Here is a 254,829-nt window from a genome sequence, read left to right as displayed (position 1 = left end):
AGAAAATAAAGTACAGACACCACCAGCTAAATCTGTCAAGGGAGAACAGGGATTTCTCTCTTCGAGCTTGTCGTTTTAAAAAATTGTTTACAGTGTTCATTGAGTACACACTGATCCACTGGAATTAGTGGTCTTCTCACTTTTATTTGCTTATATATCAAAGACACACACACTTCATGCAGTATTTTATATTTTTCCATGTAGAGATGGTCTCCTAACCAGGACTCCCAATCTAAGCAGCCTCTAACTTTACAAGGGGTGGGGAGGTCATTTCAAATTGGAATCCAAATTTAGTAGCCTGCACCTATGTCTTTAATAGGCTGACCCAAACTTTCCTCGACTTTAGCGGGGCCTGTATCTGAACTTTGGTGTCAAATGTTCATCAGTGCTCCGTTATCAGCACAATCGTTCACTGCAGATTATAGATGAGATCTAATAGATTAGATTAGATTAGATATCTGGCAGCGGTTGTGCTGACACCTGTATTTATCAAGCTAATCAGGATTGTTTCATATATACTCTGTCCTCCTCCTCCATCTATTTGTTTTATCCATCTGCTTTTATTTCATCATGCTTTTCAATTGGGACAGGGTGTGTACATCATAGCACCACAGGGTCCTGATCCCTAATCAGGTCCTCTAGGTGCTACTGTAATAGAGGTAATAAGAAATAACTTTTGAGAGCTATAAATAGGGACATTTAGGAATGGGGAGGAAAAAGACACACCTTCCAACTCCACTGAAGTACAGAGGCTAGCTGGCCTTTTTTGGAAGGAAAATATGTGCAGAATGGAAAATATTTTCCTAAAAATAAGGATGGCTGGACCCTCTTAAATAGGGAGAGTGCACTACTCCCATGCCTTGTTTTACCTTTTAGACAAGAAGAGAACCTATTCTGATAGTTAAAACACAACCTGGGATTCGGGAATTCTGGTTTCTACTCCCTACTCTGCCACTGACTCGTTGCTTGGCCTTGGCCAAGTCACTTAACCTTATCTGTAAAATGGAGGTAACACTTCCCAGAGTAAGGTAAAGTTTAACTTTTTAATGTCAGGAAAGTGCTTGGAAAGTTTAGATGAAAAGCACTAGAGAAATGCAGCATATTAATATTGACCTTAAGTGTCAAATGCAGACCTAGTATGAATGGGAACAACTCCACTGAAGTTAGTGGGACAAGTTCACTCACTGCATTCAATATAATTACACTTCGTTATGCCAGTGGTGAATTTAGCCCCAAGTGGCTGCACCTGCTTACACCAGGATTGGGCATGGCCCTATGTATTTTGGTCCTGAGACATAGCTGAGGTGGCCTTTGACAGGTTTGGAGATTTGGTTCAGATAAGCACCCAGACATATGGATGCTTATCCTAGTCCCTTCTGCTAAACTGGGTGTAAATGTCAACAGACAATGGCAATATGAGCAGTAGTTGCCCCTGATTAAGTATGTACCGTGCTAATCAGGTTCCTTGGGAGGGAGGAAGAGATCAGATACACAGTACATGCTGCTTTTTCTGCTTATCTTTTCCTGGTGCATAATTTTTATTTCTGTTTGGAGCAACTGGGGCCCAGTTGTTTTGGAAGCTACAGAATTAAAATATTGGTTGTGGTTTTGAAATGGGTCAAAGTCAGAACCTTGTTCTCAAATCCTCATATTTGGTGGATCAGGTAAAATAAGACCCACAGCTGAGCAAGCCCAAGTTTTGATTCTACGAAATCCAAACCATCCCGTTTTCCATATTAATGTATTCAAGATTCTTTTATTTGTCTCTGCCTCCTTTTAGCATAAAATGAGGATCTCACTGGATGATCTCAGAGACATTTTCTCAATGCAGTTCACTAGACACCCCCTGAGTTTCCTGACTTTCATTCTAGGACATCAGAACCTATTGACACACTGCTTCTTCCACATATATTCTTAAGGAGTCCACAGGATACACTACAATTAACTTAGGCTTGTATAAAGACTGAAAGTGGAAGGGTCATTACACAAAGTAAAACTATTCACCCCCGCCCACTGTTCCTCAGATGTTTTTGTCAACTGATGGAAATGGCCCACCTTGATTTTCACGACAAAATGTTCCCCCCCCACCCCCCCACTCTCCTGCTGGTAATAGCTCACCTTACCTGATCACTTTCATTACAGTAAGAAGAAAAGGAGTCCTTGTGGCACCTTACAGACTAACCAATTTATTTGAGCATGAGCATCCGATGAAGTGAGCTGTAGTTATTGGTTAGTCTCTAAGGTGCCACAAGTACTCCTTTTCTTTTTGCGAATACAGACTAACACGGCTGTTACTCTGAAATCTTTCATTACAGTGTATATGGTAACACCCATTGTTTCATGTTCTCTGTGTATATAAATCTCCCCACTGTATTTTCCACTGAATGCATCCGATGAAGTGAGCTGTAGCTCACGAAAGCTTATGCTCAAATAAATTGGTTAGTCTCTAAGGTGCCACCAGTCCTCCTTTTCTTTTTGCGGATACAGACTAACACGGCTGCTACTCTAAAACGTGATCTATTTAGGATCATGCTGTCGGACTGTAAGTTCCTTGGAGCAGAGTCCATTGTTTTGTACAGTACCCAGCATGCTGCTGGTTTATAACAAATAGTATTAATAATTTAGAAATGATACTTGAGAAGAGAGAGGGTAACAGACTCAGTAAAAAGTGCAAATACGTGGAACTGTCCTACTTTGACTGTAAACACAATCTTCAAGGAAGGAAGCATACTGAAGGCCCACAGTCTGGTGCTTTATTCCTTCAGCAATGCTGCCACCTAGGGACAAAGGTTTATTTCTGCAGCTGTTTATATTGGTGACCTTCTCTGACCAATATAGCAGGCCTTGATCCTGCAAAGACATATGTGTGTGCATTGTTAGTTCATAGAATATATGTCTGTGATTGATTTTACATACCATGAGTTAGTCTCATTGACATTGACAGAAATAACTCCTTTTAAAAAATGCTTAATTTTTTAAAAATAGCCTAGGGGAGCTAATAAAGACTGATGAATGTCGGAAGTCTGAAATACCTGAGTCTTGAGAGCTTTAAGTTAATGTTTATGGACATGAAATGTTTTTAATAAAAAGTATTCATATTTATTTCATAACAGTGTGATTGTTCCTTATAGGGAGTTTTCTAGTGTTGAGTCTTCCAAAAGAAGAGGTGGAAGCACCATTGCTTCAGAAGAGATTATAAAGCCAAAGTGATCATCTCGTCTGATCTCCTGTGTAATACATCCCATTGGACTTCCCTGAATTAATTCCTGTTTGAATTACAGCAGATTCTTTAGCCATATAAATAAAAAGAAAACAAGGAAAGAAGAAGTGGGACCACTAAACACTGAAGATGGGGTGGAGATTAAAGATAATCTAGGCCCAACACCTACTAGAATACTATGCCTAAATTTTTAATGAGGGTAATGAGGATTTTAAGAATAGTGGCAGGGTGGACAATGAAAATTGGGATATGGAAGTAGAAATGACCACATCCGAAGTGGAAGTCAGACTCAAACAGCATAATGGGACCAAATCTGGAGCCTGGATAATTTCCATCCAAGAATATTAAAGAAACTGGTAAATCCACTAGCAAGGATTTTTAATGAATCTGTAAACTCAGGGGTCGTACCCTATGACTGGAGAATTGCTAATATAGTACCCATTTTTAAGAAAGGAAAGAAAAAAGTGATCCAGGAAACTATAGGCCCATTAGTTTGACCTCAATTCTATGGAAGGTTATGGAACAAATTTTGAAAGAAAAAGAGAAAGTAGTCAAGGCCATAGAGGTAAATGGTAATTGGGATAAAATACAACATTGTGTTAGAAAAGGTAGGTCATGCCACACCAGCCTAATCTCTTTGAGAAGATAACTGGGTTTTTTTAGATAAATGAAATGCAGTAGACCTAATCTACGTGGATTTCAGTATGGTATTGGGTACAGTCCCACATGGGAAATTATTAGTTAAATTGGAGAAGATGGGGATTAATCTGAAAATTGAAAGGTGGATAAGGAATTGTTTAAGGGGGAGATTACAACGGGTCACACTGAAAGGTGAACTGTCAGGCTGGAGGGAGGTTACTAATGGAGTTCCTCAGGGACTGGTCCTGGGACCAATCTTATTTAACATTTTCATTATTGACCTTGGCACAAAAAGTGGGAGTGTGCAGATAAAATTTGCAGATGACACAAAGTTGGGAGGTATTCACAATACAAAGAAGGATCAGAATAGCATACAAGAAGAGCTGAATGACCTTGAAAACTGGAGTTATAGAAATGGGATGAAATTTAATAGTGAAAAATTACAAGGTCATGAATTTAGGGACTAACAGCAAGAATTTTTGCTATAACCTGGGGACTTATCAGTTAGAAGCAACAGAGAAGGAGAAAGACCTGGGTGTATTGGTTGATCACAGGATGACTATTAGCTGCCAATGTGATGCAACCATGAAAAAAGGCTAATGCAATCCTAGGATGCATCAGGAGCGATATTTCCAAGAGATGGGGAAGGGTCATTACCATGATACAAGACACTGGTGAGACCTCATCTGGAATGCTGTGTGCAGTTCTGGTTTCCCATGTTTAAGAAAGATGAATCCAAACAGGAATTGGTGCAGAGAAGGGCTGCTAGGATGATCTGAGGAATGGAAAACCTACCTTACAAGAGGAGACTCAAGGAGCTTGGCTTGTTTAGCCTAACAGAATGAAGGCTGAGGGAGCTCTGATTGTTTTCTGTAAATATGTCAGCAAGGGAGAGGAGTTATTTAAGTTAAACATCATTGTTGGCACAAGAATATATAGATATAAACTGTCCATCAACATGTTTAGGCTTGAATTAGACAAAGGTTTCTAACCATCAGAGGAGTTTCGAGACTGATCTTGATACATTTATGGAGAGGACGGTATGATGAGATTGCCTACAATGGGATGTGGCCCATCTGAGAACACTAGTAGCAAATATTCCCAATGGCAGGAGATAAGACAAATGGGGAGGGCTCTGAGTTACTGCATTGAATTCTTTCCAAGGTGTCTGGTTTGTGAAACTTGCCCATGTGCTCAGGGTCTAACTGATCACCTTATCTGGGATCAGGAAAGAATTCTCCCCCAGGTCAGATTTGCAGAGACTCTGCTTTTTTCCCCCCTTCCTCTGCAGCATGGAGCATGGGTCACTTGCTAGTTTAAATTAGAGTAAATGATGGATTCTCTGTAACTTGAAGTATTTAAATCATGATTTGAAGATTTCAGGAACTCATCTAGAGGTTATGGGTCTATTACAGGAATGGGTGGGTGAGGTTCTGTGGCCTGCAAAGTGCAGGACACCAGACTAGATGATCATGATGGTCCCTTCTGGCCTTAAAATCTATGAGATCTTTTGGAAAAAATATCCAATTTGATGTAAAAATTTCCAGTGGTGGAGAATCTACCACAACTCCTGGTGAGCTGTTCCAATGGTTAATTACCCTCCTTGTTTGCACCTTATTTCCAGTCAAATTTGCTTAATTTCAACTTTCAGCCATTGTATCTTGCTATAGCTTTGTCTGCTAGATTGAAGATCCCACTATTATCAAGTTTTTGTTCTTCATATAGGTATTTATAGACTGTCACCCCTCAACCGTCTCCTTGTTAAGCTAAACAGATAGACTCAAGGAGCTCTTGAAGGCATCCCTTGGAACCTTTAAAACTAGACTGGACAAAAGACTACTAGTATTTATTATGTGCTGAGTGGCACCAGTCTGCCAGAGTCTGTACAAAATATAGAAGAAATGGGTCCTGCCCCAAGGGTCTCACTGTGACAGATTTGGAAATTTCCTACAATATCTTTAGGAGACCTTATTGAATTAAGTTTAAATACCTTTGGGATCCATAGTAATAAATTAATGGTTTATGTATTATTGTGGGCTGGGATTGTATGTAACCTCTTGAGGTGGGAGATATGACAGATGTGAGAGCCTGAGGGTTCAAAGGATTATGCTGAACAGTGTGCCAGACAAGAGTGTACTCTTTGAACAAAACATGGTCAGTGTTTTTCCTAGAGAATATCTAGGGGGAAGTAAATGCAAATTCCCCACTTCTATTTATCCAAAAACTTTTGAAGTTATGTCCTGAGGAGGGGGCCATTGTCTGCTGATCACCTGTTACATGAGGCCAAAATCAAAGGCCCAGTCTGTGTAAAGGAAAGACTTAGCTATTCATGGTGGCTCTGGTTCTAAATATGAGACAGTAATGAGCTTGAAGGACTGATCACCTATCAGAGCCCAAGGTTAGAGCTGGGGTGACCCTGGTAAGTTTTTTAGCATACACATAGATTCTTGTATTCATTTTATAGTTTTTCTCTGTAATGCTTTCACCTTAAGAATAAATATGCTTGCTTATAAAGAGTTGTTTGTGGTAACTTGTGACGGTTGGCAATTATAGCTGTTCATAACCTTTTGAAAGAAAGCAAAGCATAGATGTTTGTTTGTTTAGGCAGTCTGGCTTGCTGGGGATATCACACTGTAGGCAGGGAACTGTGCAGCCTGAAAAAACTGTGGTCAGGAGTGAGAGAGATGTGGGGCTCAGCCCAAGAGAGATGACTACTAAGGACCCGGGAGCCTAGATTAGGTGTCTTCAAGGGACCATAGAGGGGGAATACAGCTGCAATTGTCCTGAATTGTGATGCTCACAGTCTAGAAAACACTATCTGGCAGAGACCGATCCCACCATTGCCTAGGGTGGAGAGTTGGGGGTGCCTCTCTCAACTCAAATGTCTCTTTTGCTATGATCTCTTTCCAAGAATTATATAGGGTTTGAAGAGAGACTGCAGATGTAATACCATGCTGTGGGATCCCATTTATTTTCTACCAGTAACTTTCCTGTCAGATTCTTTCACTTTCCAGTGCTTCAGTAAATGTACTCTTCAGTAAAAAATGCAAGAGCTCGGAGTGTATCTTTTGCAAACATATGTGAGGAGAGGATTATCCTCTTCCAATCCGAAAAGACACAATGAACATAAGGGTACGCCTTGAAAACTTAAGCCCATACTAATATCACAGAAGCAGACAATGCATATGGGCTAAATTGACCAGGGACTTAATGAGGTTTGAAAATTTCCACTTGTTTCACAAGGACAGTATGTCAGCATATCCACAAAATGTGTTATTGTAACGCTGACAGACTCTAGTTGTCAGTGGGCAGGATTGAACCTGGCGCCTCTGGAGCTTAGTGCATGAGCCTCTACTGCATGAGCTAAAAGCCAAGTGCCTGTTAGCTAAGGCTGGAGAGCAGACTCATTTTATATCTCTCTCTAAGGGGTCTTGGTGCCACTAGATGGGACAGAACACCACACCCAGGAGGTGTGTGAGTTACATTATATGACTATATATTTAACAGTGGACCATACGGTCTATTTGAATGAGACTAACTTTATTTTCAGTTATCCAAAGAACTCATTCCCAGATCTATGTATAAAACTCATATATGCTCAAGTCTTTCAATTAGCGAATAGCGTAAACAACTTCCATTTGCAGTCAGAGATGGGACACCAGAATTGGGATCTTAATTTTACAGCATTTACCCATAAAAAATCTAATCCTTCCAAGCCTATATATAATGGACCAGCCCCAAACCCTAGCTCCACTCTCAGACTGATCTCCTGATTCCCTTTCCTGTGCCTTACCCACAAGACTAGCTTTCCCATTTTAAAGAAAAGGGACATACAGGAGGGAATACAAATATAGTATTGTATATTGCGTACAAACTGTATCCTAAAATATTTTAATAGCAGAGAGAGAGAGAGAAACCTAAAGGTATATATTCAAATGAAATTTAAAATCTCACAAAGTCAGTGCAATGGAGAGATACAGGAAAACAGAAATTGCACTGAGGAAGACTCTTGCGCCATCAGTAGCAATATTTGTGAAGTGACAGAGGGGAGGCCCCCATTAGGTGAACACTGTGAAAGGAGTAGAAAGAGAAAAAATTTCATCCTAGCCCAGTTCTGCTCTTGGACAATTGTGCACAAAGGCCATGGAACTCATTTGGATTTGTTTTTGTCCACGGACAATATTTAACCCGTAAGATGCCTTCAGTCTTTGAAAATCAAAGTTCCTTTTCCATAACACAGAAACAGTAATGTTGCCTGAAGGGCATGGTTTTTCTTTAATATCTTTCACGGAGGATTAGTGCTGGCATATGCGATGAGTTTGTACTATCTGTGTTATGTCCTTTTACATTGTTGCATAATTGCACAGACACATTTCTTTAACAGTCTCAGGTGCATTATACTGTTCACTCCATGATGATTTAGTGTATTAGAAAGCTGTAATTTATGGGCAGAGCCTGTCATATACTGAATACATGTGTGATTCGGACTAGGCTAGCTATGAGTCATATCTCCAAGATCCACTCCAGAGTTTTCCCCCATCATTAACTTTAACTGTTATGTCTTAATTAGAAGATCTTTGTTAAATATCATTATGCAAATATTACATTTTAACAGACAAATAAAGCTAAATGGCTAAAATTTAAACAAGCATAGAAAGAGAAGAAAGTGAGGAAAACATTACACTCTCCTTTCTTTCTTTCTTTCTTTCTTTCTTTCTTTCTTTCTTTCTTTCTTTCTTTCTTTCTTTCTTTCTTTCTTTCTTTCTTTCTTTCTTGTGAAAGATCCTGATTTGAGATCCTTTGGAGAACAAGGTCCTTCCTTAATCCAGGATGCAGCACTTCTGAGAGCTTTCTCACACCATCCTTTCAATAGATTTCAACCTTACTCTTGAGAATCCAATTCCAGTTGGTGGAACCATTAGCTCAGTTTTCATTGCCAATTATGATGGTGGTCCTTGGGTTGTAGATACTTGTTCCACAGGAACTGGACAATGACAAACAAATTGTGTTATATATGGTACTGTGAAAAGCCATCAGATAGGAACCAAGTCAGCACTAACAACCTGATCTCAATTCAAATCGACAGATGAAAGGTTCTGCAGTCTGTTACTGCTCTCCATAGCCAACCTGTCAGTACAGGGTTATAAGTGCCCTTAACTGCTTTTAATGACCTGAATATTAATAGCACTACTGGGAGCTGACTAACCTAGTGAGGAGGGCTTTAAACTAGGTTGACCGGGGGAAGGAGACCAAAGTGGGGAAGTGGGATACCGGGAGGAAGCACAAGCAGAGCGTGAGAGGGGAGGGCTCCTGCCTCATACTTAGAAAGAGGGATAATCAGCGAGTTATCTCAAGTGCCTATACACGAATGCAAGAAGCCTGGGAAACAAGCAGGGAGAACTGGAAGTCCTGGCACAGTCAAGGAATTAGGATGTGATTGGAATAACAGAGACTTGGTGGGATAACTCACATGACTGGATTACTGTCATGGATGGATATAAACTGTTCAGGAAGGACAGGCAGGGCAGAAAAGGTGGGGGAGTTGCATTGTATGTAAGAGAGCAGTATGACTGCTCAGAGCTCCGGTATGAAACTGCAGAAAAACCTGAGAGTCTCTGGATTAAGTTTAGAAGCCTGACCAACAAGGGTGATGTCGTGGTGGGAGTCTGCTATAAACCAGCAGACCAGGGGGATGAGGCGGACGAGGCTTGCTTCCAGCAACTAACGGAAGTTACTAGATTGCAGGCCCTGGTTCTCATGGGAGACTTGAATCACCCCGATATCTGCTGGGAGAGCAATACAGCGGTGCACAGACAATCCAGGAAGATTTTGGAAAGTGTAGGGGACAATTTCCTGGTGCAAGTGCTGGAGGAACCAACTAGGGGCAGAGCTCTTCTTGACCTGCTGCTCACAAACCGGGAAGAATTAGTAGGGGAAGCAAAAGTGGATGGGAACCTGGGAGGCAGTGACCATGAGATGGTCGAGTTCAGGATCCTGACACAAGGAAGAAAGGAGAGCAGCAGAATATGGACCCTGGACTTCAGAAAAGCAGACTTTGACTCCCTCAGGGAACTGATGGGCAGGATCCCTTGGGAGAATAACATGAGGGGGAAAGGAGTCCAGGAGAGCTGGCTGTATTTTAAAGAATCCCTATTGAGGTTACAGGGACAAACCATCCTGATGTGTAGAAAGAATAGTAAATATGGCAGGCAACCAGCTTCGCTTAACAGTGCAATTCTTGCTGATCTTAAACAAAAAAAAAGAAGCTTAAAAGAAGTGGAAGACTGGACAAATGACCAGGGAAGAGTATAAAAATATTGCTCAGGCATGCAGGAGTGAAATCAGGAAAGCCAGATCACACCTGGAGTTGCAGCTAGCAAGAGATGTTAAAAGTAATTAGAAGAAGGGTTTCTTCAGGTATGTTAGCAACAAGAAGAAAGTCAAGGAAAGTGTGGGCCCCTTACTGAATGAGGGAGGCAACCTCGTGACAGAGGATGTGGAAAAAGCTAACGTACTCAATGCTTTTTTTGCCTCTGTCTTCATGAACAAGGTCAGCTCCCAGACTACTGAACTGGGCAGCACAGCATGGGGAGGAGGTGACCAGCCCTCTGTGGAGACAGAAGTGGTTCGGGACTATTTAGAAAAGCTGGACGAGCACAAGTCCATGGGGCCAGATGTGCTGCATCCGAGAGTACTAAAGGAGTTGGCGGATGTGATTGAAGAGCCATTGGCCATTATCTTTGAAAACTCATGGAGATCGGGGGAGGTCCCAGAAGATTGGAAAAAGGCTAATGTAGTGCCCATCTTTAAAAAAGGAAAGAAGGAGGATCTAGGGAACTACAGGGCAGTCAGCCTCACCTCAGTCCCTGGAAAAATCATGGAACAGGTCCTCAAGGAATCAATTCTGAAGCACTTAGAGGAGAGGAAAGTGATCAGGAACAGTCAGCATGGATTCAGCAAGGGCAAGTCATGCCTGACTAATCTAATTGCCTTCTATGAAGAGATGACTGGCTCTGTGCATGAGGGGAAAGCGGTGGACATATTATTTCTTGACTTTAGCCAAGCTTTTGTCACGGTTTCCCACAGTATTCTTGCCAGCAAGTTAAAGAAGTATGGGCTGGATAAATGGACTATAAGGTGGATAGAAAGATGGCTAGATTGTCCGGCTCAACGGGTGGTGATCAATGGCTCCATGTCTAGTTGGCAGCCAGTATGAAGAGGAGTGCCCCAAGGGTCAGTCCTGGGCCCGGTTTTGTTCAATATCTTCATTAATGATCTGGAGGATGGCATGGATTGCACCCTCATCAAGTTTGCAGATAACACTAAACTGGGAGGAGAAGTAGATATGCTGGAGGGTAGGGATAGGATACAGAGGGACCTCGACAAATTAGAGGATTGGGCTAAAAGAAATCTGTTGAGGTTCAACAAGGACAAGTGCAGAGTCCTGCACTTAGGACAGAAGATTCCCATGCACTGCTACAGACTAGGGACCAAATGGCTAGGGAGCAGTTCTGCAGAAAAGGACCTAGGGGTTACAGTGGACGAGAAGCTGGATATGAGTCAACAGTGTGCCCTTGTTGCCAAGAAGGCCAATGGCATTTTGGGATGTATAAGTAGGGGCATTGCCAGCAGATCGAGGGATGTGATTGTTCCCCTCTATTCGACATTGGTGAGGCCTCATCTGGGGTACTGTGTCCAGTTTTGGGCTCCACACTACAAGAAGGATGTGAAAAAATTGGAAAGCGTTCAGCGGAGGGCAACAAAAATGATTAGGGGATTGGAACACATGACTTCTGAGGAGAGGCTGAGGGAACTGGGATTGTTTAGTCTACGGAAGCGAAGAATGAGGGGGGATTTGATAGCTGCTTTCAACTACCTGAAAGGGGATTTCAAAGAGGATGGATCTAGACTGTTCTCAGTGGTAGCAGATGACAGAACGAGGAGTAATGGTCTGAAGTTGCAGTGGGGGAGGTTTAGGTTGGATATTAGAAAAACTTTTTCACTAGGAGGGTGGTGAAGCACTGGAATGCGTTACCTAGGGAGGTGATGGAATCTCCTTCCTTTGAAGTTTTTAAGGTCAGGCTTGACAAAGCCCTGGCTGGGATGATTTAGTTGTGGATTGGTCCTGCTTTGAGCAGGGGGTTGGACTAGATGACCTCCTGAGGTCCCTTCCAACCCTGATAGTCTATGATTCTATGAGCAGGGGAGAGTGTTTCCCCCTAAATAGAGAATCTGACTGGAAAGCAAGTAGTTATTCAGGTCGACTGCACAATAGAGTTCAAAGTGCACTGCCGCAGGATGCTTAACAATTGAAGGAGCTCCTGCTTCTTAGAAGAGCTTTTATCTTGATCAAATTGTCACAACATTTTAAGTGAAATTAAAATAATATTGAAAAAAGTTATTCTTCCCTCAGCTATCACAGTGATCTGAATGTTGATTCTCCCCACCCCTCCTTTTGCTAAGTCCAGCAATGAAATGATGTATAGCTAACCGTGCCACTAACTGGTTACAAACTCTGCTAAAAGTTGTAGTGTACACAGTGCCTAGCTAATACTAATCAAACTAGAATGCTCTTTGTTTGGGAATAAAGCTGTTGATCTAGGGCTTCTAATATAGTAAAATTAGCCTTCTGAAAAGTTTTGTTAAGACTTTATTTTGTCTTGATTTTCAAGTGCCCTTCAGCTTCTACAGCCTAAACCAAGTTGTGAAGCCAGATCTGCAGAGATAACACTGAACATGTCATTATTTAGGAATTTACATCTTCAAAGAACAGCACAATATGTAACTAATTAACCTAAGATGAAAAGCTAGGGCACTGACCCATTCTGCTCCTGATCTCCAAGCCGCACAGTTACAGTCCTATTATCAGACAACTTGGCCAGTTATCAGAAGCACTGAGCTTAGCTCGAAATGCACAAGTAAAATATCTTCCAGTAAATATGGTAAAATATGCACAAGAGGAATTCATGCTCATCACACCCTTCCTGAACAAATCTTGGTGCTGTGATCCTGTTAGCTTTGCATAGTAGGTAGCATCCAGCTAGGTTATTACATGCATGAGAAATCTCCAAGGTTCTCTGTGTGCTGCAGGAAGAGGGGTTGATGATTTGGTTGGTGGTGCTCACACAGCAAAGGAAGTGGGAGACCTCTAGATAGAAAACTGAGAGGGTTATAATACCCTTGTCTCCCCACTTCATAGAATCATAGAATCATAGAATATCAGGGTTGGAAGGGACCCCAGAAGGTCATCTAGTCCAACCCCCTGCTCGAAGCAGGACCAATTCCCAGTTAAATCATCCCAGCCAGGGCTTTGTCAAGCCTGACCTTAAAAACCTCTAAGGAAGGAGGTTCTACCACCTCCCTAGGTAACGCATTCCAGTGTTTCACCACCCTCTTAGTGAAAAAGTTTTTCCTAATATCCAATCTAAACCTCCCCCATTGCAACTTGAGACCATTACTCCTCGTTCTGTCATCTGCTACCATTGAGAACAGTCTAGAGCCATCCTCTTTGGAACCCCCTTTCAGGTAGTTGAAAGCAGCTATCAAATCCCCCCTCATTCTTCTCTTCTGCAGACTAAACAATCCCAGCTCCCTCAGCCTCTCCTCATAAGTCATGTGCTCTAGACCCCTAATCATTTTTGTTGCCCTTCGCTGGACTCTCTCCAATTTATCCACATCCTTCTTGTAGTGTGGGGCCCAAAACTGGACACAGTACTCCAGATGAGGCCTCACCAGTGTCGAATAGAGGGGAACGATCACGTCCCTCGATCTGCTCGCTATGCCCCTACTTATACATCCCAAAATGCCATTGGCCTTCTTGGCAACAAGGGCACACTGTTGACTCATATCCAGCTTCTCGTCCACTGTCACCCCTAGGTCCTTTTCCGCACAACTGCTGCCTAGCCATTCGGTCCCTAGTCTGTAGCGGTGCATTGGATTCTTCCATCCTAAGTGCAGGACCCTGCACTTTTCCTTATTGAACCTCATCAGATTTCTTTTGGCCCAATCCTCCAATTTGTCTAGGTCCTTCTGTATCCTATCCCTCCCCTCCAGCGTATCTACCACTCCTCCCAGTTTAGTATCATCTGCAAATTTGCTGAGAGTGCAATCCACACCATCCTCCAGATCATTTATGAAGATATTGAACAAAACCGGCCCCAGGACCGACCCCTATGCTGTGATCCCTATTTTTCATCGTTTGCTGAATACATTCTTAGACAGTGACATTGATCTGATGACACATACTGCTGTGTATGCAGTACATATGAGATCTCTCATACGTGGCCCATCACTAAACTGAGAACTGCAGAGATCTTGTAATGTACAGCTATGGCCCTAACAGCATCTGTCAGGGTTCCCTCCCCGCTCTGAACTCTAGGGTACAGATGTGGGGACCCGCATGAAAGACCCTCTAAGCTTATTTCTACCAGCTTAGGGTAAAACTTCCCCAAGGCACAAACTTTTTGCCCTTGGAGGGTACGCTGCCACCACCAAGTGATTTAACAAAGAATCAGGGAAAGGACCTGTCAAGGTTCCTTCCCCACTCTGAACTCTAGGGTACAGATGTGGGGACCTGTATGAAAGATCCCCTAAGCTTATTCTTACCAGCTTAGGTTAAAAACTTCCTCAAGGTACAAATTTTGCCTTGTCCTTGAACCCTATGCTGCCACCACCAAGCGTGTTAAACAAAGAACAGGGAAAGAGCCCACTTGGAGACGTCTTCCCCACAAAATATCCCCCCAAGCACTACACCCCCTTTCCTGGGGAAGGCTTGATAAAAATCCTCACCAATTTGCATCGGTGAACACAGACCCAAGCCTTTGGATCTTAAGAACAATGAAAAATCAATCAGGATCTTAAAGGAAGACTTTTAATTAAAGAAAAAGTAAAAGAATCACCTCTGTAAAAATCAGGATGGTAAATACCTTACAGGGTAATCAGATTCAAAACATAGAGAATCCCTCTAGGCAAAACCTTAAGTTACAAAAAGACACAAAAACAGGAATATACATTCCATTCAACAGAACCTATTTTACCAGCCATTAAACAAAAGAAATCTAACGCATTTTTAGGTAGATTACTTACTAACTTTTTATAGGAGTTCTGAGCTGCATTCCTGATCTGTTCCCGGCAAAAGCATCACACAGACAGACAGACTCTTTGTCCTCCCCCCTCCCCAGCTTTGAAAGTATCTTGTCTCCTCATTGGTCATTTTGGTCAGGTGCCAGCGAGGTTATCTTAGCTTCTTAACCCTTTACAGGTGAAAGGGTTTTGCCTCTGGCCAGGAGGGATTTTATAGCACTGTGGACAGAAAGGTGGTTACCCTTCCCTTTATATTTATGACAGGATCACTTTCCTATTCCCCCAAAATATCCCCCAAGCCCTTACACCCCCTTTCCTGGGGAGGCTTGAGAATAATATCTTAACCAATTGGTTACAAAGTGATCACAGAGCCAAACCCCTGGGTCTTAGGACCATAGAGAAATCAGTCAGGCTCTTAAAAGAAACAGAACTTTATTAGAAAGAAAAACGGTAAAAGAAGCACCTCTGTGAAATTAGAATGGAAGATAATCTCACATGCAGTTAGATTCAAAACATAGAGAATCCTGCTAGGCAAAACCTTAAATTACAAAAAGACACAAAAACAGGGATACACATTCCCTCCAGCACAGTGAATTTCACAAGCCAAAAACAAAAGAAAATCTAATGCATTTTCTAGCTAGATTACTTTCTAACTCTATAGGAGTTGGATTACTTGCTTTCTTGATCTGTCCCCGGCAGAGGCATCACACAGACACACAAAGCCTCCCCCCCTCCCCAGATTTGAAAGTATCTTGTCCCCTTATTGGTTATTTTGGTCATGTGTCTGCCAGGTTACTTGAGCTTCTTAACCCTTTACAGGTAAGAGGATTTTATAGTACTGTATCAGAGCTTCTTAACCCCTTTCCTTTATATTTATGACAGCATCCCAATGCAAGAGGGAAAGGGGCTTACTGGTATCTGGTAGTGAATTTAATAGAATCATAGAATATCAGGGTTGGAAGGGACCTCATGACGTCATCTAGTCCAATCCCCTACTCAAAGCAGGACCAATCCCCAACTAAATCATCCCAGATGGACTGACTAGTTGAGTGTATCTCAACACACTAATCTCATAACCTGTATCTAAAAGGTGTCCTGTAAGATATAAATAGAAAGCTAATAACATACTGATCATTAATATTACTGCGTAGGGTATGTTTGGAGGACAAATTCAAAATTACAAATCTGTTGGAAATTATGTATGTTGTGTATCTGTCAGGCAGGGCTGAAGTTACCCCACCGCAGGAATGTGGTTCTTCTACTTTGAAGGTTTTTACAAGACACATTAAGAAACAGGGGGTATGCAATTTAGATAAAAGCTAAATAGAACCATCAAGCCAACAAGGGGAAGAGATAACCACTCAGCATCATGGCAGAGGGAGGAGATTGCAGGAAACATATCAGTTTGCATTTGAGCAAACACCAGCAGGGGAAGAAACCAGCATGGTACTGCCTTCCCCAGCAGACTCCATGTCTCCTTCCTCACAGCTTGTATAAACTTTAATTTGGGGGGTAATCTGCAGAATCCATTTCAGAGATTCACTGGACTATTAAAGGAGGAGGGGGGCAAAGAACCTCAAGTGATTTTTTACCTAAGAAGACAAAAGAATGGAGTACTTCGGACATTGTGGGAGATCCAGATCAGAGGGGTGGGCAGACATCTTGCGGAAAGGTATATTTGTAAGGAAACTACCTTGAACAAAGGCTGTAGATTGTTGTGTTAATTATTAGCCATTAGAAAGCATTTTTCACTTTTATTTGCTTTTAACTGTTTCTACTTCTACCCTTTATGCTTGAACTCATTTAAAATCGTATCTCATTTTCTTTAAAAACTTGCTTTATTTTTAATCGGAACCAACCCAGTGCTGTATTTGAACTGAAGTTATAGCTAACTGTAGTAGGAAGAGAGCCTGAGACACAAGCCCTTTTATTAGAGGCCTGGTACAAGGCCTGAGGCCTGGGTTTAAGTAGCTGTCAAAACTGTGCTGATATAAAGCAAAATCAAGCTGTGAGCTAGAGCCAGGCCCTGCTCACAGAATCTGCAAGATCAGAGCTGATATTGCAAAAACACACATTCCTAAGAGGTGCAAGGCACAGAGTACTTATGCAAACACATTCCAGAAGGGTGGTATCAGAACACTTTGATACCAACACATTCCCTAAAGATCACATGCTTAGGGAACATGCTGGGTGATAACCGGCTATGTCAGAGGGTGTCAACTAACTACATCAGAACAGCAGTACATAACTTGTTTGTATTGATGTATAAAATGGAGCCTCAAAGGGAGTGTCTCTGTCTAGTCTAGGGACGAATGGAAAGTCCCGCCGTTCACTGAGCTGGTTCATTGCTATGGGCATACATGTATAGTGGTCCAGTAGAGTCTGCGGGATACTAGTACCATGCTTCATCGACAATAAACCTGGCTGGGTGCCTTCATACCTTAACGAATCTTGTGGTCATTGGGTGGTTCGCTCAAGGTCTGCTGTGCCAGCTGTCTGCGCAGAGCTGGGACAGTACATAGGAAGAACACACACACACACAGAGCCAATATCTGACCACATACAGTTCTCGTGATAAGCTGAACAGTTTGTCTCTTTAGAGGAGCAAACAAACCTCATTAGTCCCTGAGCAGTTCAGGAAAGAGCTGGACATTGCAGAGCACATGGTTTTGGGAAAATCTGGGAGTTGATGGGGGTGCTGGGGTCATCTTGCTAAGTGTATCGAAGGCTAGTGTGTACCAGAGCATGGCTGCTGGACTCAGAGTTGCTGGTTCAGAGTAGATTATCACACACACACACTCAGTGCCTATCTGTGTCCAGGCTGTAAGCCACAGCAGAAGAGCTTTTAAGGCATTCAGGGTTATAGGGCAAGTGGTGACACAGCCTGTCATAGATCTAGATTGCACCCCAGAATATGACAATGGTAATTTCTTGGAAATTAAAAACATCATGGGAATCCCTCATTCCCCTTACAAAAAGATTGTTAACCAATAAGAAGGGGATGTGATCACCAACCCTTTTGAAGAATGGGCATTTTAAAGTCTTTGCCTTTAAATACTGCTTTTCTGTACCATTTGCAGGGAAACTAGACAGCTGTCTTTGGGGCAGATCTAGGGAACCAGCCACTGCTGTACAACAAAGTAGAAAGGCAGTTTAAGTTGTAAGAGGTAAACCAAACCCGATCTTCTTTTTCAACAAGATGAAATACCAAAATAATGGTCTTTTTCCACAGGAGAGAGAATTTTTCTACATTGCTGTATTGTCAATCTAATACTCTCCTTTCATAATCTAGTACTTCCCAAAGGTTCCTGTTGAAATTCTCAATCTCAACCTCCATCAAAGGAAAATCCATCTCTCACACCCATCACCCAGCTTTATAACTGCACTAATTACACCCTTTGGGAACTATCATACCAACTCTGTTCCCAGGATTATTCAATCTTTTATCGAACTGAAACTTCTGGAGAATAACTTCACCCAGGAACTAATTTCCTTGAAACCTTCAACCTACAATCTTAGCTGGAAGGAAGAAGCTTGGTATAAAAAGATCTATGGAACAAGCTGCTAAGATGCCAGGAACAAGCATTTATGGCTGATCACCACAAACAACTATCCCAAGAAGGGACTGCATAATGGGAATCAATAGTCATGAGTGCCAGTTTATTCATAAAGAAAGTCAACATCCAGATCTGCAATCTGACCTTGGACAAGACACTCAACTTTGCATTTGTCACCAAGACCTACTCAGATTATGATGTGTAAGTAGGAAACCAAAATCTTTGGTCAAATATGAAAAATACACATGAGAACAATGGGCTAGATTGGGACATGGCGTATATACCTATAAAAGCAAGGAAAAGATGAAAACTTCCCTTACACCTGTATGCCAGCTCCCTGGACTTTGTGTCCAGTGTGAATAAGAACATGGGCTGGGTGCCTGATTACTCCCCTGCCAAGGAGCAGGTGGGAAGTATGCCAAGCACTGGTTTGCTACCACCTTCTTGCTGGCCAGCACAACTGATTGGATGTGGATGGGTTGTATAATTTGCTGTTGTATAAGTAAGCAACAAGTTACTACCCCTGCAGAGCAAGAGGGAAGCTGGAAAGCAATTGTAATTCAGAGGTATGTTTGTGTCACAATTTTTACATATATTTTGGTCACTAGAGGAGAAGCCAAGTAGCCCCAAGGCTGGGAGGATCACAGTCACCACTCCCAGGAGGAAACATAGCGTAGTGTTGGTTGGTGACTCTCTTCTCAGGGGGATAGAGGCACCCATCTGTCACCCTGACATGGCATCCCAGGAAGTATGCTGCCTGCCAGGGGCCTGAATCCAAGATGTTACAGAGGGATTTTCAAGGATTGTCTGGGCCTCTGACTACTACCCCATGGTACTTGTCCATATGGGCACTAACGATACTGTGAGGTATGACCCTGAGCAGATCAGAAGTGACTGCAAGGCTCTGCAAGTAAGGGTGAAGGAGTTGGGAGCACAGTTGGTGTTCTCTTTGATCTTTCCAGTCAAGGATAGGGGCCCAGGCAGAGACAGATGCATCCTGGAGAAGAAACCTGGCAGCAGATGGTGTTGCCAGGAATGCTCCGGTTTTCTTGACTACAGGATGCTGTTCTGGGAAGGACTGCTAAACAGAGATGGGGTGTACCTATCAAGGAAGGTGAAGAGTATATTTAGATACAGACTAGCTAACCTAGTGAGCAGGGCTTTAAACTAGATTCAGTGAGGTCAGGTGACAAAATCCCACAGGTAAGTCCAAAACATGGAGACTTGGAAGAAGGGTTGGAATCTGTGGGGAGCAGGGATTGTTATAGCAGGCAGGGATAAGGGAGAGACAAGAGAGAACATAGGGCAGAAATCAAATCAGTATCTTAGATGTCTGTATACTAATGTGAAAAGTACGGGGAATAAGCAAAAGGAGCTTTGAATTCTTGTTAAAAAACACAACTTTGACATAGCTGGCATCCCAGTTTTTGTGGGCTAATACACATGACTGGAATATTGGTATAGAAGGGTACAACTTGCTCAGGAAGGACAGGCAGGGAAAATAGGGAGGTGGTGTTGCTTTATATATTAAAAATGTATACACTTGGACCGAGGTTAAGATGGAAACAGGAGTGCCCATCTATAAAAAGGGAAATAAGGGCAACCCAGGGAATTACAGACCAATCAACTTAACTTCACGACCCAGAAAAATAATGGAGCAAATAATTAAGCAATCAATTTGAAAACACCTAGAAGATAATAAGGGGTAAGTAACAGTCAGCATGGACTTGTCAAAAACAAATCATGTCAAACCACCTAATAGCTTTCTTTGATAGGGTAACAAGCTTTCTGGCTAGGGGGAAGTGGTAGATGTGGTATATCTTGACTTTAGTAAGGCTTTTGATACTGTCTCGCATGACCTTCTCATAAACAAACTACGGAAATACAGCCTAAATCAGTGATGGGCAACCTGCGACCCGCAGGCCGCATGCGGCCCGTCAGGGTAATCCGCTGGCAGGCCAAGAGACAGTGTTTACATTGACCGTCTGCAGGCACAGCCGCCCACAGCTCCTAGTGGCCACGATTCACTGTTCCCGGCCAATGGGAGCTGTGGGAAGCGGCGTGAGCTTCCCATGTAAACACTGTCTCGTGGCCTGCCAGCAGATTACCCTGACGGGCCACCACTGGCCAAGATGGAGCTACTATAAGTGGGCACATAACTGGTTGGAAAACCATCCCCAGAGTGCAGTTCACAATCAAACTGGAAGGGCATATTGAGTGGGGTCCTGCAGGGATCAGTTCTGGATCCGTTTCTGTTCAATATCTTCATTGGTGATTTAGATAATGACATAGAGAGTACACTTATAAAGTTTGCAGACAATTCCAAGCTGGGGGTGAGGAGGAGGGGTTTGCAAGTGCTTTAGGGGATAGGATTAAAATTCAAAATGATCTGGACAAACTGGAGAAATGGTCTGAAGAAAATAGGGTGAAATTCAGCAAGCACAAATGCAAAGTACTCCGCTTAGGAAGGAACAATCAGTTGTGCACATACAAAATGGGAAATGACTGCCTAGGAAGGAGTACTGCAGAAAGGGATCTGGGGGTCAGAGTAGATCACAAGCTAAATATGAGTCAACAGTGTAACACTGTTGCCAAAAAAGCAAACATAATTCTGGGATGTTGTGACGTTATACTATTAAAATATACCATGTAGATCATTGTTGCTACCACTGTTATATAATTGCAACTTGTACAAAGTAAGGTGCCAATTGAAAAATTATGGTTTGCTGAATATGATTATCATATTTGTATACATGTATCATTTTGTATCTGAAGTTATTAATATTGACTACGTACCTGTATTTCAAATGTGTTTGCTCCAGAGGTAACACCCACAAGGTAGTTTGAATCCAGTCTAGCCAACACACTGTGAATGGACTATTCAAATTGATGGCCCATCAATGAACACAATGAGCCATGGAAGAAGCTTATCCCAACCTGATAGACTTTCCTGTGGACGTTCCAGCCAGAATATGGGTAATGGCCCTTGCTATGACTCATCGAAGCGTGCAAGGGCATGTGATCAGCTCATGCAACACTGGACTCCATGTTGTGCCTGTACTTTTCCACTGACTGTACTGAGAGCAGACCCACCTTATGGCAGAAAGAATAAATGGCCCTGGAAACATCTCCATATTGCATCTAGCCCAGTATCCTGCCTTCCGACAGTGGCCAATGCCAAGTGCTCCAGGGGGAATGAATAGAACACGTAATCATCAAGTGATCCATTCCCTGTCGCCCATTCCCAGCTTCTGGGAAACAAGAGGCTAGGGACACCATCCCTGTCCATCTTAGCTATAGCCATTGACGGACCTATCCTCCATTAATTTATCTAGTTCTTTTTTGAACCCTGTTATAGTCTTGACCTTCACAACATCCTCTGACAAGGAGTTCCAAAGGTTGACTTTGCGTTGTGTGAAAAAATACTTCCTTTTATTAGTTTTAAACCTGCTGCCTATTCATTTCATTTGGTGACCCCTAGTTTTGTGTTATGAGAAGGAGTAAATAACACTTCCTTATTTACTTTCTCCACACCAGTCATGATTTTATACACCTCTATCATATTGCCCCTTAGTTGTCTCTTTTCCAAACTGAAAACTTCCAGTCTTATTAATGTCTTCTCATATGGAAACTGTTCCATACACCTAATCATTTTTGTTGCCCTTTTCTGAACCTTTTCCAATTCTTTTTTTGAGATGGGGCAACCACATCTGCATGCAGTATTCAAGATGTGGGCATACCAGGGATTTATATAGAGGCAATATGATATTTTGTGTCTTATTATCTATCCCTTTCTTAATGATTCCCAGCATTCTGTTAGCTTTTTTCACTGTTGCTGCACATTGAGTGGATGTTTTCAGAGAACTATCCACAATGACTCCAAGATCTCTTTCTTGAGTGGTAACAGCTAATTTAGACCCCATCATTTTATATGTATAGTTAGGATTATGTTTCCCAATGTGCATTACTTTGCACTTATCAACATTGAATATCATCTGCCATTTTGTTGCCCGGTCACCCAGTTTTGAGAGATCCTTTCGTAACTCTTCACAGTCTGCCTGGGACTTAATTATCTTGAGTAATTTTGTATCGACTGCAGATTTTGCCACCTTTTTCCAAATCATTTATGAATATGTTGAATAGGACTGGGCCCAGTACAGACCTCTGGGGGACACCACTATTTACCTCTCTCCCTTCTGAGGAACAGAAGAACCCTTTGGTTGATTACATTGGTTTTAAATAACCACTCATCATTAAGTCTAGTGTCTGGGTGTTGAAACAAGGGCTGGGATACCTAAGGAGGCTGCATTTCTGCTTTCTTATTAGCCAGTGTGGTGAGACAGTTTACTTTTGTTGGCCAGGTAGCCAGACCCCGCAGTGTGGGGCTGGACCCTGCACCCTTCTGTGTGGAGTTTAGCAGCCAGGACCCAGACCTTGCCGCACGGGGCCAGGCAGCCGGACCCGGACTCCGAGTCTCCCTGCGCAGGGCCAAACAGCAGGGCCAGGCAGCCTAAAACCTGCTGCAGCATCTCCACAAACCCCTATTTCCCAGTGCCCCCCACCCCATCACTGCCCAGAGCTTTCCCCCCTCCCCACAAACCTGCCCAGAGACCCACTCTCCCACACCCTGCCCCCTGCAGCACTCACCAGCCCCCCGCTAGTAGGAGCGCTCCAGCAGGCTGCCAGATGCTGTCTCCCCCTCAGCCAGCCCCACCCTCTTTCAGATCACAGCGGCAAATTTTGAATTTTTAGAAAATTTAATGCCTTAATACTTTGTACCTACTATTGTACCTTTCATCCACGGTTTTCAAAACCCTTTTAAGAAGTGGGTCACGATTTGCAAATGGAGAAAGAGCACAGAGATTACACCCCAGACTTTCAAACATCTAGGTACAGACATGTGTACACTTTTCCACATTCCTGACTGATGTATGTGTCAAGCTAAATGGGGATTTTGCATATAGATATGGTAAGTATATGCAAGGGTATAAGCTCATACCAGCTGACTTGGGCTCACAGAGCTTATGCTAAGGGGCTGTTTAATTGCAGCATAGATGTTCAGGCTGGGGCTGGAGCCTGGGCTCCAGGACCCTGTGAAGTGGGAGGGTCCCAGAGCTTGGGCTGTAGCCTGAGCCTGAAAGTCTATGCTACAATTAAACAGCACCTTACCCCCCACCCCACAAGCCTGAGTCCACTATCAGAGGCCAGCTGTGGGTTTTTAATTGCAGTGAAGACATACCATAAGTGTAAATCTCTGATTTGTGTGTGAGCACTGAATGTTTTGCAAAATATGAATGTTATTTATTTACCAAAAATTACACAGCAAGTGATTGGCAAAGTTAGGAAGAGAACCCATAGCTTCCTGGGATTTTGGCTAAGATCAAAGGAAGGACCAGAATACAGGTTTACCTATTAGAACGATTCATTACTACTTCTCTAGTCCTTCACCTCTGCATATCTGCATTCAAATTGTACTCTGGGTCACAAGGAAAGTGAGGTTGGTGGTCTCAGTTTAATTCTTAATAATTAATACAATTATTAATTATTGGTCCACAATACACAACATGAGATCACCAGCCATTTTGGAAGCAAAGGCCTGACCAGAAGTCCCTTGTTGTCAATGGAAAGAGTGTGGATGTTTGCTGTTTAATAAGGCATTTATAAAAGGTGAATCTTAACTCGTGCTGAGGATTTTACTGAAGAAGCAAGCGGCAGGAATATTAGTGTCACCATCTGTGCTAGCCATAAAGGGTAGGGGCATAGCCCGGGCCCACACCCATGAGGACTGTTGCAGAGAGAAGCACATGAAGTATCTTTCTCAAGGGTTTACCAGTTACTACTTGTCCATGTGCTTTCCCTATTTCCCTCAGAGATTATCTGCCTGCCAGTATCCTATGCAGTCTGAATGCCTCCAGCCATGCCCGCTGTGGCAGAGCCTCAGTGGTTTAAAACCCACAACGTATTCCTCCATGTGTCCCCCAATGGCCAAAATACAATTAACTGATCATCAATTTAAATTGTGGCTCAGGCCTCATTGAGGGTCGTTGCGTATCACAGTGATAATCCAATAACACAATCCAGTAGTAATAGTACAAACACTGATCACAGTCCCTGGCTATTAATTACCGTGGAGAAACATTTTATATAACACAGAAGAGTGGCAACCTCAGAGACCAATTTGCGGTGTTTTTTACTGGTGAACCACCCAAGTGTAAAAATTAATCTATCAAAATAAATATGTTTTGAAATGAAACGTTCCAATTATGAAATGTTTACAGTAAGCTTTTTTTTTCCACGTAAAAGACAGGAGCTCTGCTGACAAATAGGCCACATCCATTTAAACAAAATAAAGAACTTGAACATCAAATTGCTTCAGCAAATCCTGATTTAAAATATCTGTGTAGGTTAGCGATGTGTCTATACTGTCCCTGTTTCAACTGTATACATTTAATGACCATTACCAATAAGTGCTATAGCTCAGGTATGTTATTCTCCCAACATACCTCTCCCAGTCTTGGGCCAGATTTTCTGGCCTGACCCTGTTGTCTCTGTGCCATAGGCACAGAAAGGGAGCAGAAAGCCCTAATATTTTTCCTGCTGTGGATTTCCCTGTGGTGCCAAAAAAGACACTGAAGAAGTGACCACAGAAATAAGAGGAGAACCACGGGAGAACTGTGTCACAAAAGCCAAGGGAGGACAAGATATCAAGCAGGAGGGAGTGATGAACTGTCTCATAAGCAGCTGAAAGATCTAGGAGGATGAAGATGGAGTACAGGCCTTGAGATGTGGTCAGGAGGAAGAGGTTATTTTAAACCTCGGTGAGAGTAGCTTTAATGGAGCCTAGGGGACAGAAATCAGATTGGAGGTGACCCAGGAAGGAGCTGGAGGAGAGGAACTTGAGATAATGGAGGAAGATAGCTTGTCTGATAAAAAAAGAAAAGGAGTACTTGTGGCACCTTAGAGACTAACCAATTTATTTGAGCATAAGCTTTCGTGAGCTACAGCTCACTTCATCGGATGCATACTGTGGAAAATACAGAAGATGTTGTTATACACAGAAACCATGAAAAAATGGGTGTTTATCACTACAAAAGGTTTTCTCTCCCCCCACCCTACTCTCCTGCTGGTAATAGCTTATCTAAAGTGATCACTCTCCTTACAATGTGTATGATAATCAAGGTGGGCCATTTCCAGCACAAATCCAGGGTTTAACAAGAACGTCTGAGGAACGTGGGGGGGGGGGGGGGTATTCCGCAGGTGGGTATTGTAGTTGTAAGAATGCTTGATAGAGATCTTGTCGGTGTTTGTCTCTGTCTGAGGGGTTGGAGCAAAAGCGGTTGTATCGCAGAGCTTGGCTGTAGACGATGGTGAAGAAACAGATTGATAGAGCCAGAAGAATTCCCAGAAGTCACCTACTACAGGACAGGCCTAACAAAGAAAATAACAGAACGCCACTAGCCGTCACCTTCAGCCCCCAACTAAAACCCCTCCAACGCATTATCAAGGATCTACAACCTATCCTGAAGGATGACCCAACACTCTCACAAATCTTAGGAGACAGGCCAGTCCTTGCCTACAGACAGCCCCCCAGTCTGAAGCAAATGCTCACCAGCAACCACATACCACACAACAGAACCACTAACCCAGGAACCTATCCTTGCAACAAAGCCCGTTGCCAACTGTGCCCACATATCTATTCAGGGGACACCATCACAGGGCCTAATAACATCAGCCACACTATCAAAGGCTCATTCACCTGCACATCAACCAATGTGATATATGCCATCATGTGCCAGCAATGCCCCTCTGCCATGTACATTGGGCAAACTGGACAGTCTCTACATAAAAGAATAAATGGACACAAATCAGATGTCAAGAATTATAACTTTCAAAAACCAGTCGGAGAACACTTCAATCTCTCTGGTCACTCGATTTCTGATCTCAAAGTGACTATCCTTCAACAAAAAAACTTTGAAAACAGATTCCAACGAGAGACTGCTGAATTGGAATTAATTTGCAAATTGGATACAATTAACTTAGGCTTGAATAGAGACTGGGAATGGTTGAGTCATTATAAAAAGTAACCTATTTCCCCTTGTTTATTCCTTCCCTCCCCCCGCCAACTGTTCCTCAGACGTTCTTGTTAAACCCTGGATTTGTGCTGGAAAGGCCCACCTTGATTATTATACACATTGTAAGGAGAGTGATCACTTTAGATAAGCTATTACCAGCAGGAGAGTAGGGTGGGGGGAGAGAAAACCTTTTGTAGTGATAAACACCCATTTTTTCATCGTTTGTGTGTATAACAACATCTTCTGTATTTTCCACAGTATGCATCCGATGAAGTGAGCTGTAGCTCACGAAAGCTCATGCTCAAATAAATTGGTTAGTCTCTAAGGTGCCACAAGTACTCCTTTTCTTTTTTTGCGAATACAGACTAACACGGCTGTTACTCTGAAGCTTGTCTGATGTGTTTGGAGGTAAAGGGAAGAAGGGAGGTGTTGAAGTAGTTGGAAAGAGATCTTTCTTATTGATGACGATCATTGAACATGATCAAAGGTAGTGGGTAGTGATGTGCAGGTTCTATGTTAGCTATCAAAAAAGATACAGCCTGCATTGTGGGCTTTATCCTGCAGGCATTGAAATCAAGAATGTCACTCTCATAAGAACATAAGAAAGGCCATAGTGGGACAGACCAAAGGTCCATCTAGCCCATTATCTTGTCTTCCGACTGTAGCCAATGCCTGGTGCCCCAGAGGGAATGAACAGAACAGGTAATCATCAAGTGATCCATTCTCTGTCTCCCATTCCCAGCTTCTGGCAAACAGAGACTAGGGACACCATCCCTGTCCATCTTGGCTAATAGCCATTGATGGACCTAACCTCCATGAATTTATCTAGTTCTTTTTTGAACCCTGTTATAGTCTTGGCCTTCACAATATCCTCCGGCAAGGACTTCCACAGGTTGATTGTGCGTTGTGTGAAGAAATACTTCCTTTTGTTTGTTTTAAACCTGTTGCCTATTCATTTCATTTGGTGACCCCTAGATTTTGTGTTATGAGAAGGAGAAAATAACACTTCCTTATTGACTTTCTCAACACCAGTCATGATTTTATAGACCTCAATCATATCCCCCCTTAGTCATCTCTTTTCCAAGCTGAAAAGTCCCAGTCTTATTAATCTCTCCTCATATGGAAGCTGTTCCATACCCCTAATCATTTTTGTTGCCCTTTTCTGAACCTTTTCCAATTCCAATATATCTTTTTTGAGATGGGGCAACCACATCTGTATGCAGTATTCAAGATGTGGGCAGACGATGGATTTATATAGAGGCAATTTGATATTTTCTCTTATTATCTCTATCTTTCTTAATGATTCCCAACATTCTATTTGCTTTTTTGACTGCCGCTGCACATTGAGTGGATGTTTTCAGAGAACTATCCACAATGACTCCAAGATCTCTTTCCTGAGTGGTAAAAGCTAATTTAGACACCATCATTTTATATGTTTAATTGGGATTATGTTTTCAGTGTGCATTACTTTGCATTTAGCAACATTGAATTTCATTTGCCATTTTGTTGCTCAGTCACCCAGTTTTGAGATATCCTTTTGTAGCTCTTCACAGTCTGCCTGAGTCTTAGCTATCTTGAGAAGTTTTGTATCATCTCCAAATTTTGCCACGTCACCATTTACCCCTTTTTCCAGATCATTTATGAATATGTTGAACAGGACTGGTCCCAGGACTGGTCCCTGGGGGACACCACTATTTACCTCTCTCCAGTCTGAAAACTGACCATTTATTCTTACCCTTTGTTTCCTATCTTGTCACCAGTTACCCATCCATGAGAGGACCTTCCTTCTTATTCCATGTCAGCTTACTTTGCTTAAGAGCCTTTGGTGAGGGACCTTATCAAAGGCTTTCTGAAAATCTAAGTACACTATATCCACTGGATCCCCCTTGTCCACATGCTTGTTGACCCCCTCAAAGAATTCTAGTAGATTGGTGAGGCATGATTTCTCTTTACAAAAACCATGTTGACTCTTCCTCAACAATTTCTGTTCATCTATGTGTCTGACAATTTTGTTCTTTACTGTAGTTACAACCAGTTTGCCTGGTACTGAAGTCAGGGTTACCAGCCTGTAATTGTCGGAATCACCTCTGGAGCCCTTTTTAAAACTTGGCATCACATTAGCTATCCTCCTGTCATCAGGTACAGAAGCTGATTTAAATGATAGGTTACAGATGACAGTTACTAGTTCTGCAATGTCACATTTGAGTTCCTTCAGAAATTTTGGGTGAATACCATTTGGTCTTGTTGACTTATTACTGTTTAGTTTATCAATTTGTTCCAAAACCTCCTCTATTGACACCTCAACCTGGCACAGTTCCTCAGATTTGTCACCTAAAAAGAATGGCTCAGGTTTGGGAATCTCCCTCACATCCTCATCCATGAAGACTGATGCAAAGAATTCATTTAGTTTCTCCGCAATCGCCTTATCATCCTTCAGTGCTCCTTTAGCATGTCGATCGTCCAGTGGCCCTTCTGGTTGTTTAGCAGGCTTCCTGCTTCTGACGTCCTTAAAACATTTTTGCTATTACTTTTTGAGTCTTTGGCTAACTGTTCTTCAAATTCTTTTTTGGCCTTCCTAATTATATTTTTACACTTCATTTTCCAGAGTTTATGCTCCTTTCTATTTTCCTCACTAGGATTTAACTTCCACTTTTTAAAGGATGTCTTTTTGCCTCTCACTGCTTCTTTTACTTTGTGGTTTTGGCACTGTGGCACTTTTTTGGTTTTCTTACTATGTTTTTTATTTTGGGGTATACATTTAAGTTGAGCCTCTATTATGGTGTCTTAAAAAAGTTTCTATGCAGCTTGCAAAGATTTCACTTTTGGGACTGTACCTTTTAATTTCTGTTTAACTAGCCTCCTCATTTTTGTGTAGTTCCCCTTTCTGAAATTAAATGCTACAGTGTTGGGCTGCTGTGATGTTTTCTCCACCACAGGAATGTTAAATTTAATTATATTATGGTCTATTACCAAGAGGTCCAGCTATATTCACCTCTTGGACCAGATCCTGTGCTCCATTTAGGACTAAATCAAGAATTGCCTCTCCTCTTGTGGGTCCAGGACTAACTGCTCCAAGAAGCAGTCATTTAAGGTGTCAAGAAACTTTATCTCTGCATCCTGTCCTGAGGTGACATGTACCCAGTCAATATGAGGATATTTGAAATTGCCCATTATTACTGAGTGTTTTATTTTAATACCCTCTCTATTCTCCCTGAGCATTTCACAGTCACTATCACCATCCTGGTCAGGTGGTTGGGAATATTTCCCTATTGCTATATTCTTATTATTAGAGCATGGAATTACTAACGATAGAGATTCTGTGGTACTGTTTTGTTCATTTAAAATTTTTAAATCATTTGATTCTATGCTTTCTTTTACATATAGTACCACTCCCACACCCACATGACCTGTTCTGTCCTTCCGATATATTTTGTACCTTGGTGTTACTGTGTCCCATTGATTATCCTCATTCCACCAATTTTCTATTATGCCTATTATATCAATATCCTCATATAATATGAGCCACTCTAGTTCACCCATCTTATTATGTAGGCTTCTAGCATTTGTATATAAGCACTTTACAAACTTGTCACTTTTTAGCTGTCTGCCATAACATGATGTAATTGAATGGGACATTTTTTCATTTGACTGTTTCTCATCAGATCCTACCTGTATTTTATCATATTCCATCCTCTCCTCCTTACTAGGACATAGAGAATCTCCATTAATAGATTCTCCCTTAAGGGATGTGTCTGTCTGAACTACGTGCTCCTCCGCACCAGTCGGCTTTCCCCCAACCCTTAGTTTAAAAATTGCTCTCCAGTCTTTTTAATTTTAAGTGCCAGCAATCTGGCTCCATTTTGGTTTAGGTGGAGTCCATCATTCCTATCTAGGCTCCCCCTTTCTGAAAAGTTTCCCGGTTCCTAATAAATCTAAACCCCTCCTCACTCCACCATCGTCTCATCCACGCATTGAGACCCTGCAGTTCTGCCTGTCTAACTGGCCCTGCATATGGAACTGGAAGCATTTCAGAGAATGCTCCCATGGAGGTCCTGGACTTCAATCTCTTACCTAGCAGCCTAAATTTGGCCTCCAGAACCTCTCTCCTATCCTTTCCTATGTCACTGGTACCTACATGTACCATGACGATCGGTTCCTCCCTAGCACTACATATAAGTCTATCTAGATGTCTTGAGAGATCCGCAACCTTTGCACCAGGCAGGTAAGTCACTAGGCGGTTCTCCCAGTCATCGCAAACCCAGCTATGATCAAATCGCCCATTACTAATGCCTGTCTCTTCCAAATAACTGGAGTTCCCCCCCACAAAGAGGTATCCTCAGTGCAAGAGAATACCACAACATCATCTGGAAGGAGGGTCCCAACTACGGGATAATTTCCCTCTGCTCCAGTTGAATGTTCTTCTTCCCTGAGACTTTCATCTTCCTCAACAGCAGAGAGTCTGTCAGACCAGGGGTGGGACCACTCTACTGTGCCCTGGAAAGTTTCATTTATGTTCCTCTCTGTCTCCCTTAGCTCCTCCAGTTCAGCTCCTTGCTCCGAATGCACACATACGCCACCTGCCCATAGGGCAGGTAATCATGCATGCTGCATTGGGTGCAATAAATTGGATAGCCCCCACTCTGTTCCTTTGTTGTTGTTGTTTGTTTTTTATCGGGGGTATTTTTGGCCCCCTGGTTAAGGGTTGATGGGTGCTAAAGGGCTTAGGGATCAAAGCCTTGTTAAGAAGCTCTCAGCCTTGCCTAGCAGGCTGCTAGGCTCAGCACAAAGTCCCCCAAACAAACAGATCACACGGTATATTTCAGTGAAACAGCAAACACACCACAAACACACACACGCAGACTACAGACAACAAATTTACCCCAAGGATCACATAATTGCTCCTCCTTCGCCTGGAGAACTCCCTCGCAAAACTCCCCTGTTAGCCACTCCTGTTTGCTAGCTCTCACTGACTTCAATGGCACAGGAGTGGCCACCAAGAGAGGGTACAGAGCAAAGTTGCTGCTGCAGGACCCTTAGGAGGAATTCTGGCTGATTCAAACAGAGACTCCCTGGGAACACACTGCAGTGACAGCTCTGACAGCTTTTAAAGAGGTTCAGTGTGCATTTCTCTCCATGCCTGCTCAGGTGTGTGCATGAGGGAAGGGAGAGGGACCTCCTCCTCACATTCTTTGAGGAGGTTAGAATCATGGGTAGCATGAACAGTGGCTTTGCTCCCCAGCCCCACTGATAGAGGCTATGCTACTCAGAACTATTCTAGAGAAGATGGTGGCCACAACAGCAGTCAATGCCAGTGACCCTGCCTATGCTAGAGAGCCTCCAGTAACTGCCACTAGTGGAGATGCACTGTTGTCTGTGCAACAGTGGGATAGAGCTCAAAGTCTATTGCAAGCAGAGACATTTTAGTCCCTGTGCAGGGTTTGAGAGAGAGGTAAATCATAGAATCATAGAATATCAGGGTTGGAAGGGACCTCAGGAGGTCATCTAGTCCCACCCCCTGCTCAAAGCAGGACCAATCCACAACTAAATCATCCCAGCCAGGGCTTTGTCAAGCCTGACCTTAAAAACTTCCAAGAAAGGAGATTCCACCACCTCCCTAGGTAACGCATTCCAGTGCTTCACCATCCTCCTAGTGAAAAAGTTTTTAGTAATATCCAACCTAAACCTCTCCCACTGCAACTTGAGACCATTATTCATCATTCTGTCATCTGCTACCACTGAGAACAGCCCAGATTCATCCTCTTTGGAACCCCCTTTCAGGTAGTTGAAAGCAGCTATCAAATCCCCCCTCATTCTTCTCTTCCGCAGACTAAACAATCCCAGTTCCCTCAGCCTCTCCTCAGAAGTCATGTGTTCCAGTCCCCTAATCATTTTTGTTGCCCTCCGCTGGACGCTTTCCATTTTTTTCACATCCTTCTTGTAGTGTGGGGCCCAAAACTGGACACAGTACTCCAGATGAGGCCTCACCAATGTCGAATAGAGGGGAAAGATCATGTCCCTCGATCTGTTGGCAATGCCCCTACTTATACATCCCAAAATGCCATTGGCCTTCTTGGCAACAAGGGCAGACTGTTGACTCATATCCAGCTTCTTGTCCACTGTAACCCCTAGGTCCTTTTCTGCAGAACTGCTGCTTAGCCATTCGGTCCCTAGTCTGTAGCGGTTCATGGGATTCTTCTGTCCTAAGTGCAGGACTCTGCACTTATCCTTGTTGAACCTCATCAGATTTCTTTTGGCCCAAAGGCTCCTTGCACTCTCCCATCTTTGAGCCTCTGCCGGGGCCACCACATTCTAATCCATAACCTCAACCAGCAAATAAGTTCACCCTTCAAACAGCTTTATGAAGTTCACTAACTGATTATACATGTAAACACCACTAGTATGGCCTTAAGAACATACATGACCAAGGGCATACAATGTAACTTCCAAGTGTAGCAATCTGCTTGAAACAGTGTAGTCCTTAAAGACTTGATCCTGTTCCCATGGATGTCAATAGCAAAACTCTAAATGCCTTAACTAGAAGCAGGATTGGGCCCAGAGTGTGCAATACATCCCAGAACACAAGAGGTTAAGAAATTTGCTGGTCTGAGGAAGTGATTGTCACTTTTTAGCACGTTTTCACGATCATTTGTTGAGAATGAATTGAGCCCAGATAATCCCAGGATCATGTACAGTAGCTGTAATAAATCTGTTTTTAATTAAAATGTAGAATCTAGCTGACAAGACAAGACACGAGCACAGATCAAATGGTTCATAATCAGCAGTAAATGCCACATTACTACCCCACAATGACATTTTCTTGCTTGTTTCCATGGAAGAAATTCAGAGCAAGCTGATATTTCCGGAGTGCAACAGCAACACCCAGTGGCCATGAAAAGAGATTTCCAGCAAGCATTTTATTCTCTGAATTTGGTAATGAATTAATGTGCTTTCCAAAATTTCAGATGCCTTTATTTGTGCAATGCAGGTAGATTCTAAGCACAGGAAAACTATATTCCATAGCTTCTGGGTGCTGCCAGTTTATTACTAAGTGGCCTCAAACAAGGGTCTCTATTCAATTATGTTTTGAAATTCCTATTGTGACACAGCAAAATGTAAGGGTCGAGTTTTACCACCCTCCAACGTAATTACTTGGAACAAGATACTGATCAACATAAGGCTGGAAGAATTGGGTCCACAGTGGAAGATTCCACAGAACCCATATGAATCTTGCACCACAACAAGCTCCGTGACCACTTTGAGGAGGCGTAAGGCAAACAGCCTTGTTCAAGGAAGTTTGCACAGCTGTGACTGTAACAATGCCATTAGTATAGGGATGCATAAAAGTAACTTCCAAGGTAACACATTACCTTAGTACTCTCTCCAGAGCTGGACTGAGACAATATTGGTGGGACTCTGGGAAAGAATCTTGCAGTCCTGCTGCCCATGCTGTACTGCTACCATGGACAGAAGACTTCAGTCTCCAGTCTTGTCAATCTCGTACTTTTCACAGGCATTAAATTCACTAGCATTTTTTTCCCCCAAATCTATGAAGCTATTGCATATCCTTTATCTTTCAAAAAAATTTCTGACAACCCAAATAAATAAATTGATACGCAAACTTTGTTTTACATATTTAATTAGACAGAGAAATGCAGTAGTTAACTCAAGCACACAGAGATCTCTCTCTGGTCTGCAGAAATCCACACATTTCAAATCTCAGGGAATCCACTTTTGCATGAAAACAACAATATATTTTTTAAAGTAATGGGTTGGGCAATGAACATATAACAACTTAGCAAACCTCTTAAAGGGCCAAATCCAAAGCACCAAAATCAATAGGAGTGTTGCCTGAATAAAAATTGCATAACAACTCTTTGGCTTAAAGGACGGAAGGTCACGTTGTGAGTAATTTGACTACTCTTAATGTATCCCCTTGTGCTGGGTAGACTTTGTTTTTATTTTTAACTAATTGCTATACTGTAGTGATTGGTAGTGGTCCCTCCTTGTCAGGCTCAGAGGAAGGCCACTCTGCCTCTCTGTGTCAGGCAAGAAACCCACGGTTAGTTAGTAGCCTAGGCCCTGGCCCTCTGGGTGAGGCTGAGGAAAAACCTGTCTTTAGCCCAAGCCTCCAGGCTGGGGCAGACAGAAAACAGCCTGGGGCTGTGACCTTTGGGGCAGGGCAGAGCAATAGGCAGTCTTTAGCCCAAGCCTCCTGGCTAGGGCAGACAGCAAACACAGTCTGGGGCTCTGACCCTTGGGGGTGGTGGGGAGAGAGCAATAGATAGTCTTTAGCCTAGCTTCCTTGTGGCCCTGAATGCACACAATAATCCACTCGTATGTTGAATCCTGCGAGACATATGCCCACATAAAGATGCTGTGCTCAAAAACCCTCAGCACCCTCATGCTTTCTCAGACCTCATCCAGACATTGGGTAGCCATTACCCTGGACCTTATAGTCGAGCTCCCCATGTCTAAGAGGCACACTGTAGTCCTCATGGTGGTCAACCAATTGACAAAAAATGACCCACTTCATCCCCATTATGCACCTGCCCTCCACAGAAGAAATGGCCCAGCTCCTGGTGAGTCACATCATCTATCGCCAAGGACTGCCAGACCAAGTCACAATGGATCGGTTTCCATGATTTGTATCATGATTTTGGCGTGAAAACCTATGATTGCTTGGGGTCTGTGCTTATACATCCACCACCTATCACCCACAAACTGACTGTCAGTCTGAACAAGTGAATCAAGGGTTGGAACAATATCTGTGCTGCTTCATGAATTTCCACCAGGACAACTGCAGGAGCCTTCTGCCCCAAGAAGAGCTTGCTTATAATGATGCTGATTAAGTCTCCACTGAACAGAGTCCATTCTAAGCAAACTGTGACTTCCATCCCCAACTCTACCTATCATGTCTACCAATCCAGCAGGCGCCAACTGGGTGTGCCAGATCTATGAGAGCCAAGAAGAACTCAAGGCACATCTGTACAAGGCCAGGGAAGATTACAAGCACAGAGCCGGGAAGCCCAGCATTCACCATCAAGCAAAAATTGTGGCTCTCAGCCCAACAGCTCTGCACTGACTGGACATGTTGTAAACTGGATTACTGATACCTCAGGTCATATTCCATCAGCCAGGTAATCAACGCAGTGACCATTAGGTTTCAATTACCCAGATCCCTCAAAATCCACCCGATGATCCACATATCCTTGCTAAAACACTACACCAACAACTCCTTCGCTCACCAGACCCAACCACTACCCTGTCCAGTGTGGGTCCAAGGACATGAACAGTAAAAAGTCCATAAGATACTGGACTCAAAAATCAAATGCAGCTCCCACTGGTACTATGTAGACAGGAAGGGCTATGACCCAGGAGAGCAATCTTGGGAGCCAGCATCCCAAATCTATGTCCTTGACCTCATGGCAGCCTTCCAGATGGCCCGTCCAGACAAACTTGAGCCAGTGGAGGGCACTTCTAGAGGGGGGACTAGTGTAAAGCCCAATAGGTCTGGAACATGAGCCTGCAGAGCTGCCAGGCAGAAAAACCCAGTGGCAGCTACAACCAGCTTGTGCTCTACTACTCACGACCCACTGTGGACACAGACAACAGGAAGTCCCACCTCAAGGGGTCCAACAGGCAGCAACCTCATGGCTCCTGATTAGCTTCCTACCCAGTATAAACCAATGGGTGTCCAGGAAGTGTTCAGGCAGCAGCATGCATCTCCTGTAGTGGCCATGACCAGTCCTTCTCCCTTCTCTTGAACTCCTGGCTCTGACCTTGTCTTGATTTGGACCTCTCCGTCTCACCTGGACCCTGAAACCTGAGACAGACTCTGATGCTTGGTATTGACCCTGGCCTGGAACTTGACTACAAACTCCTCTGGTACACTCAGCCTCAGGTTTGACCCTGCTTTGACCCTTGGTCCTGACTGCCCTTGTCAGGATCCTGACTGTAAAGCTGACCACTTATCTTCCCTAAAATCTATTAAAATCTAACATTGCTGTAATCTATAAATTGCTGCCGTCTGGATCTGGTTTGGCTAGCTGAAAGGTCTATTTTTCTGGTAAACTCTGTTCATTTTATGTTACCTCATCCTCCCATCCCCACCACATTCACCTATCTTCTCAACCTGTTACATTCTGACACCTAGACTGGATGGCCTCTGGGGCAGGGATTGCGCAGTATCTAATTCAATGATCCTTGACTGGGGTTCCTAAATGCTACCATAATAAATGGTATGTTTTTCCATTAGCTTTAAGACCAATATTTTATCTAAGAGAAAAAAATTACTGGAACGGAATCCAGTCACGTTTTTGGCAAATGAAGAGAGTATTATAAATGCAAGATATACATTTTGATTTTATCTCTGTATAATGGAGCATAATGAGAGACAGATCTCAGGCTCATCCCAGAACAGCAGCAGGACCTTCATCAGAAGCTACGAAGCAACAAATGGGGATATCTTTTAAGTGTTGGAAAGGACTTCTTCTATGCCAGAAGGTAAGAACATAGGCTCCTACACTGACATGCAACAGGGCACTGAGCAGGGCATATTATAAAAATGTAGCTAGATTAGACTACATTGATCATTCTTACATCTCATACTATAGGACAATTAATATAAGTCTAAGAACAGATGCGCTGGCATGGATGTAAGTATTATTTATTTGCAATTCTTTTATTTCTTTATATATCTGTGTGACAAATATGGGGGTACTCTTTAATAATTGTTCATGCTGGATCTGGCAGTAGCGCAGTGGTTTTACACTGTACATGGGTAACGCATATTTTACATAAAAGTCTGTCTGGGTATCGGGAAGGGCAGCAAGAAGGAGGCCCTTTCTAATAGTCACCTAACAGATTCCATTTAAGGGCGGTTCAGGGCAATGCCCGAACAATTTGCTGTAGTGACTCTGGCTTGGTTGCCGAACAGCCTATCAAACTGCTTTGGCTGGCATATGACAAAGCCAACGGTAATGGGGCGGCTGCCCCACTCCAAGGTAAAATGGACTAAGAGCAACTGAGGGAGGCTGGCAAGGTAGTGGGCCCCAGGTGTGGCTGCTTAATCAGGCCACAGCTGGCCTGGATAAAGGGCTGTGGGGCCAGGAGCTGAAGGAGTCTCACTCTAGCCCTGGAGTGGGAAGGGCTAGCTGCCTGAGAGGAAGGTACCTGAAGTAGAGCAGTGCTTGGGAAGGGCAAGAGGAGCTGCGGAGCTCCAGCCTGGTAACCCCCCAGGCTGCAGGCCTTGGTGAAGGCCTACAAAGGTACTGGGGCTATAGAGGTGCAGCCTGGGAATAGGCAGAGGCAGCTGGTCCTCACCCCTTGCCAATGATGAGTGGCCATTACAGACTGCAGTCTGCCCCAGGGAAAGGGGGCTAGATTCATAGATACTAAGGTCAGAAGGGACCATTATGATCATCTAGTCTGACCTCCTGCACAACGCAGGCCACAGAATCTCACCCAGCCACTCCTGTGATAAACCTCTCACCTATGTCTGAGCTATTGAAGTCCTCAAATCGTGGTTTAAAGACTTCAAGGAGCAGAGAATCCTTCAGCAAGTGACCCATGCCCCATGCTACAGAGGAAGGCGAAAAACCTCCAGGGCCTCTTCCAATCTGCCTTGGAGGAAAATTCCTTCCCGACCCCAAATATGGCGATCAGCTAAACCCTGAGCATATGGGCAAGATTCACCAGCCAGATACTACAGAAAATTCTTTCCTGGCTAACTCAGATCCCACCCCATCTAACATCCCATCACCGGCCATTAGGCCTATTTACCATGAATATTTACTTACCAAAACCATGTTATCCCATCATACCATCTCCTCCATAAACTTATTGAGTTTAATCTTAAAGCCAGATAGATCTTTTGCCCCCACTGCTTCCCTTGGAAGGCTATTCCAAAACTTCACTCCTCTGATGGTTAGAAACCTTCGTCTAATTTCAAGTCTAAACTTCTTGGTGGCCAGTTTATATCCATTTGATGATGACTGGCAGTAGCCACTGAGGCAAGGTGGGGGTTCCCCTGGGAGGGGAGACCCAGAGAGTGGGGGTACTTCTGGGGCAGAACTCCAAAGTAAAGGGGCAGCGGGGTCCGGGAAGGACACGGGCCCTGAGGAAGGCAAGACACCAGCCAGCAGAAGATATTCCGAGGCTGGAAAAGAGCTAATTCCCAGACCACCAGCAGGAGGCACCACACCGGTGGTTCCACAATCTGCTACACCAACCAACACTTGACAAATTCTTTGACACAGATGCGCATTAGTGGTTTACTATGTGTCCGCAAACTCCTATGAAGCCTGACAAATTCACTACACCTAACACATTGCTCTCATGATATTTATCTGTAAAGAATGTCGTGTGAGATATTCAACAAAAGTCAGTGACACACTGGTCATTAATATAACTGTGAAATGTGTGTATTAATGCTATATGAAGGATTATGGATACTTAGTGATATTATGCTTTAAAGTCTGTGATCAAACAATGGGAAAAAAGAGATTTTGTTCCAGACAAAAGGGAGGATAGTTATTTCCCTGTCTCTAATGTAAATTGAATTGAGCATGGTGATGCCAGAGACAGTGGGCAGTTCATTTGAATCAGAGGTTAACAGAAGGAACAAATTAAAATGAGGATGTGAAATCAGCAGGGGAAGAACTGAAAGCTGAATCCTAGGGGTTCATCCTGACTCTAGTGACAAAGACAAACTTTTGGGAACATAAGAAGAAACAAAAAGACGCGTTGGTTAGCCATTACTTAGAGTACAAAGAGGCCAACGCTTTTTGAATTGAGGACCTCCTGCCATGCGAGTGGGTGATGCTGAAAGGTTGCCTTAGGTAAGATTCCTTTAAGACAATCTTAGTCAAGGATTGCAGCCGGTTAAATTTTAGTCACTTAAAAGTGTGTTATACTTTTGTTTGCAATCATTTCTGTCTCCATTTTTCTTGCTCAGTATCACTTAATCTCGTTCTTTTAATAAACTACACTGTTTTATCATAAGTATATCTCAGTGCTGTTATACTATGCAGAGTATGAATTCCTGGTTAAATCGAGCAAGTTGGTGAGTATGCTTTCTTCAGATACAGTGGACTTGATAATTTTGGTATGTGTCCAGTGACAGTGGCTGGCTGCGGCACAGAGAAAACAGTTTGGAAACTGAAGTGCACCTAGGGTTTATCTGCAAGGCCAGGTTAGAGTTCAGTGGAGTCTTGAGGAATCTGTGGGGCTGGCTAACAATCTGGGGTGGCAGAGAGTTGTGACTCAGTTTAGCATCAGCAAATCCCTTTTATGCCATGGCAGAGGGTAACAGCATAATTTGCATTTCTGGACACCCCGAGAAACTGTCTCAGTCTCCCTGAGAACAAAGCAGCATTGTAGGGTTTAAAAGGACACTCTCTTGGAGGGGCAAAAGGAGAACAAGATGGAGAGACACACAAACACAGGAAGTCTGAAGAAGCTAAGCCTCTGTAGGTCACCAATAGAGTACTTTAAGACAGACATGCATATTTGGTGGGTGTACATGAAGTAGTGTACTTGGGTCCCCGTCAAGGAGTAGAACAATTGCAAGGCTTAACCCTGATAAGGGCAAGAAGCCTAGCATCTGAATGGGTTGAATCCAAAGAGACTCAAAAGGTGATAGGGGTGCAGCTAGCCCCAAAACCACAAAAATGGGCAAATGATGATAAATTGTCTTCTGAGATAGACTTCTTTAGGTACTTTAAACAAGCCAACTACTCCTCTTTAAACTGTCCTGAGATGAGAAAAATCCTGGATAAAGGGTATAGAGGTAAAAAAGGATGCAGTAAATACACATCTAGAGACAGATTCTAGTCCTAGGCATTCCCAAGTAAATCTGGACTAACTCCATTTATATGTGAAGTGTCACTGGATTTAAACAAAGGTAGTAACATCAGACTTTGGCCCTGGATCTCTCGTACTTTACACATTATAATTACATACAATATATTTTCTGGATATGGCATAATACTGATCTGTACCTTGTTAAACCCTTTATCCAAGCTATCGAAAGACAAGGCAGACTATCTGAAGAGCTCAGTTGCACCAGATTTCTGGACTTCTTGCACCAGATCTTCAGATTACTCCACAGTGTGTAACACAAGGAAGATGTGGAATGTTTATATGAATGCATTAGAATGGAGATCACCTTGTACAAGGATCCCTGCATTTTTCAGTCATGCCCTTAAGAACTGTTCTGTGGAGCACTTATCCTTGCTACAGTAAATCATTTGGTAGAAAAAAGCGAAAAGGAGATGCCAATGTTGAAGCTAATAGTTTGGGAAAGGGGAAATCTTCAGGCCCTTCCCAGGGTGAACAGACTGCTGCTTCCCCTTGCAGCTCAGACTCTTCTCTACCCAAAACCTTTCTGGAGAATTGAGGAGAAAAGGGTTATTTATCAGTAGTCACTTCCCTGGCCTCCCAGGCATGAAACCATTTGAGCAGTACTAAATTTTACAGTGGGCACACATGTTCCTCAAAGCCCAGGGTTCTTGTCACTTCTCTAACAGATTCATAGATTCTAAGGCCAGAAGGGACCACCGATCATATAGTCTGACCTCCTGCATAACCCAGGACACAAAATAAATCCCATGTCCCTGCTGACCATCCCTCAGATCCTCACTACTGCCAGGAAACTTAGGACATAAGCATTTTTTGATGATTAGTTGACTCCCTGGATGTTTGGCAAGTTTTAATGAATGTGGCCTTAAATTGTTTCACGTAATGCAGAAAGTTTAGAATTACACAATTGGATCGAACAATCTCCCATTGAAGCCAAAGGCAAAATTCCAATTTTCAATGGGAGCAGGACTGAGTCACATATAAAATAATGGCTACCATGACACATACTGATGAAGTTGTATCATGCTGCACACCCTGTATTTCAAACATCTTGCTTTCATTTTCTTGACTGTGCAAAATCTTCAATGTAATTTACACAAATTATGAGCTCTGCAGTGCATTGATGTTCCAATCTCTGCTGGGATTGTTTATCATGAAAATAACTACATGTGCATGAGTCTCTTAATTTTAGATAAGAAAACAATGTTAATTTAATCTTTGGGGACATGAAGGTGAAGAAAAGGATGACACAGTTTGTTCAAAAGAAACGCAAAGCCTCAATCAATGTATTTGCCAGAGACTTTATTGCAGAAGTCTTGCATCTATCACTGAGAGTAACACCAGTAAAAGCAAAGCTCTTGTAATCTCTGGAATCACAAGTGAGTTTCAGTTTATATTATTATATTAAAATGTCCATAAATTTCATATTAATGCTTCATTTTTATTTATTTTTTTCTCATAGTATCCAGCATGGAAAAAAAACATCTTTAATATATGTTATGTTAACAGGCACCAAAGGATGTGATTTTTTCATTTGATTTACCATGTCTGAGAACAGTTTCAAGAGATTATAACAGTAAATTTCCAATAGTTGTTTTCTGTACTAGGGATAGCAGAACTGAGCATCACAGAAAACTTGGTGGAACAAGGATAATCAATAGGACATGGTAATAGCAGGGTAGAAAATATATAGGAATGACAGAGTAGGTCATGATGATGGGGGAGTGACATTACATGTGAAAGAAAGCACAGAGTCAAACAGAGTGAAAATCTTAAATGATTCAAACTATACTATAAAATCTCTATGGATAGAAATTCCATGCTTGAATAATAAGAATAGAGCAGTAAAAATATACTAGTGACTGCCTGATCAGGATGGTGATGGTGATTGTGAAATGCTCAGGTAGATTAGAAAGGCTATAAAAATAGAAAACTCAATAATAATGGGGGATTTCAACTATTTCAGTAATGACTGGGTACGTCACTTCACGACAGGATGCAGAGATTAGGTTTCTTGATACTATAAATGACTGCTTCTTGGACCAGCTAATCCTGGAACCCACAAGGGGACAGGCAATTCTTGACTTAGTCCTAAGTGGCGCACAGGATCTGGTCCAAGAACTGAATATAGCTAAACCACCTGGTAATACTGACCATAGTATAATTAAATTTAACATCTTTCTAGGGGGATGATAGCAAAGCAGCCCACCACGGTAGCATTTAACTTCAGAAAGGGGAAATACACAAAAATGAGGAAGCTAGTTAAACAGAAATTAAAAGGTACAGTCCGAAAAGTGAAATGCCTGTAAGCTGCATGGAAACTTTTAAAAAAACATAATAATAGAGGCTCAACTTAAATGTATACCCCAAATTAAAACACATAGTAAGAGGACCAGAAAAGTGCCACCAGGGCTAAACAACAAAGTAAAAGAAGTGGTTAGATGCAAAAAGGCATCCCTTGAAAATTAGAAGTTATAGCCTACTGAAGAAAATAGAAAACAGCATAAACCCTGGCAAGTCAAGTGTAGAAGTATAATTAGGCAGGCCAAAAAAAGAATTTGAAGAACAGCTAGCTAAAGACACGAAAATTAATAGCAAAACATTTTTTAAGTACATCAGAAGCAGGAAGCATGCCAAATAATGAAAGGGGCCACAGGACGATCAAAGGGCTAAAGGAACACTCAAGAAAGACATGGCCACTGCAGAGAAGCTAAATGAATTCTTTGCATTGGTCTTCACTGCGGAGGAGGTAAGGGAGATACCCATACCTAAGCCATTCTTTTTAGGTGACAAATCTGAAGAACTGCCCCAGATTGAGATGTGAATGGAGGAGGTTTTGGAAGAAATTGATAAATTAAACAAAAAGAAAAGGAGGACTTGTGGCACCTTAGAGACTAACCAATTTATTTGAGCATAAGCTTTCGTGAGCTACAGCTCACTTCATCGGATGCTCACAAAAGCTTATGCTCAAATAAATTGGTTAGTCTCTAAGGTGCCACAAGTCCTCCTGTTCTTTTTGTGAATACAGACTAACACGGCTGCTACTCTGAAACCCATAAATGAAACAGTAAGCCTAACTTCAGCGTGAGACTAATTGGTTGAAACGATAGTAAATACCAGAATTATCAGACACATACGTGAACATGATTTGTTGTGGAAGAGTCAACACAGCTTTTATAAAGGGAAATCATGCCTCACCAATCTATTAGAATGCTATGAGGGGGTCAACAAATACGTGGACAAAGAATGCCTGCGCATGAGGGTGATCCTCTAGATATACTGTAATTGGACAAAGTCTCTCACCAAAAGCTCTTAAGCAAAATAAGCAGTCACAGGATAAGAGGGAAGGTCCTCTCCTGGATAAGTTACTAGTTAAAAGATAGGAAACAAAGAGTATAAAGGAATAAATGATACATTTTCAGAATGGAGAGAGGTAAATAGTGGTGTCCCCTGCTGATCTGTACTGGGAATAGTGCTGTTCAACATATTCATAAATGATCTGGAGAAAGAAATAAACAGTGAAGTAGCAAAATTTGCAGACAATATGAAACTACTCAAGATAGTTAAGTCCAAAGCAGACTGTGAAGAATTACAAATGGATCTCACAAAACTGGTTGACTGTGCAATAAAAAGGCAGATATAATGCATTGTTGATAAATTCAAATTAATGCACATTGGAAAACATAATCCCAAATATATATACAAAATGACGGGATCTAAATTAGTTATTACTGCTCAAGAAAGAGAACTTGCAGTCTCTGAAAACATGTGCTCAATGTGCAGCAGCAGTCAAAAACACTAACAGAATATTAGGCAGCATAAGGAAAGGCATAGAAAATAAGACAAAAATTTCACAATGCCAGTATAAAAATCCCTGGCATGCCCACACCTTGAATATTGTGTGCAGTTCTGGTCACCCCATCTCAATATATATTACAATTGGGAAAAGTACAGAGAAGGGCAACAAAACTGATTGAGGGCATAGGTGTTGGAACTATGGGTGCGGCAGCACCCTCTGGCTTGAAGTGGTTTCCATCTTTTCAGGGCTTACAGTTTGGTTCAATGGCTTTCAGCACCCCCACTATACAAGTTGTTCCAGCACCCCTGATTAAGGATATGGAACAACTCCTGCATGAAGAGAGATTAAAAAGACTGGAACTTTAAATCTTGAAAAAGAGATGACTAAGAGGGGATATGACAGAGTAAGTTCATGGAGGATATGTCTGTTAGGGGGCTTATTCCTTCACCCACCCACCTCCCTGGTCCTTCTCGCATGAACAGAGAGCAACAAAACCCGAAGTCCAAAGGTGCAAGCAATTTGATGTTTATTGGGGTGAACTTCCAGCAAGCATGATTCCAGTTTCCTTCCTTAGTATCCCCCTTCCCAGCTCTGACACCACAGAGCCTTATCTGTGTCCCTGTTCCTGTTCCCCCCTTAGAAAAACATTATTCCAATTTCCCCCCCATTTCCTGTTCCCATTTCCCCCCCTTACTTCCTGATTGACAGCAGACTATATAGTAAAACTTGAGTTCTGCTTAGCTATACCTTAACCAATCATTTTACTGAAATTTAACTAACCAATCCTAACATATTGTAACATGATTATGTAACCAATTATATCCCACCACCTTAATTAGTTTACACCCAGCAAAATTAATTATACATCAGACAGAAACAATCACAGAACCAGACAGAGATTATACAGACAAACAATAGGGAAATGGGGACTATAGTGATAGAACAACAAAGAAATGAGGATTTCACATCTCAGCTATTGATAAGTGAGTTCTTGCCAGACAAGATGCTATCAAACTAAGTTTCCTTTTACATCTTCTTGGCTCTTCCCTTTCTCTGGAGGTGATAGCCTTTATCAGGACAGGATTGTATTCCTAACAGCCCCATAGCACCTTCTTTCAATGTGACTAGTTTGGAATGTGAGGAGGTGACCGGTCGCTTCCCAGCTTAGGGCTGCCTCTGCTGCTTAGCCAAAGGCCTTAGCCTAAGAACAGGGCCTCAGACTGTCACAGTAAGAGTAGGCCCTTACACCAGCAGACAGCGATTTTGATTCTTTCTTTTATACCTCTCTAACTAGCTAAGTGATAAGAATACACCTAAATTCTTAGAGTATAGGCCTTTACAGACAGGCCTGAATATCTATATCCTAACAACGTCCATCACTGACTATTAGCCAAGATGGTCAGGGATGCAACCACATGCTTTGGGTGTCGCTAGCCTCTGACTGCTAGAAGCAGGCATTAGATGACAGGGGTTGGATTACTCGATAATTGTTTGTTCTGTTCATTCCCTCTGAAGCACCTGACATTAGCCTTTGTTGGAAGACAGGATACTGGGCAAGGCAGACCATTGGTCTGACCCAGTATGGTCATTCTAATGCTATCTTATTTTGTTCTCTTTGTTAAGCTAAATAGATAGATTAAAGGTTTCAGAGTAGCAGCCGTGTTAGTCTGTATTTGCAAAAAGAAAAGGAGTACTTGTGGCACCTTAGAGACTAACAAATTTATTTGAGCATAAGCTTTCGTGGTTATGCTCTGTATAAGGTTGCTTTCGTGGTTATACTCTGTATAAGGTTGCTCTGTAGCTCACGAAAGCTTATGCTCAAATAAATTTGTTAGTCTCTAAGGTGCCACAAGTACTCCTTTTCTTTTTAGATAGATTAAAAGGATATCAATCACTACAAGGCAGGTTTTCTAATACTGTAATGATTCTCATGGCTCTTCTCTGAACCCTCTCCAATTTATCAACATCCTTCTTGAACTGTGGGCACCAGAACTGGACACAGTATTCCAGCAGCAATTGCACCAGTGCCAAATACAGAAGGAAAATAACCTCTTTACTCCTAGTCAAGATTTCCCTGATTATGCATCCAAGGATCATATTAGCTCTTTTGGCCACAGCATTACACTGGGAGCTCATGTTCAGATGATTATTCAATATGATTTTCAGAATCACTGTTTCCCAGGATAGAGCCCCCCATTCTCTAAGCATGGCCTGCATTCTTTGTTCCTAGATGTATATCTTTACATTTACCTGTTTTTTAAAGGATATTGTATGTTTGTGCTCAGTTTACCGAGCAATCCAGATCACTCTGAATCAGTGACCTGTCCACTTCGTTATTTACCACTCCCGCAATTTTTGCACCATCTGCAAACATTATCAGTGATTATATATTTTCTTCCAGGTTATTGATAAAGATGTTAAATAGCATAGGGCCAAGAACCGACCCCTGTGAGACCTCACTGGAAACAGAGCCGCTCAATGGCAATTTCTCATTTACAGTTACATTTTGAGACCTAAGTTAGTTAGTTTTAAATCCATTTAATGTGTGCCAAATTAATATCCTAGCATTCTAGATTGTGAATCAAAATGTTGTGTAGTGCCAAGTCATACGCCTTACAGAAGTCTAAGTATCTAATGTCAACACTACTGTGTTTATCAACCAAACTTGTAATCTTATTAAAAAAAATTAGTTTGACAGGGTCTATTTTCCATAAACCAATCTCCTGTTGCAACAAAGATTGGAAAAAAAGCAGGCTGGACAACTGCTTATATCTGTATGTCCGTCAGGACTACTAAATCGATGATCCGGCTAACAAATCAAATAACATCTCCATCACATCCTTCAGCTGATTCCTCTCTCCACCACCTTCACCTGAGTCTTAATTGCATAAAGAGAGCCTGAGCTAGCACACTTGGCCAGATGTAGAGTTGAGTAACTACATCATCGAGAGCCAATGAAACAGATGTATTGCTCATCGCCGTCAACATAGTACTTAAACCATCTCACTCCCTCCCCAGTGGCTTTATATATACATCCTATGGGATGGAAGGCACTCTAAGTTAACTGAAATTGTGTGAGGGGGACTTAGCTACAAGAATATAGCCAATATGTTATTTTACCTACAAAGATCTTCAGCAAAACACACATCATTCATTACCCTACAATCTTTCTTGTAATAATTAGGATGGTTTCCTAACTGTGTTTTTCATTCTAGATGTTTTCAACAATCAGACTATGAATAACTGCAACAGCAATTCTTCCGCTAAAGATTTTTATCTCATTGGATTTCCTGCACTTCAAGATTTCCAGATCCCTCTTTTCCTTGTATTTTTGTTATTCTACCTGCTAATACTAATTGGTAATATCATTATTATAGCTGTAGTTGTGGTCGATCAAACACTTCACAGACCCATGTACTTTTTCCTAGCTAATCTCTCTGCCTTAGATATACTGCTTACAACTACTACCATTCCCAAAATGTTGGCAATGTTTCTGGTCAATGCCAAAACTATTTCTTTTCATGGTTGCTTTCTACAGATGTATTGTTTTCATGGTCTTGTGGTGACTGAATCGCTGCTTCTTGTAGTCATGTCTTATGATCGTTATGAAGCAATTTGTAATCCTTTGCATTACCCAGTTAAAATGACAAAGAGGGTAAACATTCAACTGGCAGCATATGCCTGGGTAACTGCATTGTTAATACCAATACCTGTCGTATTCCAGACCTCTCAGTTAACATTTGGAGACACAACTGTAGTTTACCATTGCTTTTGTGATCACTTGGCAGTTGTGCAAGCAGCTTGTTCAGATTTCAGTGCCTCTTTTCAGACTTTCTTGGGGTTTTCCATTGCCATGATTGTTTCAGTCGTGCCGCTTATGCTTGTCACCCTGTCATATGTTCACATCATTATCTCCATATTCAAGATTAACTCTAAAGTAGGTTGCAGTAAGGCATTTTCTACTTGCACTTCCCATTTGATTGTGGTTAGCACTTACTATTCGTCCATTGCCGTGGCATATATTTCCTACAGAACAGACATGCCCATTGATATCCATGTAATGAGCAATGTTATTTTTGCTATTTTAACTCCTTTGTTAAATCCACTCATTTATACTTTGCGAAACAAGGAAGTAAATTGTGCAGTAAAAAAGATTGTTTTTCTGAAGATCTTTCCTCCTTCTAAAAAACTGTAATCTCATGGGGAAAAATTAGCTCCAACACAGAAGTTTCACTGGGAACCTATACATCATATCATATACATATACCATACCATATACATCATATCAACATCATATCAACCCCCTGTAAAGGGGTTAAGTAGGGCTTAAATCAATGGTTTTCAAACTGTGGGTCATGGGTCATGGGTCACGGAAGGTAAGGCACTGGGTCATGGTGGCTCTGATCTGGCAGTGCTACCTGGCTAAGGCAGGGTAGTTCGTACCTGTTCTGACACTGCGCTGCACCCCTGAAGTGGCAGGGGGGCCACATCCGTTTCCTATAGAATGGTTAAGTAGGGTTTAAATGGCTTGATATGGCTTCCTCTGCATTGGGGTGATTTTCATCCTATTAATATCAAGTATTTTTGAACGTACTAACTTTCCTCTATATGCTGAAAGGGACAAAATAATTTGTTTTATAATTTTTTAGTTTCAGGCTGAACTGGGGCACTACTGCACATGCATTGCAAAATCTGCTACAGTGAAAGTGTGGTGTGTACTGGTGCCTTACAACATGTGTACTGTGAACCGTGACTTTATAAAAAGGGTGTCATAGTGCATTGTGTTTATTATCTCTCAGTGATTCTGGATCAAATTTGTCCAGGTTAGAAGTGGAAAGAGCTTTTTCTTTTTCTAAATTCCAGCTCTTGGAACCCAACCTGGGAGATGAAGTGAGATTGTTCTTTCCTTCTTTTGTACAATTACCTGTGAACCTGACCCAACTAAAGTGTATTAGAGGTGTAATTGTGGTATAGCTGGGCTAGGCTTTCCCCATAATATGCAATGTAATTTTAAACTCTGTTTACAATTAAAATATTTTAAAAGTCTAATGATGGGTTTTTATCCATGGTGCAACGGAAAGAAGTTAAAAGGTTGCTCTGAAATCGTTATAAAACTTTTGATCATATTGAAATATCAACTCATAATATGCATAACAGTAATTAACTTGTATATCCAGCTGCTCATAAGAGCTGCCTATTGACTAACATTTTGCTTAGTCATGGAAGCATTTCCAGCACTAAAACTTCCAGTAAATATACCAAATAAAGGTAAAACTGAAACGTGATTCTTAGTCCTTTCCTCTATACATTTCACCAGGTTGAATTGACCATTGTTTTATTGTCTCCATTTAAGAGATTCATACATGTCAGAAGTTATTTTCCTAGTGTAGAGTCTATAAATTACATTATACTGCATACTTCAGAATGAGGGGGAAAGAATGAGAGGAGCTTGAAATGCAGTATGTAGAGCAAAATGCTTTTTCATCTCTAGGCAATAGGAAGTGCCATCAGCTCTCTTATTTTATCATATTGTGCAATTCTAACATTTCTGCATGTGAAGGAGTCCTATTCAGCGCAGGTACTCCGCCTCGTGGCTAGGTCAGGGAATTAGTTCTTGCCCCATCTGGCACCCCCTTCCATCAGTTGCTTGCACTGTGGCCCTTCTTTCTTTCTGTGACTCAGGTTATTCCCTCTTCATGACTTGGTCTTCCAGCCACATCACTCTGTAGTCTCCACTTTCCTAGTGGCTGGTAGGGGAACCTGGGTCTGCCCACTATTCCAGGGAACCTATGCCTAGCAACCTAGGTATGCTCAGTGTCAATACTGGTTGCTGCTTCTCTGGGCTTCTTCCTACCCCACCTCTCTATCTCCTTGCCTAACTCTGGGTTTACGACCAGGGTTTCCTCTGCTCTCCATGGCTCCTTCACCCTTCTCAGCATCTTGTCACAGACCCCAAAGTCTTTCTTTCCTCTGGATTTCCTTTTTGACCCTGGCCAATTCTCTTTCTGTCCAGAGAGTGACTGCAGACCTCATTCCTGCAGCTCCTTTCCTGCTCTTACTTCCTGGCTTTATAAACCTCTCCCAACTGGGCTTCATCTGCAATTAGTTCTTATCAATCCTTGGCTCTTCTCCAGATGCAGTAGGTAAAGTTACTGACTTCTGTAGGCCTACATTACTAGCTCAGGGCTTGTGCAGATGGACACCCCATCACACATGTTTACATAAAGTCATATTCAGTAAAATATTTTGGTGGATAAAACTCAAAAGGTTCTTACATTCAATTAAGCATGAACAAGTTTGGATGCTTAGCTGGAGTTTATATAGGCTAGCTTATCCATCTCAGACTAACCGTCTGGTGCAATCAGGCGACTCTAAGATTACTGGTAATTTCTGGTTTCTTCCAGGCTGGAAATACTGAAACAAGATCCTTTTTTATGGTATTTTACTATCTTCTCAGAACAGAAATAAAAAGTACACTTTGTTAAAAATGTACTGTTTCAAAGCTCATTCAAGATTTTAGGGTCAGTTGAGTTTGAGTTGTGGACACAAAGCTTTGGTCCACTCTCTTTTTATTTTTACTGAATCTCCCATCCATGGTTTAAATAAATTCAGCCAGCAGTGTCCGTTGGAGCTGTGCATGCACCTTGTAAGCCTTATACCCTCCTCCCAAGGCCATGAAGGACAGAATACTCCTCACCATCACTTAGCTCCTTCACTGAGACAGATATCCAAGAGTAGGACTCCGTGTCAGTCAGAATGGACAGCAGGTCATGGAATCCATGTGGACAAAAGTATCTTGAGGACCTCCAGTTATCATAAGGTAAGTAACCTCTCTGTCATCTTTGACCATTTGTCCACAGAGATCCTACTGAAGGTTGATTGACTAGCAGTTATTTCTCAATAAGGTGGGTTATAGGACTTCTCTTTAAATAATGACTGGGAGACAACCCTGCCATATTGGGCACCTGATCTAGAAGTTGCCACAATGGAGTAGTGACTGGTAAATGTATGAACAGAGCTCCAAGTAGCTGCCTTACAAATATCTGAGATAGGCACCCCTCTAAGACATGCTATAGATCAGGGGTGGGGAACCTGTGGCACATGGGCCGGATCCAGCCCGTTGCTTAATTTCATCCGGCCTGCACATGGGCGGCGGATCCCATAGGCTGGGGGTGGCTGTGCCTCCCCAAATAATCAGGCGTGGACCCGCACATGCCCCATCCTGCCCAGCGCCCCCCCCTGCACCTCCGTTTACTGCCATGCAGTCTGTGGCTCCTCCAGCCACCCTGTGCTCCAGACTGGGCTGGGGGTCTGTGGGAGTGCTGCCCACTCACGCTCCGGGGCTGGGGAGACTGTGGCTGTGTGCCACCCGCCTTCCCGGTGCTCCAGGGCTGGGGAGGCTGCAGCCACATGCCACTCGCCTTCCCAGCACTACGGGGATGGGCCCTTGCACCGCCCACCCTCCCAGTGCTCCTCTGGTGCTGGGATGCTAGCCTGGGGTGGGGCTCGGAGCCGGTGGCCACAGTGTTGTGGGGGACTCGGAGCTCCGGTGCAGGATGGAAGGGGCAGGGCTGGGGGCTTTGGATCAAATCCTTGCTTTTTACTTGTGTGACTTATTTTTTCTCTGGCTAAATGGCCCATGATAGAAAAAAAGGTTCCCCACCCCTGCTATAGATGTTACCTGAGGGACAGGGAGGTGGAATGCAGAGTTGGTATAGGCTGGAATTGAACTGAATATCCTTGCCAGATAAATTCTAACATATACTAATTAGTTGAAATCACAGCCTTCCCCCAGCCCCCCCCCCCAAAAGAAAGGCAATTGTTAAAAGGAGAGAAGTACATTTATAGATTTTCTCAAGCTGGTCCTCGACTCTCGGCCACAGCTTCAAACCTGCAGCTTTTCTCCTGATGGAGAGTATGTAGTGCCAGTAGATGAAGAAGGCCCTCTCTCTTTTTTTTTTGGAAGTGAGGCCTCTTCTTATATATCAGTCCTTTGATGGTACTTGTATGAAGACACAGGAGGTCTCTACCTTAAGAAGGATGGCGGATTAGACTGCTTCTGGTATGGAGTACAGAGGCCAAAATATTAAATGGTTGTTGTCGAGCCCTTCAAACTGTTGCCGGCACCCAGTGCACAGAGGCAAAACAACAGCAGGGGTTCATTGCCCGGTGTGTGTCACCCAATAAACACAATGGGGTGGAGAAGCATAAAAGTTTATTTGGAATTCCAAAGAAAGGTACAGGGAGAGAAATCTCAAATTCTGCACACCAGAGCAGGTCATTACACACACTTTTATATTCCTTAATGCTACTGCACTACACATCAGCCAATCAAAGCTTTGCACAAATACTCTGCCTTCCTTATATGGGTTACAACAATGTTTATTTCCTGCAACCTCTAACAAGCATTCCTAGCAACTTAAACAACCAGCACATCCTGTCTGGCCTTGTAGCTGTCTCTGCTGTTATCTTTAACTTGGCGTCAGCAAACCTTACACTATGAGGCATTATCTACAACTGCAACATTGTTTTAAGAGCAAAAGAGCTTATTCAAACCAGCCAGGCCTGAGTTCTATTAAGGGGGGTTGAAAAGAAACCCTTAGGCCTACAGCAGGGAGACTTCCTCAACCCTTATGGCCTTCCATCCCCTCGACTTAACTAGTGGCCATGCCCTGGGGTCTCCAACAAAACAATAAAATGCTTCATCTGTCTTTAAGCTGAAATTATTTTGGCTCTCAAAAGGTAAGTCCTCAACCACGGTCTGGACTTCTTTTGGAATTCCAGACTATTGCAGCCACAATTTCAGTGCATAGTTACTGCTATAGCCCTTGTCCTGGCTGCAGTGTAAGTAGCATCCAGTATTGCCCCACAATGCAGTCTTTGCCATCAATTGGCCTTCTGAGACTACAGCCTTCAACTCATCTTTAATGTACTGACTGAGCTATTATTCACCAGCTGTAAGACTCTGTCCCACTAAAGAGAGCTGTATTTAGCCAACGAAGCCTGATAATTTGTTATCCATACCTGAAGACTAGCCAAAGAATATACCCTTTTCCCTAGAAAGTCCATATTTGGAACAGAGGGTCCTTATCCCTAGGCATCAATTTAGGAGGACCAAGCTGCATGTATTTCTCATGAGCAGTTGCTGCTACTAAAGACTCAGGGGCTAGGTTTAAAAAGAAATAGCTCAAGCCCTCAGGCAGAGATTGGTATTTGCAGTGTGCTCTCTTTGATGTTGCCTAAATCAACACAGGGTTTGGCCACAAATCTTTAATGGGTTTGAGGATAATCTCATTGATTGGCATGGCCAATTTGCATTGTGAAACCAGATGTAAAATGGTGCATAATTTGAGACCTTTCTTGAATGACCTCTGTGATGCTAAATGATTGAAATACAACCATGAATATCATTGATATTGCCAATGTTAGACAACTGCAACAGATCTTATACAAAGTATGTCATGTAAGGTGTCAAAGGAAAAGTGCTGATCTGCTAAATAAGATGCTCTTGTCTAAATCCATGTATCGTCACTGTATGTGAAATTATGAATATTGGCTATATACCTGTATCACAATTATGTTTGTTCCTGGGGTAACACCCAACAAGGTAGTTTACATACAATCTACGCAGCACATTGTGAATGGACTACTCAAGTTTAATGGCCACTTAGCTCTCACAATAGTCCACAGAAGAAACTCATTCCACCCAGATGGCTCTTTCTGCAAATGCTTCAGTGTCCAAGAGGCCTGTCAGGGTTCCTTCCCCACTTTGAACTCTAGGGTACATATGTGGGGACCAGCATGAAAGACCGCCTAAGCTTATTTCTACTAGCTTAGGTTAAAACTTCCCCAAAGCACAAAATCTTTGCCTTTGGATTAGGTAAAATGCTGCCACCACCAAGTGTTTTAGACAAAGAACAGGGAAAGGACCACTTGGAGTGCTAGTCCCCCAAAATATTCGCCCAAGCCCTACACCCCCTTTCCTGGGGAAGGCTTGATAATAATATCCTCACAAATTGGTACAGGTGAACACAGATCCAAACCCCTGGATCTTAAGAACAATGGAAAATCAATCAGGTTCTTAAAAGAAGAATTTTATTTAAAGAAAAGGGAAAAAATCACCTCTGTAAAATCAGGATGGTAAATACTTTACAGGGTAATCAAATCCAAAACATAGAGAATCCCTCTAGGCAAAACCTTAAGTTACAAAAAGACTCAAAAACAGGAATACACATTCCCTCCAGCACAGTGAATTTCACAAGCCAAAAAACAAAAGAAAATCTAACGCATTTTCTAACTAGATTACTTACTAACTTTACAGGAGTTGAAGGGCTTGCATCCTTGATCTGTTCCCGGCAAAGGTATCACACACAGACAAAAGCCTTTTTCCCCCCTTCCAGATATGAAAGTATCTTGTCTCCTCATTGGTCATTTTGGGTCAGGTGCCAGCCAGGTTACCTTAGCTTCTTAACCCTTTACAGGTGAAAGGATTTTGCCTCTGGCCAGGAGGGATTTTATAGCACTGTATACAGAAAGGTGGTTACCCTTCCCTTTATATTTATGACAAGGCCAATGGCTTGTTTAAGTAACTTTCCACAGACATGGGCTGTGAGCTTTGTTTGGGACAGTAAAATTCCAAACACATGGCAGAGGATCTAAAAAACTCTGGAATATCTCCACGTTCCCTCTTTTCTGCTCTGATTCTCTGGACTGTGGATTTACAACTTAAAAGAGCATATTGGACTATGGACTGAGGACCTTCCAATCTTTTGAAAGTTACCAGAGACTTTACAAGCCAGCAGTCTATAACAACTCTGCTACAAACCTGATATAAGAACATTGCCATTATTGTATGTATATGATTGATCTATTAAACATTTTAACTCTCTTCTTTTCTTTTATTAATAAATCTTTAGATTTTAGTTACTAAAGGACTGGCAGCAGTGTGATTACTGGGTAAGATATGAGTTATATGTAGACCTGGCTATGTGGCTGATCTCTTGAAATCAGAAGAACTCTTTGTTTGATGAAATTCATGTTCAGTAACCACTCATCATAAAGTCTAGTGTCTGCATGGTGAAATAAGGGCTGGAATGCCCAAGGAGACGGCATTTTTGACTTCTTGTTAACTAATGTGGTGAGAGAGAAATTTACTTTTGTTACTGGCTTGGTATATGTAATGATAGAATAACCACCAGTTTGTGTAAGTCTGCCCTGTTTCTCAGCAGTTTGTTCTAAATCTGGTCTTCTTAGCTGTCACCCACAGAGGCACAGTAACAACCTCAAGGGGTATGCAAGATCTCTGTGACCCGTAAGGCCTTAAAATCATCAGCTATGGAAGGAACAGATGTAGTTACTACTTTATGTGGAGATAAAGATGATATAGTCAAGGGTATGGGTTGATCTTCATATTCTTCCACAAGATCCTCCTACTCAGAATGAGGTTCCTGCTCCACCTCTTAGACAATCCCCTAGATAATTCTTCGATTTGGATCTAGATAAATAGTGAGCCAGAAAATGCTGAGGGTTCCACACTGATCTGTAAGGCCAAGATAACATCCCATATGGGAAGGGCATATGATCCCACAAAGGTGGAAATCAAAATGCTGCAGACCTCTCAGATGTTTGGTATCTATGGCAAGGTGGACTCCTTTTATCCCTTTCAGAAACCATCCTGGGAGAATGAGGAGAAAAATCTAGTGTGACGGGGCAAGGCCAGAAGGCTATAGAAAAGTAGTGGGAGATAGGTATATTAGCTCCAGGCTAAACAAATCCCTGGTACCAGGATAAGTGAAATGGCAGCTGCTCCAGGTCAATTAAGACACCTGTGGCCAATTAAGAACTTTCCAGAAGGCAGGGAGAAGGCTAGGTTGATTGGGACACCTGAAGCCAATCAGGGGCTGGCTGAAACTAGTTAAAAGCCTCCCAGTTAGTCAGGTGGGGGTGCATGTCAGGAGCTGTGGGAGGAAATTGCGCTGTTGGAGAGGCTGAGGAGTACACACCATATCAGGCATAAGGAAGGAGGCTCTGAGGTAAGGGTGAAGTAAAGCTTGAGGAATGGAGAGCTGCTGTGGGGGAAGTAGCCCAGGGAATTGTACATGTTATGTTTCTAAAAGGTCAGCTACCATAACTGATACTATTAGGGTCCCTGGGCTGGAGCCTGGAGTAGAGGATGGGCCCGGGCTCCCCCCCCCCACCTTTGCCCCCTGATTAATCACTGAGGCTGGGAGACAACAGAGACTGTGCAAGGAAGGATAACTTCTCCTCTCCTCCCTCGCTGGCTTATGATGAAAATGGCTCAGTAGACTGTGACCCTTGTCTCTAGAGAGAGAAGGGTTACATGCAGGGTCACAGTGAGCCTCTGAGGCTAGCGAAATCCGCCAGGAAATGTGGGACCCATAGAGGCAAGGACAGAGCTTTGTCACACTAGGAGAAGGGCTTTCACTGTTGTGAGATGATGAAGATGAGTAGAACTCCATGGGTGATGCACACTTCTGTGGTGTTACAACAGAACAAGGAAGTGCAGACTCCAGTCTCTGATAAACATATATTGGCGCCAAAGATCATGGTTCTAGGGAGATTTTTAAAATCAGTACCCTTGGTTCCAATACTGGAATGGACTCGGAGCCAATAAAAATGGGAGAAATATATAAGAGAGTAGACTCCAGTTCCAGAGTAATGATTATGTCCACAGAAGTTGTAAAAGTAGTTTGCACTGGAGTAGGAAAGGGTACCAATGTATTTGGTACCAAGTTTGACACTATCAATGTCATTATCTCAGAAGAATGGCCACTGACTTAGCCAAGAATTATAGAAGGGAAGGATCAGCATGTTTGAGAAGCATGAGGTCTCTTAGAGCCAGAAGACCTGCCAGCTCCTGGAGCAGAATCTGTGGTAGCTGGAGCTCTGATAGAAACAGGTATCAGAACAGTATATTGTTTCCATAGAGGGATTCAGAGTCAGAAACACTCCTCATTGACTTATTCATTAGAAACATTGCTAAGCAGGTGTCATAAGCTCTCTGTGAACACTAATAGAAGAAATGGCAAATTGGACGTTTGTCCAGAATATGTGACTCTCCTAAAAAAAGACATTTAGCATGTCTGTTGCCCACAGGTATAGGTGATTTGCAAGTGGGACAGATTTTAAAGCCTAGAAACTGAGTCTCTGCCATGAGACTCTGGAGACTGAGGCAGTACCCTGAGGAGAGTCAGAGGAAAAAATAGTATTGTTGTTTTGTTTTTGGCACTGAGCATGAATAAAATTTATAACAACTACTAAAAAAACAAGAGAAACACTAACAGAGTAGAAAAACTCTCCTAACACTGTCTCAGATACTGTGAAGCAGCGTTGTGGACTCTATAGATCCATCTCGCTGCCATGGGTGATAAGAAGGAACTGAGTGGCAATTGGAGCTGGTCCGACCTTCGTGCCTGACAGGTGGGGGCATGCAGGGCACACTCACAGCCCTAACAGACACTGCTAGCTAAATGTTTCCAGCCTCACATGTGTAGGACACACATACCAACAGCAGAATTCATGTTGACAAATGCTCAGAGAAGAAATATCACTTACTGTACATCTGTGCAACCAGGGATATAGGTGCAGTGAGATACTTTGTCTACTGCTGCCCCTCAAGCACTGAATAGAGGGTTTGAGAGTATGATTGCCCTTTAATGGGAGTTAAGGGGATGAAAGAAGCAAAAGGTCACAAGTGGCTAAACTCTTAAAAGCAGTCAGTGTTCAAAGTTATGTGTTAAAGCATTTATTTATGCTATTTACAAGGCAAAAACCATACAGCAAAGAAAACAATATAAAGGACTATGCTGATATCCTATGTGTTTTTAGTAAGCTTTTCTTTGAGGAAGATACACATAAAAGTAAAAAATCGTAAGCATCTGAGAAATCTTGATCTGGCTTGTGTCTTAGGCCTTTTCAGGCAGCTGGTATACTCAATGTAACTATCAGCATGGATGGATGAAAAATAATTTGTTCAGTATTAGGGAGTAGCCACATTAGTTTATATCTACAAAAACAACCTAGGAGTCCAGTGGCACCTTAAAGACTAACAGATTTATTTGGGCATAATCTTTCGTTGGTAAAAAACCCACTTCTTCAGATGCATGGGGTGAAAATTACAGATGCAGACATAAATCTACCGACACATGAAGAGAAGGGAGTGACCTCACAAGTGGAGAACCAGTGCTGACAGCGCCAATCGATCAGGGTGGATGTAGTCCACTCTCAATAATTGATGCGGAGGTGTCCATTCCAGGAGAGGAAAAGTTGCTTTTGTAGTGAGCCAGCCACTCCCAGTCCCTATTCAAGCCCAAATTAATGGTGTTAAATTTGCAAATGAATTTTAGTGCTGCGGTTTCTCTTCGAAGTCTGTTTCTGAAGTTCTGTTGTTCAAGTATGGCTACTTTTAAATCTGTTACGGAATGTCCAGGAAGATTGAAGCGTTCTCCCACTGACTGGCTTTTGTGTGTTACCGTTCCTGACGTCGGATTTGTGTCCATTTATTCTTTTACGTAGAGATTGTCCAGTTTGACCAATGTACATGGCAGAGGGGCATTGCTGGCACACGAGGGCATAGATCACATTGCAGATGTGCAGGTGAATGAGTCCCTAAATCTGTTAGTCTTTAAGGTGCCACCGGACTCCTTGTTGTTTTTGTAGATACAGACTAACCCGGCAACCCCCTGATACTTGACACCATGCAAGGCACTGAATTTAGCCATATGGAGTGGAAATCCATCAACCTCATCAAAAAACTAGCACAGATACAGACAGACATAATCTTCCTCTCCAAGTGCAAACAGATGGACATCATACCAAAGGGACAAAAGGTAAAAAATCCATTGCAATCAACATACTACACTGACTATGGTGGAAGACTGTGCCACACACTTTCAAAGAAACTGAGGAACAACCTGATCAGCATCTTGTACAGAAGACAGGAGAAGATCAAGAATGAACTCTCAAAACTGGAGACTCTCATACAAAACCAAAATTCCACACAAACTTCCACATGGCTGGACTTTACAAAAACGAGACAAGCCATTTACAACACACACTTCACTTCTCCACAGAGGAAAAAGGACAGTAAATTATCTAAACTCCTACGTGCCACAGGGAGCTACAACAGTGGTAACCTTAACTCACCCAACAATATTGTTAATCTAGCCAACGACACACATAGCCCGGCAGAAAAGTCTGTCCTATCTCGGGGACTCTCTTTCTGCCCCACCACCGCCACAAACATGATACAGTTCTGCGGTGATCTGGAAGCCTACTTTCGTCGTCTCCAACTCAAGGAATATTTTCAACACACCACTGAACAGTGCACTGACCCACAGGAAACCTCCTACCAACACTACAAGAAGAAGAATTCTGCGTGGACTCCTCCTGACAGTCGAAATGACAGTCTGGATTTCTACATAGAGTGCTTCTGCAGATGTGCACAGGCTGAAACTGAACAAACTGCATCACTTGCCCCATAACCTCAGCTGTACAGAACACAACACCATCCACAGCCTCAGAAACAACTCTGAGATTATAATCAAAGGGCAGACAAAGGAGGTGCTGTAGTCAAAATGAACAGGTTGGATTACGAACAGGAGGCTGCCAGGCAACTCTCCAGCACCACATTCTACAGGCCACTGTCCTTGGATCCTACTGAGGAGTACCAAAAGAAACTACACCATCTGCTCAAGAAACTCCCTGCTATAGCACAGGAACAAATCTACACTGGCTCACGCCCAGAGCCCCGACCAGGGGTATTCTATCTGCTACCCAAGATCCATAAACCTGGAAACCCTGGATGCTGGCACTCTTACAGCAGGATTATCTGGCTATCTGGACTCTCTCCTCAGACCCTACGCTACCAGCACTCCTAACTATCTTCGAGACACCACCGACTTCCTGAGGAAACCACAATGCATGGTGTTTTCAGGAAGATCACCAATCCTGACCACCATGGGGATGTAGAATCATAGAACCATAGAATATCAGGGTTGGAAGGGACCTCAGGAGGTATCTAGTCCAATCCCCTGCTCAAAGCAGGACCAATCTGCAACTAAATCATCCCAGCCAGGGCTTTGTCAAGCCTGACCTTAAAAACTTCTAAGGAAGGAGATTCCACCACCTCCCTAGGTAACACATTCCAGTGCTTCACCACCCTCCTAGTGAAAAAGTTTTTCCTAATATCCAACCTAAACCTCCCCCACTGCAACTTGAGACCATTACTCCTCGTTCTGTCATCTGCTACCACTGCGACCAGTCTCGATCCATCCTCTTTGGAATCCCCTTTCAGGTAGTTGAAAGCAGCTATCAAATCCCCCCTCATTGTTCTCTTCCGCAGACTAAACAATCCCAGTTCCCTCAGCCTCTCCTCAGAAGTCATGTGTTCCAGTCCCCTGATCATTTTTTTGCCCTCCGCTGGATGCTTTCCAATTTTTTCACATCCTTCTTGTAGTGTGGGGCCCAAAACTGGACACAGTACTCCAGATGAGACCTCGCCAATGTTGAATAGAGGGGAATGATCATGTCCCTCGATCTGCTGGCAATGCCCCTACTCATACATCCCAAAATGCTGTTAGCCTTCTTGGCAACAAGGGCACACTGACTCATATCCAGCTTCTCGTCCACTGTAACCCCTAGGTCCTTTTCTGCAGAACTGCTGCCTAGCCATTCGGTCCCTAGTCTGTAGCAGTGCATGGGATTCTTCCGTCCTAAGTGCAGGACTCTGCACATGTCCTTGTTGAACCTCATCAGATTTCTTTTGGCCCAATCCTCTAATTTGTCTAGGCCCCTCTGTATCCTATCCCTACCCTCCAGCATATCTACCTCTCCTCCCAGTTTGGAAGCTCTTTACACCAATATTCCACATGAGGATGGACTACAAGCTGTCAAGAACAGTATCCCTGATGAGGCCATGGCACACCTGGTGTCTGAGCTTTGTGACTTTGTCCTCACCCACAACCATTTCAGATTTGGGGACAACTTATACCTTCAAATCAGCAGCACTGCTATGGGTACCCACATTATGCCAACATTCTTATGACTGACTTAGAACAACCCTTCCTCAGCTCTCGTCCCCTAGTGCCCCTCCTCTACTTCAGCTACATTGATGACATCTCCATCATATGGACCCACAGGAAGGAGGCCACCTGGATTTCAACAATTTCCACCCCACCATCAACCTCAGCCTGGACCAGTCCACACAAGAGATCCACTTCCTGGACACTACAGTGCAAATAAGTGATGGTCACAAAAACACCACCCTATACCGGAAACCTACTGACCACTGTACTTACCTACATGCCTCCAGCTTCCATCCAGGACACATCGCACGATCCATTATCTACAGCCAAGCCCTAAGATACAACCGAATTTGCTCCAATCCCTCAGACAGAGACAAACACCTACAAGATCTTTATCAAGCATTCTTAAAACTACAATACCCACCACCTGGGGAAGTGAGGAAACAGCTTGACAGAGCCAGAAGAGTACCCAGAAGTCACCTACTACAGGACAGGCCCAACAAAGAAAATAACAGAACGCCACTGGCCATCACATACAGCCCCCAGCTAAAACCTCTCCAGCACAACATCAACGATCTACAACTTATCCTGGAAAACAATCCCTCACTCTCACAGACCTTGGGAGTCAGGCCAGTCCTCGCTTACAGACAGCCACGCAGCCTGAAGCAAATATTCACCAGCAACTACACACCACACCATAGGAACACTCACCCAGGAACCAACCCCTGTAACAAACCTCGTTGCCTACTCTGTCCCCATATGTACTCTAGTGACACCATCAGAGGACCCAACCACATCAGCCACACCATCAGGGGCTCATTCACCTGCACATCTACCAATGTGATCTATGCCCTCGTGTGCCAGCAATGCCCCTCTGCCATGTACATTGCCCAGACTGGACAGTCTCTACGTAAAAGAATAAATGGACACAAATCCGACGTCAGGAACGGTAACACACAAAAGCCAGTCAGTGGGAGAACGCTTCAATCTTCCTGGACATTCTATAACAGATTTAAAAGTAGCCATACTTGAACAACAGAACTTCAGAAACAGACTTCGAAGAGAAACCGCAGCACTAAAATTCATTTGCAAATTTAACACCATTAATTTGGGCTTGAATAGGGACTGAGAGTGGCTGGCTCACTACAAAAGCAACTTTTCCTCTCCTGGAATGGACATCTCCGCATCAATTATTGAGAGTGGACTACATCCACCCTGATCGATTGGCGCTGTCAGCACTGGTTCTTCACTTGTGAGGTCACTCCCTTCTCTTCATGTGTCGGTAGATTTATGTCTGCATCTGTAATTTTCACTCCATGCATCTGAAGAAGTGGGTTTTTTACCCACGAAAGCTTATGCCCAGATAAATCAATTTGTTCTCCGTTTTAACTTATTAGACCTTTATTCCTCCCCATCTCCTTTCACAAGTGGCAAGGGACAGGTTACTTATCTGTAACTGTAGCTTTTCAGTGGTGTTGCTGCTGTACATTCCCACACATAGGATGAGGCACAACAGCACAGCAGGGTCCCAGAATTAGATATCTGTGCCTGTTGGGAGCCACACAAAGGCCCCCTTGTGGCACCAAACATGCAGGTCCTAAGGTGATATAAGGGAGATTCAGCACCAACCTCCTTCATTCAATTCACCTGAACTCTCACAGTGGAAGGCAGGCAGGGAGTGGGCAGGTTCTGACCCAGAGCTTGTTGCTAGGGGCAGGGCAGAAGGCACTGTGATGGAAATGGGAGAGAGGAGCAGAAAGGCCTGGTGTGGAAGCGTCATGGGCTGCAGAGTCCCTATGCTGTCCCAGCCACTAAAGGATTAACAAGGAGCTGAGCTGCCTTTTCAGTTGTGGGTGACTGGTGACCCTGCAACGATTTGGGAGATAAAAAGTATGCAGATCAACTGGGAGGGGTGGTTGTTGGAAAGGCTGAGGTACCTCTGAGAGCAGGAGCCTTCAGCAACAGACTGGTGGGAAGCCATCCATGTGGCTGGCCCTACCATCCCCAGCAAAGGGGTTAGTAAAACCTGAAAAAAGAAGGGGGTTCAATCTCAGGAAGCTGGAGGCTGTTGAACCTGCCAGAGTGTTACCAGTCTCCTGACTGACCAGACTCTTTACTACGTAGGGAGAGACTATTAACAATCCAGCTCAAGGGCTGGAGTCATAGTAAAGAACTGCAAAACATGGGACTAAATGGTGATTGGCTGAACAAAGGGGAAACTGAGGCAGAATTGTGCTAACACCATGTTCAGCTGCAAGGGGGTACCATTGGCAGAAAGCAGATGTGGACAGGAAGTATAGAGAGAAAAAGGATACAAAGAATTCAGTGGAACTCCATTGATATGTTGGAGACTCAATATAGGGACAATGAATTCAAAATGGGAGAAAAGAGGGATGGAAAAATGAGGGACTCGGTGGCGTGGTGGAGAGAAAAGAGAGGGGCATGGAAAGGGGTGTGTGTGTGTGTGTGTGTGTAACCAACCATTAATCCAATTTAAACCAGTAGGAGCCAGACTTAGCTGTTCAGTGAGTTCTCCCAGTCAGACCCTGCTCTGCAGCACCTACTGCTACCTTGGCCTTCAGCTCAGGAGAAGGTCTTCAGCGCACAAACCCAATGCAAAGACTGGAGGCAGGAACTGGAAGCCAACCCCTGTGAGTCGGACTTACCAGCCCAGGTGGTCTGTGTGGGAGAAGAAAGTGACCATGCTGTGGCCTCTAGGGGATGGGTCCCAATGGATACAACCAGACAGAGATGGGCCCAGACAGACAGAGATGGGCCCAGGGCTCAAGTCCCGTGCGGGTGGGACTAGGGGTAGGGGGCATGGCTAGAGCGAGGAGGGGGTGGGGCTCAGGGCACTAGCTGGGAAAGAGGCTGGAGCTAGGTGGCAGTTGGAGCCTGGGGGGGAGCAGTTAGGTGGCCGTTGGAGCCTGGGGGCGAGGGGCTGGTGCTGGGCAGGAAGCAGCTGAGTTGATTTGTCTCAAGGCAGGTGCATGGCCAGTGTCCATGTGAAGCCTGGGGGAGGGGGAGGCTGCTGGGCTCAGCGCCGCTGCAGAGGGCTCTGCTTCCACTCCTCAGCCTGGGTCTGGTGATGCCGGAGTGGGGAGCAAGGCCCGTAAGAGGGAGAGGAGCTCTGGGGGAGCAGGACAGATAAAGGGCAGGGGGGCGTTGGTGAAATAGAGCACAGAGGAGGTGCGGGGCGTCTGAGGGTGGAGCAGGGAAGCATGGAAACAACCAGAATTTTGCTAAGGAGGGGGCCCAGGTTACCTGTGCAGCTGCCCCAGATTTGTGTGGTATTCTGACCTTGTGCATTGTGATGGAGGCAGCTGGGCCAAATCTGTGTGGTGTTGCAACCTGCCACACTGGGATGCAATGCCACTCACCCGAATTTGGTTCAGCCACCTCCTGTCATGTCAGCAGGGAAGGGACTCTGCCATTGTGCCACCCAGCTCCAGTCAGAGGACAAGGGGAGGCACCTGCTCTCCACCTTAATGTGCCCTTGCATAAGAGGGAGGGGTTGTGAATGGCAAATGGGTGCCCCTTGAAGTGATTTGTTAGGTGAGAGGGAGGGTATGTGGCCTGCTGAGAGCTGGGTTGGGAGGAAGAGAATGGAGAGGAATTGGGTGGGGGCTTCTAACTGTGAGGGGGGACTGACTGGGTGGAGCTGTGAGGGGATGATTCAGGGATGGGGGGAGAGCAGGGGCTGGAGTTGGGAGGTTCCGGAATCAAAATTGGGTTGGGTTCTGGGGGTAAAGATGTTGCTTAGAGGGAAGGTGATATCTTCTCAAGGCTGGTGCAAGCCTGGTGTCTGTGAGTAGCTGGTGGGAATAGGGCTGCCCCGCCTGGGACTGGGGCTCAGCACGGCTGCAGGGGTTTATGTGTCTGCTTCTCAGCCCAGGGGGAGAGAGGGTCTGGTGGTGACAGAGAAAGAGGAAAGGCCCATTGAGATAGGGTAGCTTGGGGCAGTCAGAGTAGATAAGGGACAGCTGGGGGTTCAGTGGGGAAGGCACAGAGGAGTTGTAGGGTCCCTGAGGCAGTGGAGCAGGGAATAAGGGCTAGGAAAGGGAGGAGTTGTGAATGGTAAGTGGGACTCCACTCAAGAAGGTTTGTGTGGTGGGAGGGAGCAGGGAGGGGAAGGAGTGGGGCCTGATGAGGGGAGAGTTGGGTAGCAAAGAACAGAGGGAGGATTAGGGCCTACCTGTGGTGGGGGATTTGCAGTGTGGAGGTACTAATGGTATCAGTAATGGCAGGGCAGGACGGGAGGAGGGGCTTGCCTATGTTGTGTGCTGGGTTGGCATTTGGAGGGTGAAGCTGAGAAGTGTTGGAGTCAAGTTATGGCAGGGTTCTGGTAGAGGGGCATGCAGAGGTTGGAATAAGGAAGGGATGAATCTAAGACTTGGTGGGAAGCATCTGAGGCAACGTCTCTCAGTGCAGGTACTTAGCCAGTGTCGCAAAGGAGCATGTGGGGATGGGCAGAAGCCTCCCGCAGAAGCCTCTCATTGTGATCACCCAGTCTGACCTTCTGCATACCATAGGACGTCCCTGAATTAATTCCTGCATCTAATCCAGTAGCTGTGGATGAATTAGATCATTTCTTTAATTAAAATAGTCAATCTTGATTTTATCCCCCTCCCCCCCCAAAACTCCCCCCCACCACCATACTAAGCTAGTCTACTGGCTAATTAGCCTCATTGTTTAAAATGTGTGACTTATTTCTAGTCTGATTTTGTTTAGCTTCAACTTCCAGCCATTGGATCTTGTTAAACCCTTTCTCCATTAGACTGGAGAGCGCTCTATTATCTATTTTTTGTTCCCCATATAGGTAGTTAATGGGTGACAGATTTTTATAATTTCAAAATGACATTAAAATGCTACCCCAATTCCAAATAAAATCTTTCATGCAAGCTAAAAGTCTTCCCTTCCTCTTGGGCGAAAAAAACCCTGAGTATAATCTAAAGATCCATGAGATCTTCTCTCTTATCCCATGACAGCTTACTTTGCTTTAGAGCCTTTGTTGAGGGACCTTGTCAAGGGCTTTCTGAAAAATTAAGTACACTATATCCACTGGATCCCCCTTGTCCACATGCTTGTTGACCCCCTCAAAGATCCATTATCAGGTTCTCAGCCTTGAAAGTGCAGAAAATACCACTGAAGGTCCGGCTGGTAAGAGAGAGAGAAAGAAGAAAAAGAGAGAGAGAGAGAAAACACCAGTTGGACCTGCTAGAGAAGCAGAACCAGAGACCCTCAACCTCAATGACTCCCATCACTTCAAAAATCCACAAATGGGAACACTTATGTCCTGCATACAGTGAAGAGGGTGATATTTTTGAATATCTGACTACCTTCAAAAGGCCATGTGTAATACATGAAATCCCTGATCATAAGACAGTTCCTACCCTGGTAAAATTGTGAAATTAACTGGTAAAGGTTGAAATTTATTCAATGGAATGCCTATTGAAGATGCTTTAGACGATTATAAATTTGAAGATACTGTTTTGCAAAGTTTTCAGATTATCCCTGAAAGATATAGAGTTAAATTTAGGAATCTTAAGAGGGATATTGGTATGAGTAATGGCGAATATGTAAACAAAATGAAAGATTTGCTGGGAAAATGGGTAAGGGGTGAAGAGGTGGCAAGTTTTGAGGGGATGTTGGATCTTGTTGCTCAAGAGCATTTCCTGATGTAAAGCAGCATCTATGGGACAAAGATGTAAAGTCTGTGGAGATGGCTTTTTTAGCTGATGCCTTCGAACAGAATCAGGCATCTATTGAGGGCAGGTCACAGAAAGAGGGGTTTAAAACTGGTGGGAAGGGAGGGTCCCATTTTGCCTCTGAAAAGAGAGAAGGGGGTTGGGAGACTAAACATTCTCTTACCCAAAACCATCCCTCTACTGCTAACCTTCATCCCAAATCTCCTGTAAAAGAAGAAGAGCCCAAAAGGTGCCATCAGTGTAATTCCACTGATCACCTGAGGAATAAATGCCCTGTGCTAGGAGGAAGCAGGCAACCAATAGCTGTCGTCAACACAGAGACCCTCCAGGCAGTTGAAACCTATCATATTGGTTTTGTGAGGTTAGCCTCTGCAGAACCAGATATGGAGCATGTTAAGGCTGTCCAAATTGATGGCAGGGAATACCTGGGGAAGAGGGATACAGGGGCTCAGATCTCTCTGGTTAAGCAGAGTGTGGTCCCAAAGGCCAGTATGCTACCTGGCCAAACGGCAGAGATTGTGAGGGTGGGCGAAAGCAGATTACTTGTTCCACTAGCTAAAATCCATGTGGTTTGGGAAGGTTTGGAAAGTGTTTTGACTGTGGGAATAACAGAACACCTCCTAGTCAACCTGCTTCTTGGTAATGATTTTTTCCATGTAACTCGGGTTAAAGTATTTGCCTGCAGCAGGAGGGAGTTTTATGCTGGGACCCCTGAGGGAAAGTGTAAGGTCTCAGGAACTGCTGAGAGAATGGGAGAGAGTTTCCTTGATTCTTCTACAGCAGGGGGAAGGCACATGCTTCCAGGTGGGAGGGTGGTAGAGACCAACTCCTGCACTGCAGCTGGAGGCGACACCACATCAGGAAGAGATGGGGGTGTAATGCCTGCCAGGGAGAGAACTGTCCCGGTTATTAGCTGCCAGCCGGTCGTAGCTGAACCAGAGGCAAAACTGGCTCTAGGGAGCATAGAGCAATGTGCCCCAGAGGAGAGCCCAGAGAAGGGGCAGAGGATCTCAGAAACCACTAAGGTGGGTGAGGATTCCTGTGACTCTGTAACACAGGGAAGCAGTGTTCTTCCAAGTATGGGAGGGGCTGATACTAATTCCTTTCCAGCAGAAGGCAACATGCCTTCAGGCGCAGGGGCAGGAGAGGTGTTGTCAGTGATTAAGGAAACTGTCCCAGTTGTTAACTGGCAGAGTTTTGCAGTTGATAGAACCCTCCCTAGGGAGCACAGAGAAATGTGCCTTAGGAGGGGGCCCAGAGGAGGAAACTGTGGAAGGAATAGTTGGGGTACAGGAATGTCTCCTCACTAGTCACTTGGAACAGGATGCCCAGGACAGTAGGAGGATGGCTGGGTCAGCATCTGTGCACCCAGGCACTCAGCATGTGACCCAGGTTTTGAGAAGGAACTGTGTAACTGACCTCCTGGAGGGGAGCAGTCACACAGCTGACTTCTCAGGGACAGAGAAAGGGATGGGGGAGGTACCCCAATCCAGGTCCCAGTTTGTCAGGATGCTATTTTTGATAAATTTTTGGAACATAACTGTGTCTCTTTAAATCAAGATGCAGCTCCAATGCCTGTGATAACAGAGGAGTTGGGACCAGGAAATTGCTAGGTGGTAGTCTGTCAAATTTCACATTTGGGGACAATATATACCTTCAACTGCTGTGGGTACCCGCATGGCCCCACAGTATGCTAACATTTTATGGCTGACTTAGAACAACGCTTCCTTAGCTCTCGTCCCCTAACACCCCTACTCTACTTGCGCTACATTGATGACATCTTCATCATCTGGACCCATGGAAAAGAAGCCCTTGAGGAATTCCACCATGATTTCAACAATTTCCATCCCACCATCAACCTCAGCCTAGACCAATCCACACAAGTGGTCCATTTTGTGGACACTACTGTGCTAATAAGTGATGGTCACATAAACACCACACTATACCGGAAACCTACTGACCGCTATACTTACCTACATGCCTCCAGCTTCCATCCTGAACACACCACACGATCCATTGTCTACAGCCAAGCTCTAAGATACAACCGCATTTGCTCCAACCCCTCAGACAGAGACAAACACCTACAAGAGCTCTATCAAGCATTCTTAAAACTACAATACCCACCTGCTGAAGTGAAGAAACAGACTGACAGAGCCAGAAGAGTACCCAGAAGTTACCTACTACAGGACAGGCCCAACAAAGAAAATAACAGAACGCCACTAGTCGTCACCTTCAACCCCCAACTAAAACCTCTCCAGTGCATCATCAAAGATTTACAGCCAATTCTGAAAAATGATCCCTCACTCTCACAGATCTTGGGAGACAGACCAGTCCTTGCTTACAGACAGCCCCCCCAACCTGAAGCAGGGCCAGTGCAAGGACGTTTCACACCCTAGGCAAAACTTCCACCTTGTGCCCGCCCCCACCCCAGGAACCCTGCGGCAGCTCCCCTCCGTTGCCCCCCTCCACCCTGAGGCACCCCCCCTGCAGCAGCTCCCCTTCGCTGCCCCCCCGGCCTGGGGAGCCCCCTCCCAGGGCAGCTCCCTGCCACCGCCCCCCTCCCATTGGCCCAGGGAGCCCCCCCCCGCGGCAGCTCCCCACCGCCCCCTCCCTCCCCTCAGCCCGGGGAGCTGCATGCGGCAGCTCCCCGCCCCAGCTCACCTCTGCTCCACTTCCTCCCCAAGCACGCCTCTGCTTCTCCTGCCTCCCAGGCTTGCGGCGCCAATCAGCTGTTTGGGACGCAAGCCTGGGAGGGAGAGAAGCAGAGCGGGGCGGTGCTCAGGGGAGGAGGCGGAGCAGAGGTGAGCTGGGGCAGGGAGCGGTTCCCCTGTGCTCACCCCCCCCTTTACTTGCTGCAGGCGGCCCTCCCCACACCCCACTGCTCCAGCTTACCTCCACTCCACTACCGCCTCCAAACACTTGGAGCCCTAGGTGACAGCCTAGTTTGCCTAGTGGTTGCACTGGCCCTGACCGGAAGCAAATACTCACCAGCAATCACATACCACACAACAAAAACACTAACCCAGGAACCTATCCTTGCAACAAAGCCCAATGCCAACTCTGTCCACATGTTTATTCAAGTGACACCATCATAGGACCTAATCACATTAGCCACGCCATCAGGGGCTCATTCACCTGCACATCTACCAATGTGATATATGCCATCATATACCAGCAATGCCCCTCTGCCATGTACATTGGCCAAACCGGACAGTCTCTACGCAAAAGAATAAATGGACACAAATCTGACATCAGGAATCATAACATTCAAAAACCAGTAGGAGAACACTTCAACCTCTCTGGCCACTCATTAAAAGATTTAAGGGTGGCAATTTTGCAACAGAAAAGCTTCAAAAACAGACTCCAATGAGAAACTGCTGAGCTTGAATTAATATGCAAACTAGATACCATTAACTTGGGTTTGAATAGAGACTGGGAGTGGCTGGGTCATTACACATATTGAATCTATTTCCTTAAGCTAAGTATCCTCACACCTTCTTGTCAACTGTCTAAATGGGCCATCTTGATTATCACTACAAAAGTTTTTTTTTCTCCTGCTGATAATAGCTCATCTTAACTAATTTAGCCTCTCACAGTTTGTATGGTAACTTCCAACTTATCTGTGTGTGTGTGTGTGTGTGTGTGTGTATATATATATATATATATATATATATATATATATATATACAATTACTATATGTTCCATTCTATGCATCTGATGAAGTGAGCTGTAGCTCACGAAAGCTTATGCTCTAATAAATTTGTTAGTGTCTAAGGTGCCACAAGTACTCCTGTTCTTTTTGCCAGAATAAAGATGACCCAACTTGCAGAGGGTGCGGTGCTTTTCCCCGGGCTGGTGAGAGACAGGAAGCAGTTATGGAAAAGCTGCTGGGGAAAGGTGCATCTGATCAAAGGGTAAACAAACCCTAGCCCAGAGAGCACAGATCACAGCCCTCTAGGGGGCAAGGAAGAACTCAGTGCTGAGAGGGGGAAACACAGGGTAACCCCAAAAAGGGAGCTCAATTTTCTGCATATGTACAGTCCTGGGGTTGGGAGACTGCTTCCCAAAGGGGAAGCCAATGTGCAGGATCCCCCTGAACCCTTATCTTGCCGGACTCTGAGATATCAAAATGCCAGAAACATGATTAAATTAAGAGCCCACACAGAAGGGAACACTGGAGGGAAAGAAAAGCCAGTGACTGATGGGGAGAGAGTCAAAGGACACCATGGATAATGAACAAACTAACCTCAAACCAGACTATCTGAACAGAGGGCATGCTATCATAAAGATACTTGTAAACACCCATCTGTGATAAACATTTTTGATATTAATGTTAAGTTTTGGGAATAACAATTTTGACACGGATGTTAAACCTGATGGTAACACTAGTTCTCAGTTAATACATGTAAACAGATTCAAAGCTATCACAGCAGAGAAACCATAATAAACCTGGTTTGCTGTGTGTGAAAGGGGAAACTAAGGCACACTGCCTCATGGCCTTAATGGCTGGATGCCAAGAGAACTATAACACAAACTGCCTTCAAGCTAGTCAGTGACTAACCCTCTTGCAGTAAACTAAGGCCATTCTGTACCTTGTGGGAATACCCTGCACCTCCATGTTCATCCTTATAATATAATTGTGTGGTATCTAATGCAAAGTTTGTCATATCAGGTGTCTTCAGAAGGCTCATGATGCACTGAGTATTGTCATAGTGATGTTATAGTAATTGTTATAGGCTATAATTTCATGTACATAGTTGTGAGGCTGAAAATGTGTCTTCATGGCTTAAAATAAGCCCAGGCAAAAACTTTCCAAGAGCAGAGAGGCAATTCACACTTCACCAGGGCATGTATAGGACAAACACAGCCCAGCCTCACAGGAACAAAGGATGCTGGCCTAGGCAGCAACAAAAGGATCTGTTGGACTCTTGAGGATACACCCCTTTCTTTGGTCAGTCTGGGACTGTAATGAGGTAATGCTCACCTGACTCTGAAGGGGGGGCAAAGCCAAGAGGGAAGAAAGAACATGATAAAAGGAAGAGACGTTTGCCGTGCTCTTCCTCTCTCTTCCACCTTCATCTACAGCCATCACCACCAAGCAACTGAAGCGCTGATCAAAGGGGAGAGCCTAGCTGAAGGGCAACCAGCCAGCCTGTGGTGAGACGCATCTAAGCTTGTAAGGGCATTGAAAGTGTTAAGATCAGCTTAGAATGTGTTTTGCTTTTATTTCATTTGACCAAATCCAACTTGTTATGCTTTGACTTATAACTTATAATCACTTAAAATTTATCTTTGTAGTTAATAAATCTGTTTGTTTATTCTACCAAAAGCAGAGCGTTTGGTTTGAAGCATGTCAGAGACTCCCCTTGGGATAACAAGCCTGGAGATATCAATTTCTTTGTTAAATTGATGAACTCATATAAGCTTGCAGCATCCTGCAGGCATAATTGGACACTGCAAGATGGAGGTTCCTAGGGTTGCATCTGGGACCGGAGATATTGGATAGTGTCATTCGGTTGCACAACCCAAGGAGCAGCTTACATGCTAGAGGCTGAGTGTGAACAGCCCAGGAGTGGCAGTTCTCACAGCAGAGGGGGGTAAGACTGGCTCCCAGAGTCAAGTATTGGAGTGACCAATTGCCCATTGAAGCCAATGTCAATGGGAGCAGGACTGAATCAAATATAAAATAACGGCTACAATGGCACATCCTGATGAAGGTTTATCATGCTCTGTTTTTCAAATACCTGGCGTTCATTTCCTTGATTGCACAAATCTTCAATGTAATTTACAAAAAATATGATCTCTGCAGTGCATTTGAGATTCCAAATTCTGCTGGGATTGTTTATCATAAAAATAACTATGTGTGCACGAGTCTCTTAATTGTAGATAAGAAAACAATGTTAATTTCATCTTTGGGGACTGAAGGTGGAGAAAAGGATGACACAGTTTGTTCAAAAGAAATGCAAAGCCTCAATCAGTGTCTTTGCCAGAGGCTTTATTGCAGAAGTTTTGCATCTATAACCAAGTGTACCACCAGTGAAAACAAAGCTCTTGTAATCTTTGGAATTCAAAGTGAGTTACAGTTTACATTATCACATTAATGTCCATAAATTTCAGACTAATGCTTCCTTTTGATTTAATTTTTTTCTCATGGTATCCCGCATGGAGAAAAACATTTTTAACATAATTTATGTTAACAGGCACCAAAGGATGTGATTATTTTTCATTTGATTTACGATGTCTGAGTTTCAAGTCAATGCTAATTTTAAGACTATTAATTGGTGAATGTTTTCATTCAGTACAGTACAACAATTTCACATTCAAATTGTATCGTCAAATCTTTACAGAGTTGAAAAAATAATAACAGGGAGAAGAGAAAAATGAAGAGGCATAGATATGACAAATCCTTGAGATTATAGCAGTAAACGTCCAATAGTTACTTTCTGTATTAAGGATAGAGAAACAAAAAAAGGTTTAAAAGATTAATTCAGATTAACGTAGGACTGGAAGGAACTTAATGGCTCATCAAATCGAGTCTCTTGCTATCACAGGCAACCACATCCTATCGTCCCATCCATAAACTTGTCAAGCTCCATCTTGAACTATTATAGGTTGCTTTCTCCACTATTCTCCTAGAAGGAGACTGTTATAGAACCTCACACCTCTGATGGTTAGAAAGCTTTTTCCAATTTCCAGCCATTTATTCATGGCCAGTTTATAGCCATTTGTTTTTGTACCAACATTGTCCTTTAGCTTAAATAGCCCTTCTCCCTCCCTAGTGTTTCTTCTCCTGATGTATTTTATAGAGGTCAATCATGCCCTCTCTCACCCTTTGTTTTGCTAGACTAAACAAACCAAGCTCTTTTAGTCTTCTCTCATAAGATCGATTCTCCATTGCCAATAGCAGATATTACTTCACCCACCTTGTCCCTCTAAAATCCTCAGACTGACACGGCTACAACACTGCATATAGCAGAAATTCTTATTAGTACTTAAGTGCATGATCTTCAAAAAATGTAGATGTTTATATGAATCTTTACAGTGTGGAAATCAAGTTGCCAATCTAATGAAAACCAGGCTGTTTTTGCACTGAATTCTGGTATTGCTATTTCTGCTGCTGGCTATAATCAGGGATTATAGAAATGAATATGTGGTCATGAAAATAATGTCACTGACTACAGTCACATATATTGGATACATAAGCTACATAAACTTCCCAGCTTTACCATGACTTGACACACATCTGTATTCTCTAGAGGCTCAGCAGAGTAGACGCTTTCTAACCTCTTCTGTGTCACATTGGCAGCAATAGGAATATTTAGGCTGAATACAGAAAAATCTTTCTAACAATGAGATTTATGAGAATGTGGAATGGTCTCCCAAGAGAAAGCATGGGAATCCCTCCCTTGAAACATATAAAATTAGCTTAACAAAACAGTGATAAATATATAATTTTGTATATGTATGTTTGTGTATTATATATACCAGGAGAGAAAAGGGAACAATCCCGTACTGGCTGAGGGGATGAATTACACCCATCTCTAATTACTATTAATCTATGAATAACTTAGTATTTATTCATTCAGTTTATTCAGTGTAACTATCAATAATTCTTAAGTCACACAAAAATAAAACAACAACAAAATACTCTAGTTAGATTTTTATAATTTCAAAATGACATTAAAAGGCCACCCCAATTCCAAATAAAATCTTTCATGCAAGCTAAAAGCCTTCCCTTCCTCTTGGGGGAAAAAACCCTAAGTATAATCTAAAGATCTTCAGGTTGAATCTCCCAGCTGATCTCAACTGCTGAGTTGCCCTGTAGGGATAGGGGATCTTTAAAATTGCCAAGATCCAAATTAATAATGGCTCTATAGATCAAAACTGAATACTTTGAATTCAGAAGTGCAAGATACTGCACATTGGAAGGAACAGCGAGAATTACTCATACACATTCATGAGTTCTAAATTAACTTGTAACCACTCAGGAGAAAGACCTGCCCCTTATTGTGCACAGCTCAATGAAAACATTTCCTCAAAGCAAAGGACCACTCAGAAAAGCAAACACGATGTTAGACTTTATTAGGGAAATGATAGAGGATAATACAGAATATATTATAATGCTGTTACATACACTTATTGGATGGCCTTGCATTGAATGATGTGTTCAGTTCTAGTACCAATTCAAAAACTGTTCTGCAAGGGGTGTCTCTGGTGCAAAAGTGTAAGATGTGCTCCTTCCCTGAATGGTGCACAGTAAGTGATTAGCTGAATTCAGGCTAGACCAGAAGACTATTTGGAAACTGCAGCAGTCTCTGAAGTACAGCATGTTGCAGTAACCATCTGAAGGAGACAAAAGTAGAAATAACACATATGTGATTGATGTGATAGAAAGATTTATAGATTTTGAGGCCAGAAGGGATCGTTGTGATCATCTAGTCTGACATCCTGTATAACACAGGTCATAGAACTTCCCCAAAATAATTCCCCGAGAAGATGTTTTAGAAAACCATCCAATCTTGATTCAAATATTGCCAGTGAGGGAGAATCCACCACAACTCTGGGTAAAAATTGTTCCAGTGGTTAATTACTGTCACTGTTAAAAATATACCGTTAAAAATATACATCTTATTTCCATTCTGAATTTGTCTAGCTTCAGCTGCCAGCCACTGGATTATGTTACACTTTTCTCTGCTAGACTGAAGAGCCCATTATTAAATACTTGTTTCTTGTGTAGATACTTATAGACTGTGATCAAGTCACCCCTTAACCTTCTAGCTAGCGAACAGGAGCATCTAACAGGGGAGTTTTGCGAGGGAGTTCTTCAGGTGGAGGAGGAGTGACTATAGGATCCTTGGGGTGAATTTGTGTGCTGAACCTAGAAACCTGCTAGGCAAGGCTGAGTGCTTATTAATAAGTCTTCGATTCCTAAGCCCTTTAGCACCCATTAACCACTAACCCGGTGGCAGTGCTACTAAGGGACAACAGGGGTTTAAAAAGCCAGCTCCTAAGGTATCAGATGAGCTAGTAACCCCTCGAATTACCTGGCGCCATGCCCGAGTGTCACCAACAATTCCCTCCTCTGAAAGCACCCAACAAGAGGGGCAGGCTGTGGGGTGGACAATCCGGGGGGGAGGGGCACGTGCACCCACGTGTGAAAGGACCCCTCTAAGGTGGTGGTGTCCGCAGCAGCAATGGCTGGGGCTGGGGTCCCTTACTCTCTCCCCCAATCAAAGGGTCAAACAAAGGGACCCAGACGGGGACACCGAGCAGAGAACCTCGGACAGCACCCACCGCTCCTCAAAAGCATCAAGGGAGTTGGTGGACGCTGTCCAGAGGAACTGCGCCTGGATACGTGAACGGACCGAGGATCGTAAAACGGCCCCACAGTCACAGGAAACTCCATCGGCCAACCTCCTCTCTCTGGTTTTATAGATGGCCATTTTAGCCAGGGCCAGGAGGAGGTTAACTAGGAGATCCCGTGACTTTGTGAGGCCACGGATGGGGAGTGCATAAATAAAAAGGTGAGGGGAAAAATGCAACCAAAAACGTAATAGGAGATTTGTGAGGAGCTGAAACGAGGGCTGCAGCCTGGCACACTCCAAATATACGTGCGCCAGGGTTTCCCTCACTCCACAAAAGGGACAAGTATCTGGGACGGGGGTGAACCACGCCAAGTATGTGCCCATGCTCACAGCTCCATGAAGGAGCCACCAACTGATGTCCCTGACGGGCCTGAGAACCAAGGTGGAATATAGGCTGGCCCACCGGGGCTGCTCACCCTCCAAAGGTGGCAGAAGATCTCACCAATTTGTGTCGGGGTGGGACACTAGGGTGAGGGCGTGGAGGGTGTGGAGCACGAGCGTGTATAGATGTTTCCTTGGCGCGGTTTGGAAGCATACCGGCTGCAGTTCATGCAGCCGGCTCGCAGTGAAGGAGTGAGGGGGTCGATTGGGTCTGCGGGGCAGGGACTCAATTAAAAGTTCCGGCAGGCCTGGGGTAGAGGGTGGGCGGGGCGTGCCCTCGAGCAGGACCCGATCGAGGTAAGCTCGAGCAGCGGGCGGCAAAGTGGCCTTCACCTCCTGAAGTACGCGCCAGGGGGCTGCGAGGTCTGGAGAGCCCCATGCGCCGGGCGAGCGGCAGGGGATCCAGCCAGTCTCCCCGGTCATAGTCCAGGTGGTCTCCGACTCTCGTGACTTCTGCCAGGATCAAGCTCTGGCGCACCGAGTGGAACTCCGCCACCTGCACACGGAGCTGGGGGTTGCGTAGCAGGGTCTCCAAGAGGAGATCTACCCCCTCGGTGGCCGCCATGGACCTGGTCGTTAAAAACAGTTTCCAAGTCTGGAGGAGGTCCTGGTAGAAGACCGGCAGCCCTGAGAGGTCTCGCAGAAGACCTCCCGGACGGAGATAAAAGAGCTGCCGGTCATATCGGAACCCTCGGATTTGACGCAGGATGGTGTGCGCCAATGTGCTCCACACCAAACTGCCTGCACCATAGAGGAGCCTCTGTACGGCCTGGAGGTGGAACACATGGACCTGAGTGTGTAGACACTTCAGGCCCTGTCCTCCTTCCTTCAGGGGTAGATGAAGAACCCCTACAGGGGCCCAGTGCATTCCTGACCAAAAGAACCCCAGAATCGATGTCCGGAGGTTGGTCAGGAAACCTGGGGCTGGGACCAGGGTGTTGAGCTGGTACCAGAGCATGGACAGGACTAGTTGATTAAGCACCAGCGCTCTCCCTCGGAGGGAGAGACATCGGAGTAGTCCCATCCATTTCCGGAGCCGCTCTCTCACCCCGCCCTCTAAATTTTCCCAGTTTTCCGGCAGAGAGGGATATGTGGCAGAAAGATAAACACCAAGGTAGAGCAGCGGACCCGCGCTCCACCGGATGCTCTGAAGTGCGGGTGGGAGGGAGTTTGCCTGCCGCCAGTCTCCCACCGCCAAACCAGAGCTCTTGACCCAGTTGACCCGGGCGGAGGAGGCTGCCGAATAGATGGCCTGGCAAGCCTCCACCCGCACCAAGTCGCTGGGGTTCTGGATCACGAGGAGCACATCATCAGCGTATGCCGACAGGACCAGCCGCAGCTCCAGCTCCTGCAGCACCAACCCTGTCAACCTCCTGCGGAGCAGACAGAGGAAGGGCTCGATTGCCAGAGCGTACAGCTGGCCCGAGAGGGGGCACCCCTGCCGTACTCCTCGCCCGAAGCTGACTGGTTCGGTCAGGGTCCAGTTGAGCTTAACCAGACACTCTGTGGAGGTGTACAGCACCCGGAGAAAACCCACAAACTGGGGTCCGAAGCCAAATGCCCGCAGAGTGCTCAGGAGGTACCCATGGTCCACCCTATCGAACGCCTTCTCCTGATCTAGGGACAGGAGGGCGAACGACAGACTGTCTCTATGCCCGAGTTCCAAAAGGTCCCAAACCATAAATAGGTTATCAAAGATACTGCGGTCCGGGACGGTGTAGGTCTGGTCTGGGTGGATCACGTCCGCCAGCACAGACCCTAGCCGCAGCGAGATTGCTTTCGCTACGATTTTGTAGTCCGTGCTGAGGAGCGAGACGGGACGCCAATTTCGTAAATCGCAGAGGTCCCCCTTCTTCGGCAATAAGGCGAGCACAGCTCGCCTGCACGAAAGAGGGAGGACCCCGCTCTGCAGAGACTCGGCCCAGACGGTGAGTCACGGTCAGCCCGTCCATGCCTGGAGACTTATTAGTGGGCATACGACGGAGGGCTTCCGAGAACTCGGCCAGAGTGAGAGGCAATTCTAGCCAGTCTCGGTCGCTCGTGCTGACCGTAGGGAGCTCCTCCCAAAGCACTCTGCAAGCGCTAGGGTCGGTCGGATCCGGGGAGAAAAGACTTGCATAGAAGGCTCGGGCCCTGCCGCACATCTCCGCCAGTTCCATGAGGGGGGTGCCGTCTTCTGCCAGGAGGCAGGTGACGTGTTTCTTGGCCCCCCTCGTTTTCTCCAGGGCATAGAAGAAGCAGGATCCGCGATCCATCTCCAGAAGGAGGCGGATGAGGGATCGAACAAAGGCGCCCCGGGCCCGATGGTCCTCAAGGGCCCGGAGCTCCTCCCACTTCTCCCAGCACGCTTCACAGAGGAGCGGGTCTTCGGGGCTGGCGGCCAGATGCCTCTCCAGCTCTAAGACCTCCTGTTCCAACTGCTCTATCGCCGCATTTCTCCGTCGGCTGGTGCCCCGGGTGTAGTCGTGGCAGAAGAGCCTGGCGTGCACCTTCCCCAGGTCCACCATCGCTACGCCAAGGGAGAGGCGCGCCGCTGCCCTCGCCAGGCCAGCCAGAATTCCCGGAAGGACGTCACGAAGCCCTCATCCTCCAACAGGCTGTTGTTAAAATAATAGTAGGCCGGCCCCAGCCTCTCTGCACAGAGGGTTGTTTTCACTAACAAGGTCAGCTCCCAGACTGCTGCGCTGGGCATCACAGAATGGGGAAGAGATGGCCAGCCCTCTGTGGAGATAGAGGTGGTTAGGGACTATTTAGAAAAGCTGGACGTGCACAAGTCCATGGGGCCGGACGAGTTGCATCCGAGAGTGCTGAAGGAATTGACGGCTGTGATTGCAGAGCCCTTGGCCATTATCTTTGAAAACTCGTGGCGAATGGGGGAAGTCCCGGATGACTGGAAAAAGGCTAATGTAGTGTCAATCTTTAAAAAAGGGAAGAAGGAGGATCCTGGGAACTACAGGCCAGTCAGCCTCAACTCAGTCCCTGGAAAAATCATGGAGCAGGTCCTCAAAGAATCAATCCTGAAGCACTTACATGAGAGGAAAGTGATCAGGAACAGTCAGCATGGATTCACCAAGGGAAGGTCATGCCTGACTAATCTAATCGCCTTCTATGATGAGATTACTGGTTCTGTGGATGAAGGGAAAGCAGTGGATGTATTGTTTCTTGACTTTAGCAAAGCTTTTGACACGGTCTCCCACAGTATTCTTGTCAGCAAGTTAAGGAAGTATGGGCTGGATGAATGCACTATAAGGTGGGTAGAAAGCTGGCTAGATTGTCGGGCTCAACGGGTAGTGATCAATGGCTCCATGTCTAGTTGGCAGCCGGTGTCAAGTGGAGTGCCCCAGGGGTCGGTCCTGGGGCCGGTTTTGTTCAATATCTTCATAAATGATCTGGAGGATGGTGTGGATTGCACTCTCAGCAAATTTGCAGATGATACTAAACTGGGAGGAGTGGTAGATACGCTGGAGGAGAGGGATAGGATACAGAAGGACCTAGACAAATTGGAGGATTGGGCCAAAAGAAATCTGATGAGGTTCAATAAGGATAAGTTCAGGGTCCTGCACTGAGGATGGAAGAATCCAATGCACCGCTACAGACTAGGGACCGAATGGCTAGGCAGCAGTTCTGCGGAAAAGGACCTAGGGGTGACAGTGGACGAGAAGCTGGATATGAGTCAACAGTGTGCCCTTGTTGCCAAGAAGGCCAATGGCATTTTGGGATGTATAAGTAGGGGCATAGCGAGCAGATCGAGGGACGTGATCGTTCCCCTCTATTCGACACTGGTGAGGCCTCATCTGGAGTACTGTGTCCAGTTTTGGGCCCCACACTACAAGAAGGATGTGGATAAATTGGAGAGAGTCCAGCGAAGGGCAACAAAAATGATTAGGGGTCTAGAGCACATGACTTATGAGGAGAGGCTGAGGGAGCTGGGATTGTTTAGTCTGCAGAAGAGAAGAATGAGGGGGGATTTGATAGCTGCTTTCAACTACCTGAAAGGGGGTTCCAAAGAGGATGGCTCTAGACTGTTCTCAATGGTAGCAGATGACAGAACGAGGAGTAATGGTCTCAAGTTGCAATGGGGGAGGTTTAGATTGGATATTAGGAAAAACTTTTTCACTAAGAGGGTGGTGAAACACTGGAATGCATTACCTAGGGAGGTGGTAGAATCTCCTTCCTTAGAGGTTTTTAAGGTCAGGCTTGACAAAGCCCTGGCTGGGATGATTTAACTGGGAATTGGTCCTGCTTCGAGCAGGGGGTTGGACTAGATGACCTTCTGGGGTCCCTTCCAACCCTGATATTCTATGATTCTAGGGAGGCTGTCACGGTAGCTAGGTGATGGTCAGAAAATGGGGCCAGCTGAATGCTGGAGGAGTGGGCTTGTGAGAGATGGAAGCATGATAAATAAATGCGGTCTAACCGGGAGTGGCTCGACCGATGGGCCTCCACCCGGACAAAGGTGAACGTGGAAGTGTCATCCGGGTGGTGGTCACGCCAGATGTCCACTAAGGAGTGATGTTCCACTATCTCCCGGAGGGTGTCCATGGCGGCTGGGCTCTTCTCGGTCCCCAAGCGGTCTCGCTCCTCGAGGGTGGTATTAAAATCCCCTCCCAGGACCAGGCACTCGTGAGAATCTAAGGTGCCGAGGAAAGCGGACACCTGCTGATAGAATTGCAGCCGCTCCGGGCCCGATGTCGGGGCATAGACGTTAACGAGGTTAACCACGAGCCCCTCTATACAGACCCGGAGATGCAGCAGGCGACCCGGTATGGCCTCGGCGACCCCTAGCACCTCGGGCTGTAGGTCGGGGGAGAACAGGGTTGCCACTCCAGCCTGTCGAATCGTGGAATGGCTAAAGTAGACCCTGTCCCCCAACTCCAGCCGCCAACTGTCTTCGGCAGTCGGATCCGTGTGGGTCTCCTGCAGGAAAATTACAGAGTACCCTCCCTCCCGAAGGAAGGAGAGCATCTGGGATCTGCAGAGAGCCATCCTACAACCCCGGGTGTTCAACATTGCGATGGTGAGAGGTGTCATGGGGGGAGCCGGGGGGGATTCTCACTGGCAGGGACGCTCGCATCCCCCAGCGGGCCGCGCAACAGTCCTTGACCCATCCCGTAGGTGAGTAATTGGTCACGGAAGACACGGACCCACCAGTAGGCCACGGCATCCTGCTTCCTCGTCCCTTTACCTTCCCCCATGAGGGCCCTTGTGGCCCGGAGGATTTGAAAAAAATCCCCCCATCGCTAGAGAGCAAGCTGTACCTTGTTGCGGGAGCCACGGACATCCCCTAAAAACTTCCACAGCTCTCCTCACAGCCCATGGGGGGGTGGGGTTACGGTTTCCCAGTTGTTCCCCAGCGGGGCCCTTGGTACAGCCCTGTGGTCCACTAAAACGGTGCAAGCAGGGTGCAGACCCCCGACGGGGTGCCTGATGGGCTGGAGCTTCTAGGCCCGCCTCAAGCTCTGGGGCGATAGGGGGTGGTGGAGGGAAGATAGCAGCTCCTAATGGGTCGGAGCAGGAGAACACAAAGGCCGCTCCCTGGGGGTCATCAGTTGGGAAAGGGAAGGAGACAGCCCCGGGGGCGGCAATGATATTGCAGGAGGTAAATTGGATAGGGCCAGGAGCAGAGGCAAGGTTCTGGGTTTCGGGAGGCAAGCAGCTGGATGGTAGCGCCTCCCGATCAGGCTCAAGGGTTAAGGGGGTGGGGAGGGAGCTCTCAGTCACACTGGGCACGCGCTCTGTGGTGGATTTAGCAGCCACAGCATCAGGAGGTGGATTATCTTCTGCAGGGCCCCCTCCCGGGAAGGAAGTCAATTGCTCCGCACCAACGGGGGGTGCCCCTGGTGACTTGTGCCCCGGCCACGTGGCGCCGGCTGTCACCTGAGCAGGCTCGGTGGTCATCAGCGGGGTGCCATCAGCGGCTGGGTCGGTGGAGGAGTCCAGGGGCTCCTCAGAGGTGGGAGCGGAAGCAACAGTTAAGGGGAAGGAGCATGGGGAAAAGAGGAGTGGAGTGAGGTCGCCCAGATCGAGATTTGCTGGCAAAAGGTCGTCCTCTCCCTGGGCAACCGGGGTCAGATCTAAGGCCTCGATCTCCTTGAACATGGAGGAGAGGACATTTTCCGCTGCCCCCCGGGGTTCACGGGGGCTTCGGGTAGCGTCAGGACAGAAGGGGCTTCCTCGAGGGTCTCGGAGGGGAGGGTCTCCCGTGCAGGGGAGACACTACCCTCCGGTGCTGCCACGTCTTTCCCGGCTGACACCGCTGGATGGGACGCACTCGTGGGCAAAGCGGAAGGTTCGGCATCGGTGCCCCCCTTCCTGGTCTTCTGGGGGGCCTCCGCCTCGGGTAGATGAGGCGGAGCTCGAGCCTTCCGCTTGCCTCGCTTCCCCTGGACTAGGGCCCAGCCCTCCATGGCATCATCTGGGGGCTGGTTAGCAGGGGTTGTGTCAGGGGGTAAAGGTGATGGCTCAGGGACTTGAGGGGGGGGAACGGTGGGGCAGCATAAAGGAGGGAGGATTCTCCCTGGGGCAGGCTCTCTCCCATGCCTGGTGGTATCTCTGCCACACCCTCCTCCATAGGCCCCGCTAGATTGTCAGCAGCGAGGGCAGGGCTCTCCCGCTCCTCTGGGCGTTGTAGGGGAGGTGCCCCTTGGGCCTGAGCGGGAGTAGCGGCGGTCCGAAGAGGAGGGGGGGGCGGATTCAGGTACCGGGCAGCCAGGGGAGTCGGCAGCGACGGGGCCGATGTCCTCCCGGGTCTCGGGGATCCCAGGTGCCCCTCCTTTCAGGGCTAAGGGGCAGTCCCTCCGGACATGCCCCGACGCCCGGCAGAGGTAGCACCGGGCTTCCCCCGTGGAAAAGTACACCCGGTAACGGGTCCCCTGGTGGGGGACTAGGAAGGACCCTTCAAGTGCCACTCCGTCACGCGCCCCCGACGGCAATAAAAGTTGCACTTGCCGGCAGAAGGAAAAAATGTGATGGAGGGTGGGGTCTTTGCAGCCCAACGGGAGAGGGCTGATAACAGAAACAGGTTTCCCCAGGGTGGAAAGGGCGGGTAGCAGGACAGCATTGGGGAGAAAAGGAGGGACAGAGGTCAGGACCAGGCAGATGCCCAGGTCCTCCAGCGGCTCTAGGGAGACAAACACCCCCCCCCACCGCCAGGCCCCTCTCCACCGCTTCCTGGGCGGCAGCATCCAATGCTAAGAAGAAGACGACCTTCCCGTACATTTTGGAGGCCGCCACAATGGCCGAGGGCCCCACTACCCTCGCCAACGCCCGCACGTAGGTCTCCACATGGGGCGAGGCGGGGACCAAGAGGCATTGGACACCGTGCTTCCTTGTCATGGTGGGAAAGGGGCCCCGGCCGCTATTGATGGTGGCGGAGGCGGTGGGCGGGAGAGATGACAAGGTGGCAGGCGGGGGGGCTGCCGCCGCCTGGGCATACATCCTGGGGGCTGAGGGAGGGACATCCACAGAACTGGTGGAGGGGGCAGCGGGGGAGGACGCCATGGTCGGTGGCGGGGTCGCAGCAGTTGGGGTGGCCCCTGCCATGGAGGGCCTGGTGGTTTTAGCGGGGCCCTTCCCCTTCTTCTTGCCCTGGCCTTTCCCGCCGGCTGGAGGGGCTTCCCTAGAGTCTGGGGAGGCGATGGGCATGGCAGCGGTGGAGGTCACCCCGGTGCCCTCCATTGCAGATGCCCCAGCGGGGGTGGTGGCAGGTGGTTAACAGGAGTTGGGGTCAGATAGAAAGGGACAAGCTGTGGGGTGGACAATTCGGGGTGGGGGGGACACATAAGCCACTGTACGCTTGTCCAGAGAGTCCTTTTTGGTTGGCTGGTGCTTCTGGTCCATGAGTGGAATCAGGGCGAGCAGCTGAGTCCAGAGGTAGATGTTAGATAGCCAGCAAAGATGGTGGGGGGGCAGTGATGAATATCGTAGTGTGGGGGTTGGGAGGACACAGATGGATCAAGGGGCAGCTCTGTGCCACACCCCCTGTGTCCCTACAAACACAATTAAGACACAGTCAAGGCCTCCCCCCACACGAGAGCACAGTTTGAAAGTTACTCAGTCTTAGGTCCCCTCCATGGCGAGTTGTAGATTCCCTGGGCGGTGTTCCTCTGGTGGACGGCTTTTTTTCTGTCTATTCCGAGTTTTCTTTTTTTCAGCAACAGCATTCCAGAAATGCCAGAGTAAGTGATAAGAATCCTCTCGCCCGAAAACGGGTCCGTAGACAAACAGCAAGCGGCTGGGTCTGGGGGCTGGGTCCTTCCATTCCCCCCCTCTGGGGAGCGGGCTGGCAGGCCCCCCCCCCTCGGGGGGGGGTTTCAGCTGAAGCGGCAGTAGCGTCCGAGGGCGGGCGGGCGGGCGGAGTGGGGGCTAACAGCCGGCAGCCGGCCAGCACTCTAGCAACAGCAGGAAAGAAAAAAAAAACAACAAAAAAAAGAAAGGGAGGAGAAGGGGGGGAGCGTCTGGCCTGGTCGGGGGGGAAGCCGAAAGCAGGGGCAAAAAGCAAGGAAAGCCCAGGCCAGAGGGCAGCAGCAGGAGAGCAGGCTAAGTAGTTCCCTTTTCCCTGGGTAAGGTAACAGGGAAGGGTTTTTTTTGAAACAGAAAAGAAGTTTATTTGTAACAGTTACAGAGATTACAAAAAGATAAAGAAAAACTTAGCAACAAAACAACGCAATCAGAAGGTATAACACAACAGCTTTCAGGAGGGAGAGGTGTTCAGGCTAGCCCAGGCCCAGAGCGGGGGGGCTTCCTCGACACTCGTGGTCTTCCACCCTCCTGAGTTACCTGGTGGCCTAGAGCGGGGGGGCTTCCTCGACACTCGTGGTCTTCCACCCCCTCGAGTTACCTAGTGCCGCGCCCAGGGTCACCGACCCTCCCTCTCCTGAGAGTGCCCGACAAGATGGGCACGGCTGCGGGGTGGGTGGTTGGGAGGGAGGGGGGCACACCCATGTATTATAAAACCCCTCCTAAATGACAATAATGATGGTATTCACAGCAGCTAACGGCTGTGGCTGGCGTCTCTCGCTCTGTCCCTCAATCAGAGGGTCAGACGGAGGGAACCGGACGGGGTCACCGAGCAGAGAACCCCGGACAGCGCCCACCGTTCCTCGAAGGTGTCAAGGGAGTCGGTGGACGCCGCCCAGAGGAACTCCGCCCGGATGCGTGAATGTACTGAGGATCGGAAAACGGCCCTACAATCGCAGGACGCCTCATGAGCCAACCTCCGCTCTCTGGTCTTATAAATGGCTGTCTTAGCCAAGGCTAGGAGGAGGCTAACCAGGAGATCCCGCGACTTGGTGGGGCCACGGATGGGGAGTGTATAGATAAAGAGGTGAGGGGAGAAATGAAGCCAAAAGCGCAAAAGAATATTTGTGAGGAGCCGAAAAAGAGGCTGCAATCTGGCACACTCTAAATAGACGTGCGCCAGGGTTTCCCTCACATTACAAAAGGGGCAAGTCTCCGGAACGGAGGTGAAACGTGTCAAAAACACGCCCGTGCTCACGGCCCCGTGAAGGAGCCGCCAACTGATGTCCCCGACGGGCCTCGGGACCAAGGTGGAGTACAGGCTGGCCCACCGAGGTTGCTCCCCCTCCAAGGGTGGTAGGAGATCTCGCCACTTTGTGTCGGGGCGGGACACCAGGGTGCGGGCGTGAAGGGTATGGAGCGTGAGTGTATATAGATATTGCCGTGGTGCAACTTGAAAACCGACCGGTTGCAATTCATGCAGCCGGCTTGCAGTGAAAGGATGAGGAGTGTGTTGGGATCGGCAGGGTAGGGGCCCGATGGAAAGGTCCGGCGGGCCTGGGGTAAAGGATGGGCGGGGTGCGCCCTCGCGCAAGGCTCGGCTGACATAAGCCCGAGCAGCGGGGGTCAAAGCGGCCTCCACCTCCTGAAGCACGCGCCGGGGGGTGCGAAGGCTGGAGAGCCCCATGCATCGAGCGAGCGTCAGGGGATCCAGCCAGTCTCCCCGGTCGTAGTCCAGGAGGTCCCCGACCCTCGTAACTCCCGCCAGGACCAACCTCTGGCGCACCGTGCGGGACTCCGCCGCCTGCACACGAAGTTGGGGGTTGTGTAGCAGGGGCTCCGTGAGGAGATCTGCCCTCACGATGGCCGCCACGGACCTGGTGGTTGAAAACAGTTTCCAGGTCCGGAGGAGGTCCTGGTAGAAATCCGGCAGCCCGGAGAGGTCTCGCGGAAAACCTCTCGGACAAAGATAAAAGAGCTGCCGGTCATATCGGAGCCCGTGGAAGCGGCGTAGGAAGGCATGCGCCAATATGCTCCACGTCGAACTACCTGCACTATAAAGGAGCCTCTGCAGGGCCTGGAGGTGGAAAACGCGGACCTGTGTGTACAGACACTTCAGGCCCTGCCCTCCTTCCTTCAGGGGCAAATGAAGAACTCCAACAGGGGCCCAGTGCAATCCCGACCAAAAGAACTCCAGAATCAATCTCCGGAGGTGGGACAGGAAACCCGGGGCCGGGGCTAGGGTGTTGAGCCGGTACCAGAGCGTGGACAGGACTAGTTGGTTAAGCACCAGTGCTCTCCCCCGAAGGGAGAGACATCGGAGTAGCCTCGTCCATTTCCTGATCCGCTCAATCACGCCGCCTTCCAAATTTTGCCAGTTCTCCGGCGGAGAAGGGTGTGTGGCAGAAAGGTAAACGCCGAGATAGAGCAGAGGGCCGGCACTCCACCGGATGGTCTGAAGCGCGGGTGGGAGGGAGCTTACCTGCCGCCAGCCCCCCACCGCCAAGCCAGAGCTCTTGACCCAGTTGACTCGGGCGGAGGAGGCTGCTGAATAGATGGCTTGGCATGCCTCCACTCGCGCCAAGTCGCCCGGGTCCTGGACCACGAGGAGGACGTCATCGGCGTACGCCGACAGGACCAGCCGCAGCTCCGGCTCCCGCAGCACCAACCCCGTCAACCTCCTGCGGAGGAGACAGAGGAAAGGCTCGATCGCCAGAGCGTACAGCTGGCCTGAGAGGGGGCACCCCTGCCGCACCCCTCGCCCGAAGCTGACCGGTTCGGTCAGGGTCCAGTTGAGCCTAACCAAACACTCCGCGGAGGCGTACAGCACCCGGAGAAAACTCACAAACTGAGGTCCGAATCCAAACGCCCGCAGGGTGCTCAGGAGGTACCCATGATCCACTCTATCGAACGCCTTCTCCTGATCGAGAGACAGGAGGGCGAACGACAGACCGTCTCTCCGCCCGAGTTCCAAAAGGTCTCGGACTAGAAAGAGGTTGTCAAAAATGCTGCGACCCGGGACAGTATAGGTCTGGTCTGGGTGGATCACGTCCGCCATCACGGACCTTAGCCGCAGTGAAATTGCTTTCGCTACGATTTTGTAATCCGTGCTAAGGAGTGAGAGGGGACGCCAGTTTCGTAAGTCGCGGAGGTCCCCCTTCTTCGGCAGCAAGGCAAGCACCGCTCGCCTGCACGACAGAGGGAGGACCCCGCCCTGCAAAGACTCAGCCCAGACAGTGACTAGGTCTGGGCCGAGGATGTCCCAGAACGCGCGGTAAAACTCCACAGTCAGCCCGTCCATGCCCGGAGATTTATTGGTGGGCATGCGGCGGAGGGCTTCCGAGAACTTGGCCAGGGTGAGAGGCAGCTCTAGCCGGTCTCGGTCGCCCACGCTGACCGTGGGGAGTTCCTCCCAGAGCACCCCGCGAGCGCCAGGATCGGTCGGATCCGGGGAGAAAAGGCTTGCGTAGAAGTCACGGGCCCTCCCACACATCTCCTCCGGATCCGTGAGGGGGGTGCCGTCTTCCGCTAGAAGGCAGGTGACGTGTTTTTTGGCCCCCCTCGTTTTCTCCAGGGCATAGAAGAAGCGGGAGCCGCGATCCATCTCCCGAAGGAGGCGGATGCGGGACCGGACAAAGGCACCTCGGGCCCGGTGGTCCTCGAGGGCTCGAAGTTCCTCCCGCTTCTCCCGGCACGCTCCGCAGAGGGACGGGTCCCCAGGGCTGGCGGCCAGGCGCCTCTCCAGCTCTAAGACCTCCCGTTCCAACTGCTCTATTGCTGCATTTCTCCGTCGGCTGGCGCCCCGAGTGTAGTTGCGGCAGAAGAGCTTGGCGCGCACCTTCCCTAGATCCCACCAGCGCCGCACCGAGGGAAAGGCACGCCACTGCTCCCGCCAGGCCAGCCAAAACTCCCGGAAGGACATCACAAAGCTCTCGTCCTCCAGCAGGCTGTTATTAAAGTGCCAGTAGGCCGGCCCCGGTCCCTCCGCACGGAGGGAGACCGTGACGGTAACTAAATGATGGTCGGAAAAAGGGGCCGGCCGAACGGTGGAGGAGTGGGCCTGTGAAAGATGGAAACGGGATAGGTAAATACGGTCTAACCGAGAGCGGTGTGACCGATGGGCCTCCACCCGGACAAAGGTAAACGTGGAAGTGTCATCTGGGTGATGGTCACGCCAGACGTCCACTAGGGAGTGATAATCGACTATGTCTCGGAGAATGGTCGCGGCGGCCGGGCTCGGCTCGGCCCCCGAGCGGTCCCGCTCCTCGAGGGTAGTGTTAAAGTCCCCTCCCAGGATCAGGCACTCATGCGAGTCTAGGGTGCCGAGAAAATCGGACACCTGCTGGTAGAATTGTGGCCGCTGTGAACTCACTTGCGGGGCATAGATATTAACAAGATTGACCACGAGCCCCTCCAGACGAACTCGGAGGTGCAACAAGTGGCCCGGTACGACCTCAGTGACCCCTAGCACCTCGGGCCGCAGGGCGGGGGAGAACAGGGTCGCCACTCCAGCTTGCCAAGTCGTGCAATGGCTGAAGTATACCCCGTCCCCCCACTCCAGCCGCCACCTATCCTCGGCGGTTGGGTCCGTGTGGGTCTCCTGCAGGAAAACCACAGAGTACCCCCCCTCCCGAAGGTAGGAGAGCACCTGGGACCTGCGGAGAGCCATCCTACAGCCCCTGGTATTCAGGGTTACAATAATGAGAGGTGTCATGCGGAGGGCCGGGGGGGTGGGGAGTTCTCATTGGTGGGGGTGCTCATGGCCCCCGGCAGGTCGCGTAGCAACCCGTGTCCCATCCCGTAAGTAAGTAGATCTTTCCGGAAGCCGCGGGCCCGCTCGTAGGCCGCGGCACCGCGCCTCCCTTGCCCTCTGCCCTCCTTCATAAGGGCCCTTGCGGCCTGAACGAGTTGATCGAAGTCCCCCCATCGCTGGAGAGCCAGCTGTGCCCTATTGCGGGCACCACGGGTGTGCTCTAAGAACTTCCGTAGTGCATGCCGCAGCTCATGGGGGGATGGGGTTACGGTTTCCGGGGTACTCCCCGATGGGATTCTTAATACAGCCTCGAGGTCCGCTAAGGCGGGTAGGCAGGGTGCGGACCGCCGACGGGGCGTCTGACAGGATGGGGTTATTAAATCCATCTCGTGCCTTGGGGTGGACGGGGATGGCAGGGGGAAAAGCGCAACTCCTGATGAGTCGCAACTAGAAAACGTAAAGACTGCTCCCTGGGGGGAATCTGCAAAAGGCGGAAAAGAAATAACCCCAGGGGCGGCAGTAGCCTTGCAGGAGGAGGGAAATTGAACCGGGACAGGGGTGGGGGCAGGGGCAGAGGTAAGGCCCTGGGCTTCAGGAGGCGAGCAGCAAAAAGAAGGTGCCTCCTGAGCAGGGTCGGGGGTTAAGGGGCAAGGGAGGGGGCTCCGAGTAATGCTAGATGCTGGCTCCGGGGTGGTCGTGGCAGCCATGGCATCAGGTGGTAAACCACTTTCCGTGGGGTGCTCACCCGGAAAGGCAGTCAGGGGGAGAGAACATGGGGAAAGGGGGCCTGGGGTGAGATTGCCTAAATCGAGGCTGGCCGGCAGTAAATCATCCCCTCCCTGGGTGACCGGGGTCAAATCTAGGGCCTCAATCTCTGCATACACAGAGGAGAGGCCATCTCCTACTACCCTGGGGGCCTCTCCGCTAGGGCCCGCCTCAACGGTCACGTCGGGGTTCGTAGGGAGTTCAGGTGGTATCTGGTTAGAAGGGGCTTCCTCCGGGGCTTCGGAGGGGAGGGTCCCCCGCGGAGGGGGGATTCCTCCCTCCAATGCCAGTCTATCTTCACCTCCCGACACCAGCGAATGGATCTCACTCGTGGCCGAAGCGGGAGGCTCAAGGTCAGTACCTCCCTTCCTGGTCTTCCGGGGGGCTTCCGCGTCAGATGGATGCAGCAGGGCTCGAGCCCTCCGCTTGCCTCGCTTCCCCTGGACTACAGTCCAGCCCTCCATAGCATCATCTGGGGGTTGAGTAGCAGGGGGCGGAGCGGGGCGCGGAGGCAAAGGTTCAGGGGTTCGGGGGGATAGCGGTGAGGCAGCAGGAGGGGCGGGGGGTTCTCCTTGGGGCGAGCCCTCTCCTGCACCTGGTAATAACTTTGCCACACTCTCCTCCAGAGGCTCTGCTGAGGTGGTTACAGCAAGAGCGGGACTCCCGTGGTCGCCCGGGCGTTGTTGGAAAGGTACCTCTTGGGCCCGGACGGGGGCAGCGTTGGATCGGGTGGGAGGAGGGGTGGTTTCAGGTGCCGGGTGGCCAGGGGTGTCGACAACGACAGGGCCGATATCCTGCCGGGTCTCGGGGGTCTCAGATGCCCCTCTCCCCCGGGCCAAAGGGCAGTCCCTGCGGACATGCCCCGCCGAGCGGCAGAGGTAGCACCGGGCCTCTCCGGTGGAATAAAAGACCCTATAGCGGGCTCCCTGGTAGGGGACTAGGAAGGACCCCTCGAGCGCCTCTCCGTCACGCGCCCCCGCCGGCAGTGAAATCTGCACTTGCCGGCGGAACGAAAGGACGTGACGGAGGGCGGGGTCCTTGCAGCCTAACGGGAGAGGGCTGATAGCAGAGACGAGTTTTCCCAGGGCAGAAAGAGCGGGTAACAGGGCAACGTTAGGTAAAAAGGGAGGAACGGAGGTGAGGACGAGGCGAACGCCCAGATCTTCTAGCGGTTCTAGGGGGATAAACACCCCTCCTACCACTAGGCCCTTCTCCACCGCCTCCTGGGCGGCAGTCTCCGAAGCCAGAAAGAAAACGACCTTCCCATACATCTTGGAGGCCGCCACAATGGCCATGGGTCCTACCACCTTCGCCAACGCCTGCACGTATGCCTCCACGTGGGGCGAGGCGGGCACCAGGAGGCAACGAACACCGTGCTTCCTGGTCAGGGCGGGAAGAGGGCCCCGGGCGCTAGTGATGGTAGCAGAGGTAGTGGGTGGGCGAGATGAGGAGGCGGCAGGCGAGGGGGAGCCTGCCGCCGCCCGGGCATACGTCCTGGGGGCCGGGGGAGGGACGGTCGCAGAGCTGGTGGAGGGAACAGCTGGGAGGGGTGCCACGATCGATGATGAGGCCACAGTGGTGGGGGCGGCCTCTGCCATGGAGGGCCCAGCGGCATTAGTGGGGCCCTTTCCTTTCGGCCCGCCCCGACCTTTCCGTCGAACTGGGGGGGGGGGTTCCTAGAGTCTAATGGGGCAAGAACCAAAGCAGCAGTAGTAATTGCCCCGGTGCCTCCCACTGCCGAGGCCCCAGCGGGGGCGGGGGCAGGGGTACTAACAATGGAGGCGGTGGGGAAATCCTGAGGGGTGGGCAGGGGGGTAGATGGGGAAGGGACAACCAATTTCGTTGGAGGGGCCTTGCGTCTCTCCATCTCTGCCATTGTAAGCAGGGAGAGACAGGGAGACACCGGAAGGAGGGGGGGGGGCAAAAATCGGGGTCCGGTAGTAGGGGTAAACTATGGGATAAACAATCCGGGGGGGGGGTGGAGGGAGGACGACCCACCACAATTGTCCAAAGAGTCTCGTTTGGTTGGTTGTTATGCCCGGTCCGAAAGGCAAAGTCCAAAGCAAACAGCTGGATCCGAAGGCAGATGGCAGATTGCCAGCAGGGACGAGGCAGCGGGGGCCGTGATAGTCGTAGTAGTGGTGGGGGGGTTGGGGGCACCGGTGGATCTGGGGGTAGCTCCCTGCTACACCCCTGTGCCGCCACAGACGCAGCTGGAACGCAGTCAACTCCCCCCCCCCCGAGGGTATAATTCAAAGGAAATCCCTCAGTCTTACGGCCTCTCTCCACGATGATTCATAGCTGCTCGGGCGAGTTCTCCGGCCTCTGGCATCTGTTGCAGCTGTTGGCTCTGTCCCAAGGCTCTCGGCAGCTAGGAATGTTGTAATGATAAGAAAAAAGTCCAGGCAAAAAACAAAACGGCTGGGTCTGGGGGCGTCCACTCCCCTCTCTGGACAGCGGGTCGGCAGTCCTCCCCCCCTCCTCCGGGGGTTTCAATTAAGCAAAGAGCAAAGTCCAAAAGCAGGCGTCTGGGGGGGGTGCTGGCGACCGGCCAGCACACTGACGCAGCTCAGAAAAACGGGAGAAAACGAAACCAAAAAAACAAAGCGTCCGGCCCAAATGCGGGGGGGGGAAACTAAGCGAAAGGAAAAGTGTGAAAAATCTGGGCCAGGGGGCTTCAGGAAAGAAAGGAAAGCAGATAGCTCAGGAGCGAGCGAAGAAACGATTCCGTCTCCTAACAGGGAAGGTTCCAGAACAATCAGGAACCTTCTGGAGATAATTAAGACAGACAGGCTGATTAGAACACCTGCAGCCAATCAAGAAGCTGCTAGAATCAATTAAGGCAGGCTAATCAGGGCACCTGGGTTTAAAAAGGAGCTCACTTCAGTTTGTGGTGTGCGTGTGAGGAGCTGGGAGCAAGAGGCACTAGGAGCTGAGAGTGAGAATGCGGACTGTTGGAGGACTGAGGAATACAAGCATTACCAGACACCAGGAGGAAGGTCCTATGTTGAGAATAAAGAAGGTGTTGGGAGGAGGCCATAGGGAAGCAGCCCAGGGAGTTGTAGCTGTCGCACAGCTGTTCCAGGAGGCACTCTAGACAGGTTCATTCCACAGGGCCCTGGGCTGGAACCCGGAGTAGAGGGCGGGCCCAGGTTCCCCCCAAACCTCCCAACTCCTGGTCAGACACAGGAGGAGTCGACCTCGACTGTGGGTTCAGAAAAACGGCCAAGCTGAGGGCTGCCTTGAAGTTCCAAGGCGAGCAAATCCGCCAATAAGTGCAAGACCCACCAAAGTAGAGGAGGAACTTTGTCACAGGAAAAAAAGAATGTGAGGAACTTGAAATGCAGTACATAGAGCATGATGAAGTGTCATCTGTATGCGACAGGAAGTACCATCAACTCTCTTATTTTATCATATTGTACAGTTGCAAGATTTCTGCATATGAAGGAGTCCTACTCAGGACAGGAGCTCCTCCTTGTGCCTAGGTCGGAGAATTAGCTCTCAGCCCATCTGGAATTCCATTCCATCAGTTGCTCACACTATGGCCCCTCTCTCTTTCCATGACTCGGTATACTTGGCCTTCATGACTTGGCCTTCCAGACACATCCCGATATTGTCCTCGCTTCCGGAGTAACAAAGTCCACCAGACATGCTGTCTGTATGCTGTTTCAGGCAGTCTTCCATTTCAACTGCAGGTCCTGGACCACTTTCCCAATGGCTGGTAGGGGGACACGGCCTGCCAACTACTCCAGGTTCCAGCACAGGGACACTATGACTAGTAATCTAGATCAGCTCAGTCTCAGTCCCAGTTACTGTTTCCCTGGGCTCCTTCCTATGCCACCTCTCTATCTCCTGGGTTTACCACCAGAGCTTCCTTTACTCTCCATGGCTACTTCACACCTCTCAGCATCTTGTCAAATTTCCTACTCCAGGGCAGGAACCCCAGGACTCTCCCCTGGAATCACAGAATCAGAGAATAACAGAGTTGAAGGGACCTCTGGAGGCCATCTAGTCCAACCCCTGCCCAGAGCAGGACCAATCCCAACTAAATCATCCCAGCCAGGGCTTTGTCAAGCCTGATCTTAAAAACTTCTAAGGAAGGGGATTCCACCACCACCCTAGGTAACGCATTCCAGTGTTTCACCACCCTCCTAGTGAAAAAGTTTTTCCTAATATCCAACCTAAACCTCCCCCACTGCAACTTCAGACCATTACTCCTTGTCCTGTCATCTGCTATCACTGAGAATAGTCTAGATCCATCCTCTTTGGATCCACCTTTCAGGTAGTTAAAAGCAGCTATCAAATCCCCCCTCATTCTTCTCTTCCATAGACTAAACAATCCCAGTTCCCTCAGCCTCTCCTCAGAAGTCATGTGTTCCAGACCCCTAATCATTTTTGTTGTCCTTCGCTGGACCCTCTCCAATTTCTCCACATCCTTCTTGTAGTGTGGGGCCCAAAACTGGACACAGTACTGCAGATGAGGCCTCACCAGTGTCGAATAGAGGGGAATGATCACGTCCCTCGATCTGCTGGCAATGCCCTTACTTATACACCCCAAAATGCCATTGGCCTTCTTGGCAACAAGGGCACACTGTTGACTCATATCCAGCTTCTCATCCACTGTCATCCCTAGGTCCTTCTCTGCAGAACTGCTGCCTAGCCATTCGGTCCCTAGTCTGTAGCGGTGCGTTGGATTCTTCCGTCCTAAGTGCAGGACTCTGCACTTGTCCTTGTTGAACCTCATCAGATTTCTTTTGGCCCAATCCTCCAATTTGTCTAGGTCTCTCTGTATCCTATCCCTACCCTCCAGCGTATCTACCACTCCTCCCAGTTTAGTGTCATCCACAAGCTTGCTGAGGGTGCAATCCACACCATCCTCCAGATCATTAATGAAGATATTGAACAAAACCAGCCCCAGGACCTACCCTTGGGGCACTCCGCTAGTTAATGGCTGCCAACTAGACATGGAGCCATTGATCACTACCCGTTGAGCCCGACAATCTAGCCAACTTTCTACCCACCCTGTAGTGCATCCATCCAGCCCATACTTCTTTAACTTGCTGACAAGAATACTGTGGGAGACTGTGTCTAAAGTCTAACTTGCTAAAGTCGAGGAATAACACGTCCACTGCTTTCCCTTCATCCACAGAACTAGTTATCTCATCATAGAAGGCAATTAGATTAGTCAGGCATGACTTTCCCTTGGTGAATCCATGCTGACTGTTCCTGATCACTTTCCTCTCATCTAAGTGCTTCAGGATTGATTCCTTGAGGACATGCTCCATGATTTTTCCGGGGACTGAGGTGAGGCTGACCGGCCTGTAGTTCCCAGGATCCTCCTTCTTCCCTTTTTTAAAGATGGGCACTACATTAGCCTTTTTCCAGTCATCCGGGACCTCCCCCAATCGCCATGAGTTTTCAAAGATAATGGCCAATGGCTCTGCAATCACATCCGCCAATTCCTTTAGCACTCTCGGATGCTAAATAGTCCCGAACCACTTCTTCCTTCACAGAGGGCTGGCCACCTCCTCCCCATGCTGTGCTGCCCAGTGCAGTAGTCTGGGAGCTGACCTTGTTTGTGAAGAGAGAGGCAAAAAAAGCATTGTACATTAGCTTTTTCCACATCCTCTGTCACTAGGTTGCCTCCCTCATTCAGTAAGGGGCCCACACTTTCCTTGGCTTTCTTCTTATTGCCAACATACCTGAAGAAACCCTTCTTGTTACTTTTAACATCCCTCGCTAGCTGCAACTCCAGGTGTGATTTAGCCTTCCTGATTCCATTCCTACATGCCCGAGCAATATTTATATACTCATCCCTGGTCATTTGTCCAATCTTCCACTTCTTGTAAGCCTCCTTTTTGTGTTTAAGATCAGCAAGGATTTCACTGTTAAGCCAAGCTGGTTGCCTGCCATATTTACTATTCTTTCTACACATTGGGATGGTTTGTCCCTGTAACCTCAATAAGGATTCTTTAAAATACAGCCAGCTCTCCTGGACTCCTTTCCTCCTCATGTTATTCTCCCAGGGGATCTTGCCCATCAGTTCCCTGAGGGAGTCAAAGTCTGCTTTTCTGAAGTCCAGGGTCTGTATTCTGCTGCTTTCCTTTCTTCCTTGTGTCAGGATCCTGAACTCGACCATCTCATGGTCACTGCCTCCCAGGATCCAATCCACTTTTGCTTCCCCTACTAATTCTTCCTGGTTTGTGAGCAGCAGGTCAAGAAGAGCTCCGCCCCTAGTTGGTTCCTCCAGCACTTGCACCAAGAAATTGTCCCCTACAGTTTCCAAAAACTTCCTGGATTGTCTGTGCACCGCTGTATTGTTCTCCCAGCAGATATCAGGATGATTGAAGTCGCCCATGAGAACCAGGGCGTGCGATCTAGTAGCTTCTGCGACTTGCCGGAAGAAAGCCTCGTCCACCTCATCCCCCTGGTCCGGTGGTCTATAGCAGACTCCCACCACGACATCACCCTTGTTGCTCACACTTCTAAACTTAATCCAGAGACTCTCAGGTTTTTCTGCAGTTTCATACTTGAGCTCTGAGCAGTCATACTGCTCCCTTACATACAGTGCAACTCCCCCACCTTTTCTGGCCTCCCTGTCCTTCCTGAACAGTTTGTACCCATCCATGACAGTACTCCAGTCATGCGAGTTATCCCACCAAGTCTCTGTTATTCCAATCACATCATAATTCCCTGACTTTGCCAGGACCTCCAGTTCTCCCTGCTTGTGTCCCAGGCTTCTTGCATTTGTATATAGGCACTTGAGATAACCCGCTGATCGCCCCTCGTTCTCAGTATGAGGCAGGAACCCTCCCCTCTCACACGCTCCTGCTCGTGCTTCCTCCCGGTATCCCGCTTCCCCACTTACCTCAGGGCTTTGGTCTCCTTCCCCCGGTGAACCTAGTTTAAAGCCCTCCTCACTAGGTTAGCCAGCCTGCTCGCAAAGATGCTCTTCCCTCTCTTCGTTAAGTGGAGCCCGTCTCTGCCTACCATTCCTCCTTCTTGGAACACCATCCCATGGTCGAAGAATCCAAAGCCTTCTCTCCGACACCACCTGTGTAGCCATTCATTGACTTTCACGATTCGACGATCCCTACTCCGGCCTTTTCCTTCCATGGGGAGGATGGACGAGAACACCACTTGCGCCTCATACTCCTTTATCCTCCTTCCCAGAGCCACGTAGTCTGCAGTGATCCACTCAAGGTCACTCTTGGCAGTATCATTGGTGCCCACGTGGAAAAGCAGGAAGGGGTAGTGGTCCGAGGGCTTGATGAGTCTCGGCAGACTCTCCGTCACATCGCGAATCTTAGCCCCTGGCAAGCAGCAGACTTCTCTGTTTTCCCGGTCAGGGCAGCAGATAGATGACTCAGTCCACCTGAGGAGAGAGTCCCCGACCACCACCACCTGCCTCCTTCTCTTGGGAATTCCTCCTTGACCCTGGAAAACTCCCTCTCTGTCGAGGCAGGGACTGCAGACCTCATCCCTTCAGCCCCTTTCCTACTCTTACTTTCTGGCTTTATAATCCTCTTCCAGCTGGGCTTCATCTGCACTTTATGAGTCCTTGGCTCCCCTCCAGATGCAGCATGTAAGGCTACCATTCTTCAGCTCAGTTAAGGGGAAGCAAGTACAGTGTAATTCTGCAACCCGGAGTGAAGAGGGGCGGGGGGGCTTCTGAGAAGGGTGGGGTTCGGATCACAGCTTCAGCTGAGAAGAAACATCCCCTCTTATGGGGCCTCAGAAGGCCCAGTCTTTGCTATCTACACTAAGAGTTGGACCAGGGTGCTGTTCATTTGCTGGATCAGGAAGAAGGCCCTGAGAGTGTTTAAAACCTTGCATAATGACAGGTTTCAGAGTAGCAGCCGTGTTAGTCTGTATCCGCAAAAAGAAAAGGAGTACTTGTGGCACCTTAGAGACTAACCAATTTATTTGAGCATAAGCTTTCGTGAGCTACAGCTCACTTCATCGGATGCATTCAGTGGAAAATACAGTGGGGAGATTTATATACACTGAGAACATGAAACAGTGGGTGTTACCATACACACTGTAACAAGAGTGATCAGGTAAGGTGAGCTATTATCAGCAGGAGAGCAGGGGGGATTTCAACAATTTCCATCCCACCATCAACCTCAGCCTGGACCAGTCCACACAAGATATCCATTTTCTGGACACTATGGTGCTAATAAGCGATGGTCACATAAACACGAACCCTATACCGGAAACCTACTGACCGCTATTCCTACCTACATGCCTCCATCTTTCATCCAGACCACACCACACGATCCATTGTCCACAGCCAAGCACTTTGATACAACCGCATTTGCTCCAACCCCTCAGACAGAGACAAACACCTACAAGATCTCTATCAAGCGTTCTTACAACTACAGTACCCACCTGCTGAAGTGAAGAAACAGATTGACAGAGCCAGAAGAGTACCCAGAAGTTATCTACTACAGAACAGGCCCAACAAAGAAAATAACAGAACGCCACTAGCCATCACCTTCAGCCCCCAACTAAAACCTCTCCAACGCATCATCAAAGATCTACAACCTATCCTGAAGGACGACACATCACTCTCACAGATCTTGGGAGACAGGCCAGTCCTTGCCTACAGACAGCCCCCCAACCTGAAGCAAATACTCACCAGCAACCACGCACCACACAACAGAACCACTAACCCAGGAACCTATCCTTGCAACAAAGACTGTTGCCAACTGTGCCCACATATCTTTCAGGGGACACCATCATAGGGCCTAATCACATCAGCCACACTATCAGAGGCTCGTTCACCTGCCCATCTACCAATGTGATATATGCCATCATGTGCCAGCAATGCCCCTCTGCCATGTACATTGGTCAAACTGGACAGTCTCTACGTAAAAGAATAAATGGACACAAATCAGACGTCAAGAATTGTAACATTCAAAAACCAGTCGGAGAACACTTCAGTCTCTTTGGTCACTCGATTACAGACCTAAAAGTTGCAATTCTTCAACAAAAAAACTTCAAAAACAAATTCCAACAACAGACTGCTGAATTGGAATTAATTTGCAAACTGGATACGATTAACTTAGGCTTGAATAAAGACTGGGAGTGGATGGGTCATTACACAAAGTAAAACTATTTCCCCATGTTTATTCCCTCCCCCCCACTGTTCCTGAGATGTTCTTGTCAACTGCTGGAAATGGCCCACCTTGATTATCATTACAAAAGGTCCCCCCCCCCCCCCCGCTCTCCTGCTGGTAATAGCTCACCTTAAGTGATCACTCTCGTTATAGCATGTATGGTAACACCTATTGTTTCATGTTCTCTATGTATATAAATCTCCCCACTGTATTTTCCACTGAATGCATCCGATGAAGTGAGATGTAGCTCACGAAAGCTTATGCTCAAATAAATTTGTTAGTCTCTAAGGTGCCACAAGTACTCCTTTTCTTTTTGTTTAAAACTAGGCTATTTATCCAGCAATCCTTTCTTTGACTGTTGGTCCCTGGAAAATCCAGTGTGAATTGATAAATGCACACCTCTCCATGGAGTGGATTCAAAGAGCTGATAACAAAAGAAGTGCATTAGCATCTCCCTCTTACTAGAAAAGGCACATGTAATTCCACAGTAACATATACTCAATTGCATTTTTAATACAATGGACCCACAGATGTATTAACCCTAATTCAACAAGATTTAATTTGAGTCAAGAAAGTTAATCTTAATTCCATAGGTTTGTCCAGGGTATTATAGGATATTGTCAGTCTGTTACACCATATTTATATTTGGAATGTTAGAATTAAGATTTCTAGTAATATTTCCTGTGACACATACATTGAATTCATCATAGACACATCTACCAAAGCCACAGATGCTTATGATGTCAAATTTTTTACATCTAGATAATGTATCGGACTATCCCTTAACATGAATCAAGAGTGCAAATAAAAGTTAGCATTTGAATTTCTAATTTTTTATCTTGGGTTTCACAGGCGCAATATCCAAAAACTTCCCATTTTTTACTTAGAATGAGAAAAGACAACTGATAGCAGATTATCCATATATTCAGGTAAGTGGGTTTTTTGGCATGTACCTTGGAGAATACAATATTGAGTAAAATTAAACTATTTCTAAAAAGGTTGGCTGAATAAAGGTTTACATTCTTGGTTGCAAATTCCTCGCAGGTTTATTGGACTACAAGATGAGGGTATTTTTCTATGTAATGAAGAAAAACATGTACTGGATTGAAAGCTGAGAATTTAGCCCTGGATATTGTTAACAATCCCCTAGTTAATAACCCTGAGGTAAAAAACTGGACCTTTAAATTAAAATAGCTAAATTCTAAATTAAAGGAGGACAAGGATGGTCCAGTTTTTAGGGTGCTATGCTAGAACTTGAGAGTCTGGTTTATGTCCCTGCTCCACCATGGACTTCCCATGTGATCTTGGGCAAATCATTTAGCCTCCCTGTGCCTCGGTTTCCCCAGTTAGTTTTCCTACCTTATAGAGCTGTTATGAGGAGAAATGCATTACAGATTGTGAGATAATCACATAGTACATTAATGGGGGAGGGGGTTTATAAATACCTAAGGTGAATGGGGAAAAAACTCCAGAAAGTTTGCTCTTTAAAAACACAGTTGGCCCTTCATACACCTTCCTCATTTCCCCCCTTACCTTCTCTTAGGTCAGTGGGGTTCCTCTCCCAAGAGCGGCTGTCAATTTATTACCTATGAAGGGAAGACAGAAAAGCGACAGTTTAGTTCTCCCCCCCATTCCCAGAGGTGTTCCTATAACTTTAAGCTGGCTGGCTCCTGTGGACCCACTTGCCATGGGGGCCCTTGTTTGACTTGGGGAAGGCTTATCGGGGTCATTGGGGCACATGGGCCAGGTCCCCCCACTAAATCCTTAAGCACGATAACAGGCGCCTTTAGATCCCTGTTTTCTTCCTGTAATTCTGTGACCTAGTATGACTATTTTCCAACTTGACTGCTGATATGGCAGCGGAGGCGGCAGGCGCCGAGGCTGTCTGAGCCTGAACCTTCTACAGGTCACACTCCCTCCGAGCCTCCATTAAGTCCTGGCAAAACGCCTCCAATTCCCTGGTGAGCTCTGCTTTGGTGGTTTGCCAAGCCCAACATGTTTGCCACAGAAACCATGCTCCTGCAGTGGTCTGTCCCCTTTTATCAGGTTTATACAATGCTAAATACATCTCATAATTATTCTCCAGGACCGGGATCGTGTCCCCTCCCGAGATCACCCTGGGACTCCAGGGATCTGTGCCTAAATTCTGCAGCCATGCCAGAAAGGGGGAGGGCCTGTTTACAGCACCCCATTCCCTTTTGTCTACTTCCTCTTTCTTTTCCTCCTCACTCTTGCCCTTTCCGAACATCAGTATGGTGGCCCCATTTTCCCCTCACACGGAGACTACCCCAGGGACGTCAACGCACCCACGGTGATACTCAGGAAACCGAGAGGGAGGAGAATACCCAATGCTATCTGGGACTGCTAGCCTACCCGTGTGATAGTCAGGTCCTGGAAAACACACCAAACCTGTTAATCAGATACTACTTCAGTTCAATTTAACCCTTTGTTTCCTGGCCAATGCACCAATTAATGTTCCCGTTCTTGGAACCAGCCAAGAAATAACCACAAACAAAGGTTGAACTAAAGCAGTACCAGGGTTGATTTATTACTTGCTTCCCTTATTTGTGCAATTATATTCACACATACATCCCATTCATACTGATGACATGCTGCAGGTGCGGATGTTGCTTTCGATCTTAGGTGACTGAGACTGGCCAGGTTCCAGCTGCCCAGAGGTCAAACCGCTAGGTGACGAGAGAGTCCCCGGAATCCCTTCAGATCTGCGGGAGGGCTCTACTCCTTCAGGTCTGTTCCAAAGTTCTTGCTGTTGTAGGTTACATCTCCTTGTTGGTAACCGTCCTGGCCGCCCATCTCAAGATATATATCTTCACCCAGATAATACCATGGTTCTATAAAAGACGGTATTTGCTTCTTTGCTTTGCCATTGGCTGTCACTCACACTATCTCACTCATTCCTTACATTGATTGATTATCTATTCATAAGCATGAATACAATTGGTGATATAGGACATTGCAGCTTTAAGGACCTTCCGTTGTTACTTGTGGTTTTGTAGCAGCACAACAGGAAACCATACAGACTATACGCAAAAGAGCATAACTAATTTGATTAATCTCAGAGTTGCTCACTTTCCAGGGCAGCAAACAGGGCGAGATCCATCTTCATCTTCCAGCTCTGTGGGCCTCCCAAAGTGGAACAATGATCAACAAAAAATGCCATCAGCTTTGCTCCCGGGGAGGTCGACAGATGCTTTTCTGCTTCTCTGTATGGACCCCCCCCCCAACCTGTATGCCTTCCCTCCAATTGCCTTTCAATCCAGGGTCTTTGTTAGGCGGCTTTCCCTTCACCCTTGCCCCTGGTTCTTGTTACTCAGACAGAAAGCAGAAGACCAGAAGTCCAAAGTGCAGGCAATGTGATGTTTATTGGGGTTAGTTTCAAGCAGGCATATTCATAGCCCTACATGCCGGCAGAGTCTCTTTCCCAGTGTTCTGTTCCCATCTCTGACACCACAGAGCCTTTCCCCATGTCACTGTTTCTATTGCCCCCTTCTCCTTCATAGCAGGCCCAAACATACCTGCGGTGAACGCCCCTGGTCCCACCCCTTACAATTTATGTTCATATCATGTCAGTCTGGGGGCATTCTCCCACCTCTTTTGCATCCTATGGGAGGGGTAATGAGTGAGATTCTGTTCTGGTCAGGGTCAAGCTTTCTTTGGCTTTTCTCGTGTTTCTTATGCCTCTCCCCGACCCCCTTACTGCTCCTAACTGGCTGCTTGACCCTGGCTTGAGAAAGGAGCCAGGCAGGCTTCCAGTGTATGCTCATATATTAAACTCCCACTAGACCCTGTAACACTTTTAACTCCATCTCTTATCACCCCATCTGCTTGTGGGCAGATGTAACACAGTGTCTTTGTTCACACATATTAGTGAGGATATAAGAGTATCAAAAAGCAAACCCAAAATTCTATCTCAGGCTGACAAACAGGCCTATATACTAACAGTCTTGTTCGGAGTCAAAGAAGACCATGCTCATTTCATCCTTATAGCACTGGCATGACCTCGCCAGCCCTTGTTCTCAAACCTACTGGCCTTGTCAATCAAGCCTCCACTGCCTCTCCTGCTGGATCCAGGTGTGATTTCTCAGGACCATGGTTGCCTACTCCATCCCAACCTGTGAGCTCTCTACCTAACAGCATGGAGGACTCATAGTTAACACCTTTGGAGAAGTCCTCTTCTAAAGATCTTCAGAAAGTGCATCTGAATAGTTGAAAACTCTCATCTAGGGGCACTTACCTGACTAAGTCTGTTGGAGGAACGAGGCGGGAGCAGGGCTGGCACTGAGGCAATAGGAGCGGAGGGGGCGGGGGCTGGGCCTGGGGCAGTTGGAGTGGGGGCGGAGCTGGCACTAGGGCAGTTGGAGCGGGGGCGGGGCTGGGTCTGAGGCAATAGGAGCGGAGGGGGCAGAGGCTGGGCCTGAGGCAGTGGGAGGGGAGAGGAGGGGGCGGGGCTGGCCCTGAGGCAGTTGGAGCAGGGGCGGGGCTGGGTCTGAGGCAATAGGAGCGGAGGGGGCGGGGGCTGGGCCTGAGGCAGTGGGAGGGGAGGGGGCGGGGCTGGCACTGAGGCAGTTGGGGCGGGGGCGGGGCTGGCACTGAGGCAGTGGGACGGGAGCGGGGCTGGCACTAGGGCAGTTGAGCAGAGGGGGTGGGAGACGCTGTCTCTGTTCTTGCGGCACGTGGTTGGCCGGTGTCTATGAGGAGCCGCAGGGATGCGGCTGCAGGTCTGGGCCCTGCTCCTGCTCCTCAGCCCAGGTGAGGGGGGCAGTGAGTCTGGTGGAGATGCCAGAGCGGGTAGATATTTGGGGTCATGCTTGCAAGGTGGAGGCCATGCAGGGAAGGGGGGAGCCAGGAGTCAGAGCAGGGTTGTGAGGGAAAACAGGGCCAGAACAGGAGGAGGAGCAGGACTGGGGCACAAGGAGGGGAACGGGGCATGAGGGGAGGGGGAATATGGGGTCTTGGGGGCAGCAGGGAGCACTGGGGGGTAAATCAAAGGGTGGGGGATTTGTGAATGCAGAGCAGGGCCCACAGAGGGAAGATTCAGGAGGTGCCAGAGCGGGACTAGGAGCAGGATTTCCTGAGAGCAGGTCAGGACCCGGAACCAGGCATGGGGCAGAAAGGGGCTGTGAGCCTGAGGGTTCGTGAAGGCAAACCGGGAAGGGGGGCAAAGGGACTCTTTTTGGGACGGGGGAAAGGGAGCATGGATGACCAAGGGAGGTTCAAGGAATGAGGGGATTAGAGCCGGGGCAAAGGGCTGTGAGGTGTTTGGATCCTGGAGCAGGATGGCACTGAGCACCAGCTGGAAAGGGGCAAGTGCTGTAGCAAGGAGGGGGCTGGGTGAGAAGTGGCTGATGTGACCTCTCTCAAGGCTGGTGTGTGTGAGGAACCGCTGGGGCTGCTTCCTGGGGGTTGCGGGGCCGGGCTGGTGCTGGGACTTTGCTCCAGCCCTCAGTCAGCTCAGATTAATGGGGAGGAGGGAGTGGGAAGTTATACTGTGGTGTTACATGGGGAAGGGTAAAGGGGCCAATTCACTGAGGCCGGAGGAGGGATGGGGGAGGGGCCGTCCAGGTGGGATTCAAATGCAGGCACCGCAGAGAATGGGGAATCAGGCTCACTGACTTTTTCAGGGGGAAGAGAAGGAATTTTGTGGGGGTAGGGGCAGAACAGGGTGGGGAGCAGGGGAGAGGTGTGGAGTAGGGAGTTTGGTGTCATGGCTGTGGTCAGAGGTAATCTGGGGAGAGGGCAGGGCCCACAGAAGGCTCAATGGGTGCTTGAACAGGGAAGGTATGTGGGCCCCACAGGGGGTTCATGTTCTGGTGGGGAGCCAAGGTGTGGTGGTTGTGAGGGAAATAGGCATGCTGAGGATGTTTGAGAGCAGTCCAACGGAGGTTCAGGGTATCTGAGCCTGGAGTGGAGGTTTTCAGGAGCTGTTGTGAATGGGGAGCAGTGCCAGCTCAGGGGCAGTTTGTAGGGGATTGAATCAGGGGCACAGAGTGAGACTTTACGAGGTGAATTTGGGAGGAAAGACTAGGGAGGGGATGTGGGGTTTGCTGACGCCTTTATCTGGGGTATGGAACAGTGAGGGAAGAGTGAGTTCCTCTGAGGGGTGGTTTGGGGTACACAGGAAGGAGGAAGGAGTACAGCTTGCTGCAAGGGGATGTTGGGGGGACTGCAGGGAGACATGGAGCAGGACCTGCCAATGAAGCTTTGAGGGGCACTGAGTAGTGTGGAATAGATCCTGGTCAGGGGGCCCAGATGTACTGGCACAGGGAAAGGGGTAGTGGGGCCTGCCAAGATTAAAACAAAAGTGCTCACAGATGGGGGTCTGTGTAGGGCCGGCAGGTGGAGTGAGAGTTCCTGGGAGAGGCAAATTTTTGGAGCAGTGGAGCAGGGCTTGCAGAGTGGGCAGAACCTGGGGTGGCGGGGTTGGAGAAAAGAGAAGAAAGAGACTTGCTTAACTGGGGACAGAGTAGGTAGTGGAGCTCACTAAGGAGGGTTTTGATGTAGGCAGAGGTGAAAGTAAGCCGGTACGGTCTGGTGTACCGGCAAGAGCCAGTACGCCTTGCCTGACCGGTCCGGCTTCCCCAGGCTGGCGATTTAAAGGGCCCAGGGATCCCTGCAGCGGCCGGAGCCCTGGACCCTTTAAATCGCCTCCCGAGCCCCGCTGCTGGAGCCCTGGGGTAGCGGCGGCAGGGCTCCGGTGGTGATTTAAAGAGCCCAGAGCTCCACTGTGGTAGCGGTGGCTGGAGTCCTGGGCCCTTTAAATCACCCCAAGGCTCCCAGCTGCCTGTGCAGCTGGTAGCTCTGGCGGTGATTTAAAGGCCCTGGGGCTCCCAGCTGCAGCCGGAGCTCCAGGTCCTTTAAATCTTGATTTTAAGGGCCTGGGTATTTAAAGGTCCCGCCTCTTCTGGTTGAGGCCACGCCTCTTCCGTTTGAGACCACACACCCCTGCTCAGGTCTCCGGAGTACCGGTAAGTCCTTTAAGTTACTTTCACCCCTGGATGTGGGAGTACTTTGGGCAGTGGAACAGGGACCCGAGTCAGCTGATGAAAGCTTGGGCAGATGGTGAAGGGAGGAGAGGAGTGCAGCCTGGGGAAGCTGATGTGGGAGTGGTGCAGCAAGAAAGGGTTTGTGACTGTGGAATAGGGAGTAGCCCTAGAAGGGGTATTTATGAGGAATGAAACAAAAAGAAGGAAATGCGTCTTGCCTAGTAGAGTTTTGGAGTGCCTGACAAAAGAGAGGCCTAGTTAATGGGAGTATAGTTGGAGGGCGCAGAATATGGATAGGGGAATATGGCTGAATAAGGGGGTATTTTGAATCTGTGTAATGGTGGTAAACGTTCTTCCGAGGAGAGGTTTGCAGTGGATGGAACAGGGACTGGGGAGTGTGGCATACTGAATGTGGTTTGCAATAGTAGGTGATGAAGTGGTGTCCACTGTGATTGCAGGGGCAGAGAATATGGCTTAGTGAAGAGTACAGTGCAGCAGTGGGGATATGGGGCTTGCCATGGTTGAGGGTTGTGTGATGCAGAGGACAGATAGAGGAGCAGGGCTTAATGTGGGGTGTATTAGAAGAATGAAGCTGGAGATGGACCAGGGAGGGTGTAGTCTGGTAGAGGGGGTAAGTGTTTGCTTGGAAGAGAGAGCCTGTTGATGGGGGAATACAGTGGGGTGGGTCAGAAAAGGGGCCTGATGGAGAAATTGACTTGAGTTCAGGTTGGGAAAGAGAACCAAAGGAGTAGTAATGCTACTGTGTTCTCTCTGTATCTAAGCTTATCAAATTATTTACGAACATTATTGAATTGAGACGCAGAGTTCATCCCTGTCCCCGGAATTGTTCCTCCTTCACACATTGTACAGAGTGACTTCTGTATAAAATCATTTGCAATGTCAGAATCCAGACGCACGTATCCAAGTAACTGTAAACTTATATTCTATTGAACTTATTTGAAACTATTTCTATTTTTAGGCTCTTCTGAGACTTTAAAATTCTCTTATTCAGAAGTGATAATACCAAGAAAGCTGGAACCAAGAGATGGCATAGATACCAAGGTAGTACTGCTTTCTAAGAAAATTGGAATTGCTATGTTGATTCAGACGAATGATCCCTGAGTCCAGTCTTTGGTAACTGCCAGTACCTGATGCTTCAGCGGAAGGTGTAACCACCTCTAAAATAAAGTATGTTGGACAGAAAGTTTCCTCCTAATCCTGAGCAATTAGTGGTTTGGTTCTCTTCTGAAGCACAAGGGTTGATAATCCTTAGTATAGTCTCTGCTTACTTGTGTAACTGCACTTGACATTTTTATGAGTGGAACTCACTGCGCATTAATAACATTTATCATATTACAGGAAGTAAAACATGTAATATATTATTCATTGCAAGCAGCTAAGGAATCAGAAGGTACTGATATGGCTCCCATTAACAAGGGATATAAACACTACACTGTGTTTAAAATATTTAGCCTCACAACACTCCTGTAAAGTCAGGAAGTACCTCTGTGAGCTGGGAAAGCCCAATTTTAAAGAATAGTTGTGCCATCATAAGGCTATTCTTGTCTGTAATTTTTGGTAGGGGGAAATAACCCATTATGATAACTATGGGAAATGTAGCTCATTCACAATTTCAAGCCATTGTAAATGAGGGTCAACTCATAGCTAAAACAGCCCTCCAAACATCTTTGGATGTTGTGGACACAGCATCCAGAACCACGGTCATGACCGTAGGGATGCGCCGGATATCCTGGTTGCAGGCCTCGGGCATCCCTAGAGAACTGCAAACGAAAGTAGAAGACCTACCTTTTGATCGATAAAAGTTGTTCTCGAACAAGACTGATGAGGTGCTCCACTCAATGAAGGACTCTCAGGCCACTCTGTGCATTCTGGGGATTTATACCCCACCTACATAGAGAAGAAGGTACCAGCCTTATCAGAGAACCAGAGACTCCTCCACCAATCAACAGCAGCAATGGCCTTACAATAATCAAAGGTAATGTCAACGCTCACAGCGCCGGAGAGCACCTCAATCCCAAGTACCGACATCCCAATCGGCTCCTCCCAAACCACAATTTTGAAGCTTTGGTCTAGGGTTTGAAAGACCTCCCTTACCAGGCAGCACTTACACCCGATAAATACCCATGTTTTGGCCATCACCTTCACAGATTCTACCACATCTGGGCCCTAATAACATCGGACCAATGGGTTTTAGTACATTTGGGATATACCATCCCCTTCACCTCTTGACCATCTACCCTACCCCTTTCCCTGTCCCTGTACAGGAACCCTTCTTACGAGCACCTATTACGACAAGAAGTCAATCATCTACAAGTAGGTGCCGTGGAACGAGTGCCTTCACAGTAGACAGGGAATGGATTTTACTCCCACTACTTCTTGACCCAGAAGAAGAATGGGGGATGGAGACCTATCTTGGACCTCAGAAAGCTCAATAAGTTCGTACGCTCTCAAAAGTTCAAGATGGTCACACTGGGCACAGTACTTCCCGCGCTGCAAAATGGGGACTGATTTTCAGCCCTCGACATCCAAGATGCTTATTTCCATATCATCATTCACCCTCCTTACAGGAAATTCTTGCGATTCACAGTAGTGTAACCCTTCTGCCAGGTGGAGTCAGCAGCAGCAAGGGCTGGGTTCAGTATCTAGGGGTTCCTTTTCAACCATACAACACAAAACCGGCTCGAGCCGCCATCCAGTGACCTGGGACAATTACACACCACCCACTGGATGCCTCTTAAGAGGCAATACTTCCCTTCTCACAAGCAGAGAGTCTGAGTGTAGCAAAAACTTTTAATAAAAGGAGGGAATTAACTCAGCGTTAATTTGGGAAAACACCACAACTAGGGTTCATAAACACAAACCATGAGCAAAAGACCCACCCCCAAGTAAGTAGGGCAGACCCTCAGGGTCTTAAGTTCAGCAACCCAAAAGTCCCTTTAATGTGCCCATCCCTTCTCTGTACCCAACTCACAGTTGCTGTCCTTGACCAGTGCAGCCTCAGAGTTCAGAGGTTCATCTGCAGAGTTCACCTCCTATCCTGTGTAGAAGGCGGGGGGTGGGTGGGTAAGGAGGCACCTTACACACTGCACTACTTGGGCACTTGCTCATAGTCCCAACAGACTATTGCCACACCTCTGCGGGGCTCTGCTCTGGCCTGCTCCACCAGCTTCTCTGCTGGCCGCTTGCCACGCCTCTCCACCAGCTCACCAAGCTGTCAGTGATTTCAGTTGTTAGTGGGGGAGCCTCACTGCTGGGGCACACTGGGCAGTCTCTTGCAATAGACACACTGTCCCAAAGTGGGTCTAATACCTAGACCTAGGTATCAGTGATTTCAGCTTTGCCGTGTGTAACAAGACTCTCAGTTGAGTCTAAATTAGGTCTTTTATTGTACCATGGAGAAAGGAAGGGTGAAATGGTAGCCCCACACCACTAAGTACAAGCACCTATCCACACCCTCTCTCTACTCATTGCGCTTTGGAACCCATGTCCCCTGCCTAGCGAGTGCTGTTTAATTGAGCGTGAGTCCCTCCATTGGGGTATGCCAGGTACAGTTCTGCTGCCCTTGGTTCACACAACAAGGATAACAACGCTTTATTACTCCTGCCCCAATAACAAGGAGACTGGGGATCCAACACCAGCAACAAGTGATTATTTGGGCAAGCAGGCCCATCATGCTGAAGAGCTAGGGAGGGTGAGTGTGTTCATGCAAACGAGATCAGCTTCTGAAGTCTTTTTCTACAGCTCACCACTAGATGTCAGGGGAGAGCTCATCCAGACTCTGCTGACAGTAGGACATGAACACTTTGAGTACAGACAAGCGTGGTACCCTTAGCTGATACCCTTGAGCTCTCCTTCGTTGTCCAGATCTGCTGTCTCAGCACACAAGTCACACTCTTCACCCAAATCTGGACATCCTCCACCTACAAGCGTGGTTCATCATGACGAACTAGCCTGCTCGGAACATGTTAAGCACGTGTTGCTAAACAGCAGGAAGGTGACCACGCATAATACTTACCTTCAAAAATGGAAGAGATTCTCCTCCTGGTGTCAAGAAAAACACTTGACGGCCTCCGCAGCACCACTATTATTAGTGCTGAAATACCTGCTGGAGTTGAAATGCTCGGGTTTAGCAATGAGCTCGATCAAAGTCCATCTTGGGGCCTCTACTGCATTCCATCATGAGATTGACTGGAGCTCGATCTTTGTGCACCCAACTACTAAAGCTTCCTCACGGGTCTCCAGAACACTTACCCAGAAGTTGGCCAACCTACCCTGGCCTTGGACCTCCATCTGGTGTTGAAATGCCTCACTGGATCACCATTCAAACTGCTAGCCACCTGCTCCCTGCTGCATTTATCCATGAAAGTGACCTTTCTGGTTGCTGTTACTTCCACTAGACGGGTGAGTGAGATGGGGCGCTCATGGCCGAGCCTCCCTATACAATATTCTTCAAAGACAAGGTCACACAACATGCACACCCAAAATTCTTACCAAAGGTAACATCAGCCTTTCATATGAACCAACCAATCCATTTTTCCTACATTCTTTTCTAAGCCTCACAGTACTCCAACAGAGGCCATCTTGCATACATTGGACGTTAGGTGTGCGCTAGTGTTTTATCTTGAAAGGACCAAAGCTTTCCAGAAATCACTTAGACATTTCATTTATACTATCAAGCGTTCGAAAGGCTTTGCAATATCCTCTCAGAGTTGTCTAAATGGATCTCCACAGGCATTCAACAGTGTTACTGTATTCAGAACATGGACCCTGCTACAGACATCAGAGTGCATTCTACACGATCTGTTTCAACCTCAATAGTGTTTCTACACAATGTAGCAATATTAGAGATTTGTAAGGTGGCCACTTGGGCCTCCATCCACACATTTACTGAGCACTATGCAATCACTCATGACGCCAGGGCTGATGCCTTAGTTGGCCTAACCATACTCACCTCTACAATTCAGGCAAACCTGAAGTCCCTCCTGCCTTTTCGGGGGCACTGCTCTACAGTCACCTGAAGTGGAGTACCCACAGGAACAGAACTCGAAGAAGTAGAGAAGGTTACTCACCTTGTGCAGTAACTGAGTTTCTTTGAGATGTGTGTCCCTATGGCTGCTCCACTATCCACCCTCCTCCCCTGTACTTCAGTGTTTTCAGTTGGGACTCTGCGGTAGAAAAGTAACTGGAGGTCTTGGTCGTGCACGCGCTAGACATGGCACCAACGGCACCGTGAGATGCCTGCTGAGCATGTGCGACTCACGGGGACACTACTACCATAAATCTCTGATTGATGGCGCCAGGACGCACTGACACTTGAAATGGAACACCCATAGGGGCACACATCTCGAAGAACCTCAGATACTGCACAGGGTGAGTAACCTTTTCTTCAGACGCATCAAGACTGCAAGCAGCAGTTGTTGGAATTTTTGTATCTGGTTTTAAGACTAGTCTATGAGTAGACAATTCACCAAAAGTACCTTTATTTCAGAAAGGCTGATCAGCTTCTTACCAAAAGAAGTACATCCTGTACGCTGTACTCAATGTAACTGTAAACCCCTACTATGAGAATGCTTCCCTAGGACTATAAGCAATGGCCTGTATGTGCCCTAGAACTAGGACGAGGACCCACCACATCATCCAGGTGGTCTTTGCTGTCCAACAGGCCTGCTGAGCTGAAGCTTGATGCTGAAATCCCCCTTTTTGTATTCTATGCCTAATTGGAGCTGCACATAATTGTGTCAGCTGGTGTTCCGCTTGTCTCAGATACAACCTTACACAACAGTTGCTGGTTTCCTCTCAAAGCAGTTTTAACTAGCTTGAACTAGTTTTGTGGGTTTAGCTGACAGAAAACTACCCCCTTCATTCTTATAAAAACAACATTAATTTGCCGACAACAGCAAAGCTAATTATAACCAATTCAGCTGACTACCATATATTTATATCAAGCTCCATCTCGCATTATCTATATTTCTTCAGCAGGGTCCTCTGCTTTTGAATTTCTAATTTTTTAAAATCTTTGCTTTGCAGAATGTTCATAGCCCCAAATTTCCCAGTTTTCACTTACAATGAAAAGGGAGACTTGATAACAGATTATCCATACATACAGGTAAGCATGAGACATGTACCTTAGAGGGTACAATACTGAGTAAAATTAAACTGCTGTGCTCTAAAGACTGGATGGATGAAGGTTGTAAGTGTTGATAATAAATTCCTGGGTTTTCAATTGGATTATAATTTGAGGGATTTTACTGTGTAGTGAGATAACCATATCCTTGGCTGAAAGCTGATGAATTTAAGCCTAGGTACGGTTAATAAACCCCTGGTTAATAACCTCACCTTAGACCTTAGTTCCTTTTGAATAGCTGACAGATAGGACAGTTGTGTTCCTCTGTTGATTTAAGGTCACAGAATCATAGAATATCAGGGTTGGAAGGGACCTCAGAAGGTCATCTAGTCCAACCCCCTGCTCAAAGCAGGACCAATCCCCAACTAAATCATCCCAGCCAGGGCTTTGTCAAGCCTGACCTTAAAAACCTCTAAGGAAGGAGATTCCACTGCCTCTCTAGGTAACCCATTCCAGTGCTTTTTTGTGAGGGGAAAGAGAAACAATTAGTTGAGGTAGGATGGAGCTGCTGTCATTTAAAGTCTAATCCTGCTTCCTTTAGGACAAAAAATGAGAAACACGCACAAAGGAGGAGAGAAAACAACAGCAAAGGTAGAAATGCACCTTTTGTCTCTGGAGCTGACTCTTACTTGCAACCTCATTGCTGCAGGAACACAGGCACAGCACATATTCTTATCAGGCACTCCTATACCAGGCAGGATATTTAGGGCATTGTTTTTCACTACCTTTCTGGTCACAGTTTTACAGCTGTATTGCAAAATATGGTCTTGGCCAGCTAAACCAGACTGTTATTGAACAAAAGACAAAAGGAGAGAGATAGGAAAGAGAAGAAATGAGGTGGGGAAGAGAAAGGTTGTGGGAAGAGGATGACAGTCTCACAGTCTAGGTCATGGTCAGGATTAGCCAGATTCAGTGGAGGTGATGATATAATTGGAGTCCTTTCTCTCTCATCCAGTCTGGTCAGGGCATCTCTCATGATCAGAATGGTGAATGTTCAACAGTGTTATGGTGGATCCTGGGGCCCCAGGAGGCTGTGGGGATGACAGCCATGATGGTGAAGCTTGTTCCTCCAAATCCTCCTGTCTTCCAGCCAGAAGGTACATCTCTGAAATCATGATTTCTCCCCAAAGTTTCCTTATTTTAAGGACCCCAGAAGGGAATGATAGCCAGAATAGCTCATGCCCTCATTTTGTTCACTAATTAGGCCTAATTTGCAACACACCAGTTTAGGACCATTGATTTCTGTCTCCATGCTACTTTTGTTTACAAGACATGATTTCAGCACAGTCCTTGAGTGACATCATTAGGCCTTTTTGCTTGGACTAATTCAGCCCTTTTGTTTCCCTTTTGTATCTTTCCCCATTAACATTTGTTATAAGGGATTGGAACATTAAGCCTCTGCTGCTCTGGATTCCCTTCACAGTAGTTCTAGTAGGTGGCCAAGAGGGGGTGCTTGCTAGGCTCTATGACAGAATGGTAGCACAGATGGGATCTACGTGTTAGTCTATGAAGTTTTTTAAGACACTTTTGCCAGGAGATTATACTTTTGCTCTTTACACTGAAAGCCGGGAGTAGGTCTGTTAATTTCTCTCATGTATAAGTTAATTAGCAAACAGGAATTATGAACACCTCATGAAAGACCAGCTTCTGAGCATGTGTGCATTGCTGCCGATCAGAAGAAATCTGAGTAGGTGATCATGCTGTGCTCATGGCTTGAGGCAGGATGGGGCACTGGCTCCAGACCATAGGCTGGAAGGGCTCCCTTTTTCTCCTGCAGGGCTTGTAGCTGACTGAAGAGATGGTGCCACAGACTGTTCCACTGGTGATTCAGCAGATGTAGCAGGAGGGGCGAGAGGTCCAGAGCTGCGGAGGCTGGAGTAGAAAAGACTGTGCTTGGAGGAGAGATGGTATCCAACTATTAGAGAGAGCAGATAGAACTGGATCAACAGAAGCTTGTTGACCAAGTCAAACACAGCTGGCTCAAAGACGAGAAGAGAGTCAAGACATGCCCCTGGGACCAAGGAAGAAGGACATATATGACATGCCGTAAGAGGGGCTAATAGGCAATCAGGTGGTGGTAGAATGAATCCCATTGCTCTGCCTCTAGCCTGAGTCAATATGGACACCAAAGGATGTTCTGGGACTCTAATTGTGGGAACATGGGAGGTTATTTGACTTGATGTGTTCATCTGTGTAATGATATAATATGGTTAACCTCTGAAGGTTCAGGTGCAAATTGTCAAGGCCAGACTCAGTGGCTCGGGCGTGAGGTCTCTGTCTACCCTCACCTGGGAAACTAAGTCAATGCTGAATGTGTTTGTGGCCCAGATTTCAGCTGGGAGCAGCGAGATACTGGTACACCTAGGAGATGGTCTGGGACAGAGCTCCTCTGGGAACAGGGAAGACTATGGCAGAGCTGACCGGTCTTTGATTCAAAACTGCTCTGGAAAAAGGAAACTCAGGCACAGACAAAAGATGTCGTGTCTGAACTCACCTGGAACGAGCAAGACTGAGAGTAATACAGAGTGCTGCCAAAATTATTATACTCACCAGAGGAAAAGCTCCAGAGGGATGTGAAACAACCACTGGTGTAGTGTAGATGGAAAGGAGGTGGAAAAGTTCTCCCTTAATCTATGGCTTCATTTTATTTGGTCATGATGTAATTAAACTTGAGGGAGATGGAGGAAGAAACACACCTCACCTCTCCCCAGGAGGGGTGAAGAAGGGAACTGGGCTTGGGGGAAAGTGAATAGATTCTACCTTGCCCCAGGACAGGGATGAATCTTGGGATCACCCCAACCACTAAAGAAATATTGGGGTGACGAGCATATATGGGTACTGCTAACTCTGCAGTGAGTTTCCCCTTCCCTGCGATAATGAGGAGGAGGTTTATATGATGTAGGTAGGAGCCTAACTATTATATTTGCATGAAATTGTATTTTGGAATAGTCATTGGAATTGTTTAATGACCGAATGCATGTATTAAGTTTGAATTAATAAGTAGTAACAGAAAATGTGCTGTCTAAAGGTGGGGTGCCAAAACATTCCCGAAGTACTTCCTGGTCAACTATTCCGGCTTGATTCCTGTCAATAAGGGAGAAATGTGGTGGATTGGGAGTATGTCTGTACAACTTACAAATTCTGGTTCATGTTGGGGAGTTGTACTATGAAAACCTGCTGCATCATGAGTGCCTATATGCATGTGGATCCGTCATGGCTGATGGGTCCTGTAGCAGGTACACATCAGGCAGAAATACAATGGGACGGTGCTTAGAACTTCATGACTCAATTCAGGAGCAAACCCCTGAACAGTGGGTGAGCTGCATCTTTAACAAATCAATTTAGCTGACTCCCCTGAAGGGAAGAGGAAAGGGAAGAGCAGTGGAAAGTTACGCAAAAAGACAGACTAAAGGAATCCAAGGGGGTTTACATTAGCGAGCCACACGAAAACAGAGAGAGCCAGACAAGGAGGAAGCTTTGTGATCAGGAGAGAAGAAAATCACAGGATGTGTTGGAGCCGTATTGTATAGGGGGGCCCTGCCTGCCTTTCCGAGCCCAATTGGCCCCAAGAACTCTGGGCAACCCAGGGGACTCTGATATGATCCCAGAGAATGCCCTGGTGTGGTAAGGAAACTGATAGCATGTAATGTAATGCTTACTGTTTTATATGATCTGTGCTTTACATACTGGAGTTGGTCTATTCTGTCCAAGTATTACAACAGTATATGCACAATGGGGCCCTGATCATGCTCTGGGTATTTAGGCCCCCCTGTAGTATAAATAAACAATTAATAGGAAACTTCAGTCCTGCTTGCGAGTATTCTTTCTAGGATCCCCCACGTTTGACAGTCTGACTCTCCCTTTGAGGATCCAGTCGTTAATTAAATAATTTGAAGGAGAAGATTGCTTTATTTTCTAAAGAAGTATTCCCAAATCTCTTATTAAGGCTGTGTTGGAAATGACTGGAATCAAATAGTACTTAACTTTAATGTAGTTGTCTTCTAAAGTGAAAAATAATATTGTTCTGGAATTGGTCTGCCTCCAGTTGGTGGGCAGTAGGGGAACAGCTCCTTGTCTGGACATGGAGGCTCCTGGGAAGAAAATACACAAGTAAGGATACATTTTCACTTCAGTTTCTTGCCAACTCTCCTCATAAATCAGAAACTTGTTGCAGATGGTGTCAGATTTTCATATAAACTCTTTCCTACACCTCTTGCAGAGGTTTGAAGCACTTGGAGGAGAGGAAGGTAGTCAGGAACAGTCAACATGAATTCACCAAGGGCAAGTCATGCCTAACCAACCAGATTGTCTTCTATGATGAGATAACTGGCTCTGTGGATATGGGGAAAGTGGTGGATGTGATATATCTTGACTTTAGCAAAGCTTTTGTTACGGTCTCCCACAGTATTCTTGCCAGCAAGTTAAAAAAAGTATGGATAGGATGAATGGACTATCAGGTGGATAGAAAGCTGGCTAGATCATCGGGCTCAACAGGTAGTGATCAACGGCTCGATATCTAGTTGGCAGGCAGTATCAAATGGAGTGCCTCAGGGGTTGATCTTGGGGCCGGTTTTGTTCAACATCTTCACTAATGATCTGAATGATGGGATGGATTGGAATCTCAGCAAGTTCGTGGATGACACTCAGCTGGGGGGAGAGGTAGATATGCTGGAGGGTAGGTATAGGATACAGAGTTACCTAGACAAATTGGAGGATTGGGCCAAAATAAATCTGATGAGGTTCAACAAGGACAAGTGCAGAGTCCTGAACTTAGGACAGGAGAATCCCGTGTACTGCTATAGGCTGGGAACTGACTGGCTAAGCGGCAGTTCTACAGAAAGGGACCTGAGTATTACAGTGGACGAGAAGCTGAATATGAGTCAACAGTGTGCCCTTGTTGCCAAGAAGGCTAATGGCATATTGGGCTGCCTTAGTAGGAGCATTGCCAACAGATCGAGGGAAGTGATTGTTCCCCTCTATTTGGCACTAGTGATTTGATGCACCGATGAAGTGAGCTGTAGCTCACAAAAGCTTATGCTCAAATAAATTGGTTAGTCTCTAAGGTGCCACAAGTACTCCTTTTCTTTTTGCGACTTACGAGGAGAGGTTAAGGGAACTGGGCTTATTTAGTCTGCAGAAGAGAAGAGTGAAGGGGGCCTTCTACTGCCTGAAGGGGTCTCCAAAGAGGATGAAGCTTGGTTGTTCTCAGTGGTGGCCGATGACAGAAGAAGAAGCAATGGTCGCAAGTTGCAGTGGGAGTGGTTTAATTTGGATATTAGGAAAAACTATTTCACTAGGACGGTGGTGAAGCACTGGAATGCCTCTGAATTACCTAGGGAGGTGGTAACTGAATTACCTAGGGAGGTGGTGGAATCTCCATCCATAGCGGTTTTTAAGGCCTGGCTTCACAAAGCCCCGGCTGGGATGTTTTCAGGGCTGGGTCGAGCTTTTTTGCCACCCTAAGCAAAAAAACGCTGCCCGGAGTGCCAAAGGGGGCGGGGGGGGGGGAAAGGACTCACCCAGAGTGCCGCCAAAGGGAAAAAAAAAAGGCGGCCAGAGAATGGCCGAAACACCGCCCCAAAAATGGCCGAAATGTCGCCCCTTCACAGGGGCTGCCCGGACACGTGCTTCCTTAGCTGGTGCCTGGAGCTGGCCCTGGATGTTTTAGTTGGTGTTGGTCCTGCTTTTAGCAGGGGGTTGGACTAGATGACCTCCTGAGGTCTCTTACAACCCTGATCTTGTATGATTCTATGATTTACCTCTCTCTCAAACCCTATGATTCTAAGAAGCAGGTGATGCATGGTTATATAGTTTGGGTGTTAATTTAAGTCTGATTCATCCCTCTTCCTTCACCTTCCCTGGTCATAATTGTATTAGAAAAATTCATGTCATTTCCAGTAGGTCTCCTTTTTTGTTCTTACATCTTCAACTAGCTGTTGATAGTAAGATAGCAGAAGCGTGAATGGTAAGGTATTAGGAATTCATTGTGTGACAGGTGTAATATTTGAGAACCTCTCTTTGAAGCTCACTCAGTCTCAGCTGCATTATCTCTGCACTGTTGACATGAGTGAAAAGTAGCAAAACTTGGTTTTGACACTAAAGTCAGTAGATCTGAGTACACAGGAGAACAGCTCTGCTGAGTGAAAAGGTGTCATTCATACACTCCTTTTTCATATTAGAACCCCATTTTGAGACCAGATGCAAAAAAATTTAGACTTTGTATTGTGTATATTTAATTTTGTGTAGCTAGTATCTGTTATTCTATTTGACTAAAATTAATGATGGAAAAGAAAAACATGCTTTTGGACCTTGCAGGATGATTGCTACTACTCTGGATATGTGGAGGATGTCCCAGAATCTGCTGTGGTTCTCAGCACCTGCTCTGGACTCTGGTAATGTAGACTCCTCAGTATGCTAGATTGCAAACATTATGAATTTTTTTCTTCTGAAACAGAAAGATAGATTTAACATAACAGAATAACTGGTTAGTGGCCTTTTACCTTTTCCTAATGCAGATTTTATGCCAGGGGTCAACACGGCACAGCCCCGTGTAGCTCCGAGCAGCTGTGGTTCACCGTTCCCGGACAATGGGAGCTGCGGGAAGCGGCGTGGGCCGCAGGGACGTGATGGCCGCTTCTCCCATTGACCAGGAATGGCAAACTGTGGCCACTGAGAGCTGCGGGGGGTGGGGGGGGGGGAGCTGTGCCTACAGATGGTCAATGTAAGCAAAGTGTCTCTTGGCCTGCCAACATTCCGAAGGTTGCCTACCCCTGTTTTATGCTAACCAGTTGTTAAGGGTCATCTGCTATTACTACAGTAGGGCTAGAATCAAAAGTCTCTAATCTTAATTTTGTATTTTATTTTATAGATTCTAAAACTGTATGTAGTGCAGTGATGACTGAATGGGCTCTTAATTATGCCTCTCAAAGGTGGCTGTGTTTCAAGAACATTTCTATTCAATTGTAAATTGGAAATATTTTTTCCTCAATAGCACTTTCCTTTCAGGAGGCAAGGGAGGAAATTGCAGTAAAAGTTCTGCAAAACCTGTATTATACATCTAAAATAATTCAGATGGAAAATTCCTGACCAGTTCTAATATTTTTGCAGAGTTTTTAAATTTTCCCAAGTCTCTAAATCACACTTCAATTTTGCAATTCTCAGGGGCCATTTGATGATTTACGATTTAAACTATGAAATTGAACCTGTTAAATCTTCCTCTACATTTCAACATGTTATTTATCGAATGTCAGCTGATGAAGATTCACCTGATCGATGTGGAGTAACTGATGAAGATATCGAAGATCAAGCCACTAAAGGCACAGAACATCAAATATCTATGGTTCAGATGGAGAGACAACTTGAAGTAGATGTAAGTGTTTTATATGGGCTCACATAAAGTAAATGGATAATATGTAGAATGGGGTAATCAATAGGTTGACTGCGGGCCAAATCTGGACTACCATATGCTTTTCAGTGGGCCCCACAATCTTTTTTTTTTTTACTCATTACTATTGTTTTTTAAATTATTGTCTCTGGAGTCTGGACCTTGATTATACCTTGACCAAGAAATTTGTGCCTTGACAAAAAATAATTCACTACCTGCGATGTAGAACATGCTAAGCTATGCATGTTAGGCCCATTTTTCAAACTCATTGTTGGAAGTAAAAAGAAAAAAGAAAAGGAGTACTTGTGGCACCTTAGAGACTAACCAGTTTATTTGAGCATGAGCTTTCGTGAGCTACAGCTCACTTCATCGGATGCATAGCATATCATGGAAACTGCAGAAGACATTATATACACACAGAGACCATGAAACAAAACTTCCTCCCACCCCACTGTCCTGCTGGTAACAGCTTATCTAAAGTGATCATCAAGGAGGGCCATTTCCAGCACAAATCCAGGTTTTCTCACCCTTCCCCCCCCCCCCCCAGACACACATACAAACTCACTCTCCTGCTGGTAATAGCCCATCTCTCTTTGAAACCTCTCTTTATAATGCGCATGATAATCAAGGTGGGTCATTTCCAGCACTAATCCAGGTTTTCTCACCACCACCACACCCCACACACACACACCCCCCTCCAAAAACCACACACACAAACTCACTCTCCTGCTGGCAATAGCTCATCTTACAATGTGCACAGCAATAATCCAAGTTTAACCAGAACGTCTTGGGGGGGGGGGGGTTTGTAGGAAAAAAACAAGGGGAGATAGGCTACCTTGCATAATGACTTAGCCACTCCCAGTCTCTATTCAAGCCCAAATTAATAGTATCCAATTTGCAAATGAATTCCAATTCAGCAGTTTCTCGCTGGAGTCTGGATTTGAAGTTTTTTTACTTTAAGATAGCGACCCTCATGTCTGTGATTGCGTGACCAGAGAGATTGAAGTGTTCTCCGACTGGTTTATGAATGTTATAATTCTTAACATCTGATTTGTGTCCATTTATTCTTTTACGTAGAGACTGTCCAGTTTGACCAATGTACATGGCAGAGGGGCATTGCTGGCACATGATGGCATATATCACATTGGTGGATGTGCAGGTGAACGAGCCTCTGATAGTGTGGCTGATGTTGTTAGGCCCTGTGATGGTGTTCCCTGAATAGATATGTGGGCACAGTTGGCAACGGGCTTTGTTGCAAGGATAGGTTCCTGGGTTAGTGGTTCTGTTGTGTGGTATGTGGTTGTTGGTGAGTATTCGCTTCAGGTTGGGGGGCTGTCTGTAGGCAAGGACTGGCCTTTCTCCCAAGATTTGTGAGAGTGTTGGATCATCCTTCAGGATAGGTTGTAGATCCTTAATAATGCGTTGGAGGGGTTTTAGTTGGGGGCTGAAGGTGACGGCTAGTGGCGTTCTGTTATTTTCTTTGTTAGGCCTGTCCTGTAGTAGGTGACTTCTGGGAACTCTTCTGGCTCTATCAATCTGTTTCTTCACTTCCGCAGGTGGGTATTGTAGTTGTAAGAATGCTTGATAGAGATCTTGTAGGTGTTTGTCTCTGTCTGAGGGGTTGGAGCAAATGCGGTTGTATCGCAGAGCTTGGCTGTAGACGATGGATCGTGTGGTGTGGTCAGGGTGAAAGCTGGAGGCATGTAGGTAGGAATAGCGGTCAGTAGGTTTCCGGTATAGGGTGGTGTTGATGTGACCATCGTTTATTAGCACTGTAGTGTCCAGGAAGTGGATCTCTTGTGTGGACTGGACCAGGCTGAGGTTGATGGTGGGATGGAAATTGTTGAAATCATGGTGGAATTCCTCAAGGGCTTCTTTTCCATGGGTCCAGATGATGAAGATGTCATCAATATAGCGCAAGTAAAGTAGGGGCGTTAGGGGACGAGAGCTGAGGAAGTGTTGTTCTAAATCAGCCATAAAAATGTTGGCATACTGTGGGGCCATGCGGGTACCCATAGCAGTGCCGCTGATCTGAAGGTATACATTGTCCCCAAATGTAAAATAGTTATGGGTAAGGACAAAGTCACAAAGTTCAGCCACCAGGTTAGCCGTGACATTATCGGGGATAGTGTTCTTGATGTCTTGTAGTCCATCTTTGTGTGGAATGTTGGTGTAGAGGGCTTCTACATCCATAGTGGCCAGGATGGTGTTATCAGGAAGATCACCAATGGATTGTAGTTTCCTCAGGAAGTCAGTGGTGTCTCGAAGGTAGCTGGGAGTGCTGGTAGCGTAGGGCCTGAGGAGTGAGTCTACATAGCCGGACAATCCTGCTGTCAGGGTGCCAATGCCTGAGATGATGGGGCGCCCAGGATTTCCAGGTTTATGGATCTTGGGTAGTAGATAGAATATCCCAGGTCGGGGTTCCAGGGGTGTGTCTGTGCGGATTTGATCTTGTGCTTTTTCAGGAAGTTTCTTGAGCAAATGCTGTAGATGCTTTTGGTAACTCTCAGTGGGATCAGAGGGTAATGGCTTGTAGAAAGTGGTGTTGGAGAGCTGCTGAGCAGCCTCTTGTTCATATTCCGACCTATTCATGATGACAACAGCACCTCCTTTGTCAGCCTTTTTGATTATGATGTCAGAGTTGTTTCTGAGGCTGTGGATGGCATTGTGTTCTGCACGGCTGAGGTTATGGGGCAAGTGATGCTGCTTTTCCACAATTTCAGCCCGTGCACGTCGGCGGAAGCACTCTATGTAGAAGTCCAGTCTGCTGTTTCGACCTTCCGGAGGAGTCCACCTAGAATCCTTCTTTTTGTAATGTTGGTAGGCAGGCCTCTGTGGATCATTATGTTGTTCAGAGGTATTTTGGAAATATTCCTTGAGTCGGAGACGTCGAAAATAGGATTCTAGGTCACCACAGAACTGTATCATGTTCGAGGGGGTGGAGGGGCAGAAGGAGAGACCCCGAGATAGGACAGCTGCTTCTGCTGGGCTGAGAGTATAGTTGGATAGGTTAACAATATTGCTGGGTGGGTTGAGGGAACCATTGCTGTGGCCCCTTGTAGCCTGTAGTAGTTTAGAAAGTTTAGTGTCCTTTTTCTTTTGTAGAGAAGTAAAGTGTGCGTTGTAAATGGCTTGTCTAGTTTTAGTAAAATCCAGCCACGAGGAAGTTTGTGTGGAAGGTTGGTTTTTTATGAGAGTATCCATTTTTGAGAGCTCATTCTTAATCTTTCCCTGTTTGCTGTAGAGGATGTTGATCAGGTGATTCCGCAGTTTCTCTGTGTGTATATAATGTCTTCTGCAGTTTCCACGATATGCTATGCATCCGATGAAGTGAGCTGTAGCTCACGAAAGCTCATGCTCAAATAAACTGGTTAGTCTCTAAGGTGCCACAAGTACTCCTTTTCTTTTTTCTTTTTACGAATACAGACTAACACGGCTGTTACTCTGAAACCTGTCATTGTTGGAAGTGACCTCAGTTGTGCTGGAAATTCACTTTGTAGTCAGGGGAACAAATTAATTCTGTTCCCCCTGAGTTTAACCATCCATAAGTCTGGTAGCTAAAAGCATTCCTATCTATTGATTGTGAAAGAAGTAGTTTGTCAGAATCATGGAATCTATTCAACGTGTGCCTAAATGCCTCAGTTGGTAGTTTTCGCTCTATTTCCCTTTGTGGATTTCTTTCTAGAAATGTTGTCAATTCTGCTTTGACTTTGATTTTTTCAGGGTCAGATAAATTCCAGTATTCCACCTCCATCTGGCAGAAGGAGGTCATTCTCCCCCACCCTGCCTGTTTCACTTAGAGAAGGCCTGACACTCTGGGAAAGAGAGAATAGTGGGGTAGTTGATCAGTCACACCTTTTTCCTCCTCCTTGCATCTTGACCCCTTGGTCTAAATGAAGAGTGCACTGGGAGCAGGTTGGTGAATTTAGGCCTCGGTTCTCCAATGCCTGTCTCCCCTACATGTGGAGATAACCCACGATGGACAGACGCTACATTACATCTCAGGGGGATCCCTCCTTCATAAAAGACTGGGTCTACACCAGACCCTGCTTGGACCCAGATCCTCAACCATCCAATAAACAGTCCCTGGGAAAGACAGAAGATTTGAAACCAAGGAAAAGGTTATGATCTGTGAGACATGTGGCTAGACACTAGCTGAAAGAAATCCTCCTAGCATATTCAAGCTCCTGGGCTAAACCCCCTGGTAATAGATAAAGTGTTATGTTATGCCTTCTCCTACCGACACCTAAGTCTCCTCACTCCCCTGGAAGACCACAGTTTGGGCCTCAGTGGGGTACTGTGATGGGGTCTGTGAACCCCACACTGGAGAAGTAAGGGTTAAGGAACAGCTCTAGGCCCAGAAAGCCCCACCCAACTGCCCCTACTGGGCATGCTCACAGTTGACACTGAGCTCAAAAGGGAGCAGTTTCGTTCAGTCTGGGCAGATGGAGCAAGAGAACAGTTGTGTGTTGCAGGCTCCGGTCGAGAAGCCACAGGTGCTCCATACAGCTGGACCCAGTCCTCCATGCCAAGCCACCACAGGCCTTTCAATTACAGAGATCAGCAACAATGAGCTGTGACTGCGAGAGGAAGACCTTTTGGAGTATGGACAGGAGAACTCCAGAAGGAACTCAGAGGCAAATCAGCAGCGCCAACAGAGGAACAGAAGCCAGCGTAGAAAGTTGTCCAGGGATCAGGCATAGAGGCGCCCGTCCCGTAGGCTGCTCATTTTGGATTTACTGCTTCATTGGGCCCTGGGTTGGAACCAAGTAGAGCAGTGAGGGCCCGGGTTCCCTTACTCCCAGCCATTGATGCTTGCTGCTGGGTGACATAACCCAGAGAACTGCCATCAGATGATGCTGCTGGGACTGGACCCAAGCCCACCGTCTCAGATACATGGTGGAGAGTATGGGCAATACCTGAGTCCTGTGAAAGGTATAACTCCCCCTCCTGTTCACTGGTCCAGTATGAGGTTGTTCAAGATAGGGGAAGCCTGCCTTGCGACTTTTTACATAACTTTGGGAAACTGAGCCTGAGGCTCCTCTATGTGATTTCCGTTGTGTGTCAGTGTATGTTCACCTCAGACTAGACCCACTCAGACAAACTACCAGGAACAAGGTTTATTCTGTAAAGAACATAGAACAGGACTACAATCCAGCAGCCTCCTCTCTGCTTGCCTGCTTCAGGCTCCTAGCTCAGTCAGTGCTAAGACCTCCTGCTGAGAGAGCAGAGGGTACATTGTACAACACAACCCCCCTTACAAACATGTTCTAACTCTCACAATAACTAAACCCCAAAACAAACAAGCCCATGTTCTCCTTTTGTGTCATTTAAACTCCTCTCAGAGTGCTATTCAAGCCCTTTTTGGTCCTACCTGTAAAGAACATAGAACAGGATTATAGTCCAGCAGCTTCCTCTCTGCTTGCCTGCTATGTGATCCCAGCTCAGTCAGTGCTGAGACCTCCTCCTGGGGGGAGAGAGGGTACATCCTGGCAGGAACCAGGAATTTCTCCCAACATGCCACAGTTTCTAGTCCACAACTTGTAGTTCCCAGGGCTGCTGTTGAAGCACACTGGACCTTGGGCTACAAAAGGACCACTGGACCACTGATTGAATGATCCTAAAGAGGCCACAGATACAGAAAATTTGCTGAAATGAATTTTGGAGAACCCGTAACAGCAATGGCAGATACTGCAACAGATTGCTGCCGAGCAACAACAGCTAATTTGCTAGCTGGTGGTCCAGAACCAGGCACAACAAGAACACTTGATCCAGCAGGTGGTGATGTTATTACAGCTCCAGGGGGCATTCAACATCACAGTTCCTTGGCCTGTAGTAGATGTTCTCCTCTCTGAGATCCCCATCTGGCTTATGAAAATGGGCCCTGGAGATGACCCCAAAGCTTTCCTGATCACCTTTGAATGGGTGGCCACCAGAACATTGGACCATCTTGATAGCCCCATACTTGACCAGCCGTGTGCAAGAAGCCTATTGGAGCTTGGACCCCATTGAAGCATTAGACTACACAAAGGTAAAAGCAGCCATACTAGACTGCCTAGATACCAATCCCAAGTTTTTCCACAAGAGATTTCACAAAGAGAGATACCTGGCCCCATGTGGTGGCCAAATGTCTGAAAGACCAGTGTTGGCACCGGTTAGATCCAGAAAAACAGACCAGAGTGTGGGTGGTGGAAATTATTATGTGAGAATAGTTCACCCATATTCTCCCAGTTGTGACGGAGTGGGTGAAGCGCTATCCGCCATCGACCCTCTCAGAGGCCATGACCCTAATGGAGAGCTACAAGTGTGCTGAGAGGCCAACCTTACCGACAGTAAGGGAAGTGCCCCTAGAAGCAAGATTCTGATCCCTAGCAGGGGCCGGGTTCAGGGGGAAGGTTGAGAACAGCTAATTTGATCATCATCCTAGGAGCTGGCCCTGGCTGCAGGGAGAGACCGAACTGCAGAGGTGGAATGGAGAGGAGGCTTGTGCTCCTGAAAAGGGGGATATGCCCTATCAGGAGGACCCACGGCACCAGGGGTGGGCCAGCCAAAAGCAACCCCAAAGGGCAAGTGCTTCGAGTGTGGATGGCAGGGGCAGTTCAGGTAGGCGTGCCCCTTTGTGAACTGCAGTTAAGGGGAGGCATCATCAGCAGGCACCTGAAAGAGGACCCAACTAAGATGTTGCTACCAGTATGGATCAATGGCACCAAAGTAATGGGCTTGGTGGACTTCAGGTGTAGACAGACCATCGTGTGGACTAGCCTGCTGGAGTCCCCTGACATGGTGGGGGGCCCATATCGACATCCACTGTACCCATAGGGATGTGCTGCCCTATGCCATGAAAAAAGTGGAAGTTGAGGGCCATATTGAGACTTGCAGAGTCGGCTTAGTGACCACCCTGGTCTACCCAGTAATATTTGGACAAGACTGGAGATGGTTTGGAAAACTCCAGCAGCTGTGGAAAAAAGACCCTCCCTCCCCAACAGAGGCTGACTGAAACCCCAAAATGAGGGGGCTTATGTGACAGGACAAGGCAGAGGTCCTGGTTGGGGACCCTCAGGCCAGCCAGGAATGCTGACCAACCAGCCACCACACTCAGCCTTCACACAGCTTTAGGACCTAAAAAGGAACTTCCCACTGGGACTTCAGTCCTTTTCTGCATGAAGGATTGTGGGATTCGGTGGGTTACAGCAAGCAACTGCAGGTAGTTTTGGTTTCCCACTGGAAAAATATAAAGAACCACTGCTCTAAAGAAACCCATTAGTAAAGGAAAATGATTATATTTTTATAGTAGCACTTACCCAGCACTGTCAGTTAGCTTCAAGCAATTCTTCTCAAATTCAGTGTTGGTGCCAAGAAAATAGTATTCTGGAGAATGACAGAATCAAAGGACATGATAGGACCTCGAGAGGTAATCTAGTCCAGTCCCCTGAACTCATAGAATCATAGAATATCAGTGTTGGAAGGGACCTCAGGAGGTCATCTAGTCCAACCCCCTGCTCAAAGCAGGACCAATCCCCAACTAAATCATCCCAGCCAGGGCTTTGTCAAGCCTGACCTTAAAATCTTCTAAGGAAGGAGATTCCACCACCTCCCTAGGTAACCCATTCCAGTGCTGCACCACCCTCCAAGTGAAAAAGTTTTTCCTAATATCCAACCTAAAATTCCCCCACTGCAATTTGAGACCATTGTTCCTCGTTCTGTCATCTGCTACCACTGAGAACAGTCTAGATCCATCCTCCTTGGAACCCCCTTTCAGGTAGTTGAAAACAGCTATCAAATCCCTCCTAATTCTTCTCTTCCGCAGACTAAACAATCCCAGTTCCCTCAGCCTCTCCTCAGAAGTCATGTGTTCCAGTCCCCTGATCATTTTTTTGCCCTCTGCTGGATACTTTCCAATTTTTCTACATCCTTCTTATAGTGTGGGGCCCAAAACTGGACACAGTACTCCAGATGAGGCCTCACCAATGTCAAATAGAGGAGAACGATCACATCCCTCGATCTGCTGGCAGTGCCCCTACTTATACATCCCAAAATGCCATTGTCCTTCTTGGCAACACGGGCACACTGTTGACTCATATCCAGCTTCTCATCCACTGTAACCCCTAGGTCCTTTTCTGTAGAACTGCTGCCTAGCCATTCGGTCCCTAGTCTGTAGCGGTGCATGGGATTCTTCTGTCCTTGTTGAACCTCATCAGATTTCTTTTGGCCCAATCCTCCAATTTGTCTAGATCTCTCTGTATCCTATCCCTACCCTCCAGCGTATCTACCACTCCTCCCAGTTTAGTGTCATCCACAAGCTTGCTGAGGGTGCAATCCACACCATCCTCCAGATCATTAATGAAGATATTGAACAAAACCAGCCCCAGGACCTACCCTTGGGGCACTCCGCTAGATAATGGCTGCCAACTAGACATGGAGCCATTGATCACTACCCGTTGAGCCCGACAATCTAGCCAGCTTTCTATCCACCTTATAGTCCATTCATCCAGTCCATACTTCTTTAACTTGCTGGCAAGAATACTGTGGGAGACCATGTCAAAAGCTTTGGTAAAGTAAAGGAACAACACATCCACTGCTTTCCCCTCATCCACAGAGCCAGTTATCTCGTCACAGAAGGCAATTAGATTAGTCAGGCATGACTTTCCCTTGGTAAATCCATGCTGACTATTCCTGATCACTTTCCTCTCCTCTAAGTGCTTCAAAATTGATTCCTTGAGGACCAGCTCCATGATTTTTCCAGGGACTGAGGTGAGGCTGAGTGGCCGGTAGTTCCCCGGATCCTACTTCTTCCCTTTTTTAAAGATGGGCACTACATTAGCCTTTTTCCAGTCATCCGGGGCCTCCCCCGATCGCCATGAGTTTTCAAAGATAATAGCCAATGGCTCTGCAATCACATCCGCCATCTCCTTTAGCACTCTTGGATGCAGCGCAGCCGGCCCCATGGACTTTTGCTCGTCCAGCTTTTCTAAATAGTCCCGAACCACTTCTTTCTCCACAGAGGGCTGGTCACCTCCTCCCCATGCTGTGCTGCCCAGTGCAGTAGTCTGGGTGCTGACCTTGTTCATGAAGACAGAGGCAAAAAAGTATTGAGTACATTAGCTTTTTCCACATCCTCTGTCACTAGGTTGCCTCCCTCATTCAGAAAGGGGCCCACACTTTCTGCAGTCATTTCCCATTTTGTGAGTGTGCAACTCATTGTTCCTTCCTAAATGGAGTACTTTGCATTTGTCTTTATTGAAAATTTCATCCTATTTCCTTCTGACCATTTCTCCAGTTTGTCCAGATCAGCCAGCTTTCTATCCACCTTATAGTCCATTCATCCAGCCCATACTTCTTTAACTTGCTGGCAAGAATACTGTGGGAGACCATGTCAAAAGCTTTGGTAAAGTAAAGGAACAACACATCCACTGCTTTCCCCTCATCCACAGAGCCAGTTATCTCGTCACAGAAGGCAATTAGATTAGTCAGGCATGACTTTCCCTTGGTAAATCCATGCTGACTATTCCTGATCACTTTCCTCTCCTCTAAGTGCTTCAAAATTGATTCCTTGAGGACCAGCTCCATGATTTTTCCAGGGACTGAGGTGAGGCTGAGTGGCCGGTAGTTCCCCGGATCCTACTTCTTCCCTTTTTTAAAGATGGGCACTACATTAGCCTTTTTCCAGTCATCCGGGGCCTCCCCCGATCGCCATGAGTTTTCAAAGATAATAGCCAATGGCTCTGCAATCACATCCGCCATCTCCTTTAGCACTCTTGGATGCAGCGCAGCCGGCCCCATGGACTTTTGCTCGTCCAGCTTTTCTAAATAGTCCCGAACCACTTCTTTCTCCACAGAGGGCTGGTCACCTCCTCCCCATGCTGTGCTGCCCAGTGCAGTAGTCTGGGTGCTGACCTTGTTCATGAAGACAGAGGCAAAAAAGTATTGAGTACATTAGCTTTTTCCACATCCTCTGTCACTAGGTTGCCTCCCTCATTCAGAAAGGGGCCCACACTTTCTGCAGTCATTTCCCATTTTGTGAGTGTGCAACTCATTGTTCCTTCCTAAATGGAGTACTTTGCATTTGTCTTTATTGAAAATTTCATCCTATTTCCTTCTGACCATTTCTCCAGTTTGTCCAGATCATTTTGAATTTTAATCCTATCCTCCACAGCACTTGCAACCCCTCCAGTCTTGGTATCGTCTGCAAACTTTATAAGTGTACTCTTTATGCCATTATCTAAATATTGATGAAGAGATTGAACAGAACCAGACCCAGAACTGATCCCTGCGGTCTTACCCAGAGTTTTCAGAACCAAAAGCAGTGGTAACTTAACTATTTCACACCAGGCGGTGCCAGGAATAGATCAATGGGAACACAGTGCATCTGGCTAATGAAAATTGATACAAGTAAGCGTGCTCTTATCTAAAACTACAATTTATTCGATTAAACCACACAGAGACATTAGCAATAGGTTTAGAACATCCGAAATTAGAGGAGGTTTTGGAACAAATTGATAAATTAAACAGCAATAAATCACCAGGACCAGATGGTATTCACCCAAGAATTCTGAAGGAACTCAAATGTGAAATTGCAGAACTACTAACTTTAGTCTGTAACCTATCATTTAAATCAGCTTCTATACCAGATGACTGGAGGATAGCTAATGTGATGCCAATTTTTAAAGAGGGCTCCAGAGGTGATCCTGGCAATTACAGGCCTGTAACCCTGACTTCGGTACCAGGCAAACTGGTTGAAACTACAATAAAGAACAATAGTGTCAGGCATATAGATGATTTCATAATTTCTTGAGGAAGAGTCAACATGGTTTTAGTAAAGGGAAATCATGCCTCACCAATCTACTAGGATTCTTTGAGCGGGTGTGATGTTATTGACATAAGCTGGGACCATATAGATCATTGTTGCAACCAAAGTCCTGTAGTGGCACGAAATCTTGTATAAAGGGAGTCGAATAAGGTGTCAAAGACAAGGTTATGGTTTGCTGGGTATGATTATGCTGTCTATATGTGTGTATCATTTTTGTAGTTAAAGTTATGAATATTGTCTCTATACTGTCTGTATTTCAAACTTACGCTATTCTTCTTGGTGACACCCCAGACAAGTTGGTGTCAGCTCTGCCTAGTCTGCTTGATGGCCCATTAAGGACCATCAGCTATACAACTGACCCGTTGAGAGAAGGCAGACACGCCTTGTGACTCAGCAAGGTATGCAGGGACATGCCTTTGGATAGAACTCTGAGGTTTTTCCATGCCATGTGATGGAGAGCTGTCTTTGGAACAAAGAAAGAAAGACCACATGGCATGAGAATATAAAAAGCTGCTGCAGCTCCTCCATCTTGTCTTCAGTCCTGCCTCATACCTCTGGAGGAACTTTGCTCCACTGAAGCTTTGAACCAAGGACTGAAAGACCCATCCCAGCTGTGGATGTACTCCAGAGACTTGATTGGAATCTGCAGTTTATGCTATCACTGCTGCAAGCCTGAACCAAGAAATTTGCCATTACTGTATGCAATTAATTCCATTTAACCAATTCTAGCTTTCATCTATATCTTTTTCCTTTTATGAATAAACCTTTAGATTTTAGATTCTAAAGGATTGGCAACAGTGTGATTTGTGGGTAAGATCTGATTTGTATATTGACCTGGGTCTGGGGCTTGGTCCTTTGGGATTGAGAGAACCTTTTTTCTTTTACTGGAGTATTGGTTTTCATAATCATTTGTCCCTATAACGAGTGGCACTGGTGGTGATACTGGGAAACTGGAGTGTCTAAGGGAATTGCTTGTGTGACTTGTGGTTAGTCAGTGAGGTAAAACCAAAGTCTTCTCTGTTTGGCTGGTTTGGTTTGCCCTGGTGTGCATAGAAACCCCAGCCTTGGGCTGTAACTGCCCTGCTTTAAGCAATGTGTCCTGAATTGGCACTCTCAGTTGGGTCCCGCCAGAACCAGTATCGTTACAGGGGGTCAAAAAGCATGTGGACCAAGGGGATCCAATGGATATAGTGTACTTAGATTTTCAGAAAGCCTTTGGCAAGGTCCCTCACCAAGAGCTCTTATGCAAAGTAAGCTGCCACGGGATAAGAGGGAAGGTGCTCTCATGGATTGGTAACTGGTTAAAAGATAGGAAACAAAGGGTAGGTATAAATGGTCAGTTTTCAGAATGGAGAGAGGTCAATAGTGGTGTCCCCCAAGGGTCTGTTCTGGGACAGTCCTATTCAACATATTCATAAGTGATCTGGAAAAAGGGGTAAACAGTGAGGTGGCAAAATTTGTAGATGATACAAAATGACTAAAGATAGTTAAGACCCAGGCAGACTGCGAAGAGCTACAAAAGGATCTCTCAAAACTGGGCAACAAAATGGCAGATGAAATTTAATGTTGTCAAATGCAAAGTAATGCACATTGGAAAGCATAATCCCAACTATACATATAAAATGATGGGGTCTAAATTAGCCATTACCACTCAACAAAGAGATCTTGGAGCCATTGTGGATAGTTCTCTGAAAACATCCATTCAATGTGCAGTGGCAGTCAAAAAAGAGAACAGAATGCTGAGAATAATTAAGAAAGGGATAGATAAAAGGAAATATGAGAAATAGAAAATATCATGTTGCCACTATATAAATCCATGGTATTCCCAATACTGTGTGCAGATGTAGTCACCCCATCTCAAAAAAGATATACTGCAATTGGAAAAGGTTCAGAAAAGGGCAACAAAAATTATTAGGGGTATGGAACTGCTTCTATATGAGGAGAGATTAATAAGACTGGGACTTTTCAGCTTGGAAAAGAGACGGCTACGGGGAGATATGATTGAGGTCTATAAAATCATGACTGGTGTAGAGACAGTAGATAAGGAAGTGTTGTTTACTACTTCTCATAACACAAGAACTAGGGGTCAACAAATGAAATTAATGGGCAGCAGGTATAAAACAAATAAAATGAAGTATTTCTTCATACAACGCACAGTCAACCTGTGGAACTCCTTGCCAGAGGATGTTGTGAAGGCCAAGACCATAACAGGGTTCAAAAAAGAACTAGATAAATGCACGGAGGATAAATCCATCAATGGCTATTAGCCAGGGTGGGCAGGAATGGTTTCCCCAGCCTCTGTTTGCCAGAAGCTGGGAATGAGTGACAGGGGATGGATCAGTTGATAATTACCTCTTCTGTTCATTTCCTCTGGGGCACCTGGCACTGGCCAATGTTGAAAGACAGGATACTGGGCTAGATGGACCCTTGGTGTGACCCAGTAGGGCCATTCTTATGTTCTTAACATCCCAAATTAGTATCTAGCTTTTGAGATGGGATTGAGTAATTGACAACAGGTCTGCAATAGCTGGTTGGAGTAAGGTGTCAGGAAAAAATCTCTGAAGCTATCCTGAGAGAACTGCTCCAAAGCATACTCTATTATGTAGACTTTTTATAACTAACTTTTACAAAACATCGAGTGCATAGTCGATCACAAGCTAGTAGATCACCTCTCTGAACTTCAATAAACTACTTATCAACAAACATTGCTGACAGTCTTAGTCATAATCAGCTTCTATATCAAAGGTGCCCAAATTGAAGGTCTCCATCCACTTATTTTCTTTCAGTATCAATTTGTTAACTCTCTTCTCCCCTCATCCCATTCTGATTAGCATAAACTGAAATCTACAGCTAATTTTGACCTTGCCTCCAGAAGCTCTGCTTATTCCAATTAACCCTTAACTATGTGGTGTTGTATTTTATAAACTCATGGTGGCTGAATGCATTCAATATGGTTGCAATCAGTTTGATCAAAATATGCGGGGCACACACCCCTCAAATCCAGAGCAAAAGCAAGACCCCAATCAATGTGCCCTTCCAGCTTGACTGTGAGCCACTAATAACTATTCTCTGGGAATGGTTTTCCAACCAGTTATGCACTTTCCTTATAGTAGCTCCATCTAGGTTGGATTTCCCTAGTTTGTTTATGAGAAGGTCTTGTGAGATAGTATCAAAAGACTTACTAAAGTCAAGGTATACCGCATCGACTGCTGCCCCCCATCCACAAGGCTTGTTACCCTGTCAAAGAATTATAATTCTGTAAGATTTTCCCGTTGTGTGAGTGACATAATACAGGAGGGTATGATTCAGAAGTGTATTTCGCATGCAGTTAAACACATCAGTTTACTTTATATAACCCTGCTTTACATGTCTTTTCTTCCAGAAACATGAACTAGACACTTGGTACACATCTACCAGATATTTAGAGTGTTATTTTGTTGCAGACAAAGCAAAGGTAAGTATTTTTTCTAACTTTAAATTATTTTAGTAGTGATCCTTCTGCACTTAAGTCACCCATTAAATATATATATATACAACATTGACATTTGATTTATGCGTTAGGATGTGAATCATTCTCCTTAGTCATTCGCTAGAAATATAAATATGCCTTCAGTTGATGAAAGTTGCATATTTTGAAATCAGCAGGTCCAGATAACTTGCGTCGAACAGTTTTAAGAGAGCTGGCTGAGTAACCCGCTGAACCACTCATGTTGATTTTCAATAAGTCTTAGAAAACTGGGGAATTTCCAGAAGACTGGAAGAAAGCTAATGTTTGCCAGTATTTAAAAAGGGTAAATTTGATGACCCAGTTAATTATAGGCCTGTCAGACACACATCGATCCCAGGCAAGATAATGGACTTTCTGATACAGGAATTGATTAATAAAGAATTAGAGGAGGGTAATATAATTAATGACAATTAACATGGGTTTATGGAAAATAGATCCTGTCATACTAACCTGATACCTTTTTTCATGAGATTACAAATTGGATTTATAAAGTAATAGTGTTGATGTAACAGAGTTCTTTAAGGCATTTGGCTTGTAACTGTACAACATTTTGATTAAAAAACTAGAATGATCTAAACTTAACATGGCACACATTACATGTATTAAAACTGGCTAACAGGTTACTTCTTTGAGTAGTGTCCCTAGGGATGCTCCACTTCAGGTTTTGGTGCATCCCTACATCGTAGATTGGAGATTTTCAGTAGCAGTGCTCAGTCAGGGCGCGCATGCACAGTAGTCCTCACACGGTGCCATTGGTACCTCATCTAGTGCTCAGATGTCCCAACCCTTTCAGTTCCTTCTCAACCATCCTTGGCTGCAGACAGAGCTCAGTGGCAGTGCTGCCTCTTCACTTACTCTAGAAATAAATAAGTTAGTTGTAATTTAGTAAGTCTCTTCACTTAGTTAGTTTAGTTAGATACTTTTTTCCAAAAATAAAAAAAACCCAAACCACTTTTTACTGCTATTTCCCCCTTCCCCGCTGGGAACTTCTAACGGTCATGATGCCAGATTCTCCCCGCTTTAAATGATTTGACTCTTGCTGTGAGGCTATGCCAGTCTCCGACGGCCACTCTATATGTGTCCGATGTTTGGAGGAGACTCATATCCCTCAAAAATGTGCCCCCTGCAGTAACCTGAAAGCCAGGGCACAGCAAGACAGAGACCTTCACCTCAAAATGATCCTACTGGAAAAGTTCCTCAGCCTACTGATACAGGACCGAAACCAATGTCAACAGATAGCTCCCTGGGCAAAACCTCTGCTAAAGAAAGTGCTCAGTCTTCCAAAGTTTCGAGGAAGCAAGCCGTGACCTCCCCTCACAGGAACACTGAGAAGAAGAAGAGGTCCCCAGTGAGATAGCTGTCCTCGTTGCCAAGCTCAACTAGATTTATCATGTTTGAGGCTCTGGGCACCTCCGGCACCGTCCCTTTGCGGACATCTGCCGAGGCCCACCGTAGAGACAAATTGTCGAGGCACAGACGGTACTGAGACCTGTACCACTGGTAATGCTGCCGCCACTGGCACCAATGGAGCCATCGGCACTGACCAACAGGCCAATAACCGCACCGACTGTTCCAAGCAAGGCTATGCACAAAGTGGTCTCACCACCAATCAAATCTACAACAATGGCAATATCGGCACCAAAACAGGCTGCTTCACAACAGTTTCTGCAACACAGAGACACTGAAGTGAGAGGCAGTGACCATGATATGGTCAAGTTCAGGATCCTGACACAAGGAAGAAAGGAGAGCAGCAGAATACGGACACTGGACTTCAGAAAAGCAGAATTTGACTCCCTCAGGGAACTGATGGACAGGATCCCCTTGGAGAATAACGTGAGCGGGAAAGGAATCCAGGAGAGCTGGCTGTATTTTAAAGAATCCTTACTGAGGTTGCAGGAACAAACCATCCTGATGTGTAGAAAGAATAGTAAATATGTCAGGAGACCACCTTGGCTTGTCAGTGCAATCCTTGCTGATCTTAAACACAAAAAAGAAGCTTACAAGAAGTGGAAGCTTGGACAGATGACCAGGGAGGAGTATAAAAATATTGCTCAGGCATGCAGGAGTGAAATCAGGAAGGCCAAATCACACTTGGAGTTGCAGCCAGCAAGGGATGTTAAGAGTAACAAGAAGGGTTTCTATAGGTATGTTAGCAACAAGAAGACCGTCAGGGAAAATGTGGGCCCCTTCTCAACGGGGAAGCAACCTAGTGACAGAGGATGTGGAAAAAGCTACTGTACTCTATGCTTTTTTTGCCTCTGTCTTCACAAACAAGGTCAGCTCCCAGACTACTGCACTGGGCAGCACAGCATGGGGAGGAGGTGACCAGCCCTTTGTGGAGAAAGAAGTGGTTCAGGACTATTTAGAAAAGCTGGACATGCACAAGTCCTTGGGTCCAGATCTAAGGCATCTGAGGGTGCTGAGGGAATTGGCGGATGTGATTGCAGAGCCATTGGCCATTATCTTTGAAAACTCATGGCGAGCAGGGGAGGTCCCGGATGACTGGAAAAAGGCTAATATATTGCCCATCTTTAAAAAAGGGAAGGAGGAGGATCTGGGGAACAACAGCCCAGTCAGCCTCACCTCAGTCCCTGGAAAAATCATGGAGCACGTCCTCAAGGAATCAATTCTGAAACACTTAGAGGAGAGGAAAGTGACAGGAACAGTCAGCATGGATTCACCAAGGGAAAGTCATGACTAACTTAATTGCCTTCTATGATGAGATAACTGGCTCTGTGGGTGAGAGGAAAGCAATGGACATGTTATTCCTTGACTTTACCAAAGTTTTTGATACGGTCTCCCACAGTATTCTTGCCAGCAAGTTAAAGAATTATGGGGTGGATGAATGGACTATAATGTGGATAGAAAGCTGGATAGATCATCAGGCTTAATGGGTAGTGATCAGTGTCTCCATGTCTAATTGGCACCCGGTATCAAGCGGAGTGCCCCAAGGATTGGTTCTGGGGCCTGTTTTGCTCAATATCTTCATTAATGATCTGGAGGATGGCGTGGATTGCACCCTCAGCAAGTTTGCAAATGACACTAAATTGGGAGGAGTGTTAGATATGCTGAAGGGTAGGGATAGGATACAGAGGGCCCTAGACAAATTAGAGGATTGGGCCAAAAGTAATCTGATGAGGTTCAGCAAGGACAAGTGCAGAGTCCTGGACTTAGGACGGAAGAATCCCATGCACTGCTACATACTAGGGACCGAGTGGCGAGGCAGCAGTTCTGCAGAAAAGAACCTAGGGGTTACAGTGGACGAGAAGCTAGATATGAGTCAACAGTGTGTCCTTGTTGCCAAGAAGGCTAACAGCATGTTGGGCTATATAAGTAGGAACATTGCCAGCGGATCGAGGGACGTGATCATTCCCCTCTATTCAGCATTGGTGAGGCCTCATCACTATCACCTTCACCACTTCAGGCCAGAGTGGGAATTGATCACTATGGACAAGTGGGTTTTGGAGATCATCACTCCACAGGATACACCATCCACTTTAGTTCACTTCCACCAAGGGATGCCCCTTCTCCACCCCTCTTTAGGAACCCCTCTCACAAGAGCTTGCTTTGTCAAGAAATAAACTCTCTCGTATACTTGGGAGTTGTAGAACCAGTCCCCTTGCAGCACAGAAGGAATGAGTTTTATTCAGGTACCAAAAAAGAGAGGAAGTTGGAGACCCATCCTAGACATGAGAGTACTCAACACCTGTCTGAAGGAACAGAAATTCAGAATGGTGATTCTTGCAGCGATAATTCCATCATTAGAGCAAGGGATTGGTTCTCAGGCCTTGACCTTGAAAACATGTATTTTCACATTGCTATGTAGCCATACCATGAGCAATTCTTGCATTTCATTGCTGGCAAGGAACACTTTCAATACTGAGTGCTCCCCTTATGCCTGTCATCTGCCCTGAGAGTCTTTTTGAAAGTCATGTTGGTAATATCAGCTCAGCTCCGCAGGAAAGGTAACTGAGTATTCCCTTACCTGGATGACTAGTTACTGAAAGGCCGCTCCATGGAATTGATGTTTCAGGCAACTTGTGAGGCCATAGATCTCTTCCTCGTATTGGGCCTACAACTGTATATGCAATAATCCACCTTGACCCATGTGCAAAACTAAGAATTCATAGGGGCACATCTTGATTCAGTAACAGGAAGAGCCTACCTTCCTCTGCACAGGTTTGTGGCTCTTTCTAACATAGCAAACACAATTCAGCTCAGCACCCAAACCACAGTCAGGAACTGTATTCACTTAGTGGGACATGTGGCAGCCACCACCTTCATTACAGAACATGCCAGGCTTCAAATGCTTTGCCTTCAAGGGTGGCTCAGAGCTGTGTATTCACCAACCAGACAATGTTTAAATATGTTTCTTTCCATACCTATCTCTATAAAACAATCCCTCAACTGGTGAAAAAGCCCTCACAATGTGTGTACAGGAGTCCCATTTGCATGTCCTCCCACAATGGTCGACCATTCCAATGCCCTACTGCAGTATGGGTCCTTAAATGCCTTACAAAACTGCCCTTCAAACTTCTAGCTACCTGTTCCCTGCTCCATTTATTAATGAAGACTGTACTCCTGATGATCATAACGTTGGCATGATGGGTTGGAGAAACAGAGGTTTTGACGGCATACCTCCCCTCACAGTGTTTTTAAGGACAAGGTCACTCTGTGGCCCCACCCCAAATTCTTACCTAAAATTTCTTCTGAGTTCTGTCAATCAGCCCATTTGCCTGCCTGTCTTCCACCCCAAACTGCATCTAAATTGCCAGGAGGCACTGTGACACACCTTTGCCCTCAGGGGAGCCCTAGCCGTCTATCTAGATAGGACAAAGCTCTTCTGAAAGACCCACAGGTTATTTGTCTTGCTAACAGATGAATCAAAAGGGTCAGCAATCTCTAACCAGAGACTTTCCAAGTGGATATCAAGTTTCATTAATTCTTGTTACCAGTCTTTCAATATTCATCCACCTTAGGAAATATGAACTCATTCTACAAGTTCCATTGCCACTTCTACAGCATTCCTCAAGAATGAGCTGATTATTATTGAAATCTGTAAACCTGCTACATGGGCATCTGTACATACGATCACCAAACACTGTGCTATAACTCACGACTCCCCCAGTGATACTATCTTCGGCGTGGCTGTACTCTCCTCCATACTGGATTCAATTCTGAAGCCCCCTCCGCCTTAGAGGATACCACTCAGTAGTCACCTAGAGGGAAGCACCTGTATGGATACTACTCAAAGAAGGAGAAGAAATTAGTTACTCACCGTGTGCAGTTATTGTGGTTCTTTGAGTAGCATGGGGCACGAGACTGATTAACAAACATGGGTGTGCTGAACAGACACTGCTATGAGAATCTCTTTTCAAAGGCACAGGGGGCTCTAGCACACCTAAAGTGGAGCACCCGAAAGGGGACACATCTTGAAGAACCACAGTTACTGCACAGGTAACCATTGAGTAACCATTTCTTCAGAGCACTTATAAGCATGTGCCTAAGAGTTTTGTGTGTGTATTGTAGTGGGGTTTGGGCTAAAACACATGTAAGAACACATGATGAGCCTGCACCGTAGACCTACTCTTTGGAGCAAATAATGTGATTTGTCGGATTGAAGACTGTAACTTGGAAAGCATTGTCTCTCAAAATCATTAAAGAATGATGGAGGATAACCAACTGAACATGAACTGCTAGTGCAATGTTGCTAAGTGAACTAACATAATTATTGGATGTTTAAACAGAGCAATATTGAGTTGGAGTAAGAAAGTGGTATTGCTTCTGTTTTCAGCATTGTTGCAACATTGCTGGAATACTGTGTCCAGTCCATTCTAAAAAGGGTATTGAAAAATTGATGAGGGTTCAGAAAATACCCACAGGGATGACTGAGGTCTGGAATACCCACCTTCCAGTCAGGGATTTAAGAAGCTCAATCTAAGTAGTTTACCAAGGAAAAGGTTAAGGTTAAGCCCATAGCACTGGGAGATGATTTCTGATAGTAGAGGATTCTGTAGTCCAGTGGTCTCCAACCTTTTTATGCCCAAGATTACTTTTTGAATTTAAGGGCAACCCAGGATCTCCCCCTCCCCTTCCCCGAAACCCCGCCTGTTCCATCCTTCCCCCCGCCACCCCGTTGCTCACTCTCCCCCACCCTCAGTCACTTTCACCAGGCTGGGACAGGATGTTGGGGTTTGGGAGGGGGTTTGGGCTCTGGGCTGGGGCCGAGGGGTTCACAGTGTGGGAGGGGGCTCTTGGCTGAGCCTGGGGTAGGGGGTTGGGGTGCAGGAGGGATGAGGGGTGCAAGCTCCGGGAGAGAGTTTGGGTGCAGGAGGGGACTCCGGGCTGGGACAGAGTGTTGGGGTGCTGGCTCTGGGAGGGAGGTCAGGGCTGGGGTATGGGGTTGGCGTGCAGGAGGGGTTATGCGGTTCTGTCTCTGGGAGGGGGCTCATGGCTGGGGGCTGGGGTGGGGCTCCCACTGGGGGGCATTTACCTCCGTCGGCTCCTGGTCGGCAGTGCAGCAGGGCTAAGGCAGGGTCCCTGTCTAGTCCAGCTCTACTCAGGCACATTGGCACCTTCTCCCCATCATGAGCCAGGGAACCCTGACAGCCAGTAGTGCACCACGTGGCTACGTTGCTCACGGAAGGGGCCAACACACCCCTGCTGCTCCTGGGGGGGCATGTGGCACCACACGCTGTCCCACTCTGCAGGCACTGCCCTCTCAGCTCCCATTGGCCCAGCTTCCTGTTCCTGGCTAATGGGAGCTGCAGAGCGGTGCTTGCAGGCAGGAGCGGTGTGCGGAGACCCCTGCCCCCGCCCCCTCAGCGGGGCTACGCTGGCCATTTCTGGGAGCAGCGTGAGACCGCAGAAGGCATGGAGCCTGCGTTAGTGGAAGCCCCGCTACACCGCCACGGCCAGAGATTGCGTTCGACTGGGAGAGTCTCCATGTTCCACCAGTTGATCGCGATCGACGGGTTGGTGACCACTGCTGTAGTGTAACGGACAAAGACACGACAAGACCTAATGTCTGGAAATTGAAGCTAAATAAATTCAGGCTGGTAAATTTTAACAGTGAAATGAATTAACTGAGGGAAGAGCTTATGAAGGGACATGGTGAATTTACTGTCACTGAAGTTTTTAAAACAAGATTGGATGAGTTCCTAAAAGATATGTTCACTCCAAGCTGAACATGAGCTTCCAATGTGACACTGTGACCACAAGGGCTAAAATGATGCTTAAGCAGGAATCTCGAGTAGGAGCAGAGAGGTTATTTTGGGTACTTGTGCAACCACTACCGGAATACTGTGTCCAGTTCTGGTGTCCACAATTCAAGAAGGCTGTTTGATAAACTGGAGAGGGTTCAAAGAGTCACCGTGAAAATGATTAAAGTATTGGAAAGAATGCCTTATAGCAATAGAATCATGGAGCTCAATCTATTTAGCATGAACAAAGAGCAGGTTAAGAGATGACTTCATCACAATCTATAATTACCTACATGCAGAACAAATATTTGATAATGGGTCTTCAATCTATATCAAAGGGTGAAAATCCTGGTGGACTATTTTAAGAGGAGCAAAATCACAAAAATATAATTGTCATGAAAATGGAAAAGGTAGATTAATAACAAAGCATGAGGAAAGTGAAATGATATGTTGGCATATTTGTGTGAATCACAATTAATTTGGAAAGATTTTTCATGAAACATCTACTGCTGTTTAAAGATCTCACATAGAATTGATTTTCTGTTGAGAATGGAGATTCTAATGGGTTTTGGTCTTTTTACTTCTAGTTTCGCTATGAGGATTCCAATGAAACTTTGTTGACATTGAAGATGGTTCAATATGTCCATTTTACAAATGAGGTGAATTATTTATTCTTATTTATTATGGGGATAATTGTGACTGATGTTATTCATCTACACTGGGGAATCAGGGGGCATAAGTTGCCCTCTTAGTTACTGCACTGGTTACCTGTAGAGAGGGTAGCAGCTCTAGTATGGATTGAATCCAAATGATGTATTACTTTCTCCTGTTGAAAGCAAAGCCTGTCATCATTTGAGGAGGAATTCTGTATTTCGGAAGAAAAGAAGCCAGCTTTGTTTCCATGCTCCCACTATTTATCATATTCATATCCTTTTTATAAGTTCTAACAGTTTTCTCTACTAGGTCATAGGAAGCTGGATGGTATGGGGAAATTTAATTGTTTTATCCCATTCGTGTGGGTACTCCTGCACCTGCAATCAGAGATTCTTAGTAGCAGTCCCCGTTTGGGCCACCTATGCGCTCCCTCATCTCATGCTGCCCCCTGGTCTCTATATAGCACTGTGCGGCCAAACTCCCCATCACTGTGGCTCAGTGGGTTGCAACTGAGAATACCAAATTCAGGACCAACTGCTGAGAAATGGGGCATACTCACCCCAAACTGGTGGTTGTTCTTCAATAAGATATACCAAACCACCAACAGAAGTAAACCTCTGTCTCACTACACTGGCTAACAAGAAGTCAGAAATGCAGTCTCCCTAGGTAGCCCAACCCTGGTTTCACCACGCATATATGAGACTTAATGATGAGTGGTTAATTAAAGCCAATTTAATCAACCAAAGGGTTCTTCTGATCCCAAAGGACCAATCACATACCTGTTACATAACTACACTCAAAAACAAAACAATGTACAACTTTAGAGCTTACAAGTCCACTCACTCGTACTTCTTGTTCAGCCAATCACTAAGACAAAGAAGTTTGTTTACATTTATGAGAGAGAATGCTGACTGCTTCCGATTTACAATGTCACATGAAAGTGAGAAAAGTGTTCGCATGGCACTGTTGTAGCCAGCACTGCAAGGTGTTTACATGCCAGGGATGCTAAACATTTGTATGCCCCTTCATGCTTTGGCCACCATTCCAGAGGACATGCTTTCATGCTGAAGATGCTCGTTAAAAGAATAATGGTTAATTAAATTTGTGACTGAACTCCTTGGGGGAGAGTGGTATGTCCCCTGCTCTGTTTTACCTGCATTCTGCCATATATTTTGTGTTTGGCAGTCTTGGATAATGACCCAGCACATGTTGTTCGATTTAAGAACACTTTCACTGCAGATTTGACAAAATGCAAAAATGGTACCAATGTGAGATTTCTAAAGATAACTACAGCACTTGACTGAAGATTTAGGAATCTGAAGTGCCTTCCAAAATCTGAGAGGGACGAGGTGTGGAGCAAGCTTTCAGAAGTTTGAGGTTTTTAAGGTCCGGCTTGACGAAGCCCTGGCTGGGATGATTTAGTTGGGGATTGGTCCTGCTTTGAGCAGGGGGTTGAACTAGATGACCTGCTGAGGTCCCTTCCGACTCTTATATTCTATGATTCTAAGTCTAAAAAGAGCAAAACTTCAATGTGGAAATTACAGAACCCTAACCACCAAAAAAGAAAATCAACCAACTGTTGGTGGCATCTGACTCACATTATGAAAATGAACATGCATCACTCCACATTGCTTTGGATAATTATTGAGCAGAACCCGTCATCAGCATGGAAGCATGTCCTCTGGAATGGTGTGCAAAGAAAAAAGGGACTTATGAATCAACCGCATCTAGCACGAAAATACCTTGTGATTCCGGCTACAATAGTGCCATGTGAACGCCTGTTCTCACTTTCAGGTGACATTGTAAACACAAAGCAGGCATCATTATCTCCCATAAATGTAAACAAACTTGTTTGTCTGAGCAATTGGCTGAACAAGAAGTAGGACTGAGTGGACTTGTAGATGCTAAAGTTTTATGGTGTTTAATTTTTGAGAACAGTTATTTTTTATTCATAATTCTATATTTGTAAGTTCAACTTTCATGATAAATAAATTGCACTACAGTACTTGTATTAGGTGAATTGAAAAATACTATTTCTTTTGTTTCTTTTTTACAGTGCAAATATTTGTAATGAAAATAAATATAAAGGGAGCACTGTACACTTTGTATTCTGTCTTTAATTGAAATCAATATATTTGAAAATGTAGAAAACATCCAAAATATTTAAGTAAAGGGTATTCTATTATTGTTTAACCGTACGATTAATAGCAATACATTTTTTTAATCACTTGACTACCCTAGTTCTCAGTCTTTACCCATCCTAGCACTAAACGGTTCCTCAAGGGTATTTGGAACCTCTATCTGGAAATTCGAGTTCCCACCCTACCCTGGGACTTTAACGTAGTACTACATTGTCTCACTGGTCCCCCTTTTGAACCCACAGTGATTTGTTTACTCATGCACCTATCGATGAAGGTGGCCTTCCTCATCGCTATCACATCCATGCGATGAGTTTGATTTTAAAGCTGAAATCTAACAAACTAGATTTGCCAATTGAAGAAGTGTTATAGCCAATATGAGAACCCCTGTTTAGATGAGGGAGTCTAAGCTTACTATTTTGACTCTGGGTTCTCTTAACTTGAACAGTATTTTTTCTTTGTGTAGTGTCTGTATGAGTGCACCACTTCAGGTGTGCATGCACCTCTTTAGCCATTGCTTGGAGATTTCAAACTACACACACGAGCCCTATGTCTCCTCATGACAGACACCAAGGCTAGATGGGGTGTACGGGCAAACTGCCCTCAGTTCCTTCTCTACTGTCTCAGCCCAAGACTGAACACTAGTTTGTCCATCGAGCGCATATGTGGCCTTTTCTCATTCTTCAAAGTTAGTTAGTTTTTTATAGTTGTTCTTTACTGTTTAGTATAGTTAGTTTAAGTGAGAGGACTGTCTTCCCTCTCTTTTCCCCTTGGGTGACTTGTCTTCTTTTGGCAGGGTATGCCTAGTTTGCCAGGCTTCAAACATTGCCTCTCTTGTCCAGAAACTATACCAGTAAGGTACAGGCACTCCAAGTGTGTTCTTTGCTTCGGGGATTCCCACATCTCCTAGAAGTGTTCCTTCTGTTTGGCCTACAAATGCAGGGAGATAAAGCTCAGACTGCCAGATCAGGAAACCCCCTGTATATATGGCCCTTAACAGATTCAGTGCCACGTCTACCACAGAGCATGCTTCCCCTAAGAAAAGGAAGTTTTTGGAGCATGCTGGGAAGATTCCCAAAAAGAGAAATGTGGACTCTATCTCTAAGGAGCAGATACAAAAAAGATCCCTGTCGAGGTCCTCTATCTCTGAGGGTACCGTTGAAGCCAATGACTCCTCCTCTGGTACTGGCGGGTGTCCATAGCCTTAGAAATTCAAGGGTATGAAGCACAGCTCCAGTAGGGTACCTGTATCTTCCACCAGTAAGGAGCGTAAGCACAGGTCCCCTTGAGCTTGGCAGTGCCATTGGCACTGAAGCACTGGTCTCAGCCATATGTGCCCTCATGTGCCTTAACCCAGCCATAGATACTGACACAAGCAGCTTAGTCAGAGGTGCCCTGTACAAGTGGTATCCTCAGTGCTGCACAAGCACTGGCACCTGACATCTACAACATCTGCATCATTGTTAGTTCTGTAGGGTACGGCTTCGATACCAGGGTCTTTTCCGGTAATGCAGCACTTCCGATACTCGAGGGACCTCTTGGTGTCGGATGAACCAGAGTCTGTTTTGTTGTTAGGTACCGAGCATCTCTTGGTACTGAGACCTCAGCCTCTGAGTGGGCATTCCGTGGCACAAGACTCTCCTCAATCCTCATTGGCTGCCCCCCTCACCCCCCGGGAGGATGTGGAGGAAAAGGCTTACCAATCAGTCTCGTCGATTTCTGTGAGGGGTTCTCCTACGTACCCCTTTGGGAATCTGCCTTTGTGCAGGGAGGACCTGGTGGGTCACCAAAATGGTGGAACCAACCTTGTGTACCACCCATGCTTGCTTATGAACCTGCACAGTGGCCATTTTGGGACCTGTGGGCTGCCTATCAGCAACAATTTAACAGACCACTAATACCATCCTTCAAGGAAACCAGCATTTCACATCCTTCCTCTACCCATCTATGAGAGGAGGAGACATCTGAAGAGCAGGAGGCTAGGGCAGGGGAGGAAGTCACAACTGAGACTCCCATTTCATCATTGTCACTGGATGAGGTGCGTAAGCTTCCACATGTTCCATGGCTGGACTTCAGACAGTTTCAGGACCTCATTAGAAGGGTAGCCAATACCCTGCAGATCACTCTAGAGAGGCCAAAGATTTGTAGCACAAGCTGCTAGATATTTAGAAGTCAGCAACACTTTCCAGAGTGGCACTACCTATTAATGAGAGTCTCCTGGATCTGGCTAAGATGCTATGGCAGACACTGGCTACTATTCCACCAATGTGCAGAAGGGTGGATAAGAAATATTATGTGCCCCTTAAGGATTCTGGCTTTTTTATTTTCCCATCCCCCATCTAACTCCCTAGTGGTGGATGTGGTGAAGGAACAGGGTAATTATCTGCCTATCTTCTTTGACAGGGACCAAAAGTGACTGGATCTCTTCGGACAAAAGTCTCACTCGTCCACAACCCTTCAGTTCCAGATCATGAACTATGAGGCAATCATGCCCAAATACAATGTTATTAATTTACAGCAAGCTCATGGCCTTTACTGAACAGCTACCACATGACTGTCGGGAGCAATTCCAGGCCATAGTTGCTGAGGGGCAGGTACTGTCACAGCAGCTCTCCAATTATCCTACTCTGCTGCCAGATCCATCTCCATGATGGTAGCTGTATGCAGGGCATCATGGCTCCAGCTTTGGGGTTTCCGAGAGAGGTCCTCTGTGTTCTGTTCTGAACTTCCCCTTTGATGGTTATAAGCTTTTCCTGGAAACCAGAAATGATTCCCTGAACATGCTGAAGGACTCTAGGGCTACCCTACTTTCCTTGGGCATTTATATACCTATGAGCAAGGAATGTTTTAGTAGGTTACAGACTGCCCAGAGATAAAGCCCTGCTCAGTTCTCAGAGTATCATAGACATGCAGAACACCTCAGAAAGAGACCCACATTTCAGAGGAATAGGGCTGCTCAGCTGCCCTCCACAATCACCCAGGTGTCATTTAAACAGCAGTTTTGATGGGTTGGTTGCAGGTTCTGATTTTACAGTTGCATCCTTTAGCCCATTTCCTTCTCTTTGGGGATCGCCCTGTCCATTTCTACCAGGCTTGGGAGTGGATTGCCACAGACAAATGGATTTTGGAGGTCGTAACATTGGCTTACACTATCCATTTTTGGCACACTCTCCTTTCCATGCCCCTTCCTAGTCCCTCTTCAGGGACCCCATCATGAGCTTCTCCCAAGACTAGATGTCGACCTGCTCCTCTGAATAGAAGCAGTAGAACCACTCCCTTCCCCTTTCCAAGGTAGTGGGTTCTACTCAGAGTACTTTCTAGTACTAAAGAAAGACAGAGGTTGGAGACTGATCTTAGATCTAAGCCAAACAAGTCTGTGAAACATCAAAAGTTCAGGATGGTGACTCTGGGAACTATAATTCCTTCACTAAAGGAAGGGGATTGGTTTTCATCCCTTGACCTACAAGTTGTCTACTCCCACATAATTATACCACTATTGTTCATGAAATATTACGATTCACCATAGGCCAAGATCATTTCCAGTACAGAGTGCTCCCCAATGGCCTATTCTCAGCCGGAAGGGTGTTATCAAGAGTTCTAGTGGTAGTGGTGGCTTATCTTCGTCAGGAAGCGAATCTTGTCTTCCCATACTTTGATGACTGTCTACTTAATGGCTGTTCTTTTGAGGCAATGTTATTGTCCACCCCAGATGGCCCTTGCTCAGTTGCAGGAGTTGGGCCTAAAACTGAATGAAAAGAAATCCATGCTAGTACCGGTACGAAGGATACAGTAGATAGGGGCATATGTGGACTCAGTGACAGTCAGAGCATTCCTCTCTTTAGACAAATTTGTGATCCTGTCAGCACCAGTAGGGACAATTCAGGGAAGTCCTTGAAACACAGTAAGGAACTGTCTTCAATTCCTTTGCCATTTGGTAGCTTGCACCTTTGTGACCTATCATGCAAGTCTATGCCTGCTGCTTCCAAGGTTGAGAACTGCCTGTTCTCCAACTCAGGACTCCTTGGACAGACAGGGAACATTCCCCTTGCATGTCAAGAACTCTCTAAACTGGTGGAAGGAGCAACTCCACATCTGTGCAGGCATCCCTTTCTGTTGCCCAACCCCATCAGTGACTCTAAGCTCTGACCCATCCCTGTCAGGATGAGGAGCCCACCTTGACACCCTCATGGTTCAGGGCAGAGGGATAGTCCATAAAACCAGCCTCCGCATAAAGGACAGATCATGCAGTGGCCCAAGTGGCTGCTGGCAGGAGGCAACAGATAAAGGGGCTGCTATGCTATGCCTAGCCATAAGGGGACACAGCGACCTGTGTCTGGTCTGGAGATCTCCAACTTCCAGTCATCAGATACCTGAAAAGGCTTCTGAATTTAAAATCTCCATTTAAAAATAAAGGGAGTAAAGAAACAGCCCTCACTGCATGCCCACTCTCTCCTGGGCTCCCATTGCTATCCAGCACTGTGCTAAGTGTCTGGGAAGATGGGAGTTCTCCTGCCCTGTCCTTAAGTTTCCACTGATCCCCTGCCATGTGAAGGGATCTGGATGATGATAATGAACAGGCTTTGCTGATCTGCCCCCTCTGCTTTTTTGCCCTTTAGGGGTGGGGAGGGGTTGAGTGGGAGACAAAGGCCCTAGATGGTTTTTGGTGTTGTTTTCAGGTCTGTCCATTCTTCCTTGCTGAAAAGACCCTATAAATATCAATGGGGAGCAGAAGAGCCATCATAAATAGTTTTTAAAATAATGTTTTTTTCCCTAAATGTCAGAACATACTTTGGAAATCTGCTAGGTTTTCTTTTTTTAATATCAATTTTGAGTGTCCCTTTAAAACGTTTGACTTCATAGTAGTACAGTTAATACATAGGTCTTCTATCAAGCCTCATTTAGTTCAGCGTTCTGCCAACATATTGTTGGATTGTTCTCTGCAATATAATTTAAAGTCATTAATAGTAACCCCCCTACTCAGTTCCAGGAAGCAGCATTCATGAGGCCCCCGGAGCTGTGCATGAGAGTGGTGATGATGATCATGTTAATGCACGAGACAGAAAGTAGAAGTGACTGTCACCAGAACAGAGAAATTGGCTGTACACAAACTACAGCCATTTGCACACACATAAAAAAACAAATGAAAAAATATATATTTTCTGCTAAATTCTTTCAGCTTTAGTCGTCATGAGTGTTGTTTGTAACTATAATATGTAAACATTTTTCCAGACAGAAATAAGATTTTTCAGATCAGCAACAGTATCCCTTTAACGTTATGGTTTTATTCTGAACTGCAGTGCAGCTTCTGTGGCTGAAAAGGTGAACAGGAACACAGATTGGGGAATGACACCAGCAATGTGGATTATGTGAAAGATCATAGATTCAAAGCGTTACATGTAGATGTCTTTTTTTAATATTTATGTTTTTAGATGTACCGTCCATTTGGCCTTCATGTTGTTCTTATTGGATTAGAGTTTTGGACAGAAAGGGATCTCATTACAATTACTCACAATTTGGGTGACAGTCTTGGATTTTATTCAGCCTATGTTGGAAGGTTCCTTATGGGCCGTGTACGTTTCGACCACACAGAATTAATTTTGTAAGGTTCTTTTATTTTAATCTTTAAAAAATATGGTAATACTGTTCTTTATACTTATTACTGTCAATATCAAATTCAGACCTTAAAGATATTTTGCAAGATTTTGTTTGGAAACTACACAAAGTACCCCGCCCAAAATGCTTCCATTATTCTCCTGCATAGCCCAACTGGCCATTGCAGCATTAGGTTTTCCTTTGGGTTCTGTAGCCTAAGAGGCATAAGCAACTTGATAGTCTCCACCTACCTGGGAAAATCCTCAGTTCATTCATAAAGACTAACAGATTTATTTGGGCAGAAGCCTTCGTGGGTAAAAAATCCCACTTCAGATGCATGGATTTTCACTTCATGCATCTGAAGAAGTGGGTTTTTTTACCCACGAAAACTTATGCCCAAATAAATCTGTTAGTCTTTAAGGAGCCACCGGACTCCTCATTGTTTATGTGGATATCGACTAACATGGCTACCTCTCTGATACTCAATTAATTCTATTTCCTATGTAACAGCACACATGGCTTCCAGACCTCCTGACCCCCACTAGACAAAGCAAATGAGAAACACTGTTCAAATTCTAAATGTTTGGCCAGTCATACAGTTTCTTATTCAGTTTGGTTTTTGTAATTGATTTTTGGGGCAGATTTGCTCAGGCTTTAGCTCTACGCACTCTGCTTTATTCATTATTCAGGAACCGGGGCCCCAGTGTGCTAGGAACTGTTCAAACATTCATAGATTATAAATCCAGAAGTGACCATTTGATCATCTTGTTTAGCCTGCACAACACAGCTCAGAGGACTTGCCTGAATTAATTCCTGTTTGAACTGAGCATATCTTTTAGAAAAACACCCAATCTTTGGTAAAGTTAACTACCCTCACTGTAAAATATGTGCCTTATTTCTAGTCTACATTTGTCTAGCCTCAACTTCCAGCCATTGGATCTTGTTACAGCTTTGTCTGCTAGACTGAAGAGCCCTCTATTATCAGATTCCAGTTCCTCATGTAGGTATGCACAGACCTTGATCAAGTCACCCTTTAACCTTCTCTTTGATAACCTAGACAGATTAAGCTCCTTGAGTATTTCATTATAAGGCATATTTCCATTCCTTTAATTATTCTCATGGTCCTTGTCTGAATCCTCTCCCGTTTTCAACAACCTTCTTGAATTGTGGACACCAGACTTGGACAAAATATTCCAGTAGCTGTTGCCCCAGTACAAAATACAGGGCTGATATAACCTCTCTCCTCTACTCAATATCCCCCTGTTTATATATGCAAGGATCATATTAGTCCTTTTGGCCACATGTTGCACTGGAAGCTCACGTTCAGCTGATTATCAATCATGACACCCATGTAACATATAATATAAAAAACCAGTCCTTGAGCTTACTATCTAAACATATGCGGAGACAACAGGTAGAAATATACAAAGAAACAGACGAGAGGAAAAGTGTACAGTGAATTATTTGGTTAAATCTGTGTATTTGAGACAATAAGCAGTGGACATCACAGGCCCACTGTATAGTGTGCAATTGGAGACAAGCCTGATGAAAGGCAGGATAGAAGTGCCCTCAGTGCCTCAGCCTCACCTCAGTCCCCGGAAAAATCATGGAGCAGGTCCTCAAGGAATCAATCCTGAAGCACTTACACGAGAGTAAAGTGATCAGGAACAGTCAGCATGGATTCACCAAGGGAAGGTCATGCCTGACTAATCTAATCGCCTTCTATGATGAGATTACTGATTCTGTGGATGAAGGGAAAGCAGTGGATGTATTGTTTCTTGACTTTAGCAAAGCTTTTGACACGGTCTCCCACAGTATTCTTGTCAGCAAGTTAAAGAAGTATGGGCTGGATGAATGTACTATAAGGTGGGTAGAAAGTTGGCTAGATTGTCGGGCTCAACGGGTAGTGATCAATGGCTCCATGTCTAGTTGGCAGCCGGTGTCAAGTGGAGTGCCCCAGGGGTCGGTCCTGGGGCCGGTTTTGTTCAATATCTTCATAAATGATCTGGAGGATGGTGTGGATTGCACTCTTAGCAAATTTGCGGATGATACTAAACTGGGAGGAGTGGTAGATATGTTGGAGGGCAGAGATAGGATACAGAGGGACCTAGACAAATTGGAGGATTGGGCCAAAAGAAACCTGATGAGGTTCAATAAGGATAAGTGCAGGGTCCTGCACTTAGGACGGAAGAACGCAATGCGCAGCTACAGACTAGGGACCGAATGGCTAGGCAGCAGTTCTGCGGAAAAGGACCTAGGGGTTACAGTGGACGAGAAGCTGGATATAAGTCAGCAGTGTGCCCTTGTTGCCAAGAAGGCCAATGGCATTTGGGGATGTATAAGTAGGGGCATAGCGAGCAGATCGAGGGACGTGATCGTTCCCCTCTATTCGACATTGGTGAGGCCTCATCTGGAGTACTGTGTCCAGTTTTGGGCCCTGCACTACAAGAAGGATGTGGATAAATTGGAGAGAGTCCAGCGAAGGGCAACAAAAATGATTAGGGGTTTGGAACACATGACTTCTGAGGAGAGGCTGAGGGAACTGGGATTGTTTAGTCTGCAGAAGAGAAGAATGAGGGGGGATTTGATAGCTGCTTTCAACTACCTGAGAGGTGGTTCCAAAGAGGATGGTTCTAGACTATTCTCAGTGGTAGAAGATGACAGGACAAGGAGTAATGGTCTCAGGTTGCAGTGGGGGAGGTTTAGGTTGGATATTAGGAAAAACTTTTTCACTAGGAGGGTGGTGAAACACTGGAATGCGTTACCTAGGGAGGTGGTAGAATCTCCTTCCTTAGAAGTTTTTAAGGTCAGGCTTGACAAAGCCCTGGCTGGGATGATTTAATTGGGGATTGGTCCTGCTTTGAGCAGGGGGTTGGACTAGATGACCTCCTGAGGTCCCTTCCAACCCTGATATTCTATGATTCTATGATTCTATGATTCAGTGCTTAACTCTTTTTCAGCCCTGTCAAGAAAAAAATGTCGGCCCGTTTTTGGCTAGAGAGCAGTAACATCAGCTGCTTCAAGGGCATCAACAACATTTTCATTCATGTCAGCAACTCCAGAAGCAACGAAGAGCTCAAAGGGCCCATGTCAGGGCTGGTGGTTCAACAGCACTTCTGGTTTCAGGAAGGGAGTCATAATCTCCCTCCTCCTGAACAGCAGCAAAAGAAGAGCAAAGGTTCTCTCTCCAGTAACACTTCTCAGGGCAGCCCCTTGTAACTTTCTATTTCAGCATCCATGGCTTCACTAACAGTCCTGGTGAGGCCTAATCCAGTGACCCAGCCATCACAAAAGTTCAGCTTTAGAGGTCATCACGTATCTTGTCATTAGACTCTGTTTCAGCACTCTCAATCCAGCAATAGATGTTTAGTTCTTCAGACCCTGCCTCAGCTACTATAGCTGACTGCCCCCATGAAGCCCTTTTGGGTGCTAGGGCTTTGCCCCAGATGATGGTAAATCAGCCTTTTTCTCTTTCCCTTATGTTTCTGTCTAGTACAGGATATATATGAACTCTGATGTGGAGGAATATGAAGAAAAGACTCAGGAAAGATTCCTTGATCATAAGGAAAGAATTTAATATTATCCATACACAGCTGGGGCCCTCTGCAGAGTCAAAGACAAAACAAGAAAACAAAGAGGGATAGATGACTAAGTATCAATCAAGCCTTGTTATCAAAATATTATTTTAACAGCTGTTCCAGGCTGGTGGACTTTAAGGACAACTCTGAGGACAGAGTCCACTTTTGGTCCTTCATAGAGGACCAAAGGGCAAGGAGGGCAAGAAGATTCCTCCATGCTGTAGTGGATGTAGAAGATATGGCATCCAGAAACCTGGCCACTGGTACAGTCACGAGGAGGAATTCTTAGCTACAGTCTTTGTGTTTTCCCAGGGATATCCAGAATATGATACAGGATCTTCCCAATGAATCTCTTCATTGGGAAAATGAATGAGTTCCTATGCTTGTTAAATAATTCAATATCGACTTTTCACTTTCTGGGGATTTACACTCTGGCCACAAGGAGAAAACAGCAGAGACAAGCCGATAAGCCAAGGCCACCCCCTCCTCAAGTGTTCTACCACCAGCATCCAGTTGAGCCTCTGAGAAAACATCAGAGAATTCAGAGTCCTTGCTTCAAAGCCCCCTCTACCACCATAACCTCTACCCAAATCCCAGCCACCTGCAAAGGGCTACTTTTGACATCTTGATTGAGACCCATTGAGACTTCATTTAGTTAATGAGCAGCCTGATCACTTGGATTACTTGCAGACCAAGAACTATGGGGCTAATGTGCCTCTCAGTATTAGACTATATGACCTTGTGCACTTATGTAATGCTGTGTGAAAGCCTTCATCCACAATGCCTGCAGACCTAGGTCTGGTGAGAGTACTCACCAGATAGAGATTTCATCAACTCCAGAGTGAGTGTTCCCACCAAAATCGTCACCTCCCCCATCTGGTGGTCAGACCCAAAGAGAGTGAGAATGAGCATTCCCTTCAAAACTTTCATCCCTACTGCCACCATTATAACAGACATTTCTCTTTGGGGTTGGGGTGTCCACCTGAAAAGCCACACTGCTCAAGGTACCTGCACTCCATGAGAGACCTGAGAGCAGTCTGCCTGGCTTGCACAGCCTTTCTCCCAATTATACATTCAGTCCATATCTAAGTGGTGTTGGACAATATTTAGTTGGTGTTGGTCCTGCTTTGAGCAGGGGATTGGACTAGATGACCTCCTGAGGTCCAACCCTAATATTCTATGATTCTATGAATATCACCAGGACCTTTTACATAAACAAACAGTACAGAACAATATCTCATTCTGTTTACCTGGAAGCAGTCAGGCTTTGGAACTGGTGCTTCAGAATCTGCATCACCGTACAAACTGCATACCTCCCACCAGAAAACCTGAGCAGGCATTTCTCTGCAGACCATGAGTGAGAGATTCACGACTCTGCCCTGAGCAAAATATTCACTCTGTGAGGTGCACCTCAATTTGATATCTTTGTGTCCCAAACTAACAGAATACTTCCCTGTTTTTCTCCAGAGGAGCTATGGGCCACAACTCCCAGGGCAGCACTCTCCTGCTGTGATGGAGAAACAATCTCAGATATGCCTTTCCTCCCATTCCTCTGCTACAACAGGTTCTGAGAAAGATCCATCATGACATAGCTAGAGTCATTCTCCTAGCACCCATTTGAACTAGGCAGTTTTGATTCCTAGAGCTCCTGAAAATATCATCCTGTCCCTCAATCATGATCCACCCCTTTCCAGACCTCCTAACTCAGGAGGGGGATAGAATCAGACACCTTAATCAGACTCACTCTGTCTCACAGCCTGGTGTTCGGATGGGCATTGGAAATAGAATGCTCCTCTTCTGCAGCCATTCAGGCTGTCCATACCAAAAGTAGGGAACTAGTACCTGCTACCTAGCTAAATTGAGATGTTTCTCTGCCTGGATGTAGCATAATCATCCGTCTCCAGGTACTTCAGGTATTCTGGTCATTTTGGATTGTATCTGGTCTCTAAAAAACTTAGCCCTTTCCATTAGCTCATTGTAGGTCCATCTCACAGCAATTAGTGCCTTCCTTCCTCCAGTAGACAGGCATTCTATTTTCATTCACCTAAGTACCTTTCCTTCAATGGTCAAATCTACACCTCAATGGGACCTCACTCTCGGCCTTTGAACCCTCACCAGACCACCATTTCAACCCTTGGTGAAGCCTTCCATGTCCTACCTATCCTGAAAAGTTGTGTTTTTAGTTGTTACCACTTTGGCCAGGAGAGTAAGTGAGTTGGGAGAACTCATGGCCGACCCCCATTATATGGGTTTTCACAGGGAAAAGGTATCCTATTGCATAGATTCTAAGTTCCTTCCTATGGTTATTTCTGAATCCCATGTCAACCAAAGCATCCTTTTACGTATCTTTTTTTTCTGAAACCCCATGCTTCTGCCAAAGAGAAAAGACTTCTTGCCCTGAATGTCAGACATGCCCTAGTTAGTACGGAGTCAGGGCACGCTCCACAAGAGCACAAGCTGCCTCTGTAGCATCTCTGCAGGAAATTCCAATACTAGACATATGCATGGTGGCCAGCTGGAGCTCCATCCACACGCTTGCTAGATATGAGGTGCTGAATGAGGCTTCTGCTGCAGATGGGGCAATGGAAAATGAAGTACTGCAAGCATCTTTGCTGCTGGCTTCCTCGCACTCCAATCAACGTTGCTTTTCAACCACTCATGTGTAGAATACACTTAGGGACCAGCACTAGAAGAAAAAATGGTTACTCATCTGTAGCTGGAGGTTCTTCAAGATGTGTGGTCGTATCTTTAATCCACTTCCTGCCCTCCGTACCCTCTGCTTTAAATTCTGTTGGGTTCTCAGTAAGAACAGGAACTGGAAAGACATCAGCCCACACTGCTTCTTATGCAGTTGCTCGGAAGCACGAGTTGGTGTCCTGTGCACGTGTGGGCCAATGGACACTGCTTGTTAGAATTTCCAGACTCAGGCACAGGGTGTGCGTGCAATACCCCATCTGTGGAATACTGATAAAGACCACACATCTTAAAGAACTTCCAGTTACAGGTCAGAAAATGGAGGTTACATATTTTTTAAATTTTCTAGTTAGTTTTGTTGTCCAGTTATTAACCAACCACCTGAAAGGAATTTAACAAGTGCTATTAATTATAGATTCAGATTTGGAGCTGCAGCATGGGTGAGGACCTAGGAGAGGGTACCAAAAGATTTCATATTTCTGATTTGTCAAGGTGCTGTTTGTTAACAGAGAGATTTGGGCATCGAGCTCTTGGAGTTAGGAATCCGTGTTTGGAGAGACAGAAAACAAATTAAGCTGGTGAAACTTTGGATTTCATCCCCTCGGTTGTTTTTACATACTCTTTCACAACACCCTTCATTCTAGCTCAGTGGTTCTCAAACTAGGGCCGCCGCTTGTTCAGGGAAAGCCCCTGGTGGGCCGGGCCGGTTTGTTTACCTGCCGCATCCGCAGGTTCGGCCAATCGCGGCTCCCACTGGCCACGATTCGCCACTCCAGGCCAATGGGGGCTACAGGAAGGGCGGCCAGCACATCCCTCGGCCCGCACTGCTTCCCGCAGCCTCCATTGGCCTGGAGCAGCGAACTGCAGCCAGTGGGAGCTGCGATTGGCCAAACCTGCAGACGTGGCAGGTAAACAAACCGGCCTGGCCCACCAGGGGCTTTCCCTGAACAAGCGGTGGCCCTAGTTTGAGAACCACTGTTCTAGCTCTCCAAGACCCATATTCAACAAAGCACTTAAGCATATGCCTAACCTTTAAGCATGTGGCTAAATCCCATTGAAGTCATTGGGACTACACATGGGCTTAAGTACTGTGCTAAATTGGAACCTGAAAGTGCAGGCAGTCATAGTAGGAATACTCAGAGCCCACCAATAGCCCTATCATTTCAAGCTCAGGTACCAGAATTTCTAGGATTAAATCATCTTTAGATATCCTGTAGCAAAGTGAAATCAGCAGCTGGAAACAAATAGGTATTTTATAACTTCGTATAAAAGGTCACAAGCTGGGTGTATCTGTATACTTTTACCAAACACTGCAAAGTAGACTTCACCTCATTGGGTGATGATGGGCCTGTCTAAGCTGCCATGTTTATGTAAATATGTTCGTTACCCCTTTTGCTGTACTACTGTAAACCAGTTAACCAGTAGGGAAGATAATTTGGGACAGAACATCAGATGATATTTTGTACAGTTCCATTAAAGACAATTTACACCAGCTGAGGATCTGGCCCTAGGTATGTAAGAATGGGACAACTGAATTCTTATATGTGTATTTGTCCTCATATAACATAAGTGACTTATCTTTCAACATGATCACTGCTTTCAGCAGAAGACACTTCAGCAAAGATGTTTACAGTTGGTTCTGATGGGGGAGACTTTAGCTAGTAAGTAACTCTGGATTGGTGCACATTTATGTTATGAGAAGACGTATTTACAAGTAAGAACAAATTGTTTTCTTATAGATCTAAATACAGATCTGATATATCACTCTTTTACATAGACTGTATTTATTTACAGCTATAGAGAACAGTTTAATATCAATTGAACGTTTTGTATCTTTACTGTATTTTGTATTATAGGGGCGGAAGATATCCAGGGGGTCTTGGATTTTCATATGGAGACAATCTGTGTACTAGAACTCCCTCAGTAGCTGTTGTCAAAGTATGTGAAGTATAGTCCACAGTATGTACTCTTCAGAAATTGATATTTTAAATAATGTAAATATTTTCTCCAGTAACATTATGCTAATAATTGATTGTTTTGTAGCATTTAAGCCTAGAACTATTAGATCATCTAGACTGACTTCCTGTATATCACAAGGCATTACATTTCACCCAGTTATCCCTAGATAAAGCCCAATGACTTTAGTCAGACCAAAGCCTTCCCCACCAATATGCCATCTGCAAACTTTATCAGCCAAGATATCATATCATCATTGTGAGGGGGTTTAGCAGGTCCTGAGCACCCTGCTGGAGTCCTTGTGGTCCTGCCACCCTCCATCCCAGAAAGGAGTAGGGAAAGTGAGTCCTCTAAGTGGCCTAGAGAGGCTGCTGGGAAGCAGCCAACCGAGGCCCAGCCAGCCCATATAAAAGGAGTTGCAGTACCAGAGTGAGTCAATTGCTGTCTGGAGCCAAAGGAGCAAGGATGGTGCTCCTGGCTCGCTTAAGGAACTGCAGGACCAGGGACAGAGCTCTTGCTGGCAGGGACTTGGGGAGCAAGAAGGAGCTCCTGGCTGGCTGCTGGGTCTTAAGCAAGACTTCAGCCCTGGTTAAGGGGGAAGGAAGGGTATTGGGGGACAGCGGGGAAGTGCCCCAGGGAAATGCTGCAGTTAGTACAGAGATGCAGCAGGCAGCTGCTCCTTATATGGTCCCTGGGTCAGGACCCACAGTAGTGGGCAGGCCCAGGTTCCCCCAACGGCCACATGCGGAGTGGCCTACTCCTCAAAGAGGGAGTCAAACCAGGCTCTGAGGGAAGATTGAAGACCCCGAAGAGGGTCAGTAATTTTGGAACTGTGATACACTCTGAACTGAAAGTGACCCAGCTGGAAACATATTTCCCCAGCTGATACACCCAGAGCTTAGAGTTTTTGTTATAATAGCTTCCTAGGCGACACTGTGCCACTTGATAATTTTTACAATTAAATATCCAGGCACTGTCCAAAGTGAGGATAAATTAAACCATATTTTCTGCCTTAGTCCTTACTCTCACCAGTATAAACTCAGGAATCCCATAGGTCTGTGTCCTGTGCAATTAAATAGTATAAAAAAGATTGTGGACTTCCTACAACCAAGATATGGAAGCAATAGGTACAAGTTATTTACCTACTCTTATCTTATCTGAAGTTGTTATCAGTGATCCATTATGACTAAGTTCTTCCTCCTAATCTTCCAAACAAGGGGTCTCCACTTTCCCTCTCCCCCATGACCTAGTCTTTACCTTCACATGGATGGTGAAAAATTGGAAGTGGTTCAGATGAGGCATAAGAATGATTCATTTTGAAAACCTGCTTTAAGGGAAGAGACATAAAAAGTTCAATCTATTTATTTTATCAAAAAGAGGAATCTGAAGCTGGATGAATTTGGATGAGAAATGAGGCACAATTAATGTAATTAACCATAAGAATAGCTTGATAAGTGTTATGATTGATTTTTCATCACATGGAGTCTTTAAATCAGGAATTGATATCCTGATAAAAGAAATGCTTTAGCATCACCAGAAGTTCTAGATTTGATGTCGGAATTATTGGGTAAAATTCTATGGCTTGAGGACCTTGGCAGAGCTAGACATGTCACTTGTGAGTGGTTCATTTCCCCCCTCTTAAAAGCATCTGAGAAGGCAGTGTGAAAAAATTATTATTCCTTCAATCTGAAAGTTCTCTTCTGGGGTTCTGCAGTGTTCTAGATTTATGTTTGCAAATGAAATTATCCAGTGTGTCCATGCAATCACATAACTCTTTAAATTTGGCTTTATATGTTCATATGTAATTCAGAGCTCCTTCTTATTTTTGTGTTTTGTTTAATTGTATACAGGCAAGAGGTAAAACAACGCTCTATGATGCAACCATTGTTGCACATGAGATGGGCCATTCTCTTGGCTTCCCTCATGATGATGAAAAGAAAAATATAGCTCGAGGTTGTGTTTGCAAATGCCCCAGAAAAGGAAAATGTATCATGTGGTCATATAGCCCGTGAGTAATACTTGGTTTTTACAATTTTGTAATACAACAATTATGTCTTTTGATAAGGTCATTTTAAAGGAATCCACTAAGGTTTTTCTCTCAGATGGTGGGAGAATCTGACTACACCCAGTTATTTACACTGGGTGGCTCTAGCACTGGCCTCAATTCCTTAAGTTTTGCAAGGAGTACCTGCCCTTTGAGTCTTGAGTCTCCTTGAGTCTCTGTGGATGGGGGAATCAAAAGGAAAGTTAAATGCCCCAATGCACCCGAGAGTTTCCCCTTCCCGGGACCTCTCATGGGTGGAAAGAAGGTCCACAGTGCTGCCAAAAATACAGCACCTGTGTAATGGGTTTTGAGAAATCTCTCTGGCTGGGCTGCTGAATCAGGCTTCCTCTGTCCAGTTTACCATGGGAGTTTGCCGCACTGCCCATAGGGTCAGGGAGAACGTCTCCTGGATGGGAGTTCCCCCTGTGGCTCTAGGAGTCTCTCCAGCAGCCTTCTACTTTGGGCAATCTTGCTCCTCCTCCCTCCAGATGATTGCAGTTTCCTCTCTTTAAAAGACCTCCTCCCTACCAAGACCAGAGGGGTGGGGCTATCTGTTCCCCCACCACCTCTCTGGCACCTTCCTCATCAATGGGGTCTATATACCCTATCATAGTCATCTTGGAGAATAGGTATTTTTTAATGGGTTTGTTGCCCCTGGTGCACATGAGACAGGATGGTCCTTCATCTACATTGCATATTATATATGAAGCACAGAATGGTAGTTGAAAAAGTTCTCATGTTCAGTCACTAACTCCTCTACCTTTCCTTTTGACATGGCTATTACGCTTCCTTCCTTTGAAGAATCAATTAAATTCAGGAGTCTTTTCTGACTTGTTTGTGTGATATTTTCCCCTTGTTTTTTTCTATTTTTTCTATTATTCCACATTTGACTTGATATCAATTGCTTTGTGGATTAGGTTTTGAATTCAGGTTGGAACTCAGGAATGGCAAGTGATTATGGGCCCTGCTCTCCTTATAGTGGCCCAAGGAAACTACAATACATACAAGGTGATCTTCCTGAAAACACACTCCTGGCCACTATGGATGTAGAAGCCCTCTACACCAATATTCCACACAAAGATGGACTACAGGCCGTCAGGAACAGTATCCCCGATAATGTCACGGCAAACCTGGTGGCTGAACTTTGTGACTTTGTCCTCACCCATAACTATTTCACATTTGGGGACAATGTATACCTTCAAATCAGCGGCATTGCCATGGGTACCCGCATGGCCCCACAGTATGCCAACTTTTTTACGGCTGACTTAGAACAACGCTTCCTCAGCTCTCGTCCCCTAATGCCCCTACTCTACTTGCGCTACATTGATGACATCTTCATCATCTGGACCCATGGAAAAGAAGCCCTTGAGGAATTCCACCATGATTTCAACAATTTCCATCCCACCATCAACCTCAGCCTGGACCAGTCCACACAAGAGATCCACTTCCTGGACACTATGGTGCTAATAAGCGATGGTCACATAAACACCACCCTATACTGGAAATCTACTGACGGCTATGCTTACCTATATGCCTCCAGCTTTCGTCCAGACCACACCACACGATCCATTGTCTACAGCCAAGCTCTATGATACAACCGCATTTGCTCCAACCCCTCAGACAGAGACAAACACCTACAAGATCTCTATCAAGCATTCTTACAACTACAATACCCACCTGCTGAAGTGAAGAAACAGATTGACAGAGCCAGAAGAGTACCCAGAAGTCACCTACTACAGGACAGGCCCAACAAAGAAAATAACAGAACGCCACTAGCCATCACCGTCAGCCCCCAAGTAAAACCTCTCCAACGCATCATCAAGGATCTACAACCTATCCTGAAGGATAACCCATCACTCTCACAGATCTTGGGAGACAGGGCAGTCCTTGCTTCCAGACAGCCCCACAACCTGAAGCAAATACTCACCAGCAACCACACACCACACAACAGAACCACTAACCCAAGAACCTATCCTTGCAACAAAGCCCGTTGCCAACTGTGTCCACATATCTATTCAGGGGACACCATCAGAGGGCCTAATCACATCAGCCACACTATCAGAGGCTCGTTCATCTGCACATCTACCAATGTGATATATGCCATCGTGTGCCAGCAATGCCCCTCTGCCATGTACATTGGTCAAACTGGACAGTCTCTACGTAAAAGAATAAATGGACACAAATCAGACGTCAAGAATTATAACATTCAAAAACCAGTTGGAGAACACTTCAATCTCTCTGGTCACTCGATTACAGACCTAAAAGTGGCAATACTTCAACAAAAAAACTTTAAAAACGGACTCCAAAGAGAGACTGCTGAATTTGGAATTAATTTGCAAACTGGATACAATTAACTCAGGCTTGAATAGAGACTGGGAGTGGATGGGTCATTACACAAAGTAAAACTATTTCCCCATGTTTACCCCTCCCCCACCCCCCACTGTTCCTCAGACGTTCTTGTCAACTACTGGAAATGGCCCACCTTGATTATCACTACAAAATGTTACTCCCCCCTCCCCCGGCTCTCCTGCTGGTAACAGCTCACCTTAAGTGATCACTCTGGTTACAGTGTGCATGGTAACACCCATTGTTTCATGTTCTGTTTGTATATAAATCTCCCCACTGTATTTTCAACTGAATGCATCCGATGAAGTGAGCTGTAGCTCACGAAAGCTTATGCTCAAATAAATTTGTTAGTCTCTAAGGTGCCACAAGTACTCCTTTTCTTTTTGCAAATACAGACTAACACAGCTGCTACTCTGAAACCTTGCAGGAATGGTTCTCCTTGAAGTGATTGCAGATGTATACATTCCATTGTGGCTGTATGTGTCACCAGTGCACAAGAGTTGAAGATTTTTGCTATAATTACCGTTGGGAGTGCACATGTGCACTATGTCCTTGTGCTCACAGCTGAAGTGTATAAGGACTGGGCTGCTCCAACTCCCTCTCTGTTCTCACTGGCTGTGATGGAATTGAAGCTCTCTCTGTTCCTTCAAGGCTTGCTTCTTTCAGCTCTCTTTCCCATCTGTAGGTACTTGCAAATAGTTAGGCACTCTCTCAGGCCATTATGGACCCAGTTAAGGAACTGTGGCAGACACCTGCATCCTTTTCCGCAACTTCAAAAAGAACTGAGTGTAAGTAATATGTACTGCTCAGGGTTATGAGTTTATTTACTAGAACCCCCTCTCCTCGGTCCCTGGTGGTATCTGCTGCCAATGAGAGGGAAAGGTCTGGACATCAGGGCACAACACCAAAATCAAAAGAATCAAAGTAGACCTGTTTGCTGAGAAAGTTTATTCTACCAGCTGGAGGTTTTAAGCATAAACCACCACCTCCTTCTACCTCTGCTTCAATGCCAACCCCACCTAGACATCCAGGGCTTTCTAAGCAGGCATTTCAATGGATACTCAAGGATGCTGTACCAGGTCACGGGATGCCAGACCCTCTTTTTCCTTTATTTGCAAACAGCCTTTCCTATTTCCTCAGTTCTTGGTCCCATATCACCAAGCATCATTGGATGTTGAGCATGACAGAAGTGCAATACACCCTTCAATTTATTTCTACCCCTTCTTCGTACACTCCCTCCTCTTCAGGAACCCCAGTTCTGGTCCAGGAGGTTCAATCTCTTCTTCAGGTAGGAGCCATAGAGGAAGACCCGCAGAATTTAAGAAGAAAGGTTTTCTTCTCCCGTTATTTCCTAATCCCCAAAACCAAGAGAGGTTTTAGGCTTATTGTGCCAGTTCAACAACTAGCTAAAAAAAAAGTTTCACATGGTCACCCTGATATCCATTATTCCCTCTCAATATCCTGGAGACTAGTACACCACCCTCAATTTAAGAAATGCCTATTTTCATGTGTCGATATGCCAAGGGCACAGGAAGTTCCTCAGATTTGTAATAAATGATTCACATTACCAGTTTACAGTGCTTCCATTCAGCCTCTCTGCAACTCCTTGAGTGTTCACAGAATGTGTGGCCATGGAAGCAGTATTCCTTAGGAGACTAGGAGTGCAAGTCTACCCTTACATGGATGACTGACTAGTCAAAGGCTGGTCCAAAGCTTAGGTTATATCCAGTGTTCATCTCATTCAGTCAGCCTTCAAGGCCTTAGGACTACTGATCAATGCAGACAAGTCTATCCTTTGTCCAGTACAGAGGATAGTTTATAGGGGCTATGTTGGACTCTATCTAGGCCAAAGTGTTCCTCCCAGAGTCCAGATCCCAATCAATTTCATATCTCATTAGATTCCCGAAGATTCATCCGATCACAACAGCCCAAAACTGTATGATGCTATTAGGAAACATAGCCTTATGCACTTATGTAGTACCACACATGAGGCGGCACCTCAGACCCCTTCAGATGTGGCTGGCCCTCAGTGTATTCTCCAATCTGTCTACATCTGGATCCTGTGCTCATAGTACCTTCACAGGTTCTAATTTTGCTTAATTAGCGGTTGAATCCTCTCAAGTTTTATACTGGCATTCCCCTCCTCTGCCTTCAACTGTTAGTGACTCTGGTCTCAGATGGGTCAGCTCTAGAGTGGGGAGCTCAACTGGGGCCCCTGTGAACTCAGGGTCTTTGGTCCTCAGTGGCGCTAGCTCTTCATATCAATGTCATATAGTTCAAGGTAATTTATCTTGCCTGTCAGGCTTTCCTACCTCATTTTAAGGGGAGAAAGCTGTTTGTCCTTACGGACAACATTTTAGTGATGTTTTACTGCAACAGGCATGGAGGAGTTTGATTATCCCTCCTGTGCCAGGAAGCAGTTCACCTATGGAAATTTTGCATATTCAATCAGCTCATTCAATCAGCCTTGAGGCCTCTTACCTTCCAGGGGTGCATAACAAACTAGTAGATTGCATGAGCAGATCTTTCTTCAGTCACCACGAATGGTCTCTTCACCTGGATGTAGCCATGTGCATTGTCCAGCAGTACGGGACTCCCCAAATAGACCTATTTGTGAAAAAGTACAATGGAAAATGTCACCAATTCTTCTCACTACAAGGTCACAGGGTAGGTTCCATCACACATGTCTCCCTGCTATCCTGGATGAGAAAGCTTTACTATGTTTTCCCCCCAATCCCACTCCTACAAAGAGCGCTACTAAGGATCAAGCGAGCACACATTGGGGTTATATTAATAGCCCCAGCATGGCCCTGCCTAAAACTGGTTCTCCACTCTACTGGAGCTATCAGTGGCCACACCAGTCTCATTCCCATTGGAGATCATCATCTGTCCATTGTTTAGGTATCAGAGATGATACCCACCTTCTTCTTCAGCTTCTTCTACATGTGCCAAAGAAGGAATTATTAAATGGCAAAAAAAAAAATGCATTCATGTAGAGATAAGGTTACCTGGTGTTAGCTCCTGCCCTTCAGGAATATTCAGTTCAGCAAAACTCAGATTTCTGAAAACCAGGAAATACAGAGTTAAAGTAATATCCCACACAAGCATAACTGTGTTCCCCAGGACCTGGCAATAGCCACTGAGAATTATCTGCATTCACTCCAGCAGCATTCACTGTGTTAGGTGTAGCTGTATTGAATGGTGGAGGAATAAATTGGAGCAGCTTGGAAGAGCTGTGATTGTGATATATGGAGAATTCATCATAAAGTGGGTTATGAGATCAGTCTGTGGATTTAAATATTGACAGGGAAAAATATAGGTTTGGGAGGTATCCAGTGTGCAAGTGTGAAGATGCTGTAAAACAGTGTGAAGTGGTTGTTAAATTTTACAAGGATAGTGTTGGTTGGGGAGAACAGGATCAGTATTTGAGTGTAGGGGAAGTGTAGGTACCGCTTCTCCATTACAGTGAAAATGTAGAATGGGCATATGTGTTATGGGCATATTGGGGTATTACTCAAAGGTGGCGAAGTTGAGGTTGCATGGGCTTTTACCTTAACTCAGAATTTCCTGGTTTTCAGAAGTCTGAATTCTGCCATTTCTGGAAGGGCACAGGCTATCATCTGGTAACCTTAAATCTGCATTAACAATTTTTTTTGGCATTTAATTTAATAGTTTTTAAAACTGAAGGAAAAATATTTATTAGTGGAAGTTGGTGGACTCTTAGATAGTTGTAGTACTCACCAAGGTTTGCCGAGGTACAGTGGAACCTCAAAGATACGAACACCAGAGTTACGGACTGACTGGTCAATCAGACACTATGTGAAATCGGAAGTAACCAATCCGGCAGCAGCGGAGACAAAAAAAAAAGAGAAAGAAATCACTATACCATGCCTGTATTGCATCTAAAAGTTAGGCATATCTGGGCCTGTTCCACCCCCACCCCCACAAATGGGGCAGCCACTTACAGCAAGATGCTGGGGCTCTCAGCTTAAGGCAGCCGCAGCCAGCAGAGCAATGGCAGTGCTGCGGCCTGTGCCACTTTCACAACTTGGCCTGGAGTGTCAACTGCTGGATCTGGAGCCCGAACTGTGCTTTATTCAGAGTTACAAACATTTCAGGTGTCCTGAGGTGTCTGTAACTCTCAGGTTCTACTGTAGTAATACTAATAATAATTAATAGTAAACCCTAGCTTTTCTATAGTGCTTTTTCATCAGTACATCTTAATTTGACATAATTATCCCTATTTTACAGATGGGAAACTGAGACATGGAGAGGTGATAGAAGACTGGCATGTCACCTCCTTCATCCCTTCTCACCACCATTCTCTTCAATATCTAGCCCCTTGCCAATACTTAGCTCCCCTTCTTCTTCCCATCCCATAAGCCATTAGCTGGCACTGTAGAAGCCATTACCATAGAAGAAGTTGTTCCTTGCTCTCCCCTGCCCTATACTGCTGTGTACACACACTGTAGGCATCAGCTTACTCGAGGGTCACACGTTACTTGAGGTGCATGCTGAGTTGGGCCCTTTCTGCCTCTTACCCATCTCTAGCTGAGACTCCTGCCCTGGCTTCAGCCAGGCTTCTCTAGCCATGCCCCACGTTGACCCACTCTACCCCTCCTCCAAACTGCGCCTCTCCCTGACATGCCCTGCCCCCCTATGCTATGTGGGCTACTGGAATATGTCCAAACAGAATGCCCCCTTATGGAGTGTGAGCATGCCCAGGTGTGGATAGTGGAGAGCAGAACAATGGCCCATTACAATAATGATCCCTGTATAGATCAATGGGACAAGAGTACAAGGTCTGTTGGACTTTCTACCGGGGCTAAGGCAGCTTCTATGGCTTTTTCCAAACAGTTTCCTCTTGTGGAAATTGATGCATCCGATGAAGTGAGCTGTAGCTCACGAAAGCTTATGCTCAAATAAATTGGTTAGTCTCTAAGGTGCCACAAGTCCTCCTTTTCTTTTTATTAGACTTAGAGTCTATAGGACTCTGCATCCCACCATCTTGCGATAGAGTTACTGCTCGTTAGTCTATCCCATCAGTGGGGGTATGCAGAGGCCCCACAAAGAAATAATAATGAAGATAACTTACATGTAACTTTGACAGGTTTCAGAGTAGCCTCCGTGTTCGTCTGTGTTCACAAAAAGAAAAGGAGTACTTGTAGCACCTTAGAGACTAACAAATTTATTTGAGCATAAGCTTTTGTGAGCTACAGCTCATTTCATCGGATGCATTCAGTAATTCTACTGAATGCATCCGATGCTCAAATAAATTTGTTAGTCTCTAAGGTGCCACAAGTACTCCTTTTCTTTTTACATGTAACTGGAGTTCTTCGAGATGGACTCTGCCTGTGGACACTCCCCACCCCTCTCTCCCCACTTCTTTGGAATCCTACTTACCAAGGGACCTGAACGAAGTGGGGGGAGAATCTGAGGTGGCCAGAGAGCCACAGCCTTTTATACCCTTGCCATGGAATGTAAAATGTCTGCTAAGGAGGTGTGTGAATTATCCAGTGGGCATTACAAGCTTGGGTTTCATCTGTCAGAGCATCCCACAATTGTGAATATTAAGAGTCCACATTGAAAAACTGGTTACAGGTAAGTAATCTTCATTTTTCTAACATTACCTTTCATAGGCCCTTGCTGGGACATCCCTCCCAGTTCTCCAAAGCCATGATGCCTGGTTCTTTCTGAACGTTCTTCTCCCTCCTAGCCCCTGCTGGGAGAGAGGTTATTCCTTTCAAAACAACTTTGTATCTCATCATGATAGAAAAAAGATGCAGCAGAAAGTATTTCTCACTTGGGATTTTTTTCTGGGGACAAAGTGCAAAAATGCACATCCCCCACCCTTCAGTTACTGGCTAACCTAAGTTTTGGGAAACTTTAACTGGAGAAAAAGGGAGAGGAGTCAGTGACGGGGAATGTTCTGACCTACTACTGGTGGGCCCTATGTTGATTTGCATATACAGGAAGACTACCAATCAGGTCTGTACTAATGGAATCATTCTGCAGGAAAGAATGACCCAAGTGAGGATTTTTTTTAAACAGTGATTCGTTATAAAATCAAAAGTATTTTAATTCATTTCAATTTTAACTTGTTGACCAGAGAACATTCCATTGAAAACATAATACAGGGTTGATTTGATGCTATAGTATATACATTTTTAATGATCAGTGTTATTCCTGAGTCAAACATAGTCTGATTTTATACCTAAGTGTGTACGGGGAGATGTCAGCAAACCAGTAAAGTTCCTGAAACCACTATGGCTTATTGCTAAAAGCAGCCAAGTCAGCAGTCTGTAAATTGGCCATTCAGCAGTCTCAGCTTGACCAAGGAAGGAGGGGAAGGGGTTCTGGGTGCCACAGAAAGGGCAGCTTGACCCCGCATCCTTCCTGATAAGAATTGTGTTGAAGTTGCTGATACATGCAATTTAGAAGAGCAGGATGTGCCCCAGGAATGTCTATTGGGGCCTCAAGGCTGCAAACTCTGGAAAAACCCACACCTGGTTAATCAATAATCAGAAGAAAACTTCTTGCTGGACCATTGAAACTGTTTGTAACAAGTTTTCTTTAAGGGACATTGTATAAAATAAGGGGGGAAAGTTTGAGGTGGGGGACTCTTCAGGACTGGACTCTCTCTCTGGATGCATCTTGTGTTCCCCACGGCAGACAGGCTGCCACTCGAGAGCCACACTCAGCTTCGGTAATTATCAAGGGTTGGGGGTGTTTTACTAACCTGTTGCGGACGTGTATAAGTTCTGGAGACTAAGTAAAGTTTAGCTTTAAGTGAAAGCACTCTTGTGTTGTCCTCTTTGTGCCAGCCATCTATCGGTCGGACGGCCGTGTCTCCCCTGATTTATTTCCTGACACCACCTCGCACAGAGTAAAAGTTACCAAGAGCTTTGGTTGAAAGAACCCCAGGTAACAAGTGCATAGTCAGTTTGTCTCCATTCTGTGTTGTGTATTAGAGAAGTTAGTATAATTTTAAATCAGCTCTCCAAATCTCATCTCGGTGAATGGCTTGAAGATAATACACATTTCTACTTCAAGAATGTTGTTTGGGTTGCAAAGTCAAGCATTTACAAATTAGGAAAATGTCACATTTAAGATTCCCATTATACCTTTTTGCATTTAGTTCCATTCTCAATTGTTTGAATTTGTCTAGCTTCAATTTCCAGTCATTGCATTTTGATATACCAATAAATTAAAGTGCTCTCTAGTATTAGATATTTTCTTCCGGTCCAGGTTTTACATATGCACAGAGTTCAGTAACTGCTCCAGAGCAGACTATTTCAACATGATAAGAAAACCAGGAAAAACTTGCCTTCTTAACATACCAGAAAAGAAAATATTTGGAACACAGATGTGCAGTAATGGTGTAATAGAAGATGAGGAGGAATGTGACTGTGGTATGGATGAGGTTAGTAGTTAAATTCTTTAGTTTTAGGCATATTTTACAGAAGCATTAGTAAGTTTGTTTTATCCAACTTCAAAACTACTCCATGAGACATGGTTTTATGATGGAAGTGCTATTCATGGTTCCATAGTTAAGACTGTATTGAGTTTTGCACAAAAAGCAGGGATTCAAGTATTTTGTTATTACTTACGAAGAACTCATCTTATGCACATCAAAATTACAGTTTTGAGTACAAAGCAAATTACTCTTTGAGTACACAATTAATTTTATGAGGATTTTTAAAAAAGAAAGTGAACGTCTGCCAGGAATTGTGTATGCCAAAAACTGGCCATCATGTATAATGAGGCATCGCTTTGTGTACATTTCTTATGTGAATTCTACTGTATGTATTACTTGCCTAAAACAGGATTGAGCCCTTTTTATACAAACCTAGCCCCCATCCTTGATGGCCACAGAGTGTCCTTTTGCAAGAAGCCTGTGTGTTTCCACTGGTGAAGGGAGGGTGCAACAGATGTGGGGAGTTGTGGAAAGGGTGTGTAAAGCACAAGCCATCTGCAATGTTTACTTCAGTCACTGGGTTTTAGCTTCTGTGGAACGAAGAACTGGAAGTTATTGAGTCCAGTCCCCTGCTATCACATGAATCCCCGTCTCATAATCCAATCAAGCTCCATCTTAAAACTAATTAGTTTGCCCCCTACTACTCCTATTGGAAAGCAGTTCCAGAATCTCACTCCTCTGATGGTTACTTCTAATTTCCAGCCTGACTTTATTCATGGCCATTCATTGTACTAGGTAGGATGGCTTCCTGCCTCTTTATGCATCTTCAGAGTGCATGCCATATCTGCTTGTTCCTAGTGTTTAAAGTTGGATTTCCCCCACTTGTGTTAATATCAATGCTCGAGGCTTTTACAGAGTAGTCAAGTCAGCAGAAAGAGTGATGTGTTAGCCACGCACACAGAGGCAACTGATTGTTTCTTCTTCTGCTTCTTCCTCTCTACCCAACTAATGGTACCTGACCTGGACTCCAGCAGGATTGGTCAGAAGTACTGGACCCTTACTTCTGCTGCAAACAGAACTGTTAACCTGAACATAGGGCCCTGGCCCTCCCAGTGAAAGTCAATCCTGAATTGAGAAGGTCCCTTATATCATGAGTAAAAATCTTCATCCAAGAGTCTCCATCAGTGAATGTGAGCAACCAGTACAGTCACATTGTCAGAGCGGAGTGGTTCCCAGAGGAGCAGTTGGCAAGACTAAGGCCTGTAGAGCTTGCTCCGGGCCTCAGCCAAAAGGGATCCACTCTGCACTTGTGAATCTTGAATCTTCTTCCCCTGCCTGCTGATCTGGTTTCTCTGAACCCAGCTATACTGCTCCCAACTTCAGCAACCCAAGGTACTTCAGGAATGCCCCTTGCTGTGCTTGTCCGGCGAAAGATCCTCCTGTTTCCGACTGAGATGTTTTTCACACACTCGCATTACAGTCCATGGCCAGCTCCTTGTAACTACTCTGGACACGATAGCAAAGAGGTTGATTCCTGGCTTTAAGTGCAAAGTTGAACTCAGCCAACATTATGAAGTCATTACCAGCACCTCCATAGTAGGCTTGTTGTACTAATTTAGATGGCATATATGAGCCCAAAGAGTCAAAGTTGTTAACATAACCCGGTCACTGTCCAACAACAACCAGTGTTAAACAAGGTTTGGTACACAGAAACCACAACCTGCTTAATATCATGGCAAACACCCCACACCCCAAATCCATTGAACCTATTATTAAACATGCAGAAGAAAAAGGAAAACAGTTCAAGTATTTGAAATGTAAAGTATTAAATAAGGCTTTCATTTTGACAGTATCTCTTTTTCCTTTTCCTTAGTTGGACAGAGATTTTACAAGGAAAAAAACCCTATTTAACAGTGTTTTAGATGGTGTCAAAGATAATAATAACTATTCTTGATGGGGAGAAGAGAGGAAGGTCAATGGAGATGGGGTAGAACTGTTGTTTTTGCATTTTTCTTGAAGTCCGATCCTGGCAAAACAAGACAAATACACAACACGGAAGAGAAAAGAACACCAAACACAGAAAATGCAGTTTCTGTCTCTGGTGCTGACTCTTACTTGCAACGTTATTGTTGCAGAAACACAGGCACAGCACAGGGTCTTATCAGTCTCTCTGTGACATGACAAACTTGTACCAACTTTGGGATGTTTAGGGCATTGTTTTTAGCTGCCTTTCTGGTCACAGGCTTGCAGCCGTGTTGCAAAATATACAGTCTTGTCCAGCTAATGCAGACATTTATTAAAGAGAAGGAAAAAGGAGCATGTTAGGAAAGAGAAGAAATAAGGTGAGGAAGTAAGAGGACAAACAGGGGAAGATTGGGGGCGGGTGTGGAGAAAAAGAGATGAAGTCTCACATCCCAGCTGGGGTTCTGGAGTTAGCCAGAGCATGTGGAGGTGGTAGTGCCCTTCTGGGTTCTTTTCTCTGGCCTGATTTGGTCAGTAGTATCAGTAAAACCCTCTTTGGTTAAATTAATTCATTCTGTCTCCATCTTATATGCAATTGTTTAAGAAAAGATGTAACGGGTCATTGTGACAATATATAAACTTTCACTTAGTTTGAGGACCTGCTTCCTCTCTGGTGAACAGCTGACACATATCCTCTCTATCTGTTATTGTGGCTGCCACCATCCAGTATTCACTCCTTGTTTCTTTTAGACTCAGAGTTAAAATGATTTAGTCTTTTCTCCCCAGGAACTAGAAAACCAAGAGATATGCTCTTGCTTGTAATAATTATTATATAGCATCACTTCAAGAAGTGGCAATCAGGTGCCTAAATAACTAAAGGCTCATCTACACTTGAAATGCCAGGCTGGCACAGCTGGCTGGCGCAGCACTGTCTACACCGTGGTGTTGTCTACACCAGGGGTGAGGTCAGCTTAACTTTGTCACTCAAGGGTGATGATTTTTCACACCCTTGAGTGACGTAACTGGGCCAACCTAACTTTTTAGTGTAGACCAGTAGTGTAGTGTTGATCATACACCATGATCTACTTATGTGGGAAGCTTCTGGGGCTAGGGACACTAAGGTCAGCTCTCTTCAGCCTTTTCAGGTTCCCTTCTCAGAGGTCTACTAATGCTTCTTCACTTAGCCCATTCTCCAGGCAAGTCTAGCCTGTGACCGCCCTGTCACAATTCCCAGATCTCCCTCTCTCGAGATCCACTTTCCAACTGTCACCTTGACCAACCCCCCCTCCCCCCGGTGGTTCTGCCCCCTCTGGTGACATCACCACTGGTGTTGTCACCAGCCTGAGGAGTTCCTTCACACTTACATTTTACAGTTGAGTTCATAATTAGAGTAAATTTGTAGGCCCAGTTAGCACAACTGGCTACAAACAGACTGAGGTCAACAGCTTAGATAACTTCACTGAGCCACTGTGACATCAGTGCTAACTCAACCAATCACCACCCCTCATCTGCAGCTAATTTACATGCCACAATTCTATCGAGTATAATGGCTGTGGTTCGAGGGGAGACTGGAAACATGCAGCGTTTGTGGCTACATTCACTGATCTTTAAAGATTGCACAGCTGCATACTAACTCAAACATCAGTGCTTAAAAGGCGCCCCACCTTAAATGGTTGTCTTGGCGCCACTCCCATTTTGGCAACACAGACAGGAGAACTGAGGCAGGAGTACAGGGGGTGCCCTTAACGCATGGCAACATTGGGACTCAGGGACTATGCTATCCCCACATGTAATATCACGCAGTACCAGTCTCACTAACACAACCCTGCAAGCCAGTAAGTCAATTGGAAAACCAGTGCCAGATTCACAAAGTACATTTTGGCTTCTTTGTGTTACTCTAGTATATTGGTGCATCTGCCTTTAAAAGTTTACATTAAAATAAAACTATTTAATTTTGTTTGCAAATATCTTAAAACCATTAGAAATATTACATAAATCTATGGTACTTATGTAACTGCAATGTCTAGCACCTCACACCTCACATCTTTTAAATCTTTTTAATGTATTTATCCTCACAACATCCCTGTGAGATCGTACTTCCCTATTGCCCCCATTTTACAGATAGGGAACTGATGAACAGAAAACTAAGTGACTTGCCTAAGCTCACAGCAGAGCAGGCAATTGAACCCAGTACCCTTAGTCCCAAGCGGCTGCCCTAATCACTGGACAATCCTTCCTGTCTGGATGGCTTCATTCTCTTTGGTTTCCTTGAGTAGAACAAATAGCAAATAATAATAATAGTAATAATAATACCTTTTACAAATTCTATGTAATTAGAACTAGGTAAGAAATGGGAGTTTGTCTCTCAAATTCACTGAGCTTTGTTACTGTCTGAAATCAAACAATAAATAGTAAGAGCGCAGTTATTATGGGAGAGTCCCACAACACATTTTTAAGGTGAAGTGCCATTCATTTTCTACTTGAAGGTGTGCCTACGGGGTGGTTGTTGCCTATCCAATTGTACAATAAAACGAGGTGCTGCTTGTGTTTCTGGACTTTGCTGCAAAAACTGTCAGGTAAGAAAAACATACAGTAGGTTTTGTATTTTATGGTAAATTGAATGTTTCATTACTTGTTTTAAAAGTTAGTAGCCAGTGGCAATGCTATTCATTTTCACAATTTCCTGCTCAAGTACTGCGTCTGCTAATCCCATGTAGATGGGTTGGGATTAGAGTTGAGCAACTTGTTTTTAGCAAATAGTTTATTTGCTGAAAAAGGAAATTTTGGTCAACCCAAAACCATTCGCTAATTCATGTAGGGTTCACTGAATGATTTTGACCAAACCGAAAAATCGAAATGTTTCAAAAAGGTTCAAACAAAATATTCTGTTTCACCTCAAATCAAATGTTTTTGGATAACAATCCATTATCGTTATGCATGACTGAATAGTCACTGGGCCAGGGAAAGCATGAGAATGATTCTATAATCTGGTAGTTAGGTCAGTCACCTAGGGTGGCAGGTAAAGCTGTCCATGACAGACTGGTGAGAGGTTGAAAGGAGCTGCCCATCAACATCCTCTCCAGAATGTTCTGCCTCCATTGGCAATGCATGGCTCTAAGCCCTATTGGAATGTCTACTCAGCTTTTGGGAGCGAGCCTCCCAGCCTAGGTCAACGGACTTGTGCTAGCAGTGTGTGCTCTAATGTGCTGTGTAGACAGTGCTTTGATGTTGCGGCTTGGGCTGGAGCTCAGACTTCAAACCTGGGCCAGAAGGAATGGGTTTGAGAGCACAAGCTCCAGCCTGAGTCAAAATGTCAAAGCACCGTCTACACAGCTAAAAATAGTGCACTAGCATGAGCCCTGCTAGCACAAGTCTGTGGAGCTTGGCTGGGAGGCTCATTCCCAAATGCTGTGTAGACATACCCTGTGTGACTTCAAAACATTCCCCAATTGATATTTTCCCCAATATTATCTTCCTACCTGGACTTCTAATTTTTGTCTATTGTCCTCCTCTTCCTTCATGGTCGTTCTTGGCTTCCTGCCATAGCATGGAGTGCCTATATGTCCAGAGTCATCTGAGCCTGGGGACTGTCAAGATGGCTTACATGAAGGAGGAGAACCTATTCCAGCTCCCAGTGCAAGGCATCCTTACTTAGACGGAAAGAAGTTCCTCTTTTGCACTCTCTGGAGATATGTCTGAGATTTCTCAGATCATCTGGAGGAGACCATGGTGACAGCCATGCCCCCAACTTAGGATTTCACAATAAAGGATAAAGTCACCTCCTCTAGCCCCAGAAAAGCCTGTGTCAACTGCAGAGAGTTCTTGTGCTATCACTGGTGCAATAAGCATGGCACCTGCTGCTGCAGGAACCAGTACAGTAGTAGAAAGTGCTTCCATTCAGCCCACCCTACAGATCAGTATCTCAAGTGGTCAGGACATATGGGACTCAGCAGAGAAGCTCCTGGGATTGAAGAAACTCTGTATTCACTTCCACTACCTGCCATCCTTATAGCCCTTTACTTCTGTCCTCACGTGCAGGAGCCCTCTGAGAGCAATCCAACTTCATCACATCACCCGATCCTTCCACCCCAGGAGCTGAGAAGAACTGGGCAAAAGTTCCAAAGGATGTTTTCTATACATGTGTAGCACTGGGAACATATCCAGGCCTTCTTTTTCCCCAGTGCCCAGTTATTCAGAAATATTTGCCACAAGGCTGCATTTACTCAAAGATTCATAGAATCCTCTAGAATTGGCAGAGGAGAAAGCATCCGGACTCTCCTTTCCAATAAAACAAAGCACATTCTTACAGATCTACTTCGCTACTCCAGAGTTGTCTTCCTGTCCCCAAACAGAAATCTCTGATGTCTCCTTGTGGATGTCCAGCCATCAGCTCAAGCTCAACATGGCTAAAACAGAACTCTCCATTTCTTTCTCTCCATCCCCACTACCTCCTTTTGATCACTGTGGACAACACCATCCTGTCCCTCAGGCCTGTAACCTAGGTGCCATCATTGACATAGACCGGTCTCTAGGACCTCACATTCAGGCAGTTTGTTAACCTTGCCAATTCTTTCTGTATAACTTCCTTATCCAGTCAGACACCTAAAACTCTCATCCCAGCTCTCATCATCTCACAGTTCAATTACTGCAGTCTCCTCTCTGGTCTTGATAAATACAGTCTTTCCCCACTCATATCCTTTCTAGGGCTGTCAAGCAATTAAAAAAATTAATCTAGGTTAATCACACGATTAATCATGCTGTTAATAATAGAATACCATTTATTTAAATATTTATGGATGTTTTCTACATTTTCAAGTATAATGATTTCAGTTACAACACAGAATACAAAGTGTACAGTGCTCACTTTATATTTATTTTTGATTACATATATTTTCACTATAAAAAACAAAAGAAATAGTATTTTTCAATTCCCCCATTACAAGTACTGTAGTGCAATGTCTTTATCATGATAGTTGAACTTACAAATGTAGAATTATGTACAAAAATAACTGCATTGAAAAATTTTAGCGCCTACAAGTCCACTTTGTCCTACTTCTTGTTCATCCAATCGCTTGGACAAACAAGTGTGTTCACATTTGCGGGAGATAATGCTGCCTGCTTCTTGTTTACAGTGTCACCTGAAAGTCAGAACAGGTGTTTGCCTGGCACTGTTATAGCTGGCATCGCAAGATATTTACGTGCCAGATGCACTAAAGATTCCTATGTCCCTTCATACTTCAACCACCATTACAGAGGATATGTGTCCATGCTGATGACAGGTTCTGCTCGATAACAATCCAAAGCAGTATGGACTGACACATTTTCATTTTCATCATCTGAGTCAGATGCCACCAGCAGACGGTTGATTTTCTTTTTCAGTGGTTGGGTTCTGTAGTTTCTCCATCACAGTGTTGGTGTTTTAAGACTTCTGAAAGCATGCTCCACACCTCGTCCCTCTCAGATTTTGGAAGGCACTTCATATTTGTAAACCTTGGGTCGTATGCTATATCTTTAGAAATTTCAAATTGGTAACTTTTTTGTGTTTTGTCAAATCTGCAGTGAAAGTATTCTTAAAACGAAGAAAATGTGCTGAGTCATTGTCCAAGACTGCTATAACACAAAATATATGGCAGAATGCAGGTAAAACAGAGCAGGAGACATACAATTCTCTCCAAGGAGTTCAGTCACAAATTTAAGTAACACTTTTATTTTAATGAGTGTCATCAGCATAGTAGCATGTCCTCTGAAATGGTGGGCGAAGCATGAAGGAGCATACAAATTTGTAGCATATCTGGCATGTAAATACCTTACAATGCTGGCTACAAAAGTGCCATGCGAACACCTGTTCTCACTTTCAGGTGACATTGTAAATAAGAAGCGGGTAGTATTGGAGTGGAGGAACAGCTCAGTGGTTTGAGCATTGGCCTGCTAAACCCAGGGTTTTGAGTTCAATCCTTGAGGGGGCCATTTAGGGATCTGGGGCAAAAGTTGGGGATTGGTTCTGCTTTGAGCAGGGGGTTAGACTAGATGACATCCTGAGGTCCCTTCAAGCCCTGATATTCTATGATTATCTCCCATAAATGTAAACAAACTTGTTTCTCTTAGAGATTGGCTAACCAAGAAGTAAGACTGAGTAAAAGTATAGGCTCTGAAGTTTTACATTGTTGTGTTTTTGAGTGCAGTTATGTAACAAAAAATCTACATTTGTAAATTGCACTTTCATGAATAAGAAAATGCACTATAGTACTTGTCTGAGGTGAACTGAAAAATACTATTTCTTTTATCATTTTTACAGTGCAAACATTTCTAATAAAATAATAATATAAAGTGAGCAGTGTACACTTTCTATTTTGTGTTGTAATTGAAATTAAAATATTTGAAAATGTAGAAAAATATCCAAAATATTTAATAAATTTATATTGTTTATTCTATTGTTTAACAGTGAGATTAAAGCTGCGATTAATCTTGATTATTTTTTTTAACCGTTATTCATTTTTTTAAATTAATCACGTGAGTTAACTGTGATTAATCAACAGCCCTAATCCTTTCATAATGCTGCTGAAAAGATCATTTTCCTAGTCTGTCGCTTTGACCATGTCACCTGTCTCTTTACTTCGCTCTCCTGTCTTCCTCTTCTCTATCACATTAAATATAAGCCTCTTTTCTTCACTCTCAGGACCCTTCTTGACCAATCCCCACCATGTCATCTCTCATTTACTACTGAGTGGTCGACGCTCAACTCCAATCCACCCATGGTGTCAGCCTCCATTACCCACTTGTTAAATTTTCAAATAAGGACTTTCATGCTTTCTCCTACGCTGCCTCTAATGATTGTGAGGAGCTCTCCATAAACATTGATTAAAACTAAGCAATTACCCTCCAAAACCCATCTCAAAACTCTCCTTTTCCTTAATGCCTACCAAAAATTGACAATAATTAGTCAGATTGTTTCCTTGTAAGCTCCCCTATTTATCTGAATCCGTCATTTGTCTCTTGTCTTATACTTAGGCTCTGGCTCTTTGGGGCCGGGACTATCTTCTTGTTCTGTATTTGTATAGTGCCGAGCACAGTGAGATCTGGGTCCTTGGCTACGGCTCCGAGGTGCTACAGTAATACTTCTACTAAGCACTCATTCTGTAGAGGATATTGATAGAAAGGTCCTGTCCCCCTCTCCTCAGTGACTGACAGATCCAGCTTCTGAACACTGTGAGTGAAGTGACCCCAGCTCTAATCTCAGCAGACTCCACATGAAAAAAAAAGAGTAGATAGGCAAAAACTATATTTTCCATTGTTCATTGTTATTGATTAAAAATATGAAGAATTTATCATCATTTTGGAATGAAAAAGAATCACAAATATTTTAAATACTGGGATTAGAGTGCACTCCTTAATTAACAGCACAAGGAGTATTTATGTTGCATCTTCCTCTTACCTGATCTGTGTTAAAATAAATGGCAAAGCAACTGCAGGTGGCTATTTTTTTTCTACCTGTTAGATGTTTGGGGGCTCCTAAAACAAATATATTTTAAGAAGGCAAATGACAGCTTGTGGAGTAGGCCTCCAGAGAGAAATCACCTCCAGATCTTTGTATTCTTATTTTAACAGTTTCATAAACAAGGGAAAATATGCCGAGAAAGTATTGGTGAGTGTGACCTTCCTGAGTATTGCAATGGGACTTCACACTGGTGCCCAGAGGATGTATTTAAGCAAGATGGAACTCCATGCGGTGACAAAGACTGTTGTTTCCAAGGGAGATGCCATAACCACGAGAGACAGTGCAAAGCTGTATTTGGCAAAGGCAAGACCGGCATTATTATTTACAAAACCCCACATAGCAGCATGAATTAACTCTTAGGAAATTGGCCAGTTCTTATATGATTGTCATCTGGGGATTAGGTAACAGACTTTTTTGGGCAGGGAGCTTTACCACAAAGGCGGGAGAGTTTGTGTGGCTGCTGGGAGTGGCTGCAGTATTGTTTGATTCTGCCTCACCTCTGCTGCAAAGCTGACCTTCTCCCTGAGCTTGCCCTGTCTGATCAGTGGATTTTGCATATCATACCTACATATTAGGATGGTTATTCTATAACACCAATCACTGAAATATCTGAACAGTCTCACTCTTCACTACTTCCCCTGCTGCTGGATCCTACATGCTTCCTCAGCCCAGGAAGCAATAGAAGAGGTTTGGAGTGGCTCCTAGCACACAAGGCAGCTGACTTTTGGGAACAGCTGGTTTGGAAAGTTGGGGTAGATACCTGCTTAAGTGGTATGGGAGTCCTCTTTGGCTACAGAAGGTGCTACATGAGAGCTAATGAGATGGGAAACATTTTAAAGAGGAAAGAGTGCTGAGACACCCAGGAAGAATGTAATCATTCTCAATATCTACTTTGGTGTGACAGGGTGGACTAAATCCAGAGGCCACCTGCTGGAGGCCTTGTGGCCCTGCCTCTTCCCTTCCCAGAAAAGAGCAGAGGAGAAGTTCTCTCGGCAGCCAATCAGAGGGGCTGCTGGAGCAACCAATCAGGGGCCAGAAGGACCATATAAAAGAAAGCAGCACAGGCAGAGCAATCAGTTCTTTCTGAAGCTCAGAGAGGGTGGACTGGGTGCCTGACTGGCTGGAAGAGCAGCAGGATCAAGGACAGGTCAGTGTGGGTAGGCTGAGCCCAGAATATAACCAAACCAGGCGAGGGTACCATGATGGGCTTTGCTGATCTGGTTGAAGACTGAGCCCAGGGAGGGCTGCTGAAAGGACACCAACTGAGGATACCAAGATGGGCCCCTGTTAGGCTGTTAAAGAAGGTAATACCTTCAGGGAGGAAGCCTTGGTACTATGGACCTGTACCGGGGCCTGAGAAAGAACTAGAGACTGTATACCCTGGAAGCGGGGAACAATGTGTGTTTCTCAGCTGGAAGGCTGAGTCACCGAAGACCCCCCAAAAGAACCCTCCCTCGGGAGGTGCATGCTTGAGAGAGGCAGGTGCCAGCCTGCTCAAAACTGAGTGAGCAGGTATGTATTGGACCAGGGAGGGGGCAGTAGCAAGAGGCAGGTGCAAACGCTATTACATTTGGTCTGAAGGGTTAATACCCTAAACGGATGTAAAATTCCCAGTTTCCATGTGATTGGGTTGTTTGCACTGCTCATTCACTGTTTTTACTGTGTAGCACCCACATGTGCAGAAATGTGAAAGTTCTCATGCCTTGAATAGCTTTTTCCCTTTCAGTCAAATCAATTTCTCATTTTAGTTACATTTTTATGCCTTATTACAGAAGAGAACCTAATGTAATCTCTAGTCTTATGGTGCTGGCACACAGGGTCTTTTTTTTAAAAATAAGATACTTTAATCAACAGATATTGTCTATATTGGGCTGATGAAAAGGTGTGACAACTCTTGTTCTCAAGGATTAAATGACTCAAACCCACAGTGATGGGTTACTAGTTATGAATATTTCCTTGCCTATTGTACACATCAAAGAAATGATGAATGCTCTCAATTCTTAAATTTGGAAGATTTTTTTTCTTACTAAATGTATGGGTGTTCTGGAGACTAGATTGCAAAAAGGAGAAGAAATATCCTTTTCTCTTTGACATTTCTTTCCCAAGCATCAGAGACTTACAGTTAACTTTTGAGGAGACGCTCATGATTGTGAGACTCTGGGAAATCAGACATGGGATCCAACTACTTCATTTCTGTTTTGTTGTCAGGGAGGCAGGAAAGGAACATGATTTTTCTTATGCTGTCTTGTGAGGAGGCTCCTGATAACAGGGAATTAGCTGTAAGCTCTTCCTTATGAAACATCACTAAACTCAAGATATTCTACTTTAGCATTCTTCTTCTCAGGATCAAACTAAAGGCAAAACCAGAACTGTCAGTGAGGGTAGGACTTGATCCCCTTACCTATAGCTGCCTGAAAGTTCAGTTCTGCTTCCAGGCAAGCTAGCAGATTGTCTCCAGAACTCTGTCTTCTCTTTTTGTAAATCCCATGAGTGCCCAGAAACACCAAACTAAAGCCATTAAGCTGTTCAGATTGCTAAATTTCAAAGTGACGGCTTTTGAAAATTCAGGCCATAGTAACCAAGAGCTAGTGTATAGAAAGACAATTGCAATTCTAGGCAACTGTTTTCAAAAACAGGAGCCAAAAGTTAGTCTTGATGGCCTTCCTTTCCTTCTGATTCCTAACTATTCCATTGTCTGCAGACATTTCCTCTAGCGTATCTGCCATTCTATCATGAATGCTAAGCCCCATAACCCTATTAGCATAATAGTTTTAAATGGCTTTACATCTGTGTGTTTAGATGTGACCTCTCTCCCCTCTGACATACCACCATTTGAGAGAATGCCAACTAGCGTGATCATCCCCGCTGTAATAGTTGAGGAGACTTCTCGCCGCATTTATGACATCCTTGGCTCTCTATCCAAAGATTGGTATACATCTCCAGTTTTACAGTGTCTTGCAAACTGCAAAATCAGGTTGGTGTACTCCTGCTTCTGTTCAGGAAGTTTCAAAAAAGCAAATATATTAAGAACATGAGACTGGCCATATTGGGTCAGACCAGTGATCCATCTAGCCTATCCTGTCTTGTGACAGTGACCGGTGCCAGATGCTTCAGAGGCTGTGTACAGAACAGGGTATTTTACTCAGTGATTCCCTGTCATCCAGTCCCAGCTTCGAGCTGTCAGAGGTTTAGGGACACCCAGAAAATGGGGTTACACCCCTGATCATTTTCTCTAATAGCCATTGATAGACCTATCCTCCATGAATTTATCTAATACTTTTTTGAGCATAGTTATACTTTCGCCTTCACAACATTCCCTGACAAGACATTGCATCAATTGACTGTGCATTCGGTGAAGAAGTATTTCCATATGTTTGTTTTAAACCTGCTGCCGATTAATTTCTTTGGATGACCCTTGGTTTGTGTTATGAGAAGGAGTAAGTAACACTTCCCTTTTCACTTTTACCACATCATTCATGATTTTATACACCTCTAGCATATTGCCCCTCAGTCATCTATTTTCTGAGCTGAACAGTCCCAGTCTTTTAATTTCTCTTCATATAGAAGCTAATCCATACCCCTTATCATTTATTTGCATGTCTCTGTACCTTTTCCAATTCTAATCAGTCTTTGTACTCAAGATGTGGGCATACCATGGATTATGTAGTGGCATTATGATATTTTTTGTCTTAATATCTATCCCTTTCTTAATTATTCCTACATTTGTTAGATTTTTTGACTGATGTTGTACATTGAGCAGATGTTTTCAGTGAACCATCTACAATGACTCCAAGATCTTTTCTGAGTAGTAACAGCTAATTTAGATCCCATCATTTTGTATGTATAGTTGGGGCCATGTTTTTCCAGTATGCATTACTTCACATTAATCAACATTGAATTTCATCTGCTATTTTGTCACCTGGTCTAATGATATTCCTTGGACTCTATGCAGTCAGCTATCTTGAATAATTTTATATTGCCTGCAAACTTTGCCACATCACTGTCTGTCCCCTTTTTTCCCAGAGCATTTATGAATATGCTGAACTGAACTGGTCCCAGTAGAGATCCCTGGGGGACAACACTAATTACCTCTCTCCATTCTGAAAACTGACTATTCCTATCCTCTGTCTCCTATATTTTAACTGGTTACTGATGCAGGAGAGAAGCTGCCCTCCTATCCCATGATTGCTTAATATGCTCAAGAGCCTTTGCTGAGGGCACTTGTCAAAGGCTTTGTGACAGTCCAAATATACTATATCCACTGGACCACCCTGATCCATGTGCTTGTTGACCTCCTCAAAGAATTCTCATTGGTGAGTCATGATTTCCCTTTACAAAATCCATGTTGACTTTTCCCCAACATATCATATTCAGAACTGTGAGACACATAGATGTTCTTTACTGTAGTTTCAACCAGTTTGCCTGGTACTGAAGTTATGCTGACTGGGCTGTAATTGCCAGAATCACCTCTGGAGCTTTTGTAAAACTGAGCATCATATTAACTATTTGTTGGTCATCTGGTACAGAGATTGATTGAAGTGTTAGGTTACATAACACAGATAGCAGTTCTACAATTTCATATTGGAATTCCTTCAGAACTCTTGGGTGAATTCCATGTGTTCTAATTACTTATTACTATTTAATTTATCAGTTTGTTCCAGGTGTGGGGTCTTCCTCACATCCTCTGTAGTTAAGATGATGCAAAGAATTCATTTAACTTTTCTACAAAGGCCTTGTCTTCCTTAATGCTCCTTTAGTAGCTCGATCGTCCAGTGGCCCCATTGATTGTTTGGTATGCATCCTGTTTCTGATATGCATGCAGATTTGTGACTAAAGATTCCCAGAGATCACTGCTCTTGTCTTCACCTCCACTCGTCTGTTGCCACAGGACTTTATGCGGGAGTGAGGCCATTGCAGAGGCCTGCACATGAAATTATTTAACATGGAGAAGCCAGTGCGCAGGCGGTAACCACATGAGACTTGACAGGAGGAAAACACTGACCCAGTGGCAAGGAGATCCAAGACAACCAGGGGCCTCCCTCCTGCTGTAGCCCTCACTCGCCTTCACAGCCACAGAGTATTAAAAGGTCCTCTCTGTGCACCTGATCCTCCGTTGGGGTCTTTTGAAGTTTGGACCATGGTTAGTCAGGAGCCTCGCCTCAGACCTGCTCGCCAACGGTACCCTACTAGGAGTATGAAAGCTCTGGGTGATGTGGTCTGAGGGTCTTTTGCCCATGCAAGCCTCTCTACCACGACAAGGTTGCAATCATCAGATCCACCACACTCCATATACCAAAGACTAAGCAAAAGCAGTGCAACATCAAAGCACTTCAGGACCAAGCCAGCTGCTAGACATTCCAGCAACAACTGTCTGAGACACTCTCTAACTTGCCTTATAATATCATTTTTATATGTTGTAAAAGGAGCCAAAATGACCCCCCAAAAAGGAGGTTTCCCTGTTTCCAGATCCTGGGGCCAGCTCTACACTAAAACATTAGGTGAACCCAGCTATGACACATGTGGTGTGAAGAATCCACATCCCTGAGCGATGTTAAATCAACCTACCTCCCACTATAGAGGGCACTAGATGAATGGAGGAATTCTTCTGTTGACTTACGTACTGTGTCTCTCAGAGGTGAATTAACTACAGCAATGGGACAACCCCTCCTATCACTGTACTCCGTGTCTACACTGAAGTGCTACAGCTGTGCTGCCGCAGCACCTCCATTGAAGACCTCACGTAAATCTGAATAAATGATCGCAAGCAACAACAGGGAGCTGAGGGCAGCGCAGCTGCAGAGCCTTGAGGGTCGCAGCCTGTAACATAATACTGAGTGTTAGTGTGATCAGAATAAAGTCTAGAGGGGATTTTTCAGGGAGGGGGTAAGGGGGTTCCCTAGATCGTGGTTTTCTGTTATGTTAGATCATGACTTCTACAGAGGACAGCTTGCTTATTTACCAGATCAGTAGTCGGGAGTCACCAGTGTGGTTAGATGTTTGTCTGCATGTGTGTCTTATTATGAGCTTTGCCCCATACTTTGGGGTGTGCTCATTTATTAGGGTTACTCTTCTTGGGGTGGGGGGTTCTGTACTTCTATCAATGTACTGCTTGTGTCACTTGTGTTCTCATATGGAGCTCTACTTCTTCCTGCTGCAAGTCCCTCCCAGTGGAGCTCTCCTGCAGGACCTAGGTTCCCCAGAGCTGGGTTCTTCCAGCTCCAGAATCAGACGAATACACACACACATTAACGGAGCACATCTGAGAGGACTGGGTTAATCAGCACTCCCAAGCTGACCCCTTATACATCCCTGGATTCAGTAGGCTGGGTTGAACCACACCTCCAAGCTGTCACCCTCATATGTCCCAGCTTTAATACATCCCTATCCCCACTTTTCATGCTACAATTGTTCTGATAGTAACCCACTTGATGAGCAAACCCCACAGGATTTTTGGGCACTGTAGGGATCTTTTAGCTTGGGTACAAGGAGCATTGCTGCAGAGAGAATGAGGAAACCAAAAAACACCCACAGAGGGGAAGAGAGAGAAGCAACCAGCTTAATCACGAAAGTTATTTGTTGCCAGGTAATAACCAGAGGGGAGCCAAACAAAACATTTATAATATTAAATCTAACTTAAACTTGATTATAAAATTCAGGTTTAGAAAATTATAATTGATCTCACAAGTCAGGGTCAGAAGCCTATACTTAGAGAGAGAGCGAGAGAGCTGGGTTCTCACTACTCTGTGAAGCTTGACTCGAGCGGGGTCCCAGATGGTGGTAGTAGCTGATTGTCTGGTGTGCTGGAGACAGGCAGAGCCCCCAGCATGATCTGTCAGGAGAAGCTCAAATTCCAGTGGAACTGATACAGATTTTGGATCCAGGCATCAGAACACTCATTTGAGCATAGGTAGGGTTTTTGTAGACAAACAATGGTTCAAGGGAGAACACTAGATTTGTTTATGTGTAAACTGTTGGCTCAATGGGCTATACCAAAGTTGTTTTGGTCAGGCTAGACAATGGGAGCTAATCATTTCTGACTATGGGCAGTGTTCCTTGGAGGGAGCTCACAATGCAATTAGGGAGCTTCACTATTTTAGATACCAATAAAGGATTTATTACTAGAATTGGTCTGATAACTCCTAAGCTGGGTGTGTGCAGGCATAGGCTCATTAACATCTAGAGCAGAGATCCCCCATCATGCAGTGATTCCCTGCTTTTCTGGTCCCAGAATTCTGTGTGGTTCTTACTTTGGAATCTGTTCTCCATTCTGTAGGCTAATGGAGATGTCTCCATGTTCCATCTTTGATGCAAATGAGGCTAGGGGAGTTTCCTTAATCTTACACCTAAACCCCTCCGGACTAGGGTGAAGTCTCCCACTGCCTTTTGTAAGTTTTTCTTCTGATAGGTTTTGGTTCAAGCAGAGGCTGCGGGGGGGAGGTCTTTTGTGAGTCAGACAGGCTGGGTACTGTGCCCTGGTTCCCCAAGAACACGGAGGTACTAGATAACGGTCTGTTCATTTTGTGTTCTCCCTGTGTGCTGCCCCAGCTCTGTGCAGACAGCTGGCACAGGATACCTCGAGCGAACCGCCCAATGACCACAAGATCCATTAAGGCATGAAGGCACCCAGTCAGGTTTATTGTTGACGAAGCACAGTAATAGCACCTAGCAGACTCTACAAGGATAATAAAACATATATGCCTGGACAAGGGACGCAGCTCAGTCAGTGGCAGGACTTTCCACTTCCCCCTACGCTGGCCAAAGATACTCCCTCTGAGGTACATCTTTATACCCCAATACAAACAAATACTGCCCCTCTGACAAAGTTACTGCCCCCTGACATGGCTAGTTATTAACTATCACCTTACATGTTGGTTCGATCAAAACATCTTTATTGTGTACTATCCAGACCTTATCATTGAGGAGGGGTCAGTGTGTTCCTGTTATCCTTGGGGAATGTTTTTATACCATCCTTGATATCTGGATGTTCTGGTACCACTTAATATCGGGATGTCTTTGCGTGAGTACTCTGTGCTTAGCACTTCTTAGGAATGTGTATTTCTACAATATCAGCCCTGTTCTTGACAGATTCTGTGAGCAGGTCCTGCCTTATACCGGGCTTCTGATACAAGGGCTTATAGAATCATAGAAGATTAGGGTTGGAAGAGACCTCAGGAAGTCATCTAGTCCAATCCCCTGGTCAAAGCAGGACCAATCCCCCTCTAAATCATCCCAGCCAAGGCTTTGTCAAGCCAGTCCTTAAAAACTCCTAAGGATGGAGATTCTACCACCTCCCTTGGTAACCCATTCCAGTGCTTCACCACCCTCCTAGTGAAATAGTGTTTCCTAATATCCAACCTAGACCTCCCCCACCTTAAGGTCTTTAAGGTCAGGCTTTACAAAGCCGTGGCTGGGATGATTTAGTTGGGGACTGGTCCTACTTTGAGCAGGGAATTGGACTAGATGACCTCCTGAGTTCCCTTCCAACCCTGATATTGTATGATTCTAAGTGCCCCAGCCCCCTAATAATTTTTGTTGCCCTCCGCTGGACTCTCTCCAATTTTTCCATGTCCCTTCTGTAGTGGGGGGGGACCAAAACTGGATGCAATACTCCAGGTGTGGCCTCACAGGTGCTGAATAGAGGGGAATAATCACTTCCCTCGATCTGGTGGCAATGCTCCTACTAATGCAGCCCAATATGCCTTTGGCCTTCTTGGCAACAAGGGCACACTGCTGACTCATATCCAGCTTCTCATCCACTGTAATTCCCAGGTACTTTTCTGCAGAACTGCTGCTTAGCCAGTTGGTCCCGAGGCTGTAGCGGTGCGTGGGATTCTTCCTTCCTAAGTGCAGGACTCTGCACTTGTCCTTGTTGAACCTCATCAGATTTCTTTTGGACCAATCTTCCAGTTTGTCTAGGTCACTCTGGACCCTATCCCTACCCTCCAGAGTCTCAGGATCTCTTCCTACTACAGGAGCCATATCCAACATGTGCTTTGTATTTAGGGAAGTAGGTCTAAGAATATTAGGGACTTCTCCCAGTTTGCTCACAGCCTTGTGGGTATCAATCTTGGAGTCCTATATCAGCACAGCCTTCTTGCCAGAAGAAACAGTGGTGAAGATTCAATCAGCCATGGCCTTGCTGCACCATGTCAAAGTCATCTTCTTGCTCAGATTAATGGGCCTCAGACTCAGCTGTGCAGGTAAAACATACCCAGCTGGAAACGTGGTCTATTCAGCAATGACTGACAAAAATACAGACCTATTTTAGATATGTCTCTAATATTGAACATAACAAGGAGTGTGACCCTGCCTCTGTCATGATGGAGTGTCTCAAGATGAAGAGAGTAGTTTTCAACTGTCCAGCAGAATCAACAACAATAACCTCAACTATATCCAACCTAGGCAGGGGAGCTCACATTGTCAATTTGTGACCACTAAAACTCCCAGGAACATAAACTAGACATCAGTGTGCAAGAACTCAGAGCAAATGCTGGGCTCTCAAATCTTTTCTGCCTCACTTATATTTGAACTTAGTGCAGCTTTTCAAGGACAACATAGGCCAGCTGCAATCAAGGAAAGTGATGTATTATATAAACAAGCAAGGATGTACATATTCCATACATCCTATGCAGAGCAGCAGTGGATGCAGGGCAGTGGTGCATTCAACAGAAGATCTCTCCTGTATTGATACACCTTGGAGGGGAATGCAACCGTATTGCAGACCAACTGAGCAGAAACGCAATAGAACTCCAGGACTGGTCACTGAACACCTCAGTGATACAGAAGATCTCCAACTTGTGGGGATCATCTGCATGTGGATCTCATTGCAACGAGGCAAAATGCTCCAGATCTTCCTCAAGAGCAGGAAGAGACAGCCAATCTAGCTTAGACACATTTCTGATAAACTGGCAGCAAGGTCTTCTGTATGCTTTCCTCCACATTTCTCATCCACAAGGTAGTAAAAATGATAAAATGGGACAGAGCCAAAGTAATTCTAGTGGCTCCATTGTGGCCAAGATTTGATAGAATTAGAACAATCTTGCTCTCTGCTGGTTCATGTCCTACTTTTCTTAGAATTACTGCTACGGCTGAAACTTTCAGAACTTTTTTTATCAGCTGTTAATGTCCATCTAGCAGCTATATTGGTATACCACACTCTCATAGATAACAAGTCTGTATTCACGCAGAACACAGTTAAGACCTTTATGAAAGAGTTCAGTAAATCTTCATACACATTAAAGACCCTTAACCAGCATGGAACCTCCAGTAACTAATGAAGGTTCCATTTGAGCCAATAGCAGAATGGTGTTTATTTTTAACTCCAGTTAAAACAGCTTTTATCAAAGAATCACAGAAATGTAGAGCTGGAAGAGACCTTGAGAGGTCAAGTCCAGCCCCAGGCACTGAGTCAGGACCAAGTAAATAGACCATCCCTGACAAGTGTTTGTCCAACCTGTTCTAAAAGCCTCTCAGTGATGGGGCTTCCACAGCCTCCCTTGGAAGCCTATTCCAGAGCTTAACTAACCTTCTAGTTAGAAAGTATTTCCTAATAGCTAATCTAAAGCTCTCTTGCTGTGGAGTAAATCCTTTATTGCAGCAAGTGAGATAGCATTAACATCTGTGTAATTACTGGGGCAGCTCTGTGCTGGAGTACATTAAATCCCTAAGGAAATAGGAGCATACCTGGTGTACAGCAATTTAGAAACAAGTGCTGTAGGTGCTTCAGCAGCTAAGCCTTGTAGATGATAGCCCTGGCAGGTCCCAATGGTTAAGTGAAAGGGTAATGCACTAGGGCTCGCACGGGAGGGAAAGTCTGCAAATCCCCTAGGTATAGAGGCTTCACAGTTACAGTTCAAAGTCCGCAATAGGAGGTTCTTGTTTTGGGGCTTGGGGCAGTCCTATTGAAAATCAGGGCTCTTCAGGACTAGTGCTTGGGGTGCCTTCTCCAGTCTAGTCTCTGTTGAAGAAAATAAGCTCTTGTGAGTTTCTAGACCAGGCTCAGTTAGTTTCTCTCATTGGGGCCCTCTGAACTAGCTTTCTTCCATTGCCCCATAAATCCCATACAGACCTGCACCCAGCTGTAACATTCAGCAGTCACAACCTGTTCCACATGTTGCTCTGCATACAGTTCCTGGGGTTTCTTCTCTACAGCTCCTGGTTTGTCATGTGGCTGCTGTCCAGAAGAAAGGGAAATGTAGTGTGAAGGGCTGATGGGGGTCTCTTGCTTAGCTGATCCATCACATCTGCTAGAAGAGTGTGTGAATTACAGGTCCTCACGGCTGCCCCACCATTCACTGTTTTTCATAAGGATAGAGGAGGGCTACATTCCCATCCCTAATGTGGTGACTGAATTTTACCTTTATCTGTCAATTGACTCACCAGTGCTTTTTACAAGGCCACACCTGTGCAGGAGAAAACATGCTTCTTTCTTTAGGTGCCCAATAGTCTTTAGTTTATTATTTCAGTAGGGCTAAATGATTCAGATTGTGCCATAATCTATTCATTTCCTATCCTGATAACAAAAAGAAAAGTGTTTTAGTCTCCTACATTCTCAAAATTGGTTAGTCTGTGCCTATAGTCTGAGACCTATACTTTAGCATCAGACTCTATTCTGGAGAGTATTTGGACATAGTCCACTAGGACCAAGGCGGCTTCAATGGTATGCCTTAGGAATATTCCTTTTACACAGATCTCTAGTGCTGCAATGGTGAGCTCTTTGCAAACATTTTACAAACCCCTATTCTTTGGATTCTGCATCCAGATTGGATGCAGAAGAATTTGGCAGGGCAGTACTTCAGTCTCCCTTTCATTGTAGGACTCACCTTCATCTAAAGGGATTACTGCTTGTCACGCTGTCCCAAGGGTAGGAATATACAGAGGATATTTGAAGAAGAAATAGAGGTTACAAAACCTGTAACCAGAATTCTTGAAGATGTATTCTGCATATTTGCACTCTGAACCCGCCCTCCCTCTTCCTTGGAGTCCTAAGTACAACCTGGGACTTGGAGGAGGCAGTGCAAGTTACTGAGATGAGTGAAGTGCCATGCCCCCGTTTATAGCCTTGCCCTCAGAAAATCCAGGAACAGTGAGGGCAGAGGTAGGAGAGGATGTGAGAGTTCCAACAGGCACTGCTACCTAAAGGTTCCACCATCACATCTGCACTAGGGGTGCCTCCCATGAGTGAATATGCAGAGTCCATTCCAAAGAACTCTGGTTACAGGTGAATAACTTCAATTTCCCCTTAACCCCTTGAAATGATTGGAGGAATTAGTGCAGTGCATTGTGTGCTTTATTTCTGTCTTGTCATTTACTTTGTTCTTTCCCCACCTTTGCAGCAGCACATCTGGCCCCACTGAGTTGTTTCAAAGCAGTGAATACTGAAGGTGACCGGTGTGGCAACTGCGGTGGAGATGGACTTACTTACAATAAATGTCAAGACAAGTAAGTTTTATATAAATATTGATGTCTCTGATCCATTGGAAAATGTACTAAGAAACCACTGTAAATAAAAGCCTGTGTAGCAAATCGCAGACTCGCCGCTGCAGCACCTCCTGCTGGTCGTCCAGGAATTAGCTCACTTCCAGCACTCAGAGCGCCTCCTGCTGGCTGGTGTCTTGCCTACCGCAGGCCCCATGTCCCTCCCAGACCCTGGTGCCCCTTCCCTTGGGGTGCTGCCCCACAGCAGGGCCCCCACACTCTCGGTCTCCCTTCCCAGGGGAACCCCAACCCCCTATACCAGCCTTGCCTCATTGGCTACTGTGAGTCCTCCTCTAACCCCCTTTCCCCGGGGCACATTGCAGTCTGTAATGGCTACTCACCATTGGCGAGGGGGTTGGACCAGCTGCCTCTGCCTACCCCAGGCTACATCTCTGCAGTCCCAGTACCTTCTTAGGCCTTAACAAGGCTTCAGCCCGGGGCATTGCCAGGCTAGAGCTCCCCAGCTCCTCTTGCCCTTCCCCCAGCACTGTCCTGATTCCGGTACGTTTCCCAGGGCTGTTTTTAACCCCTTCCAAACTGGAGCGGGGTGACTGCCCTGCTACACCCCCTTATTTTAAGAAGTGTAGGAAAATCAAAGTGACAAGAGATGCAGAGCAGCTTTTTGCCAGCAGTATAGTTTAAGCCATTCATTTTCACCCCAACTGGGTTTGTTAAGGCTTGATTTATTTTTATAAGGTAGTTCTACGTATTCTTCTTTGCAGTCCAGGCTGTGGAAAACATTCTCCCAACTCTTGTGGTTTCATTCAGCTTCAAGAAGCTGGTACACAGTTTAAGAGATTAGCTAGTGGTCTACTCAGCTCTGCTGTTTTGTGTTGAACGCCCTTTTGGTGACTAGATTACTTGTTCATAGATGTTGAAACTTACATGTTGCTTGTTGCTGGACTCTTACACCTTGATGGTCAGCCAGGAGGGTAGAGGAAGCACAGGATTCTTTGTCAGACACGGTCACATTTCAAGGCCAGAGGCCTTCAGTCAAGGGCTACAGCAGCAGCTATGGCAGCTGTCATTGCAAGCAAGCAACCCACAGTTTATAGCCTACAAGCCAGCAGCAAGGCTTTTCCTTTCCTTCAGCTTTTGAAGATGGTGGCTGCGTGGTTCTTCCCCCCCTTGGAATTCCTCCTTGGGACTCCCCTGGCAAATGAGAATGGGACCCTCACCTTCTGAGGTCACTGGCATACCCTATGGGGATTGACTAGGTCAGATTTATTGAAAGCAAGAACCTCCCCATTCTGGTACTTTCAGGCTCAGAAAGTCCACTATTTAAGGAAACTTATTCAGTCAGTAGGTCCAAAGGTATTTTGAGAAATTTGAAGTCAGGGCCCAGTCCACAGACATGATCTCAAATGTCCTAAAAAAGCCCAGTTCAAATTAATAAAGTGATGCAAGTCTAGCAAAAAAGTTGAAATTGCAGTCCTAGGAAAACACCACTTCTACATCCACTCAGGCATGCATATAGAGCACAGTTCCTTAGTCTACAGACAGATGCTTACAACTTTCCCATTATGTGTTGGTACTCAGTGTCTCAACTTTGAGCAGCATTTTGAAACACACAATCTGACTGAAAGGTTAGATTTTAATTCACTAACAGATCTTTTCTTCCTAAAACAGAATCATAGAATATCAGGGTTGGAAGGGACCTCAGGAGGTCATCTAGTCCAACCCCCTGCTCAAAGCAGGACCGATCCCCGACTAAATCATCCCCGCCAGGGCTTTGTCAAGCCTGACCTTAAAAACTTCTAGGGAAGGAGATTCCACCACCTCCCTAGGTAATGCATTCCAGTGTTTCACCACCCTCCTAGTGAAAAAGTTTTTCCTAATATCCAACCTAAACCTCCCCCACTGCAACTTGAGACCATTACTCCTTGTCCTGTCATCTGCTACCACTGAGAATAGTCTAGAGCCATCCTCTTTGGAACCCCCTTTCAGGTAGTTGAAAGCAGCTATCAAATCCCCCCTCATTCTTCTCTTCCGCAGATTAAATAATCCCAGTTCCCTCAGCCTGTCCTCATAACTCATGTGTTCCAGTCCCCTAATCATTTTTGTTGCCCTCTGCTGGACGCTTTCCAATTTTTCCACATCCTTGTAGTGTGGGGCCCAAAACTGGACACAGTACTCCAGATGAGGCCTCACCAATGTCGAATAGAGGGGAACGATCACGTCCCTCGATCTGCTGGCAATGCCCCTACTTATACATCCCAAAATGCCATTGGCCTTCTTGGCAATAAGGGCACACTGTTGACTCATATCCAACTTCTCGTCCACTGTAACCCCTAGGTCCTTTTCTGCAGAACTGCTGCCGAGCCATTCGGTCCCTAGTCTGTAGAGGTGCATTGGATTCTTCCGTCCTAAGTGCAGGACTCTGCACTTGTCCTTGTTCAACCTCATCAGATTTCTCTTGGCCCAATCCTCCAATTTGTCTAGGTCTCTCTGTATCCTATCCCTACCCTCCAGCGTATCTACCACTCCTCCCAGTTTAGTGTCATCTGCAAACTTGCTGAGGGTGCAATCCACCCCATCCTCCAGATCATTTATGAAGATATTGAACAAAACCTGCCTGAGGACCGACCCCTGGGGCACTCCACTTGACACCGGCTGCCAACTAGACATGGAGCCATTGATCACTACCCGTTGAGTCCAACAATCTAGCCAGCTTTCTATCCACCTGATAATCCATTCATCCAGCCCATACTTCTTTAACTTGCTGGCAATAATTCTGTGGGAGACCGTGTCAAAAGCTTTACTAAAGTCAAGGAACAACACGTCCACTGCTTTCCCTTCATCCACAGAGCCATTTCTCGTCATAGAAGGCAATTAGATTAGCAGGCATGACTTGCCCTTGGTGAATCCTTGCTGACTGTTCCTGATCACTTTCCTCTCCTCTAAGTGCTTCAGAATTGATTCCTTGAGGACCTGCTCCATGATTTTTCCAGGGACTGAGGTGAGGCTGACTGGCCTGTAGTTCCCAGGATCATCCTCCTTCCCTTTTTTAAAGATGGGCACTACATTAGCCTTTTTCCAGTCATCTGGGACCTCCCCCGATCGCCATGAGTTTTCAAAGATAATGGCCAATGGGTCTGCAATCACATCTGCCAACTCCTTTAGCACTCTCGGATGCAACGCATCCGGCCCCATAGACTTGTGCACGTCCATCTTTTCTAAATAGTCCCGAACCACTTCATTCTCCACAGATGGCTGGTCACCTTCTCCCCATGCTGTGCTGCCCAGTGCAGTAGTCTGGCAGCTGACCTTGTTCGTGAAGACAGAGGCAAAAAAAGCATTGAGTACATTATCTTTTTCCACATCCTCTGTCACTAGGTTGTCTCCCTCATTCAGTAAGGGGCCCACGCTTTCCTTGACTTTCTTCTTGTTGCTAACATACTTGAAGAAACCCTTCTTGTTACTCTTGACATCTCTTGCTAGCTGCAACCCCAGGTGTGATTTGGCCTTCCTGATTTCACTCCTGCAAGCCCGAGCAATATTTTTATACTCATCCCTGGCCATTTGTCCAAGCTTCCACTTCTTGTAAGCTTTTTTGTATTTAAGATCAGCAAGGATCGCACTGTTAAGCGAAGCTGGTCGCCTGCCATATTTACTATTCTTTCTGCACATCGGGATGGTTTGTCCTGTAACCTCAATAAGGATTCTTTAAAAAACAGCCAGCTCTCCTGGACTCCTTTCCCCCTCATGTTGTTCTCCCAGGGGATCTTGCCCATGAGTTCCCTGAGGGAGTCAAAGTCTGCTTTTCTGAAGTCCAGGGTCTGTATTCTGCTGCTCTCCTTTCTTCCTTGTGTTAGGATCCAGAACTCGACCATTTCATGGTCACTGCCTCCCAGGTTCCCATCCACTTTTGCTTCCCCTACTAATTCTTCCCGGTTTGTGAGCAGCAGGTCAAGAAGAGCTCTGCCCCTAGTTGGTTCCTCCAGCACTTGCACCAGGAAATTGTCCCCTACATTTTCCAAAAACTTCCTGGATTGCCTATGCAGCGCTGTATTGCTCTCCCAGCAGATATCAGGGTGATTGAAGTCTCCCATGAGAACCAGGACCTACGATCTAGTAACTTCTGCGAGTTGCCGGAAGAAAGCCTCGTCCACCTCATCCCCCTGGTCTGGTGGTCTATAGTAGACTCCCACCACAACATCACCCTTGTTGCTCACGCTTCTAAACTTAATCCAGAGATTCTCAGGTTTTTCTGCAGTTTCATACTTGAGCTCTGAGCAGTCATACGGCTCTCTTACATACAGTGCAACTCCCCCACCTTTTCTGCCCTTCCTGTCCTTCCTGAACAGCTTATATCCATCCATGACAGTACTCCAGTCATGTGAGTTATCCCATCAAGTCTCTGTTATTCCAATCACATTCCTTGACTGTGCCAGGACTTCTAGTTCTCCCTGCTTGTTTCCCAGGCTTCTTGCATTTGTGCACAGGCACTTGAGACAACTTGCTGTTTGTCCTGCTTTCTTAGTATGAGGCAGGAGCCCTCCCCTTTTGCACTCTCCTGTTCATGCTTCCTCCCGGTATCCCATGTCCCCACTTACCTCAGGGCTTTGGTCTCCATCCCCCGGTGAACCTAGTTTAAAGCCCTCCTCACTAGGTTAGCCAGCCTGCTTGCGAAGATGCTCTTCCCTCTCTTTGTTAGGTGGAGCGCATCTCTGCCTAGCACTCCTCCTTGGAACACCATCCCCTGGTCAAAGAATCCAAAGCCTTCTCTCCGATACCACCTGTGTAGCCATTCATTGACTTCCACAATTCGACGGTCTCTACCCAGGCCTTTTCCTTCCACGGGGAGGATGGACGAAAACACCACTTGCGCCTCAAACTCCTTTATCCTTCTTCCCAGAGCCACGTAGTCCACAGTGATCCGCTCAAGGTCATTCTTGGCAGTATCATTGGTGCCCACGTGAAGAAGCAGGAAGGGGTAGCGATATGAGGGCTTGATGAGTCTTGGCTGTCTCTCCGTCACATCGCGAATCTTAGCTCCTGGCAAGCAGCAGACTTCTCGGTTTTCCCGGTCGGGGCGGCAGATAGATGACTCAGTCCCCCTGAGGAGAGAGTCCCCGACCACCACCACCCACCTCCTTCTCTTTGGAGCAGTGGTCGTGGAACCCCCAACACTAGGACAGCGCATCCATGCCTTCCGATCGGCGGAGTCTCCTTCTGCTCCCTTCCCTCAGACGTATCATCTGGTCCACTCTCCGCATTAGTACCTGTGGAGAGAACATGAAAATGGTTACTTACCTGTATCTGCCCTGCTGGTACATGGATGTTCCCCTTTTTTCTTCTGGAGGTCACATGATGCCAAATTTCTTCACCATCCTTCTGTCCCCGATGTGCAGCCTGCTCTGAATCTTCAGAACCTTGTGCCCGTAGAAGCCTATCCTGACATCCGTCCAGGAAATCTTCAGTTTCTCTTATGCAACGCAGGGTCGATACCTGTTGCTCCAGACCTTGAACCTTCTCTTCCAGTATGGAGACCAGCTTGCACTTTGTACAGACAAAGTCGCATCTGCCCTGTGGAAGAAAGACAAACATAGCACATACAGTGCAGGTCACAACAGCTGAACACCCCCCATCCATATTACCTTTTGGGGGTTCAATTTTTATAGTCTGGTCTATCTGCCTCACACTTCTCATCCTCTGTTAATGAAGGCTGAATAGTTGATCCTCCCAAGTTTCCCAATAAATGTTCACAATTAGTTTGTCTTTATTCATTTTGGTGACTATTTCTCCTTTAATTTGTTGCTTTCTATAGGATTAGTTAGTTCAGTCAGGGTGCTCCCCAGTGAAGTGTCCTTTTTCTCACTCATTTAGAGCAGCACTAGGTGGAGATGTGGCCCTCAAGCTGCAGTGTGTCTTGCCTGCTTAATTTTTACCTGGCATGTAACATATGACCTATTTCACCTGCAGACTGAGTGTAATGTCCTGGCTGCATAGTCACTCTCTGACTTCAGTTTCTTCTAAACTGCCAGGAAGTTAGTACACATTGTAAGGAGAGTGATCACTTTTTAGATAAGCTATTACCAGCAGGAGAGTGGAGTGGGAGGAGGTATTTTTTCATGCTTTGTATGTATATAATATCTTCTACACTTTCCACAGTATGCATCCGATGAAGTTAGCTGTAGCTCACGAAAGCTTATGCTCAAATAAATTGGTTAGTCTCTAAGGTGCCACAAGTCCTCCTTTTCTTTTCAGGAAGTTAGTGTTATGTTTACAGGGCTAGCTGTTCCTTTTATCTGTGGGATGGAAAGGTGGTTGTGTGCCAAGTAATTGTATCCCTGAAATTACTAATTTATTTAGAGACGAGGTGGGTGAGGAATATATATTTTATTCGACCAACTTCTGTTTGTCAAAGAGAGAATCTTTCAAAAACAAAAGCTCTGTGTAGCTCAAAGCTTGTCTCTTTCACAAACGGAAATTGGTTCAATAAGAGATACTACGTCACCCACCTTATCTCTCTCATATTCAGGGACCAACATGGCTACAGCAACACTGCCAACAAAATAAACTTATTTAGTCTAGAGCAGGGGTGGGCGAACTATGGCCTGCGGGCCACATATGGCCCACCAGCCGTTTTAATCCAGCCCTTGAGGTCCTGCTGGGGAGCAGGGACGGGGGCCACTCCAGGCAGCTCCCGGAAGCAGTGGCATGACCTCCTCTGGCTCCTACACATAGGGGCAGCCAGGGGGCTCCACTCTGCACAATGACCCCACCCCAAGCACTGCCCGCACAGCTCCCATTGGCCGGAAACCGCAGCCACTGGGAGCTGCATGGGCGGTGCATGCGGACAGGGCAGCGTACAGAGCTCCCTGGCCACGCCTCCACATAGGAGATATAGAAGGGACATGCCGCTGCTTCCAGGAGCCGCTTGAGGTAAGCGCTGCCCAGAGTCTGCACCCCTGAGCCCCCTCTCACCCTCCAAACCCCTCAATCCCAGCCTGGAGCACCCTCCTACACCCCAAACTCCTCACCCCCAGCACCACCCCAGAACCCACACCCCCAGCCAGAGCACTCACCCCACCCTGCACTCCACCCCCCACCCCCACCCCAGCCAGGAGCCAACTCCCACACCCTGAAATCCTCATTTCTGGCCCCACCCCAGTGCCCACACCCCCAGCCAGAGCCCTCACCCCCTCCTGCACCCCAACTCCAATTTTGTGAGCATTCATGGCCCGCCAGACAACTTCTATTCCCAGATATGGCCCTCGGGCCAAAAAGTTTGCCCACTGCTAGTCTACAGAAACAAGAAATGTTAGTCCAGGTTTTACTAATTGTTTCTTACTGCCAACTCAGAGATTTGATGTTCACTACTTTAGTCATAGGGATTCTTTCACGTACTGTAGAACACACCATGATTTTAAAATCAAGCAAAATAATTAAAATTGTTAACCGTGGCTATTTTATTAAAGACCAAATAAACAAAACAAATAATAGAACACAGGTGAAAAGCAATGTGTTGTATGTTTGGTTTTAATATGTCATAATGTCAAATAACTCAGTTGGAGCTTTATTTAAGTAAGACAATGAAGCAGTAGTCAATGCAGCACTATACAGAAAAGGAAACATATGTACCAAATCTGAGACTGGAGAAGTGAGGGAGCCTACTTGAGTTCATGTCTGACTAACTCCTTCAGTCTCACCTCTGACAGAACATACTGTTCAGAACAAAGAAAACTCCTCTCTCAAGTTTTATCTTTACACTGAATCAATAAGGGAATTATATTTGTAATTTTATCACTGCTAGCACCATCTGTGACTACAGTTAGCGCTTAATGCTTTACTGTTTTGCTGAATATTGATTATAGAACACACCTTACATGTTCCTTTCTATTTAGTCAGTTACAAATTTTATTAATTACAGAATTTTTGAGCATCCATTTGCAATTAAACCATTTTGTCTATTACTGTACACATCTATAAAAACTGATATCTCTTTATATATACTGTGTTTACAGAAGAGAGAAAAAGAAAATGAACTATTGACCATGGTATTTCATTTACATAACTGATAAGTTACGGACATTTATTCAACCATCCACTATTTTATCACTTACAAAAAAGTTCTATCACCAAATCATTGTCAAATCTATTAGAGTAATTCCTGATGAGTTAAAAGCATACTTCAATAGATTATCTTCTCAATTAAAGAAAACACTTGTCCCCCATAAATTACAAGTAGCTCTTTTCTGGACATTTCTGTAAGTTTCAGAAGTTTTGAGAACAAAGGAGACAATCCATTATTTAATAACATGCTAAGGTCTAGCTAAAATTCACATTATTGATAACGCCAATATTAGGATCAGCTAAAGTTCAGAGTAAAGAGCGGATAAGAAAGTACAGGACTACTAGGACAAAAACATTCATTTGTCAAAAAAAAATCCTCTTTAACATTAGAGTTTACCCAAAAACTTTGGCTAACATAGAAACGATTCTGGGATGTTTGGTCAAGAAATAAGGAGAATTTGACATAGTTAATAGTAACCTTATTCTTTTTAACAAATGCTTATTTCTGTTTCAATCTATTCTGTATGTCTCTCTGTGGAGAACTTCTAACAAAAGTTACATTCTTGAAAATCATAGGACTGGAAGGGACCTCAAGAGGCCATCTAGTCCAGTCCCCTGCAATCATGGTAAGACCAACTATCATCTAGACCATCACTGACAGGTTTGTCTAACCTGCTCTTAAAAAATCTCCAGTGATGGAGATTCCACAACCTCCCAAGGCAATTTATTCCAGTGCTTAACCACCCTGACAATTGAAAAGTTTTTCCAAATGTCCAGCAAATTGTCCTTGCTGCAATTTAAGCCGGTTGTTTCTTGTCCTATTCTCAGAGGTTAAGGAGAACAATTTTTCTCCCTCCTGCTTGTAACAAATTTGTATGTTCTTGAAAACTGTTATGTCCCCTCAGTCTTCTCTTCTCTAGACTAAACAAACCCAATTTTTTCAATCCCCCCTCATGGGTCATGTTTTCTAGGCTTGTAATCTCTTTTGTTGCCTTTCTCTGGACTTTCTCCAATTAGTCCACATATTTCCTGAAATGCGGCACCCAGAACTGGACACAATACTCCAGTTGAGGCCTAATCAGCGCAGAGTAGAGCAGAAGAATTATGTCTCGGGTCTTGCTTACAACACTCCTGCTTATACAGCCTAGAATGATCGCTTTTTTTGAACAGTATTACACTGATGGATCATATTTAGCTTGTGATCCACTATGATCCCCAGATCCCTTTCCACAGTACTCCTTCCTAGGCAGTCATTTCCCATTTTGTATGTGTGCAACTGATGGTTCCTTCCTAAGTGGAGTACTTTGCATTTGTCCTTATTCAATTTCATCCTATTTACCTCGGACCATTTCTCTAAGTTTGTCCAGATGATTTTGAATTTTAATGCTGCCCTCAAAAGCAGTTTCAACCCTTCCCAACTTGGTATCATCCACAAACTTTATAAGTGTACTCTTCATGCCATTATCTAAAGCATTGATGAAGATCTTGAACAGAACCGGTTCTAGAAGTAATCCCTTCAGGACCCCACTTGATATGTCCTTCCAGCTTGTCTGTGAACCACTGATAACTAATTTCTGGGAATGGTTATACAACCAGTTATGCACCTACCTTATAGTAGCTCCATCTAAATTGTATTTCCCTAGTTTGTGTATCAGAATGTCATGCAAGACCATATTAAAAGCCTTATTAAAGTCAAGATATACCACATCTACCCCTTCCCCCCCATCCACAAGGCTTGTTACCCTGTCAAAGAAAGATATTAGGTTGGTTTGACTTGATTTATTCTTGACAAATCCATGTTGACTGTTACTTATCACCTTATTATCTTCTACATGTTTGCAAATTGAGTGCTTGCTTATTTGTTCCATTATCTTTCCAGGTAATGAAGTTAAACTGACAAGTCAGTAATTCCCAAGTTGTTCTTATTTTCCTTTCTATAGATGGGCACTATATTTGCATTTTTCCAGTCCTCTGATATCTCTCCCATCTTCCATGGCTTTTCAGAGATAATCACTATTGGCTCAGATATCTACTCAGTAAGCTCCTTGGGAATTCCATGATGTATTTCATCAGGATCTGCTGACTTGAAGACATCTAACTTGTCTAAGTAATTTTCAACATCTTCCTTCCTTATTTTAGCCTCTGATCATACCTCATTTTCACTGGCATTCACTATGTTAGATGTCTAATTGCTACTAGCCTTTTTGGTGAAAACTGAAACAAAAAAGTCATTTAGCACTTCTGCCATTTCCACATTTTCTGTTGTTGTTCCCCCCACTGTCATTGAGTAACAGCCCTACCCAGTCCTTGGTCTTTTTCTTGCTTCTCATGTATTACCCTTTAATCTCATTTTGTGCCTTGGTTTTTCTAATTTTTTATCCCTACATGCATGTCTCATTTGTTTATATTAATCCTTTGTAATGTGACCCAGTTTCCACTTTTTATAGGACTCTTTTGTGGTTCAGATGATTGAAGATCTCCTGGTTGAGCCAAGGTAAAGAAATTGATTTTCTTTGGGTCTATTACAAAACAAAGACCTCAGTCCTTCTTTGGGATTAGGAAGTACCAGGAATACACTGTACTCCCCTGTACTATGACCACTCCTTCCTGAAGAAAGAACTTCTGTTCTCAGGCTCACATGACAGTTGGCTCTGAACTGGGATTATGATAAAGGGAGAGATTTGAGTTGGATAGGGTATCTACTGTATATTATTTCTAATCATAATCACTACAGGGTTATATTACTCTAGCTGTCATAATCTTCAAATGGGGTAGGTAAGAAATGTCTAAAAATTGGTCTGCACTTCTCAGGACTCATGTGAAATTTGTAGTGTGCAGGCTGTTTCAGATGTTAACAATGGGGTTTGTTCACCCTTTGCACAGTGCTTAAGATCGTCTGCTTTGCTTTCCTGAGCAGTGGGATAGTTTGCTCTTGTGCCCTTAATAATGTCTCTTTGAAAAACTGCCAACTTTTCAATTGTTTTTCCCTTTAGACTTGTTTCCCAGTTGATCTTACCTATCAACTCCTTTATTGTGCTGTTTTCCCTCCTAGCATTCCTTCGAATCATGAACACTACCATTTCACGATCACTTTCATCTAAGAATCCAGGGGATGGATCACTTGATGATTACCTATTCTGTTCCTTCCCTCTGGGGCACCTAGTATTGGCCACTCTGGAAAGAAAGGATACTGGACTGGATGGACCTTTGGTCTGAGCCAGTATGGCCATTCTTATGTTCTTATGTAAGCTGCCTTCCACTTCAAAATTCTCAACCAGCTCCTCCCTATTTGTCAAAATCAAATCTAGAACAGCCTCTCTCCTTATCCCGGCTGTAATGGCCCATGCTCCCCCAGATTCCGACCCATCTCCCAGGTCTCCGTGTTTTTTTACTTATTTGTGACAGAGCCATATCCTCCTCCCCCAGTGGCATGACAACAGTCCTCGCTAGCTGGAGAGCTTTCTCAGCCTTGAAAGTCTCCATATGAATACTCTCAATGAATTCCTCATGGGCATGGATGCTCCTCAGCCTAGCCACCTACTCCTGTAGCTCTTCCACCTGCTTTCAGAGAGATTCCACCAGCAGGCACCTTTCACACTTGACAGTCCCCCCAGCCTGGCTTTCTGAGAGTGGCAAATGCAGGCCACAGTCTCTGCAAATCCACACCAGGATCTGGGTAGAGGCATCCATGGTTAGGTTCTCTGTTTGGATACAGTTGCAGGTGGAGGACACAGGAGCGTTGTTTGTGCTGGTGATTGTGGCCCTTCCTAACCATGGTGATTATATTACAATTCCATCTTACAAATTCTCCTGTTTGCTAGCTCCCCTTGGTCACTTAGCCTCTGTCTTTTAAGGCCTTCTCCTCTCCTAGGTCAGCCCTACCCCCTTGTTAATCACACAATGGGAGGGTGATTACAAGGCTGATTGAGGCTAATCAAAGATGATCAAGAATGATCTCGGGAACAAAGGATCAAGCAGTCCCAAAACACAGCTTGGAAAAGAGGAGACTAAGGGGGATATGATAGAGGTATATAAAGTCATGAGTGGTGTGGAGAAAGTGAATAAGGAAAAGTATTTACTTGTTCCCATAATATAAGAACTAGGGGCCACCAAATGAAATTAATGGGCAGCAGGTTTAAAATAAATAAAAGGAAGTTCTTCTTTGCTAGGACTATAACAGGGTTTAAAAGAGAACTGGATAAATTCATGGAGGTTAAGTCCATTAATGGCTATTAGCCAGGATGGGTAAGGAATGGTGTCCCTAGCCTCAGTTTGTCAGAGGGTGGAGACTGGTTGCAGGAGAGAAATTACTTGATCATTACCTGTTAGGTTCACTCCCTCTGGGGCACCTGGCATTGGCCACTGTCGGCAGACAGGATACTGGGCTGGATGGACCTTTGGTCTGACCCAGTATAGCCATTCTTATGTTCTTACAATTCCAACTGATCCTGTAACTTTAAATAACCTGAAAAAGAAGCAGTCAAACTCACTAACCTCAAGATTACTTCTCCTGAACTGCCTGTAGGGTGCTTTTCTCTTAAATTAACAAGAGATATTATTTCCCAAAATTATTGCAAGTCCAATGTTAGCATTAGAAAACAAGACTGCTAATAAATGGATATAGAAGAGCAATGAAGGGGACCTGTCTCCTCTCCACTCAACCCCACCACCTTCCCTTGCAAAAGGATCTGGCCTAGCAGTTTAATAAGTCAAGAAACTTTAATGAAAGTCTGTTTCATAAACACAGACTCCCTTGGGGTGAAAGTCAGAAAACTTAAAGGAATTTTCCCAGTCACAGAATCCCAAAAATCTATCCTAGGTTATGCCTCTTACCTCAGAGCCTGAGCAAATGAAAAAGGTTCCTTCCCAGAGTCTCATCAGCTTGCATCTGCCCAGTCCTGCCCTGGCCAAACTGACTCCCTTGCAGCTTCTCAGAGTCAATCTGTCCATCCTCCTTCCCCCAGGACTGCTTGAGTTCTCCTATAAGGAATCAGCTGCTTAAGGTTCCTTCCCTATGCCAGATACCTCTGGTAGACTCACTTAGCAAGCCTGCTCCAGACTTCATGTCTCCCACAGGGCAGCTCTCTTGCTCCATCTCACTTTGCTTTCTCACAATGGGCAAATACTTTTGTTTCAGGAAAGGGGAGTTCTGTTGGTTACCAGGAATAACATACAGTTTGTAACTGAGCATAGTAAACAATCTTAACTAAATCAGTGAACTCAAAATCTTTAAATTACTTAGAAGTCATTTAAGGAAATGTCTTAAAACAGGCCAATTAAAGAATTTTAAGAATCTTAAATCCAATTAAATCCCCACTTTTCTGTTACCAATAATTGGTATTTTCTCCAGGAATATAGGGTCTAACCATTTGGTACCTGAAAGGAGAAACCATTAACATCTTTAATTACAAAAGCATTTCAATATCACAATAACCAATGACAAGAGTTTTTAAATCTAATCCATTGACAGCGCTCTCATTAACTTCCCCTCACCTCTCCTCCTTTGTTGTCCTTAGGGAGGTTTTCATGTGGCTGCTCTGGTGATAGTTTTTGTTCTTCTTATGTATCTGTAGCACCTTGTTTGTAGAGATAGGATGAACTGGTAAGTGTTATGTGTCATAGCAGTGGCTGTGAGAGTGATGGGTGCTCACTTCTGAGATTTTTATACTCTTCTTCCTATTGTCATGAAACTATAGGAAAATACACCTCTTTCAGTCTTGTTTATATTTAAAGTTGGCTACTTGTCCTCCTTTCACTGGCTCCATGCCTTCTAGTGTTGATTTTCGTGAAACCTTCAGCTTCTAAATATGCAGCCTGCTTAATGAATGAATAATGCATATGCTTCTAATTGGCATTGTTCTTCTGTGGCAAAAGAGTACTAGATCATTTTTGGAGTTCTAATTCTTTCTTTTTATCCAGTCCATTTTCTGAGCTAGTCCTTCAGTTTTATTAGAATTCAAGAGGACATAAGTCTTTCTGAAAAAAACAGATTTTTAATGCTCCCGTTCTTTAAAAGTTTAGTTCTCTAAACAGTCTCTTGAACATGCAATAATGTTTAAAGAGCATTTGTGTAGTTTATATAGTTATTAAGGAAGTTGTTGATTCTTTATTATTTTTTGTTTTCCCGAGTTGGGTGAGGGAGTTGCTTATGTATTGTTAAATAATTAAGTAATCCCCCACTAATATAAATATTCTATACTTTAAATGGCTTCTTGTATTAATCAGTTTAGTAGTTTATATTATGCCATACTGGTACATACAACATTTTACCATTGACATAGCAATGATATTAGGAAATTATATTAGAAGCTTTGCATTTAGGTAACATATTTACAAGCACGCATTTCAGAAAGCTGTTTGCCATTTCAATGTATAAAAACTAAACAAAAGGTTTATAACTTTTTTCTAACTATACATGTTTTTTTAAAGGCTTTTCTTTGAAAAAAGAGAAGGGAAGGGTTCACTTTATGCTTAGAGAACACATCCCTAAATTCCTCCATAGAATCTCCTGAATAAAGAACATCCTCACATTCTGTTACATGACCACGTTTTCCTAAAATATCTTCTCTACAGTGTTTGCTTTCTTGAGATAAGGATTTATATCTGTACCAATCTGATAATCTTATATCAGGCAGATGTGCCCTGGTGTTGATAAGACATTCTTTTTACTTAGTTGCTTTGTACACTAAATGGTGTTTACCAGTTGCTGTTTTCAGAATTAAAACTCCCATCAAATATTCTATAGAAAGCACCCATCACAACAACCATGTTTACATCTATAACCAAAAAATAGTAAGAAATTGGCATAGAAAGTTAAAGCAAAATGAAATTCAAAATGGAGCTTTACTGAGTTTGTATATACCCTCTTGGGAGTCATAAATATGGTCTTATCTCCCTTGAGACTGGGAGACTTATCCCCAGGATGACAGAAAGCAGAAGCCTCTTGGAATTCCTTTGATTAGCTTGAGCACCTCATAACATAACTAACTAAGAACATAATATGTATTGTCCTATTCACCAAGCATCCTGGTTACAACAGACTTGTAGATGTATCTTAATATTCAGGAAAGATGTGAATAAGTTTTGTAATTTATATTGTAAGAATAATTTACTTCAATATCAAAACAAAAATGGGTATCTCCACCACAGACCCCTCTCTGGTGTCTCTGAGCACATTCCCCTTGCCTAAGGTTCTCCCACTCTTCAACCAGGTCTTGGGTATGGTGAATCAACCATGATTCCTCAGTAGGTCTGAGTTTGGCACCTGCAGGACTTTCCTTTGGGAGTTATGACCAGTGGGTAATACAATCACCAGGCAGATGGTGCTGCTGCCACAACCTACTCCTCATCCTCCTCTTCCTGTCAACAGTAAAGATGAATGACTTCCTACACTGCACCTTCTCTGAGCTATGAGGAGCAGAAAGGGCTGAAGTGCTGGTTTGTAGCAAGCAGGATCAGGGTTGCAGGAGAAGTTGGCTGCTGTCCAAGACTCTAGGCTCTGTTTCTTAAATGACTCTTCAAACCCCTTCCTTTTCCCCCTGAAAACTTGCTTCCACGCCTTCTGCTTCCTCTTACCACACTTTTAACCTCTGATTCCCCAGCTGGCCATATCATTCAAAAAGATCGCTTAGAATCATAGAAATGTTGGGCTGGAACGGACCTTGGGAGGTCATCTAATCCACCCACCCATCTCCCACTTAATAGGTGCCAAGTGCATGTTGGTACTGAGATTGACTAGGTCACTGGGATTGGATCTTTCTACAGTACCATCTGCTTCTCCAGTACTTTCCGAGCTAGGCTGACCACCTCCTCTAGATGATGTTGAGATTCCCTCTCTTCAGATTTCCAAATTTCTGTGCAAGGTTCCCCTACCTGCCAACAAAGAAACAACCTCCCTGATACCTTTATGGAGAGAGAGGGCCTAGAGACAAGACAACCCATGTCCCTTCTTTTTGGTATGAGCAGCATTACCTGCCATCTGTGCCTTATGGCTCCCCTCTGTGGCCACACGGGTACCCTTGGGTCACCTATCGAAAACAGTTTTCAAGAGCCCCCAGTATTCCTTGCGGTGACCACTAGGGGAGATGACCTCTTGCTCCATCTCTTCTTCCTCAAGCTCAACTGAAGGAGAAATTTTGATGAGAAAGAGGCATGAACAGACAAAGGTCACTCCACAAACCAATATCAACTCTTCTCCATCTAAGGCCATGATGCCTCCCCCACCTTCTCTGGCTGACAATTTTTTAAACAGCTTCAAGAGTGGATGAAACAAATTGCTGACTTGCCACAGATACCATTAGAGGAGCTCCAAGAATTACAGCATAAGTTTTAGACATTCTGAATTTGACAGCCTCACCTTGAGGGACTTTACCAGTAAATGATGCTTTACCAAGACCATCTGGCAAACCTTGGCAACTGTACCACCTACATGTAAAGACTACAAAAAAGTATTAAATTTCTGCCAAAAAAATCTGAATTTTTATTTCCTCAGCCTTCACCCAACTCCTTGGTTGTCAAAGCCATCAATGAATCTACACAATATGATGTGTAGGAGCAAAAATACCTCAACCTGTTTGGCGATAAGTTACTCATCTGCAGCCCTACAATTTTTAGGATAGTGAACCATTTTGCTGTGATTGTGAAGTATAACCACACCAACTATATGGAGTTCAACAGCTTTATTGAACACCTTTCTGTGGAACATCCGGGCCATCACAGTTGAGGGTGAGCTCTTCGCAAGAACTTAATTAAAGCATTCTCAGATGCAGCTGACACTGCAGCTTGTTTCATTTCCATTGCCGTTGTCCTGCATTGAGCACCAAAATACTGTGAAAGACCTTTCCTTTGAGACTGCAGAGGATGTGAGGGAGGTTCCCACACCTGACCATTCTATTTAGGTGACAAATCTGAGGAACTGTCCTGGACTGAGGTGTCAATGGTGGCTTGGGAACAAATTGATAAATTAAACAGTAATAAGTCATCAGGACAAGATGGCATTCACCCAAGAGTTCTGAAGGAACTCAAATATGAAATTATGTAACCTGTCATTCAAATCAGCTTGTGTAACAGATGACTGTATGAAGGATAAGATACCAATTTTTTTAAAAAGGTCCCAGTGGCTATCCTGGCAATTACAGGCCAGTAAGCCTAACTTCAGTACCCAGCAAACTGGTTGAAACTATAGAAAAAAAGACAATTGTCAAATACATAGATTAACACAATTTGGGGAAGAGTCAGCATGGCTTTTCTAAAGGGAAATCGTGTTGCTAATATATTAGAATTCTTTTGAGGTCAACAAACACATGCACAAGAGTGATCCAATGTATATAGTGTATTTGGACTTTCAGTAAGCCTTTGAAAAGGTGACTCACCAAAGGCACTTAAGCAAAGTAAGGAGTCATGGGGAAGAGGAAGAGCCTGTCATGGATCAGTAACTCTTTAAGACAGGAAAAAAGGGTAGGAATAAGTGGTCAGTTTTCAGAATGGAGAGCAGTAAGTAGCGGTGTTCCTCAGGGATATGTTCTGGGACTGGTGCTGCTCAACATATTCATAAATAGTATGAAAAAAGGGGTAAACAGTGCAGTGAAAACAGGTGCAAAAAATCCATTTAGTTTCTCTGCAATGGCCTTATCTTGAGTGCTCTTTTAGCACCTCGGTCATCCAGTGGCCCCACAACTGTTTGGCAGCCTTCCTGCTTCTGATGTACTTTTTTTTTTTTTTGCTATATAGTTTTGAGCCTTTTGCTAGTTGCTCTTCAAAGTCTTTTCTGACCTGCCTAATTATCTTTTGCACTTGACCTGCCAGAGTTTATGCTCCTCTATTTTCTTCAGCAGGATTTAACTTCCAATTTTAAAGGAAGTATTTTAGTCTCGAACCACCTCTTGTTTTTAGTAATGGTGGCATTTTTTTCATCCTCTTACTACTTTGTTTTAATTTGGGGTATGCATTTAATTTGAACCTCTATTCTAGTATTTTTAGAAAGTTTCCATGCAGCTTGCAGGCATTTCACTCTTGTGACTGTTCTTTTTAATTTCCATTTAACTACCTTCCTCATTTTTTTGTAGTTCCCCTTTTTGAAGTTAAGTACTAGTGTTGGGTTTCTTTTGTTACCGCCTCCCCCCCACCCCCCCACATGGATCTTAAATTTAATTATATAATGCTCACTATTTATGAGCGTTTCATCTATATTCACTCTTGGACCAGATCCTATGTGCCACTTAGGACTAAATCAAGAATTGCCTCTCCCCCTGTGGGTTCTAGGAGTAGCTGCTCTAAGAAGCAGTCATTAATGGTGTCTAAAAATTTTCTCTCTGCATCCTGTCCTGAAGTGACATGTTCCCAATTAATATGGGCATAGTTGAAATCTCCCATTATTATTACATTTTCTATTTTTATAGCCTCTGTAATCTCTGGGAGCATTTCACAATCACCATCACTATCCTGGTCTGGGTAGTTTATTCCTACTGCTGTACTCTTAATATTCAAGCGTTGATTGTCATCATCATTCCACCAAGTTTCTGTGATGGCTATTATAGCAATATCCTCATTGAATACCAGGCACTCACTCATCTTAGTATTTAGATTTCTAGCATTTTTATACAAGCATTTTTAAAATTTGTCACTTTTTAGTTGCCTGCCTTTGTGATGTAATTTAATAGGTCTCTTTTTTTCATTTGACTGTTTCTCTTCAGTTTCTCTCTATACTTTACCAACATCCAGACTCTCCTCTTTACTAGGATGTAGATATCCTCCATTAATGGATGTCTGTTCATACCATGTGCTCCTGTACATCTGTTGGCTTCCCCCCAGGCCTTAGTTTAAAAGCTCCTGTACAACCTTTTTAATTTTTCATGCCAGCAATCTGGTTCGATTTTGGTTTAGGTGGAGCACATCTTTCCTGTATTGGGTCCTCCTTCCCCAAAGGTTCTCCAGTTCCTAATAAACCTAAACCCCTACTCCCTATACCATCGTCTCATCCATGCATTGACACCCTTCCATTTTGCCTGTCTAACTGACCCTGCATGTGGAACTGGAAAGATTTCAGAGAATCCTACCAGGGAGATCCTGGACTTCAGTATCTTACCTAGCAGCCTAAATGTGGCCCTCAGGCCCTCTTTCCTCCTTTCCCTATGTCACTAATACCTACATGTATCACAACCACCAGCTCCTCCCCAGCACTGTTGTCAGGGTTCCTTCCCCACGCTGAACTCTAGGGTACAGATGTGGGGGCCTGCATGAAAGACCCCATAAGCTTATTTTTACCAGCTTAGGTTAAAAAATTTGCCAAGGCACAAACTTCGCCTTGTCTTTGAACAGTATGCTGCCACCACCAAGTGATTTTAGACAAAACAGGGAAAGGACCACTTGGAGTTCCTATTTCCCCAAAATATCCCCCCAAGCCCTTACACCCCCTTTCCTGGGGAGGCTTGAGAATAAACAAGATGAGCACAGACCAGCCTTGGATTTTTAACTCCCAAAAAGCCAATCAGATTCTTAAACAGAGCTTTATTAGAAGAACAAAAAAAAATAAGAGAACTTCTCTTTAAGATCAGAATGGAAGATAATCTTACAGGCAGTCAGATTCAAAACATAGAGAATCCCTCTAGGAAAAATCTTAAGTTACAAAAAGACACGAAAACAAGAATACACATTCCCTCCAGCACAGTGAATTTACAAGCCAAAAGAAAGAAAACCTAATGCATTTTCTAGCTAGATTACTTACTAACTTTACAGGAGTTGGAGGGCTTGCATCCTTGATCTGTTCCCAGAAAAGGTATCACACAGACAGACAAGCCCCCACCCCCCACCTCCAGATGTGAAAGTATCTTGTCCCCTCATTGGTCATTTTGGGTCAGGTGCCAGCCAGGTTATCTGAGCTTCTTAACCCTTTACAGGTAAAAAGACTTTGCCTCTGGCCAGGAGGGATTTTATAGCACTGTATACAGAAAGGTGGTTACCCTTCCCTTTATATTTATGAAAACTGGTTATAAGTCTGTCTAAATTTCTTGAGAAATCCACAGCCTTCACACCCAGCTGGCAATTCACCATATGGTTCTCCCAGTCATCACAAAGACAACAATCTATGTTTCTAATGATTGAATTCCCCATTATTATTATTACCTGTCTCTTCCTAATAACAGGGAGTCCCTCCCGAGAGGTATCCTCAATGCGAGAGTATGTCATGATATGGAAGGAGGGTGCCAACTGTGGGACCATTTCCTTCTGCTCCAGTTTGATGTTCTCCTTCCAAGACTTTCATCCTCCTCAACACCACAGAGGCTGTCAGATTGGGGCGGGGACCACACTACTGTGTTCCAGAAAGGCTCATCTGTGTACTTCTGTCTCCCTTAACTCTTCCAGTTCAGCCACTCTGGTTTCAACAGCCCGTACTCAGTCTCTGAGGGCCATGACCTCTTTGCACTAGATGCGCACACATGCTACCTGCTGACAAGGTAATCCTACATGCTGAATTCAATGCAATAAACTGGATAGCCCCATTCTCCTTCTGGACTTCTGCTTGCATTCTTTTTAGTCCTGCAGTTTTTTTCTTTTGGGGGTTCTTGTTTGTTTTTTGATTCACAAAACAACATGACCAACAATCTCACCAGGCACTTATTCCAGGATTACGAATGGGAGCTGGATTTAAATTTTTCTGACCTTGGGGTTTTTAAAGATGGACCTTTTTGCCACGGCTACCAATACATTCTTCTTGAGAGGAGGCAAGGGTCCTCACTCGTTGGGGGATGTGTTGCTCATTCTTTGGACGAAGGGCCTTCTCTGTGCATATCCTGCACTACTGTTGATCTTGAGTGTTTAAGAAGGTCAAACATGACTATGCCAGGGCCATTTTAGTTGTCCGAGGGTGTCTAAGACAAGTCTGGTACCCTTTACCTGATTCTCCTTGCCTCTTTCTTGGTGTTGAGTTTTTTCTGTCCATTCCCCACCTGTTGTCTTAGGACTCCATTTGGACTCTTCAACCCAATCTGGGAATTCTTCATCTCAGAGCTTGGTTACTCAATGGTTGGTTACTCTTGAGGATAGAGGCTTCCTGTTCTGCAGAGGTAAAACAAGTAGTGTTAAATAGTATGAAGATGTCCACACAAAACACTTAGCTTTGGAAATGGAAGAGATTTCACCACAGGTTTATCCAGTGACAGTTTTCCCCTGTTCACACTTTTCCTCTATGCTGTTCTTGATTAGTCTTTGGAATTGGAAAAAGTCAAGATTCTCCATGAGTTGTGTCAAGGTTCACTTGGTGGCAAGAACTGACTTTTATTCCTCTGAGGGATTCTCAGTGTTTGCTCACCCCCCTAACAACAAGATTTGTTAAGGGGCTGATGAACCTTTTCTCCACCAGTTAGAGAGCCCACCCTTTTATGTGATCTAAACTTGGTACTTATTTGTCACATGGACACCCCCCCCCCCCTTGAGCCAATGGCCCCTTGTACCCATCTTCACCTGGCCATGAAAATGGCTTTCCGGGTGGTATCACTTCTGCATGAAGAGTTGGGGAACTAGGGGTGTTATGGGGTATGAACCCCACATTGGCCCGTTGAGAGATGGGTAGGACCAGATGGTCCTAAGCTACTAATTAGGCTGCAAGGCAGAGAGTTAATTGATGAGGAACAGGCTCACCTGGACAGGACATGTGGGGCCTGTAGAAAGCCAGGTAGATTGCTAGAGAGGGGCATGGAAGCTAGGTAAGGGCAATCACTCCCTGGAAAGAAGGAGTGTTTCCAGCTGCACTAAGGCAAGCTGTACAGACTTTCTGAGAGGAGGTAGTAGGGAAGATGGCGAACCCAGAGAGCCAGGGAACCAATTAGGTAGGAAAAAGCTTAGAAACAGCAGCAAGGTCACAGGCAGGACAGGCCTAGGCTATATATTATAGGTTCTCTGGGCTGAAACCCAGTGTGGAGGGTGGGCCTGGGTTCCCCTACCAGACACTGGGTAGTGACTTAGGATGCTGGAGATGCCCTCCAGACAGCTGGTCTGGAAAGACTGTGATTTCCTCAGAATGGGAGGGACTTGGTAACTTGGCCAGAGTGCCAAGCCATGGACTGGAAGTGGCAGCAATGAGAGCAAGAGGGGCCGCATGCAGAGAGAAGAGGAGGGTACAGCTGAGAGCGACCAGCAGGAAGTGCCGCGAGTAGATAGGGAACCTGTTACAGTGGGGCTTTAATTTAATCCCTCCCATTGCAGTATTCTTTAGGAATAAAGTTTCATTCTGACTATATCCTAAGTTTTTCCCAAAGGTATATTCTGAATTCCATATTGACCAGATTATTCAGCTTCCAGACTCCTTCCTGAAACCATACCAGACCAGGGAGGAAATTGTTCTCCATGCTTTGGATGTCAGAAGGGCATTAGCCTTCTGTCTGGACAAAACTAAACCCTTTTGGAAGTCTCCCAGACTGTTTGTTTCATTTATGGACAGATCCAGGGAATCCACAGTCCCCATTCAAAGCTTCTCAAGGTGGATCTCTTCTGAGGTGCTAGCCCATTCTGCAAGATCCCAGTCTCTAGAGCACTATTGAAAGACGTTCTAGTGGCTGAAATGTGTGGAGCGGCAGCCAACACTATGCCTTGGTTCACACAACCAGATCACATGCTGCAATTGGCAACGAAGTTGTGTCTTCAGTATAGGACTCAAATCCAAAGCTCCATTACCTTCTCTCCCCCCCCCCCCTTCACCTATGCTTCTGAGTTTCATCTTGTGGGCCTTTGTGGTAGAGAAGGAATGGAGGGCAGTTCACCAGCACAGCTTGATGTATCCTTTCATGAGGATGTCTGGAGCACATGAGTGGGCTGAATGGGTACTGCTACCGAATATCTCCAATCAAAGGCACATGGGGTGCATGCACAACTGAAGTGGTGTACCCATAGGGATGCAGCTCTTGAAGAACTGCAGTTACTCCACAAGATGAGTGATCTCTCCTTCTGTACAGCTTCTTTAACTTCTGCGGTGGTAACTTTTCTCCCCAAAAGCATCAAAGAAAATCTGCAGTTTGAAGTAGGACCTGCCTGTTTTCCTCTCATCTCAGTTTACCACCATCATCCTAGGAATTTCAGGATGATGCCCCATCTGACCCAGTAGCTACTCACCTCCTTGCTTTCACCTCCCCATATGATCTTCAACAATGGATTGATTTATAAAGCACAAATCTTAATCCTAATGTCCATTTGATATTCAAGAGATTCTGTTTTGTGCAGCTGCTCATTGGGAAATCTCCCCAGCAGGAATTCTCCTTAATCCTGCAAAAGGCATAGGATATAAATGACAGGCTAGTTGTCTATCGAGTAATCTTGGAAATACTGTCCAAAATTATTAAATCTGAGCCGGTGACAGAGTAACAAGTGAAGATAAGAAATGTAAATGCAATGCAATGAATAAAGGGAGAGGCAGTAGAGGAATACAAAGGTTGGGAGAAAACTGAGCTTCAATGATAATTTTCAGTGCATGGGGAGCAATGTGGAGACACTAGAAAAAAGGATGTTGCAGTAGTCAAGAGGCTATGGATGACTTTTAGCTGGTACCACATACAGCTGCTCCTTAAAACTTAATTCCTACATTCATCCAGCATTACTCTCTTGACTGGCAGCTCATACCTATTTCAAAAAAGCAGTAGTGCAAGGCTTTACACTAAAAATACTTAAAGGAGAAGTGCTATTTGCTTGAAACTGACTCTTTTTGAGTAGATTGCCAAATAGATCCACCCTCCCCACTTTTTCAGAGTCTCTGATATGGATTCTGAAGAAGTGGAAGTAACTCTGTTCTGCAAATAAGCACATACATGACCTTAATTCCTGCTTTCTAGAGGGTTTTGACTGTGGTGCCAAGATCATACGCACTCTCAAGAGTGTGACTCAGTGCTAAGAAATTTTGAAAAAACAGTTATTTACCATTAACCTTTCTTTTTGACTTTTTTAGCATGGTTTCCACATTTTAATAGCCAGTCAGAATACAGGCTTTCCTAATGTCATCCTTTTATCTAATATATATTTATTTGTTAACTTTTACAGATATGTATAAATAGGACATGTGTCGATATAAAAATTCTGGATTATGATTGTAATTGCACAAAATGCAGTAACAGAGGGGTAAGTAGTAAAGATTTTAATATCCTCAGAATTTGAGTATAATATGTAGAACACTGAACTTAGTCTCTTAGAAGTGATGCTTCACGTTAGACTTAAGATTATAAGATTATTTTAGTTTGGACAAGATCTTAAAAAGCAGTAATTAAAGTATTTTGAGAAGGAATCTTATCAACTGTACACCATCTGATGTAAAGCCACATATGACACATGATACAGTCAGATCTGCAAAATAGCCAGATCTCATGCCATTTGGGATATTATTGCCAATAAATTATTTCTATATGTTGCACTTAGTCAGCTGGGGAGTCAGTGCAGAACAAGAAACTCAGGTGTTATATTCTCATAGCACAAGATTAAAGTTTCCTGGAGTCTTCAACAATAGCCCTAAGTGGAGCATAATACACTAATGCATCTTGGAGCAAACAATGATAGCATTTAGAAATTGTAGAGGGTTGCACACTTCATTGCTTCCAGAAGCAAGCTCAGTGCTTGCACCATCTTTCATCCCTTTTTTTAGAGAGTGAACTGCTGCGGAGGGTGGGGGGGGGGGAAAACCCAAGCAGCTGTCTCCAGTTAAGAAGTCCCCTCAGAGCCTGATGGGTGTGGGAGGGTTTTAGACCCATATAAGCTAGATACAATTCATCCCAAGGAAGGAGAGAAAAGTGTGATGACACTATAGAAGACTGGGATGCTGAAGCGGTACTTTTGGAAATAATTTTCCGAATACATTTACTAACATTCACCATAACTTAGCTTCTACTCAAATATTCCTTTATTAGTCTAAAGGCCAGTTGGTGTTGATTACATTCAAAATACAAATACCAGCATATGTACATTTATATTTTCATAACACTATAGTTGTAAGCAGTGCCCAAATATGCAAAATAGGATCGGACTTGGGTGATACCTTCCCAGCTCCTGGATTAAGCGGTTCTTTATAATTTAGTATGTGTAATCAATTTACTGTACCTGGTACCTAATTAATGATGATTTCTTTATTTTTAAAGAATTATTTACTGCAGCTGAACCCAAACATTAAATAAGATAATACTGTTATTTCCATGGTAACTATAAATTTAACAAACATCCTTTCTTCTCATTTCAACCTCTTTTCTTCTTATTGTGTTTGGTCACAAGCTTTGGGCCTGTCATTTGCACTAACATCCAAACTCAATTTAAAACTGTAGTTCACTAGGTCTATATTCCTACAAGTACCTAGGGAAAAAGAGCTCCAGAAACTATCACGAGAAGAGAAGAAAAACTGATGGGGAAAAACTAAATAATCATACACCCATTTTTAAGTATTAGTATGTTAATGATTATCTGGCAAACCCCCTGGTCCAAGTGAGAATCCACCGGTTCAAATCCTCCATTTCTCTCTATATGCTCCCTGTGTGCCACCTTCCAATCCACTTCTATTTCAGGAAGTCCCTGCAACCCCCCTGTCCTTCCCTCATACCAGGGGCTCTGTATTACCCCCCATGCTGTACCTTCCCTCCCCCCCCTTCCTCCGCCTGTGGCAGAGGCTCAGTGAGTGTCTCCTTTCTTCTCCCCCTCCCCACAAGGATCTTTTTTTTCCCCTGGGATGGAAGGGATGGACAGACAGCTTGTTTTCTCTCTCTCCCCCAACAACAACCATGGGGCCGACTTTGGTGAGGCTGCACACAGAGAGAGGACGGAAGACAAATACTGTGTAGTTGAGTGTAGGACTACTTCACTTTGCTCAGCCAAAAACTGAGGTGATGTCTCCATCTGACAGCAAAGGTCATAATCTCCAGGACCACAGAAAGTGATTAAAAACAACAGTAACCTTTTCAACCATCATTATCTCCTGGGATTCCTTGGTTTACTAATGGATACAGTAAAACCCATATTCCTCATTGAGGGATGTGAAGCTTGCAAATATCTGATGATTAAAGTCCTCTCGTGCTGATATAGCTAATGCCGCTCATAGTGGTGGTTTAATTATGCCGGCAGGAGAGCTCTCTCCTGCTGTCAAAGAGCAGCTACATGGGAGACCTTACATTGGCACAGTTGAAATGGTACAGCTGTAAGGTCCGTAGTGTAGACATAGCCTAAGTCTATCCCATGCTAACTTTAAAGGAGAAATTTGCTCTGCAGGATGAAGGGCTGTTACCTGTAGGTAGTAGCTTACCTTACACACCAAAATTAATGGGAGGAATCAGGAAGAGATGAACATTTGTCATTCATTCCAAAAGGATTTGAAATAACTGAGAAACAGAATGACTTAACTTGCCCTCAAATTCCAGTGACATGCAATACCTATGTGTATCACTGCAGGAAAGTTTTAAATATCATCACCTCAATGGCAGTGGAGTCACTGGGATTCCTGGTAAACTGTCCAAAGTCCCAGCGTGACACAGACTAGATAGGATACTTGCTAGACGTAAGGCTTGGGGAGCTGGAACTAGAACCCTGATTCTTTGGCTCCAAAAAAATCTAAGTCTCTACTGCTTGCGATTAAAAGAGAGCTCTGGTAGTAGCTACTAATGGAACTGTGAAGCTCATTAAAAAGCAACATGAGAGAGTCAGTCCATTACTTACCCACCAACCAGCTAGACAATGTTCAGTCTGAGCAACCGACATCCTCGGGAGTTGGTGTCTAGCAGTCAGATGCCCGTCCGTAAGGTGATCTGTGCAGACCACAGATGCAATTACTATTTAAATCAAACACACAGAAATGGGAAGCTGGGACAAGAAGCCCAGGATGTATGTGCCCTAGTCTTAGCTGGACTGTGAGGGAGTTAAACTCTTCAGTGGGCTGAGAGGAAGAGCCCAGCCTGTAAAGATCACCTTAAGTGCCAGGCTTGAGGAGAAGATGTGACGGCAGTAGCACATTAGCTAGCTGAATGGTACTGACAGAGGAAGCCATAAGAGATTAAGGGTTTCAGTAGGAAGACGGTGCTCCTGCGAAGGAGAAGCATGGCTTCTGCCCAAATGGAGGGGAGAGGATTTTTGTGCGGATTGGAGCGTGTGACTGGGACAAGCACTCTCTCTTCTTTAACACCCTTAAGAAAAGAGGGCCCAGACTGTTCAGCTGTCCTGATTAAAGGGAATGGAGAGATTTTAATTGAGAAACCTTAGAAAAATAAATATGGTGTATGAAATTCTAGTAACAAAAATTATTTACTAAGAATCTTTCTTAAAACCCAGTTCTACAGTATAAAAACCATCTGGCTGATTTCTGGCCTGACCTGAGGTCACCATACTACTGAGCATTAACCTGAGCTCAACCAACTTCTAACCAAGCTCTCTGGGGCAGGAACTGTCATTTATCACATATTTGTGCATAAACTAACACAATGGGATCCCAACCTTCTTCTGCCCTTTAGGCACTACTGCAACGTAAATGTTAAATTATAATAACGAGCATTGTCTCCTGACCTCGATTTACTCCTAGAAGTAGAAAACCTGTTTTATACTCCCATGGCTCCTTCTCTACCTTACATCAACCAATGAGCCAACTCTTGCTTTCCAAATTTCATTCCTAGCACCATATGGTGTAGTGCAAAAATAGAAACAATAGCATTTGCATGGCTGAAAATGGTGCTCAAGACTTACAGGTTAATATAACCAGCTTCCCCTGGCTCTGAGGTTAAACATACTCCTCCAAGAGAAGAATGTCCAGATCTCTATTTTTTATAGTACAGGCCAGAGAGAAGGAAGAAACCAACTCTGCCATATGCAATCTGCTGTTGCTTTCTCGCTCCCTATCTTTCCTCTTGAGGCTTGACACATGATTTCAATAAGAGTTTCAATAACATTAAAATGTCTTTTATACAAAATTAATAATTCTAAACATTGGATTTTCTCATCGGAAGGGAAGTTTGCTCTATCATGTACTCTATTTTCAAAGACTTGGTGATACCTACCAGAGTGGGTATGCAGTGATTCCATTAAACTGTCTTTCAGCTCCAAAATACAGCCCTATACAATTTAAACTGAAGGAGAACTGATTTAAGTGGTTAGAGAAGTTGGTTCCATTTTTAGATCTTTTGGTCAGCCACTAGATGATACGATTGCACACTAATAAACCACAGTCAGTACACTAAATCCTCCTGCCAAAGATGGGGACTCTGGATAACTAATTATCTTGGTGTTCCTATCAAGAGAGTTGGAGAAACTTAAAGTATCAGCTAAGAAACTACCATTCTGTCTTTTATTTAGTATGTGATGCCATACAGTACAGGGCAGTAAGATTGTACCAAGAGCTCAGGAAGGCTGTATTTTCATCAAATTGCTCATTTGGTTCATGTTATTTATACCCTTATTCTATTTCAGCTGTGCAACAGTAAGAAAAACTGCCATTGTAATTTTGGTTGGGCCCCTCCAGACTGTACATTAAAAGGATTTGGAGGAAGTGTTGACAGTGGACCCCCTCCGACTACCACTAGTAAGTGCTGTGAAAAACTAAGCACTTTATATTTTATCCTGTTTTTTAGTCTAAAGCCAGGAACCTGTATTCTAATGTGGTCCTTGCAGCTGTCACCCACACCTTTGTCACATGCAGGCTATGCTACAGCAATGTGGTCAGCTTGGGGCTGCCCTGGAAAGGAGCTGGAAGTCATTACTTATATAACACTCAAAAGGCCTCATTCTGATATCCTTACTCATACCAAGTGTAGCCCGATCCATAGATTATGTATTAATTATATTGATTACTTAAGAATTCCCGGTTATCACTCTGAGATTTGACAGGTTCTTGTCCCAAGATCAGGCCCAGTATTATTAAAATTACTGTATAGTTGGCAGCTCCGATGTGCACAGTTGCAACACTCATGCTGTAGGAACCCTTTTACAATAGTATATTAATTTAGCAAATTCACAAACACTCGAACCCAGTAAAGTGGATAGAGATAATACAGAATGTACATGTGAACATCCATATACTCACACCATCCCTGGAAGAACAGCCTGAAATGTTAACCATTATCTTTCTCATCACCATCATCTTCCTCATGACCTCCAGTGGTCGTCATCCTGGCACCTCCCAAGGGCTACACCTCTCTCTCCTCCCACACACAGGCTTGGATGCAACTTTTATATGTTACACTGATGCCACTATGTGTAATGCATATTTAATAGGGGTTTCTCCCCTCTTCTTTATTTGTATTTCTTCACACTACTAAGGTTAAGGTGCCCTTCTCCTATTGGCTAGTATATTAATGATCGCAACTTCTTATCATATACATCAGTTCGTTGCTATGGCACTCCTGTGGTCAGATATCTGCAGATGTTCTATCCAAAAGCCAGTGTTCACTCGTGTTCCTGTGGTTGGCTGGTGTCGTTAGGGAGAAAATTCCCCCTTACACACACTATTTCCAGTTCCCCAAAACTTAGGGGGTGACCGTTAGGCCATTTATCTGTGCCACAGTTCATAGGTTTCAAGTCTTATGCTAACTGCTGAAGCCCATGTCTTACAGGATACAGACCTCTAGGTTCCTTATATTATTGCCAAATAAAATAAATGCTAAAGCTAGCCCCTTGGGCTACACAAGTAGCACCTTACTTCACAAATGGATCAGTGGGATCTTGTGGAGATAAGGTACTATTCGTCATGAATGAGTGTCAGAATCTGGCCCTAAATAGACACCAGAGGCAAAAGAGTAGTGTAAAGAAGGTGATACACTTTTTTCCTATCTACCTTCAAGGCGGTTCCGACCCAAACCCCTTGAATTTTTCTTCTTCCTTATGTAGCATTTCTCCATCTTACCATAAGCCTAAATCCCCCAGTCCTAGTAGTCACCAATTCCTTTTAACTGGTTTTTACTTTCCAGTTTCTATAAACTGACTGAATTCCCATATCTCCCCAATTCTTCCAGTGATTGTCCCCATATAGTCCATTTCTGGGGTGCATCTGGGGTAGAAAGGACTGTTCCAATTTGCTGAGCGCCAAGTAACTTCATCTTTAAAATGACTAAAATTTTATAGTCTCGAGTAATACAAAAAAATAGGCCAAATCTTAATAAATATCTATCTGTGTCAATTCAGGGACATGACTCCCACTGTTTAGGCACATGAAGTTCTTTGCCAGGCCTTAGCAGATACCATAACTAAAGACAAGCAAAATAATCATAATTATTAACTGTGACTATTGTTAAGGAAAGGGAAAAAATTAAAACCAAAACAGAACACAAACAATAAACAATGGTTACTTCAGTCACAGTCTTGTCCATATGTCTCTCTATGAAGAGCTTTTGGCAGAGATTACACCTTTTCAGAGTTGGTCTACCCTTGGAAGGGGGCCAAAGTACCCTATTCCCCAAAATTAGTAGTGAGCCTTGTAGTGTATCATGGATAATAAAACAGTTTATAGATGAGCAAAATACTTTTGTTTAAGGGCAGGTAAGCCCTGTTTGAGTTATCACGGATAACATAACAGGTTATAAATGGACAAAACTGAGTAATCTTAACTACATCTTATGAAATAAAAAAACTATTTCAATTAGTTACTCAAAAGAAGTCATTCAAGGAGCTTCACTAAAAGAGGCAAATCAATGAAACCTTAAATCCAAATTAAATCCCACTATTTCTCTCTGTTTGCCAATGTTAATTTATGTCTCCTGTTCAGGAATACATAGGTGTCACTTTGCCTCAGTGGGTCACAGCTGAGAATATCAGCTTCAGAACAAACAGCTGAGAAATAGGGCAGAATTACCCTAAACTGGTGGTTATTCTATTATTAGACATACTAACCCAGTGACCAAAGTAAATTTCTGTCTCACCACATTGGTTAACAAGAAGTCAAAATACAGTCTCCTTAGGCATTCTGGGCTCTATGAGGAGTTGTTATTGAAAAGCAATTTCATCACATATAGGGTCCTTCTAATCCCAAGAGATCAGCCACTTAGCCAGGTCAATATCCCAATAATCACTCTACTACCAATCCTTTAGTAACTAAATCTAAAGGTTTATTAATAAAAAAGAGTTAAAGATCATATACATACAATAATAACAATGTTGTCATATCAGGTTTGTAGCAGTGATGTTATAGACTGCTGGCTTGTAAAGTCTTTTTGGTAATTTTCAAAAGATTGGAAGGTCCTCAGTCCATAGTTCAATAGGCTCCTTTTAGTTGTAAATCCAGAGAATAGAGGAGGAAAGAGACAAAATGGAGTCATCATAGTGGTCTTTTATATGTTTTGCCATGTGCCTGGAAATTTTATGTTTCAAACAAAGCTCACAACCCAGTTCGTGGAAAGTTACTGGCACAAGATGGAGTCCAAGGTCACATGAGCATATCACATGTCCTTATATGGCTTGATGACTCAAAGAGGGTAGCCATTGGCCCCTTGGAGGCTGAGGCATCTGTCAGAAGATCTAAGTGACGGGGAATGAGTTTCTTCTATGGCTCATTGTGAGAGCTAAGTGTCTTTAATGGGCCATCAACTCAAAGCTGTCTAGCCTTGACGTACATCTTATCTGGTGTGTGTTACCCAGGAATACAGCACATAGGTAAGATACCAGTGCATAGCCAATATTCACAGCTTCATATACAAAAATGATACATGCATATAAACAGGATAATCGTACTTAGCAAATCGCAACTTTTCCATTGACACTTTACATGCCATGGTTTGTACAAGATTTGCTGCAATTGTCTAACATTGGCAATATCAATGATATAGGTAGTCATATTTCAATCATACAGCATCACAATAGGCTAAATAATTTGGTTTAACAGGAGAAGCTGTTATATCTTAAATGACAATAAAATTTCAATGTTTGCAGTGTTGTAGCCATGTTGGTCCCAGGATATTAGAGAGAAGGTGGTAAAATAGTATCTTTTATTGGACCAATTTCTGTTGGTGAAAGAGACAAGTGGGCTTCTTCACCTTGAATGGTCCCTTAGAATTTGTGCTAACTACTTATGCTAAACAATTTGTTAGACCTTGTATTTAGCTGTGACCCCCTAAGTACTACCTTTCCCAGACCTGAAGAATTGCTCTGCATAGCTCAAAAGCTTGTCTCTTTCACCCACAGAAGTTGGTCCAATAAAATATATTACCTCATCCATCTTGTCTGTCGAATAGCATTTTAGTACCATTAAAGCCATTACAAGAAAAACATTAAATTTAATCCCTTGACAGGACTTTAGAACTTCATTTCACCATACATGTTGAAATCTTGATGATGTCATCTGAACTGGAAGGTTGCTTCTTCTTGATGCTGCTCTTTGGCTGTTTTCTCCTTAGCTGGCTTGCTTGTAGAGACAAGCTAAGCAGAGATGAGAGGCTAAAGTGAATGCTGTAAAGTTAAGGATAGGAGCAGAGAGAGAGTTTGCTTAATTCTGAGGGTTTTTACACCCTTCTCTTTCCGTAACTTCATAGAAGGATGAAAACACCCCTTTCAGGCTTGGCTGGATTCAAAATTTTTGCTCATCATCCTTTCATTCGCTCAACACCTTCATTGGTTGGTATTGATCATTTCAGCTAGTGAACGGTGATCTGCTACTACCTGTGCAATAGGATTGTAATCTTTCCTGAACTTGATAATTATACTGTCTTTCTCTTTGTGGTGGGAATTTCTCTGAACACTGTTTAAAGTTAGACTTCTAACTCTATTGTATTCAGTCCATTTTCTGAGCTATCCATTGAGTTTCATCATGGTTTAATAGTTTATATTCTCTTTCAAATAAGTCCAAACACCCTTACTTTCTATATAAACGTTTTTCAGTTTTCAAATAGTCTTTTTAAACTTAGTGTCTTTAAATTTAAATAGCCCTTTACAAAGACTTTGTTAACAGTCTTTAAAGAGGTGGCTCGTGTATTTCTGGGTTTAGTAAGGAAGTTGCTGAGCATTTTCAGATTGCTATTAATTGGGGAATTAATTAGTTTTTGTTTGAGTGTTCTGCACATCCCCACTACTCTTGGCACTCAAGAGTAGAACCTTCTCCAAGCAGTGCCTGATAGAGCACACGTGTCTCCACTCCTGCCCCTCCCATCCCTAAACGTTCTGAGCATGAGACTAGGAGAGGACACAGCATTCTCTACCCCCTCAGTTCCTTCCAGCCACCAGACAGAAGTCAACTGCTCCTGTCCTTTGGATCCAGGGTTTTCTCCATTTATAGTGCCTGGTTTAGTTTATAGCTGTTGTTCTTATTGTAGTTTTTAGTATACAGTAGTTTTAGGTATAGGATAAAAGAGACAGTGTAATTTACTCTGTACAGTCAGTTCCTTGTGTTATGGCAGAACCATAGAAGAAGAGTGTGACAGGTAGCTCCCTCTCTGGGGTGCCACCTGATATACTAGGGTACCTCTGAGCCTGCCCCAGGATGACAGCTCAGAAGATCTAAGAAACAAGGACTGAGGGGGGGAGAAGAGCTGAGCCTGGGCCAGAAAAGTTGTTTGGCCTGTGAAAGAAATGCCTAAAACAACATTTAGGGTGAGAAATTACTACTTGTAACCAGTTTCTTTAGTGTATTGAGTTTAGTTTGCGTGTTTGTTTTTATTAGCTCAGTAATCTGCTTTCATCTGTTTGCTAACCCCTATAATCACTTAATCTATCCTTTGTAGTTAATAAACTTGTTTTGTTTTCTTTAAAACAGTTTGTGCAATTCATAACTGCGGGGGGGAGAGGGCAAAAAGCTGTGCATATCTTCCTCCACATTGAGGGAGGGGACGATTTTCATGAGCTTATGCTGTACAGATTTCTGTGTAGCACAAGACAATTTTGGGTTTACACCCCAGAGAGGGTGTGCACTTCAGTGTCTGTGTCTTTCTGTAGCTGGGTGTGTCCCTAACTGTGTGTGTGTGCTGGAGGAGGCTTGAGAGCCTGGCTCAGCAGGACAGGGTGAGGGAGCCCACATTGGTGGAACAGGAGGGCTCAGTGGTACCCCAATATATCAGGTGGCACCTTGGAGTGGGGTGTAAACCATCACAAAGAGTATGGGCTTTAAGAGATGTGCTTCGTGCCCTGCTGTTTTTCAAGCATCAGAACACATGAGCTGTCTTGAGTGCTTGAAAGAAGGGCACTCTCCCTCTGGGTGTTCCATTTGCTGAACTTCCACTCCCAGTGCACACAAGAACAGGCAGACGAGACTTCAAGTACTGCTGCTTAAGGAGACCTTGGCTGCTAAGCCATCCAGTTGCAGGGGTTCATCAGAAAGGAAAAATAAGAGGCCTGACTCAGTTCCAGTGGGTTCCTCTAGCAAGTCTGAGTTCTAATTCATTGGGATCTTTGTCGATGCGCATTTCCAGTTCTTCAGCTAAAGCTGCCAGGGCTTCAAAGGCCCTGGAGATAGAAATGGGCTATTGACCTCTCAAAGAACCCAAAGCCATGTTTATTCTGGCTGTATCTGTTCCAAAGAAACAGAAGCTGAGGGAGAAGATGGGCACTGTTAGCAGTGCTAGATCCCACTAGTCAGACTTATTGGATCTCTCTGATACAAACATAGCCTCTGCGGTTCTGACTTGGAAGCTCAAGCCAGTTCTGAGTTATACTTCAAATCCCTGTGTTATGAAGCTGAATGTTTCTCTGGATCCACTATTTTCCAGGTCTGTGGTACTGATCTCATGTTCTGCTCCAGTTCCAGGACCATCATCAGAGCCAAAGAGGATGTTAACAGTAATGACTGATGTCCGTCTTCCTCCACCTGAGAGATCCTCAGATCTGACCAACAGAAAATTGACAAAGGAGAAGAGACAGTTTTTTTCAGTTCCAAGATCTGCTTTGTCATCACCTGAAAAGAGGAGAAGAGTATTGGAAATTATTAGTCTTTCTCCAGATCGTTCTATGCTTCCTCCTAAGACTCCTACGGGATCTCTGGGTAGATCTTTTTCACCCTTTATTTCTCTTAATCCTCCAGTTGCTGTTTTCTCTGACATCCATACCACATCTAAGGTCAGATCTGTCCTGAGGGCAGGATATTGGAGGAATCAAGAGACCCATTTCATCCCAGGTTATGTTACCCTATCCATTTGTTCGTCCTCCCATGGGTATGTTTCCAGATCCCACCTACTGGAGACACTGGCAACCATAGACTTCATGGTCCTATTGGGTTCCACCACAACAATTTTTGAGGGAGAAGGATGGAGAAGTAAAGTATCATGTGTTGAGGATCCAGTGGCTCAACAGTCCTCTGATCTAGTTCCTCCAGGTCCATTGGTAGTTCAGACAGTATTGCCTGATACTCTTTCTGAGAACAGGATGAGGAGGTAGCTCCTCTTTTTCAACAGGAGCAAATGAATACCGATTTTGATTTGTCACCTGACCAGCATGTGGGTGTGACTTCAGTATCCTCCCTTTCTGAAGCTGTTTTGGAATTCCGTGAACATGTGGATCACACAGTAGTCGCTTTAAAATCACCTTCGGTGGCTGTGCAGGAAACCACCCATCCAGTGTTTGACATCCTTGGAGCTTCCTCCACAAACAGGTCACTCCCTATTTTGGATGGTCTTTTGCAAGCTCCCAAAGTAATTTGGTCAACTCCTGCTTCTTGTCAGCCTGTTTCCAAGAAAAGTGGATGAATTGTATCAGGTCTTCAATAAGGTTTTTCTTAGTTTCTCACTCATCCTGTACCAAATTTACTGGTAGTGGCTGCTGACAGAAACAGGTTTAGGTCTGTCCAAGCTCAGCCTACCCCTGTGGATAGAGAGGGGAAGAAGACTGATGCAGTTGGGAGAGAGGATTTCTTGTCCTTTTTTTTTTTTTTCTTTTTTTGGTAATTAGAATTGCTAATTAACAGGCAGTGATGGCCCATTACCATTTCCATCTGTGGGAAAGAATGGCATTCTTTCTTAGAGATGCCAGAGGATTGACTATTGCTATTCTGACAGAAGAACAGAACATAGCAAAGCCATCAGGGCACCATTTGATGCTTCAGATTCTTCTGCCAGAGTGTTTGGTATCTGCAGTCTGCTTGAAGCAGTATGCTTGGCTTTTTCATCTTCCCTAGCTGAGGATACTAAAGTTCTTTATTCTATTTATCTATTAAAGCAGTCTTCATTATTGCTATAATATCAGCCAGAAGGGTGAGTGAACTGCAAGCCCCCATGGCAGATCCACCATTTACAATTTTGCATAAAGATAAGGTAGTACTTAGACCTGATTCCACCAGAAAGAATGTTTCTACCAAAAAGAATGAAACCTCATGATGATAAAGTGGAGTTTGCTTTACATACATTAGATGCTAGTTAAGCTCTTGCATTTTACTCAGATAGACCTAAGAGTTTTATGAAGTTTCTTTCTTACACAAAGAATCATAATGGTCATAGTATGTTTGCTCATACTATTTCCAGATGAGTTAAAATGGGTTTCCTTCAGTGTTACAAATTAGCAGAAATCCCTTAGCCTCCCATTCTATGGTCTCATTCTACTAGTGCAGTAGCAGCATCTTTTGCTTGTCTTAAACTTGTTCCTGTTAGGGAAATTTTGCAAGACTGCTACTTGGAACTCAGTGCATGCATTCACTAAACATTATTTCGTGGATCCATCTTCCAGAGTAGATGACAAATCTGTCAGAAAGGTGTTAAAATTGTCATTTACTTAGGACTCTGTTCCCACCTCTCAGGGTTTTTCAGCACTGCTTGTCAAACTACCCATAAGTGGAAATATTCAGAGCCACTCGAAGAAGAAATGAAGGTTACTTATTTGTAACCAGAGATCTTCAAGATGATTCTGCATAGTCACGCTTCCCACTCACCTTCCCCTCTTTCTCAAAGTCCTGTTATGGTCTTCTGGGTTAGCAGTAGAAGGAGCTGAGGCAGTAGAAGACACCACACCCCTTATATAGCCTTTCCCTTGGCATGTTCGGAGACAAAAAGGAGAGAGGTAAGAGGCGGCACACATATACTCTAACAGACACAGCCTAGAGAAGAAAAGGAGGACTTGCGGCACCTTAGAGACTAACAAATTTATTTGAGCATAAGTTTTCGTGAGCTACAGCTCACTTGATCGGATGCATTCAGTGGAAAATACAGTGGGGAGATTTATATACAAAGAGAACATGAAACAATGGGTGTTACCATACACACTGTAAAGAGTGATCAGGTAAGGTGAGCTATTACCAGCAGGAGAGCGGGGGTGGGGGGGAACCTTTTGTAGTGATGATCAAGGTGGGCAATTTCCAGCAGTTGACAAGAACATCTGAGGAACAGCGGGGGGAGGGGAATAAACATGGGGAAATAGTTTTACTTTGTGTAATGACCCATCCACTCCCAGTCTCTATTCAAGCCTAAGTTAATTGTATCCAGTTTGCAAATTAATTCCAATTCAGCAGTCTCTCGATGGAGTCCATTTTTGAAGTTTTTTTTATTGAAGAATTGCCACTTTTAGGTCTGTAATCGAGTGACCAAGGAGATTGAAGTGTTCTCTGACTGATTTTTGAATGTTATAATTCTTGACGTCTGATTTGTGTCCATTTATTCTTTTACGTAGAGACTGTCCAGTTTGACCAACGTACATGGCAGAGGGGTATTGCTGGCACATGATGGCATATATCACATTGGTACATGTGCAGGTGAACGAGCCTCTGATAGTGTGGCTGATGTGATTAGGCCCTATGATGATGTCCCTTGAATAGATATGTGGACACAGTTGGCAATGGGCTTTGTTGCAAGGATAGGTTCCTGGGTTAGTGGTTCTGTTGTGTGGTGTGTGGTTGCTGGTGAGTATTTGCTTCAAGTTGGGGGACTGTCTGTCTACCAAGATCTGTGAGAGTGATGGGTTATCCTTCAGGATAGGTTGTAGATCCTTGATGATGCATTGGAGAGGTTTTAGTTGGGGGCTGAAGGTGATGGCGAGTGGCGTTCTGTTATTTTCTTTGTTGGGCCTGTCCTGTAGTAGGTAACTTCTGGGTACTCTTCTGGCTCTGTCAGTCTGTTTCTTCACTTCAGCAGGTGGGTACTGTAGTTGTAAGAATGCTTGATAGAGATCTTGTAGGTGTTTGTTTCTGTCTGAGGGGTTGGAGCAAATGCGGTTGTATTGTAGAGCTTGGCTGTAGACAATGGATCGTGTGGTGTGGTCTGGATGAAAGCTGGAGGCATGTAGGTAGGCATAGCGGTCAGTAGGTTTCCGGTATAGGGTGGTGTTTATGTGACCATCGCTTATTAGCACCATAGTGTCCAGGAAGTGGATCTCTTGTGTGGACTGGTCCAGGCTGAGGTTGATGGTGGGATGGAAATTGTTGAAATCATGGTGGAATTCCTCAAGGGCTTCTTTTCCATGGGTCCAGATGATGATGTCATCAATATAGTGCAAGTAGAGTAGGGGCATTAGGGGACGAGAGCTGAGAAAGCGTTGTTCTAAGTCAGCCATAAAAATGTTGGCATGCTGTGGGGCCATGTGGGTACCCATGGCAGTGCCACTGATTATTCAAGCCTAGAGAAGAAAAGGAGGACGTGTGGCACCTTAGACTAACAAATTTATTTGAGCATAAGATTTTGTGAGCTACAGCTCACTTCATCAGATGCATTCAGTGGAAAATGCAGTGGGGAGATTTATATACACAGAGAACATGAAACATAACTATTTCACAATTGGGGACAATGTATACTTTCAAATCAGCGGCACTGCCTCTTCCCTCCCCCCCGCGCTGTTCCTCAGACGTTCTTGTCAACTGCTGTAAATGGCCCACCTTGATTATCACTACAAAAGGTTTTTCCCCCCACGCTCTCCTGCTGGTAATAGCTCACCTTACCTGATCATTCTCGTTACAGTGTGTATGGTAACACCCATTGTTTCATTTTCTCTGTGTATATAAATCTCTCTACTGTATTTTCCACTGAATGCATCTGATGAAGTGAGCTGTAGCTCACGAAAGCTTATGCTCAAATAAATTTGTTAGTCTCTAAGGTGCCACAAGTACTCCTTTTTCTTTTTGCGGATACAGACTAACACAACTGCTACTCTGAAACCTGCCTAGAGAAGTTTCTACTGTTTGGTGCCACCAGGTGACACATTACCCATTAGTGTGAATGTGCAGAGTCATCTTGAAAAAATCCAGTTACAAGTAAGTAACCTTCAGTTATATTTTATACTCAAATGGCTCCTTGCATTAGTAACCAGTTGTAGTATTAAATGACCTTGCTATATTTGTACATAATATATCTCTGTCAGGGTTCCCTCCCCACTCTGAACTTTAGGGTACAGATATGGGGACTCTCATGAAAGACCCCCTAAGCTTATTTCTACTAGCTTAGGTTAAAACTTCCCTAAGGCACAAATTCTTTGCCCTTGGAGGGTGCACTGCAAGCACCAAGTGATTTTAACAAAGAATCAGGGAAAGGACCACTTGGGGTTCCAGTTCCCCCAAAATATCCCCCCAAGCCCTTATACCCCCTTTCCTGGGGAGACTTGAGAATAATATCCTAACCAATTGGTTACAAAGTGATCACAGACCCAAACCCCTGGGTCTTAGGACAATAGAGAAATCAGTCAGGTTCTTAAAAGAAGGATTTCATTTTAAAAAAAGGTAAAAATCACCTCTGGAAAATCAGGATGGAAAATAACTTTACAGGGTAACAAAAGATTCAAAACAGAGCAGAACTTCCTCTAGGCTTAGTTTCAAAGTTACAAAAAACAGGAATAAACCTCCCTCCAGCAAAGGAAAAATTCACAAGCAAAACAAAAGAGAATCTAACACGCCTTGCCTGGCTTTTACTTACAATTTTTGTAATATGAGAGACATTTAGGATGGTTTATAGGAGAAGTTTTCTGACCTGAGGCTTCTCTGCTTCCCAAGAGAACACACAAAACAAAGCCTTCCCCTGCCCTCCCCCCAAGATTTGAAAGTATCTTCTTTCCCCATTGGTCCTTTTGGTCAGGTGCCAACCAGGTTGTTTGAGCTTCTTAATGCCTTACAGGTAAGGAGGCATTCTAGGCTACCCTTAGCTGTATGGTTATGACAATCTCCTATTCACATAACAATGGCATTAGGAAGTTATTATATGAGATTTGTATTTTAGGTACAAAGTGTTTGCAAATATACATCTCAAAAGACTTATTTAATCAATTATTGAATAAACAAAGATTTCTACCATTGAGAGGAAACATGAATTAGATAGTTACCAACACCTTCTGTAAAACATTTTCCAATCATTAAAGTTTTTCTTAGTTTCAAGAATGACTTCAGAGTGCTTACAGAAGAACTTATTTTCAAGAACAGTTTTGTAAACTGAGACTTTTTCTCCACGGAGAGAGGAGTGGATGAGGTTCTGTGGCCTGCAATGTGCAGGTCAGACTAGATGATCACAATGGTTCCTTCTGACCTTAAAGTCTATGAGAAGGAAAGAAGGCCCACTTTTAAAACTTGGTTTTATAGAATCTGATAACATCTCTTACACACAACTACTCTTTGAAGTATCCTGAATGGAGAGCATTCTTACGTTCTTTTAAATTCAGAACTTTTGTAAAAACTAAGGATCTTATAAAGTCTGTTTCTCTCCCCCCCGCAGCGCTGAAATTGTATTTATACCAAGCAGTATTTTTATAACAGATGTGTCCTGTTATTTGAAAGACCTCTGGATTTGTTTGTGGTTTCTTTGCTTTCTGACCAAAATGGTCCTTGGATTTATGGCATGCCATTTGCAGTATATTTACAACTTGTAACTAAAGACTTCTATTAAATATTTTAAAATAATAATTTTAAGCACAAATCACAATAGTCAATGCTTATATACATTTTCAAAACACCACATAAAAATAATACAGAAACTTAAAGCAAGATAGAAGTTATAAAAGCTGAATATTAGAGTCTGTGTAAACCAATGTGGGTGCAAAAAGCCAAAGAGGTGTTCTCTTCCCTGACACTTGGCTTCTCACTGTGTCACAAGAAAACAGAAACCTGAATTTTTTTTAATTCACCTGAACATATCATTTAATAAAATAAGCAACCAAAAATGTAAGTGGTGGTGTTCTATTCTACAAGCATCATGTATATGTAAGCAATCACAGGTGTTGTTTAAAATTCAGGAAAGTCACAGGCAAGTTTACAATGACCTAAAATTCTAAGAATATATTATAATAATTTCTGATAACCATTTTTGCATCAATACTGAAGTCTATTGTCCATATTTGCAAGCACCTCATGCACTCAAGATTGGATTCTTGCAGTCAGCAGTGTCCAGTGGACCATGCATGCACCCTGTGTGCCCTCACACCTCCTGCCACCCACACCTGAGGGCATAAAGAACAGAGCAGGCCCAACCATTGTTCAGTTCCTCCTTATCACCCAGCCATGGTGGCCAGATGGAACCGTTGGTAGTGTCTACAACTCTTGTGCTCTGTGTGACCCAAAACCTATTTTTGTTAATAACTAGTTCATTTATTAGTGTAGTATTAGTCTAGTTAGGATTAGTACTCAATGTCCATTGGCTATTGCTAGTCTAGGAGTAAGGATTTTTTTATTAATCTATCTCACGTGCCGGTTCTTTTGGTATTCTGGGATGCAGATTATCCAGTCCCCCCCAGTTTGAGCATATTGGGAACTTTAAGTTGTTTTGTTATACACACCTTTGCATTGTTGTGTGAGATGAACCCATTCCAGGGATCATATTAAGATTCCAAAACTCATTTGTGACCTAGGTCAGGTTTGAACTGAGGTGAAATGTTAGTGCAAATACAGATTTACTAATCTGCTTTAAAAAATAAATTTAAATGCACAGCTTCCACCTCAGATGTGGTAATTTCCATTTCTATATACTCATTTTCATCACCCATCCTGTCTTTAGGCTCATGTTCTATATTATCCCTACTGAAAAGTGAGGCAAAGTGTTCATTTACCATTGTCAAGATTCCTCCCCCACTCTGAACTCTAGGGTACAGATGTGGGGACCTGCATGAAAACCTCCTAAGCTTACTTTTACCAGCTTAGGTTAAAACTTCTCCAAGGTACAAATTAATTTTATCCTTTGTCCTTGGAATATCCACTGCCACCACCAAACTCTAACTGGGTTTACTGGGAAACGTAGTTTGGACACGTCTTACCCCCCAAAATCCTCCCAACCCTTGCACCCCACTTCCTGGGAAAGGTTTGGTAAAAATCCTCACCAATTTGCATAGGTGACCACAGACCCAAACCCTTGGATCTAAGAACAACGAAAAAGCATTCAGTTTTCTTACAAGAATACTTTTAATAGAAATAGAAGTAAATAGAAGTAAAGGAATCACCTCTATAAAATCAGGATGGGAGATACCTTACAGGGTAATTAGATTCAAAACATAGAGAATCCCTCTAGGCAAAACCTTAAGTTACAAAAAAGACACACAGACAGAAATAGTCATTCTATTCAGCACAGTTCTTTTCTCAGCCATTTAAAGAAATCATAATCTAACACATACCTAGCTAGATTACTTACTAAAAGTTCTAAGACTCCATTCCTGTTCTATCCCCGGCAAAAGCAGCATATAGCCAGACACAGAACCTTTGTTTCTCTCCCTCCTCCCAGCTTTTGAAAGTATCTTGTCTCCTCATTGGTCATTTTGGTCAGGTGCCAGCGAGGATACCTTTAGCTTTACAGGTGAGAGGATTTTTCCTCTGGCCAGGAGGGATTTTAATGGGGTTTACCCTTCCCTTTATATTTATGACAACCATTATTAGTAGCATTCATTCCCCACTCTATATCTGGGAAATTAGTCTCCCAAAATGATGTCATACCAGTAGTATTTATCTCTCTAGTAAATATTGATATCTATATCCAGTATTAATACCCCAAAGTGATTTTGACCCAAGTTGATTGATTCATCCATCATTCATCTTTACAGTTTACTGCATCATTGATATACAATGCTACCTGACCACTTTACCTTTATGCTCTCTCATAAACAGCACATACCAATCAATATCTGTATTCCAGTCATGAATGTTATTCCATCATGTTTCAGAAATCCCTATAATATCCGATTTCATGCATCAGTACTTCAGTTCCCCCATTTTGTTGCCCCGAGTCCTTGTGTTAGTATGTAAACTTCTCAGTTGTTTTTCTTGAACCTCACCAAGTTTCCTAGCCAGATTAGGTACAGTCTTTCACTAAGTATAACACTACCACTACCATCCATATTTATATTTTCTTTTTCTTGCTGTGCATACTCCTACCTTCTGGTGTTCCTTTATCCCTGACTATATCTTCAGTTAGCTGATTTTCCTCTTCCTGTGTATTAAAGCTACACATGGAGATTACACAAGTTTTTTTCTCAACTTCTCCCCCACATCTCCTAGTTTAAAGCCTTACTTATCAGTCACAGCCTTGATCCAGAAGGTTAGTATCCCAGGTTGATCATCCAAAAATCTTCCTCATAGATTCAATCCTTGAGCCATCGGTTGATCTTCATTACCTTGTCATATCTTTATCCTGCTTCTCTCTCTCTCTCTCTCTCTCTCTCTCTATATCTATATATCTATATTTAACAAAGGGAAAAAAGTGATCTGGACAACTACAGTCCCTTTAGTCTGACCTTACTAGTATGCAAATCTTTACAACACATTGAAGGAAAGAAGAATTAAATTCATGGAGGCATATGGAAAAGGGAGTGTTTTTTTTAAAGATATGCTCTTGTTCAAAGTAAATTATTGTGGGAAAGTTGCATGGCTTATGTTTATACAGGAGTTTAGAGCAGATGATCTCAATAGTCCCTTCTGGCCTCAGAGTCTATGAATCTAGTACAAGAACTGTAAATTCTTCTCAAATAATGGTCCCTACTGTATTCCACGGAGGGGTGCCCAGAGTTACAGAATTTAAAAGTAGTGTTAGTCTGTTAGTTCACGCATGCTGTATTTTTGGTTTAGGTGACCACAGGAGACAAATGTAAAGCTGCAGCCAAGTCATCAGTGCATGCTTTGATGAGAAATTATGCTATAACTCAATAATCCAGAGATTCTGTCATATTTGGACGAGCAGTGTTACAGTTTATTCAGGCAGACTCCAAAACCCTCCACCTATCTGAACAGCTTGTGAGTTACCTGAAGTGGAATGAACATGTGCAATCAATCGAAGAAGAAAAAAAGTTACTAACCTGTTCTGTAACTGTTCTTTGAGATGTATTGCACATGTCCATTTCATAACCCTCTCCCCTCATTCCCTCTATATCTTTTTTCTGGTAAGAGAAAGGGGACATGTTGGGGGATATATATATATATATAATGTAATATGTTATAGGCCTAGTGTGGATGAAGTGTGCTTGGCGTGAGCTGTATGTTGACAACCGAAGCAAGAATTTGAAGTTTTAAGCGGTCAAGAGCTGTTTGTGAAAAATAACTTTTGTTATGAGAAAGGTGAAGAAATACCAGATAAGGAAATAACATTGGGGGCATTGCCATGACAATGTACCTGTTGCAGTGTATCTGCTGCAGCTGTAAACAAGAACTAGGGGAAGAGGAACATCTCGGGCCTGGAACTGTTTCTAAACATCTTGGGTTTTGGCAATTTGCCCAGAACAGTCTTTGAAATTGCCCAGAAAACTGATGACATGACGGAGTGGATTATAAAATGTTTAATACACTCGCAATTTGGAGCTGTTTGTGGATCCAGAGCCCTGTTTGGATTAAGATGTGGTAATGCTGGCTCCCTGCATCTTGTGATCGGACTGAACATCGACTGGCCATCGGGACTTCAATTCTGATCTTCAGACTCTGGTGTAGTATGCTTGGGTTATGAATGTGGAGTGAGTAGTTTATTTTGTAAGCAATAAAGAGTATTTGTGGATTATATACTGACACTTGTCCAGTATCTGCCTGCTCCCCTATCTTGTAGAGAGACTCTTGCTGTGGGTCTAACAGACTGAGGCGGCTCCATCCCTTTATACCCTCAGCTAGCAACAGGAGCATATGGAGGGCACATGTGCCATCCCAGTGCGGAAAAACATCTCTGGGTTCAGGACACTGGGCACACACACACCTGAACTGGAGTGGACATATGCAACACACTCAAAGAACAACAGTTACTGAACAGGTTTCTAACAGCTTTTTCTCTGCCTGTGACATACACAATATTTTAATCTCCTGAGGCCTGTGATACTTTGGTCTAATTCTGGTTGCTGCGCTTGGTGTGGGGATGGCAAGTGGTGTTAGTGTCCTGTACTGTAGAGGAGATCACACTTGAAGATCTGGTGGTATCTTTTTGCCTTTGTCAGGGTCCCCCCCCACCCCCCGAACTCTGTGGTGCAGATGTGGGGACCCGTATGAAAGATCCACTAAGCTTATGTTCTACCAGCTTAGGTTAAAACTTCCCCAAGGCACAAATTCCTTTCCTTGTTCTTGGATGATATTGCTGCCACCACCAAGTGATTTACACAAAAATTCAGGGAAGGCTCACTTGGAATCCCTGTCCCCCCAAAATATCCCCCCAAGCTGCCCCCCCGGTATTGATGCATACTCTGGGTTAATTAATAATTAAGAAGTGATGTTGTTAAATACAAAAAGTAGGATTTAAATGGTTCCAAGTAATAACAGACAGAACAAAGTGAATTACCAAGTAAAATAAAATAAAACACGCAAGTCTAAACCTAATACAGTAAGAAAGTGAGATGAAAGCTCACCCTCAGGTGTGCCAGTAAGCTTCTTTTACAGACTAGTCTCATTCTAGTGTGGGTCCAGCAATCACTCACACCCCTGTGGTAACTGTCCTTTGTTCCAGTTTATTTCAGGTATCCTTTGGGAATGGTGAGGCTATATCTTGATCCAGCTGGAAACAAAATGGAGGGGTCTCCCAGGGGCTTAAATAGACTTTCTCATGTGGGTGGAGACCCCCTCCTCTCTCCTATCCAGAATTCAGCTCCAAGATGGAGTTTCGGAGTCACATGGGCAAGTCACATGTCCATGCATGACTGAGTTCCTTACCAGCAAGGCCACGTTCCTGGAAAAGCTCAGATGTGGATTGGCGTCTCCAAGTTCACTGTTAGCTTAAGTGTTTCTTGATTGGGCACTTACTGAGAATAGTCTTTTCTCAGGAAGCTGACCAACTGCTTCACTGAGTCTACTTAAAATTAAACAAGTACATAGCCAGTATTCATAACTTCGAATACAAAAATGATACATGCATACAAATAGGATGAATATATTCAGTAGATCTTAACATTTACAGAGATATGTTACATGGCATATGTAGCATAAAACATATTCCAGTTATGTCATATATACATTTATAAGCATATTCCCAGAAAGCATTATGGGGTGCAGCGTCACAGCCCCTTCACCCCCTTTCCTGGGGAGGCTTTAGAATAATATACCAACCAATTGCTTTCAATGTAAGCACAGACCAGGCCCTTTGACTTCAGGACACTGAAATCAATCAAGTTCTTAAAAGACAAACTTTATTTATAAAGAAAAAGTAAAAGAATCACACCTTCAAATCAGGATGGAAGGTAACTCTACAGGGTAATAAAAAGATTTAAAACACAGAGGATTCCCCCTTGGGCTCAGCTTCACAGTACAACAACAGGAATAAGACTACATCTGTAGCATAAGAAATTCACAAGCCAAAACAAAATTTAACCTAAAACATTTCCTTGCCTACTTACAATTTCTGTGGTTTTAGATCTATTATTCCAGGTATATTTTCAGATGTTGTACCTGCTTGGTCTCTCCCTCCATCCAGAGAGGGAACAACAAAGAGAGAGCACAAACAAAACCTCCCCCGCCAGTTACCTTCCATCCTGATTTTGCCGGTGTGATTCTTTTACTTTTTCGTTATAAAGTTCTTTCAAGAACCTGATTGATTTTCATAGAATCATAGAATATCAGCGTTGGAAGGGACCTCAGGAGGTCATCTAGTCCAACCCCCTGCTCAAAGCAGGACCAATCCACAACTAAATCATCCCAGCCACGGCTTTGTCAAGCCTGACCGTAAAAACCTCAAAGGAAGGAGATTCCACCACCTCCCTAGGTAACGTATTCCAGTGCTTCACCACCCTCCCAGTGAAAACATTTTTCCTAATATCCAACCTACACCTCCCCCACTGCAACTTGAGACCATTACTCCTCGTTCTGTCATCTGCTACCACTGAGAACAGTCTAGATCCATCCTCTTTGGAACCCCCTTTCAGGTAGTTGAAAGCAGCTATCAAATCCCCCCTCATTCTTCTCTTCCGCAGACTGAACAATCCCAGTTCCCTCAGCCTCTCCTCAGAAGTCATGTGTTCCAGTCCCCTAATCATTTTTCTTGCCCTCCGCTGGACATTTTCCAATTTTTTCACATCCTTCTTGTAGTGTGGGGCCCAAAACTGGACACAGTACTCCAGATGAGGCCTCACCAATGTTGAATAGAAGGGAACGATCACGTCCCTCAATCTGCTGGCAATGCCCCTACTTATACATCCCAAAATGCCATTGGCCTTCTTGGCAACAAGGGCACACTGTTGACTCATATCCAGCTTTTCATCTACTGTAACCCCTAGGTCCTTTTTTGCAGAACTGCTGCCTAGCCATTCGGTCCCTAGTCTGTAGCGGTGCATGGGATTCTTCCATCCTAAGTGCAGGATTCTGCACTTGTCGTTGTTGAACCTCATCAGATTTCTTTTGGCCCAATCCTCTAATTTGTCGAGGTCCCTCTGTATCCTATCCCTACCCTCCAGCGTATCTACCTCTCCTCCCAGTTTAGTGTCATCTGAAAACTTGCTGAGGGTGCAATCCACCCCATCCTCCAGATCATTAATGAAGATATTGAACAAAACCGGCCCCAGGACCGACCCTTGGGGCACTCCTCTTCATACCGGCTGCCAACTAGACATGGAGCCATTGATCACTACCCGTTGAGCCCGACAATCTAGCCAGCTTTCTATCCACCTTATAGTCCATTCATCCAGCTCATACTTCTTTAACTTGCTGACAAGAATACTGTGGGAGACCGTATCAAAAGCTTTGCTAAAGTCAAGGAATAACATGTCCATTGCTTTTCCCTCATCCACAGAGCCAGTTATCTCATCATAGAAGGCAATTAGATTAGTCAGGCATGACTTGCCCTTGGTGAATCTATGCTGACTGTTCCTGATCACTTTCCTCTCCTCTAAGTGCTTCAGAATTGATTCCTTGAGGACCTGCTCCATGATTTTTCCAGGGACTGAGGTGAGGCTGACTGGCCTGTAGTTCCCCGGATCCTCCTCCTTCCCTGTTTTAAAGATGGGCACCGCATTAGCCTTTTCCCAGTTGACCGGGACCTCCCCCGATCGCCATGAGTTTTCAAAGATAATGGCCAATGGCTCTGCAATCACATGCACCAACTCCTTTAGCACTCTTGGATGCAGCGCATCTGGCCCCATGGACTTGTGCTCGTCCAGCTTTTCTAAATAGTCCCGAACCACTTCTTTCTCCGCAAAGGGCTGGTCACCTCCTCCCCATGCTGTGCTGCCCAGTGCAGCAGTCTGGGAGCTCACCTTGTTCGTGAAGACAGAGGCAAAAAAGTATTGAGTACATTAGCTTTTTCCACATCCTCTGTCACTAGGTTGCCTCCCTCATTCAGTAAGGGGCCCACACTTGCCTTGACTTTCTTCTTGTTGCTAACATACCTGAAGAAACCCTTCTTCTAATTACTTTTAACATCTCTTGCTAGCTGCAACTCCAGGTGTGATTTGGCTTTCCTGATTTCACTCCTGCATGCCTGAGCAATATTTTTATACTCTTCCCTGGTCATTTGTCCAAGCTTCTACTTCTTGTAAGCTTCTTTTTTGTGTTTAAGATCAGCCAGGATTGCACTGTTAAGCCAAGCTGGTCGCCTGCCATATTTACTATTCTTTCTACAGGGCCAATCAAACCAGCACAGCAGCAGTTCCTCAGACAGAGGGTTCTGGTATCCGGCTCTGCCCCTGATCCCCCTATTCGCGGTACCGATATGAGAATGATACCGTCGTCACCAAGTCTGCCTGTGTCCCCAGCATCACTCACTGTCTCACTCCTTATTTGAAGGAGAAAGATGAGGAAGAACAGGGAGCTATTCCCCCTTCGGCTTCTATCCATCAGGAGTCAATCAACCCAGGAGTCTCTCCTGGGGCATATTATGCTGTCCCCAGGTACTTACAGTGGTATGGGGACCCTCTATGCTGCTCCCATCCCAATGGGCATACTGGACTCCATGGGTCATATGTCCCACACAAGGGGGGACTGCCCGCCACGGCCAGACCCAGCACACAGTAATTCCCCACAGCTTCAGTACCAGCACCCTCAGTGGTACCAGGGGAAGAGGAGGAAGAACCTCCGCCCCTGCAGGGGACATCACCTACCCACTTGCCTTCATTATCCACAGAGGACACCTTTATTCCTCCTCCCCCTAATGTAGGGGATGATTTCAAGCTATTCCATTGCTTATTTGAGAGGGTGGCCCTCTCTGGACATCTCCCTTGAGGAGGTCCCTGTGATACAGCATGGGCTAGTGGATTTTTTGCATACATCCGCTTTACCATCTACTGACCCAATGTTTCCTCAGAGGACTCAGTAATGCCTACCCGGAACTATGTGAGCCTATTACACCATGGGACCTGAACCTGGTCCTTCGTATCATCACCTCTTCCCCATGTGAACCCAGGATGACATAATCACTGCTACACTGTTCTGTAAAAGTAGCATTTCTTGTGTCAATGACATCTGTCAGACGTGTGGGAGCACTGTGGGTTTTCATGGTGGAACCCCATACATGATCTTCTTTGAGGATAAAGCCTCCCTCAGACCACACCCCTAAACCCCACACAGATAGAGCATATTACACACTTCATAATTTTGATGTTTGGAGGGCATTGGCTTCTTACATAGACAGGACTAAACCATCCCATAAATCACCCAGACTGTTTCTATCCATCACTGAATGCTCCAAAAGGAGCACCATCTCTAAGCAAAGACTTTCCATGTAGATCCATAATCGCACAAAACTCTGCTATCAGTGCAACTGCCAGTCCCTCATGGGGATTTGCTCACATCCCACTAGAGCCGTATCAGCCTCCATGGCTTCCCTGCACAATGTACCTATCATGGACGTTTGTAGAGCTGCTGCCTGGGCCTTGGCCCATACCTCTAGACAGCACTGTGCCTTAGAGCAACAGGCTCATCTGATAACTCCTTCAGCTGCTCTCTACTATCAGAGGTCACGACTTCAACTCCGAAGCCCCTCCTCCCATTGGAGGGCACTGCTCTGAAGTCACCTAAAGTGGAGCACCCACAGGAACTGCTCTCAAAGAAGAAGAAGAAGAAGAGAAGGTTACTCACCTTGTACAGTAACTGAGGTTCTTCGAGAGGTGTGTCCCTGTGGGTGCTCCGCTACCCTCCCTCCTCCACTCTACTTTGGAATTTCCTTATTAGTCTCTGCAGCAGAGAAGGAACTGAGTGGGGGTTGGTTGCAGAGTGTCGGTTAACTGCCTGCAGCAGCGCAAGGCAGGGACCACGCATGTCTGTGGGTCTGCTACTAAAAGTCTCCGACTGTGAGCGCAGGGGCGCACAAACACCTAAACACCCACAGGGACACACATCTCGAAGAACCTCAGTTACTGCACAAGATGAGTAACCGTAACTTTCTCTTACTTTGCCTACAGTAACTGTAGTTCCTCAAGATGTGATGTCCACATGTATTCCATGACCTGCCCTCCTTCCCCACTTCTATGGAATCCTACAACAGCTGGGTTCTGTATTGGTGAAGGAGCTGAGGGATAGTTTGGCCCAGTCCACCCTTGATATTCTTGAGTGAGATGGGCTGGCCAGGCATAGGTGCAGACACAGCCTCAGCACACAATGCTGGCCAAAAGAGTCTTGTCTTTCATGCATGAGGCACATGCACACCAGAAGCGGAATATACGTGGACAACACATCTTGAAGAACCACAGTTACTTTAAGGTCAATAAAGGACCTTAAGGACATCATGGAGATAGCTGGAGGCACCCAGAGACATGAGTTCAGGCTGTTGCTCTGTAGTGTATGTATCACCCAGAATTCTTTTCCCATGTGGTGCCTTGTGTGTTAGTGCCACTACCTTAGAGAAGTGTTTTCCTGTCCATGGGATGGTCACAGGGAAGGACCCTGTCTGGCCTATATACTCCTTCCATGCTTCCTGTGGGTCCAAATCTGCCCTCAAAAGGTAGCTGGTTCAGAAGGCAGTGGCTCTCCTCTTGAACTGAGTGAGTTAGCTATTGGCATGTAACAGTAATGTTGTGTGATCTGTCCTGGGTGTCTGTTCATTTGTGGCTGCAGTTCTGGATGTTGGGTATGACATTTAAAGATCTGTCTAGCCTGGAATCCAGGTTTCGAGAGACTGCCTCTCTTACAGCAGCAGCTAACATTTGCTGGGGTGCTCTGGTTGAATTACCAGGGTTGGGAGAAGCAGAGCATTCTCATTTGAGAACACTTACATATTTGTAGACTGTTGCCATGATCCCCCTTAGTCATTGCTCAACCAAGCCTGTATCTCTGTTACTTTTTCCTTGTGAATCAAACCCTCAAGATCCCTAATAGTTTCATTATTTTTTTTCACTCCCCCTAATCTGTAAATATCCTTCAGTTACTGTAGTGCTGAACAATAAACTCAATTCCAGGTGTGGTCACTCTAAACCCATATGGAAAAGAAGTATTCTTTCCTTACTCCATGATCTGATGCTTGTGCATACACAACCTGAAACTGCATTAGCTTTTTTTTGGTCAGCTATATTGCATCATAATTCGTGTGCAATAAGCCAACCACAGCGCGTGCCCACGTGCTGCCAGCACCTGGCATCCATGACTAGGGGGAATGCACAGCAGAAACAAGCAGCAATGCTGGCACCTTTTCTGCAGACCAAACAAATGTGGAGGCCCTCTTTGCTAGTATTGTCAATGTACATACGAGATAGCTGTATGTGTGTGTGAGGCATGCACACTTCATACAGGGACAAGCTTCTGTTTACACGGAAATGTTTGTTACAGTTGTATGAGTAAGTCCTAAGTGCAAACAAAGTGTAATGTTCTGTGTCTGTTTCCTTCCAAGTGTCCAATAGTGACATTGTCATCGTTATGGGAATAGCAATTGGAAGCATACTACTTCTTCTTCTGGTTCTCAGCTTTGCTGTGCATAAAAGAACTCAAATTGCTCAGGTCTTTAGCAGGTAAGTAAAATTCCATTCATATTTACACTATATGATAAGATTATGACACTTTTACCTATTTCTAATCCCAGCTCCCCCAGTGTTACACTTGGCTGTAAACTTGCCAAGCATTGCTGGTCACCAGCAAAAGCACCTCTGTTACACTTCCTAACTGGTCCATTATTAGCCTAGGGTGCTGTCACAGATCTGGTTGGGCTCCTCACTGCTGGACACTCACCAGACTGCTGTGAGGTAATCTAACTTAGAGTCAGTTGGAAATTTTCTGCCAAAATTTAGTTTAGTCTAAAACTTCATCAAATTCCCACCTTTCTGTTAGCTCCAGGAGGACAGACTGTAAGAAGCTCTGCCTCCCCACTTTCCCAGCTGGCTCTAGGGGACAGACAGGCAGAGCAGCAGGACAGCACCTTATTTGCTCTGGGAACTTGAGGGGATTGGCAGGGAAACAGAGTGAAGTGGCTCTTTGCCTGTCCAGCAGCAGGGCTGGAGGCCTCTTGTCAATTTATTGTGAAATTGACTAGAGCCTTTCTTGAGGGTAGCTGGGAAGCTAAAAAGTTATGTTTTGGTTGTCACAAAGTGGAATTTTTCTACAAAGTCCTGTCTTCAAATTGTTTTGGGTTTTTTTTTGTTGTGGTTTTGACGTTCTGTCCAGCTTTGGGATTAAATTTTCTCAAAACCATGACAATGTTAACAGAAAGAGAACCTCCCACACACACAGAGCAAGACAGACACTTCCTCTTTTTGCCCAGTTCTAATCCACACATTGAATCCCACGTGCCCTTTCCTTGCTGGGGCAGGGGTTGAGTTTAGGTACAGTTCCTGGCTTTGTGCCTCTAGCCACCCAGTCCTGGAGCAGACCTCAAGTTTGACACCGCTCTTGGCAGAGATGACCCCTGCTGTCCAAATGTCTAGGTGCTGAAACTAGTGCAGTCTCCCCAACAGCTTTTGCACATTCCCCAGAATCTCACTGAAGGGGTGAGCCTTTACAGTTTACCTCTTCAGGGTTACCTCTTGTGAAAGACAACAGACATACACAAACTTTGCACAGCATTCCAAAACATCACTACTCTTTACTTAGTACTATGAGAAAACCAGATCTATACAAAATAACAGACGCTCTGAAGAGTGTTTCCCTGTGTCACATTCCTCACCATTGTGAATTTTCTTTGGGGTTGGGCAGAGTTTTCTGTGGTGTCTAGGATCTTTCCCCTGTAGCTCATGACTTCTCTTCAGATTCATGGAGTCTTTTCATCCAAGCTAGCTGTTTCTGACATTGATTGATTCACAGTTAAACTGGATTCCCCTCCCCCTTGTCCCCACTATGAAAGCATGCCCGTCTCTTCCTGTCTCCTGGCCTGTGATGGAGTGTACACACTCCACACCAGTCAAGAAGGGAGGTTAAAATGCAGATTTGGCTTCAGGCGGCCCCACCACGCTGCACCTGCAAGGCATGCCAGTCTTGGAGCAGGAGATTAAAAAGGGAGAAGCCCAGTTCAAAAAGACCCAGCCATGGGAGGTGGACACATCTCTCCCAACTAGTTCACAGAAAGGAGTACTGCGGAGGATGACACTGCCAGGGGGGTTCTGCAAACAGTTTTGGATAGCCCTGAGGATACTGAGCTGGGCTATGGCTTGTCAGGTATATCCTGAAAGAAGGGAGGCCAGGGACATATTTGGACTATTTTTTGTTGTGTTTTTCCTTTGTTACCTTTCCGTTAAGGCCTTAAGAGGGCTTGGGAAGAATATCTTTAAGCAGGCCACAGTAGGAAGATGTCCACGGAAGAAGCAGGAGGTCTGAAGAAGCTGACCTTAGGGCTAGAACCCAGGGTAGAGGGTGGGACTGAGTTCCCCTACAGACCACCAAGGGAAACCCTAACAAAGGCTCTGGATAAATATCATAAGGCCTAATGGACCTAGAGTTGGTCTAGAACCCGGAACAAGGCTCCCAGACTGTTACTGGAGTGCACACCGACTTACCCTGAAAGGGGTGAGACTAAAGAGTGACTTGGTGAGAAGGTCGAGTCACAAGACAAAGAGGAGCCACCCGAAAACCTGAATGGCTCTTCAGTGAGGCTATGTAGAGGGGTGTGATAAATGAAGGGGGGGTAGCTTCCTTTTATGGACACCCAGCCAGTCAATTAGCTATAAAGTCCCTTTTGGTGGCTGTTCTCTGCTTGCTTTACCTGTAATGGGTTAAAAAAGTCCCAAGGTAAAGGAAAGGGAGTGGGCACCTGACGAAAAGAGCCAATGGGAAGGCTAGAACTTTTTTAAATGGGAGAAAAAAACCTTCCCCTTTTTGTCTGTTGTGTTGTCCGGGAAAGAGGGGAACAGGGAGCAGTTATGCAATGAGAAGCTTTAAGCCAGGTACGATCATAAATCATCAGATCATACCTAGAACTACTTATTTGGACCCCCCAAATGTGTAAGTAGATCAGGAATGTTTAGAAAGATGTAATTAGATTTATTTCTGCTTATTTCTTGGCTTGTGTACTCCTCTGTGCTAACCCCAAATGCTTTTTGTTTTGCTTGTAACCTTTAAGCTGGACCTCAAGAAGGTTATTCTTGATGTTTAAATTTTATAAGTGGGGTTTTTTTAAATCTAGCAAAAGCCTAAGTTTCAGATGTATTTTCTTCCTTTTTGTTTTTAATAAAATTTACCTTTTTAAAAAACAGGATTGGATTTTTGGTGTCCTAAAAGGTTTGTGCATATGTTGTTTAATTAGCTGCTGGCAGCAGCCAATTTCCTTTGTTTTTCTTTCTCAGCTCTTCCCCGGAAGGGGGAGGATGAAAGGGCTTGAGGGTACCCCACAGGAAGGAATTCCCAAATGCGCCTTTCTGGTTTCAAAGGGGGTTTTTTGCATTTCGGTGGTGGCAGCATCTACTCATCCAAGGTCAGAGAGGAACTGTAACCTTGGGGGTTTAATACAAGCCTGGAGTGGCCAATATTAATTTTTAGAATCCTTGCAGGCCCCCACCTTCTGCACTCAATGTGCCAGAGTGGGGAATCAGCCTTGACAGTCAGAAGGTCGAGTCACAAGACAAAGAGGAGCCACCTGAAAACCTGAATGGCTGGTCAGTGAGGCTATGTAGAGAGGAAACCTGATTAGGGGAAAACTTAATCATCCACAAGGCAGTCGTATGGCCGATGAGTCACTTTGTCTCATGCCCAAATCCTTCCTATAGCCTTCCTTTTTTTCCTGTTATGTAACCTCTGTACTTTTGTCGTGTTTGGGAATTTTCCGTTCTTTTCTAGTAATGACCCTATGAGTGTTCCACTTCAGGTGTGCATGCGCCTTTGATTGCAGATTTTTGATAGTGATGCCTGTTCGGTGTTGGATGACCTGCCCTCAGTTAGCTCTCAATGGTTTTGGGCTGAGTTGGGTGAATGTTGCAGTGCCTGCCTCTAGCTACATTAGTTCAGTCTATTTTCATTATTTTGTGGGCTTTTGTTTTTTGTTCTGTTTGCCGCACGTAATTTGGGGGCTCTTTGTGAGTTTTCTTCCCATCCTGAGGGGCCTTTCTTCTTCCTCCTTAGAAGAAGTTATTTCTCCTGGATATGTGTAGGTCTCCTGGGTTTAAATGCTGCGTAATTTTCCAAAAGTCAATTTCCATTAGTGATGGGCATGCTAGCTGTCTCCATTGCCTTTCTAGGTGCTAAATCTTTATTGGTTTCAGGAGCAGGTCTAGGAAGAACAGGTAGATGAAACGTAGACTTCTTATGAGAGGGTGCTCCCTTTGACCCTCCTCAGACCCAGGCCTGCACAGTCCCAACATAAAACAGTCTTCAGTAACTGAAATGCCCTGTTGACTTCCACTGCCGCCTATTCTTCTCATAGGCCTTATTGGGAAGAGAACATGGGAGGCTCCTCTAAGGCTTCAAAGAAGAAGTTTTCCAATTATCATCTGAGAGTTGTCAGCACCAAGAGACCAGGATCATGTCAGAAACTGGATGCCCAAGAAAGAAGTGCTATTGAGGCTCCAAGCTCTTCCAGTACTGAGCACCCAGTACCAACAAAAAAAAGACTTTCAGCGGCTTTTGGTATCCACCACCGCTGAGTTCCACCAACTGATCCATGCTGGGAGTCTGGTACTAAAGAAACAATACAAGAGACACTGTGATGTTTCTAAAGTCTCAGTACTGATCACTGAATCCCCTGTACTATCCATGGCCTCTGCATCACAGAAAACTACTATGCAGTGAGATTGCCAGACACCCACAAAGACCAGAGTAGCACTGGTACTGACCCCTTTCAGCTTGGACTCACACTAGTCTCCCCTCTATTCAGTTGACCTCTGGTCCTGGAGTTTAGCTTCCCTAAAGGAGGAAGAGTTTAGCTTCCCTAAAGACTTCTTTGTCTGAGATGAACCCAAGTCTCCTCTGCTCATAGGTACGCAGGGTCTTTCAATATACCAGTCGTCCTCTATACTGTCTTTTTCCCAAGTACCAACATACTACCCTGTAGTGAAAATACAATTCATAGGGGCATACTTGGATTCATTGACAGCCAAGGTCTAGCTCCCCACCGACAGATTCATAACATTAGCATATCTAGTCAGGACCATTCAGGGGAGTCCATGAACCTCAGTAAGGAACTGTGTACATCTCCTGAGTCATATGGCAGCCTGCACCTTTGTGACTGATCATGCAAGACTACGTGTCCGCTGCTTCCAGAGCTGACACAGAATGACGTATTTCCATTCGTGAGACACTATGCTCTGGTGCAAACAGGCACCTCGGATGTGCATCTGGGCAGAGTAGTTCTGCATTCTGTTGTGGCATAGGACTCCAGGCACCAGTTACAAGCACTTGAACAACAATGGGATACTCACTTTTTAGTTACTTGAGTTCTTTGAGACATTTTGTTCCTATCAGTAGTACACTACCTGCCCACCTTCCCCACTTCCTGGGTGCCTACCAATCAAGAAGGAACAAAAGTGATAGCAATTTGGCAGCCCCCTTTATTCCCTCAGTGCAGAGCATGAGAAGAGCAGGGGTGCATGCATGGACCAGATTGACACTGCTAGTGAAAAATCTCTGGTCCTGGGTGTATGGAGCACATATGCAACCCTGAAGTGCACTATACATAGGGACAACATCTCAAAGAACTCAAGTTACTACAAGGTGAGTAACCCATCCCATCCATTTTTAACTTAAACCTCACCATTCCAGGGAAGAAGCTGCTCTTCACACCTTAGAAAATCAAAGCTCTCCTGATGTCTATCTAGAGATAGGAAAATGCTTCAGAGACAGAGTTAAAGAAGCCCCTGTCTCAACCCAAAGACTTTTCAAATGGGTTTCTGGTTGCATTTTATTTTATGAGATTGCTAATTCCAACCCAACCTCCTAGAGCTACAACCCATTCTACCAGATCAGTCTACAGCCCTAGCTCTGTCGAAGAATGTTTCACTTGCAGAAATCAATAAAGCCGTGTATGTACACCTGATTTCTGATTGATGTTTTTTCCCATCAGAATTGAAGTTTCCCTGCAAAAAATTCAGTGAGAACAAAACCTCATTTTTTCTGCTGGGAAACATTCCACATGAAAACATTTGACTGGCTTTAGTAGAAGCATAGGTGGGAGCTGGCCTTCCTTCCCAGTTTTCCTAATGGATGTTAGCACTGTAATGCCTAATTGGGACTATTTAAATGCTATTACTAAGCAAAGAGAAATTCCGTTTTTTTAAAGAAAGGAAATTCAATGTAGAAAAAGTTAATGCAATGTTAAGGTTACACAGTGTAGGGGTGCATGGCTGTCCCTCCCCGTCAGTCTCAGAGGGAGTCCAAGCCCTCTTGCTACACACAGCTAAAAAGATAAAATGACAAACGGATGATCAGCTGAGAATCTGATGATCAGCTCAGAATCTGACACCATGTTATGTCCTGTTTCTTTCAATAAAGAAAAAATATGATTATTCTATTTCTAAAATTCACCAGATACAGTCCAGAGACTAGCTTCCCTGGTCATCAGAGTATTTTCGTTTGTTCAGAATCTATTATAGTAGCATGCTGCCTGCAGATTTAATAAGACACTTGTGTGTGGCTGTAGGAGTATTTTATCTGATCTAGCATTGGGTACCTCAGCTGCCTCAGTTTCCCTTCTGCCTGCAGTCTTCCACAGCTGGTAGGCTTCTCTGGTGCCTTAGGTAGCTTTATTGGCATTTTTTCCCATGGCCAAACCTCAATTCAGTGTCAGTCCCCTTTCAGGGGTCAAAGTTTATATGAAGTGCTATGGAAAACCTGGAGCGAGGAATGCCAGAGATAGAGGTTGGCAGGAGCCAGCATTTGCACATTGATGCCAGTTACTGAAGGTGAAAGAGCAACCCATTCACCCAGATTGGTTTAATCTGAAATGCAGAAACCTGATTACATAGATCATTAATATTCTGTGATGTAACACAGCTGGTTTGATAGATTTTAATAAGCATCTTCTCAAAACCATGCATAATAATTACAATTTCAGCTTGTTTACAAAGTGTATTGTCTAAATAGTATGTGGTTTGTATCGTAGGTCCTCCAGAAAAAGACAGACAACGCAAGGTCATTCTGGTGCTGCAGACAAAGTAAGTGTTTTTCAGATAGTTCACTTCAGTCCACATATCTATTCAAAAGACACCATCATAGGACCTAACCACATCAGCCACACCATCAGGGGCTCATTCACCTGCACATCTACCAATGTGATATATGCCATCATGTGCCAGCAATGCCCCTCTACCGTGTACGTTGGCCAAACCAGACAGTCTCTACGCAAAAGAATAAATGGACACAAATCTGACATCAGGAATCATAACATTCAAAAACCAGTTGGAGAACACTTCAGTCTCTCTCGTCACTCAATAACAGACCTAAAAGTGGCAATTCTTCAACAAAAAAACTTCAAAAACAGACTCCAACATGAAACTGCAGAACTGGAATTAATTTGCAAACTGGACACCATCAGATTAGGCCTGAATAAAGACTGGGAGTGGTTGGGTGATTACAAAACCTAAACCTATTTCCCCAGTACTAATTTCCCCCTACTGTTACTCACACCTTCTTGTCAACTGTCTGAAATGGGCCACTCTCATTACCAATTCAAAAGTTATTTTTCATCCCTTGGTATCCTGCTGTTAAGTGAATTATCTCGTTAGACTGACCTCACACTTGGTAAGGCAACTCCCATCCTTTCATGTATTTATACCTGCTCCTCTATTTTCCACTCCATGCATCCGATGAAGTAGGTTCTAGCCCATGAAAGTTTATGCCCAAATAAATTTGTTAGTCTCTAAGGCAGGGATGGGCAAACTTTTTGGCCCAAGGGCCACATCGGGGTTGCAAAACTTTATGGAGGACTGGGTAGGGAAGGCTGTGCCTCCCCAAACAGCCTGGACCCCGCCCCCTATCTGCTCCCTCCCACTTCCCGCCACCTGACTGCCCCCCTCAGAACACCCGACCCATTGAACCCCCCACCCGCTCCTTGTCCCCTGACTGCCCCCTCCCGGGACCCCTGCCCCTAACTGCCCCCCAGGACCCCACCCCATATCCAACCCCCCTGCTCCCAGTCCCCTGACTGCCCTGACCCCTATCCACACCCCCGCTCCCTGACTGCCCCCGGGACCCCACCCCCTATCTAACCACCCCATCCCCTGACTGCCCTGACCCCTATCCACATCCCCGCCCCTAACCGCCCCTCGAGACCCCACCCCCTATCCAATCCCCCTGCTCCCTGTCCCCTGACTGCCCCCTTACCACGTCGCTCAGAGTGGCAGGAGCTCTCAGCCATGCCGCCGCCATGCCTGGCAGGAGCGGCGGGCCAGAGCACCGCGGCGCAGTGCACTGAGGCTGCGGAGGAGGAGGGACAGCAGGGGAGCCCGGGGCCTAGCCTAGCCTCCCCGGCCAGGAGCTCAGGGGCAGGGCAGGATGGTCTTGCGGGCCGGATGTGGCACGTAGGCCGTAGTTTGCCCACCTCTGCTCTAAGGTGCCACAAGGACTCCTCCTTGTTTTTGCTGGTACAGACTAACACGGCTACCACGCTGAAATCTTTAATATGTGAAAAGCATATGAGCATTTCTTAATCTGGGAGGTCATCAAAACTTCTCATCATTTTTCAAATTGAAAAAAAAGGAACATGCAGATCTGAAAATAACAAAGCCAGAATATGACAGGAGGAGCAAAGTATTGCAATTACTACAGTTACGGTTCTCAAACCAATTCCATCTTAATCTATTATTTTAGTTCCTTGTAGCTTTCCAAAACATTCACTTTTGGGGATGAAATTTTTGAAGCCCACGGTTTGCTTTTATTTTTGTTGATTGGTTTTTGTTTTGTTTAATCGTAAGCAAAAAAGTTATTGATCTATTTTACAAACAAGGAGAATGGGAGTGAAATACATTTTCCTAACACAAGAAAATTCATGCAAGCTTTTTCTGAACAGTTATGGTGCAGAAACATTTTGGGGTAGCAAGTTGATATTTGGCAGGAAAATAGTCCTTAGGGAGGAGAAGTGCTTTTTAGTGAAAATCAGCTTTGATTTGGGTGTATCATGACAGAAACTCTGGATTCATAACAGTGGAACTCAGCTCAGAATCAGGCCAATTGCCTCACTGAATTTGCTACTAGTTCAGGGCAGGAGACTGGAAATGTCTTAAAAATAAATCAGATTATAGAATTTCTTTTTTTATTTTTTAAATTAATAGCTAGGAAATACTGTCAAAACTACTCTGAGTGAATCATAGATTCATAAATACAAAGGCCAGATGGTACAATTGTGATCATCTAGTCTGACCTCCTGAATAACACAGAACTTCCCCCAAATAATTCCTATAGCAGATCTTGTAGAAAAATGTCCAATCTTGATTTTAAAATTGTCAAGGATAGAAAATCGACCATGATCCTTGGTAAGTTATTCCAGTGGTTAACAGTGAGAATAATTAAATCTTTACACCATATTTCCCATCTGAATTTGTGTTATTTCATCTTTCATCCATTGGATCATACCTTTCTGTGATCAATTGAAGAGGCTAGTATTAAACATTTCTTTCCTGTGTAGGTACTTATAGTCACCCCTAAATCTTCTCTTTGTTAAACTAAATATATTGAGCTCTTCGAGTCTATCACTATAAGACATGTTTTCTATCCTTCAGTCATTCTTGTGGCTCTTCTCTGAACCCTCTCCCCTTTACAAACATCCTTCTTGACTATTGGATACAGTATTCCATCAGCAGTTGCATCAGTGCCAAATTTATCCATCCCAGGATCACATTCGCTTTTTTGTCCACAGTGTCACACTAGAAGCTCATGTTTAGCTAATTATCCACCATGACCACCAAATCTTTTTCAGAGTCACTGCTTCTCAGGATGGAGTCCACTATTCTGTAAGTATGGCCTACATTCTTTGTTCCTAGATATATACATTTATATTTAGCCATATTAAAAATGCATATTGTTTGCTTGTGCCCATCTTACGAAGTGGTCCAGATCATTCTGTATCAGTGACGAGTCCTCTTTGTTATTTACTATTCCACCAATGCTTGTGTCATCTGTAAACTTTATCAGTGATAATTTTGTGTTTTCTTCCAGGTCATTAATAAAAATGTTAAATTAGAGCCAAGAACTGATCTCTGTGGCACCCTACTAGAAACACACCCATTTGATGATTCCCCATTTACAATTACATTTTGAGACCTAATCATTATCCCGCTTTTAATCCATTTAATGTGTGCCATGTTAATTTTATATCTTTCTTGATTTTAAATCAAAATAGTCATAGTTCAGGGCAACTGCACCTGTATTTTCCCCTCATGGTCCAGCAAAGGCACCAGTTGTAGGCTCCTGGCTCTTCAGCCGTCATCTCTATATTTCTCTCCTGACCAGAGTTTTTCTAGGCAGCACAGTTCCCTGTCTACACTGTGAGTTCCCCAGAAAGCCAGACAGCCTAAACTGGCCCGTGTCTGCACTTTGCTTTCTCCTCAGAGGCTATGCACAGTTGTAATTGCCCACAGATCGAAGCTACCACACAGCCCTTTCTAAGCAAGCACATTTCTTCTTAAGGTGAAAACATTAAAAACACAGATTAAATTAATACAAGAATTTACACGCATGCTAAAAAGCTTACCAGATGTCACCTCACTCCAACTCCACCCCAATGGCAGGTATCAGTCCTTCCAAACCTTCCTCCCATCCCGGGGATGAAAGGTACTGTCTATTTGCTGGATCAGAAAGAAAGCCCTGAGTGAGTTTAAACTCAGGCTATTTATCCAAAAGTCCTTTCTTTGTCTGTTGGCCTCTGGATAATCCAGTTTGAATGAATATATGCAAGCATCACCCAGGCAGGTGGTTACAATCTGAGTGAATTTACCTAATCACCTGTTATCCCCCTCACCCCCCCATCACCACCACCATTCTTCTGAATTACTGGGGGAGCTGTAGTTACCTCTCTCATGGAATTATTTACAATCCCTGGCCCACAATGATACATACACTTAATACAGTAAGACCTCCCAAAGATAGTGCAGGAAATTGCCATATCTGGTCATGTGTACCAAGTCAAATGACTTAGAGGAGTCTATGTATATTACACCAACACTATTACCTTTATCAACCTGACATCTGGTCAAAAAAGATATCAGATTAGTTTGACTAATTTCCATAAACCCATGTTGATTGGCATTAATTATATTACCCTCCTTTAATTATTTTAATGGAGTCCCATATCAGCCAC

The 254,829-nt window shown here is 45.0% G+C and overlaps 2 protein-coding genes across 2 annotated transcripts; both read left to right on the top strand.

Moving 5' to 3' along the window:
- The first annotated feature begins 38,063 nt into the window (after nucleotides 1-38,063).
- Nucleotides 38,064-48,424, top strand: OR2AT4 (olfactory receptor family 2 subfamily AT member 4). Its single transcript, XM_074942886.1, has 2 exons — nucleotides 38,064-38,094; nucleotides 47,445-48,424. The coding sequence occupies exons 1-2, from the start codon at nucleotides 38,064-38,066 to the stop codon at nucleotides 48,422-48,424; spliced, it is 1,011 nt and encodes a 336-aa protein (XP_074798987.1).
- A 55,910-nt stretch (nucleotides 48,425-104,334) lies between these two features.
- On the top strand, nucleotides 104,335-251,996 carry LOC141981067 (disintegrin and metalloproteinase domain-containing protein 26A-like). The gene is given in 23 exon segments (XM_074942872.1): nucleotides 104,335-104,377; nucleotides 107,591-107,673; nucleotides 108,528-108,607; nucleotides 112,660-112,738; nucleotides 119,072-119,148; nucleotides 119,918-120,125; nucleotides 134,330-134,401; nucleotides 142,245-142,316; nucleotides 149,879-150,048; nucleotides 158,170-158,272; nucleotides 160,120-160,277; nucleotides 169,908-170,082; nucleotides 174,525-174,614; nucleotides 179,644-179,836; nucleotides 191,869-191,974; nucleotides 192,496-192,511; nucleotides 212,390-212,481; nucleotides 212,986-213,049; nucleotides 216,050-216,127; nucleotides 220,430-220,541; nucleotides 244,015-244,132; nucleotides 250,639-250,690; nucleotides 251,871-251,996. Coding segments are annotated over 23 exon segments (2,367 nt in total).
- Nucleotides 251,997-254,829: the final 2,833 nt, after the last annotated feature.

Source organism: Natator depressus, chromosome 1 (genome assembly GCF_965152275.1).
Source record: "Natator depressus isolate rNatDep1 chromosome 1, rNatDep2.hap1, whole genome shotgun sequence".
Classification (NCBI taxonomy): Eukaryota; Metazoa; Chordata; order Testudines; family Cheloniidae; genus Natator; species Natator depressus.
This window is presented reverse-complemented; position numbering and strand designations above follow the sequence as displayed.

Bases quoted from the DNA above. Each gene is read 5' to 3' on its own strand.
- OR2AT4 (XM_074942886.1), top strand. From the start codon at position 38,064: ATGTCTGAGCTATTGAAGTCCTCAAATCGTG. The intron at 38,095-47,444 runs GTTTAAAGACTT...TTTTCATTCTAG, and splicing joins ATTGAAGTCCTCAAATCGTG to ATGTTTTCAACAATCAGACT.